A 210,038-nucleotide genomic window follows, 5' to 3' on the forward strand; every position below is an offset into this window, starting at 1 on the left:
CCGCAGCCCCCTGCTAGACCAGCCCTGACCCCCCCAGCTCTGCCAGTGCCCCTCAGGCCTGACCCACAGCCCCCTGCTAGACCAGCCCTGACCCCCCCAGCTCTGCCGGTGCCCCTCACTCCCGACCCGCAGCCCCTGCTAGACCAGTCCTGACCCCCCAAGTTCTGCCAGTGCCCCTCAGGCCTGACCCACAGCCCCCTGCTAGCCCAGCCCTGACCCCCCAAGTTCTGCCAGTGCCCCTCACTCCCGACCCGCAGCCCCCTGCTAGCCCAGCCCTGACCCCCCAAGTTCTGCCGGTGCCCCTCACTCCCGACCCGCAGCCCCTGCTAGACCAGCCCTGACCCCCCAAGTTCTGCCAGTGCCCCTCAGGCCTGACCCACAGCCCCCTGCTAGCCCAGCCCTGACCCCCCAAGTTCTGCCAGTGCCCCTCACTCCCGACCCGCAGCCCCCTGCTAGCCCAGCCCTGACCCCCCAAGTTCTGCCAGTGCCCCTCACTCCCGACCTGCAGCCCCTGCTAGCCCAGCCCTGACCCCCCAAGTTCTGCCAGTGCCCCTCACTCCCGACCCGCAGCCCCCTGCTAGCCCAGTCCTGACCCCCCAAGTTCTGCCAGTGCCCCTCACTCCCGACCCGCAGCCCCCTGCTAGCCCAGCCCTGACCCCCCAAGTTCTGCCAGTGCCCCTCACTCCCGACCCGCAGCCCCCTGCTAGACCAGCCCTGACCCCCCCAGCTCTGCCAGTGCCCCTCAGGCCTGACCCACAGCCCCCTGCTAGACCAGCCCTGACCCCCCCAGCTCTGCCGGTGCCCCTCACTCCCGACCCGCAGCCCCTGCTAGACCAGTCCTGACCCCCCAAGTTCTGCCAGTGCCCCTCAGGCCTGACCCACAGCCCCCTGCTAGCCCAGCCCTGACCCCCCAAGTTCTGCCAGTGCCCCTCACTCCCGACCCGCAGCCCCCTGCTAGCCCAGCCCTGACCCCCCAAGTTCTGCCAGTGCCCCTCACTCCCGACCCGCAGCCCCTGCTAGCCCAGCCCTGACCCCCCAAGTTCTGCCAGTGCCCCTCACTCCCGACCCGCAGCCCCCTGCTAGCCCAGTCCTGACCCCCCAAGTTCTGCCAGTGCCCCTCACTCCCGACCCGCAGCCCCTGGTAGCCCAGCCCTGGGCTCCCCCCAGCTCTGCCGGTGCCCCTCAGTCCCGACCCGCAGCCCCTGCTAGCCCAGCCCTGACCCCCCAAGTTCTGCCAGTGTCCCTCACTCCCGACCCGCAGCCCCTGCTAGCCCAGCCCTGACCCCCCCAGCACCCCTCACTGCCGACCCACAGCCCCGGAGAAGAGGGGGTGCATGGCATGTGGGGCCATGACAAATTCCGTCTCTTCTGGAGCCTATTTCTCCAGCTCCACGGTGCATTCGCTGCCCGCCTGGGGCCGGCTCCTACCCGTACTCAGCCCTAATGAATATTTGATGGCCCCGGCCGGCAGCGCTGGATGAACAGCGCCCGGGAGGACGAGCGCAAACGCCCACAGGCAGCCCCGAGAGACCCACAGCCGCGCCAGACCCGCACTGGGATTACGGCTCGAGCGCGGCCCACGTGCGGGCTCCCCGCGGGGTCGCCCCTCGCCAGCCGGCTTCCCAGGGCAGATGTGGGTGGAATTTCTGGGCCAGGATCGTCCCTCGTGTGGGACCCGGCCGGCTGGGGCCTGCGCAGCTCAGAGGTCAACGCTCGCCTGACATAACGCAGCCCTCCCCGGACGCCTGGGTTTGGTGGGTGAGAGCAGGGGGGCTGGGAGCCAGGACTCCTGGGTTCCATCCCTAGTTCTGGGAGGGGAGTGGGGACTAGTGGTTAGAGGGGGGCGCTGGGAGGCAGGACTCCTGCATTCTAGCTCTGGGGCTAGAGTGCCCAGTGTCACGGACTCACAGATCGTGCCCACTCCTGTCCCCATGCGGTCCGTGGAGGGTGCCCCCTTTAGTGCGACAGCCCTTCTTGGGGGTGCACTCTCTCCCGGGGTCAGGCCCCTCCACCTCCTGGATCCGCACCTCTCGGAGCCTTAGCACGGCTGTCTCTGCCGTGGGCCCCTTCAGGGAGTCCACTTGCTCTGGACCCCTGGGGCCTCCACCCCCGAAGGGGTTGATGCCACCCTGTTCTCTAGACCGGAGTGACTCTCGGCCAGTGTAACACAGGAGGTTTATTGGGCGTCTGAACACAGCACAGGAAACTCTCAGGGCCTCAGGCCTGGCCTCCCTCAGCCCAGCACATCCCAGTCTCCCTGCATCCAGGTGGGCTCTGCCTGCTCCCCCTCTCCAGCCCCGAGCCCCCCTGCTCCCAGCTGGGCCTCTCAGATCACCGGCCCCAGGCCCCGCCTCTGTCCATTGTCTTCTCTCCAGGGAAACAGGGTCGCCTGGGCCTCCTCTCCCCTCTTCTGTTCTCTGGCCCCTCTGGCTGGAACTGGCTGGTCAGGTCACCGGGGTCCTCTCCCCGCAGCCCATTGTCCTCCCACTGGCCAGAACCGGCTGTGACTCCTGAGCTGGGCCTCCAGGTAGCCAAGTCACCAGTCACTGGGGTCTCCATTCTCCAGGCCATCGGCTGGGGTCCCAAGTTCCCTCTCCGGTCCTCTGCAACAACAAACTCCCTCTCCCCTCACCTCGTTAAACCAGTAACACCCAGGGAAACTGAGTCCCACCCCCTCTGCATGCAAACCATTGAAAAACAAGACAATCCCCCACTGCGTCACACATTTTATCCGCCCAACAGTTTGGTGTGGTGGGGACGGGGCTGTGGGAGCTCCCAGAACCCGGGGTGGCCCCACTATCTCTTACCCCAGCCCAAATCTCAGAGATCGGGGGGGCAGGGCAGCTGGGAGCCCGCAAGGGACCCACACGCTGGGCCAGCGCCAGGCAGGGCAGGCCGCAGAGCCAGGACGACAAATGGCCGGATTTGATTTGAATGAGCGCTGCCCAGCCCCCAGCCGAGATCGGGGCCCCGTTGTGCGAGGTGATGCCCAGACAGTCCCCCCCACATGCTCCCTCCTTTTGGGGAGCCGAGGCCGAGCGTGCCCGGAGCTGGGGGCTGGGGGCTGAGGGCTGCGGTCTCGGGCTCATGGGACGACCCACCTGCGGCTGTGGGGGCTGAACCCTCAGGAATTCGCCCGCAGCGACTCGCCCGGGTCCCCAGGGAGGCCGCGACAGAGGCAGGTGTTGACTGGGGTATCCTGGGCCCCAGCCCAGCCCCTGCCCCATCCCCCTGTGCCGGGCAGCCCGGCTGGGACACCCTGGCAGAGCCGTGCTCTTGTGCAGAGCCAGGATCAGCTCCCCCCGGTGACGGCCACCCGAGCTGCCCCCACCGCTCTCTGCCCGCCACGGGGCTGGCACGGCCGCGCCCGTCTGGATGGGGCTCGCTGCAGGGTCCCTCCAGGCCCAGAGCTGGTGCTAATCGCTGGCTGGACCCCGGCGTGTCCTGCCTGGGGAAGGGAGCCCCAGAGACGCCGGCCCTGCAGGGACCCTGGCTGGACCTGGCGCTGGCTCCCCCTCCCGCAACCTCACCGGGACGGGTGCAAGCAGCCCCTGCGCTGACGACGGCGCTTTTAAAAACACCGACAAATCCTCACCGCGCCAGGGTGTCAACGCGGCGTCTGCACAAGTGAGAGACGGAGCAGATGCCGGCGAGTTTCCCATAATGCAGCTCTGCCGGTGCCCCTCACTCCCGACCCGCAGCCCCCTGCTAGCCCAGCCCTGGGCTCCCCACCCCCAGCTCTGCCGGTGCCCCTCACTCCCGACCCACAGCCCCTGCTAGCCCAGCCCTGGGCTCCCCCCAGCTCTGCTGGTGCCCCTCACTCCTGACCCGCAGCCCCCTGCTAGCCCAGCCCTGGGCTCACCAAAGCCCTGCTGGTGCCCCTCACTCCCGACCCACAGCCCCTGCTAGCCCAGCCCTGGGCTCCACCCAGCTCTGCCGGTGCCCCTCACTCCCGACCCGCAGCCCCTGCTAGCCCAGCCCTGGGCTCCCCCCAGTTCTGCTGGTGCCCCTCACTCCTGACCTGCAGCCCCTGCTACCCCAGCCCTGGGCTCCCCCCAGCTCTGCCGGTGCCCCTCACTCCTGACCTGCAGCCCCTGGCTAAGCCCTGGGCTTCTCAGGCCACTGAAATCTTCATAGAAACCAGGGTGTGTGGAAGATCTGAACTCTGGACGCCTGGGTTCTCTCCCCAGCTCGGGAAGGGTTTAGTGGTTAGAGCACAGGTGGGCTGGGAGCCAGGACTCCTGGGTTCTATTCCTCCACTCTCCCAGCGACAGCCTCCTAGGAATGCTAACGTCACCCCCTCGTGCCTCAGTTTACCCCTCTGTAAAATGACACCAGCGATGAGCTCCCTTATACCCCTGGAGCCTGGCCTCCCAGCCGCCCACAGGGGTTTATCCCTGACCTCGGTTCCCCCCAGAAAGAGACTGATCTTTGCCAGAGCTGCCACACCGCCCCCCCTTCCCCCAGCACCCGGTTCCCCACACATGCTGGGCCTGCCGTGCAAGATGGGAGCTGAGTCCCGAGGCACCAGGGTTCGCAGCCAGGCGGGGGGGGGGGGGAATGTGTGTGTGCGGAGGGGGGGGGTTCATTTCCTTCCCTGCCATCTGCCTTATGCAAAACCTGCTCTTGTCAATTTCCACACGCGCTGCAGCCCGGCAGATCCCTCGGGCCTCGGTTTCTTTCCATTCCTAGCCCCCCCCCCAACACTGCCCCACAGCCCCTCCCCCCCCCACACACACACAACTGCGGCCTCGTTGGGAGAAAACGCCCCCCACCCACCGAAAAGGTCCCTGTGACATGATTGGACCCGACAGGGCGTTCGGAGCAATAATAGATGCGCATTATTGAGGCAGTCAGGGACGCATCTTCATGCATGGACCCCCCCCCGCCCCCCCGCATCACAACAAAAATAACCCGCCGGCTCCGGTGCCCGCCTCGGATTGTTTTCGCGCATTGTCCCCTCTGGACAGAAACAATTACCTTCGGATTGCAGCCCCCACCCCGCCAGCGCCCGGCTTCGGCCCTGATTAGCTGATGATGAAGGATTCGGAGGGGGATGGGCGAGAGGGGGTGTTGTGTGTATCCCCGCTAGCGTGGGGGGGGGCTTGTCCTCTAGCATGGGGGAGTTGTGGTGCATCGGTGCGAGATCTTTGGGTTTTCTCAACCCTCTGGTAAACCCCACACAGCGTGATTTAGCGAAACAGGCCCTGGAACAGGCGTCAGGACTCCTGGGTTCTCTGACCCAGCTCGGGTAGGGAAGTCTAGTGGTCAGAGCGGAGGTCAGGAGAAAGGGGGGGTCAGGACTCCTGGGTTCTTTTCCTGCCTCTGCCACTGATCTGCTGGGTGAACTTGGCCAAGTCCCTTTGCCTCCGTGGGCATCTTTCCTTGCCCAGCCCTTTCCTCCCCCAGCACAACGGGGTCCCCAGCTCTGGGGTTCCTGAGATTTAGGGAGTAGGCCGAGCCGTTCCTGCTCTGATGCCAGCCAGCTGGGAGATGGGGTCACCCCGGTCCTCAGCCAATTTCCTCCCCACATCCCTGCGCCACAGAGGAGACCTCTGCCCTGGAGGGTGGGGGACACCCGGCAGCATCTCTCCCCGAATTGTCTGGGTTTTATCTCCCGCGAGTCGCTTATCAGCTGGTTCGGCAGCACAGGGCCGGCGCCCCCACTAGCTTATGCAAAATCCCTTCAGGGAGCTGATAACACATGCAAATTCCTTCACCCCAGGGAGGGGCTACAGTCCCCCCTCCCATCGCCCCCCCCCCATGTGCAGGAGGGGGGTCTCCCAGTGCACGGGCCCCGGAACAATGCAGGATTGGGGCTGTCCTGAACCGGGGGGAGGGTCTTATAGAAACCCTGAGGGCCAGCAGCCCCAACACCTCACCCCCCCATTCCCAACCCCCACTAGGAGCATCCCTTTCGCTGGCCAGCCCAGGCCGGAGCCTTGGAGACGGGGCCCCCGGGGGCCAGCGGGGTGGGGATGGGTCTGCAGGGCGCTGCTCCCCGGCAGAGCAGAGACCTGGGTTGGGGGGGGGGGCTACAAAATCCAGTGACTCCTGCAGAGCCTGAATGTGGGGGCTGGGCCCTGCGATGGGGCAGGTGAGCGGGACGATGGAGGGCGATGGCTGGGGAGAGCCGGGGGGGCGCTGTGATGGGGCAGGTGAGCAGGGCGATGGAGGGTGATGGCTGGAGAGAGCCGGGGGGGCGCTGTGATGGGGTGATGGAGGGCGATGGTTGTGGGGGGAGCTGGGGGGGCGCTGTGATGGGGCGATGGAGGGCGATGGCTGGGGAGAGCCAGGGGGGTGCTGTGATGGGGCAGGTGAGCGGGGAGATGGAGGGCGATGGGTGTAGGGGGAGCCGGGGGGGCGCTGTGATGGGGAGATGGAGGGCGATGGGTGTGGGGGGAGCCGGGGGGGCGCTGTGATGGGGCGATGGAGGGTGATGGCTGGAGAGAGCCGGGGGGGTGCTGTGATGGGGCAGGTGAGCGAGGAGATGGAGGGCGATGGGTGTAGGGGGAGCCGGGGGGGCGCTGTGATGGGGCGATGGAGGGCGATGGCTAGGGAAAGCCGGGGGGGTGCTGTGATGGGGCGATGGAGGGCGATGGCTAGGGAAAGCCGGGGGGGACGCTGTGATGGGACGATGGAGGGCGATGGCTGGAGAGAGCCGGGGGGGCGCTGTGATGGCACGATGGAGGGCGATGGCTGGGGAGAGCCGGGGGGCGCTGTGATGGGACGATGGAGGGCGATGGCTGGGGAGAGCCGGGGGGGCGCTGTGATGGGACGATGGAGGGCGATGGCTGGGGAGAGCCGGGGGGGCGCTGTGATGGGACGATGGAGGGCGATGGCTGGGGAGAGCCGGGGGGGCGCTGTGATGGGACGATGGAGGGCGATGGCTGGGGAGAGCCGGGGGGGTGCTGTGATGGGACGATGGAGGGCGATGGTGGGGAGAGCCGGGGGGGCGCTGTGATGGGGCGATGGAGGGCGATGGCTGGGGAAAGCCGGGGGGGGTGCTGTGATGGGGTGATGGAGGGTGATGGCTGGGGAGAGCCGGGGGGGTGCTGTGATGGGACGATGGAGGGCGATGGCTGGGGAGAGCCGGGGGACACTCTGCGCGACCCCCATAGCCGGTAATGCAGCGGGGCTGGCGAGCAAACAGCCAGAGGCAGCACCTGCCTCCCTCATTAAATCACCTAACGAGCTGCCCTGGGGCCTGGGCTCCCAGCTGGTCATTATTGCTGACAGGGGCTGTCAGAGCCGGACTCACTGCGGTTCCCCCCACCTCCCTCGAGCAGCCAGGGCCTTGCCTGGGGCAGGTTCGGTCTCTTACCCCCGGCTGGGCTAGCAGGGGGCAGCGGGTCGGGAGTGAGGGGCACCGGCAGAGCTGGGGGTGGGGAGCCCAGGGCCAGGCTAGCAGGGGGCCCCCAGTAAATCCTAGAACAAAGCTGTGAGGAAAACATCCAATCACAGCACCAGGAAATCTCGATTTATAAACTGGCCGGGAAGGAGATTCCATCCCGGCCCCCACCCCCGGTAAATGGTTCCTACCATGAGTTACTCTCACTGGTACGGTTTTACGCCTTATTCCCACGCTGAATTTGTCTAGTTGACGTCCAGCCGTGGGGCCGGGTTAGACCAGAGCCCGATGTGACGAACTGGGACTGTTCTTACTGTGGTCATTGAATGCTGAGTGGGGCGTGTTGGCTGGGAAGGCAGGGGCGTGTTGGCTGGGATGGTCTGCATTGGGGAATGGGAGACTGACCGATGGAGAATACCTGAGCATGTAACATGAGAACCCAGGAAGGGGTTGAAGGCCAGGTGACATCTTTGCCCGGGAAACTGAACAAAGGCTGTGGGAGGGGTCGCTGGGGAGAGTTTCAGAGCTGGCTGGTGGAATGGCTGGGAGGCAGAAGGGGCTCTGACCTTGCAAGGGGGCTGGGATGCCCAGGGACCCCAAGATGGACCTAACTGAGAGGGATCCTGTTGTCTGTGCCTGCAAGACCTGTCTTGGACTGTATTCCTGTCGTCTAAATAAACCTTCTGCTTTACTGGCTGGCTGAGAGTCATGGTGAATCGCAGGATGCCGGGGGTGCAGGGCCCTGAGTCCCCCACACTCCACGACACCCGGATTAGGAGTTTGTTCCCCGGGGGATACGGACAGACGGGATCGAGTCTCCCCGGAACCCTTCAGTCATTCCCGTGGCTCTTCTCTGGCTCCGCTCCGGTTTGTCGCCATCGCCCTTGACCCAGATCCCAGCCACGGTCGCGCCACCGCTGGGGCGCCTCCTCCTGGCTGCTCTGGGGATTAGCTCCTTCCAGGTCCCACGCCCCTGCTGCCGCTCATGCATGCGGCCGGCTGCCTCTTTCTTCAGGGCCTGGCCCACCAGCCAGCTCACTGGAGTCCCCCTCTTCCAGGGTCGCAAAGTCTCCCCATCCAAACTGGCAGCCTTCCCGTCGCTGCCTGGACAGTGCCGCTCCGCTGGTGGCTGGCAGGGGATCCTGTGTCTAGCAACTGTGGCCTGCTTGTTCCCAGACCCTCTTGCTACTCCCCCGATCTCTGGGGTTCCCAGCCGAAACTTTCTTCTCCCAGGGAGCGACTGCCACCGACTTCCCCTGCAGCCCCCTTCTGTTGCCAGCTTCCTGGCTTTACAGCAGCCCTGTCAGTTCCTTCTGAGCTGGGCTCCATCATCCATCAGCCTTTCAATCCCTGACGCCCGCCGAGGTGCAGCCTATGGGGTTCATTAACTTAATGTAACTGGGGTGGGGTGGACACCCCGTCACAATGGCGGGCATCCTTTGTTCCTACACCTCTACAGATACACTTAGCCCTGTTAAAATGCCCGTCGTTTGCCTGTACCCAGCGTACTAAGCGATCTACCACTGACCTGTACCACTGACCTGTCTTCTTCATTATTTTACCAGCCCTTCCGAACCCCAATTTTTGTGTCATCTGCAAACTTTATCAGTGAGGATTTTTGTGTTTTCTCTCAAGTCACTCATAACAATGATAAATCGTGAAGGGCCAAGAGCAGGTCTTGGCAGGACCCCACTAGAAACACCCATTCGATGATGGTTCCCTGTTTACAATTACATTTGGAGATCTATCAGTTAGCCAGTTTTTAATCCATTTAATGTGTGCCCTGTTAATTTGATGTCTTTCTGTCATGAGGTACCAAGTCAGATGCGTGATTATATTACACCAACCAAACTTAAAAAAAGCTCAGGTTAGTGTGATAGGATCTATTTTCCATAAGCCCATGGTGATTGGCATTAACTATATTATCCTTCTGTAATTCTTTATTAATTGACTCCCGTATCAGCTGCTCCATTATCTTGCCCAGGACTGATTTCAAACTGACAGGCCTATAATTACCTGGGCCATGATATTTACCCTTTTAAAATACTGGCACGATGTTAGCTTTCCTCCAGTCTTCTGGAACTTACCCCGTGTTCCAAGACTTATTGAAAACCAACCTTAACAGTCTCAGCCAGCTCTTTTAAAACTCTTGGGTGCAGGTTCTCTGCGCCGGCTGATTTTAAAATGTTTGACTTTAGTAGCTGCTGTTTAACATCTTCCTTGGATACTAGTGGAATGGAAAGAGTGTGACCATAGGATATGACTACAGCATCTGATTCTTTTTCCAGATACAGAACAGAAATGTTAATTGAATTCCTCTGTCTTTTCTGCATTATTATTGATAATGTCACCATTTCCGTCTACTAATGGACCTGTGCCCTTGTCACGATTCTTTTTGTTCCTAATATACTTTAAAAAAATCCTTATTATGGTCCTTAAACCTGCTGGACTCAGATGTCACCTTGGGTCCTGTGGCACCTTTAAGACTAACAGAAGTATTGGAGCATAAGCTTTCATGGCTTATGCTCCCAATACTTCTGTTAGCCTTAAAGGTGCCACAGGACCCGCTGTTGCTTTTTACAGATTCAGACTAACACGGCTACCCCTCTGATAGATGTCACCTTGTGTCCTTTTGTTTCCCTTATCACTTTTCTACAATTCCCAGCTTCTGATTTTGATATTCCTTACCAACTTCCCCTTTCTTCCTGTGTTATATATGCTTTTTAAAATGGTTATAGCTGCCCTCCCCTCTTAACTAGATTTGCTTTTTTACCAATATGGCCTTCTTCCTCAATTGTCAGATTAAGGTTTTTTAGGCATCTAGTTAAGTGTTGCCAATTCTCATTCACATTCTTCTAATTAAATTACTGCCTCCCAGCTGATCTGGCTTCCAATTGTTTACTGCTTTGTGACACTGGTGCTTTTAAACCGCCAAGTATATATATAACATTGGTCTGGGCTTTATTTTGTTGGCCTGTAATAAATGTGAATCAAGTCATGATCACTTGTACCTAAGTTACCATTAATTCTTGGTTCTGTGATCAGTTCCTCTTCATCTGTCAAGACGAGGGCTAGCCTCGAATTCCCCTGTGTTGGAGGCAACACTTTCCGAGCTCGGAAATTCTCATCTATAATATATAGACATTCCAAGGACGTTTTACTGCTGGCAGCCTGAGACCTCCAGCATGTCACTCAGACTGAAGTCCCCTATGATCACGGAGCGAGGGGCATCGGCAGAGCTGTGTGTGGGGAGTCTCGGGCTGGGATAGCAGGGGCTGTGGGTCAGGATTGAGGGGCACCAGCAGACCTGGGGGAGGGGGGCAGGCCAGGGCTGGGTAGCAGGGGGCTGCGGGTCTGGAATGAGGGGCACTGGCAGAGCTGGGGGGGGTAGGACTGGGTAGCAGGGGCTGTGGGTCAGGATTGAGGGGCACCAGCAGAGCTGTGGGGGGCAGGCCAGGGCTGGGGAGCAGGGGCTGGGGGTCGGGAGTGAGGGGCACCAGCAGAGCTGAAGGGCCAGACCTGGGTTAGCAGGGGCTGCGGGTCTGGAGTGAGGGGCCCCAGCAGAGCCGTGTGCTTTTTTTACCACCTCAGCCTCCAGCCCCCCCTGCCTTTCATCAAATAGAGACGCCGAAGGGAAGATAAAGAAGAAAAAATACAGTAAAAAATACCCCCCTCCCACTCCCCAAAGCGGTCCGGGCTGCACGACCCAGCTGGAGAATCGGAGCCGCGTCCGGGGGCCCCTTCCCCGGCGGAGCCCGGATCGTCGCCTTCCTCGGGTCTTGTAATGGAAATTACATTTGGACACAAGTGCCTGGGCATATTTATTACCCTTCTGCTATTGATCTGTCAGGGCGAGCAGCTAAGCGCTCTCTCAGCTGATCGAGGGCAGGGGCGGAACGCGATTAGACTAATGGGGCCTTTCATGGATGGAGATTTAAGTGCCTGGGTGTTGAGATTTGTATTACCACCCGGCGCGTCTAAACGCTGCTCCCCCGCCGGGCTCCCAACCCGATTAGGGGAACAGCAGCCCCCAGTGCGTTCCCAGGCTGGGACTGAGGGCGAGGACCTGGGGGGATCAAGGGGGCAACGCACTGGGGACCGAGCTCCCGGGTGAGGGGGGCCCAGGGCCAAGCTAGCGGGGGCTGTGGGTCGGGAGTGAGGGGCACTGGCAGAGCTGGGGGGGGGGAGCCCAGGGCTGGGCTAGCAGGGGGCTGCAGGTCGGGAGTGAGGGGCACCGGCAGAGCTGGGGGTGGGGAGCCCAGGGCTGGGCTAGCAGGGGCTGCGGGTCGGAGTGAGGGGCACCGGCAGAGCTGGGGGGGGGAGCCCAGGGCTGGGCTAGCAGGGGCTGTGGGTCGGGAGTGAGGGGCACCGGCAGAGCTGGGGGTGCGGAGCCCAGGGCCGGGCTAGCAGGGGGCTGCGGGTCGGGAGTGAGGGGCACCGGCAGAGCAGTGGGGAGCCCAGGGCTGGGCTAGCAGGGGCTGTGGGTCGGGAGTGAGGGGCACCGGCAGAGCTGGGGGGAGCCCAGGGTTGGGCTAGCAGGGGCTGTGGGTCGGGAGTGAGGAGCACCGGCAGAGCTGGGGGTGGGGAGCCCAGGGCCGGGCTAGCAGGGGGCTGCGGATCGGGAGTGAGGGGCACCAGCAGGCCCGGGAAGAGGGACATTTCCTGTTTTTGGTGCTTCCTCTGGGGAATCTGCAGCCCCCGCCAGGGGATCTAGCACAGCTCTTTGCCCCAGGCAGGAGGTCAGAGCAGGTGGAGCTGGGGGGACACCCCAGGGAGGTCAGAACCTCCCTGGGGCGGGGCAGAGCAGAACGCAGGGTCCTGGCCTCCCCATCACCAGCCCTGGAGCCCCGGGACTCACCGGAGGAGGGAAGGGGGAGAAATGGCATGAGGGGAGGCGGGTCTGATAGCCCCACAGACAGGCACAAACCACACCAGGCCCTGAGGACTCCCAGCCCCGTGTGCCCAGCCGGGAGGATGTGACTGATTCTCGCCCAGAACCTTTTCTCCTTTGGCTCATGCAATTCTGAAGTGCAGGAGGTGGAGGGCCACAAACACACAACCCCCCCACCATGCCAGCCACCCAATACCCCCCCAACACAAAATATCGCTGCCCCTCTCCCCAGCAAGCACAGTTAAGGAGCCCTACGGCTCCCTGGGGGGTCTTTAATCTGGGATGAGGGGACAGTTATTGGATAAATATCATGAATATGCAAATTGCATTTATGCTGATTTCTGGGGGGGAAGGGGTGATTTAAATTAATTGAACGGCTTTTCTGCAGCTCCTTCTTCCCCCTGGCGGTGCAATGGGTGAGAAAGCCCCGGTGGAGCCACGGGCGCCTCCCGGCCCTGGATTCTCCGCTGGCGAGTCCCTCGCCAGGCATTTCCCTGCTCCCACACCGGGACCCGGCGAGGTCGGTGCGGAGCAAAGCGGGGGCAGCGCTTTGAAAAGGAGACAGGCCCGGCGCAGGCCTGGGTGTGAACGTGGCCCCAGGCAAGGCCAGGGGATGGGCGGGGATCGCAGGGGACGGGCAGCGGGGTGCAGAGGGGCCAGGGATACAGCGAGCGCTCGCAGGGGACTGACCGGCCTCTGATGTGCACGACCCCAGAGGGGGCACCACCAGGGCCGGCTCCCACTGCGTCAGCCCCATCCCCAGTGTGCCAGCCCGACCCCGGAGCTAAAGGGAGTTTGGGTTCCGGGGGCCATTCACCCCTCGACTTCCCTGCTATGGGGTCACAGCGGCTGGATGGTGTCTTTGCACGAGGCCCTGCGCACGGCAGTGTGAACTGGTGGGTGATGGGGGGCCCTTTGCCCGTGCATGCAGACAGCCGGGAAGGCGAGTCGCTGCCAGGGTCTGGGCGCCCCCTGAAACGTGCCAGCTTTTCCCTGGAGCGGGCCAGGCAGGAGCCCTCCGCCCACCCCCTTCTCAAAGTGCAGGTGGTAATTGTCCCTGCCATGATGTATGGGCCTGGCTCCGACGTGGGATTTCCAATTAATTCCAGATCCTCTGCAAAGGCTCCTGACCTTTCGCTGAGATGCAAAGAGAAATCGGGGCGATTAATCTAGCGGGTCAGGGCTCCTCCGCGCTGCTGACATTTTTAACGCTGGTTGTTTTTTTTTTTTAAAGTTGGAACAACAGTAGTTGAGTGTGTGTGTGTGTAGGGGGACTGGGGCCTCCCTGGCCAGCACCGGAGCGGGACTTGGCCCAGCAGCTCCTGGTCGTTACACCGGTTTATAACCCGCTTGGCACATCCGCACCGTGTGGCATGCGGTGAAGATCACACAGGCCGCAACAGCGCCCCGTCCTCGAGCCAGGAGGGAGGGCGCTCCCCTTCGTGTGGGTCACAGCCGCCCCGGTGACACCAGGGCCCTGCCCAACGCTGCAGCTGCTGCATCGGGCCAGGGGAGCAAAATCCTGCCACCTCGGAGCTGCCCAGGGGTCAGGACCCCGCGCCCTCCTCCACCGATCACACGCCCCTGCTCGCTCCAGGGCTCGGAGGAAATCTGCCTGCTGGGATCCGGCCGAGCCGGAAATCCGAGCAATGCCCGGTGCGCCCGGCCCAGGCCTGTAGTGCCGCAGCCCGAGGGAGCTAGACGCACTGGGCTTCCCGCCCTGCTGCTGGGGGAAAAGACCCAAACAAAACAAGAGGGGACCTGACCGGCCTGGGCGGTGAAAGTGACGTGCACGTAGTAAAAGAGCTGGGAGCAGAGGAAAGTCGCTGCCATGCGCCGTACCTCAGTTTCCCCCCTCTCATCATTTATCTGGCTTGTCTGTTTAGATTGTGAGGTCTTTGGAATTAGGACTATCCTCCCCCATTATGTGTCTGGGCAGCGCCCGGCCTGATGGGGCCCTGATCTTGGCCGGGATCTGGGCAGCGTCCGGCGCAACAGGGCCCTGATCTGGGTTGGGGTCTGGGCAGCGCCTGGTACGATGGGGCCCTGATCTCGGCTGGGGTCTGGGTAGCGCCCCGTGGGGCCCTGATCTCGGACGGGGTCTGGGCAGCGCCCAGCCCGAAGGGGCCCCGATCTCGGTCAAAACCTCTGGGGGATACCGTAATACACCTAATAATTAACCCAGGGGGTTGCTCCCGTCCGCTCTGCCCCGCTCACAGGCCCAGACACGTTGCAGACAGGCCCGGGGACCGTTCCAGGCGGTGCCGCCGCTTTAAGAGTCACCCGTGAAATCTCAGCGCCTTCCCTCGCCCGGTCCCGCGTGGAAATAGGTGGGTCGGCTCGAGATCAGGGGCCGAGAGGCCCCTGGAGCTCCCCCGAGGCAACCCCAGTAACCCCCCCTGTCGGGGACGCTGCCGGTGCTTAATTCCCTATTAACTGCTGCTCAATCCAATTAGCCCCTCCGTATAATTAGAGACATCTGCTCGGCCCTGCGGATAGCGGCTCCCGGAGCCCCAGCGGCCCGTTTCCCCGCCCGGAGCCGCCCTCCTCGGGTAGCAGCCATCGCTGGGCCTGTGATTTTCCAGCTGACTCTAATGAAGCTGTTCTCTTCGTTTGTTCAATTAAAGCCGGAGCCCCCCAGCCGCGCTTCCCTTCCAGCTGCAGCGAATTGGCTTCTGGAGCGGTGCGAAGACATCAATATCCAGGCCCGGGAAAATTAACCGTGTAAAAGGCAGCAAATGAGGTGGAAAATTTTAATGGGTTCCCATTTAAAAGCTGCCTGGCGGAGCCGGGGGAGGGCAGGGAGCTGCTCGGCTGAGCTCACCTGGCCTGTGGGTCTCGCCCTCCCCGGGGTAGCGCCTGGGGGGCGCCGTCCCCTGGTTACGACACGAGGCGCCCCAAGTTTTCTTGCTCCGGCTCAGACAAACCGGCGTCCCTCCGGGTCGGGCTGGTGGCGCTGCGCCGACCCTCTGGCCTTTCCTGCTCCGGTTCCGGGACGGGCAGGGCGGGTGACCCAGGCAGCCGGAGTGAAGGGGGTTTAGTGAACGGGCCTGGCTCCGAATGGGGGGCGCGGGGCAGCTGCGCCGTGTACAATCCCCCGGCGCAGGCCCCGAGAGAGCCCCCACCTGCGCCAAGAGGCGTTGGGGGGGGCGGGTTCCGGTCCCTGCAGGCCCTAGGGCGGGGGAGGTGTCTCCCTTGGGGGGCTCAGGGCCAGAGATGAGGCAGGAGCCCAGCGGAGCGCGGGGCGTCCCTCCAACCCCAGAGCTCCAGGGGCGGGTTCTCCTTGGGGCCCCCACATTCGGGGGCGATTTATGGGGGGGGACTTGGCCGGTCTCCCATTCATCCCCTCGATCGGTGTCAGCCCCGGCCCCAGTCGCCAAAGGGCCCCCAGTAGGGTCGCCAAAGACACCCCCCCCGCCGAGCGAGAAGGCCGGGGGGTCCCCGCTCGGCAGCCGGTTGTGGAATAAGCCCCCGAGCGTCTCGTCGCCGACACCAGCGCGAATCAGCGGCAGGATGAGTCGGGGCCGGGCGCGACCCATCAACTCCCCGCCGGAGCCGGGGGCTGCGGGCAGATGGGAACCGCTGCGCGCCGCGGGCACCTGGGCCGCGTTAACAGGAGCCTGTGGGCGGAGGAGCAGCCCCCCCCCAGACAGGCACATGCCACCCCCGACCCACACGCCAGCCCCCCCAGGCAGACCCACCAGCCCCCCCCCGACAGACACAGGCCAACCCCCCGACCCACACGCCAGCCCCCCCCCCAGATAGACGCCAGCTCCTCCAGACCCACACACCAGACTCACATACCAGCCCCCGCAGACAGACCCACCAGCCCCCCCGGACCAACACACCAGCCCCCTCCTCAGAGAGATCCTCACAGACACACCAAAACCCCAGCCCCGCACACCAGCCCACCCTGCGCCCCACCCCAGCCCCACACACCAGCAGATCCTCACAACACCAAAGCCCCAGACCCAGACATCAGCTGCCCCTCCCAGCACCCCCCTCACCTCAGGGTTGTAGGACCCCTCCCCCATTTCTCCCGCTAACGATGGATCATTTTTAGTGGGAGGGGGGAGAAAACGTGGAGTCTCAGCCCCCCCGCCCCAACCCAGAGGCAGAGTCAGTGGGCACCTGCTTTCAGTCCTGTTTACAAAGGAGAACTGGGGGAGCGGAGTCGGGGGGGGGGGGTCCCGGAGCCAACAGCCCAGGCCGGGCTGCCCCTCAGCCCCCCCCCCCGTCCCCGCACGGGGCTCCTCCGAGCCAAGCAGGGCGCTGCGGGGCGGGATTGAGGGGCACCAGTGGAGGTTGTACAGCCCCCCCCCAGCATGGCCAATTCCCCCCCCCCCCCCGACATTCATCCAGTGCCCCGCAGCGGGGTGTGTGTGTCTGTGGGTGTCGGGTTGTTTTATTTCCTGAGAAAGTTGCCCGAAGCCGAGGGAGTGAAAGGACGAGCCCCCCCAGTCCCTGCCCCCCCCCCCCGCTTCTGAGCCCTGAGCCCCATCACTCAACCCCCCCCCGCTGGGAACTGCAGGGGGGATAAGGGGGGAATGGGGGGGGGATTCTTTCCTCTCCTTCAAATCTTTCGCCGCTCTCTGTTTCCGAGGCCGCGTCTCGTCCTTCAAGGACGCGCCGCGCTGCAATCGGGTTACTCCGCCGGGCTGATGCCGGCTGATGCATTTATATCTCCTGATTATTTCGGAGGCAGGGGGACGCGGGCCGGCGAAAGGCTCCTGTTAAAGAGACAAGGCGCCCGAATGAACAGGGGGAGGGGGCTCCCTGCTCCCCAACTTCGCCAACCTGCCTTCACCCCACTGCCAAAGCCCGGGGGGGGGGCCCTGGGGGTCGCCTCCCGCCGCTGGGATATTTACACAGGGCTTCGCCCCGGGAGCCCCCGGGACTGGGGCAAGACTGGGGGCCATCGAGGGAAATTGGCAAAGGGGGTTCAGGTTCTCCAACCCCCCAGCTTTATCGGTGCCCCTCACTCCCGCCCCGCAGCCCGCTGCTAGCCCACCCCTGGGCGCCCCCTATCACGGCCCACCCAGCCCAGCCCGAGCCGAGGTCGGGGTGCCGCTCGGGGGGAGCCGAGGGGCTGATGCGCGCCGGGACCCTCCTCCGTTTCACTTGGGGTTGAACTGAGAACAAAACTCCAGGCAACCCCGAGCGAGCGAGGCGCACGCAGGCTGGGGGGCGCTCCCCCGGGGTCCGTGCCCCACTGCGCCCCACCTGGCTCCTCCTTAGCCCCATCCTGGAGCCAGGGCCACGCACCCCGCCCGCCTGGGCGCCGCTCCGGCCGGGGATAATGACGGGCTGGGGGGGGCCTTGGGCAGCTCGGCTCCGGTTCGCACTGGTTCCTGGCCCCATCGCACCTGGGCCAGGAAGCTCGTCTGGACAGGAGGGTAAAGGGGCGGGGCGATGGGGCTGCCCCGGAGATGGGGAATGGGGCACTCGCCCTGCTCCAGTGCCCCCTGGTCCCCTAGGGACCGGCTTAGGGGGCAGGGCCTGCCCATGGGACCGCTCTGCTGACCCACAGCCCCCCCGCACCAGCCCAGTCCTACCTCTCCCCAGCCCATAACAAGGGGGGGGCTGCCTTAATCCGCCCCAGACCTGAGCAGTGCCCCCCCTCCCGGAGGGCGCGATCACCGCACCGACGTGGGGACCCGCCCTGTGACTCCAGCTCCCCGTTTACACACCTCGCTGGCGGGAGGGCCGGTGGGTTCCGGGCGCCCATCGCTCACTGTGGGGCGGGGGGGGGAGCAGGGTGTGACGGGCGGGGGGGGCCCCAGGCGGCTGCAGCTGGCGCCAGATGTGTTGCCCGGGCGCGGTGGGTTTGATGTCTGCCCAGCCCGGGGCAGCTGGTGGCTCCGTTCCAGGCTCCCTCCTGGTCAGTCTATTCCGGGGGGGGCAGATGATAACCCCCCCCCCACACACACACACGGGGCTGCTGTAGTACAGGTTATAACACAGGGCGGGGGACGGCGGCTGAGACACGCGCTGCCAAAGGGGATATCGGTTCGGGGCGCCGCCCTTTCAGGGGTCCCTGATTTCAGACCCCCTCCAAGGGGCCGGATGGGGGAGGGGGGGAGGACGCTCAGCGCGGCCTGGGAACCGGCCGCCTTTGACATGACTCGCCTTGTGACGGAGCAGGGAGCAGGGCAGATTTGACCTGGGAATGTTGCAGGGGGGTTGCAGTGGGGATGTGGGACTTCCCTTGAAGGAAGCTACCTGAGCTGTAACCTGAGCCAGGAACGGGGGTGGGGAGAATTAACACCTTCTGCCCGGGAGACTGGACAAAGGAGAGGAGCAGCGGGAGGGGCTTGGAGTTTAGTTTCGGTTGGGGCTGGGTGGTGCAACGCAGGGAACCCCAAGCTGGGATCTAAGCTCCCTGAACCTCCCAGAGGGACCTAATTGAGGGGGTCTGGTCGTACCTACACACTCTGCTTGAGACTGTGTTCCTGTCCTTAAATAAACCTTCTGCTTTACTGGCTGGTTGAGAGTCGCAGTGAATCTCGGGAAGAGGGGTGCAGGGCCCTGACTCCCCCACACTCCGCAACACGCCTCTCCCCGCCCCCAGACCAACCCTGGTTGTGTTGGAGGTAAGGTTAGTGCAGGGGGCTGGGAGCCCGGACTCCTGGGTTCTGAGCGACTCTGGCATTGTCCTGGTGGGTGTCCTTGATGCCTGGGGGGAGCCCCCCAGCAGGGGGCCATGGACTGGCGCTCCTGGGGGAGGGGCTGGCAGGGGAGTTACTCCCTGGGGGGCAGGCCGGAGAGAAGTGGGGGCATGTCGCGCCCAGCCAGGCTGCGGGGGCAGGGCCCGGGGTGCTCAGAACCGGGGGGCCGGGGAGCGAGGGGTTAATGGCGCCTGGCGCGCATCGCCCCTGGCCCCCCAGGCACGTGTGGGTCCAGCCCTACGGTAACAAGCTCCCGCCGGCTCTGAGCACGTCCGCCCCGGGCGAGCGCCGGCCTGCCGCGGCCCAGCGCCATTAGCGCTAACAGGGGCTAATGCTCCACCAGGCACTAGCGGGGGGCGGCGGCTCCGGCGTGAGACCAGCTCGGGAAGGACTAGGGGGGGGCCTGGCCCCACGGGCAGCGCTCCCGTGGGAACGCGGCGGCAGGCTCGGGCCCGGACTGAGCCGGCCAGCGGAGACCCCGACCGGGGCGACCTGGCGCCCCCAAACTCAGCCCTGCCAGATTTCCCCGGGGAGGGGAGTTCCCGTGTCCCCCACGGATCCGCTCGAGGGCCTGTGCGATCCAGGGGGTCCGAGCGGCTGATCACAGCGATGCCTTCCGGCCTTGGAATCTGAGAGTCCCCCAAACCCCTGTGAACCTCCCCCCCCCCCCCCGCAAACTGTGCCCCGGATCCCCGACCCCCTGTGAACCTCCCCCTGCAAACTGTGCCCCGGATCCCCGAACCCCTGTGAACCTCCCCCCCTGCAAACTGTGCCCCGGATCCCCGAACCCCTGTGAACCTCCCCCCCTGCAAACTGTGCCCCGGATCCCCGACCCCCTGTGAACCTCCCCCCTGCAAACTGTGCCCCGGATCCCCGAACCCCTGTGAACCTCCCCCCCTGCAAACTGTCCCCCCGGATCCCCGAACCCCTGTGAACCTCTCCCCCTGCAAACTGTGCCCCGGATCCCCGAACCCCTGTGAACCTCCCCCTGCAAACTGTCCCCCCGGATCCCCGAACCCCTGTGAACCCCCCCCCCGCAAACTGTCCCCCCGGATCCCCGAACCCCTGTGAACCCCCCCCCTGCAAACTGTGCCCCCGGATCCCCGAACCCCTGTGAACCTCCCCCCCTGCAAACTGTCCCCCCGGATCCCCGAACCCAGCCCCAAACCCCTTGTGGACTGGAGCCCCAACCCCCTCGAAATGTCACCCCAAACTCCACCTCAGCTTCCCCTCCAATCTGACACCCCAACCCCATCTGAACCAGCACCCAAGCCCTGCTGGCCTCCCCCAGTCACCCCAAGCCCTCCTGAACCCCCAAATTGTCACCCCGAACTCTGCCCCAACCCATGCTTTAAGGGGCAAATAAATCAAAGGGGGGGGGCTCTGCTCCTGGGGTCACTGGCTCAAACAAAGCTCCAATTAGCTCGTCAGTAATTCGATTGATCCCCCTGACTCCTCAATGCCCCTCACTCCCGACCCTGGACCCCCCCAGCTCTGCCGGTGCCCCTCACTCCCGACCCGCAGCCCCCGCTTGCCCAGTCCTGGGCTCCCCCCCACAGCCCTGCCGGTGCCCCTCACTCCCGACCCGCAGCCCCCGCTAGCCCAGCCCTGCTCCCCATATCTGCGGATCCCCTCACTCGTGATGTGGCTGCCCTGGCCAAGCCGGGAAGGGGTGACCCTTGAGGGTCCCCCCCCCCGCCCAGAGGACATTGACAGTCTCCCCTGACTCGCGGCCCGGGTTGCCGGGGCCGTGAATATTCATCCGCTGGGGCACCGGGGAGCTGCCGGGCGGCGGGGGGGTGGGCGGCCTCTGGCAGCGCTGCCCGCCCTGATCGTAATTGGCAGCGACAAGGACAGTCTCCGGGCCGGCGCCGGCTGCATCTCAAACAGGCTGGGCCCCGCAGGTGTCAATCCGCCCCACCCCCATCAGCGGCTGCCACCCTGCCTCCCCCCCCCGCTGCATTGGGCGGGGAGCGGGGACTGGAGGGGGGTAGGAGCCGGGCCATGGGCGGGGGGTGGCTGGAATGGGGGGCAGGAGCCAGGCTGTGAAGGGGGGGCTGGGATGGGGGGCAGGAGCCAGGCTGTGAGGGGGGGCTGGGATGGGGGGCAGGAGCCAGGTCATGGGGGGGCTGGGATGGGGGGCAGGAGCCAGGCTGTGAAGGGGGCCTGGGATGGGGGGCAAGAGCCAGGTCATGGGGGGGCTGGGATGGAGAGGCAGGAGCCAGGCTGTGAAGGGGGGCTGGGATGGGGGGCAGGAGCCAGGTCATGGGGGGGCTGGGATGGGGGGCAAGAGCCAGGTCATGGGGGGGGCTGGGATGGGGGGCAGGAGCCAGGCTGTGAAGGGGGGCTGGGATGGGAGGCAGGAGCCAGGCTGTGAAGGGGGGCTGGGATGGGGGGCAGGAGCCAGGTCATGGGGGGGCTGGGATGGGGGGCAGGAGCCAGGCTGTGAGGGGGGGCTGGGATGGGGGGCAGGAGCCAGGTCATGGGGGGGCTGGAATGGGAGGCAGGAGCCAGGCTGTGAGGGGGGGCTGGGATGGGGGGCAGGAGCCAGGTCATGGGGGGTTGGGATGGGGGGCAGGAGCCAGGTCATGGGGGGGCTGGGATGGGGGGCAGGAGCCAGGCTGTGAGGCGGGGGGGCTGGGATGGGGGGCAGGAGCCAGGCTGTGAAGGGGGGCTGGGATGGGGGGCAGGAGCCAGGTCATGGGGGGTTGGGATGGGGGGCAGGAGCCAGGTCATGGGGGGGCTGGGATGGGGGGCAGGAGCCAGGCTGTGAGGCGGGGGGGCTGGGATGGGGGGCAGGAGCCAGGCTGTGAAGGGGGGCTGGGATGGGGGGCAGGAGCTAGGTCATGGGGGGGCTGGGATGGGGGGCAGGAGCCAGGCTGTGAAGGGGGGCTCGGATGGGGGGCAGGAGCCAGGCTGTGAAGGGGGGCTGGGATGGGGGGCAGGAGCCAGGTCATGGGGGGGCTGGGATGCGGGACAGGAGCCAGGCTGTGAAGGGGGGCTGGGATGGGGGGCAGGAGCCAGGTCATGGGGGGTTGGGATGGGGGGCAGGAGCCAGGTCATGGGGGGGCTGGGATGACCTTCCTCCCTGGGGCTGTGGCGGGGCAGCTGTTCGCAGGCGCTTGCCAGGGAATGGGGGTAGGGAGGGGGCATCCCCCCCCCGTTTACTTGTGTCAGGGTTTATTGCCCTGCGGAATTGCAGGGAATTTGGGGGGCCCGGGGTGTGGAGCCTTGTGAGCCGCCTGCGGGGGGCGGGGCGAGGCAGGAGCCGAGGGCAAGCGGGGAGGGGACGCGCTGGGACGGGGCTGGGGGGCGACAGGCGCAGACGCCCGGCCCTGGAGAGGTTTGGGGAGACAGCGCCCCCGACACTCCAGAAGGGGGGGGGAGACGGGCCCCAGATAAACTGAGCTCCGACTCTGCTCCCCCCCAGAGGTAGCTGCACTGTTTGTTCATCCAGGGCCCGGGGGGGGCTGTTCCTGAACTTCCTTCCAAAGGCCCCATCCTGTCGCTGGATTGGGGCTCCCCAGTTTCCGAGGGGGGGGGCCCGGATTTGGGGGGCGGGTGACCCCCCCCCATCTGATTGGAAGCCTCCAGGCGGCTGCCTCTGACCGACACCCCCCTGCTGGGGTGGGGGGGCTGCCTGGGTGCCTCCCCCCATCCCCCCCCCCCCCGCTGATGGGGGCGCGGGCACTGACCCAGCGCCACCTAGTGGGCCCTGCCCGGTGTGACGCCCTCACGACTCGCCAGGTGGCGCCTTCCACGCAGCTGCCCGGCTGGCACCAGCCACCTGCTCCCGCTGCAGCGAGGGGGGGGGGGGGGGCTGATTTGCATATTTACATATGAAATGATGACACCGCGGGGGGTGGGAGGGGGCAAGGCAGGCTGGGCCCATGGGGGGCAGGGGGGTGATGGCTGGGGGCGGGGGTTGCAGGCAGGTTTGAGGGGCGAGAAAATGCTACAGTCGCTGCTTTTCACACATCTTCCATACACAGCAATGACCTCGGCTCCCCCCCCCCCCCAGCTCAGAGAGCAGCATCTGTGCCCCACACACCACCAAGCAGTGGGGTGGGGAGGGACAGCTGAGGGTCGGGGAGAGAGCTGGCGGGGGGCAGGGCTGGGCTAGCAGGGGGCTGTGGGGCGGGAGTGAGGGGCACTGGCAGAGCTGGGGGTGGGGAGCCCAGGGCTGGGCTAGCAGGGGGCTGCGGGTCGGGAGTGAGGGGCACCGGCAAAGCTGGGGGTGGGGAGCCCAGGGCTGGGCTAGCAGGGGCTGTGGGGCGGGAGTGAGGGGCACCGGCAGGGCTGGGGGTGGGGAGCCCAAGGCTGGGCTAGCAGGGGCTGCGGGTCGGAAGTGAGGGGCACCGGCAAAGCTGGGGGGAGCCCAGGGCTGGGCTAGCAGGGGCTGTGGGGCGGAAGTGAGGGGCACCGGCAGGGCTGGGGGTGGGGAGCCCAAGGCTGGGCTAGCGGGGGCTGCGGGTTGGGGGTGAGGGGCACCGGCAGGGCTGGGGGTGGGGAGGCAGGGCTGGGCTAGCAGGGGGCTGCGGGTCGGGAGTGAGGGGCACCGGCAGGGCTGGGGGTGGGGAGGCAGGGCTGGGCTAGCAGGGGGCTGCGGGTTGGGGGTGAGGGGCACCGGCAGGGCTGTGGGGGGAGCCCAGGGCTGGGCTAGCAGGGGGCTGCGGGTTGGGAGTGAGGGGCACCGGCAGAGCTGGGGGTGGGGAGGCAGGGCTGGGCTAGCAGGGGGCTGCGGGTTGGGGGTGAGGGGCACCGGCAGGGCTGACGGGGGGAGCCCAGGGCTGGGCTAGCAGGGGCTGCGGGTCGGGAGTGAGGGGCACCGGCAGAGCTGGGGTGGGGAGGCAGGGCTGGGTTAGCAGGGGCTGCGGGTCGGGAGTGAGGGGCACCGGCAGAGCTGGGGGGTGTGGGGAGGGAGCCCACATCAGGAAACAACTGGCATTCGACCTTGAGTCTGTTTCCAATCCACCTCGTCCAGCCCCAGCTCCTGCGTGGCTCCCGGGCCGGGGGCCAGGGCCAGAGCGGAAGCAAGACAGGCAGGTGTCAGGGCTGCTTAGCCCTCCCGTCACTCACCGCGGAGGAGGCGAATCCTGTCCAGAGCGGGGAGTGAAGGGCATGTCCCCCCGTCCCCCCCCCCCCCGCAGATCCGCCTGTCCGTCACAGTCCGCCGGGGCACCCGCGCTGGGGGGCTCCTGCCCGGCGCAAGGCCCCAGCAGTGCCGCTCCTCCGGGATCCACCTGCCATCGGGGCTCCGCTGGGCCCTGCATTCCAACCCGGCCGGCCCCTGGGCTTTGGCCCCACGGCAGCTGCAGCCCAGAGGAGCTGGGGGCCCGTGCTGGGCTCAGCAAAGTGTGTGTGGGGGGGCTGTGCCCATTGGCCTGGGGCTGGGACAGACGCCCCGAGGGCTACCCAGAGGTACCACGCAGTGGCCTACGGTTACCATAGTTACCAGCAGCATTGCTATGGTTTCCAATGGCAATGCCACACGGTTACCGTGGTTTCCAGCGGGGCTCGCACAGGGCCCTACTCTGCAGTGCCGCCTGGTTACCAGTGGCATCCGTTGCCGTGGCGCCCAGCGCCCTTCAAGCCCCCGCCCCTCCCCATTTCTATGGACCGCTGTGTCCGCGGCTTGGCAAACGCCCACCCATCCCGGTTCCTGATGCTGCTCCCACGCAAAGCCAGGGCAGAGGGTAAACACCCCACCGGCTAGAAAGCAGGGAGGGGAGACCACAGGTGTGAGGGGGGCGCTGGGGAGACTCAGGGAGCAGCTGGGGGGGGCAGGTGGCTCAGGGCCAGGGGGGCACCATGCTGCAGTGTGGGGGGCCCCTCACTGCAGTCCCAGGGCAGGATCCCCAGATGCCCGACGGCAGGGAGCGATTCTGGGGCCGGTCACAGCCCATGGGGCATGGGCCCCATGCCACGGGGGCTGCCACGCTCCCCCTGCCCTCGCCCGCCTCGGGCCCAGGTGCTGGGGAAGGAGCTAGTGCTAACGAAGGGAGACAGGCCCCCTGCATAATTTATGCAGCCTGAGCCCCTGGCAGGGAGCCCTTGAAAGTGTCTCTCGCCTCTAATTAGCCAGGCCAGGAGGATTCAAAGGCAGTGGGGAATCAAAGCGGGAGGCGACAGTGCAGGCCTGCCCTGCAGCCAGACGCCTTCAAAGGGGGCTGCCGAGAGTTGGGGAGCAGCTGCAGAGAACCCCCCGAGCTCCCCTCCTCCTAGCGAATTAAACATGGCCCTCGGGTAGGTGAGGGGGGACCCCCGCCAGGCAAAGGGGGTGGGGGAGACACACGGTGCCCCTCGGTCACCTGAACTAGCTCCAGCGGCCACGGGTTCCCAGTTGCCCCTGGCGCCCCCCACAACTGGAACCGACCCCCAAGAAGCAGCAGGAGAATTAAGAGCAATGGGGATGCGGGGCTCCCTCTACGGGGTGGGTTGACCAGGCCCCCCCCCCACTAAGTTGTGCATTATGGCCTCCCAGCTTCACACCCTCCCAAAGGGTCACAGGCTTCGGGCCTAGTCGTCCCCTCTGGCGTTGCCATGGCTACCCAGCGTTTGGGGGTTCGCAGGCTTTGGGCCTAGTCACCCTTTCTGGCATTGCCATGGCGACCCAGTGGGTGTGTGTTGGAGGTGGTGTCACAGGCTCCAGGCTCAGTCTCCCCCTCTGGTATTGCCCAGTGTTTGGGGGTTCCCGGGGCTGGCTCCCAGCATGACGCTAACACGGGGTGCCCTGAGAAAATCCCCAGGGTAGGGTGCACCCCCTCATCAGCACAGACAGATCGGATCAGACCGCCGACGCGGGGGAAGGCTGGAGTTGGTTCTAGCGGCTGGGGGGTACCCCCAGAGCCCCATCTGCCTTGCCCAAGCCCTCGCGGCCCAGGGCTGGACAGGCTGCGCTGCTGGGCGGGAGCAGAGATCTCGGGGTGACCCCTCCTTTCACTGATGTCGCCATCCCCCCAGGGGCAGGGCAAACGCCAGGGCCCCGAACCAGTCGCCCCCCTCCACGGCCCTGGCAGCGTGAGGGGAACGGGGCACACTGCCTGGTCTCCCACCCCCCAACCCCAGCTCCTGAGCCCGCAGCGTGAGGGTCTCAGGCCCAGCACCTGATGGGGGGCGTCGGGAGCTGTCAGCAGCTTGGCAGGGCCCCCCGAGAAGGCGGGCGGCTGGGCGGATAATGAGCGAGGCGGCAGGTCCAGCCTCAGCCCTGAAATTGCTTCAGAGATTGAGGCAGCTTCGCTCCATCTTCCATTCATCTGCTCCACCCCCCCCCCCCCGCACCCCTCTGCAACAGGGCACACGGCCCCTTTAAACACAGGGGGCCGCAGGTGGATAGCGAGGGGCACCACAGGGGCTGGGGAAGGGAGGGATGGGGACAGACGGCCCACTGCAGGGGGAGGAAAGGGGGGGAGGTGGGACCTAACTCCAGGGATGGGGTCTGGGAGAAAACAGGCACCCTGCTTTTCTGGGTTCCCTCTCCCTGCAATCCAACCCCCGATGCCACCCTGTTGCCACTGCTGCTGACCCCAGCCTGCGGGTTACACACGGGCGTTGACTAGGGTCTGCGCTGGGTGTTCCGGGCTCCCCCAACTGCAGCGCAGCCTCCAAGGTCCCTGGCAAAGCCCCCGGGTCTAACTCCCCTCCCCGAGCAGGGCAGGGGGATCGATCTGCAGCAAAAATCGACCTGCCTCTCTGCCGGGTATCACCAGAGACACGGATGGGCAGCGACCAGCGTAACGGGGCTGTCACGGAGTCCCAGGACGCATGCTCCCTCTCAGCTCCGTGCGGTCTGAGGGGGGGATCCTCCTTCAGTGCGACAGCCCTTCTCGGGGATCCACTCTCTCTCGGGGTCAGGCCCCTCCACCTCCTGGAGCCGCACCTCTCTGAGCCTTAGCACGTCTGTCTCTGCCGTGGGCCCCCTCAGGGAGTCCACTCGCTCTGGACCCCCCAGGCCTCCACTCCCAGAGGGAATAATGCCCCCTGTTCTCTAGCCCGGAGCGACTCTCAGCCCACGTAACACAGGAGGGTTTATTGAGCATGTGAAGCCAGCACAGGAAACTCTCCGGGGGGCCCTCGGGCCTGGCCTCCCTCAGCCCAGCACATCTAGGGCTTTGTCTACACTGGCACTTCGTGGGCAAAACCTTTGTCATTCAGGGGTGTTAAAAACACACCCACACCCCGAACGACAAAAGTTTTACTGACGGAAAGGGCCGGGGTAAACAGCGCTTTGTCAGCAGGAGCCTCCTAGGGTAGCCATGCCCTAGGTCTCGCCTGCATCCAGGTGGGCATCTGATATCACCGCCCCCGAAGCCCCACCTCTGTCCTTTGTCTTCTGGCCCCCTCTGGCTGGAACCGGCTGATCAGGTCACCGGGGTCCTCTCTCCACAGCCCATTGTCCTCCCACTGGCCAGAACCGGCCATGACTCCCGAGCTGGGCCTTCCGGTCACATCGCTGGGGTGTCCATTCTCCAGGCTGTCTGCTGGCCCTCTGTAACAACAAACTCCCTCTCCCACGACCTTGTTAAACCAATAACACCCAGGGAAACGGAGTCCCATGCCCTCTGCATGCAAACCATTGAAAAAAACAAGACCCCCCCCCACTTTGTCACAGGGGCACTAGGTGCAGCTGGGATAGAGATCATAGCCAGGATAAAAAGAGGCTTAGGGTAGGGGGCAGGCATCTGAGGGCTTTCTTAGGGCCAGGCCTCCAAACCAATGTGAGACAGAAAGATTAGAAGGGGTAGATATAGACAGGGATGGGGGTACGTGGATGGATGGACAGATGGGATGGCAGAGAGATGGGTATGGATGGGGGTAAATGGATAGATGGACAGAGGGCTATGTATGGGGATGGATGGACAAAAGCCCAAAAAAGTCCGCCTGCCTGTCTACGCACTCCTGTAGAAAAGCCAGGAGTAAATGAGAATTAACACAAATCCACCCTAATTAACCAAGGGGAAAGAGAGGGAGAAAAGAGAAATTGAAAAAAGAAAGGGACACAAACAGGTCCCTGGTCCAGGCCGCCCCAGAGAAGAAGTCACTGATGGCTGGGTGCATATGGCACTTTCTCCCCATGCAGCCGGTCTCTGGCCCCTGCCTCCATCCTGGCTGAGCGGCCCTGGGCCGGCTGGGCTCCGCTGGCGTTGCCACGCGGCGTCTGTGATGAATTATTTAAGCAATGAAAAGAAGGAGGTGACAGGGCAGCATCGAGCGCAAACCCGAGTGTCAACCTTTGATCAAGCAGAGAACGCAGAGATCAATTCCCGACGACGAAGGGGAGTTAAAAGGAAGCCAGCGCTGCGGAGAGGAAGCCAGCCGGGGAGCGAGAATCTCTCGGGCTTGTATCAAAGTGAAGGTGCGGGGGGGAGCATCCAGGATTTCCATAGAGCTGCTGGAAATCAGACCCAACCTGTGGTGGGGGTGGATGGCTTAGGGGAGAAGAGCTCAGCCCTGTTTGAATCCCACCGTGTCTAACTGGAAGCTCTGTAGGGCAGAGACCCTGTCATGGGAAGCCCCTGGCCCGTGTCTAACCGGGGGTGGGGTGTTCAGCTGAGCAGGAAAGGGGACGCGTTGCCACTGGTCAGCGCCACATTTGCAAAATTGCTTTGTGACGCAGTGGGGGATTGTCTTGTTTTTCCAATGGTTTGCATGCAGAGGGGGTGGGACTCAGTTTCCCTGGGTGTTACTGGTTTAACGAGATGAGGGGAGAGGGAGTTTGTTGTTGCAGAGGACCCGAGAGGGAACTTGGGACCCCGGCCAATGGCCTGGAGAATGGAGACCCCAGCGACTGGCGACCTGGAGGCCCAGCTCAGGAGTTGCAGCCGGTTCTGGCCAGTGGGAGGACAATGGGCTGCGGGGAGAGGACCCCGGGGACCTGACCAGCTAGTTCCAGCCAGAGGGGGACAGGGGACAGAAGAGGGGAGAGGAGGCCACGGTGACCCTGTTTACCTGGAGAGAAGACAATGGACAGAGGCGGGTCCTGGGGCCAGTGATAGCAGATGCCCAGCTGGGAAGCAGGAGGGCTCAGGGCTGGAGAGGGGGAGCAGGCAGAGCCCCCCGGATGCTGGGGAGACTGGGATGTGCTGGGCTGAGGGAGGCCAGGCCTGAGGCCCTGAGAGTTTCCTGTGTTGTGTTCAGATGCTCAATAACCCCTCCTGTGTTACGCTGGCCGAGAGTCGCTCCGGGCTAGAGAACGGGGCATTATTCCCTCTGGGAGTAGAGGCCCCGGGAGTCCAGCGTGAGGGGACTCCCTGAGGGGACCCACGGCAGATACAGACGTACTAAGGCTCAGAAAGGTGCGGCTCTAGGAGGTGGAGGGGCCTGACCCCGAGAGAGAGTGCACACCCGAGAAGGACTGTCGCACTGAAAGGGGAACCCCCCACGGACCGCACGGGGCTAGGAGTGGGCACGATGTGTGAGTCTGTGACATGCTTTGCAGGCAGATTTCCCAAAATGCTCAGTGCCTCCTATGGGCTCATCTGAAACCCCAGATCCGACGGGTCTGAAAACCAGCGCTCATTGTGGGACGACGACACCCCAGTGCCAAACCTGCAGCCCAGAGTCACAGAGCCTGGGCCCATGGACTCAGGGTGCAATGACTTTGAGGGGGCTCAGCTTGCAAATGACCCCCGAAAGGCCCAGGGCTGAGCTCTCCCTCCTACAGGGCAGGGCACACAGCACCAGACCCATTAACAGGGACCCCCCGGCCCCATGGCCCTGCAAGAACCCAGAACCTCCGAGCTGCGCCGACTCCCTGCTGTCAAGCAACCGGCCTGAGACCCTCCCAACTCCCCCGCCCCCACCCTGCTGGTGGTGCCAGCATCCCAGAGAGGCCCTACCCATGGGTGTGGGCACCCTGGTCGAGTGTGTGAGGGTGGGTGTGTGTGTGGGTGGGGAGGGGGATAGCCAGGCCAGCCACAGGCAGGAGCCTCACCCAACGACTCTCACCCTGGGAGCAGATCGGTCCCTGTTAACCCTTCCCCGGCCAGAGCCACTCGTCCCCCACGTCGCAGGGATGGTGACTTTGGGCAGCGCATTCAGGGGAATTCGGAAGGACACTGCGCTGGCTCCAAGCGACACCAGCACCTGCCAGCGCCTGCAGGCCACGTTCTAACCCCCTTAGGACCTGGGGCTCCCCGTACTCTGGGCTCACTGCAGCCAGGGCTGGGATAGAGCAAATGGAGACGGGCAGCAGCTGCCCTATGGGCACGGGGTGGGGAACCAGGCTAGCCAGCCCTTCCCACTCCAGTTCTCTCCGTAGGCCCGGGCAGGCACCGCTGCATCCCCTCCCGCTACCCCACCCACCCATCTCTCCTCCTCTTCGCCCCCCCAGAGCGACGCGGGTTAATTGGCACCCGGCTCTGGAGCCGTTTCGTCCAGATGGTTTAAAATGCAAAGGCAGAAGCCGGCTCGGGGTCCCTCCGGTGCGGCGCTCGCAGGCTGTGAAATAGCCTTAATTACTTGGACTTAAAGATGCTTTATGGACACTTCAGGCTGTCTGATGTTGGGCTTTTCTTTTCATTAGAGAGGCGAGCGCGGGAAGGAGGAGCGCCAGGAGAAGGGAGAGGGAGACGGGCAGCGGCGGGTTCAGCGCCACCCAGCGCTAACGAGCTCCAGCAAGCCGTCGGGGGGGGGTGGGGGCGAGGAACCCTTTGTTAAGGGACAATAAAACTCCAGCGAGGGGGGGCGGTTTGGAAACGGGATGCGGGGCCTTCAAATAAAGCCACGTGCACGTTTCAGGGCTGGCTCCCACAGGCATCAGCCACTGCGAACAGGGCGGGGGGGGTATTTTGCCCCCCACCTCCCTGACCAGGCCTTGGGGATCCTCTGGCTTGCAGCCTGACCGGGGCACGGTGAGCGGGGCTGGGTCTAGAGCGGTCATAGCCTCCCCCCGGCAGCACCGTGCAGAGGGGTTGGCGTGCCAGCAGGGGGCGCCAGTGCTGCCCCCTCCAAACTAGGCCTTCAGCCCCTGGCCTTTCCCATCCCAGTGACCTCATCGCTGTCCCCATAGCAACGAGTTGTGATGTCACCAAGAGTAGGATTCTGACCTCAGGCCCCGGAAGATCACTGATGGGGGGATTCACAGCTAGAACGGGCCATACCCTAGGGGCGGGGACCTGCCAAAGGTCAGACAGCAGCACAGTGGCAGAGCCAGCGATAGAACCCAGGCGTCCTGGCTCCCAGCCCCCCCGCCCCCGCTCTAACCACTACACCTCACTCCCCTCCCAGAGCTGGGAATAGAACCCAGGAGTCCTGCCCCCCCCCCCCCGCTCTAACCACTACACCCTAGTAGTCCCCTCCCACAGCCAGGGATAGAACCCAGGAGTCCTGGCTCCTAGTCTGCTCCACTGCTCCCACCACTAAACCAACTCTCTTCCAGGCCCAGACATGAAACCCAAGAGTCCTGATCCAGTCCCCGGCTCTAACCCCCTGTGATGAAGTGGGAATGTTCTTAATGTTTTCTCTGAATACTGTGTGGGTGCCTCAGTTTCCCCTATGTCGTTCGTAAGCATCTAGGAGGTGGAATAAGGGGGTGTGATTGTTGCAGGGCCCGAGAGGGCAGGGGTGATGGTGTCTGCACAGAGATGGCCGACACCCTGTTTCCTGGCATCTGGTGGCCTGGGCCCCTCCCCTGCAAAGGGGCCAACTGAAGGTGTCGGAGAACAAAGGGATCAGGTGGCCTCCTGGCCCGGGAAAGAGACAAAGGCAGAGGAGGGGCTGGCGAGTTTCAGTTTGGAGCTGGCCGGGGAAATGGAGGGGGCCCAGACGGGGCTCCGGCCTCCCTGCCCCCAAGATGAACCTGACTGAGGGGGTCCTGTTCTCTGTACCTACAAGTTACACCTGTACCTACACGCCCAGACCCTCCTCACCCTGCTCTCCCCAGCTCAGGCATGGAACCCAGGAGTCCTGATTCCCCCCGCTCTAACCCCAGACCTGCTCCTGCAGGCAGGCAACCCCACCGCCACCTTGCTGCAAACGCCCCTAGCGCCGCACAACAGGGACAGGGCAAAGCTGCTGTCATTTCCCCGAGGCAGCGAGTGCCAGGGGGTCCCAGGCTAGTTGGCAAAGCCAGGGCTTAGCAGGCGGTCCATGGGGCTGCCCGCCCTGGGAGGGGAGAGGCTGCGGGGGGGGTCTCTCCATGTGGGCCTGGGCCAGGCGAGGAAACAAACCAGCGTCGCCCGTGGGGCCTGCGCGCTGCTGCTGCGAGTTGCCGGCTCCGGGATTACAAGGCGGCAGAACAAAGCCGGATAATTGAATTAGCTTCCCGGTGGCAGCGAGATTAAAGCCGTGACAGAGGCGCGGCGCGCGGGCGCATAACGGTTTGGGGAGGAGGGGGAAAAAACCCAGTCCCACCCTGCAAACGAGACCCCGGCAGGGCTGGCTGGCTTGGGGCCAGGGAGAATTTCTGGGGGGTCCTCAGCCCAGCCCCCAACAGTCAAGCAGCACCCTCCCGTTGGGCAGTACTCGGGTGAGGGCCCCCGAGCAGACAGCTGCTGTCAGCAGGGCCCCCCGGGCAGCCTCCAAATCAGGGTCCCATCACAGGGAGCACGCCGCGTGCGGGGGTTGTTCCCTGCGGCAGGTGGTCGGGAAGGCGGCTGACTGACGCCGTTTCTCCCTTGGCCCGAGGCAGGGGATTGGCCGAGCTGCTGCTCTTGACCCAGCCCCAGCGCAGTTTGGGACAGGAAGTGGCGGGGGAAGGGGGGGGCATCTCCCCGGGGATTAGTTGGACATCCCTCATCGTGGGAGGCAGGGATCCCTCTCTGTAGGCTCCACCCCTTGGAGCCATGAACCTGCCCCCAACGCTGCCCTCCCCCCACAACCACCCCCCTCCCACCCTGACTCAGCCCCGAACCTGGACTTGCCAAGTTCCAGATGGGGAAAAGCAACGGGCAGGGCCCAGGTGCCACCTAGTGGCCAGAAGGGAGATCGACCCCCCAGTTTCTGAAGCCCAGGCTCTGGGGGCAACCCCATGTTAGCTCAGGGCCAGCAGGCTGGGATCTTAGAGGGGACACGTCCCTCAGCCCCCTGCATTGCCCCACGGCCTCCCGGGGAGGGGGGGAGGCCATCAACGAGCCCCAGGAGCTGGCTCTGAAGATACCCCCCTGCCCCCAATGCAGGGGGCTGGGCCCTTCCCCTCTGGGCCGGGCTGGCTGCTGGGCTCTGCTCCTTGGCCCCGCACTGGCCCTGAGCTCGGCACCGGACCAGACGCCCTGCAGGGAAGCACCTGTTTGCTGGTCCCCCCGCTTCCTCCTCCCAGCCAAGCCCTGAATTTTCCAGTGACCAACAAACAAACTCAAGGGCGGGAGAGCGGAGGCCTGGGGCGGCCGCACCTGTCCCCTGGCCCCCATACATGGCGCCCTCCGGGCTGGGCTCCAGTTCTGGGCTCGGCTGCAGGCAGCCCGGCAGTGGGGTTTCAGGCCCCCCCTCGGCGGGGTTGCTGTGGACTCTGGCCAGGACGCCGGGCACCTGGATCCGCCCCTCCGGGATTCTTTCTGCTGTAAATAGACCCGGTGCCCGAGGGAAGGATCTCTGCTCTTTGCCCTTGCTGGGTACCCCCAGCTCCAAAGCCACCTGCCACAACCTGGGTCGCTGGGCAGGTTGTTTCCATTTCCCGAGTCACTCCACCTTTCAATGCGGCTGTCGCTGGGGCGGAGCGTGCGCCCACCTGGCACACAGCAACAAGCGCAACCAGGGAAGGAATCCCATCGCCCCTGACTCCAGGCAGGACCCCACTGTGGCAGATGGTTTCAGTGAACTGACTTGCTCTAGCTGGGATTTGAACCATTGGCTCTGGGGTGTCAGGGTGCCCCCCCAGCCCAAATAAAGGATCAAGCCCGAGCCCTGTCACCATAGTGTGTGAGCCCCTTATACTCTCTGCTGCATTTATCCTCTCAGCCCCTGCCAGACATGGGACGAGGCACAAGAGACTAAGTGACTTGCCCAGGGTTGCATGGGATGGTTGTGGCGGAGCCAGAACTGCCAGCGAGCTCTGCCTCATTCTCCTGCCTCTCTCAGCTACCCAGGAGTTACAATCCCAGCTTCAGTACCTGGATCTCCCGGCAGGTTAACAGCGCCCAGCTCACGTGCAAAAGCCCCACGTGCTCACAATTCCCTAGTGGAGACAAGGCCCAGCCGGGGCTCGGCTGTGAGCTGCACAGGGCGGCTGCTGTCACGGGAGCTGCCTGGCCTGCAGGTGGCCGACGCTGGGGCCGCGGGCCGGGAAAGCAGGCTCGAGAGACGGCGGGAAATCTCCCCGGGCCGTGGGAACGGCGCTAAAACGTGCACAAACCCCACGGCAGCCCCCTTGGCTGGATGCACCCGGGCGGGGCTACGGGCATGAGCCACCCCACTGGGGTCCCCGATCGCTGGCAGCAAGAGACGCTCGCTCGGGAACTTGGCGACAAGGGTTAAAACGAGAGGAGACGGTTTCGCCGCGGATCAAGGGCCCGGGGTCTCCCCGGGCTGGTTCACCCCACACACCGGCCCCAGCTGAGACCCAGCAAACTCAGGTCACCCTGAGCAGCCAGGGACGGGAAGAGGCTAGATCCGAGCCAGCCGCCTCCCCGGCCCGATGCCCAGTCCTCCCTCCCTGGGCCACAACGGGACACCCAGCGGCCAGGCTGCGGGAGTTTGATTGACGTCATCTGACTGTTCGAATGGGGGAGCCCAGCCGAGCGCCATGGAGAAATGCCAATTGCTGTGCCGGGAGTGCCCCCTGCTGGCTACACAGCAGCAGTGCCCACCAGGCCTTGCGGGTGCCAGCGGATGCCAGGGGGCAGGAGCCAACAAACTCTCCTCCCCCCCCACGCACACATCATTCCAACCCCTGTGCCCGCAGGCGGTGCCCCATGCAAACCTCTGAGCCACCAGGCCACTTCCCCTGCATCGCCCCCACCCCTCAAACCAAGCCCCTGGCCAGCAGCCCCGACACCCCTACGCCGCAGGTCACCAGGGAGAACAAACCGGGAGGGGAAACACGGGTATATTGACAAGACGTAGCAAGATCGCAAACACCCAGCAACAGCCGGGGTAACCCCCCCCCCCCACACACACACACACACACCTCGGGGAAGGGAGAAACCTCAAGGTACCCCAGCCCTAAGTACAAACACACACCCACCCTGCCTCTGCCCATCGGTGAGCCTGGCAGGACGGGAGGTGTCCAAAGGCAGCAACGGGGCGTCTGCCCCCCTCGGCCCCGCCACCCCACTTCCATCCTCCAGAGAGAGTGAACAAGGGATCCGCTGCTTGCCCCAGCCTGCGACGCGTCCCGGGCCACGGCGGCACACGGGTCACGGCCAGCCCCTCGCTGTCCTGGGCCAAGGCGGCACACAGGTCACGGCCGAGTTGGCATCCCAGCACCAATGTCCCCGCTGAGGATCCGCTCCCTGCAGCGACGTGGAGAGGGGCTCCGTCTGCAGCTGCCCCCGGTGGCCGTGTTCGGGCCCGAGGTGCGGCTCCAGGCCCGGCCTGCTCGCCCCTTGGCTAAAGACCACTGCCGGCGCCGGCCCGGGCTCAAATCTCCTCCAGGAAGTCGACGGGGAAGAGCCCCACCTTGCGGCCGGTGTAGACCTTGACGTAGCCGTTCACTTCCTCCCCCTTCTGCACCACGATCTGGGGGGAAGGAAGGAGGGTGCCCCGGAGTGGGGGCCGGTTAGACACCGCTGGGAACCAGACACAGAGCCGGCTGCCCGTGCGGCAGTGGTGGGGCTGGGGTCTGAGATGCAGTGCTGAGCGGGAGAGACGGAGGGAGCATGGGGGCAGAGACGTAGGGCTGGGCACCCGTGCAGAGGCGGGAGGAATGGGGGCAGAGAGGCAGTGGGGACCACTGGGGAATCGAAGTGGGGAGGGATGGATCAGGGGTGCAGGATCGGGCCTCGTGCAGGGTGGGGGTGCAGGGCCGGGCTCCCATGCCCTGAGCTGCTGGTGCCAGATGTGCATGGAGCGTTTCTCAGTGTGCAGCAGCAGGACTGGGGAGTGTGGGGGGGTGACTGGGGGCAGAGTGACTGGAGGGGGGTGACGCCCCCTGTGGGGAACTGGCTCTGTGCTCACCTGATCCTTCTTCAGCGTGATCTGCCCGATCTCCTTGTTGCCCACAAAGGACCTGGTGACCTTGTGCACCCGCTCGCCCGCCCGCACCCGGATGATGAAGTTTGGGGGGAAGTAGCCAATTTTCTCGCCAATCTTCCCCTGCAAGGAGTTACACGGGGGAGTGGGGTGGTCACTGGGAGCAGCCCGGCCTGCAAGGACACCACCCCTCCCGCAACATGCCTGGGCTGAAACAGTGAAGCTGTGGGTCGGGACTGAGGGGTGTGGACATTGACAAAGCTGTTTGCATAGGGGAGCCCAGGGCTGGGCTAGTAGGGGCTGCGGGTCGGGAGTGAGGGGCACCGGCAGAGCTGGGGTTGGGGAGCCCAGGGTTGGGCTAGCAGGGGCTGCGGGTCGGGAGTGAGGGGCACCGGCAGAGCTGGGGGGCGGGAGCCCAGGGCTGGGCTAGCAGGGGCTGCAGGTCGGGAGTGAGGGGCACCGGCAGAGCTGTGGGGGGAGCCCAGGGCTGGGCTACCAGGGGCTGTGGGTCGGGAGTGAGGGGCACCGGCAGAGCTGGGGGGCGGGAGCCCAGGGTTGGGCTAGCAGGGGGCTGTGGGTCGGGAGTGAGGGGGACCGGCAGAGCTGGGGATGGGGAGCCCAGGGTTGGGCTAGCAGGGGCTGCGGGTCGGGAGTGAGGGGCACCGGCAGAGCTGGGGGTGGGGACCCCAGGGTTGGGCTAGCAGGGGCTGTGGGTCGGGAGTGAGGGGCACCGGCAGAGCTGGGGGTGGGGACCCCAGGGTTGGGCTAGCAGGGGCTGTGGGTCGGGAGTGAGGGGCACCGGCAGAGCTGGGGGGCGGGAGCCCAGGGCTGGGCTAGCAGGGGCTGCAGGTCGGGAGTGAGGGGCACCGGCAGAGCTGTGGGGGGAGCCCAGGGCTGGGCTACCAGGGGCTGTGGGTCGGGAGTGAGGGGCACCGGCAGAGCTGGGGGGCGGGAGCCCAGGGTTGGGCTAGCAGGGGGCTGTGGGTCGGGAGTGAGGGGGACCGGCAGAGCTGGGGATGGGGAGCCCAGGGTTGGGCTAGCAGGGGCTGCGGGTCGGGAGTGAGGGGCACCGGCAGAGCTGGGGGGCGGGAGCCCAGGGCTGGGCTAGCAGGGGCTGCAGGTCGGGAGTGAGGGGCACCGGCAGAGCTGTGGGGGGAGCCCAGGGCTGGGCTACCAGGGGCTGTGGGTCGGGAGTGAGGGGCACCGGCAGAGCTGGGGGGCGGGAGCCCAGGGTTGGGCTAGCAGGGGGCTGTGGGTCGGGAGTGAGGGGGACCGGCAGAGCTGGGGATGGGGAGCCCAGGGTTGGGCTAGCAGGGGCTGCGGGTCGGGAGTGAGGGGCACCGGCAGAGCTGGGGGTGGGGACCCCAGGGTTGGGCTAGCAGGGGCTGTGGGTCGGGAGTGAGGGGCACCGGCAGAGCTGGGGGTGGGGACCCCAGGGTTGGGCTAGCAGGGGCTGTGGGTCGGGAGTGAGGGGCACCGGCAGAGCTGTGGGGGGAGCCCAGGGCTGGGCTACCAGGGGCTGTGGGTCGGGAGTGAGGGGCACCGGCAGAGCTGTGGGGGGAGCCCAGGGCTGGGCTAGCAGGGGCTGCAGGTCGGGAGTGAGGGGCACCGGCAGAGCTGTGGGGGGAGCCCAGGGTTGGGCTAGCAGGGGGCTGTGGGTCAGGACTGGGAGAAGCTCTAGGCAGCCTCTCACCCTCATGAGTGCTGAAGATGATCACCGGCTTTAAGCTCTAGCCCCCCAGGCGCTGCCCCCACCGTGTGCCCCACTGCTGCCGACACCCTGGACCCTGCCCCAGCCGACTGGGGGGACTCCTCCTTACCCGCCACCACTCCTCGTTGGAGTCATCCACCACCGTGATCTTCTCCCCCGGGCTGCAAGGGAAAGGACTCGGACTAAGTGGTGCAGGGCAGGACCTGTCCTTCTGTCTGTCCAGCCCCTGGCACCGCGGGGCCCTGGGATCTCGGACACCTGCAACCCAGCCCCGGCGAGAACGCCACAGCCCTGGTGCAGTCCGCTGGGCCGGGCAGCCTCTCCCCGGCCCCGGCTGCATTCGCTCCGCCGTGGCCTCCTGGGGCCTGCGCTGGGCCCCTGGAGATAGAGAATCAGTCCCCCACTCGGCCCGACACCCTGTGTGACCTCGAGCAAACCCCCCGCCTATGCACCTGGGGGAGTCACCCTTCCCTGGTGTGTCTGGAGTGAGAGCTCGGGGCAGGGTCTGTCTGTGCAGCGCCCGGCACCAGGGGGCTCTGATCTCACCGGGAGGCAGGGTCTCTCTGCAGCACGCGGTGGTCCTGATCTCAGCTGCAGTTCTCCCGGCTGTAAGCAGTGCGGCCATGGCCGCTTTGGAAAGCTCCAGCTCCCGGAGTCCTGTGATTAGGGGAGCTCTCGTCTGGTAAAGGGAGAGCGTTTCTAGCCGTGGCCCGGGCAGGCATGAGGACGAGACTTGAGCGTGTGCAAACGGCTCAGGAGCTGACGGCCCAGAACGCCCCCACCCCTGGCATTTCTTCGTCTCTCTGAAGTCAGTGGTGTTTGGAAACCAGGCCCCCAAGTTCTGTGCCCGGGGAGCAGCTGAACTGCATAACGTGGATGCCAGCTGGCAGAGCCGGAGACAGACCCCCCAACCGATGCTCACAGAAACCCCAACATGCCTCCAAGGACAATTTCATCCCTCGGGGCTAGTGCCCGGAGCGCTCGTCACGCACAGCCCCCCGGCCCCCCGAACTCACTGGAAATCCAGATCGTCCTTCTCCAGGGCTTTGAAGCGATAAAGCGCCACGAAGTAATGAGTCTGCAGGAAGCCGGGCTGGGGCTTCTTGTTCTGGGGGGGCAGGGAGATGGAATCAGAGCCGCACCATGAGGGGCAGGGACCATGGGCACCATTTGGCTGCCAGGCCCTGCCCCGGTTGTGCGCCACGGCCTCCTCCCAGCCCACAGCTCGGCTACAGCCCAGCACCGCCCATGGGGGGGGGACTTGTCAGTAGGGGCGCTGTGACCGGGGCGGTGAGGGACGCTGGGAGAGCCGGGTACAGGAGGAGGATAACCTTGTCAGGGGGCTGTGACCCCAGGGGGAGAGGGTGCAGAGGGGTACAGAAAGGAGGTACCTGGTGAAAGGGCTGTGACCCCAGGAGTAGGGGTGCAGGGGCAGTGGGGTGCAGGGGGTACCTTGTTGGGGAGCTGAGACCAAAGGGGGAGAGGCTGCAGAGGCAGTGAGGTGCAAAGGGGGGTACCTTGTCAGGGAGCTGTGATCCCAGGAGTAGAGGTGCAGGGGCAGTGGAGTGCAGTGGAGAGTGGGGTACAGGAGGGGGAACCTTGTCAGGGGGCTGTGACCCCAGGGGGAGGGGGTGCAGGGCAGTGGGGGGCAGGGAGGTACAGAAAGAGGGTACCTGGTCAGGGGGCTGTGACCCCAGGGGGAGGGGGTGCAGGGCAGTGGGGGGCAGGGAGGTACAGAAAGAGGGTACCTGGTCAGGGGGCTGTAACCCCAGGAGTAGGGGTGCAGAGGCAGTGAGGTGCAAGGGGGGTACCTTGTTGGGGAGCTGAGACCAAAGGGGAAGGGGGTGCAGGGCAGTGGAATGCAGGGGGGTACAGGAGGGGGTACCTTGTCGGGGGGCTGTAACCCCAGGGGGAGAGGGTGCAGGGCTGTGGGGTGCAGAGGGGTACAGGAGGGGGTACCTTGTCGGGGTGCTGTAACCCTAGGGGGAGGGTGTGCAGGGCAGTGAGGTGCAGGGGAATACGTGGGGGGTACCTTGTTGGGGGCTGTAACCCCAGGCTGAGAGGGTGCAGGGCTGTGGGGTGCAGGGGATAAAGGAAGGGGTACCTTGTCGGGGGGCTGTAACCCCAGGGGGAGAGGGTGCAGGGCAGTGAGGTGCAGGGGAATACGGGGGGGTACCTTGTCGTCGGGAGTGCTTTTCTCTGCCTTCTTGTCCCCTTCTGGGTTGCCTGGGAGCACAGGAAGGAAGAGGAGAAAGGGGGGTACAGTTTGATGTGCCAAGTTAACAGATGCCCCCCTCCCAAGCACCCAGGGCCCGGACAACACCCCCAAGCTCCAGTCCACTGCGGAGACCCCAGGGCAGGTGAGGGGGCGGCAGGAAAACATCTGGACTGGACGCCCTGCCTGGCACCATGGGGCACAGAGCTGGGCCGGCCCCCGCCAGCCCCCCAGGCTCGCACCTGCCTCGAGTTTGCCCACTTCGTGCTTCCCAGGCTCCGGCTCCTCGTCCATCATGGCGGCCAAGGGCTGGCAAAGAGAAGGGGAGGCAGATTAGAGGGGAGCGGGAGCCGGGCCCCGCAGGAATGTGGGTAACAGAACAGGGGGCTGGGGTCGGGCCCCAGGGGATTGTGGGGAACAGGGGGCTGGGCAGGGCCCCAGGGGATTGTGGGTAGCAGGGAATGGGGCGCTGGGGCTGGGCAGGGCCCCAGGGGATTGTGGGGAACAGGGGGCTGGACAGGGCCCCAGGGGATTGTGGGTAGCAGGGCACAGGGCGCTGGGATTGAGTGGGAGCCCGGGAACCCCGCGCCGCGTGTGGCTGCAGCGACGCCTGTGGCTGCCATTAGATTTGGGGCACAGATCCTCACCTCCCTGCCTGCAGGCGGGTCCCCGAGACCCTGTCGCCAGGTGCAGCCGAGAGATTCTGGTCCCCATGTCAGGGCAGCCTGGCATCGCCCCCGGCACCAGCAGCCCCCCACAGGCCTCGGCTTTGGGGCACTGCCTCCCCGCACCAGCGCCCACCCCGGGGACCCCATTCCCCCGCCTGCATGCCCCCCAGGGACCCTCCCTCCAGCTCACATTCTTCTTATCCTCCTGCCCTTTCTTCCGCTCCTTGTTGGCCATGACGACGCCCGTCCGGAGGGTCTCGAACACGGGGTCGCTGCGATTGGCTGCCGCTGAGTCAGAGACACCACAAGGGGGTGGTGAGTTCCCAGGGGGGGCGGGGGCGACTGTTCCACTCATGGGGCGGGGGAGGGTCTGTGGCCCCCCACAGGGGAGGGTCTGGTACTTACAGAGCAGCTCCTTGACGCAGGCGTATTGCTGGTTGCTGTAGAGGGGGGAGCTGTACGCCCGGCGGAACCCGGGGGGCTGAGAGCGAGAGAGAGAACGGGGGGGTTACAGCTGCAGGACAGATGCCTGCACAGCCAGGATGCCTGTGTTCTAGCCCAGCTCTGGGGGGAGGGCTAGTGGTTAGAGCAGGGGGCCGGGAGCCAGGACTCCTGGGTTCTATCCCTGGCTGTTGAAGGGGAGGGGTCGGGGGGGGGGAAGAGGAGTGGATACTGGGAGCCAGGACTCCTGGGTTCTACCCCAGCTCTGCCCTCTAAACCTGTGGGACCTCAGTGAATCACGTCCCCTCCCCGTGCCTCAGTTTCCCCACTGGTGCCAGTGGGGAGCTGGCCTTGGGTAGGGTAGGGGGCCGTGCTGCACTCACGATCTTGCCGAAGCAGCGCTGCATCTCCACGTAGGACTGGCAGTGGTGGTGGATACTGGTTTTGCAGTTCTTGCATCTCAGGCCGAATTTGTTGTTGACTGTGGGGGTGCGGGGGAGGCAAAGACGAGTCGATTAACCGTCCCTGCCACGGAACCAGCTCGGCTAGAGACCCCGGCCCCCCAGGGAGTGGGGGCTGGGGGTTGGCCGGGGACCCCCCAGCAGGGATCAGGGCTGGCACAGGGGGCAGTAGGTTTGCCCCCACCCCCATGACTGGCTTCACAGAGCCCCTGGGAATGGATGTCTCCTTGGGGAGGGGGCGTCCGTCGGGCCCCTTTGGCCCCCATGTTCCCCACTGAGCTGGGCCGCAGGGGCCCTGTTACTGTCTCTGGGGACTGGCCACGGTGCCACGGAGGGGTGGGGGGAGGAGCTGAGTCCCAGTGTGCTGCCTCTGCATAGGTCACTGGCCCCCCCCAACGTGGTGTGTCCCCTTGGCCCATTACCCCCTGCCTCTCTGGCCTAAATACCCCTCCCTCCCCTCTCCCCAGCCATGCCCCCCTCCTGCGCCTAGTGCCCCCTCCCCCCTCAGTGCCCCTGCCGCAGCCATGCCCCCCTCCCCCCTATCCCCCCCAGGCCCCTGCCCCCTCGGCCCAACCCCTCCCCCCAGTGCAAACCAGACCCCCTGCCCCCTCCCTCCCGGGCCCCCCGACTCACGGACAATCATGCGGGCGCAGACATCACAGAACTTGGGCTTTTTGAAGTACTGATCCTTGAACTTGTGGGGCTTGTCGTTGACGGGCTTCTGGGGCTCGGGGGGCGGCTCGGGCTCCTCTTCTTCCTCCTCCTCCTCCTCGTAGAAGTAGTAGAGGGGCCCCCCCGTGGGGCTGACCAGCTCCCCGTTGGGCTGCGGCTCCGCTGGTGGCTCCTCCTTGGGCCTCCGCAGAAACAGCTGCTTCAGCGCCCGGAGCTGGGGGGCGGGGAGACACCGGGCACCTCAGAGACACCAACGCCCCTCCCTGGGGGAAACTGAGGCACGGGAGGGAAACGGTGGCTTGCCCCAGGGTCCCCCAGGAAGTCAGTGGCAGAGCCAGGATAGAACCCAGGAGTCCTGGCCCCCAGTCCCTCGCTGGGTGCAGGAGTGTGGGCAGGGCCCCGTGGCGTTGGTGTAACAGGCTGAGCGTGCCGGCCAGAGAGACCTGGGCATGGAGAGGTGGGGGCACGCTGGCATCATGGCACGTCCCCACCAACACCCCCAACTCATGACATCCCCGGGACTGCAGGGACGCGGGGACCCCTGTCCCCCCGACTGGCAGCCTGGTGGGCAGGGGGACTGGAGGCAGGATGTGCCCTGGGAAGGAGCCCCCCTAGGAGGGGCAAGGAGCACTGGTGGGGGGAACCTCTCTTCAGCCCCCCCAAGCCCAATCCTCTGGTAGCACTTACCCTGCTCGCTGGCTTCCCCTCTGGCGCGGGCGAGGCTGGCGGCGCCAGAGCCTCCTTCTCCGTCATGCTGCAAGGGGGAGCAGAGACGTCACGGGGCTCCCCTGGCAACACCCGCTAACCCGCAGCCAATTGCTGGCACCACGGGATGAGCCAGCTCGATGCCCGTCTCTGCCCCACAGCAAGCTCCCGCTGTGGCCCAGCACGGGGGAGCCATGGGCAGAGGAGGCCCACGGTCCTGCCCACGGTGCCAGCTGAAGGGCCTGCCCGGGGATTTACACAGCCCCAGCTGGTGTCACGGCAAGGAGAGGAGACCGTCCCAGGCCGCCCGACCGCAGGACCTACCGCTTGCTCCCTTTCTGCTGTGCCCAGCGGTGCCACACCCGCAGCTCCCCACACGTCCGGCCCAGACGCTATTTTGAGTTCCCGGCATCATACGAGCCCTGGCTCCCCCTGCTTGCAGGGGTGTGTCTGCACGGTGTCTGTCGCATGGTGTGTGTCTGTCATGGGTGCGGGTGTCGTGTGTGTTACAGCAGGGACGTGTGTCTGTCGTGTGTGTGTGTCTGTCTTTCTCTCGCAGGGGGTGTGTGCGTCTGTCGTGGAGGTGTGTTTGTGGGTGTGTGTCGTGTGTCTGTGTGTATGTGTCACAGGTGTGTGTCTGTCGTGGGGGGGGTGTGTCTGTCACAGGGCGTGTGTGTCACATGTGTATGTCTGTTGCGCGTGTGTGTCGCAGTGGGGTGTGTGTGTGTCTGTTGCGCGTGTGTGTCGCAGTGGGGTGTGTGTGTGTGTGTCTGTTGCGCGTGTGTGTCGCAGTGGGGTGTGTGTGTGTGTGTCTGTTGCGCGTGTGTGTCGCAGTGGTGTGTGTGTGTCTGTTGCGCGTGTGTGTCGCAGTGGGGTGTGTGTGTGTGTGTGTCTGTTGCGCGTGTGTGTCGCAGTGGGGTGTGTGTGTGTGTGTCTGTTGCGCGTGTGTGTCGCAGTGGGGTGTGTGTGTGTGTGTCTGTTGCGCGTGTGTGTCGCAGTGGGGTGTTACAGCAGGGATGTGTGTCTGTCCCAGGGGTGGGTGTTACTTGCTGCGGTGACCTGCCCCGGCTGTAACGCGCGATAGCAGGGGCCAGGGAATGCTTTGGGGTGCTTTGCTGGCTGGCCCCCCTGCCCCAGTCTGGAAGGGAAGGGGGTGTCTGAGACGGGTGCACAGCGAGCTGGGGTGGGGGGAGCGGGGAAAGAGACTCACCTCTGAGTTTCGGGGTCCCTCGCAGCTGGGTAAATGCTCCCCAGGAGCAGCTCAGCGCCCCGGCCTCGGTCTGGCCGGCGCCGATCCCCAGGCCTGGCTGCAAAGGGGCACTTGCGGCCGGCCGCCGGGGACGGAGTGACAGGGCGAGAGGGGAGCGAACAGCTGAGCACCATGCGGGAAGCTGACGCCGAGAAATTGGAGCCTGCACACGAGCGGGCCTGGCCGGCGGGAGCCGCTGGCTGGTTGCCTGGCGGGTCTGGGGCACCAATGGACGCGGGCACAGGTGGGCCGGGCACTTGGGCTGCAGGTGTTCGGTTCCCGCGTCCCCGCGGGATGCACCAAGCCACGGCCACCGGGGAACAGGGAGACCCAGCGGAGGAGCAAGATATTGGTGGGTGAGCCCCCCATGCAGGGCCTGAGGCTCTGTCACCGGGCTGGGACAGGGCAAGGTCACTTCTGTGTCCTTTTAGTTGGGGGGCCCTGCCCGGCCCAAAGTCAGAGCAACCTCAGGACTGCTCCAGCTTGTGTTCTGTTCCCCTGGGCGGCAGACAGTACCCATAATGCAGTGCACGCGGGGCATGCCCCGAGCTGCTCTGATGCCAGCTGGGTAGGCCCTGGCGGGGGCAGTTCTCAGGGGGCCGTTTGCACCCCCCTTTCAAGGCCCCGTTTCCTGCCCCCCACCAGCTTCTGCCCCTTGAGCTGCCATCACAGGCCCTGTCCCCGGAGGGCTCCCACCCTGTCCCTTCCTGCAGAAACAAACCACGTGGGGGGCTGTGCGAACACTCCACGTCCTCTGCAGAAGGCTCCAGGCCCCATGGCCAGGCCTTCGCCCGACTCCTCCGCCCACCCGGGGGGACCAGGCGCAATCGGCTGAAGGCCCCAGGCAGGGAGGCTCCCGGGGAGGTTGTGGCATCCCCAGTGTTGGAGTTTTTTGGGGGCAGGTTGGACAAACCCCTGGCCGGGCTGCTCCAGGGTTACTGGGCCCTGCCTCCGCACTGAGGGCTGGGCTCGGTGACCTCCCCGGGGCCCCTTCCAGCCCCGCATTGCTGGGATCTGGGCACAGACGCTGGCCCGGGACACCCCTTGACCCTCCGTGCGCATGGCCCCTCCTGCTCACGGTGCCCCCGATGGCACAGCCCAGGCTGGTATGAGAATCCCCCACTTGTCGGCTCTTACCTCTCGGCTGCGGGGGCTGGCCCGACCCCCGGGAGGCTGGAGCGCTGCAGGCTGACGCCGGACCCGGGCCTCGCTCCTCTCCCATGGTGAGCGTCGCCGGGCCGGGCCGGTAGCAGCAGCCCATGGGCCACGAGGCTTGCCCAGGTTCCTGCACCGCTGGGATGCAGGGCCCGGGATCAGGCCCCCCCCCCGAGGGGCACGGCTCAGTGCCACCAGGCCGATGCTGCCGGCAGGGGCTCTGCTCCGTTGGTGCCAGTTCCTGGAGGCTCCAGTTTGGGCAGGGATGTGACCCGGCCTGCCCCGGCTATGGGGCTCAGTGGGGAGCCCTCCCTCCCTTTGATGCTCTCCGGGGCCACCAGATTGCCCCCTGCTGCCTGGGAACGGGCTGGAGGGGGGCAGCGAAGATCTGGGGGGGGCTGGCCCCTGCCTCAGGAACCCTCATTGCCCGTCCCAATTGTGTGTGTGGGGGAGCTCGGCCCTACCCTACTAGGGGTCTAGGCCTGCTCCCTAGCCCTGCTGCTGAGGGGGGGGGGGGGCACATCCCACTGTGAGCACCCCTCCCCCACTGGTGCCACCCCAGGAGGGGTCAAGACAGGAAGTTCCTGGGGGGGTACCGTGGGGGGAGAAGAGGGGGCGGTCCCAGAGACACGGGGGCCGCGTCTCGCGTTAACCCCTCGCGCTGGGCACAGAAACCGGAAGCAGCTTTAAAGTGACGGACGATTTTTTTTATATTTAAAAACAAAACCAACCCCCCCGCCCCCCCCCCCCCGGATTAAATAGACTGTACAGTGACCAGACCCAGCCAACACCTGCATGTGCAACTGAACGCGGCGCCCGCCGCGGGACGAAACGAGACACGTGTCCGGGGGGGGCAGTGGGGGGCGCGTTACCGGGGGGGAGGGGGGGAAATGTTCTTCCACTCCAAAAAAAAAAAAAAATAATGATCAATTTCTCGTCTCTTCATTGTGTCCATATAAATAGAGGCCGAGCGCGGGCGGGGGGGCGCCGGGGGGGCCCTACTGGGAGCTGGCCCGCTCCAGCACCCGCAGGTCGTAGCTCTTCCTGGCCCCGCGCAGCCGGAAGCGGCTGAGTGAGTTGTTGAGGCGCAGCGAGGCGTTCTGGGCGGCCAGCGGGCTGGGGAACACGGCCACCACGGTGTATAAGGCAGCGAGGTCCGGGTGCCGGCCGTTCTCCGCCGGCCCGTGGTTGTCGCCTGCGCCGCCCCCGGCCCCGCGCCGCCCCTGAGTCTCCTTCAGCCACTGGATTTTGGCCCCGGCCATGGCGAGCTGGGTGAAGAGCTTGTCGGCCTCCGTGCGCGTGATGCCCTCGGGCAGGTCCGTCACCTCCAGCACCCGGCCCAGCACTGCGGAGAGACAAGGCCAGGTCAGCGGCCGGGAACCAGGACTCCTGGGTTCTCTCCCCGGCTTTGGGAGGGGAGTGGGGTCTACAGGTTAGAACAGAGGGAGGGGGCAGCCAGGACTCCTGGGTTCTATCCCCGGCTCTGGGAGGGAATAGGGTCTAGAGGTTAGTGCGGGGCGGGGGCTGGGAGCCAGGACTCCTGGGTTCTATCCCCAGCTCCGGGAGGGAGTAGGGTCTAAAGATTAGCGCGGGGGCTGGGAGCCAGGATGCCTGGGTTCTCTCCCCGGCTTTGGGAGGGGAGTGGGGTCTACAGGTTAGAACAGAGGGAGGGGGCAGCCAGGACTCCTGGGTTCTATCCCCGGCTCTGGGAGGGAATAGGGTCTAAAGATTAGCGCGGGGGCTGGGAGCCAGGATGCCTGGGTTCTCTGGGAGGGGAGCAGTCCCTGCTTGAATCCCAGAGGTGGGAGCTGGGAAGTCCCTGCAGTTCATGCCCCAGGGCATCCCCTTTCTCCCTGCGGTGGGTGGGGCAATGCACGGTCCCATGCAGCCCTGCAGAGCCTGTTTGCCTCCCCTCACTCAGCCCACGGGGCCCCCGGCGCTGGAAGCTGTCACTTCGGGGCGAATGTTCCACCCTGGAGCCAGACTCAGAGACGCGGGTGGGGAGGGCTGAGGGGGGCCGAGTGCTCAGGGCTCCTTGGGGGGCGCCTGGCTTTAGCACGGGGGCGTTTCCGGGCAGCAGGGCCAGTCCCAGACACTGGCCCCTCCAAACCCTGGGCAAACCCAGCTCCTGGGGGAGGACAGGGGCAGCCGATGCCCAGGGGCCGTGGTTAATTTCTGACCTGAAACCACATCCACCTGTGCCAGCCCCAAGCGGGGGGCAGAGCTGGGTGGTGCCCGGGCCGCGCCTGCAGGCCGAGCTGCCCGTGCGCTTCAGCTGTCAGGGCACAGAGTGTGTCGCGGCCGCGGCTCGGGCTCCGGGAGCCAGGCGGGGGTGAGCGGCAGGTCCCGGCAGACCGAATTCTGTGCTAATATTAAACCAGCCTGTAACAGATCCCCCGGCCCCTCCCTGCTCTATTTCCACTGCCCGAGGGGGGCTCACTGTAACACGCCTGCTAGGCACTGCTGCAGCTGTTTAACCGGGCAGGGGAGGGGGGATTTGAGGCCTCCCCTGAGCCCCATGGAAGGACATTGACTTGCAGCCTGTCCCCAATTAGCAAGTGCTGATTGTGCTCCCCTGGGGGGCGGCTGAGCGCCCTCTGCCGGGGCGTTTGGAGAGAACCATCAAACCACTGAGCAGCTTCAGCTGGGGGATCTCAAAGCACTTCACAAACGCCCACTAACCCTCCCAGCCCGAGGGCAGCGGGCGGCGTCACCCCGCTGTTATCGAGATGGGGAAACAGGCAGAGATCTCCCAGCGAGTCAGCCACAGGAACAGCCCACAAGTCTGGACACCAAGCTCTGCTCTAACCACTAGACTCCCCTGCTCTCCCTGAGCTGGGAACAGAACCCAGGAGTCCTGGCTCCCAGCCCCCCCCTCACAGCGCAGCGTGTGCGTCTCCTGCAGCCGCTGGGCCTGTGGGGGGCAGAGAGGGGCAGTGGGGGAGGCCCGGTGCCCTCTCTGCTGCCAGCACGCACACTCCAAGGGGCTTGCGGGCAGCACTTCCGAGAACCAGGGGTCTCTCCTCTCTAGTCCCCCGCGGGTCCCGTCCAGGATCCGTCCCTGCTGCCCAGTGACAAGGGCTCAAACTGCGCCCTCGGCAGGTGACTGGTGAGGGAGGCACCCAGGAGGCTGGGCTGGGCAGGGTGTTTGCCAGGCATGGGTGGGCGTGAGCAGCCCCCGAGGTCACTTGCCTACGTCGCTTGTGCCGAGGTCGGTGGACGCTGACTTGAGGGCCTGTCTCTTGCCCCGGTTTCCGTGTTTCATCCCTGTCTGGCCCTGGAAGAGTGAAAACAGAGTCACCCGGAGAAGCTGCCAGCCCAGCAGAGCGGCTGGGAGCCCCTTGGCCAGCGTACCCACCCGCCCAGAGCGCAAGGGTTAGCCCAGCCCCCAGTGCAGCCGAGCTCAGGGCGCCCAGGTGCCTGGGACAGGCAAGGGCCGTTTCCAGCCTGCACTCCGTCTCCATCTCGGTGCTGACGTCCGGCTTGGGCGAGGCTGGGGGCAGAGTGACGTTTACATGGGAACTGCTGTCAGCATCCTCAGAGATGGGCTGCGGGCACTGGGCTAGGGCCCCGATCCTGCAGCGTGTGGCGCGTCCCGGTGGAGCCCGAGCGTCCCTCGGCACTGGCCAGGGCCTTGGTCTGCAAAGGACTACACTCCAGGGGGTGCTGACTCTTTGGGACTCACTCGCCTGGCCTGAGGGAGGGGAAACGGGGGCTCACCCCCCACATTTTGCTTCTTTCTGAGGGACAAAGGTGGCTGGGACCCCAGTGGCTGGAGTCTGAAGGTGGGGAGGGGGGGGGAGGTTGTTGGGCTTTTTCACAGGTAGGTGGGAAATTCTGCAGTTTCAAAGTTTGTTCCTTTTCCAAATCCAAATGCCAGATGCTTCCGAGATTGAACAGAACAGGACAATTACTGAGTGATCCATCCCCTGGCGCCCAGTCCCAGCTTCTGGCCGTCAGGGGCTTGGGGGGACAGAGCCTGGGCTTCCATCCCTGACCATCTTGGCTAACAGCTGCTGATGGACCTGTCCGCCACGATATACTCTTGGCCTTCACAACATCCTCTGGCAATGAGTTCCACAGGTTAACTGTGTGTGGGGGGTGCAGGACTTTTTCCATGTTTTGAGTTTGACAAAACCAGCGTTTTTTGTGGAAAAACCACAGGCAATGACAAACATCTCCTGTTTTCCACCTTGGGACTCAGGTCTGGCTTCCCCGTCCAATTCTGGCTACAGCATCGGCGACGCCAGGCCAGTGAGCCCTGGCACCGAGGGTGGGCTAGTGCCGCAGACAGACCCGTAGGGATTGTATTAAAGCGCTGAGGGAGCAGCTCCTTCTTTGGGAGCCCCCCCATCTCTGCGTCCCCCAAAGAGCCCTCGAATCCGAACAGGGAAGACCGTTCACAAGCCCCTCCACTCCTCCCGATCTCCAGCCCCGGCAATGGCAACGCTGCCATACGAAGTCGGGGGGCAGGAGGAACACTGGCGGTGGTGGGGGGCCCCAGTCTGTCCCTGGGCTGGCGGCCGCAGTCCCCCTACCTGGTGCGCACTGTAGTTGGACTGGCTGGGCAGCAGAGGAGGAGGGCAGATGGAGAGATTGTATTGCAGTGGCTGGCCCAGTAGAGAGTAGCGCCCGTCGCCTGGAAAGCAGAAGCAGAGGTTTGGGGGTGCTGGGGCGGGGGGCTGCAGCGCTGTGGAACCCCACAGGAGACAGTCCTGCCAGGGACGTGCACGTCTGCTCTGCCGCAGTCGTGCCCGTGAGCTGGGGGCGAGGCCTCCTCTCCGGGCACCGGTCTCACCGGCCCAGGCTGGAGAGGTGGGGAGGACGTGGCAGTAGAGGCAACCCACGCTATGGAAATAGCCCATCTGGTGGGTCCTGTAACAGCTGCCAGCAAGCCCCGCCCCCTGCAACAGCTGGCCTTGTCTTGTGGTGAGCCAGGCCCCGCCCCTGCAACTGCTGGCCCTGCCCCATGGGGAGCCAGGCTCCGCCCCCTGAAACAGCTGGCCCCGCCCTGTGGGGAGCCAGCCTCCGCCCCCTGGAGCGCCAGGCTCTACCCAGCCACGGCTCTGCAGGTTCGAAGGCTGCCTCGGCAGGTCAGAGTTCACTCTCTGGCCCCTGGCGCCTCCCCAGGGGACCGGGCCAAGGGCCCACTGTTCGGATGCAAACTCCCACAATGCACCCTGTCAATCCCACCCCATGCCTTGGGCCCGGGCCCGTCAAGCTCTGAGCTTGGCCAGTTTCACTGCAGAGGCTTTTTGGTTCAAACGCTCCCCGCAGCCCGTCTCACCTTGTGCTGGGCCCACGGGCCGGGGGAACTGCGTGAGGACCGGAAGTGGGCTGAGCCCTGTGCAGACGCTGTTGAGGTTGGTCACGGGAGACGGCGTCGGGGACTGAGTGGGGGACGTGATGGGGCTGGTTAGCTGGGTGCTGGCCTGGAGACGGGGGAAAAGGGTTAGACGCACGGATCGGGCCCCGAGCCCCTTACCCCCACCCCAAGGGGACGTGCTGAGCTGGCTCTCTGCAAGGGGCTGAATCCAACCCCCAGCCCCCCCGGCAGTGGGCTAGTGCCTGGGCCCCCCCCTGCCCTGTACCTGGGCACTGGTGTCTGGGTTGTACAGCTCCCCCGGCTTCTGCCCCCGCTGGTCGAGGCCATAGTATTTACAGTGGCTCCACTGCACCACGGGAGGGTTCTGCGGGGGCTGGGGGCCGCTGGGCACGTTCAGCTGCATCACGACCACGCCGGGCCCCGACGGAGACACCCCTGCCAAGAGGAGATGGCGGCTGGGACGGGAGCTCCCAGGCTCACAACCTGGGACTGGCACCCCCTGCCCCCAGCCAGGCGAGGGGTGCTCACATCAGAGCAGCTCCCCTGGCTACAGAAACCTCCACCTGGTGCAGGGGCTTTCCGGGGGGACCGTGCCGGGCACCGCACCCCATCCCCATGCCTGGCACTGCACCCCATCCCCCTGGTGCCTGGCACTGTACCCCAATCCTTCCCTGTGCCTGGCACTGCACCTCCGTGCCTGGCACTGCACCCCAATCCTTCCCTGAGCCTGGCACTGCACCCCAATCCTTCCCTGTGCTTGGCACTGCACTTCCATGCCTGGCACTGCACCCCAACCCTTCCCTGTGCCTGGCACTGCACCCCAATCCTTCCCTGTGCCTGGCACTGCACCCCCGTGCCTGGCACTGCACCCCAATCCTTCCCTGTGCCTGGCACTGCACCTCCATGCCTAGCACTGCACTCCAATCCTTCCCTGTGCCTGGCATTGCACCTCCATCCCAATCCTTCCCTGTGCCTGGCACTGCACCCCAACCCTTCCCTGTGCCTGCCACTGCACCCCAATCTTTCCCTGTGCCTGGCACTGCATCTCCATGCCTGGCACTGCACCCCAATCCTTCCCTGTGCCTGGCACTGCTTCTCCATGCCTGGCACTGCACCCCAATCCTGCCCTGTGCCTGGCACTGCATCTCCATGCCTAGCACTGCACTCCAATCCTTCCCTGTGCCTGGCACTGCACCTCCATCCCAATCCTTCCCTGTGCCTGGCACTGCATCTCCATGCCTAGCACTGCACTCCAATCCTTCCCTGTGCCTGGCACTGCACCCCCATCCCAATCCTTCCCTGTGCCTGGCACTGCATCTCCATGCCTAGCACTGCACTCTAATCCTTCCCTGTGCCTGGCACTGCATATCCATGCCTGGCACTGCACCCCAATCCATCCCTGTGCCTGGCACTGCACCTCCATGCCTGGCACTGCACCCCAACCCTTCCCTGTGCCTGGCACTGCACCCCCATCTTTCCCTGTGCCTGGCACTGCATCTCCATGCCTGGCACTGCACCCCAATCCTTCCCTGTGCCTGGCACTGCACCCCAATCCTTCCCTGAGCCTGGCACTGCATCTCCATGCCTAGCATTGCACTCCAATCCTTCCCTGTGCATGGCATTGCATCTCCATGCCTAGCACTGCACTCCAATCCTTCCCTGTGCCTGGCACTGCACCTCATCCCCCTGGTGGCTGGCACTGCACCCCTGTGACTGGCTTTGCACTCCAATCCTCTCCCCATGCTTAGCAATGCATCCCCATGCTCCCCTGCGTCTGGCACAGCACCCCCATTCCTCCACTCTCTATGCCTGGCCCTGCACCCCCAGCACTCCCGCTGTGCCCACCCGCAGTGAAAACCAGGAGCTCCCGGGGCTCCAGCCTGCACTTGGGGGACCCCGCAGGGCGGGCGGCGCCAGAGAGCGTTCCTTGCCTGCCCCAGACCATGCCAGGCTCCCCTGAGAGCAAAGCAGTGCTCTGGCCTGGCCACCAAGGGCTCAGCTCCCCTGGGCTGGCTGGGGCAGCTCTGTCCCCCCGACCTCCTCTCTTCCCCCAGCCCCAGCCTTGCTCCTCAGGCCAGGCAGTGCAGCCTAGTGGGGCTAGCGGCACCTAGAACCTGCCTCCAGCCCAGCCGGGCTCTTAGCTCCCAGGGTCGGCAGCTGCAGCTGCCCTGCCCTGGGAGCAGCTCACGGGCTCTCTGAGGCCTGGCCCGGCCGGCTAACGACACCGGGGGTTGCGCCACGCTGGGACGGGACCAGGGCAGAGCCGGGTGGGGCCGTGTTTGCTCCCTCGGTGCTGGCAGGAGGATGAGGGAAATTGACCAGCGCTAAATCCTGCTCCAGCCGCCGGAGGGAGGAGGGGGCAGCTCGAGAAAGGCGGCCATAGCTGGGGTGGCCTCGGCCTGGCTGCTGACCCCCTCCTCCCCCCAGCCAGCTGGAGAGGGGAAGGGTGACATCACGGGCCACGCAGCTGCTGCAGGGGCACTCCTGCTCTCGCTGATCCATCCTGGCCGCCGGCTTGCAATGCCAGGAAGCCCGAGTGTGGCTAACGCCAGTCGGCGATAAAGAGGTGTTGGTGTGAAAACCCCGGCACCCTCCCCCAGGGAGCCTAGAGAGACACTCCCTCATACCTCCCGCGTGCCCATCTGACACCTCCCCCAGCACCTGCCCCTCCTGCATGGCCTGCTGCCCCCCAGATGTGCACCAGGGGCCCAGTTCAACATCCCCAGCAGAAACCCAATGGAACCTGTGGGATTGCTGCCCCCCACCCCCACCGCTCTGCCCTCTCCCCATCCACAAGGCTTTGCACACCCACAACCACACAGCACACTTCATCCCATTTCACTGACAGGCTCCTTGTGAGTCACACAGCATGTGTGGTAGCCAAGGTGAGAACCAAGTCCCCCCTCTAACCACTGGCCCCCACACCCCTCCCAGAGTTGGGGATAGAACCCAGAAGTCCTGGCTCCCAGCCCCCCCTGCTCTAACTCGCTAGCCCCCTCTCTCCTCCAGAGCTGGGGATAGGACCCAGGAGTCCTGGCTCCCAGCCCCCCCTGCTCTAACCCGCTAGCCCCCTCTCTCCTCCAGAGCTGGGGATAGGACCCAGGAGTCCTGGCTCCCAGCCCCCCCTGCTCTAACCCGCTAGCCCCCACTCCCCCCTAGAACTGGGGATAGGACCCAGGAGTCCTGGCTCCCAGCCCCCCCTGCTCTAACCCGCTAGCCCCCACTCCCCCCTAGAACTGGGGATAGAACCAGGAGTCCTGGCTCCCAGCCCCCCCTGCTCTAACCCGCTAGCCCCCACTCCCCCCAGGGCTGGGGACAGGACCCAGGAGTCCTGGCTCCCAGCCCCCCCTGCTCTAACTCGCTAGCCCCCTCTCTCCTCCAGAGCTGGGGATAGGACCCAGGAGTCCTGGCTCCCAGCCCCCTGGCTGTCACCACAATTTTAAAAGCTTGATTCCAGACAACTCAAGGCTGTCGAGGCCCAGAGCCTGCTGCAATACCTGGTGCTCCCAGCAGATGGCACGCGAGGCCCAGCCAACGCAAGGCCGGGAAGAGCCCGGTTGGCCCTGGCTGAAAGGCCTGGCTAGCCCATGGCCGTGGCCTCGGACAGCGCAGCAAGGCCCCCGGGCACCACTCCCAGCCACCGTGGGGGAGGCGCAGAGCTGGGCTGTGCGAGCAGAGCAGGACCCCCCCCAGGGCCTCGTTCTCCAGGCAAATGCTCCGTCCATCCCAGAGCGTCCGAACACTGAGCCACCTCCGTCTCTCCCTCGATTTCCCTACACAGCCCTGGTGTGGGGCAGCCTGGCCACCCAGCGTCTCCGCTGGCTGCCCCACACCAGGCTCTGCCTGGCCCCAGCCCGGCCTTGGCGTGTCTGCTGATGACCGCGGGGGGCATGGAACTGGGCTGAGACCCACCCGACTCAGTCCACAGAAGCCACCAACCGCTTCCGTTGGCCTGGGTCGGGGGGGGGGGGGGGGAAACTCAGCTGTGCCTTACCAACCCCCCCAGAGAGCCAGCCCCTCCTGGGCTACGATGCCAGGGTACTTCCCAGTGCCCAGCAGGGGGCAGGGGGAGCCAGGGAACGGGCGGTCGCTCCTTACCCGAATACTGCTGCTGCATCTGTGGCGGGCTGCAGGGCGAGGGAGACTGGGGCATCTGATACTGCTCGGAGCCGGGAGGCTGCAGGTACCCGACCGAGGGGCTGCCAGGAGAAGAGAGCTGCGGTGAGGCATCAGAGCTGCATTTCCCCAGACCCCGCCTTTGAGAGGTGGGTTCTCCCCAACACGGGCTGGGCCATCTCCCCGCACTGCAGACGCACGGGGACTCGGGGCAGCCTTCCCTGGGCTGGCTCCTGTCTCACAGGACCGCTGCAGAGAGGCCAAACGCAGCCCCCTAAGTGCGCCCCGGTCACCCCCCACTGCCCCCCGCCTTGCTGCTACTCTCCCCTTTGACCAAGGCCAGCTCGGCCAGCAACCACCCCCCGCGTGCAGAGCACGCTGAGCTGCCCCCGCAGGCACCGTGGCCCCTCGCTCTCCAAGCAGAGGTGGGCCGGAGACGCCGCTGCCCTTACCTGGTGCCGTTCTGCTGGGCCGTGGGGATGACGCTGTAATAGACTGGCATCCCGCCGGACTGCAGCCCTCCCTGAACCGACTGGCTGGCGGACACCAGCACCGGCTGCTGGAACGGCTGCTGGACCACCCCCTGCGACTCGCTAGCCACCGGGACCTGCGCCGAGAAGGGGAGGGGAGCCATGGGGAGCAGTACTGGAGGAGGTGGCGCTCCCACCCGGGGCGTGACCAGAAGCAAAGGAGGAACGCGAGAGCGTCTACACCAGGCTGGGGGCAGCCTCGCTAGGGAAGGGGTGGAGCCCATTGCTGGGGACGTGCAGACAGAGAGCCCAGGGCATTCTGGTCTGGGACTGGCTCTGCCCACACCCCCAAGCCCCCAGCGTCAGGGCCTTTCGCACACGTGTCAAGGGGGCGGGCACCGCGGCCTCTCCCCCTGCCCAGCACGGGGAGGGAGTGCCGGGTTCACGCCACTGCCGGGGAATGAGAACACCCATGGGTATTAGAAGCAAGGCAGGGGGAGCAGGCTTCTGGGGGACCCCGTCTGTGCAGCCCGCATTATGTGCCCGGCCTCCAGTTCACACCCCCTGCTCCGGATTATTTCAGGAGCTAGACGAATTTAGCTGCTCCCGCTGTGACTATTAATACCCAGTTACCCTGGAAACTGGCGCGGGGGCAGCGCTCAGACGTCAGGGCTCACACACCGGCCTGGCCCGGGCTGGCTCTTGGGGCGGCACGTGGGAGTGCTGGGAGTGACACGCAGGGGGGTTCCCTCGCCTGTGAGCCCAGGCTGACGCTGGCGTCCAGCAGCCTTTTCTCAGCTGGGCTGGCGTCGGCCCCGGAGTTGTGTCCCGCGTCCTCTGAGCGACACCCTGCTACCCACCTGGTACGAGGGCAGTGCCGTGTACTGGACCATCAGGCCTTGCATCTGGTTTCCCATGTTGCCTCTTTGATTGCTGAGGAGACTGGAGGTCTGCGACTGCTGGACTCCCAGCATGCTTTGCATCTGGCTCCCCATGTTGCTCCTCTGATTGGTGAGGAGGCCGGGGGTCTGGGACGGCTGGACTCCCAGCATGCCCTGGAACGTCTGCTGCTGGTTGGACATCATTGGCTGTAAACCTGCTGTGGGACAGGGGCGGGATGTAAGCACGGGTCCCTTCGGTCGCGTTCACGCCCCGCACCCAGCTGCAGCCAGGAAAGGCTCTGCAGCGAGCATGCCGCGTGGCACAAACCGGCGAGCAGGACGGACCCCTACGACAGGCACTACAGTATTTCTACCCCGCCGCTGGAGAGAGTTCCAACCTCACCCCCCCCCAGTATCCCTAGCTGTTCTCTAGCCCTCTCCATCAGCGGCTCTCAGCGCACGTTACAAGGGGAGTCAGTATTATTCTCCCCATTCTACAGATGGGAAAACTGAGGCACAGGGAGGGGCTGCGACTTGCCCACAGACACCCGGCTGGTCTGTGACGGAGCTGGGAATAGAACCCAGGGCTCCGGACTCCCAGTCCAGTGCTCTGCCCACTAGGTCACACCACCTGTTCCAGTTGGTTTATGCCCGAGCAGGAGAGGTTTTAAAAGCTCTTGCCCTATATGATATCTTGTGGCAGAGAGTCCCGCAGGCTGGATGGAAAACTCAGCCAGTTCTAAGTGTTCTTCTCATGCATTAACAAACTGGGTTGAAAGTTCTTTCCTGCACTCAGGTAATAAACACCAAAACTAAAGGTGAAACGCCGGCAGGGGTGGGAGCGGGGAGACAGGACACGAGGCTTCTGGGCTGAGACGGGTAGAAACGCCTCCTGGTTTCACAGCCTTAAAGGCAGACGGGACCATTCGCTCGCCCGTCTGACCTCCTGCATAGCACACCCCCTGGACTCCTGACAAAGCCAAAGAGTTTAGTCAGCCCCCCAGGAACTAAGCTGTGAGCCCAAGGCTAAGAACAGGGTACCCAGGTACCACCAATGCCCGAGGCCATGGACATCACAGGGAATTGGACAGGTGAGACTTGCCAAGAAATTCCAGCCGAGCACCTGCACCCCACACTGCCGGAAGCGCCCCCCGCTCCCCTTGCCAATCCGAGCTGGGGGGAAATTCCTGCCCAACCCCCAATCTGCCTGGTGGTGGGACCCCGAGTGTGTGAACAAAGCCCACTGGCCAGGCAGCGAGAAAGAGGCTTTGCTGTGCCGCCGTCTCTAGCCCAGAGAAACAGTTTGGAGCAAGTTAAGAGTAACCGCAGCGAGTGGGCAGATAGACATCTGTCATCGGGTGGAAGCAGCTCAGACCCCCCCCCCCCCCCCGCCCCCTGCCCAGCCCCGGCCTGCTCCCTGCCCGAGCCCCTTACCAGGCTGTTGTGAAGGCTGCGGGAGCTGCTGATTGCGCTGGGGGCTGTAGGCCACCGGGTGACTGAGAGGTCTGTATTGCTGGCTGGAGTTTGGATACTGCCCGGGCGGGTAGTAGGAAACCTGAATCTAACAGAACAGAGAAAGTCTGTGGATAAATGGAGCCGTTCCGAGTAACGGGTGAGCAAACGGAGCCCCCGGCCAGCCCCCACAGGACCACGCTGGGGCTGCTGCTAGAGAGGAATGAGCCCCCCCGCGAGCTCACGGGGCCGAGACCCAGAGTCGGGGCTGCAGCCTGTGATGGGCATGGGGGGGAAGAGGGGCTTTGGATTCACACCAGCACAGCAAGGGATACATTAGTTGGTCCCAGGTTTAGGAGGTCCCAACTCCCACCCACGCTGGGCTCCAATGGCAGCACTTTGGAACCCTACCGCCGTGGGGACAAGCTGCAGGACCGGGGCCTTACGCGCTTTCTTTATAGATCTCTAGAGCGTACGGCTAGACGAGCCCGTTAGAGCAGCAGTGTATAGATCACAGGCCAGCATGTCACCCAGTGACCCTGTGCAACGTGTTCGACTAAAGCATCTTCCAGCCATCCAGAGGGGGAGACCCGACCGCTCCCCTTGGACGTCGCTTCCAAGAGTGCTAAACAGTGGGGCCTTTCTGCCAACCGGAACGAGGCTGGTTCCACTTTCCAGCCGCCGGTTCGCGTTCCACCTTCCTCTGCTAGGTTCAAGAGCCCAGGAGTACCTGGGATTTTCTCAGACCTGGACGCAGGGATCCCGCCACCGCCCCCCCTCAGATTGCAGCCATCTCTGGGGGTGATACACGGCACAGCACCACGCTGGGCAAGAGCGTAGGACAGGAAGTGAAGGAGAATCCCCTTCCCAATGGACGCTGACCAGTGTCTTTTCTTATGCTCCACCCCAAGGTCTCTCGTCTTTCATGGGCTAGTCCCACCTCCTGATAACAGAGGCTCTGGGACTTTCCCGAAAGAATTCCTGGTTGAACTACAGCTGTTCTGGTGGAAAACCACCCATGGCTCTTGATTTAAAACCACCAGTGCCAGAGAACCCACCACAGCCCTTGGCAAGTTGTTCCGATGGTTCATTCCCATCACTGGGCAAAATGTCCTATTTCCAGTCTGAACGTGCCAGGGTTCAACTTCCAGCTGTTGGGTCACGTTAGAACTAGATACAAGAGCCCGTCACCAAAATTTTTGTAGCCCATGCAAGCACCTGTAGACCTCTCTTTAGGGCTTGGCCTTTTCTCAAAAGCTTGACTGGTTATGGTGAAGTTAGAATTCACCAGCAGACACTTTTATTTGGGAGTAAAAGTGGGGGTTTCCGGTTTAGCTTAACCCCCTTCCCAAGGGACATGAACTAAACCCAGAAAAGGCCCCTCACATTCCAGAGTACGGCCGGGTCTATGCTATCCCGGCAAAGCACCCCAAGTGTGGACACAGCGGATAGCTTATTCCAGCCCCGGGAGTGAAATTAGCTCTCCTGGCAAAAGCGCGGTTTTGCTAGCATAACTGGGTCTGCGCTGGGGCTTTGCTGGCAAAGAGCTCACCCCAGCCCTGAACAACGGCTGTACCAGCAGAGGTCTGTAGTGCAGACCTGGCCCGAGAACGTCCCCCTGGGAGACAATAGGAGGTCACATTTAGACTGTGATTCCTACTGGTCTAGTCTTCCCATGCAGACCCCAAGACAGCAAGCGCTGTGGGGCAGGGACCGTCTCTTTCTGGGGTGTCTGCAGCGCTGATCAGTGACTCAGGCCCATCTGTGTCACTGCAATACCCCTGGTAGCCAGCGCAAAGGGTGCAGGCTGAGTCCCAATGTGGACTAGACACTCCGTTCCCAGGGGGTGCCCCCCCCTTCACCCCAACACTTGGCGCTTGCCTCGCCCCAGGCCACGCACACGGTCCCAGCCCCTGCTCCTTACTTGCTGGGGAGGCTGCAGGTAGCCCTGGGGCTGCAGGACTTGCTGAGCGGGGGCCGTGTGTCCCGAGGTGGAGTAGCTGGAGGCAGGGATGGGCTGTCCCGGGGATGCCATGATGAATCCCGTCTGCTGAGGATGCTGGGAGATGAGGGGCGGCTGGAACATGGCCGAGGATGGGTCCGGAGCTTCTGTGGAGCCTTGACGGCTGAGACTGATCTGCCCAAAGGGGGAGCTGAGCTCTTCTGCCTGCAGGCGGAGGGAGAAGGAGAACAGAGCATGGGCAATGGTGTCTCTGGGTCATGCCAACAGCGAGGACGAGAAGCGTCTCCCCCCCCCTCCCCGAGCTGCCTCGGGAGAAGCCCGGAGTCGTGAGCATGGCGCTTGGGCAGATCACGTCTGCCAGGCCAGGAAACAGCCTTCGGGGCTGGAAGCAAGGAGCCGGGGGGGCTGTGTCAGGGGTTGGGAGGATGGAGTCACTAAATAAAGGGTAACGTGGTTCCCCCCGTGCTGGGCCAGCCAGCCTTTCCCCCTGGTTCTTATGGCCTCGGGGCCTGCCCTAAAGTTCAGACCCCTCCCCGCATTTTGCCCTGGCAGTCCCAGCCCGCTCCAGGCGAACGCCGCGCACTGCAGAGCCAAAGGGCAGCTGGTCGCTGCTGCTCGCAGCCTGCAACGCTGCATCCAGAACCGGTCCCAGCCGAGCACCTGCAAAGACCAACGGGGACAGGACCGGAGCGAGTGGACGGAGGCGACTGGGCACGGGTCCAATGCTGCTTGTGCAGCCAGTCAGTAGGTTAATAGGCAGCACCCGCTGGCTGCTTTGGGAATCCAGACATCAGGCGTTTGCAAAATGACCCCCAAATGCTGGTGCAGCCCCTCCGGCCTCTTTCCCTTGCTGCCAGCTCGAGCGCCATCTGCTCACCGCTGCGTAAGGGAGTGTGTCCACCCCCTCCAGCACGCCCTGCGAGACAGCTCCAGGGGATGAATGGGCCACAGCACAACCACCGAAGGCCGGGGGTCCTGGGGCCAAATCTCTGGGCAATGGGACGGGGGTGGGCATGCTCAGTCTGGCGTCGGCTGGGAGTCCACACCTGCTTCTCAAGGCACGTTTAACACAAGCCACCGGGGTTACTGCCTGCAACTCCACAGCAGCCCTGCCCCTCCGCCCGCCTGCCCTGGCGCTAGCCCCCTCCCGGAGAGTCGGGCCCTGCAGAACAGCCCAGGTTAGCAAAGCTCGCACAACACAGACACGGCACACACGGGACAGACACGGGTTATACCATGTTGTACTGCTGGGGCGGAGACACGGGCAGGAGGACCTGGGGACAGGAGCTGGCAGAGTACTGAACAGGTTGCAGAGCTGGGACCGGCTGAGACCAGCGGAGAAGGGGAGAGAAGAGAGAGGTGGGGGGGCATGGGGGAGGGAGAGAAAGAAGGAAGGGCAAGGTTAGTCATCCGAGCTCATTCCAGACACACAGAGGCGCGCGCCGAGGCGGCGAACGGGGCTGCAGAAAGCTATGGTTTTTCATAGCACCGTGAAAAAGAAATGGATGCTCTGGGGAGCTGGGGAAGCCTCTCTCTGTGGGGGGCTGGAATGGGGGGGGGAAGAGGAACGGGGGTGGGGGCAGCTCTCACCCCCTCACACAAACCACGACGCTTTCTGCTCCTTCAGAAGCTCCACCCCCACGCAGGCACCATTGCTGGGCGCAGAGGGACAGAGATCCCGCACTCCCCTCATGCCCCCCACCCCCATTTCAGCCACGGTGCCTTTCAGGGACTGTTCAGCTGCCCGACGGCTCTTGGACTTGGGCAGATTTTTCTCATCACTGACCACACTGTAGTTTAACACTGCTAACTTCACGTGACCCAACCTGGCATGAGATCAGCTACAAACCCAAGCTTTTCAGGGCCAAGATTCTCCTGTAATCACAGGACTCCGGGAGCTGAGGCTTTAGCCGAGACATGCGATGACACGGCAAGACTTGGCCACACTGCACCTCCAAAGCCTTTGCCAACACCCTGCGGCTCACGCCCAAACTCCCACCAGATCTCGGACAAAGCAATGGGGAAATCAACCACCGCTGGTGGGAACAGCCCCGTACTGGCCATTTTGGGAGGGGGTGTGTGAGAAGCAAGGCTCCCCCCAGCTTTTGGGGCAGCTGGAGCAGTTCAGCACCCCAAGGCCCCTGCCATTCCAAGCCACATCTGCTGCCTTCCATTCAGTTGTGCCGTGGAGCTCGGACAGCTCTGAACCCCAGCCTGGCACCACGCCACCCCTGGTGAGTTACAGCTGCCTGGGGGTGCAAGGGGTGTGTGTGGAAGCGGTGGGTGAAGTTGCCCTGCTTGGCCTCTGCGGTTCTGCTAAGCTGCTTTCTCAAGCGATTCCCGCTGGGGGCTAACACCCACCCCCCAACCCGCAGACAGACTCTCCCGGCAAGCCTTGGATCAGCGCCGACTCCTCCTGGATAAGGGCGAGGTCGGGCGGGGAGCCAGCCACGCACCACGCAGATAGTCTCCAGCCTTGTCTACACCGAGGGGTTTCATTCGCACTGAGTTCTGGCGGGCGAACCGTCCGGAGGAGGCACTGACTGCACACACACCGTCAACTGTTTTCTGATTCAATCCGGATCAGCCAGTCTACATGGCTAGGACTCAGGGTGGAGTAAGCGCACAGCATTCTGGGTGGGTAGCCCACTGTGCTTTGCTTCGTTGCTGAGCTCTGTGCATTGTGGGATACGTAGCGGCAGTCAGGCGGAAGGGACTGGAGCTCTGGGTGAAGGCAAACGGCTGCCGGGCGTGTTACGCCGGGGCCCAGAAACGGGCACTGGCCTGGGCCTCTTGTCACGGCGCCCAGCAGCGCACGTTGTGCTCAGCGCTCCAGTTCTTCGCCTCACAGACTCTAAGGTCGAAAGGGACCATCCTGATCAGCTAGTCCGGCCTCCTTAACGTTGCAGGCCACAGAACCTCGCCCACCCACTCCTGTAACAGCCCCTAGCCTCCGGCTGAGACATTCACTCCTCAGAGATCATGGTACAGACACTCCACCATTGACACTAGTTTAAACCTGCAAGTGACCCCGTGCCCCACGCGGCAGGGGAAGGCGAAACCCCCCCAGGGTCTCTGTCAACCTGACCCGGGAGAAAAGTCCTTCCTGACCCCAAATACGATGACCAATTAGACCCTGAGCATGTGGGCAAGACCCACCAGCCAGACACCTGGGAAAGACTTCTCCGGAGTAACTCAAAGCCGCCCCCAGCTAGTGTCCTGTCTCTGGTCGTTGGAGATAGTTGCTGCTAGCAGTCGCAGAGCGGCTACATGCCATTGTAGGCCGTCCCATCACACCTCCCCCTCCATAGACTAACCAAGCTGAGTCTCGAAGCCAGTTAGGGTTTCTGACCCCACTGCTCCCCTGGGAAGGCTGCTCCAGAGCGTCACTCCGCTGACGGTTCGAAACCTTCCCCTAGTTTCAAGCCTACATTTGTTGGTGGCCAGTTTCTATCCGTTTGTTCTGGTCTTACAAGCAGCTTCCGGCTCGTGCCCTCCTGCCGCTCCCCAGCGCGAGTTCTGCTGTTTACCAACCCGCCGAGGGGCATAGCGCCTCGGCGATCTAGGGCTGGGGGCGGGGCCGTACTAGAGCTGCGCCCACCTCCACATGGAGGACGAGGAGTCTCGAGTGAGACGTGGCTGGCCAACCCTGGCGTTCACAGGACCTGCCACCAGTCTCACTGCTTGGGAGGAGGGTGACCAGCCAGCAAGTGTGAAAAATCAGGGGGTGGGGGGGGGTAATAGGTGACTATATAAGAAAAAGCCCCAAATATCGGGACTGTCCCTATAAAATCAGGACATCTGGTCACCCTACTTGGGAGCCTCTTCCGTCTCCCGCTGCCCCCTAGCAGCCCTGGGGACAAAGGCTGGCGGTGACACAGTTCAGCTTGCTGCTGTGGCTGCAGGGAATCGGAGCAGACTCCCTGGGCTGGCACAGCGAGGGAGGAGCACGGAGGTTACTGTGGAGGGCCCCATCCTGGTTTTTAGCTGGCTGGAAAGGCAAACGTGGAGCTTCCCACACTCCTCTGCAACAAAACCTTGGTCCCAATTCCCACGCGACTGCCTGCCACTGGGCAGACACCACAGCACCAGTCCCCCGGGGGAGGTTTCCCAGCACAGACAAGGTGTCACTTTGCCTATGTCCAGCCATTCCCCGGAGGTAAGTTCCTGAGCAGATCCACACACCGGGGGCACCCCGAGTCCAGCGTGTGGCACTGAAACCATTCTGGTAAGCCCCGGACAGTCACGCACACATCAGGGAAGTGGCTGGGGAGCCATGGACCTGCGCAGGACACTGTCCCCTCGCTCCTTTGAGGAACCTGCTATGGGGAGGGCAGGAAAGGGGACACTGAGCAGACTCCCTCCGTAGAGAAACACAGCTTTGGAAGTGATCCACAGAGAACTCAGAATGAAGCGGAGATCGGCGAGCAGGAGCGAAAGCCGGCACCATACGCAGGCAGCAATGCAGCACTCCCCTGCCAGCGCCTGGGACCGGCTACCACCACCGCCACCGCCCCTCACCTCGTCATTTAGGGGTGGTGGGTGGCCAACGAACTACAGCAAGAGACAGCCACGGAGACATGGTTCCCGCCGACTCCGAGAACGGAGGTGCTTTCTAACGGGCCGTGGGTCCACATCCGACCCTCCTGGCTGGTGGAGCATCCCATGGGCAAGAATGATAGGGAGATGAACCTGTGTCACGGAGTCCCCGGGCGATGCTCTGGAACTGCTCCCCACAAAGCCAGTCAGGACTTTGGGGAGCCTCCTCTCCCTCGGAGCAGACTGTCTTCAGGGCAAGAAGCTCACACGGCTTCACCTCCTGGGTCTCTCCTGGGAACATTCAGCATATGCCCCTCCGTGTGCTTCCCACAGCGAGTCCGCCCAGGCGGGGTCCTGGGGAAGCCAAAGGGTTCTGCACCCCCACTTCGCAGTCAGACGTGACTCTCAGCCAGCCAGTAAAACAGAGGTTTATTAGATGACAGGAACACGGTCTAAAACAGAACTTGTAGGTACAGCGGCGAATGGGACCCCTCGGCCGGGTCCATTATGGGGTTCAGAGAGCCAGACACCCACGTCTGCTCTCACTCCTAGTCCCCAGGTAGCTCCAACTCTCAAAACCCCCTCCAGCCTCTCCTTTTCTCGGCTTTGTCTCTTTCCTGGGTCAGGAGGTCACCTGATCTCTTTGTTCACCTTTAGCTATTTCCTTGCAGGGGAGGAAGGGGCCCTGGCCATTTGTTGCCAGGGAGACAGAGTGTCAGTGATTTATGCACACTGGCCTTTCCCCACCACCTAGAGACTTAAGAAATGCATAGGGGAAACTGAGGCACTCACACAGGATTCAGAGGAAACATTAAGAACAGTCCCACTTCGTCAAATCTCTCCCCCCTTCGAGACTGAACTGAGCGAGGTCACTTTAGCTAGTGACCTTGGGAAGTTCGAACCCACCAACGTTCCCATGGATGCCCCATCATCTCTCCCATTCCTTGGTGGGAGTTACACCAGGACGTTCCAGTTTCAGGCCCACCCGTGGATATGTTGTGGTTGATGGCGCTTGCAGGCTGCATGTGGGAAGGTTTATGCGGCCTGTACCCTTTTGCCACCCCAATACCCCTGGGGTCTAAACTGAGATTGGGTCTTTTCCCAGCGCTCCAGTTTGGAGGGCTGCAATTCGAGCTCTCTCGGTTAAGAGCCCCCATCTTGACCTTTGCCACCCTCTGAACAGGTGTCTCTGTCTCCAGGAGCTCGGCATCAGCCCCTTGCATGTGAGGCCGCCCAAAACAATACAGCTGCAGCTTTATAAGGCCTGCCCCATGGCCGGGCATTTCTTCTCTGAGGCCGCATAGTTCTGCTCCCAGGGCAGCCGTTTCTTGCTCAGGTACCCGGTGGGATGTCTCCCCCCCCCAGCATCGGCTTGCATCAGCACCGTGCCCAGCCCTGCGTCTGAGGGGTCGGTGAACACTGCAAAAGGCTTGGCAATATCTGGGTTTACCAGATTTACCGGGCCCTGGATTAGAGCCTCCTTCAGTATACAGAGAGCCCTCTGGCCCTGCTCGGTCCAGACCACCTAGTCTGGCTTACCCCTCTCACATAGCTCAGGGATGGGGGCAGCTAGGGATTTAACGTGGGGTACAAACCTCTGGTAGCACCCCGCCATCCTGATAAAGGCCTGGCCTCGTTTCTTGGTCTGGGGAATGGGCCAATCTCTGATCATCTCCACCTTGCACTTTTTGGCTTTTACCCTCAGTCCTGCCTCCTTGAGGCAGCCCAGCACCCTCTTCACCTGGGACACCTGTTCCTCCCCGGTCTGGCTACAGACACACACGTCATCGACGTACACCAGGGCCAAGTTCTCCATGCCCCTCAGCTTGTCTAGAATCTCCCCAGGCCTAGGCATGGGGTAGGCATCGGACATCGGACCTATTTAAGCTTCCGATAGTCCCCACAAAACCAGATCATTCTGTCTCCCTTGGGGACCAGCCCCACGGGTGAGGCCCATGGGCTGTTGAACGGCTGGGTCACATCTAAAGCCAGCATGTCCTTGACCTCTCTCTCCAGGTTCTGGGCTGCTTTCCCAGTGACTCTGAACGGGGAACACCTGATGGGGAGATTGGCTCCCACCTCAGGGAAGAGATCCACCCAGGGGTCTTCCCCCTTCTCCTCCCATACAGCAGCTCGAAAGGGAAGAACCCTGTGGATTCCTGGGGCACCACCAGCTGCCTCCCGATTCCCCACAGTTCTACTTCCCTTTGGGGAGCCCATTCCTGGTACAGGAATCCCTTCTCCCACCGGACTCTGTCCCTGCAGCCTTCCCCAAAGGGGTTTGCAGCTCTGTGGCCAGCAAGTTCCCTCAGCTTCTCCAAGGAGGGATCCCTCTGCAGCTCGGTCTGGAATTCAGCTGCTGGGGGAGGGAGTGGGACCTGCTCCCTCTCGCTGGCTGGGCCTGGGGTCACAGCCCCTCTGAGCCCTGTCCCTGGTAGCTCCCTCCCTGCTGTGTAATCACTTCCCAGCAGCACGTCTGGACCAGGCAAACCTGGTTGGCAGATGACCTGCCCTGCCTTGGTGTCCCCCCACTCAGCTGGGGTCTCAGCTCCTACCGTGCCCAGCACTATCCCTGTTGTCCCAGTGGGGGCAGGCAGCGAGCTCTCTGCTCTGGTCACAGCATCAAAGCCAGAGTGAGCCCCCTCTCCGGTGTGCATCTCTCCCTCCCACTCAGCCCCAGGGATCTGGTTATAGGTAGGCAGGTATCCTGAGCCCAGCAGCCCCTCCCTCCTGCCAGCCAGGTCATTTGCATTTTCACTGACCATTTCCCTCTTAGCCAAGTGGTTAGCGGGATTCAAATTCAAATCCTCGGCCGTTACAGGGGCAAGGCCTGGATCTTGTCCCAAAGAGACACAGTCACCCCCCAACAGGACCTCACAGCCAATATCCTGGAGAACCCCAATAGCCAGCCAGCCCAACCCCTCCTGGGTCTGCACAGGGATCCGGGCCATAGACAGGGCGAGGGGCTTCGTCCCGGGGACCTTCACCCAGGTCACACAGCCCCTCAGCATCTGAGGCTGCACCACCTGGGGCCCGACAACAGTTCTCTCTGTCCCAGGGTCTCGCCACCCCAGGTATGTCTCCCCATTGACCCCCACCTTCCGCTCCCACTGGGGGTCCGAGGGGCCTGAGCCCAGGAGACTCCACACAGACATATAGGCCGGGGCCAGGAGTGGGAGCCTGTCCACCACCCCGCCCATCTGGCTGACAGCATCTACGGCCTTGGGACCCAGCAAGGGAGCTAGATACCGGGGCTTTTCCGCAGAGTCCCCCTGGTTCAAATTGCCAGCCTGCTCGAAGGCCGTGTGGTGGGCATCCACATCCCCCCTTCCTTAACCAGGGGCAGCAATTTAGTGTCGAGATTACCTGCGGAACTGGCAGCCCAGGGTCTATCCCCACTCACCCCTGGGAGCCCCCTATGCCTCTCCGCTCCACCAGCGCCAGTCCATGCTGCCGCTGCTTCTCCTGCAGCTTTTCCTCGGGCTCTCGCTCTCTCAGACTCAGCTCCAATCCCATCCGTCTCCGATCCCTGATGGGGAACCCGATCGTGAAGACCCCCGTCTGGTTGGGGACCAGACTCTGGCTACTGCTCCAGCTGCTCCCAGATCCTCTTGTAGCCCCGTCTGGGTCAGGAATCTGCTCCTTAGAGCGGTCCTCCTCCTCCAGCTGCACGATTAACTGGGCCTTGGTGAACTTCCCAATGCGTAACCCTCTCTTTTTGCACAGGATTACAATGTCCTTCTTTAGGAGATGGTGATAGGCCATCACTCCGCTGTTCCCAAGTTGCTTTGGACTCAGAGGCCAGTGTGCTCTCAGCTCCCCCACGATTTCCAGGAAGAACCCCTAGTGTGCCAGCCCTTCTCGTGGTCACCACCTCTTTGCCAGGGTCGAGCTTCAGACTCCTCCGCCCCTGGGACCGCTCGCTGCAGTCCTCAGGGGGACCCCGTTACTCCAACAGTCCTTCTCGCTGGTCACACACTCCTAGGGGTTAATCGCCCCCTGAAACCATCCCCCCTCTGTTTTACTGCTCCCCAGTCACTTACTGCAAGAAGTGCCATTCACGGGGTGCCATACATCCCACCGCTACCACCAGTTGTCATGGAGTCCCCGGGCGATGCTCTGGAACTGCTCCCCACAAAGCCAGTCAGGACTTTGGGGAACCTCCTCTCCCTTGGAGCAGACTGTCTTCAGGGCAAGAAGCTCACACGGCTTCACCTCCTGGGTCTCTCCTGGGAGCATTCAGCATATGCCCCTCCGTGCGCTTCCCACAGCGAGTCCGCCCAGGCTGGGTCCTGGGGAAGCCAAAGGGTTCTGCACCCCCACTTCACAGTCAGACGTGACTCTCAGCCAGCCAGTAAAACAGAGATTTATTAGATGACAGGAACACGGTCTAAAACAGAGCTCGTAGGTACAGCGGCGAATGGGACCTCTCGGCCGGGTCGATTCTGGGGTTCAGAGAGCCAGACACCCATGTCTGCTCTCACGCCTAGTCCCCAGGTAGCTCCAACTCTCAAACCCCCCTCCAGCCCCTCCTCCTCTTGGCTTTGTCTCTTTCCTGGGTCAGGAGGTCACCTGATCTCTTTGTTCACCTTTAGCTATTACCTTGCAGGGGGGAAGGGGCCCTGGCCATTTGTTGCCAGGGAGACAGAGTGTCAGTGATTTATGCGCACTGGCCTTTCCCCACCACCTAGAGACTTAAGAAATGCATAGGGGAAACTGAGGCACCCACACAGTATTCAGAGGAAACATTAAGAACAGTCACAACCTGGGCCTTTTAAAAGGCGGGAGACCGAACTCTACCCCCAGGCCTCAATCCCAGACCTCCCGCTCCCTCTGACTGCAGCTGGGAGACAAAGCTAACCGGCCGCAGGATCGCAGGGCGGGAGAATTCAGACAAGCAGCAGCTTCTGCCGGTCCCTCTAGAGGGGCTGCAGGTCCGAGCACACAGGGGAACTGGGAGCTGGCAAATGAGTCTTTGTTTTCATGCAGGCCAGATGCAAGTTGCCCTCTGCATCACGAAGCTCAGGCCTACTCAGGCCATCAGCTGAGCGTAGGTGCGATTCTCTGAGGAGGGGGTATGGCTAGAGCTCCAGGGCATTCCTACTGCCAGGAACGAGGAGCCAGGCAATGCCATGTGCCCTGCAGAGGCACAGACAGGTGGCAGTGCGGGCAGGCTGGCACAGTGCAGCCTTCGCTGGTGTTTGCATAGAAGAGCTAAGAGGGACAGGACAAGTGGCCTGGCCTGAGGTCAGACAACAGCTGCCAGGTTCCCTGATCCCACTGCCGCGCTGCTCAACCCTGCCAATCTCAGACCCCGTTCTCAGGAGGGGAAAGCACCAGGCTGGTGCCAGCACAGAGCACGGCTGTCCAGGGCTCCAAAGGAAGGAAACGTTCAAGCTAAGAAGGGAAAATTTCACCCGGGGACCTCCCTGCTCCCACTTCACGGCAGGGGAAGGGCTCTGGATTCTGAGTCTTCAGATGGAGAGCTTTCAGAGAGCCAGCTCGGAGCACAGGCCTGGAATCCTGGCTCCCAACACTGACTCTATGGCCTGCAGCAAGTCGCTTTTTCCCCTCTGCCTTGCCTACCCGCTCTGGGCTTCCCGGGGCACGCGCAGGACTGATGGCTCCGGCGGCACTTTGCAGATACAAAGCTCAGGACACCAGCTCCACTTACCCTCTTCGGGAGACTTCTACAGGCGTGACTCACGGGAAAGTCACGGAGACAAAGCAACACAGCGAGGTCTGGGGGCCCACCTACACCAGGAGGGCAGAGCCCTACATCTACACCCAACGTCCGGCTGGCGTGAACCCTCCCGACCACGAAGCCTGGCAGCACGTTCCCCAGCGGCAACGCTAGGGCAGGCAGGACAACGGACACTGGATTGCTGGGCAGTGCAGCCCACAGAACACTCTGCAGTGACCCCTCTGGCTGGGAGATCACAGCCCTGCCCATATAACCAGAATGCACACTCCATCTCCCTCCTGAGGAGCCTATGGGCGTTGGGGGCCTGACTTACTGAAAGTCAATGGAATTTGGGCACCTAAGCCCCTTTAGAAGTTAAACTCGATGGCCCGATCCGGGGGCCGGACCAGCGGCGCAGGCTGCCTTTCCCCGCAGGCACCTCATTACCGACGCTTTGCACAGCACCAACCTAAGACACAGCGAGGCAACTGCAGCCCCCCCAAAACATCTGCAGCCAGGAGCCTGGAGCCAACCTGCTGCCAACCAAGCCCGATTCTCAGCCTCTGGAGCTGGGAGCGCTAATACTATTGCACTTCCGGAGCCGGGCGGGAGGGAGCCCGAGGGGACAGAGCTGTGACTCACCGGGGAGATCAGGTGATTACTCATCGCCGGCTGTTGCTGGGGAGTGGGCGGAAGTGCTTGGTGCTGCTGTGGCTGCACAGTGCATGGCAAGAAGCTCCCTCGGCCAGGCTGGGACGCGGAGACTTGGCTGCACGCTTCCGAGGCTAGCGACAGACCTTGAATGGAGAGAGAAGAGGCAGTGTCGGTACCTGGGAGCCGGCTCCCCATCCGCCCCCGGCTGTTTCCTCCGGGCTCATTCATCCATATAAAGACATCTGTGTCTGCATGCCAAATGGAAACCTTCCCCAAGAAAGCTTCTGCTCTGGGAGCGGCGCAGGGACCAACGTGCTCCTAGATCCCGGCAGACGAGGAGCCACTTCCCCTCTCCCTGTCCACACTGCAAGCAGGAGGTGCCACGCGTAGGCAAGCTAGCTCGCTACCACTAGCAGCCCCGGGCTAGCCACGCAAGTGCAACCCTGCCCGGGACCCTACCCACGTACATCTCTGGAGCGCAGGGTAGGCACACCCAGCGCACGCACTCACAGCTTTCTATGGTGCTCAAACGCTGCACTGATGAGTTACATTACAAAATGGTGCTTTCCTGGCCCCCTTTGGTCTGTTCGCGAACTAGTCTAACTGCAGCTTGGCCGGGATCTCACATTCCATGTGTGAAGTGCTTGGCACACCTGGGGGAGCTAATGCGAATATTTTGCTCTGCCTGGCAGCTAAGGTGACCTGACAGCAAGTGTGAAAAATCGGGACAGGGGGTGGGGGGTAACAGGAGCCTATATAAGAAAAAGACCCACAAATCGGGACTGTCCCTATAAAATCAGGACATCTGGTCACCCTACTGGCATCAGAATCTGGTTCAATTCCAACTCTCCTGCTCCTACTGGGTGCAAAAACATGCCCAGAGCCAGGAGCGAGGTCCTTAACTATGCACCTGCGTAGCTTGGGGAAGGAGCCAGGGTAAACAGGAGCGACCTCTGCTGGCTGGAGGTCTCCACAGCACAAAGTGGTCACTATAGAAAAAGCAGCAATTTGATGCGTTCGTTTGGTGGGATAAAATATCACGTGCATGTAACGTGGGGAACGTTTTCCCTCTGGCACTGGGTCAGAGAGGGGCCTCAGCAGAAAGGTGCTGTTGAGAACTGTACAGATGCTTGCACAGAAGGGGAAGATGGAAGGCAATCCCCTTCACAAATAAAGAAGCTAACAATGGGCAATCATCAGAACGAACAAGAGAGGGAAGAAAGGTGTGGACAAAGGTACGCCTCACTGGAGCCCCAGCTCTAAGCAGGGCTAATACGTGGATGATTGAAAGTGACTTGCTCTGCATACTACAGGAAGCAGCAGGGTGGGTATGTGGCGGGGATACATGCTACAGAGTTTAATAATCTCCTCTTCTGCACATTTTCCCGACTTAAAAAGGAGTAAGTCTGCAGAATAATTGCCTAACCCCTGCATGGGCCTCGCAAGCCCACTCATTTGTCAATAGCAGGTTTGGAAAAGGTTGATTTCTTTAATTGCAAGTTACTTTTTTTCAGAGCAAGAAGAAACGGTACTTTCAATTGGTTAGCCAATGTATGAAGTCTGAATCCAAATCAGACCACGTACCCAAGAGATAGCCGCGGGAAAGAGTACGCACAGCTCCCTGCAATCAGAAAGAGCAAGAACAGATCCTCTGCCGTGCCGCTAATCACACGTATTTTCAAACGAGCTCAGCTCCCACCGTTTGTAAATCTAGCCCCAGTTGTGGGTGCTGGGCATGTGAAAATCTAGCCCCAGTTGTGGGTGCTGGGCATGTGAAAATCTAGCCCCAGTTGTGGGTGCTGGGCATGTGAAAATCTAGCCCCAGTTGTGGGTGCTGGGCATGTGAAAATCTAGGCCCAGTTGTGGGTGCTGGGCAGGTGAAAATCTAGCCCCAGTTGTGGGTGCTGGGCATGTGAAAATCTAGCCCCAAACTTTAAGAAAACCTGACCTCACAATGGGATGTGCCCAGTCCTGGAGTTACAAGGTAAAAGCTCCATTGTAAAGGCCACTCTATGCTTTGGAATAACACCCGGCAGATTCTAACGTCAGTTCTTTACTCCTTCACTGGAGCAAGTTGTTGCGATGAAGCCAAACGATGTAAAACTCCACTAACCTAAACTAACTAACGAATCGAAACTCAGCTCAGAGTCTCAGCACAGCCCGATGATAGCAGCTCTTCGGAGGGAGCGTTACAGTGAAGGGGGAAGCAGGATTTCATTCTCCGCTGACTAAGGTTTTTGTCAGTTGCCATGTGGCTACTCGGCCATCACCACTGCATTCAAGTGACGATGAAACCGCAGCTTTCTCCACTGAAAACGCCTGAAAACACCTGGAAATTCAGCACGCTGCTTTTTCTGCCTGTGACATACGGCTGGTCTCTCTAACAAGGAACCAGTCTGAGCGCTGGTAACGCCCCCGGAATGCCCTTAACCGGCATGCTCACCGGGCCAGGGACCAGTGGCAGTTCAGGCCTGTTCACCAAGGCACGGAGGTTGAAATCCGTTATGGTGCATCTGAAACTCTAGCCTGTGATTAGTGGCTCTCTAAGAATTGGCAACATCTGACCTGCTGTTAGGTTAAGTCTGATGAGATCAGCTAATTATCGGCTCCTTCCCCCTGAGAGCAAGAAAAGTGCAGAACGGTTTGCCTTGCCTGGGCAAAGTCCCCTTCCGGCAGTGAGAGCCCGCGGAGGGGGAGGAATGGGTGCCACAGGACCTGCAGGCCCAGGGGATGGGAGCGTGGCACCGCAGGGAACACACACGTGGCTGGGCCAGCTCACCAGTTCCAGTCCCCCCAGGGTGACATGTTAGATAAGGCCCCAGTGTCTGGTAGCTGCCCAGAGATGCATTAGCCCTCCCCAACCTTGCTATTGCACGACACAGGAATCACCAGCTCTGTGCTGTGGGCCTGGGGACAGGGCCCCGGCTCTAGCAAAGCGGTACCTGGCCTGGCCGTCCTGCTGGCGCTGGTCCCGATGCTGTCCCCTCGCGTGAGGATGGAGATGCCGCTGAAGCTGCTGGCTTTAGTGACGGGCGGGCGCAGGTTGCGGATGGAGCTGTCCGAGTCTGTGCTGCTCCACGGCCGGGGCTCCAGCGACTTCAGCTCGCTCTCTGTGCTGCTCTGACGGCTGCCCGAGGCCCGGTTCAGAGCGTCCCGGTTCCCCCTGCAGAGACCACAGCGGTTACACGACCTCTCCCGGCAGAGGGGAGCAGACGAACGAGAGCGAGCGGCAGCAGGTGTTCCGGAGCCCGGCACGCCGACACCAGACACGGGAAATGGGTGGTGCAGGGCTGCGGGAGTCCCCGGGGCTTTCCCAATGGCCTCGCTCGCACGGCTGCTTGGGAACGAACAGCCCAGAGCCCACTGACCCGCTGACAAGCCGCCCCGAGAGCAGGACTGGGCTGGCTCTGGCCAGAGATCCATGCACCCAGCTAACCCCCTCCTCACACAGGAGCTGAAGGGGACGTCTACACTGCAGCTGGGGGCGAGCCTGGGCAGACAGACTCCCGCTGGTGCACTGAAAAGAGCTGGGTGGATACGGCACCGGTGGAGAGTCGGGCTGGCTACCTAAGCTCAAGCCCACCTCTGCTGGTGCTGCTCCGTCCACACCGCTATTTGTAGTGTGCTCGGTCCAGCCCTGTCTGCCTGGGCCGGCAGCCTCGCTCCAGCTGCAGGGCAGACATACCCTAATGGTCAAGCTCTCAGACCCTCCCCTTCTGAGGCAGACACTGGCCTAGACCCCCGTGGGGTCTGTTCCCACGTACACTAACACCCCCCCAGCTCAATGTCCCTTCACTCTGCAGCAGGGCACTCCCGCCGTCCTGCCCCCAGAGGAAGAGTCACCGTGAATGTGAGTGTGACAGCGTGGGGCAGCGGAACCAGAAGCAGTCTCTGGGGAATTGTCACAAACGCCATCCGGCCGGAGAGAGAGGCTTTGCGGGCTCGCCCCGACGCACAATCAGAGCTGAACTAATGGGCATCACCTCGGCCTCTGGGCTGGGAGCCCGGACCCAAGAGGCAAAGAGGGGGAATTGTGCAAAACCAAGAGGGCATGAATGGGTGCCACGAGGCCATGCCGCGGGAGGGGCGGGGCTTTCATTGAGTTGTGTCACCCGTCGGAACACCGGCTCCAGCTGATCGGGATCCCCCCAAGCTGCAGCTGCTCCCCGCCCTGGTGTTTGGCTATGCAGGCTCCAGAACAGAGCCCACCTCCGCTTCCCGGCTCCCAGCCATGGGGCGACACTGCACATTGCACGCGACCCACTGGTACGAGCGGGAGCTCGACGTCTGCAGCAGAGGGGGCGGACTGGTGAAGCCGCAGCACCTTGGGGGGGGGTGGGGCAGTGGGGGCAAATAACCAGCTAAGCAAAGTATAAACAGCTTCTGGACACCACAGCCGGTGCCCTCCGTGGCCCTCGCTTGGCCGACAGCCGGGGAACCGGAGTTGCTTGGTTTCTAACGGCTGAACCGTCCCATTACAGCACGGGCAGGGGCCGGACGAGCTTCCAACACCCCCCCTCCCCACCATCAGCATCCCTCACATCCCATTCGGGATAGGGGAGCCCTTTCGGAGCTACGGAGGAGGGAGTCTCCATTCAATCCTCTGTCGCAATCCCCCCGATTCCTTTGGCCGGGTGAGAACACCTGCCAGCCATCCCAGACCTGACCCTGCCTGGCCCCGATGACCTACAGTGGATAGGTTCCAGATTCTCCCTTGCTAATACCCTGAGCCATTCCGCAGTGCCCACGTCCGAACCCTGCTGCCCAGCAACTGCCCGTCAGTGCTGTCTCCTGCCGTGCCCTCAGCTAGTCTCGCTACAGCTCAAGCTCCGGGAGCATTCATTAGCACCGAGCGCTTCGCAGTGAATCGGTTAATTAACAGCACGAAGAGAACGTTCTGAAACGCTGAACTGGCACCAGGGTTCATTGGACCCTTGCACATTAAGGAGCACAGGGACCTGCCTTTCCCCTGCTGCCCCCACAGCCCTGATGCTCCAGCCCCTCCCGGAACGTCGCTGCCCCGATGGCGGTGGCAGAAAGCCGAGATTACAGGAACTGCCATGTGGGAGGGGATAAAGATTAATCCCAAGCAGCTGTTCGGCTTCTTGGAGCATGCTGCAAGCACAGCGGCCTGAGATGCCACCGCGGCGCTGCACGACAGGTGGGCTCAGCTTCCGTGCCCAAGGGGCCCTGAGGTCTGGCGACGGGGAGTGAGCGAGACAGAGCCGGGCACTGAATGACAGCAGGCGACAGAACCGCCAAGCTCTAGGTCAGTCCAGCTCCCCGCAGACAAGGGCCATGGCCTGCGGGACTGAGGACGTAGGCCCCGAAGTCCTTAGGCCTTCTGAAACTTTGTACCCCCCTCTCTGAAAAGCCCCCGTCACAAGCCGGGCTCACACCTGCAGCCTCCCAGGGACCGGGGAGTGTGCGAATGGGCCATGCACACTCAGCTGTTGCCTAGAGACCCGCTCCTGCCACCCTCCGGCTGCTGGGGGAAACGTAGCTCTGTGTTTGCCTAGGCCAGCAGCTCCCAAACGTTCCTGGTTCACTTACCACCTTCAAACCTGGGGAACAGCCCGGCCGGTGCACCAAGTGCTCACAGCCCTGGCCTGGCCTGTCTGCTCTGCAGGTCCACAGAGCCCTTAGGGGTTTTAATCTGACCCCTTTCATCAGAAGGAACCGTCCGTCCGTTAAAAGAAATCAACCAAAAATGCGGCTGAAGTGGATTCCCTGGGCTCTGTGCAGCAGAGGGGGACGTGTACCGCCAGGGCTCAGCCCCCCCGAACACCACCACGAAACACCGATGCATGTGTGATGAGATGCTAATTTGATCCCTGCTTAGACAGCTGGGGTTTATCACCGTGAGAACGCAGGTGTCAGAGGCAGGTGGGACCATGTGGCTCGTGAAGTGTTATGATCCTACGAGCCTTTCGCTTCCCCTCCTTCCCCTGTGACCCTTCAGCCCTTGTTTGGAATGAATCAGCAAAAACCACTCCGCAGCAATTTAGTTTGGGAGACAAAAAAAACAACGGATGTTGCAAAAGATACGACTCAAAGGACTCCACAAGCAGCCATGCATGGGGCGAGCTCACGCTGCAGAACAACGTACGCAAGAAACCACACAGAGGTACCTAAAAATCTGCCTCCTTTTGTGAGAGCTAGAAGAAAAGCCTTCCTTGGAGAGTCTGTTGGTTAACATCAGAGAAAAGCATTGTTACAGGGTTACCGTGTCCTCCCCTGAGAAAGCTACAGGTGTGGCCGTGAAGCATGCTGGATGGTACTAACCTGCTGTCGTTTAGATATCCGTTCTGACCAGTCTAGTGGAGGGCAGGGTGGAGACGAGGAGGGGAAAAGAAAAAGGAAAATAACTGATAAGGCAGCAGCATTGGCACATTACAAACAAAGGGGCGTCTGAACGCGGAGGGGGCTAGACGGGGCTGGGCTTGGGATCGGGCTGCGTCACGCTCCTGAGTTACTCTGGCTCTCCAAGCCACTGGACACATTGCACTTCTGTCTAGGGTCTTATTCCAGGGCCATCCCCGGAGCATCAGTACCTAGCTCCTTCCTCCCCACGATGCCCCAGCACTCCACAGACCCCCAGTGCTAGAGAGCGCTGGTCTATAAACCGGCTGACACAGCATGGAGAGAAGAAGGGACTCGCTCCCCGTCACACACAGAAGAGAACCCAGGAGTCCTGATCACTCCCTGGCCCTGCTCCAACCACTAGGCAACGCAGCAGTGCTTTCATAGTTCCCACAGTCTCTAGCACGTCAGTGGCTCACACCTGGCAGTGTCGCCCGAGTTCAGCACGTGGCTCCCGACAAGGCATGCTGAACGCTGCGTGCGGAGTCATTCGATTTCCTACTCTCCGCTCAGACGCAGCCCCACCGGCCAGAGGTTGCACGGTCGTTTTCCGAGGGTCACTAGACAATGACTCCCCCGGGCCACCAGCCAGTAGCACTGGCTAGCTCCCGGAGCGCTGTATCCTGCTCTCCACTTGGCCAGAAGCCCGACAGCTCCCAGCAGGGCTTGGCACAGGGTCTCTTCAACGCTCCAGGACCCCTCGGGGGTGTGTGTGTGTGTGTGTGTGGGGCAGGTAAAGCCAGGAGCAAGTTATTAACCAGCCCAGTCGCAGATTAGCATTGGGAACGGTCACTAAATCCAACCCCTCCTGTTTGTCCTGCCCAGGGCATGCTGCTAACAGGCACTGCTCAGCACGGCCTCTATCGCACCACTGCACTGCCCTCGCCCTCACCCCACTTCCACCCTGTAACCTCCCCAGGGGGCCGGATTGCTACCTCCAGCAGTTGCCTCTAGGGAGCAAATTCCTTGAGGAACTTCCACTCCAGGTGGCCACTTAGCAAAAGAAAGAAAAACACCCGCGAACAGCCTCACCCTGGAAGGCGCAGACACGTGGGTGCGGTCAGTATTCCCTCCCCTGCTAGCTTAGCATGGCTACATTAGAAACGGGGGCCAGGAGATTTTGGGTACCCAATTGGAGCCGACTGAAAAGGGCCGGATTCCCAGAGAGTGGGTGCTCTGCCTTGTCTGAAAAGCAGGTGTCAAGTGGGGCCCCCAGAACCCCGCCCATGACACTGCACCTCATATTCATATTACTATGATATGGTTATAGCATAATTATGAGGCATTTCGTGCAAGATCAGTCGTGTGAGGTGCCATTGGAAAAGTGATGATTTGCTGAAGTGCATTATCCTATTTGTGTGCAGGTGTCATTTTTGTCTCTGAAGTTACGGATATTGACTATGGCTCTGTACTTCAAATGTAGTTATGCCTGGGTGACGCCCACTCGGCAAGATGTTTTCAGTCTAGAGAGCTGGTTGGGAAGGGCTCAGTCAGGGCAATGAGCCGCTAGGGAGAACAATAGGCCTCAGGAGAAGCCTATCTCCTACCTGGGGAACCTTCCTGAGAACACGCTACGCAGTCTGTGAGTAATGGCTGCCATGCCTCTACGAGGACATGTGACCAGGCCACATGATGCTGGACTCCATCTTGGGATGTCAGTATTTTCCCACAGTCTGGTCTGGGAACCAAGCTTTGAAACAAAGGGTTCCCGCCATATGCTAAAGCTACATAAGGCAGCGAGTGACATCAGCTGGGGTTCACAAGAAGACTCCTGGAAACACCTGAGGAACAAGGACTGCACTGGGGGAAGTGCTGGACCCAGGCTAAAGGGATTTCTAGCCTGTGAATGAAACACCTGGGGATTCCATGCTGTAAAGCAAGTGCAGCTTGGCCCTTAAGGACAGGATGACCAGATAGCAACTATGAAAAAATGGGACGGGGGTGGGGGTGGGCGGTTTAATAGGCGCCTGTATAAGAAAAGTCCTAAAAATGGTCCCTATAAAAACGGGACATCAGGTCACCCTACTTAAGGTTTCTAACCTAGCGACACTGATCCCGCGCTCAAGAATGACAGGTCAGTGAAATGGCAAACCCACTGCCAGATCCAACCCCCTGAGCCCATACGTCTATTCACATGCCAAAATTATAACAAGCGCGGAGTGGGGGAGAGGGGCAGCTGGCTGGGGCATGGAGGGGCTCCAAAGAAAAAGCACCTTGAGAACCAAGAAGGGGGGAAGCTCTGCTAGCAGCCAGCCTTACCTCTCGGGCAAATATCCGCTCTCTGACCCTCTGATACTCCTCTTCTCTCTCTTCTATTGATTTGCTCCTCCTCCCGTCCTGCAGTGGGATCCTGATCTAGAGTGACAAGCAGAATTGGGCTGGTTAAACGCTGGCTCCACGCACCCTGAGTATAGCAGCAAGGGAAGGCGATGTGGCACAGCGCCCGGGGTCTGCACGGTGCTCTGATAACCCGACACGGTCTCTGCCCCAAACGACTGCTGCTGGCAGGAAACGCTCTGGGGTCTTAATTGGCGCACATGTCCGGGTCGAGCAGAACAGCTCTAGAACATGGTTTAAAAGAGAACTGGATAAATTCATGGCGGTTAAGTCCATTAATGTCTATTAGCCAGGATGGGTAAGGAATGGTGTCCCTGGCCTCTGTTTGTCAGAGGGTGGAGATGGATGGCAGGAGAGAGATCACTTGATCATTGCCTGTTAGGTTCACTCCCTCTGGGGCACCTGGCATTGGCCACTGTCGGTAGACAGGATACTGGGCTAGATGGACCTTTGGTCTGACCCGGTACGGCCGTTCTTACGTTTGGATCAGCTGCCTGGAGAGAGATCACAGCTGCAGATGCCGCTTGTGGCTGGAAAGCGCACTCCTCTGTTGCTAAGGGTACGTCCACCTCAGCGACACATACACGTGCTAGTCTGCTCAAGCCAGTGTGCTAAAAAGAGCAGTTCAACTGCGACAGCACCGACCACCCATCTAGGATCTCAGACAAGGTTCCACTGGGGCAGCTAGTCCATCCTGCTACTTTTAGAGATCTTGCCGAATGAAAACTAGCACGTGTACATCTAGTGGAGCCGGAAATTACACCTCCCAGGTGCAGTGCGGCCGTACCCCAACGCTAAAGGTGGCTGGCGCCATCAGATCCTTCCTGCTTCGAAGCAGAGCCCCACGGCAAGGTACAGCAAGGTTGCAAAATCCAAAGCGTGAAAGCTCCTCCCCCCTCCTGCACACCCTGTTGCTTGGACTCAAGATCTAGGCCTCACGAGAAGCATAGTAGCAAGGCAGGATCTAAGAAGAAGATGGGAGATTGCACTCCCATGCAACGGCAGTTCTCCGTCCCAAGGAGCTAACCATCTAAAACAAGCATCGAAGCAAGGGCTGAGAACACGTCAAGGGCGCTCCTGGGAGGAGAAGGCTACAGCAGAGAGGAGCACGAGACGGCTCGTTAGGAAGGATACCTGCCTCTCGCCAAGTTTGATTTCTTCCAGTTTGTAGCCGGCATCCCAAGCGCAGGCGGGAAGGTGAGCAAGGGGAGGGTGGGCTGCAAAAGCAAACTCTGAGTGGGGCTATGAAGCAGCAGAGCGGGGCTGCCTGGCATGAGGGATCAGGCTGCAGGAAGCCACCAGTGTGGAGCTCCCAGGAGGCGAGGGGTCCCTGAGCACGGAGGCTGCATCACTCCTCTGAGTGAAGGCTCCCTTCTGGCCAGGGACCGAGGGTCCCTGCTGATTTTATTAGCCCGTGTGCAGCTTACTCGTCTGGCCGCCCTGGCGGGGTGGAGGGGTGACTTTGCAACGGCTCAAGCTCACTGTTCATCCAGGGGAATTCCTCGCTACTGCACGGCCCTTGGGGGACCTCTAGCACCCTGGGAGCCGAGCCTGCCTGGCAACATGGTGAGGACTGGGGAAAACCCTGGGGGGAGGGGAAAGCATATTAACTCTGAAAGCTCAATTGGGCAATTCACTGGCAAGGCTGTTAACCATTTCACTGCTGATCATTTAATCAAAGGCCTTTTTTTGAATTCAGCTAAAACTGCTGGCGGGTTGAGGTCCAGTTTGCTGCAGAGTGCCTGGGGATTTGCCTTCCATCCACTAGCCCTGTGCTGCTGGAAGAGACAGTGGGGGCCTCTGTGGCAGTTTCCTGGGAGTACAGCTGTGGAGGGAGACAGCACGGACCCAGGAGGGATTTCAAGCTGCCCCCATGCAAGCAGGAACGTCCCCAAACTCACTGATGAAAACACCGGCGGGTCCCATTTCCAGGCTACCAAGATGCCAAGAGACACTGAGCAAAGCTCAGCAGTTGTCCCTTTGGCTTTCGGAAAGGGCCTGGACACCTCTCACCCAAACTCACCTGATTATCGTCCCGGTCCATGCTGGCGTCGTCTCGCTTTAGGATGAACCTCTGTGGAAAGTCCACGTTCTTCTCGTCTTTGATGTGCTCGGAGAACCTTTGCTCGGGGCTACAGGGAGGAAAGACGCCGTCATGAGGGGCAGGCGAAGGTGAACGGGAACCTTCCCTGTGTTCCTCTGCTGCCAGGCAGGCCTGGGGGTGCGAGGCAGAGGAGGTCAGGGCAGAGGTTCCAGGCTGCAAGCTACGGTGCAGGCAGGCTGGGGCATCAGTGCATTCAAGAAAAGGGAAAGCTCCCACCCATGTCTGCACTTGGATTTGGGAGGGTGGATCTCTAGGCTTCCCCCCTCCCCACACCACTTTAAAGGCCTGTCGGGATGAGGCTGTGAAATATTCCAGGCGTGCTTTGGGGACGGGGTGGGGAGTACGAGGGCGGGGGTTGCTTTGGAGGGGTTTCCCAGCTCTCCCCTCAGCCCCAGGGCTCTCCTTACATCCTGGTGTTACTGGTCTTGTTGATAATGACGGCTTTCCCAGTTTGGTCAACGTTATGGTCCATGCCGAAGTAGGCAGCTACCCTGTGCAAGAGCATCCGGTGATACGAGGTCATCTGCGGGAACTTCTTGAACTGATTGCTGAGAACAGAAGAGGGGACAGAGCCCTTGTATTCAGACTGCGTCAAACAGACCAGACACAAACAGGGGTCAGCCCAGAAAGACCAGGGCCCCGAATCAACAAAGCATTTAAACACGTGCTTCGGTCTCAGCGACTTCACGCGCCAAAGCAGGGGTGGGATGACTCACGGGCTTAACGCTGCTGAACCGGGACCCAAGGGAAGAAAGACCAGCTGTGTGCCCTGGCCCCAATGCACTCTTAACTTTCATCCAGTGCTTCGTGGCTTTGCTGGATTGGGGCCTCAAGTCAGAAGCTGGTTCCAATGGGAGCTGGGTCAAGCATGGAATTCTTTCACCCTGATCTCCTATGTAAAGCCAACTGAGAGCTCCAGCTGACAGCTCCCGACTACACCCGCGGGCTGTGTGAAGGGTGGGAGCGCTCCCCGGAGGGATGGGCCCTCAAGTGCTCTGGGCAGGAACGAGAGGGGAGTAGGACAGGTCGAAAAGCACTCTGGGTTTTGAGCTGCTGCAGAGCAAGAGGAAAACCCTTAGAAAATCCCTGTTATTTCAAATCTACCAAAACAGGAGCATCTTTAAAATGCGTCCTTCAAACAAACAAAGCGGACACGTCCGGTGTCTGTGCGAGAGACAGTTCAGGGCTGGGCACTGAGTTCTCGCTCTGACCTCCAGACAGGGAGGGCACCAGCACAGACGCCTGCCCCTGCACCCCAGCTCTGCCCTGCAAGGGGCAGCTCTGGGGGCGAGAGGGTAATGGGTCTGCCTTGCACCCAGGCTTCTCTGCGGATAAGCTCCTGCCAACAGCTGAGCTGGCCATTGTGACATGGGCCCCGGGAACCGGCCTGGGACCCAAACTCATTTCACACAGTTGGTGCTTTCAGTCACTATGACCTGGTCTGGATTGGAGCAGCAGCTTGTTCCATGCCCAGGAACGGGCCAGGGGCTGGCCTGCAGACCTGTGCTCAATTCCCTGTTCTGCCTTCAATTACCAACTCACCCGCCGTACAGACAAACCTCTTACCTGGGTTTTCCAGGTGTTTCAAGCCCAGGCGAGCTTACACGGCTAGGGAGCGGGGTTAGAGTTCGAGTCTGCTTTAACCTGCCCATTTTGCAGTGAGGACAGTGGCTAAGTCTCTCAAGCGTGGATAGTCCTCCAATGCTGCCACCTCCCTCCCTCCCCCCAGGGAGTCTCCCCCAAAGGACAGACAAGTTACCCTGGAATTGACACAAGTGACTGGGAAAGAATCCTAGAGCGTCTCAGGACAAAGACTCATGGGATATGCCCCAAGCCTCACCCAAGCAAATGCAGAACCAATGAGGACCCAGCAATTCGGAGAGGGCTTTGCTGTGAGGATGCTCGCACCCAGGCTAGGCTGAGCAGGGAGCCAGACATCCAGATTAACTGGGCAGTGAAGACAGACCCTGAAGTGTCTCTGTGCCTTAGTTCCCCACAGGGCCGGCTCTTCTGTTTTGGCCGCCCCAAGCAGCGCTCCGAATTGCCGCCGCGGACGGCGGGGGCAGTCCGTGTGTGCCTTTAGGGCAGCACGCGCGTTTCTGCGGCAGCGTCTGTCTTCAGCCGGAAGACAGAAGCTGCCGCCAAATTGCCGCTGCGGGCAACTGAACATAGAAGCTGCCGCCGAATTGTCGCCGCCGCGGAAACGCGCGGGCTGTCCTACGGCACACAAACTGCCCCCGCCGTCTGCGGCGGCAATTCAGCGCGCTGCTTGGGGGCAAAAACACACGGACTGCGGCCCCTTGCAGATTGCCGCCCCAAGCACCTGCTTGGAAGGCTGGTGCCTGGAGCCGGCCCTGGTTCCCCATCTGTGAAACTGGGGGAACAGCCGTGCCCTGCCACCCAGGACTGTGGGAGGATAAACAGCCTCATTCAATGTTGTCAAGTGCTCAGATCCGGTGGCAATGGGAACCGTAGAGCACGGCAGATGGAACTGGCTGTTTTCAAACCGCTCGCTTATCAGATATGTGTGAGCCTTGTTCTCTTCCCCCGTCAGAGTGAGAGCGCCTCCTCCTTCCCAAGTCACCAACCAGCTTTGCTTCATGCAAACTCCGCTGGCCACTTACTTGTTATCGCTAATGAATTCCAGAATCTCCTGTTCTAACTTTAGCAGCATCATTCGATCCCTGTCCAGAAAAAGTGGGGAGGAGAAGAATAAACCAATCAATCACATTTCGAAGAGGAGAGAAGAACGCAGCTCGCTTCGAGAATTGCAGATTAACACTCCCTCCACCCCTGAGAAACAGAAAGCGCCTGGCATTAGCAAAGCTCCAGGTTATTAAACACGCAGGCTTCGCCCTCCCTCCGCTGCAGAGTATAAAAAATACAGAATCAATGATGAGGCAAGTTTTTCTGTTCACGGCGATCCATTGCTGCATGATGACTGTTTCTGGGATCCTTAGATCCTTGCGCCAGTGGTGGCCGTACAGATAGAAACGGCTTGTTATTTTTATGCCTAACCAGTGCTTGGCAGTCGGTCTGATATTGTTTATTACGGACATGGTGGCAGGCGCTCTACAGACAGGTCTTTGATAGCTCCTTAGAGGAGGGATTTGAGAGCAATTAAGGCTCCCTTCCTGCCTGTATTCAAACCAATTATTTTTCCTCCCTCAATTTGAATCCATAATGCACAAGCGTGTCTGTTTCACTAGCCTGCAATAATGAAATGACTGCTCCTCCTGCCTGGGTTTATCAACCTTCTACTGGGGGCCAAGTCCCCCTGAACTTCCAGATGTGAAACCCACCACCAGGGGGGTTGCGATTTCTGACAGCCCCCCCGCCCTGCATTTTGTCTGCAGTCATGCAAACCCTTCCCTTAATCCAGGGGTGGCCAACCTGAGCCTCAGAAGGAGCCAGAACTTACCAATGTACATTGCCAAAGAGCCACTCAGCAGCCCCCCATCAGCTCCCCTCCCCCCATGCTGCCTGCTTGCTGTGATCAGCTGTTTTGCATGTGCAGGAGGCTGGGGGGGGGGGGGGAGGAGGGAGGGCACAGCACGTTCGAGGGAAGGGACAGGGGCTTTGGGGGAAGGGGTGGAGTGGGGGCAGGGCCTGTGGCAGAGCCAGGGGTTGAGCAGGGAGCAACCCCCCCCCCCCCGCACATTGGAAAATTGGTGCCTGTAGCTCCAGTCTGAGAGTCTGCACCTGTACAAGGAGTCGCATATTAACCTCTGAAGAGCTACATGTGGCTCCGAAGCCACAGGTTGGCCACCCCTGCCTTAATCCCTGGAGTGTGGAGCATCGGTCAACAGCATCTTCCTCCCTCCGCTCAATCAACCGGTGGTTTTACCATCTTGCGACCTACCTTGGATTTTTTTTCAGTGTATTTACTAAAAATTCATGCAAATCTATTCCAGTGGAGTCTGTGTATTCTTGGCTGGAATCTGAAACAACAACAGAACAGATTAAGGGAAGCATCCTGTCTTTTTCTTCAGAGCGTATTCAGCCCCTAGGACTGCTGGTCCTGATCCAGGACTGGGGCGTCTAAGTGCTACGGAAACACAATTCTCCCTAGACCAGGCAGCACAAATGGGAAGTGATGGGATTCCTGGGGCTCAATGTCACGGCCAGCGCGAGTGCGCACGAAGCCACTGAAGTCAATGGAGCAGACTCTGCTTAGAGCGAGAGAAATTAGCCCTAGATGATCAGTTTAAAGATTCTTACTACTAGCTGTTGTCACAGAGTGTGGGGGAGTCAGGTCCATCTTGGTGGGCAGGGAGCCCAGACTCTGGTGCTGGGGCTCCCTCCGTTTCCCCAGCCAGCTCTAAACTAAAACTCTCCAGCCCCTCCTCTGGATTTTGTCTCTTTCCCCACCAGGAGGCCACCTGATCTCTTTGTTCTCCAACACCTTCAGTTGGAACCTTGCAGGGGAGGGGCCCAGGCCATCAGTGGCCAGAAGACAAGATGTCCCATTGTCTTGCAGACCACATCACCCCTGCCCTCTAGGGCTCTGCAACAATCATACACCCTTATCCCACCACCTAGATACTTAAGAAATGCATAGGGGAAACTGAGGCACACATACAGTATTCAGAGAAAACATTAAGAACATTCCCACTTCGTCACAGCCGTTCAAAAGGAAGGGAGACTGATCTTGTGATTACAGCACTTGACAGGGACCCAGAACACCTGGGTTCAATTCCTGGCTCTGCCACACACTCCTTCCACCATCGTGAGCAAATCACAGAATTGCTCTGTGCCTCAGTTTCCCTAGCTGTAACATGGAGGGGGTGATAGTTCCCTAAACCCAAGGGCGGTGGGAAGATTAAAACATGAATACACATCAGATGATCTGGTCACCGGGGCCCTGTAAGAACCCACAAAGACCCAGAATAAAACAGTTTGCGAAGCATTGCAAACAACAATTAGAGAAGGGAACGGGGAACGTTTTCATTCTAAAAATCTATTTAACATTCAGAGAAATAAAAATCTTCATGCAAAAGTTAAGGAGGCTGAAAAGAAATCTGCAACAGCCCGATGTTCTCAGTGCCTCCCCCTCCCCCGCTACACTGTTAAACAGGTCACCCCCCTGGGCAGTGCTAGTGGGATGCCCTCTAGTGCCCAAACGTGGACGCTTAGAAGCCTTCCACGTTGTGACGAACTGGGCCTGTTCTCACTGTGGTCTGTGAATGCTGACAGGGGAGTGTGGCTGGAATAGTCTGCATTGGAGGATGGGAGACAGCCCGAGGGCGCATACCTGAGTGTGTAACATGAGAACCCAGGAAGGGGTTGAAGGCCAGGTGACTCCTTAGCCCGGGAAACTGAACAAAGGCTGTGGGAGGGGTCGCTGAAGCCAGAGTGTGGGAAGCAGGCTGGAGAGATGGCTGGGAGGCAGAGATGGCTCTGACCTCCCAAGGGGGGCTGGGCTGGGATGCCTTGGGACCCCAAGATGGACCTAACTGAGGGGGTCCCTGTTGTCTGTGCCTGCAAGACCTGTCGTGGACTGTATTCCTGTCATCCAAATAAACCTTCTGCTTTACTGGCTGGCTGAGAGTCGCAGTGAATCGGAGGAAGCCGGGGGTGCAGGGCCCTGAGTTCCCCAATACTCCGTGACAACTGGTGGTAGCGGTGGGATCTACTGCACCCCGTGGACGGCGCTTCCTGCAGTAAGTGACTGGGGAGCAGTAAAACGAAGGGGGATTGACGGGGACCAGGCGTGCTGAAGAGTGAGAGAGACGGTTATTACCCCTGGGAGTGTGTGACCAGCGAGAAGGACTTTTGCAGTAACAGGGTCCCCCGGGGGGATCGCAGCGAGTGGTCCCAGGGGCGGAGGAGTCTGCAGCTCGACCCTGGCAGAGAGGTGGTGACCTCGAGAAGGGCTGGCACACTAGGGGGCCCCCTGGGAACTGTGGGGAGCTGTGAGCACACAGGCCGGTGAGTGGCCAGCAGGAAGATGTATGCCAAGCGGCTTAAGAGCGACCTGGTGGAGCTGTGCAAGCAGAGGGGGCTGTGCATTGGGAGGCTCACCAAAGAACAGCTCACCAAAGAACAGATCGCGCGAATGAACTGATCCCTGTGTCTCAGGGAAGCAGCCTGGCAAATGCAGTGCAGGCACCAGTGTCTGTCCCAGCTGGGAGTGGTCAGCCGGCTGCTGAGGGCTTCCCGAGACCCCTCCTTCCTATGCCTAGGGGAAGGGTGGGGAGGAGCCCAGCAAATACCGAAGGCGCCGTGGCCCCCCCGGCCAGCAGGGGACCCTCCCGGCGAAGCGCGCCGGCCAGCAGAGGATCCTCACGGCGACGTTCGGCATCCGTGGAGCGGAATTGGCTGGAATGGGAGAAAGAGCTAAAACTGAGAGAGCTGGAGGATCGTGAACAACAGAGACAGCATGAACGGGAGGAGAATGAGAGACAGAGACAGGAGAATGAGAGACAGCATCAGCGTGAACTGGAACTGGCGAGACTGAGGGGCAGCGAACCCCCGGCTGCGGTGAGTGAGGGAGGACCCAGGACTGCACGGAGCTTTGATAAGTGCATCCTGGCCCCACGCAAGGAGGGGGAGGACATGGATGACTTCCTGGAGGCCTTTGAGACGGCCTGCGAGCTGCACCGGGTTGATCCCGCGGACAGACTCCGGGTCCTTACCCCCTTACTGGACCCCAAATCCGTGGCATTGTACCGCCAACTGGGAGAGGCAGAGAAAGGGGACTACGAACTATTCAAAAAGGCCCTGCTACGTGAGTTTGGGCTGACTCCTGAAATGTACCGGGAAAGGTTCCGGAGTCAAGATAAAACCCCTGAGATCTCATATCTGCAACTAGCCGCCCGCATGGAAAGATACGCCAGCAAGTGGGCGGGTGGGGCCCAGACGAAGGAGGACCTGATTAAACTGCTGGTACTGGAGCAACTGTATGAGCGGTGCCCATCCGACCTGAGGCTGTGGTTGGTGGACAGAAAGCCAGAGAACCCGCGACACGCCGGGCAGCTGGCCGATGAGTTTGTAAAGAGCCGGTCAGGAGATAAAAGGGAGGAGTCCCAAAGGAACAGTCCCACCACAACGCAGAGAGAGAGTCACCATGGGACCTCCCCATGGGAAAATACAGAAAAAACCCATCAGAGGGGAGCATCCGGCATCAGGACCATCCGACCTACTCAAGGGGTCCCATGGGACATGGGCTGCTACCACTGTGGCCAAAAGGGCCACATACGGTCCCAGTGCCCTAGGCTCAGGGACAGACTGAGCAGACCGAACCCACAGAGGGTTGACTGGGTAGAGACCCAGCCCGGCGAAAGGCAGCATTCCCAGGGAAGAGGGGCTGGCAGAGTACCACCTGCTAAGGAGGGAGGAGAGCTCCAGGCCAGCTCCTCTAGGGGGCTGGATGCTCCAGACTCAGGGTTTTTGGTTTATACGGTGGGCGCGGGGCTGTCCCTCCGGAGAGAGTACCTTGTTCCCCTGGAGGTGGATGGGAGGAAGGTCAATGGATACTGGGATACGGGCGCAGAGGTGACGCTGCCCCAGCCCGAGGTGGTGGCCCCAGATCAGGTGGTGCCCAACACCTACCTGACCCTGACGGGGGTGGGCGGAACACCAGTCAAAGTGCCCGTGGCAAGGGTACACCTGAAGTGGGGGGCCAAGGAGGGCCCCAAGGATGTGGGGGTACACCCGTATTTGCCCACTGAGGTATTGATGGGGGGGGACCTGGAGAACTGGCCAAGCAACCCCCAAAAGGCACTGGTTGTGACCCGCAGTCAGAGCTGGCGAGGGGCACTGCGCCCTGGCCTTGGGGGGGGTGCCTTGCCTGAGGCGCAGGACCCTAACCTGGTGGGGAGGGAACGCCCAGGGACACGGCTCAGGGAGGCTGCAGCTTCAGGCCCAGCGGGCGAGGAAGAGCAGGTGGCCATCCCTGTCCCAGCTGCTGAGTTCCAGGCCGAGTTACAGAGAGACCCCTCCTTGCGGAAGATAAGGGACCTAGCCGACCTCAATGCGGTACAGACCATGGGACGAGGTGGCCGGAAAAGGTTCCTGTGGGAGAAGGGGTTCCTGTACCGAGAATGGGCTCCCCCAGGGAAAATGGAGTCAGGGGGGATCAGGAGGCAGCTGGTGGTACCCCAGAAGTATCGCCGCCAGCTGCTGTGCCGGGCCCATGATATTCCCCTCTCAGGGCACCAGGGAACCTGGCGTACCCAGCAGAGGCTGCTACGGAGCTTTTACTGGCCTGGGGTCTTTGTTACTGTCCGACAGTACTGCGGATCCTGTGACCCCTGTCAGAGGGGGAGGAAGGCCTGGGACAAGGGGAAAACAGCTTTAGGACCCTTGCCCAGCATAGAGGAGCCTTTCCGGAGGGTGGCCAAGGTTAAAAGGGCGGCTCTAAACCAAGAGAGCCCAAAGCACAGACCTCCAGACTGGAGCGCTGGGAGAAGACCACAGCCCAGTTGGAGCCCCAGAGGTATGGGGGTGGGGAAAGGGCACAGGCCGCATAAACCTTCCCACATGCGAACTGCGAGTGCCATCAAGCACCCCCGACCTAAGGGGGGGCGTGAAACTGAAGGGGCCTGGTGTAATTCTCACCAAGGAATGGGAGGGATGCGGGGGCATCCATGGGAACGGGGGTAGGTTCGAACTTCCCCGGGTCACTGGCTAAAGTGACCCTGCTCAGTTCGGTCTCGAAGGGGGGAGAGATGTGACGAACTGGGCCTGTTCTCACTGTGGTCTGTGAATGCTGACAGGGGAGTGTGGCTGGAATAGTCTGCATTGGAGGATGGGAGACAGCCCGAGGGCGCATACCTGAGTGTGTAACATGAGAACCCAGGAAGGGGTTGAAGGCGAGGCGACTCCTTAGCCCGGGAAACTGAACAAAGGCTGTGGGAGGGGTCGCTGAAGGCAGAGTGTGGGAAGCAGGCTGGAGAGATGGCTGGGAGGCAGAGATGGCTCTGACCTCCCAAGGGGGGCTGGGCTGGGATGCCTTGGGACCCCAAGATGGACCTAACTGAGGGGGTCCCTGTTGTCTGTGCCTGCAAGACCTGTCGTGGACTGTATTCCTGTCATCCAAATAAACCTTCTGCTTTACTGGCTGGCTGAGAGTCGCAGTGAATCGCAGGAAGCCGGGGGTGCAGGGCCCTGAGTTCCCCAATACTCCGTGACACACGTGAATTACTTTTGTATCCTAGACCTCAGAGGTCACTTCACCATGAATATCCTTCTTTAAAGTGGTAGCAGAAAAGCCGTATGGGACATTTTACCTGCCCCAACAGAGCGGAGCTGGCAGAAGAGCGACTCTCCGCGACAGGTTTTCAGGTATGATTCGCTCTCTGGATGCAAATTTTAAACTTTGCTCTTTCAACCACTTTTATGTCCCGAAATTTAAAAAAAGGGATTTGTATAAAGCCTCTGGGTTGGACGTCTCCCAACCCCCCTCTACAGCCCCGTCTCTATTGGTGACTTTCACAAAGAGAAACTGAAAGCAGGAATTCCGCCGGGGTGGGGTTGTTTGTAGCTGTATCATTCAAAAACATCCAGATCTCCAAGACCATGAAAGGAAGCCACATGTCACAGCGTCATAGAAACGTGGCTGGATGGGACCTTGAGGTGTCCGCTAGTCCAGCCCTCCGTGCTGAAGCAAGAGTTACTACCCCGTCCTGCACTGGGGTGTCCGGTAGAACACATTCCAGTTGACAGGAATGCGCCCCCCTGCAAATGAAGTTATAACAAAACCCCAAAGGACCGTGCCAGTTAACGGAGATCAGCCTCCCTGCACCAACGGCTGAGTCCCGGCTGTCCGAACCCAGGAAACAGGCTCCCGAAGCCCCCCGCCAGCGCACTAACCTCTAGAGAGCATTTTCCTTGGTGCCTTCTCCTTATTCTTGTCTTTTTCCTCTTTCTCGGGCCCATCTTTTGTAGACTTCTCCTCTTCCTTGTCTGAGGGGCAACTGACATGCAACTGAATAATGTCCTAGAAATAAGCAAACAGCGCTTTGTTGAGCTCAATGCCCCCAAACGTGTCCTTGTGGCTCTTCGGATTCCACGCATGGCGGCTGGCGTGAGCAGCATCAGGGAACGCGCACTTGATAGCTAAGTCACAGAATCACAGGACGGGGGGACCTCGATGGTCATCTAGTCCAGTCCCCTGCACTCATGGCAGGACTAAGTATTACCCAGACCATTCCTGACAGGTGTTTGTCCAACCTGCTCTTAAAAATCTCCAATGACGGAGATTCCACAACCTCCCTCGACAATTTATTCCAGGGCTTAACCACCCTGACAGTCAGGCAGTTTTTCCTAATGTCCAACCTAAGCCTCCCTTGCTGCAATTTAAGCCCATTGCTTCTTGTCCTGTCCTCAGAGGTTATAGAGAACATTTTTTTCTCCCTCCTCCTTGTAACGACCTTTTATGTACTTGAAAACTCTTAAGTCCCCCTCTCAGTCTTCGCTTCTCCAGACTAAACAAACCCTTTTTCAATCTTCCCTCCTAGGTCATGTTTTCTAGACCTTTCATCATTTTTGTTGCTCTTCTCTGGACTTGGTCCAATTTGTTCACATCTTTCCTAAAATGTGGCGCCCAGAACTGGACACAATGCTCCAGCTGAGGCCTAATTAGCGCGGAGCGGAGCGGGAGAATGACTTCTCCTGTCTTGCTCACAGCACTCCTGCTAATGCATCCCAGAATGGTGTTTGCTTTTTTGGCAACAGCGTTACACTGTGCACTCATATTTAGCTTTCCCCCAGATCCCGTTCCGCAGTACTCCTCCCTAGGCAGTCATTTCCCAGTTTGTATGTGTGCAACTGATTGGTCCTCCCTAAGGGGAGCACTTTGCATTTGTCCTTATTGAAGTTCATCCTATTTACCTCAGACCCTTTCTCCAGATCATTCTGAATTTTAATCCTCTCCTCCAAAGCACTTACAGCCTCTCCCAGCTTGGTATCGTTCACAACCGTTATCCAGGCCATTATCTCAATCACTGATGAAGATATTGAACAGAACCGGACCCAGCACTGATCCCTGTGGGACCCGACTCGATATGCTGCGCTCGGATTCATGTTTGTCTGGGGAGGGCAGTTAAGTTGTTACTTATGATGCCTTTGTACACCAAGCAAATGGCCAGCTCGTGTGAGTAGAAATAGCAGGATAGTCCCGGTAGGATGGGTAGCTGCAGTGAAGGCACGACACCCCGGTTTCAGGTGGCTTTGTACTCGGCACAGCTCAGCTGTGCTTCTGCTGCCACTTCCTATGCTGCCGTGGCTACAGTGCTATTTATACCAGCGAGTGCAAGAACGTGCCGACGAGCAAGAGAATCGCACCCCTAGCTTGTACTGTGATGCGACCTAGGAAACGGAGCCATTGCTGGGAGCGGTTCTCCCTTGGACCAGCACTGAAAAAAAGTGCTCCCGTTTTATGATCTGGATAAAGCGTGGCCTACCTGGGCTTCCAAGGGCCCATCCACAAAGGGGCTGCAGGATTCTTCACACACTGCCAGGCTCCTGACCAGTTTGAGCTTCGAATTAGACTGAAATACAAAGAAACACCACATGCGTCTCAAGCGCACTTTGACGTGCGACTAAGCTGCTCACTTCACCAGCGCCCATTAAACTGCTGCCATCACAATGACATGCCGGCTCCAATGCAAATTCTCCGAGCCAGCAGTAACACATGCAAAAGCAGAGGTTTGGGGGTGTGAGGGCAACAAATTACTCTTTTCTAGAGACCTTAATTGAGACTGACCCCACCACACTTGAGGCGAAAGGCTATTGTGCTAATCCACCGTACCACTTAGCCGCTGTTAGCATGAAATCTCGCCGAGCAGTTACACAGCCTGCTTCCGCCTCTGCAAGCCCACATACCAAATAACCTGCCAAGTGTTAAACCCTGAACAAGGGGCAACCCTGAAACTGACTACGTCTTTCGCAGCAGGAAGTGATGTTTCTGCTTTCCTTGGTTTAACTAAACAGCTGCCATCCCATTTCCACCGTACCTGCCAGCTCGACAACTTCGGGTTCAAAGTAACGCTTTTATAACGCTTCGGACTCTCAGCCCAAAACATGTCACGCAACCACCTGAGATCCTGGAGAGCTCCGGCTCTGGGGAGCAGGGCTGAGCATAGCATGGGCTCTCCCCCACCGTGGGAGGGGGTCACCGGGGCACCAGCCTTCCTGGCTGTTGGATACATTCCCAGATTAAGGCCAGACGAGACCATTAGATCATGTTGTCTGACCGCCACGCAGGGTACTAATGAAGAAAGAGGGGTGCCATTGGGCAGATTATTCCAGTCCTGTTGCTTTGAATTAACCATCCTAAGGCCAGACGGGACCACCCTGATCATCTAGTGTGACCTCCTGTGTAACATGGGCCCTGGGACCTCCCTGAAATCACCCGCTCAAACTACAGCATCCCCTTTAGAAAAACATTCAATCTTTATGGAAAAGTCGCCAGTGACCGAGAATCTGCCACAGCCCTTGGGAAGTCATTCCAATGGTTTGTTACCCTCACTGCTAAAAACCTACGCCTTGTTTCCAGTCGCAATTTGTTTAGCTTCCAATTCCAGCCACTGGATTTTGTTAGGCCTTTGTCTGCTAAAGGGAGTGGAGCAGGAAATAGATTAAAATCATATGTGATAGGCTGGCTTGTGCCACAATATTCTCTGAAGAGGAGGGGAAAATAGGTGTAACTAGATGGCTGCAAAACATTATTTTCCACTTATATTTTTCACTCTTATTTTAACTGGGTGAAAATTCACTCCTCCGCTGGGTCAATTGGAAGGTGAACGTCCTTAGTTGGGCAGAACACAGATGTATCCAGGTAAACAGCCACCCCACCAACTAATCGGACAAGCAAATTCCCTTCTGGAGGTTCATAGCCACAGGACGCCGTGGAGGGCACAGACCTAGCTCTGAGAGCGCAGAACAGCCCAGTGGCTTGTCAGGGTCCCTGGGGCTTGAGCGCAGGCTGTCAGTGTAATAAGAGAGAGCAAAACAGGCCAGCGAGGTGTCCAAACAGCTGCTGTGCTTGGCTCGAGGAGGCGGGGAGAGGATAGCTGGGGAACTGGTTTAATGGTCGTTTCCAGAAGTGCTAACTGGAGGATCATGGAGTTCTGGGGTCAGTGTGGGACTCAAACCCTCTTTCCCTAGTCAGTGCTCCCACAGAAGGCAGGCCGGGAGGGGAGGGGGGAGAAGGGGGAAGGTCTCCTACCTTGGCTCTTTTTCTGGCGTGTCCATGATTTGAAGTCCGCCTCTGTGGAGAGAGGAAAGAGAAAGTGAGAGGTTTAATCTGAACCTACGCCATGCTGTATAAACCGGTTCGCTCCAGTGACACACCACAGGGCCGCCCAAACCCCACTGCGTGCGCAGCACGTTCCAGGCCAAACCTCTCTGGTGGCAACAGAAGCAAGCGGATCCAAAAGGAGGCCGCACAGATGGTCACCCACAGCCGCCTGTCAGATCCGAAGAGGCAAACATTCACAGAGGAATCAGCCGACGGGCGCAGACCCCTGGTCCATCTAGTGCAGTTAAGTATGCCCATCTCCGCCAGTGCACGGCACCTGGTGCTTCAGAGGAAGGAGCAAGAAAACCCCCGGTAGCAGGTGTGGGATAATCTGCCCCCACTTCAGGTCTAATCCTGGTCTCTAATAATTAGAGATTATTTTAAACCCTGAAGCACAAGGTTAATCTCCCTTCACAAATTTGTCATCGTGAATTATAAAGCCAATTGAAGCTCTTTGGGACCTGGGTAGGTCTGATCACCAGGCCCCAGCCGAAGACTGAACAGGAGCAGGAAATGAAAGGTCGTAAATCCAGCCTGTCTGCGGCCCCCTCCTCGCCCCAGCCCGGAGTCTGAAACTTGCACATGGCAGATGTTTAGCGCCGGCTTCTTCTAGCACCCCAGGAGCAGAACAACTTTCCTGCTGAGAGATGGTTGAATGAGATATTCCACGGAGAGACGAGAGGAGTATTATGACTGGCGGCCGCGCGGCAGGATATGAAAGAGACAAGGTGGGTGAAGTAATTTCTTTTATTGGACCAACATCTCATTCACCAACAAACATCGGCCCAATAAAAGATATTGCCTCTCCCACCTTGTCTTCCCAGTGTAATAATGGAACATTAGTTACTCGCGCTGGGGAGTGGGTATGGGTATGCGACGGGGCCGGCTGGAGTGGAGACAATACCCTCTTTATAGTTCACCCTCAACAGATGTGAAGTCTGGCCACAGTGGGTTCAGAATCTGCCTTCCAGGCCCTATGAAGAACTACCCTTTCAGAACCCGCCACCTGCCGCAGCCCTCGGAAGCAGAGACACACACAGAAGAGAGGTGCGAGAAGCGGATGTTAACATTTCCCCATCGTACGCACAGCAAGTTCCCAGGAAGCGCCCGGATTGATCTGTCATTGAAATGATGCAGGTCTGAGAAGTCAGCACGAGGATTCCGGCCCCTACCTCGCTAAGCCAGGACAGTTAGATGGGGATGTACCGCCTAAGTCTGCCTGGGAAGGTTTCCTTCCTAGAAGAGCTTTTCTCAGCGTAACAACCCAAATCTCCGATAAAAGTCGACGCCCCTCATTCTGCTTCGGCACCGTACTGCGTCTGTCTGATGCCAGCTTGAAGGAGAACGGCTGCAAAGCGATAAGAGGATTGCAGGCCGCCGGGACAGAGAGGTGGGGACTAGCAAACGCTCTCCAAACCACTCCCAAACTCAGACCACAGGCCATGAGATAACTTTGCTACAGAGCTTCGTGCAAGAAGATTCTCTGGAGAGGGATCACTTAGTGCTCACCATCTCTTCAGGGAAGCCAGGGAGCTCTCACTCCTTTCTGTCCACTACGCTCCCAATGCAGGTTTCCCTCCACTGGCTCCCACAGCCAGGAGTGGAGTCTGGAGTCTCCCGCAGACCTAAATTGTCCGGGCTCAGGGGAGGACCCTTCTGGTGTCGACTGTGCATGTGCTTTCTGGTGACGCTCCCGTTTCACTCACCGTTTAGCAGCCAGGGCTGTGGTTGGGATCAAAAGTCTGTCAATTTACCGCCTCGGGCTTTCGCCAGACCACAGCACATGGTCTGTCCTCTACAGAAAGATCCCGAGTCCAAAAAGTAACCACGAAAACCCTTCGCATCATCCATGGAAATGTGCAAACGGTGACTCGGGAGCAACTGCTGGGGAGGGACAGGCTGGGAAATCGAGGAGAAAAGTCTTTTCCCTGCCCGGCCCAGCCTCTCAGAGCATCACTCAGGATAGCATGAAATGCAGAGCTCCGCAACGCTTCAGAAACAGCGTCTTTAGGTGGCGCAAAAAACAAGGCTTCAGGAGCTCGGACACTGTCTCGTCATTTCCCTGTCTGTCTGCATCCATCTGTTGTCTCTTGTCTTACACGTAGATTATCAGCTCTTTGGGGGCAGAGGCTGTTTTTTTGTCCTCTGTTTGTACAGCGCCTGGCACAGTCGGGTCATGGACCATGTCTGGGGCTCCCAAAGACTCCGATACGTGCAGCAAATCAGGTTGTCAGCACAGGGGGGGCACACAGGCCAGGTCTGAGCCTTCTCACTCAAGTCAGAGAAGCCGGGTGCCTTTCACCATCTAGACAGATCCCTTTACGACAAGTTTCAGCAGCACCCACTGTCACAAGCAGCCCCCTCTGCACTTCTCCAGCCGGGTCATGGGGGCACGTCTCAGTGCTCTGCAAACCTGCAGGAAGCCTCATGACCCCCCAGGAAGCAGTGAGGCAATATCGCCACCTCCACTGCAGTCACGGGCCCACCGAGGGAAGGCTCGGAGCTCGACTGTCAGAGCACCCTCAGCCCCTCTGCAAATCGGCTCTGCCCCCAGGTCACCCCACACACACTGCTCCTTTCGCAGGCCTCGTCTCCAAACAGTGGTATTTTATTTGGCGGTTTTACTTTTCCTCTCTTAATATCAGCTGCAGCCGTGGCTTCTCATTGCGGTACCCTCCTGCGATCTGACGCAGCCGGAGTTCTCCTCTTGCAGAGCAGCTCGGTGATGAGGTCTCGTAAAGAAGCCTACCGTCTGCCTGGCGCTGGGCGCTCCCAAGTCGCGAGAGCTGACGGAGCGCGCTCGGTTGCGATGGCTCCCGGAGGCGGAAACCTGCAGCAAATGCCATCTGACACGTGTACTGATGCATTCAGCTCCATGTCAGAAGCCTCGCAGCGGAGCTCGTGACCAGGCTCGTGGGGCCCGCTTATTAGGGTGACCAGACAGCAAATGTGAAAAATCAGGACAGGGGGTGGGGGGTAATAGGAGCCTATATAAGAAAAAGACCCAAAAATCGGGACTGTCCCTATAAAATCAGGACATCTGGTCACCCTACCGCTTATAGACAGCACGGATCGCAGCTCGGCGGGACCACGGGGCTCAGCCGGGCCGCTGGCACTGAGGGGGAGCTGTGCTGAGTGGAGTGGGGACTTTCCCTGAATGCGCAAGTGTGACGTTATTGATATAATCTGGGACCATATAGATCATAGTTGCAACTAAGGTCCTGTAGTGGCACCCAGATCTTGTATAAAGGGGGTCAAATGGGGTGTCTAAGACAAGGTTATGGTTTACTGGTTATGATTATGCTGTCTATATGTGTGTATCAATTTTGTAGTTGAAGTTATAAATATTGGCTCTAGACTGTCTGTATTTCAAACTTATGCTATGCTGCTGGGTGACATCCCAGACAAACTGGTGTTAGCTCTGCCTAGTCTGCTTGATGGCCCATTAAGGACCATCAGCTATACAATGGACCCATTGAGAGAAGGCAAATATGCCTTGAGACTCAGCAAAGTATGCAGGAACTTGCCCATGTGACTCCAGACTCCATTTTGCTGTAATTTTCCACAGTAAGAACAAAGAGGTGTTCTTACACCTGGAAAAGACTATATAAGGCTGATGCCTCATCTCCATCTTGTCTTCAATCCTGCTTCATACCTCTGGAGGAACTTTGCTACAAGCTGAAGCTTTGAACAAAGGACTGAGGACCCATCCCAGCGGGGGATGTATTCCAGAGACTTGATTTGAACCTGCAGTTTATTCCATCGCTGCTGCAAGCCTGAACCAAGAACTTTGCCATTACTGTATGTAATTAATTCCATTTAACCAATTCTAACTCTCATCTCTATCTTTTTCCTTTTATGAATAAACCTTTAGATTTTAGATTCTGAAGGATTGGCAACAGCGTGATTTGTGGGTAAGATCTGATTTGTATATTGACCTGGGTCTGGGGCTTGGTCCTTTGGGATCAGGAGAACCTTTTTCTTTTACTGGGGTATTGGTTTTCATAACCATTTGTCCCCATAACGAGTGGCACTGGTGGTAATACTGGGAAACTGGAGTGTCTAAGGAGATTGCTTGTGAGACTTGCGGTTAGCCAGTGGGGTGAGACCGAAGTCCTCTTAGTCTGGCTGGTTTGGTTTGCCTTAGAGGTGGAAAAAACCCCAGCCTTGGGATGTAACTGCCCTATTTGAGCAATTTGTCCTGAGTTGGCACTCTCAGTTGGGTTCCGCCAGAACCGCATTGTCACAGCAAGACAGACAAATTCCTTTAAAAATGAGCTGGCTGGGAGCTGCCAGAAGAGACGCCCCTCTGCAAGGAGCTCTGTCCTCTCAGCCAAAGTCCAAGCCTAGAAAAGCTAACGAGTCATTTAACGAGCAAACGCCCGCTAAACCCAGAGGTGAAGGGAATGGCCAAAGGGCTCAGCGCCCTTTCCACAGGCTGACCTCTGCTGCAAGGGCTGATCCCGTCAGAGATGCCACAACTCCATTCAGCAGGACCACAAGGAGCAGAGTGGCGAGAGGTACCGGAGGTTGGGACAGGGTTATTGGAAGCAGTGGGACAAGCCGAGGGCCGGGTGAGCTCTGAGCAGGGGCCCAAGACAGGCAATGACTCAACCTGCTGCCATAGCAATCAAGGGGAAATGAATCACAGTGGCGGGTTGTCAATTGTTGCTGCCTCATTTGGAGCTGAACAAACCCCCTCCTACCCCATTCATCTTAAAGTGGCGGCGTCCTGGCCTATTTCTGCACAGTGATGGCGCTTGTCTGCCAGTTTATATAGGAAATCTAGCGCCAGGCACTGGATTTCAAGCGCAGAATCACGCCGTGTATCATCCCAAACACGTTACGATCACAGCAACTACCATCCAGCAGCAAGGCCAGTGTTCCCCCCACTTCAGTGTGAAGTACAACGGAAGCACCTTCAAGTGGAACGTTACCACAAATCGCCGTGTTTCGCACACAGATGGATGCAGCTTCTGCAAGATCCATTTTGGGATCTTTCCAAACCTTCCCTTCCGTGCCAACCTCACAAGCCTGTTCTGAGAAAGCCGGAGTCTATACCCTGGTGCCTTTCTCAACGTGCTTGACAAGTCCACGCTCTAGGCCAGCTGGTGCCAGTCGGTCTGTATCTCAGTAGTGCCTAGAGACCACAACTGTGATCGGGCCCCATTGTGCTAGGCATTGTATGGGGCACAAAGTAAGAGACAAGTCCTGCCCCGAAGAGCTTACAGGCTAAGTAGACATAAGACAGGAGAAAGAGGCACAGAGAGGGGACATGACTTGGTGGTTACTCCAGTGGTTTCGCTGAAGCTATGCCGATTTCCACAAGCTGAGGATCTCACCCACTTCCTGCAAGAGGGTTGGCTTGTTAAAGAAAACCCCGAGATGATACAATTCAGCTCAAAACTTGGGTTCCTCCCTGAGGACTGCTCAGCCCACACACAATATCCTCTCTGTCTCTCTACAGAGCCACTCCCTCTTTCCTTACACCCATCTGGGTAGGATACTGAACCACCCACCTCAGCGAGACAGCAAAACCCGCATAACCCTTTCCAGGCAGGATCTCCCCACTAACTAGGTGGGTGTTTCATGCAAACATTTCCAGCCTTTGCAAAAGCGTCAAATGGTACGGGTGGCTAGTGGGGTGCAATGGGAGCCTCCACAAATTGGGCCAGTTTGCCATTGCCTCTCATAATGGTAACATTGGGACTGGAGGATGAAAAGGTGCCATGTGCTTACCTGAGACTCCTGCCGTACATTGGCCTCCTCCCCTTCCTTCTCAACCTCTTCCTTGCTCGGTGACCTGGATACAAATTTGTTTTTGTTCACAGATTCCTCCACCAGCTTTTTTTCCGACTCTTTCATTATTTCCAGGGTCTCTTGCGTCGTGTTGCTGTTAGACATCTTCAGTGCAATGCAGTGTAGCGATGGGCACCTGCAGGAAGAGAGGAGATGGGGCAGAGAGAAGGGAGTCAGGATGACCGGAGACATTCAGTTCACAGCTTGGCCTCCTGCACAATTCACTCCCAATTTGCCCTGTGGGACGGCCCTGCTCCCTCCTTAGCCCAAATGCCCACAGGGACATCCCTACGATACTTCCCATGCAGTGATTCCCCTCGGTGCAAGTAAGAGCACCCGGGATTCATGCCCAACTTCCTGTCGCCAGCTGGTTCCCCACCCCCACCCTCCTCTCGGATGCAGTCCCATTTTGCCAACAGCATGCTCAAGCCAGACACTTGCCGACTGCTGTCGAGCAGAAGCTACGGGGTTCTCTCTGTAACTGGAGGCGGGCTCGAATTAAGACAATCCTGGGCATGCCTAGGGGCACTTCCAAGCCCAACCCCACTTCTGTGGCTTGTGCCCCACCCTCATTCCGTGGCTCTGCCCCCGCACCTCTCCATCATGTAATAGCAGCAGCAGGGGCCAGACACACATCTATTGTCTTCTAAACTGGTAAGGAGCCCAATCCCACCACTCCAGACCTCTAGGCAGACTAAGCTCTGCCCCAGAGGAAGGACTCCACCTCCACCCATCCAAGCAGAGGGCTGTGGGGCAGGGATCCCTGCCGACACCACCCAGCAGAGCTACGATGGGGTGATGGCAGAGAAGGTGCGCCCCCCCAGAGCCTCATCCGCTGAGGCAGCGTCCCCCAGAGCAGCGGGTTTGAATGAAAGCTAAAATGCTGATGTAACCACATGATTCCAGGTGGTCGGGCCTGTAGTGCTTAAATCTTAATCCAGCACTGACTGGAGGCATGAATCCCTTGACATCCAGAGGATCACCCTTAGAGGGCCTCCAATACACACAATCCAGTTCGGTCCACCCAGACACGCACCACCTATGCTGTAGAACACGGTAATCGGCGCTAGGCAAACCGGCTTTATTTCACTCAGCGCCATTTGCTGCAGCGATTCCCTGAAGGCGCAAACACACTTTCGACAGACGTGTCATTTTGCTGGCAACTTCACAAGGTGCACTGAGGGTAAACTGAAATGCCGCTAATGCAAAGCACACCCCATGGCCTAGTGGATAGGGAGTGGGACGCAGGAGACCTCGATTCAATTCCTGTCTCTCACTGGCCTGTTGAGTGAGTCACTTAAAAATCACTTCTTCTCCCCGTGCCTCAGTTTCCCCCTCTGTAAAACAGGGACAATGATACTCATCTTCTTTGTAAAGTGCTTTGCGAGCTATGGACCAAAAGAGCCAGGTGTGATTATTAGTATTAATATATTGTTAGGTGGAGATTTACTTTTCCTGCCTGCTTAAACTTTCTCAAGGGATCAGTTCAGAAAGTCGGCTCTGAACTTGCAGTTTGGAAGAGACCAGAGGCAGCAAGGGCAGGGCCCAGTGTATTCCAAACCCATGCCGCCCCCTTTCCTGCAGAATTTGCTACAGACGCTTTTGATTGACAACATGCAGACAGCCTGAAGCAACAGAACTGACGGAAGAGTGTAATGCTTCCAGTCATCAAAGTAGATGTTAACTCTGAAACCTAATAACAATTTAAGTCAGCTTTGTTAAATGGGTAGGTAATGATGCTCCAGAGCAAATAACTTGAACAGGCTGCGTCTACATTTGGGGGTGGATAAATCACCCACGAAGGACGACAATGCTTCTGAAATATTGTGCCTGCATTTGCAGTATGCAGCCTGATATCTGTCCTACTGATATACTGGAAGGGGATATACAAATGGGAATGCTGGCTAAAAGGCACAGAACATGTCTGCACTGGGACTGAGACTGCTTGAATACAAAAAGCCTACATTTAAAACCTAAAGAAGAGCTCTGTGTAGCTAGAAGGGTGGTCTCTTTCACCAACAGAAGATGGTCCAAGAAAAGACATTACCCTCACCCACTTTGTCTCTCTAATATCCTGGGACCAACATGGCTACACCACTACTGCAAAAAGCTAAACAAATGTAAGCTTAGAAACTGGATGCACAGCTGACGTTTATCCACTTGTTTTAATCATCGCTTTGGCAGAACGTGGCTGAAAAAGAGTCAAATACAACAAAGATTTATTGACTGTTGGCGCTGCACGGGAATTGATAATATTCACTGGCTAATTCAGCCTCATTCCACTTTAATTTGTAGCACTGCTGAACATGGAACACAGGTTTCACTTTTATTGCAGCTACTGGCCTGGCAATACCAAACATTTAAATACTAATCACTAGTCTGAGTCCAGGAACAATTTCCACGTCCCAAGCCCAAGAGGGAGAACGTTTTACTCCTGTTATTTATTTATGCAGGAGATGTGGAAGGTTCTAAATTAACACGCTAATACATCTTTCATTTCACAGTTACCCTCCCCTAATAATGTCACAGTTACTGGTTCAAATTCATTCTGGGGGATATTGGGGAAAGGAATCTGGCCATCAGGACAATGGCCATTTTATAAGCAGGCTCCCGTTGAGTTTGGCGCTGGGTGAAAACGCTGAAAGATAACTGCTGATCCTTCTGGCAAACGCAGGCCAGAAATCCAGAGGCAAAGGTTTCGGGAATTCATATGTAATGGAAGCTCTCTGTGAACCATAGAAGGGACCTCATAGGTCATTTAGTCCAGTCCCTTGCACTCAAGGCAGGATTATGTAATAACTAGACCATCCCTGACAGCTGTTTGTCCAACCTGTTCTCAAAAACCTCCAATGATGGCGATTCCACCACCTCTCTAGGCAATTTGTTCCAGTGCTTAGGTCTGGTCTATACTACCCGCCTGAATTGGCGGGTAGAAATCGACCTCTCGGGGATCGATTTATCGCGTCCCGTCGGGACGCGACAATCGATCCCCGAATCGGCGCTCTAACTCCACCAGCAGAGGTGGTAGTAAGCGCCGCCGACAAAAAGCGGCAGAAGTCGATTTTGCCGCCGTCCTCACAACGGGGTAAGTCGGCTGCAATACGTCGAATTCAGCTACGCTATTCACGTAGCTGAATTTGCGTATCTTAAATCGACTCCCCGCTGTAGTGTAGATGTACCCTTAGCCACCGACAGTTAGGAAGTTTTTCCTAATGTCCAACCTAAGCCTCCATTGCTGCAATTTAAGCCCATTTCTTCTTGTCCTGTCCTCAGAGGTTAAGGAAAACACGTTTTTGTCCTTTTCTTTGTAATAAGCTTTTATGTACTTGAAAACTGTTATGCCCCCCCTCAGTCTTCTCTTCTCCAGACGAAACAAACCCAAGGTTTTCAATCTTCCCTCCTAGCTCATGTTTTCTAGACCTTTAATCATTTTTGTTGCTCTTCTCTGGACTTTCTCCAGTTTGTCCACATCTTTCCTGAAATGTGGCGCCCAGAGCTGGATGCAATACTCCGATTGAGGCCTAATCAACACGGAGTAGAGCGGAAGAACTACTTCTCATGTCCCAGAATGATGATCACTTTTTTTTGCAATAGTCTTCACTCATATTTAGCTTGTAATCCACTATGACCCCCAGATCCCTTTCCGCAGTACTCCTTTCTAGGCAGTCATTTCCCATTTTATATGTGTGCAACTGATTGTTCCTCTCTAAGTGGAGCACTTTGCATTTGTCCTTATTGAACTTCATCCTATTTACCTCAGACCCTTTCTCCAGTTTGTCCAGATCATTTTGAATTTTAATCCTATCCTACAAAGCACTTGCAGTCCCTCCCAGCTTGGTATCATCTGCAAACTTTATAAATGTACTCTCTAGGCCATTATCTAAATCACTGATGAAGATATTGAACAGAACCAGACCTAGGACTGATCCCCGGGGGACCCCACTTGTTATGGCCTTCCAGCTTGACTGTGAACCACTGATAACTACTCTCTGGGAATGGTTTTCCAATGCAATTACAAGCTAGGACCTTGGCAGAGAAACTCTAGGCTTGCATGCAAAACTAGGAGTATCATTTATTATGAATTATTTGTACAATAGTAGCACCCAATTGACGTCGAGGCCATATTGCGCTAGGCACTGTACACACAGGGTTTGTCTCCCCTGCAATCTGAGGGTCAGTGCAGCTTGGGTAGACATACCAGCCCTAGCATGGCTAAAAAGAGTTGCGTAGATGCGGCAGCAAGGACTTCTGCATTGGTCAGCAACACAAGTGCATAGCTAGGGCCTGGAAGGGCTCCTACAGCACCACATCTACACTGCTGTTTTTAGCCAGATACAGCTAGGTTGGGTACATTTACCTGTAATCAGCTGGCTCTGCAGCAGAGATATACCCACACAAAGGGCGGGATAAAGGAAGAATTAGTATTGCAGGGTTTGGGGGTTTTTTCAGCTACAGGATTTAAATGCCAGCTCGATCCACTTGGCTGCCAGTGCAGTGGTTTCCAGACCGTGCAATTCCAGGAAAATCCTCCATGTACCAGGAGCTCTGTAGCACTCCAAGGCAAGAAAGCCGCAAGGAAACCGAGCCAAGCTCTCTGGCTGGGCCTTAAGAACCAAAGTGAGCCACAAGTAACAAAGGGCAAACGTGCTCCAGTCGGGTCTTCAGTCAGTTTCAACCTTGTCCTTGATTTGTACCCATGTCAGTTTCAGAATTGAAGTTCCTATGTACTAGAGCAAAAGCGAAATGGCATGACTGAAACTGGGGTGTGCTGAAAACTGTACGCTACCAATTTTACATTCCAGGGTTTTCCTGATCCTCCTTGCAGCCTGGGGAGCTTGCACAGTCAGCCTGCAAAGAGCCAGCTTAGAGCAAAGGGGACTGATTGGGCCTCTCGGCTTTAGGGAGCAGCCTGCTTTGCCACACACTGTTTCTGGGTTCTTGCGTGTTATAATTCTGAATCTGAAGAAAGGAGTCGGGTTACGTTGTAACCTTCCAGTGACTGTAAATTGCCCCTTTTCACCGGCTCCTGGCAGCCAAGAGTGCAGAACTGCCTAGGCACAGATCTGCCCCTGCCATGCCCCACTCCCCCACTGGAGCGGCTGGTTGGGAAAACAAAGGAAGGTAGCGGAGGAGGGGCAGGTTGCTGCTAACGGGACTGAACTCTCCTGACTGCTGCATGCACAGTATCACCAGTTATGTTATGTGGCGGACATCTCCATCTGCGGCTCTGGATGTTAAGATGGGCACCAAGGGGATGCTGAGGGGAGAGCCAAGGCACCTGTTATTGCCGAGAAAGTAAACAGTCCCAGAGGCCACTGCCTTGTTGTGGTAGGTTTCATTTCGCAGCAGGAAGGCTACAAAAAACCACCAGCAATCCCATAAGCAACTTTCTAGGCAGCCTGCCGAAGAGTGGCAAAGTGAGGATTCACCAGTTCAGCTAAGGTTCTCTCCTCACCGAGAGGCAGCAGTGGAATAAGTCCCTTCCAGAGATCCCAGCACATGTCTAATGCCATGCCCCCTGCGGCCAGCTAGCTGGCACCAGCTCTGCACCTCCCAGGCTATCAATTCTCTGCCTGGTGCAAAGCTCTCAGGCGCAATCTGTCGTTCCAGCCAGCCCCAAAGGCCGATGCAGAAGAGGGTCTGAAACCAATCTGGAAAACGTACTGCAGGCTCCCAGCCGAGGGAGCTGCAAACCACCCTGCCCTGCACACAACTCACATGTGTCCATGAGGAGCCATTCAGGTCTGACTTTCTCATGAGGGGCACCGGCCGGAGGTGAGGCCTGCCTGAGCCTGCTGTTATTTACTAGTGTTAAAGGGACACCTGTTTGCATTGGATGGATTGGTAACACTCCCCAGCCAATCACAACAAGGACTACAACCGTCTGACACCAGCTTCCTTTGGCAGGTGTCACCTGGAGGAGATGGGGGAATCACCTCTCCCCTGCCCCCCCCCCCAGGTGTTTTCCTCCTGCTGGAAGGTTCCAACAGACCAAGGGCATTTGCTCAAAAGAACAGAATCGGTATCCAAAGGGACGAGGGAGACGTTATTTGATTTCGAAGTTCAATATCCTTCCCCGGGAGCTGGAATTCTGTTGGGGTCGCAGGCACGCAGGAACCAAGCACAGCACCTCTGGCCCACTGGGCTGCACAGCCAGGAACTCAGCCCCTTCGCATTCTTGATCTGGAAAAAACGCGGGGAGAGGGTGGCTCTGTGATCCGTAGGGGCAGTTTAGAGGTCAGGACCCTGCAGTGGCAAAAGGAGACCTCCTGGGCAGCTTGGCTGGATATTCTGTAGCCTGGCACTTTATTTCCAAGGGGAAACATCTGCACTTAAATACGCGAGCCACCCCACTGCAACAGAAACATCTCCCCCCACCAGCAGCGTATCCAGGTGAAGGACAAGGGGGCGGAATCTTGGCCCATTTGCATCAGAGGGAGGAGGGAGTCTGCTACATATGTCTCATTCACAAAAGATCACCATGTTTATAGCCATTAACTATACCAAAACCAACCATCCCACCCCAAAACCCGAGTCCTCTAGCATCTCTGCTCTGCATGCAGATTCAAAGCAGAGACATTGTGTTCTGCTGGTGCGTCTCATTAAAGGCTCTTCTAGAAGAGGTTTCCTTTCTGTGTGAATGAATCAGCCCCGCTCCCCCAGGACACGCGTGGGAGGCAGCGTAGGAGGTGGCTGACATGATCCGCTGTGACAACCAGCGACTTGCGGAGAAAGTGAAAGTTCGCAGGGCTGGGTGGATGCACGGGGGCGGGATGGGAAGTGGGGGGGAATGGGAGGGGCAGTGCCGAGCTGCTCCTCACAAGGGAGATGAAATGATTACGTAGATACATCATCAGGGAAGCCACAAAATCTGGGTCAGGAGAGAATACAATGAGCGGCAGGAGGAGAGGGAGCTGCTGTCAAATTTGTCAGTTTGGTTTTGGGAGCTGGCAGGGTAAACAGGCCAGCTAATGCAGCAGCAGGGTCCTTCATGCAGGCCTGTTTGGGGTGGGGGTAGGTGCACATTTCCAGATACTGCCCTCCTGCCTAAGACAGCAATAAACTCCATCTAATGTCCTGCCGGTCCCTGCTGCTGCTCACCAGGGGTTCTCTGAGCACTTTGTGAACACCAATAAACGACATTCAATCCATGCCAAAGAACCACCTCCCATGGGAGGCAGGCCCAGCCTGATTCTCATTTAACACGTGGGGAAACTGAGGCACAGAAGTCACGTGACTTCCCTCACATTGTCACACAGCAAGTCAGTGACAGAGCCAGGCTCTCCCAGCCCTTTGCTCTGAATGCTAAACTAGGGCGGAAAGGATGTGAATCAGAAAGAAGTACTTCAGCATTTACTAGTTTGGAGGGGCCCAGTTTGCAGGGAGTGGCAGGAAATCACATATAAATGGGATCAGTTAGACTTGTTTCTTACTGGGCTTACAGTGATGGGTTCACATCAGATTCTGCAAGTTACTTCATGGCTGGAAACTTGCCTTGTTTCCTTGTCCCGGGCCAGGAACGTGGTGCTAGGGGGATTCTAGGGAACTCGGATATCTCTGCAGATTTCAGTTTACAGCATCGAATACTGAACTGTTCAGTGCAATCCAACTTCTGCGTGTTGCGTCTGTCCCGCAGCCTTCAACGCTTTCCCGAGCAAACGCAAAGAGGAATCAAGAGCTGTAGGGGTGAAACATTGTCAAAGGAGATGGGGTAAAGAGGCACTGAATAGTTCAGGCAGAGACACAGCAGGAGGCTGCAAAGGAGAAGGCTCTCACGCCAGCCATGGTGAGGCGGCAGAAAGGAATAGAGAGACGGCTTGATGCCAGATGTCGGATACAGGACCAGAGAGGGGAGCCATGGGACTGGCTGGGAAAGGCCCCAGCGAGGTGTGTTTAAAACAAGTTCGCTTTGACAGGATCCTGAAACGAATGGGAAGCCAGTCAAGCTGTCTGAGAGGAAGGTGTTCGTGCTTTCTGGGTGTATGAGAGAGGAAAGGTGGCAGCATTCTGCACCTGCTGGAAACCAGACAGCGGGGACTCCACTGCAAGAAGCTAAGAAGCCCATTGGAAAGTAGGGCTTGTCTTCCTGCTCTGGAGTGCGGCATCTTGGATTCTCCATCGCTTTAGGGCCAATGCAGTAAGTTGGCTGGGCCATTCAGCACACTTCTCCTGCATGCACGGAAAATGCTCAACCAGGTTTCAAAAACTAAACTCATGCACACAAGATTAGCCAGTTATTACTTTCAAAGGATCAAGTAACCTTAACATGTGGTGGCAGGGGGTGGAGGGATCTTTCCAGGGCTTTTAACTCTCATTTCTCTTCTGTGTTACTCTTGTAATTATTTTTGCCTTCACAGGCCCGTTATGGACCAGCAGAGCCTATTCTTCACACCCAGACCTAGCCTACGCTTCTGGCTGTGTGGTAGGAAAATGTTGTTTCCAGGGCAGACAGGACTGTAGCCACCAGATGCCAAGGAGAAAGCCTGGTACTTCTGAAAGAACAGCTGCTTTGGCTAACCAGGAAATAAAAACACATCCCTTTAAAACGGGATCCTTGGACATAAAACCGAGCCAGCCATTCCTTCGGAAGAGCGAAAATGCTCAGAAATATGCAACCCACATGCCAGCAGCTTATGTGCTACCGCCTCAGCGCTGGAAAGGCAGTACACAGGCCAGCCCAAGCAAGTGGGCAATCAAAAGTTTGGTTCTGAAGCCTGGGCAGTCGGGCTGTAAGGGTTTGTTCATTCAAAGGCAGCTTTGCTAGGGAAACTGATGCCCAACTGCAATGAGGAAAAAAACAACCCTCCAACAAACCTTAAGAGAGACGAGAGAGAGAGAGAAAAAATCTCCTCCTTTGCCCCAGTATGTTATTTCCTAGCTCTATATAAGGCTTTGGTATTAATGTCGCATATCACTGAATAAATACACCCTGCAAGGTTAAATGACGACATTCTCCCGTTCTGCTTGCTCATTGGCCTCCGGGTCGGCCAATCTGAATCACGGCTCCATGGCAACAGGCTCTATCACCAGGAGCAACTCGACACATTTTTTTTATTTAGCAGTTTAAAAAAAAAAAAAAAAAAAAAAAAACCAGAAACTGCTGCAAATGTCTGTCATGTAACAGTTTGCACAGGAAGGAGGCGGGCAGCAGAGACACAGCACGCTGCAAATCTGAGGCACTGGAAAAGCATCTGTTCCACTGGCGAATGTACTGCCCACCGCTGAAAGCTGGGTTGAGCAACAGCGATATTAGCAATATTTCACTGCCTACGGGAATTTTCAGTTTCCCCCATTGCAGCCACTGGTAAAACTTTCACTGTGGCAAAATTCCACTAGAACGTGCATCAAGAGGCTGTTTTGGAGAACTGCTGTCTTCAGCCGGCTGTGGCACCCGATCGTAAAGGGCTCACCCCCAGCCCTCTGTACAAATCAAACCTTATTTGGGCAGCGCAACGTACCAGGAAACTACTGAAGCAAGAGCTTGAAAGCTAATGAGAGAAGTGCCCTTATAAGACGCCTTTTCTGTCCCATCCGCCTGTCTGCCTTCCTTAAAAAGAAAGGAGAGTTTCCACCAACAGGGAGCGGGGTTGGATGAAGGAGGAATATCCCACTACATTAGAAAGCTTCAGAGCATCATTCTGAGAGAAGGCAAACACCCCGGTTGTCTCAGTGCAAAGCCTTGGAAAAATGACCTACTTGGTGACATAGCCAAGATTTTCTCCATCTCTTCTGAACCCCTCTCCTTGTTCTTTTATAGATGTTTGAAAACCAGCTCTTTCTTTAAGAGATCGTGTGCCCGGTAAAAAGATGGAGGCCAGATGTCCTCCACGGCACAGGCTCCTGTTACTTAATCGTCGCTTTAAGTCTTAGTGGCCCCCATGACGACAAAGGTGGATACTGTGGAAATGATACTGCAGAGGGTTTCGGCTTCAAGTGGCAGAACGAGCCGCCGGAGGTGGAGGACGGCTTGTTATATAAGTGCCTATAGAAATCACAAGTGAGGGATGGGAAGTGCAGCTGATCTAAGACATCTAGGAAGAGATTTAAGCTTTCCATGAGACGTCAATAGGTTTCCAGCATCCACTGAGAGGAGCCATAAGTTAGATATCATGCGAGTGTATTGGGGATCAGATTTCCTATTCCCCAACTGTACTTTCTACGTCCCCTTCATCAAAGGGTAGCACTCACGTCTCCCTAGCTCCAGCGTTCCATCTGTCTCACAAATGATGCTATCGTGGACGGGGGAAATGAGCTTTATTCCCACAATGTAGGCCTTGTGCCTCTTTAGTGCAAAGCCTCGGTCTGAGCAAAGAAGCCCCACTGGCCCCTCTACAGACCCTACATTTGCTGCTTACGCTGCGGAGGGGGCAGGAAGCAATGGGAAGCTAGATGTGACCCAAGAGGACGTGTTCATTTCTAATGGCTGTGTTCCTTTGTGTAACATGTAGGACATCCGACTCCCAAAATTACTTGATGGCCACCAAGGTATTCACACTGCATGGGTAACAGAGATACCAGCCTCCAGCCAACCACGCGGTGGCTGGGCCCCCCCATCTAGGAATGCTTACCAGCATTTAACCCTTCAATACCCAGGGTTGTCAGCAGTCTCCCCTCCCACGAGTTCATTCTGTACCAGGAAATCCAGTGTCTTTCCACCCACGAAGAGTTAATCTGAAGTGACTGGCTGACAGAACGCATAAGACTCTGAACCTCCGAGCCCCTACAAACATGTTACAGCTGCACAGTTCCATTAAGCAGAGCCTGCTTCCTTTCATCTAGCAAGCCGGGGCACATCTTGAATCCATCTTTGTACAGATTACGAACCGAGGCAGAAGAGATGAGCTCTGATAACGTTACGCTGGGGAGACAGGACAGAGCAGCCGCTCTTCCCAATGCTAGCATGCGAATGCCGATAGTCTGACTATGCCCCACAGGGCGGTCCTCTTCCACAGGTCTAAACCGCCTGCTTAACTAATTAGCACGACAACCAGGGATGAGGTGCATTATGGGAAGTGCCCAAATTATTGCCACGATGGCTCTTCCTGGTTACGCGTTAAACACGTGGATTCGTATTACTTGGAATAACTCAAGTGATGTAATTTTGTGAAAATAAACTATTTCTGTTACCTGGATCAATGCAAGCACTAAGAATCAGGACAGATGTTAACTTGCTGCTCATGTAATCCATTCTCTGACATTCCCAGCATCAAGGCTGCTAAAAGAATTTTCTTGTGATACAAAGACATCAATTGGGCCACAACCATAGAGGGGTTTGCCACATGCATTGGTACTTGAGCACAAGGGGGAACCGATAAATATAGAGCATAGTTGTCCTGTAGGCTAATGAAAGTCAACTTTTGGTAGCCCATCAATTCACAGCCAACCACGTATCGGATGGAATAATAGTTTAACCAAGTTATTAGCAATTGCACTTGTTCAGAGTCTGTCATCCTGTGAATTGGAAAAGCTGCCGGGGAGCTTGGCACAAACCACGGTTCCTGGACCTACACGTGTTTTCAAAAGGAAAGTTTAATACGGAGATGAGCTGCATGAGTTAAACAGCAGATTGCAAATTCCCCAGAGCAGGGAAAATGTCTCACAGGTGTGCAAAATACCTCACCCTCTTAGGGGCTGTATAAATATATAATAACGATTATTCCCTTGCTGGAAAATAGACAGCAGCAAGTATACAATGCATGTATTGAATCGTTACATTCATTGCCCCAAAATAAATATTTTGAAAAGCTATTTGAAGTACGTCTACACTGCAAAAGAAGATCCTCATCAGTGAATCGCAGAGCCTGGGTCAACTGACTCAGTCTCATGCTACAGGGCTGAAAATAGCGGTGTAGCTGTTCCCGCTAGGGCTGGTCCCTGGGCATTCAGACCCACCCTCTCATCGGGTTTCAGAGCCCGGGCTCCAGCCCTAGCAGAAAGGTCTACACTGCTCTTGGTAGCCCTGCAGTGCAAGCCCAGTGAGCCTGAGCCCGTTGACCTGGGCTCCGAGACTCGCTGCCACGGGTCTTTTTTTGCCGTGTAGACGTACCCTTAGACAGGGGTTACTGCTGCTGTTCATTTCACGGTCAACTCATAAAAACGCGAGGCATATAGGGAGCATGCAGAAAAGAAATGTAGCAGCAGTCGAGCCATCTCAAGCTGCAAACTCATCAGCCCTCACAAGACAAGCAGCGTCAGGCTTGGACAGCATGTGGATGGGACACACACACACACACACACACCCTCCCTTAGGCAGGCAGAAGCTCTGTAGGGAGAGGTGGAGGTGCTCCTCCCTTTGGGTCAGCGTTACCCATTTGATCGCTGATAACACTGTAAAGGTGCAAAACCGCAGGACCCCACATGGTGTTGGAGACTGCTGGAGCGGTCAACCTTCGGATATCGATCTACGTTTTTCTCTCGTGCCAGTCACTGTGCTATCTGAACACCAAGACAGACTCAAGGATCTGAGCGCGTGCAGTCATACGAGTTCCCATGGTGCTTTTCACAGGGTGTAAAATTCCAAATTCTGCAACTCCGTTCTCGTTCCTAATTCCCCTGCAGTTTTCAACTCAATGCTGGCTCCTTTGTCACTTCCTGTCCCGAACAGTCATTGTAGTATTCCCGTACACCTGCACACAGCCAGCTTACGTTCCAGAGAGGGCTGCATTTCAGTGGCAAGACAATTCCCTTGAATATCTTTGTTTTTAAACTAAGGGCTGAAGAAAAGATCACAGGCACGGAGGAGCACACGGTTTGGACAGACACAGCCTTTAGGGAAGGATTTATTCAAGGGATACTCTAGGAAAGGACAGAGGTTGATAAAGTACAGGTAGGAACTGAAGAGAAACAATCAATCAAACAAGAGTCCCATTCAATTACATCACATCGAGGCAGATAACTACATATTGACAACTTTTGTAAATGCTTGTATACAAATGCAAGAAGTCAAAATGCTAAGATGGGTGAACCTGAGTGCCTGGTATTAAATAAGCATATTGATAAAACAGGCTTCACAAAAACTTGGTGGAACAATGAAAATCAATGGGAGACGATAACACCAGGGTACAAAATATATAGGAATTACAGAGCAGGTCGCACTGGTGGGGGAGCGGCACTACCTGTGAAAGAAAGCATAGAGTAAAATATAGTAAAAACCTTATATGGATCAAACTGTGCCACAGAACCTCGATGGACAGAAATCCCCTGCTTGAATAATTCGAGTGCAGCAATAGGAGAGTACTACTGACCACCTGACCAGGATGGTGACAGTGATTCTGAAATGCTCAGGGAGATTAGAGAGGCTACAAAACCAGGCACCCAATAATAATGGGAGATTTCAACTATCACCCAATTGACTGGGAAAATGTCACCCCAGACCGGGATGCAGAGGAGAATTTTTAGGGTACATCTACACTACAAGGGGGAGTCGATTTAAGATACGCAAATTCAGCTACGTGAATAGCGTAGCTGAATTCGACGTATCGCAGCCGACTTACCCCGCTGTGAGGACGGCGGCAAAATCGACTTCTGAGGCTCTCTGTCGACGGCGCTTACTCCCACCTCCGCTGGTGGAGTAAGAGCGCCGATTCGGGGATCGATTGTCACGTCCCAACGGGACGCGATAAATCGATCCCCGAGAGGTCGATTTCTACCCGCCGATTCAGGCGGGTAGTGTAGACCTAGCCCTAGACACAGGTTCCAGGAGTAGTTGCTCCAAGTAGCAACAAGGGGAGAGGCAGTTCTTGATTTAGTCCTAAGTGGTGAATATAGCTGAACCGCTCAGCGATAGCGACCATAATGTAATTAAATTTAACATCCTTGTAGGGGGGAAAATACCAGAAGAACTCACCACAGCAGCCTTTCACTTCAAAAAGGGGAACTGCCCAAAAACGAGGAAGCCAGTTAAAGAGAAATGAAAAGGAGCAGTCACAAGGGTGAAATACCTGCAAGCTGCATGGAACCTAAACATGCTATCATGGCTCAACAGAGTAAAAGAGGTGGTTGGAGACAAAAAGACATCCTTGAAATATTAGAAGTCAAATCCTACTGAGGAAAATAGAAAGGATCTTTAGCTCTGGCAACTCAAGTGTAAAAGTATAATTAGGTAGGACAACATTGTTTTTCGAAGAGCAACTAGCAAAAGACACACAAACTAAGAGCAAAACTTTTTTTTAACGTACATCAGAAGCAGGAAGCCCGCCAAACAACCAATGGGACGATTAAGATGCTAAAGGAGCACTCAAGAAAGATGAGGCTGTTGCAGAGAAATTAAATGAATTCATTTGATGGGTCTTCAGGGCTGAGGATGTGAGGGAGATTCCCAGACCTGAGCCATTCCTGTTCGGTGACAAATCTGAGGAACTGGCCCAGATTGAGGTGGTTTTGGAACAAATTGATAAATTAAACAGTAATAAGTCAAGAGTTCTGCAAGAACTCAAAGGTGAAATTGCAGAACTACTAACTGTGCTATGTGATCTATTGCTTAAATCAACCTTTGGCAGATAGCCAATGTGATGCCGATTTTATTTAAAAAAGGAAAAGAGGCGATCGTGGCAATTACAGGCAGATAAGACTCTCTTCAGTACCAGGCAAACTGGTTGAAACTACAGTAAAGAACAGAATGATCCGACCCACAAATGAACGTGATCTGTTGAGGAAGAGCCAATACGGCTTTTGTAAAGGGAACTCATGCCTCACCTACCTATTAGAATTCTTTGAGAGTGTCAACAAACATGCGGGAAAGGGTGAGCCAATGGATATAGAGTACTTGGACTATCAGAAAGCCTTTGATCCCTCCCCAAAGGCTCTTAAGCAAAGTAAGGAATCATGGGATAGAGGGGCGGTCCTCGCATGGATCAGTAACTGGTTAAAAGATAGGAAACAAAGGATCCGAATAAAAGGTCAGTTTTCACAGTGGAGAGAGGTAAATAGCAGGGTCCTCCCAGGATCTGCACTGGGACCCCTGCTGTTCAACATATTCATAAACGATCAGGAAAAAGGGGTAAACAGTGAGGCGGCAAAATTTGCAGATGATACAAAATTACTCACGATAGTTAAATCCAAAGCAGACTGCGAAGAGTTACAAAGGGATCTCACAAAACTGGGTGACTGGGCACCACAATGGCAGATGAAATTCAATGTTGATAAGTGCAAAGTAATGCACATTGGAGAAGATTATCTCAATACACATACAAAATGATGGGGTCTAAATGAGTTATCACTCAAGACAGATCTTGGAGTAATTGTGGGTATTTCTCTGAAAACCTCTCCTCAATGTGCAACTGCAGGCAAAAAAATCTAACAGAATGCTAGGAACCATTAGGAAAGGGGCAGGGAATAAGACAGAAAATATCACAATGCCACTATATAAATCCCACACCTTGAATACTGTGTGCAGTTCTGGTCGACCCCTCTCAAAAAAGACACATTAGAACTGGAAAAAGTACATAGAAGGGCAGCAAAAATGATTAGGGGCATGGAACAGCTTCCATATGAAGAGAGATTAAAAAGACAGGAACTGTTCATATTAGAAGAGATACAAGTAAGGGGCGATATGATAGAGGTCTATAAAATCATGAACGCTGTGGAGAAATGTAGAAGATAGCATTATTTATCCCTTCAAATAACATAGGAACCAGGGGTCAGCCAAAGAAATGAATAGGCAGCAGGTTTTAAATGAACATAAGGATGTCCTCCTTCACACAATGCACAGTCAACCTGTGGAACTCACTGCTGAGGGACATTGTGAAGGCCAAAAGTATAACTGGTTTCAAAAAAGAATTAGATCAGTTCATGGGAGATAGGTCCGTCAATGGCCAATAGCCAAGATGGTCAGGGACACAACCCCGTGTTCTGGGTGTCCCTAAATCTCTGGCTGTCAGAAGCTGGGACTGGATGACAGTGACTGGATCACTCGATAAATTGCCTTGTTCTGTTCACTCCCTCTTAAGCATCTGGCACAGGCCATGGCCAGAGACAGGATACTGGGCGAGATGGACCATTGATCGGACCCAGTATGGCCACGCTTATGTTCTGAGCTCGCAAAGTGTTTGGGAGATCCCGCTGGATGGGAGAAGGTGCCACACCAGTGCGAGATTATTATTTTGATGGGATTAAGACGTGTACTAACCATCCAGCCGCATGCCTGAAAATAGCCACTGCCGTGCTAACCCGCCTGTGGGAGAGGAAAGGACATTGCAGGGAGGCAGCATACGAGAGCGAGATGGCCAACAATGACAGGCAGGGACTCGAGTCATTTCCATGCCCCAGAACCAGAACCATAAACCTGAGCTGGGCTTTTAGCAGATGGAAACTCAGCCAAACTCATGATAAAACGACACCTCTGCCATTCTGCTCATGTGCGGGGGGAAAGGTCGGCCAGAATCCCCCATTTTTCTTCCCAAAGCCCCAGATGGAAGGGTAGGGCTGGCAGGCAGTCCCCATTGAGAAGTTTGCAGCTCCTGCAGTGGCCAGGGTGCGGGGTGTCCCTGTGCTTCCTCCCTTAAGGAAGGAGTGTGCTGCTCTCCCACCCAGGCATCGTCTGGGCCACCAGCAAACGCTGATCCATTGCACTGCCTTTCTTGTTCATTTCAGAAGGTGCAACTTACATCCCGAAAGCCAGGTCAGGATCTGGCCCTGTACTGCTAGGTCTAGGGAAATGGGGCTGGCGCACATTTTAAGCCTAATTGCAGTCTGGCTAGTTTTGCCCCCACAATGTTTTGGGGTGGGGCAGGGAAGTGACTTATCTCCAGGCTGAATTTGTACTTTATAAACCTCCATGAATAATGCAGGGATAACATCAACCTTCTGATGCCTAAAATGGTCTCAAGTGTGAACACAGTATTTAGCTTGACAAAGTGCCATTTAAATATAGGCCTCTGCAACAATAGAGCTCTTCTCCCAAAGCACGGCAGCTTGAACTGGTTCGGTCACAGATTTCAAAGCACCTGGATTCTTCCAGAGCCGTGAAACACCTTCCTTTATTAAGTACTGAGCAACAACAAGAAATAATCATCCAGAATCTTATCATCAACCCCAATTTTAAACCCAGAGGCTCCACGAAAAGCAGAGACACATGCAAACTCCCTCTTAGCAGACCCTGTTGGTTCCCTCACAGCAGGATGGACGGAGGTCAGGGAATAGGCTCAAAGAGGGAATAAAACAACCTGACACGTGCAAAGCAATTTCCTCGTCCCTTCATTTCTGTGTTCCCTTTCCTGCTACTGCCACAGTCCGAGGACATCCCAGCCTGTTTCGATGGAAATGGCTGTCGTCACTGAATCTGGCTGTGAGATCAAAGGGAGGGGGATGAGCTGCCAGGGAAATCCCATTTCCAAACATGAATCTTTGATTTATACCACGAGTGGCAGGAAGATTCGCACGCAAAAAAGGTAGCTGGGATTCAGGATCAGCTGTGATGCATTCCGAGCGCCCAGCTCTCCAGGCTCCTAATTCCCTGAGCTACCTACAGACCAGCCTCTCAAACCTCCCTCGTATTAGTCCCAAAGTTACCTGCGCTCCACACAAATACGGCGCTCCTCTCACCTTTAGTGCTCAAAATTGTTCGACTCATTAAACTGTGGCACGGATGAGATTTTCACAAGCACAACCCACCAGTCACGCATCTCACTCCCAGCAAAAGCCAGTATGATTTGGGTGCTTGACTCCCACTGGTGTCTTTGATAACCTCTCCCACTGGGCCCCCCCATGGGCATTTTGTCTTAGCACCACAAACCATAAGAAACTTAACATGATGGGGTGAGGGTGGACTCACAGCTATGCATAAGTCTGACCAATGACATCCCTGCAGAAAATCCATTCCGAAAAGGTACCTGTTAGCCAGGGACATGACAGAGATTTCAAAGCGGAGCGCATAAACACTTGAGAGAAGACAATTCTACTCCCCAGGCCATAACACAACAAACTGCAGCAGCTCCTTATACTGCACGCACCACGGGATTGTCCGGCACTAGGGCTACGTGACATTTTCGACTCCTAATGTCTCAGGTGCTTTGAATTTTTTCTCCCCTCTGAGATGCCAGATTTGTCTGGGATTTAATAAATTCTTTGCCATCTATAGCACTTTTCATGCAAGGATCTCAAAGCACTTTGCAGTTGTTATTATTTGTAATACCACAGCACCACCTGAGAGCCCCAGGCATGAGCCAAGACCCCACGGTGCTAGGCACTGTACAAACCAGTGGATGGGTAACGCTTCCCCTCCTTGGAGAGGACCGCACAGGGGGACAGACACAGTCCCCAGCACTAGTCAGGAGCCACTCAAGCTTAAGGCCTAATTACTTAGAAAAACGGGATTGTTATGGTGGCCGTGACTATGCAAGATCGAGGACTTCACCGTGCTCGACCCTGCACAAACAGAGCAACACGCGCGGTCCCTGCCCCCAAAAGACCTTATGAGCTACATAGACCAGACAGACAAAGTGAAGGGATCCGTATTCAGCAAGCAGAGGCAACAAGAGGGTGGTTTGCCAAAAGAAGATGGGTTTAAATGATGCCAGAAAGAGGTATTTAAATCATATTCTATTAGTGGGGTTATAAGGTCTCCTCCTAAAGCACACAGGGATTTTGGGGTGAGAGCTTCCCCCCCTCCGCCTGATCTAAAGTCTTGGATTTGGGGGAGGAGGGGGGAGACAGTTTAAAAAAAAAAAGTGGATAATTAAGATGGACATCAATGAGGAAGGACCAAGGTTTCCTCTAACTGTGGAAGCTGTAAATATCGGTAGCCAGCTCCTCCCCGGGTTGCGGCACAGGACAGATCTCTCCATATCACACCAATTCTCCTTCCCTATCACTGGCTATCACTGTGCTTGCTCACAGACAGGGGAACTGCCATCCCTGACGTCAGAGCAGCGATTAATGAGGGTTGTCCACCACAGGGGTTTCCTGAAAAGCTAGCAAGAAATTATCCACCTACTTTCTACAGTGTCAAGATTCACTAAGCCAGCTCTGCTCTGCATTGGGATTTCTTTAACCCTTCCGAAGCTGGAATGTCAGTCCCTGGCATGGTTCCCCCCCCGCCAAGCGTCCTATCTCCGTCAGACAGCCCCAGGCAGAATTCCCTCCATCTGAACCAACAACAGAAACAGACTATACCAGCTAGAAAGATGCTTGCAAACGCCAGGTTGGCAGCTTGTTTCGGGAAAGGGAGAAGGGTGTCTAAGAGTAAATACAGCTTTTAACCCCTTCCTCCTTGAGAATCGAGCAGGCTTTCATGTGCCATGTCTGTGCCAATTGGAACTGTATGCTCAGCAAGGTAAAGACAACCGGTAGAAAGAACCAGCCAAGCTTCTACGTACCAATACTTGTACAGCCCTGATTCTGATCAAAAGTTCCCTGACTTCTTCCCAGCTATTGAATGGGAAGATGCAAATGACAGACACGCACAGACTGAAGGCCAAACTTCGTAGCGGCAACCCTGCAGAAGATGCCTGGATAGCTTTCAATTAGGGGATTATACGGAAACAAGATTGGGGTTGAGTTAACCACAGTTGTTAAAACCTTCATGCTGTTTAAGCACCATATGAAGTGTGCCAGCCACTGGTGAACTTTTGTTGAAAAAGAGGGTCTAGGCTCCAGCACCTGCTCACCCCCAAACCTCTCCCCTTCTAGGGCTACTGCTCCTACTTCATAATACTGTAGCAGAAGATAGCTCTTAGCCACTGGACATTTTAGGTAGCCACCAGGTATCGCAGCAACTACAAATGACCAAGCCACGGATGTTTTCAAAGGAAGATGCAGAAATGGAATAGATCAAGGAATAAAATCCAGTGCTGAGATGATGAGAGGGGGGAAAAAACAGCTGCAACTTTGTAATGCCAGGTCCGGGAGCTGGGTTTGAAAATGGAAGGGGGGGAATAATCCCAGTCCCCCCCCCCACCCTTGCTGAAAACCTAAGCGATTGCTGAAGTGTCACCATTCAAAGCAGCAGCTCCAGGTGATGCTCACAATTCTACATTCTGGGGCTTTTTCAAATTAAAGAAACCAACCAACTCACCTCGTTTTCAGGGGAAGAAGGAAAGAGGTCCATTCAGCTACCAGCCCTCCCAGCTCGTGCATCATATTCAGCAGAACCAGTTCTCAACACTGGCTCTAAAGTGGAGAGAGTGCCATCGAATGGGATTTTCTCCTATATTTTAAGGCAACTCTTTGGAAGAGGTGTGGGGAGGTTTGGGGGTGCAGAATAACCCCTCATGAGTCTGTTAATATCCAGCCCAACACAACAAGACATTTATGATGAGAAAAATCTTAGCCAGAAGAGGTGGGGAGGGGGGGAAACAGCCCTGTAGAAAATCTAACTGCATAACTTAGCCTGAATATGTCAAATGGCACACAGCCAGCCAACTAGTCAATTGCTCACATCCGAACAGTCAACATGCAGCTTTAATCCAAACAGCCCCCTCTGCCCCCCGAAATTTAATTTGGCAAAGGGGGGGGCTTCTCTTTTTAACTTGAGAAGAAATTGCCAGGAGCAAGGTGCACGAATGCGCAGCCAAAACGCAACAAGACTTGATAGCCCGGCGTGGGGAACTCCTTAATGACATGGAGGAACGCAGTATGTATATGGGGGATTCCCCTGTTTCCTGGAGCTGCATCCACAGCATCACAAAAGAGGAAGGAGAAAGCCTCGGCGCCGGCTCACAACCCCCGGCATGAAATACGGACATCAAAGGAGGAGAGACTAGAGAGACTCCTGCACCAACCTGAGCATTGAACATTTCTGTAACGAACCCCATTCGACCAACAGAAATCCTGACACTCATTCACCACACTGGAGCGGTACAGAAACCGTCATCATTTAAAACGCTATCAATATTATATTCTGTATCTAGAGAAACGAATCTCCGGTGGTCTCTCTAGCTCAAATTCACCGGAGATTTTATTCTAAAAATAAACTCACCCCAGTGGTTCTGCACTCACCGCAAGTCATCTATTTCCCGTTCTCAACGGAGACTTCATCGCCAGGACCGGTTCTAAAGGAATTTTGCCAGGAGATTTTTTGCTTCTTGGAAGCCTCCCGCCCTCCCGCCCCCCCCCAACCCCCACCCCCACCCCTCAATGAAATGCTAGCTATCTTTGCTGCCGCTACAGCAAGCTAATTGCTCTGACAAGCCGCTCTGAAGCAAAGCAGAGCCCAGCTGTTTGGAAGGATGTCATACAGCTCTGCCAATAGCCACATACACACCCCCTCTCCTTCTCATTCAAATACTTCAATGGAGCTGCCTCCGCAAGGCTCAGCGAAGGCTTTAAAGATACAGCATCCCTTCTGCTGCCAGGCATTATAACTACTGTAGAAAAGATCACCCAGCAAACAGAAGCATCGTCTTGGAAGGGAACTGAAGTGTTCGGCTAGTGCTGTGAAGAGTGCCGTGTAAAAGCAGAGGTAGGTTAGGGATAGGTTTAGACGATTATCACTTTGCTCTATCACCATCTTCTCCAAGCCAGCGGGAGGTTTGCATTTCTAACAGCTCCACTGTATTCTTCTTTTTTAGCATTTATTATTGGTTCAGTGCTGACAATACTCACATTCCCTAGAAGGCGGAACCCATAGACAGCCATGAGGCGATTTTAAGTCGCTCTCTTACTTAACTTGCCCCTGTGAAGAGACTCTTCAAAGTCCTGCCGAACTGCGCAGAGCGCTGCACAAACACACAGGCCGGGTCTACACTAGAAAATTAGGTCAGCTGAACTATATTGCTCAGGGTGTGAAAAATCCACCCCCGCGTGATGCAGACAGCGCTAGGCCGCAGAAGAATTCTTCCATCGACTTAGCTCGTGCCTCTCGGGGAGGTGGATTACCTACGCCGATGGGAGAACCCCTCTAGTCGGCACACGTAGTGTCTACACTGAAGCGCTGCAGCGTTTCAGGTGTAGACGGGCCCATTATTAGAGAGTCCAACCTACAAAGAGCTTACAACCGAAACAGACAAGACAGAGAGTGGGGGAGAGAACAGGAGGCTCACCATCCCTGATTTACAGATACCACCACCACCACCTAGGTCTTAGCTAGCACTTTTCATCCATAGATCTCAGCACACTTTACATGAAGCAGGTCAGTAATCATCACCCCCATTTTATAGATGGGGAAACTGAGACTCAGAAGGAAGAGACTTGCCCAAGGTCGCCCAGCAGACAAGGGGCAGAGCTCGGAACAAAGCCCAGGTCTGGTGTCCCAGTCCAGCATGGAGATTAAGGGTAAAACTTTCCAGAACATCTAACAGGTTTCAGAGTAGCAGCCGTGTTAGTCTGTATCCGCAAAAAGAACAGGAGTACTTGTGGCACCTTAGAGACTAACAAATTTATTAGAGCATAAGCTTTCGTGGGCTACAGCCCACTTCTTCGGATGCATACATCTAAGTGACTTAGGAGCCTAAGTCCTATTTTCAAAAGTAACTTGAACACTTAGGAACCTAAGCCCCATTGACTTTCAATGAGAAATAGGGTCCTAAGTGCGGTGTCACTTTTGAAAATGGGACTTAGGTGCTTTTGAAAATGGGACTTGCTGCAGGTCACACGGGGAGTCTGTGTCAGTCAGACTGGAACCCAGGTGTCCTGAGGCCCTCAGGACGAGTGTTTTGTTTGGTTCCTGATGCTCCTTGACATATATTCCATACTGGATCACTTGATGATGAAAGGAGACTCGAGGAGCTCGGTTTGTTTACCTTAACCAAAAGAAGGCTGAGGGGGGGTATGATTGCTCTCTTTAAATGTATCAGAGGAATAAATACCAGGGAGGGAGAGGAATTATTTCAGCTCAGTACTAATGTGGACACGAGAACAAATGGATATAAACTAGCCGTCGGGAAGTTTAGGCTTGAAATTAGATGAAGGTTTCTAACCATCAGAGGGGTGAAGTTTTGGAACAGCCTTCCGAGGGAAACAGTGGGGGTGAAAGACCTCTCTGGCTTTAAGATTAAGCTTGATAAGTTTATGGAGGGGATGGTTTGATGGGATGCAGTGATTTTAGTCAATAACGGTGGTCAATGATGGGATATTAAAAGTTACTACAGAGAACTTTTCCAGGCAGTCTGGCTAGAGAATCTTGCCCATATGCTCGGGGTTCAGCTGATCACCATATTTGGGGTCGGGAAGGAATTTTTCTCCAGGGTAGATTGGCAGAGGCCCTGGAGGTTTTTCACCTTCCTCCGCAGCATGGGGCAGGGGTCGCTTGCTGGAGGATTCTCAGAGACTTGAAGTCTTTAAATAATGATTTGGGGAGTTCACCAGCTAAGTCAAGGGAGAGAATTCTTCCAGGAGTGGGTGGGTCAGGTTTTGTGGCCCGCATCATGCGGGAGGTCAGACTAGATGATCATAATGGTCCCTTCTGACCTTAGAGTTTATGAGTCTATGATTACTTGTTCTGTTCATTCCCTCTGGGGCACGTGGCATTGGCCACTGTCGGAAGACAGGACACTGGACTAGATGGACCTTTGGTCTGACCCAGTATGGCCGTTCTTATGTGCTTATATTCCAACATACTTGAAGTGGGATGATGAATGACTGTCTTGAGCTACAAAGAAATCTTTTTAAGTAGGTGTTTAAATTTAAGCACACGCTTAAAGCCCCATGCAACTTAAGATGTTTAAAGTGCTTTCCTGAATCAGCACCTTATGGTACGTCTACACTACAGTTAAAGTCCCACGACCGTGTCGCTTAGAGCCCAAGTCAACTGACTCAGGTTCACAGGGCTTGGACTGTGGGCCTCAAACCAGCAGTGTTGATATTCTGTTGGAGTCCGGTCTCTGAAACCCAGCAATGGGGGATGGGGTCTCAAAGTCCAGGCTCCAGCCCGAGCCCAAACGTCTACACAGCAATTTGTTAGCCCCACAGCCAGAGTCAACTGACCCAGCCTCTGAGACTCGGGACCACGGGTTTTTCTCTGCAGTGTAGATGTATCTCAGAGCCCACGTGAACAACACCTGAATATTCTTGACCAGCCATTCTTCCCTCTAAAACCTTTCGAGATGTTGGTAATTATAAATAGTCTCCTCACACTCTGCCCGAGGAAACATTTACATCAGAAGCTGCAAAATGGAAAGACACGGATCCATAGAGTATGAGTCCCTTAAATCCACCCCACCCCAATCATTTCAAGACTTTCCCCCCATGCCTGACAAGCAACACTGAAGACCAAATGACTTGCTCACATTCACACAGGGAGTCTGAAGCGGAGCAGGGAAATGAATCCCAGCTCTTCTGAAACGGGACCCTTTGTGTAGGCTTGGAAGGATTCGATTTTCATCCATGAATGTCAATGTCATCGTACACACACAAACCAACAACAAAAAATATTTCCACCCAGGATCATCGAAACTTACAGGTAGGCAAAGTAAGAAAAATGCTGCTTGAGAACTCTTCTTAGAGTTTGCTTTAAGGATATTTACTTTGTCCATTCTGATATGTGATATCGACACCTTGTATTTTAAATGGTTATAAAACTTAACTTTTTGAATCTCCACATCTATTGTCATTAAATAATTACTGTCCGACACCCCCCCTCATTGTCTGATCCCCCCAGAACTTCCCACAACTGTGAAAATGTCAAATTGACAGAAAGTGGAAAAAAAATGCTTGAAAATAAATATCGATATTCTCAGTCCAAATGATCATTCTGCCAAGCCTCCCCATGTGCCTGGAGTGTGCACTGCCTGCCTAACGTGGGCCCTGATCCTGCAAACGCCCCAGGGAATAACTCGATACACACACCGTCCCCTTGAACCGAATGGACTGGAATTCCTCCTTGCAGAACCAGGGCCTGAGGCTGCACGACTGCGCGGCAGGGGCTGTATATTTCTCTCTGGACTAGAGCTGGTCTCAGCAAAGCTGCGAGGAGTCAGAAGCCGAGGGAGGCGGTGACTGGCTGGCTCTGCAGCAGCGCTCTGCGCAGCTCACCACTAAGCTAGTCTGGCGGCACATGCTCAGTGGCAGAGAGCGTGTGCTCAGAGTGACTCCTGTGGCAACCGAACCCAGCTGAGCCGCGGGGCTCTCGGTGATTAGCCCCAGAACTCACCATCGTTTTTTAACTCCCTGGATTTGGGGTTAACCCTGGAGCTCTCCGCTCTGGTCCCCTTGCTCCCAGGCAGCATCTTTTGCTCTTCAGGCCAGCAGGACTTCACAGGGCTGCACGGGGTCCAGATTCTTAAGCTGCTCCATGCATGGAGTAGCTACAGAATTGGACAAAGGATTAAGTACTTGGAAAAGTACCGGCAAGCCTTGCGTGTTCCAGGGAGCTTAGCCCAGCACAGAGAAGACCCAGCTAACTGGCCCACCACGCACTCTGCAGGCTTAAGGCTCCTTTGCCATTCCAATGAGTCTCTCCAACCCGTCCCCTCTCTGGCTCAGGGTAGCTTAGCGCAGCCCCTGGCGTACCGCAGCTTGTGCAGCATCAAAATTAGCAGTGGGTAAAAGGAAATCCCTAGCACGCCTCCAGCCCCTCCTGTGCTGCCTGGCCTTCCTACCCTCAAGGAACCGCATGCTTCAGAGGGTGTGACCAGGCCTGGCACATGTCCAAGAAAGCTGCAGGGGCCCTTTGGTTTAAACACCACAGCTGGTTATTAAGCCAGACTTAAAGCAGAGAGGAAAGTGCTGCAGACCCTGACCAGCACCACTTCCTCTCTCAGCACAGCCACCTGCAGGAGGAGAGTCCACAGCCTGCATGTGCTTCTCCCCCGGGACCTTTCAGAGTGCTGCCCTGGGAGGAAGGGGTGCACATCAGTACAGGCTCATCAGGCCTTTTAAAGATGGCAGCCTAAATACACGCTTTGTTTTCGAGCCAGCAGCGTTTCCCCTTCACGAAACGAACGTGTGTGAGGCTTTCCTCGGCTGCGCCTGTCCCCCAGCTGGGAGGCAGCAAATCCTGGGTGGGAGGAAAAGACAGGGAGTCAGCCCCCCCACCCCAGACAGTCTGGATTGCAGCAGGGGGCCGGGTAGGCCCCACATGGAACTTGCCCAGCTCCTGCTTTTCACAGCTGAGCGCCGTTTGCTCAGACCCCGGGTGCGCGCCATGAAATCTAGGTCAGAGACAGGGAAGCGCAGGAGAGATGCTGAAGCAAAGGGCATTGTTTGTGCTCTAGACTTGCAAGGAGGCTGCTGGCACGTTGCATGGGAATACCGGGGAACAAGCCAGCAGCATAGGTGCAAAGAGCACCCCCAGGCATGAACCTTCCCTCCCAAGCAAATGCAGATGAAGCCCTTGCAGCCCTCCCGGCTTGTGGCCGAAGGGGTCACCTGGTTATTGAGCGTATCCCAAGAGCTGCAATACAAGGTGCTCCCTGGGGTACAGTTTCTAGCTTTGTTTGCACTAGAGAGCACGAAGTTCACACGTCCTGGCACTGAACCGGTGAGACGGCACTGATGCAAACCCCGTTTGGGCAGCCGTGTCCACCCAGCGTGAAGCTGCCGCAGCACGGTGGGTCTGTACGTACGAGGCTAGCTCGGCCCACTGAAACCCTGCAGGAGCTGGGGTGAGGGGCAGTGCTCATCTATTGATTTCAATGTATTTAAAGGGCACCTTGTGTGACAGTTACTAATCAACCCTTCCCCCTCCAGCCCAGAAAAGGGCTGGGAACCACGATCCACTGGGGCTCCGAGTTCCAGAGTTGAGGGCCCCTTGCTGACAGCACTCCAGCTGCCAGGTCCCTCCCATCTCGCGTGAGTATCTCAGCTACTCCAGCGTCATGCGAGGAGAGGCAGAGTCGTATGCAGGCAGCACCGTACCTGTGTAAGGACGCTTGGGTTGAAACCAGCTCCTGCAATGCACTGGAAGCCAGCGTAAATCTCAGTGTGCCAGGAGAAGGTGCTCCTGGCATGAACACTGCTCAGCCAGGGGGCGAGCGGAGTCTGCCCAGCAGCACGTCGTATAGTCATTCAGCCTGGGGTTCCTGATGGGGCCGAACAGAGCGAAGTGAACAGGAACAGGGCGCCAGACTCGCTAGATCTCCTTTGCAACCTCAGGCCCTGGACACAGAGACATGGATCAGTGTAGCAAAGAGTGAGGTGGTGGGGGAGGGAATAGCCACGTGGGCCAGAGGGCTGGCGGAGGAAGGGGTCATCAGATCCACACTTACATCGATGCAGTGACACCCCTCCCCGCCCCATGGCAGGTACGGGGGAGCTGTGGTGGTTACTCCAGCCCTATGCCTGCATGAGGAATTCTGTCCCTCAATCTCTTTAGTTCCCTGTGGTTTCTCGGGCTTTGAATGGGGAAGGTGGACCCAGTGGCCCACACTTACTTGATCAGACACCTGCCCCACACTACGGTCTCACTCCTGATCAAGGTAGTTTTCTTCCATAGCGTCAATAAAGGGAAGCAAACATGATCCAAGCAGGAAGCAGCCTCTCCTGTACTGTGGGTTCCCAATGGCAGGCGTATCTTGGGCCCCTGTTGCCGTTGGACCAAAAGCCCCTGGATTTGCCATCAGCAGGGATCTAGGAAATCTCCCTGGCGAGACTGTGCTGCTAACTGGGCGAGGTGCTTTAGATAAACATCTCACTTGATACCCCAGAGTCCTGGTGGGGAACACCCGTGGATGCTGGGGAATTGCATTAACTGGGCAGCGACTGCTGAACAAACTGCGGCTTGTGCTGTCTTGGCCATTGCCAGCCACGTTCCGATTGCAGCAAACGTATGACCAGCGGGAGGGAAAGAGACAGAGGGGGCAGCGGGACTCCAGGCAGCATGTAGCTACACTGGAATTTGCCCCAATTCCAGCCCTGGGGGTAGGTGCCCCTGTGCAAACGGGCAAAGCCATTATTTGCACTGGGAGAGATTTACTGGACTTCACGCCAGGGAAAGCAGCAGCAGTGCGAACTGCAGCGTATCCCTGTTTACAACGATCTACTCCAAGTGGTTATCCAGGTACCGTGACCCTGACGGGGCAAATCTCCAGGGAGGGAGGGGGCCAACACCCTGAGGCCTGGAATCTAGCATAATTCAAGCAGCCCCTTCCAGCTAGGCTGGGAACGGTGCAGAGGGAGCTACCTCCAGCTGTCCTTAGCCAGGAAAACCAGGGTGCAGGCATGTGACGGAGTCCCCCACAAACCAGTGTGCCTGTGCCAATGCCACTTGCCGGCCTGCTCCGTGCTTCCGTCAGAGCAGGCTGTAACGAGGACACACGAGAACAGGGACGAAGCCCCAAGCAGGAGTCACATGGGGTGCATGGGAGATTTGAGGGTTCCAAATATCGGGGCCATCCAGGACTCCAGCTCAACACCCTTCGCCTGCACTACCATAAACCGGGAGTTTGATTTGCAGCTGCCCTCAGCTCACCCCCGCCACCAGGAAACACCGGGCCACTGTTGTGCTGCACAAACCCAGAACAAGCGGCAAGCCTCCCTCGCCACCTCTGCGGCGCAAGGCAGCTCAGGGCAATGCCGGGACAGGGCTAGAACCAGAACACCGTATCGCAGCTATCAAATGTAAGCCAGCTCGAGGGAGGCTGGGTTGGCCACGGAGAGTGGGAGAGGAGAATTCTCAAATTAGGTCATAGCGAGAATTAGCACTTTGCTCGTTGGGATCCTATAGGAAAGTGTTTTGCCCTAGATTTGCGTTCCAGTGAACAGAAGTATCAGCTCACCGTGAATCACAGAAGCATCAGATGGAAAGCACTGCAAGGCATCACGTTTGTCTGCTACTCAGAGACTTGATATTAACGGCAGGCTGCGCACGCCGCATTTTGGCAGTGTGCTGCCCGTTATCTTGCTTAACTATTAATGGGGCTGGCCTGCTCTTCCAGCTCACCCCCCCCCCCCCGCCTCTCTGCTCCCCACCAAGATTTCCAAGGCATAACGACGACGGGAGTGCCGCTAGCGATCAAGCACCCTGGTAGGGACGTGCCTGGCCCATGCCAACGAGAACACGATGCTAAGCAGCCTTCTGGTTCGTAACCGTTTCTGGGTGGACTCCCAGCGGTAGAGGCGGGGTCCAATCTCGGCCTGACACCGAGGACTGGTGTAAATGAAGGGGCTGCCCTGGTTTTCCATTACTGACTACACCCACAATCCACGACACGCCTTAGGGGATGGATCCTGCACCATTAGAGCCAGTGGGGTCTTTCCCTTGGCCTGGAACAGCTCACAGATTTATCCCCAGGAGCACACCTCATACAGAGGGAACGCTGCACTTGATGCATGTTCTCCCTCCACTGCACTACACTCATCTTCTACCTTTTGCTCCGACTCCAGGCCATGTGGCACCTAACAGGGGATTAGACTCACTGTGGAAATCCCAGCTTTCCCCGAGGCGCTGCTTGCCCTTGCTCAGTAGACTTCTCTCCATGAATTCATCTAGTTCTTTTTTGAACCCTATTATGGTCTTGGCCTTCACAACATCCTCTGGCAAGGAGTTCCACAGCTTGACTGTGCATTGTGTGAAGATATACTTCCTTTTATTTGTTTTAAACCTGCTGCCTATTAATTTCATTTGGTGACCCACAGTTCTTGTGTTATGAGACGTAGTAAACAACACTTCCTTATCTACTTTCTTCACACCAGTCATGATTTTATAGACCTCAGTCATATCTCCCCTTAGCCGTCTCTTTTCCAAGCTGAAAAGTCCCAGTTTTATTAATCTCTCCTCATACGGCAGCCGTTCCATACCCCTAGTCATTTTTGTTGCCCTTTTCTGAACCTTTTCCAATTCCAATAGATCTTTTTTGAGATGGGGCGACCACATCTGCATGCAGTATTCAAGATGTGGGCGAACCATGGATTTATATAAAGGCAACAGGATATTTTCTGTCCTATTCTCTATCCCTGTCTTAATGATTCCCAGCATTCTGTTCGCTTTTTTGACGCGGCTGCACATTGAGTGGATGATTTCAGAGAGCGATCCACAATGACTCCAAGATCTCCTTCTTGAGTGGGAACCGCTAGGGAGGAGCAAGGCAGGGGCTGTATGCAGCACCAAGGTTACGAAATACTCCTGGCGGACAACCCTGCAGCTGGGACCCCACCTGTGTGCAGCGGCTTCTCTTGCCCGCAGTTCCAACCAGCAGCACAGCGCAGTCACTGCCCCTGCTGGGGACGCGGGGAGGAAGGACAGCTGCTGCTGTCTCTCCTCCTCCACCAACGCCGCCCCTAGCAGAGGAGAGAACCTGTGCAGCTCCTTCCCTGCCACTAAGGGACTAACGCAGCAGCATGGACAACCCCCTGCCACCTTGCGGGAGAGGCCAGAAGAAGATAAGAAGGCATGGGGGAGAAGGGAGCATGATAAAAGGAAGCCAACCCCAGCAGGGAATAGGTGCAGAAGGAGGGTACGGGGACAGGAGGAGGAGAAGAGACAGAAGGAGAGGAAATGAAGTGGTGAGAGACGCTCAGGGAAAGAGGGCAGAGGAACTGATCAATTTCAGCAGGTAGCTAGAAAAATCCCTCAGAAATAAAGTCCTTCCCATCCACTCCTTTTAAACACTGACATCCCTTCTCCTTTGGATAAGGGTCTGTATTTGGGGAAGAGGGGAAATATAGAGAAACAACTGCCGCCCCCCCCCCCAACAAATGAAATCACACACACCTCACACACACACCAAGGACCCCAAAGCAAGCTTTAGCCGTCACACCCATCTGCATCCCAACGCAGTGGGGTACTGGACCAAGGGAGAGGCTCCTGGTTCTCCCTCCCTCCCTGAGCTGCAGCCAGAGCAAAGGGCAAGTTGTCAGCAGTCAAAACAGTGAAACTGAACTCCACTGTGAATGCAAGCCAGAGCCTAGGGCAGCACAGCCGTTCTCCCCTCCCTGCCGCCCTGGCAAAGCCGATACTAACTACAAAAAATCTGAATGATCCCCCGTTAGCACAGGTCGTGGCCAAACTCCCATCATCCCGTGCGGCCCCTTCCGAGCCGGGGCTAGCGTGATTTGACGTGAACCAAATCTGTCAGCGGCTCAAGACAGACACGTGGGCCCCAGCGAGCAGTGGAAAGAACGTACTGCTCCATTCAGCTCCAAACAATGATAAATAATTCAGGAAGAGAAATGCTGCAATAGAGAGTGCAGCAGGGTTTAAAAATAGAACATACGCCGAAGTCAGGGGAACGGGGAGGAGGGAAAGAGAGAGACAGAGAAAAGCTGAACAGAAAACGGATCTGCACTGCCGAGACACTGCAGCCAAGCCACCCAAAACTCTGCTTCTTGATTGATTAGGAACTCAACAATACAATCATGATTTGGATGGTGGTAGCATCTAAGAACCAGAGTCCTGGACCAGGACTGTGTGTTGCTACTTAAAAAGGCATCAACATTTGTCCTACCTTTTTCAGAAGAAGGACTGCATTGGCCAGGCAAGTATATCCAAGGGGGGCAGGGGGAGACACCTGAAAGCAAAACGTCTTTTCTTGTTACCTTTTTAGCTAGCCCCATGCTCGCACACGTGGCTGTTACTCAAAAGTGACCCAATAACTAACACGGCCATCTGTGGGTTGGAGGGAACGAGACGGTCAGTAAACATTTCGTTTTCCCAAATATCCCAGGGTTTAGTACAAAAAGTGAGATTTTAAAAATTACGAGGGAAGGTAACTTAACAGGCCACTCAGTGGAAGTGAAAAAAGTCCACTTCTCAAATTCAATATTAGTGGAACTCTCCATTGCAACCCACCCCGCTGCATCTCTTGTTTGCAATGGGCTCCTCTTTGCTAGCTTGCTCAACCGTTAATGCAGTTCTAATGAAAAAAAATCACATTCTTAACCTGGCACGTGAGCTGCTAATGTAGGGAAGATGTTAAATAAAGAAAAACTACATACACAAATACATGGAACGGTGTTACAATTGAGAGGCCCGCGGTTCCATCAATATTTCAGTTTGAAATGCCCTCGTGATCTTAGGAAAATCGACTTGTTCTTGAAAAGCTAATGTGTAACAAAACACCCTCGGCTGTCTCCTGCCTGCCAAACTGCCCCTGTGGCGCAGAGCAGCAAGAGAGCCAGGGGGGTTGGATATTTCAGTGCCAGAGCAGCAAGGCTGAGCAAAAGGGACGTTGGTTTGCAGGCTCATCCGCCTGCAAACCAAAACACAGCTGCTGAGTGTCTAATTTTAGCTCTTTCCCCTCTTGGCCTCAACCAGACCAGGGATTTTCATGGTATTGTTTACATCTCCTATGACCAGGGGCTACCCATGGCAAGCACTGGGCTGCTATCTGACACCACAGTGCGAAGAAGATATAAAAGCCAAGCACAGAGTGAAGGTGAATTATCTATAGTGATGCTGATGGCGCTTGGCTGCCGGCTGCTATTTCAGGCTTGCAAGTAACATTACTGTAGCAGAAGCAGAGATTACGGAACTAACCCGAGTCCAGTGAACTGGGGTGTTCCTTTCTTTCTTAATTATTTATTGGAATTTTAAAGAATGAAACATTAATGAGAACAGCCCCCAAATTTTCCAAACGTAACAAAGAGACCAAGCTGTCCTGTAAATATCTGTTGAAAGCACATAGTGGGCATCTACAGTTATGAACAAGGATGTTTCCCTATAGATTCATCCTCTAATGGATTCTCTCCTGTTCAAAAGCCAGGTGGATCTCCATCCCTGATTTGAGTAATTCTCTTGCAGATTCTCAATGAAGGGAGACAAATCTGAGGGAACTGGACTTATTTAGTCTGCAGAAGAGAAGAGTGAGGGGGGATTTGATAGCAGCCTTCAGCTATCTGAAGGGGGGTTCCAAAGAGGATGGATCTAGACCAGTGGTTCCCAAACTGAGGTTCGTGACCCCCTGGGGGTTCGCGAAATGTTACAGGGGGTTCTTGGGAAAAAATTCCCTAATGGTGGACAGAGCTGTCCCTAGGAACTCTGGGCAGCATGTGGTCAGCGGCCCGGAGCCTCTGGACTTCCAAGAGCTAAGCAGATCAAAGCAAGCCTATCTATCACACTGAGGAGATTTAAACTTCAATGGAAAGGGCGGTGGATATTTTTTGCTGTTTTTAAAATGAAATAGGCAGCTAGTATTGTTTTTAAAATTATTATGAAGAACAAGTTTAAGCTTTGTTGTAACATGTGGTGTTGGCCTGGACTGCTCAAGATCTGAATGCTTGTGTAAGAGGAACTCTTTGGCCTGGCCTACACTAACCCCCCAATTCGAACTAAGGTACGCAACTTCAGCTACGTGAATAACGTAGCTGAAGTTTGAAGTACCTTAGTTCGAACTTACCTCGGTCCAGACGCGGCAGGCAGGCTCCCCCGTCGACTTCGCAGTACTCCTCTCGCCGAGCTGGAGTACCGCAGTCGACGGCGAGCACTTCCGGGTTCGACTTATCTCGTCCAGACAAGACGCGATAAGTCGAACCCAGAAGTTCGATTTGCTTGCCGCCGAACTACCGGGTAGTGTAGACCTACCCTTTGAGTTGGCTTCTTAAATACCTTCATACTCTTTCACATCTGATACTCCTTGATGAAACATAGGAGCCTGGTCTTATAACAGGCTTATTCAAATTGATACAAGCTATGAAAGTGAGTTCTTGGAAGAGTGTTGCCATTTTAATAATGTAATAAAAATACTGTAATGATAAATAATTAATAATAAATAGTGTGTAGTAAGCATATCATAAAAACAACTTGTATATTTCCAAGATCACTGCTTTTATAATTTATACTCAGGTAAAGGAGAAAATCCCTGGAAATAGTCATTTTTAGGAGGGGGTTCGCGAGACTTGACATTTTAGTGAAAGGGGTTCACAGGTTGTTAAAGTTTGGGAACCACTGATCTAGACTGGTCTCAGTGGTGGCAGATGACAGAACAAGGAGCAATGGTCTCAAGTTGCAGTGGGGGAGGTTTAGGTTGAATATTTGGAAAAACTTTTTCACTAGGAGGGTGGTGAAGCACTGGAATGGGTTACCTAGGGAGATGGTGGAATCTCCTTCCTTAGAGGTTTTTAAGGCCCGGCTTGACAAAGCCCTGGCTGGGATGATTTAGGTGGGGGCTGGTCCTGCTTTAAGCAGGGGGTTGGACTAGATACCTCCTGAGGTCCCTTCCAACCCAGATATTCTAGGAGTCTATGAAATCTAATTGCCAGCAGCCTCTCTTCTTTGCTTTATAGATGGTAGCCTTTTAATCTTGAGTCTCTATCACCATCATATCTAAACCTATGATCCCCCTGTCAGTTGTTCTAGAAGTCTCCCTAGTAAGATCATTCTGTGTTTTGTAAGCAGAGACACTAGGTGTACAAAATGTGCTGAATAAATATAAAATAAATTAATTAATTAATGGAGATATCCTATCTCCTAGAACTGGAAGGGACCTTGAAAGGTCATCGAGTCCAGCTCCCTGTCTTCACTAGCAGGACCAAGTACTGATTTTGCCCCAGATCCCTAAGTGGCCCCCTCAAGGATTGAACTCACAACCCTGGGTTTAGCAGGCCAATGCTCAAACCACTGAGCTATCCCGCCCCCCTATATCTAAAATTACAACAGACAGTAACTGTAGAAAACAGACCTTGGGTTTCCTGGGAGCGATGTGGATTGCATTACTACAGAGATATGTTTTACAGATAAGTTTTACCACTCCATTCCACTAGCTTTTTAACTTTAGGCATGGCTCAACACGTGGAATAAGTGGCTACATGGGGAAATTGTTCTGGAATAAGGTAGACTGGGAATTTAAAGCACAACAGCTATTCTGCAATAACTCCCTGTGTGGACACTCAATCTGGAATAAGAGTGCCTGTTTTACAGTTTAGCTTAATCCACTTTGGAATCCCCATTGCAGAACAGATATTCCGGTCAATTTCCTCGTGTAAACAAGCCCAAATCTCCTTTCTGGGAATTCCACCCTCGGCAATTTAGGGTTAGGCCTGATTGGAACATGGGGAGCTTGTACTGAGTAGGACCCATTCAGAGCAGAATATTAAAGGTCCCAAACTGGGGTGATCTCTGCTAGGTACCAAGATAGTATGTGTCAGCTTTGAATGCCATGGAGCCTTCATTGGAGAGTCTTCATTATTTAGATTCAAATAATTAGCAAAGACATTCTAGGAAGCCTAACAATCAGGCTCACCGTCAGTGAACGGTGACCACTGTAGAATCGCATCCTGCCTTTGGAATATCCCTGGACACAGACAGGGCCGGCTCCAGGGTTTTTGCTGCCCCAAGCAGCGGGAAAAAAAAAAAAAAAAGCCGCGATCGGCTGTAGCTCCACCGCGCCGCTTTCTTCTTCGGCGGCAGGTCCTTCCCTCCGAGAGGGACCCGCCGCCGAATTGCCGCCGAAGAGGCCGACGTGCCGCCCCTTCCCCTTGGCCGCCCCAAGCACCTGCTTGCTCAGCTGGTGCCTGGAGCCGGCCCTGGCTACAGACCCACAAGTGCTTGCAGTCCTGCGGGAGAGACAGACTGCCTCTCTATAGGGCTGCAGAAAGGAGGATGCACCTGCCTCAACAGTGGGCTTTGGCATTACATGAGCCACAATGACCTAGGAGGATTAAGCCAGGCTGGGGAGCAGTTTAAATGCAAAGATGGGTTAAAAAGCCACTCAGCCAAGTGCAATAACCCCCCCTGACCCCCCCCAGAAATGAACCAGAGACGCAACCCCTCCCTGGGACAGGTAGCCCAGCTGGTACGCTCTGGTAAGTCTCACACAATGCCAGCTCTGCAACCAAGAACATGGTGCAGGGAAAATGCACTTCCAGAGGTCGAGGTCTCAGAGAAGGACCTGGTGTCAGTAAGGCTACGTCTACACTACAGAGCCTATGCCGGCATAACCCGCTAGAGCAGATGCAGCTCACACTGACCGAAGGAATTTTTCTGCTGGTATAGGAACACCGCCTCCCTAAACAACACTAGCCATGCCGACACAAGCACTCGTCTGTCGGCGTAGCTGCTTCCATGCTGGGGGGTTTGCCAGCATAGCTAGGTCACTAGGGCTGTGTTTTTTCACATCCCTGACGGACATCACAGATATCATCATAGGTATCATGGAATCATAAGACTGGAAGAGACTTCGAGAGGTCTTCTAGTCCAGGCCCTTGCACTCAAGGCAGGACTACGTATTTTCTAGACCACAGTATTATCTAGACATAGCTATGCCAATATGTTTTAAGTGCAGACCAGGCCCAACAGAAAACGCTGTAAAACTAGGCCTCCCAGGTGAAATAATAAATATCGCACACAACATGCGCTCAGCGGAGAACACTACGGGCCCATTCATTGTACTGGTTGGTTTCTGTGTTCTGAGCCGGTTTACCGCATCCTTCACCCTTCTGGCTAAGGAGGAGGGGATTACTTCTGTCCCCTAATGGGATAAGCCGCATTTGGGACAGGGAGTTTTTGCCAGTGTAATAGGCTGTGTGGTCAGAAAGAACAGGATTAATGACTTCTCAATGTGAACCACACCAGGAAAGTGGAAAAAGCCATAAAAGTGAGTAATTAGCCACTCAAGCGTCAGACATTCGTGCCAACTGAGCTTGTATTCCTGACGTTTAGCCAAAATCTTAAGGCCTCGTCCCAGCTAAGTTTCATGACGCTTCCCCATCAATCTCCATGAAATTCAAATGAGTCAGTCTCACAAAAGTTAAAATATTGGTTGCTTCTGCCAGATGTTAATATATTATAGCCACAGCAGATGTTATTTACAAACAATATTCAGCATCTCCCAGCCCAACGAGTGCGAGTGCGTCAGTGTAGTCTGTCTTTCAACCTTGACTCTGCGATCTAATGACTGAAAGCAGGAGACTGAAACCCAGGACTCCTGGGTTCTTTATTCCAAGCCATGGACGAGGAGTGAGAAAAGGGAACCAGGGAGTCAAGATTTCTGGGTTCTGTTCCACTGACTTGTATGTGACATTTGTCCAAGTCAGTTCATTGTTCCGTGCCTCAGTTTCCCCGTCTTTAAAACATGGACACCACCAGTCATCTTTGTAAAGGGCTCTGAGATGTTCAGACAAAAGGGGCTGGAGAAGAATAAGCCGTTGTTATTCTCTGGCTGATAAACTTTATCCTCATGCCTGGCTTGAGTCCCATAATCAAAGAACCCATGTGACAGTCCTACCACTTCTATTAAAACAAAAGACTTGACACGAGCCAACAAACTGTAACTCACGCTGCTCTAGACAATAGCTAAATGTCTTGAAATGCCTCTGGGGCAGATCTGTGTCAACCGATCCATTGATTTTAAGGCTAGAAGGGACCATTATCATCATCTAATCTGACCTCCTGCCTCACACGGGCCAGAGGCCCTCAGCCAAGACTAATCTGTGCACCAAGCTCATAACTTCTGTTTGAGCGAGAGCAAATCTTTTAGAAAACCCAGTCTGGATTTATAGACTTTAAGTGCGGGAGGATCCATCACATCCCTCCCTAAATTGTTCCAATGGTTAATTAACCTGACGTTCAGAAGATAAGAACGGCCATACTGGGTCAGACCAATGGTCCACCTAGCCCAGTATCCTGTCTTCCGAGAGCCAAAGCCAGGTGTTTCAGAGGGAATGAACAGAACAGGGATTCATCAAGTGATCCATCCCGTCGCCCATTCCCAGCTTCTGTCAAACAGAGGCTAGGGACACTTCCAAGCATGGTTTTGCATCCCTGCCCATCCTGGCTAATAGCTATTGATGGACCTATCCTCCATGACCTTATCTAGTTCTTTTTTGAACCCTGTTATAGTCTTGGCCTTCACAATGTCCTTGGGCAAAGAGTTCCACAGGTTGACTGTGCGTTGTGTGAAGAAAGCAACCCAAAACCCTGTCCCTTACTTCTAACGAGTTCCCCACCAGCCACACATCCAGTTCAGGTCTCAAGAGGCTTTAGGAGGTGGGAGGAGCTAGAGCATCTACCAGAGAAGCAAGTGACGTGGGATACTGGTTTATAACAATAGCAAGCTTCAGTTTTAAACAGGAAAAACAGCAACTCACTTTAATTTGAAAGTGTGACACAACCCCACCCCCCATAGTTTTATTTAAGCAGTTAAATTTGCCAGTAGCAGTAACACGCAATTAACCTGACCACCCCTCCCACGGAGCTGTAAAACAAATTTATTAGGTGGAAGAACAGCACTTAACTGGCAACTCAAAAGGCAGCATGATTTTATAAGGTGAGGCAAGAGAGGGACACCTTTACCCGCCTGGCTGAACAGACGGCCAAAGTACTTCTGCACAAGAGAACTACCCTTTGGTGCACAGCAAAACAGGAAATCCTTCCACCACCCCCAGCCAGCTGGCTGCCAAAGCTGCTGCAAACATGCTCATGTCCAGGCCCCACTGCATCCCCTAAACTATTGCCACCCCCAAGTGTTCACAAATCATACGCTCACCCAAAAAATCACGAGTGGCTTAAAAATCATGGAGATTAAAACAAACTAAGAAGAATGAATTTTGGTTCTGTTTATTTGCCTTCTAGTTCTGGAGACTTTAGGGTTGGTCTTTGCAAGCTTTTCTCTGCAGCCACGAGGGCTAGACACTTTCTTTTTTTTCCCCCTTAAAGGAAGTTGAAATTCTCCCATCATCACCCGACTTCAGGAGCAGGGGCTTTAAGAATATTACAAGCTACTGCAAGAGTTGGCAACTAAGACAACAGACTTTGGCTTGGAGAGGAGCCGAGTGTTTCACAGAGCAGCTCCACTGCATCTGTGTCATAATGGCACTGACTTGGAGAGAGTTCAGCGACCGAGCTAAACCAACTTCAGACTTGATCGTGGCCACAGGGGTTCACATGTGTTCACACGCGTTCTCCCTGGGAGTCAACATTTTCTCTGCTTGGCTCAGCCCATTGGTATGGCCAGATTTGAGGCCTTTAGCTGTTTGAGTTTTGACAGAGACTGGAGAAACAAAACGTTAAACTAAAAAGACGGGCAGCCTTTCTCTATGGGGGAAGGGGTGCTCATCACTAACTTTGGGGGGATGAAAACTGCTCTACAACAGTGGTTCTCAAACTAGGGCCACCGCTTGTTCAGGGAAAGCCCCTGGCGGGCTGGGCCGGTTTGTTTACCTGCCGCATCCGCAGGTTTGGCCGATCACAGCTCCCACTGGCTGCGGTTCGCCGCTCCAGGCCAACGGGGGCTGCAGGAAGCGGCACGGGCCGAGGGACGGCAGCCCTAGTTTGAGAACCACTGCTCTATAACATTTGAATTGTCAAGTTTGGGGGGGGGGGATGATGATAAACGTCCTGCTTTCAAAGACCCTGAGCACCCTTTTCTCCCATTGACCAACTGGAGCTGGGGTTGCTCAGCATTTCTAAAAGACAGGTCACAAAGTGAGAGCTGCTAATGGACTGGGATAATTCTCTGCTCTGTTCAGAAAGGTCGGGGTGGTGGTTACAGCAGTCTGAGATTCTGGGTTCAATTCCTGGGTCATCACTTACCCTCTCTGTGTCTCAGATCCCCATCTGTAAAACAGGGATAACAGCGCTGCTCTAATTAGGGTGTTGTGAGGCTAAATGCATTAAAGATTGTGAGGTGTTACAGTGATGGGGGAATATAGATTAGTTGGAGATCCTTCTTTTCCTTCATCCTTTCTCTGTCTTGCCGAATAATGCTGCAAGCTCTTTGGGGCAGGGACCATCTCGGGTGTCTGTGTAGTGCTCGGCACAATGGGACCTCGCTCCTGGTTGGTGCCTCCAAGTGCTAACATAATACAAACCAAATAACACCACCATTGCCTTTGGGATCTGAGCACACGAAGCCCGTGTTCGATGCATGGATCCATCTCTTTGGGGAAATCCTATGCTCAGATGAGTCAGAGGAGGAGCGGGGAAAAAGCTGGGTACATTTAGCCAGACGCTGGAGTTGCATCGTTAAGGGACAGAAGCAGAGCAAAGACACATTATCCATGGGGAAGCAGCAACAGCGACAGTTTCCCACCACTGTAACTGACTCATTTCTCTAGCTGAGCCTGTTTCAAATTGATTTGCGAACTTCTAGAAATAGCCAGGCTCTAAATCGAGGCCAGGAAGATGCTGATGGTACTTTTTGGTTTGAGCTTTCGCTTCTCCCATTTTCCATCCAGATTCACTACATCAAGGCCACAACGGGGCAGCCTTCTGTCAAACATGAAGATCAAGGGTCACCGGTGACAGAGGTGGTAGGAAAAATGGGTCCTGGCCCTTGTAAAGAGTTCGAGCATCACAATGTTGCCGGACAGCCAGCAAAGGCGGAGAATACTATGAAAGAAACCACCTTGAGCCTCCTTTGCAAAGAACATGAGATCGTTGGAGACCACAATTAAGGGAGAAATCATAAGAATGGCCATACTGCGTCAGACCAATGGTCCATCTAGTCCAGTATCCCGTCTTCCGACAGTGGCCAGTACCAAGTGCCCCAGAAGAATGAAAAGAACAGGGCAATTATCAAGTGATCCCTGCCCTGTCACTTATTCCCAGTTTCTGGCAGTCAGAGGTTTAGGGACACCCAGAGCATGGGGTTGCATGGCCGACCATCTTGGCTAATAGCCATTGATGGACCTAGCCTCCGTGAACTGATCATATTCTTTATTGAACCCAGTTCTACTTTTGGCCTTCATGTCGTCACCTGGCAACAAGTTCCATCAGTTGACTGTATGTTGTGTGAAGAAGTACGTCCTTTTGTTTGTTTTAAACCGGCTGCCCATTCATTTCATTGGCTGACCCCTGGTTCTTGTGTCATGTGAAGGAGTAAATAACACTTCCTTATTCACTTTCTCCACACCAATCATGATTTTATGGATCTCAGTCATATGCTCCCTTAGTCGTCTCTTTTCCAAGCCAAACAGTCCATGTCTATTTAATCTCTCCTCATATGAAAGTTGTTATATACCCCTAATTAGCCCTTCTCTGTACTTTTTCCAACTCCAATATATCTTATTTGAGATGAGGCGACCAGAACTGCACACAGTATTCAAGATATAGGCAAACCACAGATTTATATAGTAGCATTTATGATATTTTCTGTCTTAATATCTATCCCTTTCCTCATGGTTCCTAACATTGTTAGCTTTTTTGACTGCCCACCACACTCTGAGCATATGTTTTCAGAGAACTATTCACAGTTACTCCAAGATCTCTTTCTTGAGTGGTAACAACTAATTCAGACCCCATCATTTTGTATGGGTAGTTGGGATAATATTCTCCAATGTGCATTACTTTGCATATATCAACATTGAATTTCATCTGCTGTTTTTTGCCCAGTCACCCAGTTTTGTGAGATTGCAAAAAGTTACAAGCTGTCAGCTTTGGACCTAATTACCCTGAGTAATTGTGTATTGTCTGCAACTTTGCCACCTCACTGTTTACGCCTTTTCCCAGATCATTTGTTAATATGTTGAACAGCGCTGGTCCCGGTACAGATCCTTGGGGGACCCTGCTACTTACCTCTCTCCACCGTGAAAACTGATCATTTATTCTTACTCTTTGTTTCCTAGCTTTTAACCAGTTATTAATCCATGTGAGGACCGCCCCCTCTTATCCAGAGGGTCTGGCTAGAGAATCTTGCCCGCATGCTCGGGGTTCAGCTGATCGCCATATTTGTGGTCGGGAAGGAATTTTCCTCCAGGGTAGATTGGCAGAGGCCCTGGAGGTTTTTCGCCTTCCTCCGCAGCATGGGGCAGGGGTCGCTTGCTGGAGGATTCTCAGCGATTTGAAGTCTTTAAATCATGATTTGGGGACTTCAACAGCTGAGTCAAGGGAGAGAATTCTTCCAGGAGTGGGTGGGTCAGATTTTGTGGCCCGCATCATGCGGGAGGTCAGACTAGATGATCATAATGGTCCCTTCTGACCTTAGAGTCTATGAGTCTATCCCATGATTCCTTACTTTGCTTAAGAGCCTTTGGGGAGGGACCTTGTCAAAGGCTTTCTGAAAGTCCAAGTACTCTATATCTATCCATTGGCTCACCCTTTCCCGCATGTTATTTCACACCCTCAAACAATTCTTATAGGTAGGTGAGGCATGAGTTCCCTTTACAAAAGCCATATTGGCTCTTCCTCAACAGATCACGTTCATCTGCGTGTCAGATAATTCTGTTCTTTATTGTAGTTTCAACCAATTTGACTGGTACTGAAGAGAGTCTTACCTGCCTGTAATTGCCAGGATAACCTCTGGAGCCTTTTTTAAAAATCAGCATTACTTTAACTATCCTACAGTCAGCTGGTACAGAGGCTCATTTAAGCGATAAGTCACATAGCACAATCTCTATCCATGGAAATCCAGCCAGAAATTAGTCAAAGGCAAGGTGCGACTCCGAAAACATCAATGCCCTGAGGTGCAGCAAAAGCAGAAAGCAGGCCAGATATCCAAATCAATGCTACCTTGGCGTCATTTAGGAAGCACTACCCAGTTATTAGCATATGCACAGAAATAGAACACAGGGGACATACCAGTCTGATCCTAGTGGATGATCTGTGTTCAGTGCCCCACTGCAAAGCGGGGAGAAGAAACCAAAGACCACGCCACAGTTTCACTGATTTTGGCAGGGGAGACACGAAGACAGGCGTGGGACCCGAAACACCTCATGTTTTTAATATGACTAGATTTCAAGTTGACGGCAGCCCTTTAAACGTTTGGAAAAGGCTACAGAACCGCTGCTGCTAGATACATACACACATGACCCAACCGAGGTTTGACACAGAGTATTCCAGTCGCGACCCTCCCTTTTGGGAGCCCTGGGATTTTTCACTGTTTTCTTGTGCGTTATTGTATACTGGCTCCAGTCTGCTTTTAAGTATCAAACTGGCAAATCCAGTCACTCCTGAGACACAGCGCATCTACTCCAGCTAGTCCTTCCAGCAGTTCAAGCCACAGATTGAGACCTATCTTTTAGGCATGAGTATCCTGCAGCATGTGACACAAAACAGCTGAGTATATTTAATCTCAAGGCAATTGTTTAATGTTTAGCTGTGAGTTTAGGAACCCTGATATTGGGAGCACCCCTCTTTTCAACAATGCAGGAAGAACCAGGGACCCAGTGTATGAGAATGGAGAGACTACTCTTCCGTACCCGAAAGCAGGAGATAACGGCAACCAGCCATTCAGGTATAACCCCCACCACGCTCCTGCATTGCCCACGCATCTTGAAAGGCACTACAGGATGGCCTGACCTAACTGAGCTTAACCTTAGATTGCACTGAGAGGGACAACTGACAATTTAAATACAACAAAAATCACCAGTGGCCCATGTTGTGGGGGGAGGGGTTCAAGTTTTGTGCTTTGGGGGAACGGGTCCTTTTTTTGTGCTACTGCAATTTTAAAATATTCTCCTATTTTACATGAAAAAGTTGGGGCTTTTTTTTGGCAAGTCATTAAAAAAAGAAAGATGTTAAGAGGGAACAGTGATACATTTCACCGGCAGAGCTGTGCCGGGGGAGACGCCTGGCTTGTTCAGAGCCCTGGAGAATTGCTATATATAAAGTAATGAAATATGTATTATGTCTATAGCACTGCTGGGCATTTTGCAGACAAGCCCAGGAGGAAGCCAATACCCCTGCCCTGAAGAGAGGATGGCTGCCAAGCCAGGAAACCTGAACTAAACTAAGGTGCCACAAGGACTCCTCGTTGTTTAAACTCAGAACGTTTTCCCCTCACTTGCTTTACCGTTTAAATAAGACGGGTTCCTTCGGCAGCACAAGACAGCCCCATTCACTAGGCCTGGGAACATTCAGCCATTCTAGCAATCCAAGCGGCTCAGCACCCTTAAATGCTTTACAATAACCACGAGATGCCCCTGGAAGACCTACAGATAAGGCAAGAACCAGCGTTTGTTTCGGGGGAGGGGTTATTTTACAAATCCACCTGTCTGCAACCCCAGACAACTAATTACATTGGGCTGTGGAAGTGGGAAAATGCCTCTAGTTGCCTGCAGGACAAGCCTTAAAGATTCTGACCAAGGTTTCCTTTGCATTCCCCACAACCATTATGTCTACATCATTCATTTTATGACATGTCGAATAGGAAGGAGGGTCTTACAGCAGCTTCCAAACAAGAGCCTCAAAGCACTTTAAAGGCTGCCTACAAACATTTTTTTGATCTGGTATAGGATGACCAGACAGCAAGTGTGAAAAAACAGGACAGGGGGTGGGGGGTAATAGGAGTCTATATAAGAAAAAGACCCACAAATCGGGACTGTTCCTATAAAATCGGGACATCTGGTCACCCTAACCTGGTATAACTAGAACAGCGAGGGGTATGAATTTTTACCAAGATACTGTGGACGCAATTATGCACAGCTTTTGCTGCGTAGACACAGCCTTACATGGGCCAGCGAGTTTGTCCCGCAATGCCAAATCATTCCGGATGTTGCCAGGTTTGATACAAAGACAACAAGCCACACTTTCAAGCAGGATCAGAAGCACGAAGTCTTCCAAACCAGGTCAGTTTCCGAGCCACAAGGAGATATCTCCCCTAATAAAGGGGCTCTGGGTCTAAACTCGGCTCAGGAGAAATGAGGCTCTCAAAGAAAAGGATGTCAAAGCAATCGAAAGATTTTAAAACTTCATTAAAAAATATATAAGAGGGCTGGTCTAATGAGTAGGTGCATCTGCCCACACTCAATAATCAGCGGAGAGAAATTCAATGGGAGTGACTCAATCTGCAGTGCACAAACCCAGTATGCGCTCCCAATACATAATGAAATTGGGCTGTCTACAGAAGAAGACATCAGCATGTGCCCTATTGACAAGCCGCATACAAGGGAATCCCAGCATTCTGACACTGCAACCCTCTTGGAAATCTGATCAATGCTTCTGCGGCTGCTACCCACACTCAGGTTCAGCAGGAGAAATCCGCACTTTTGCTTACGAACTCAAAAGCCAGAAGTAGGTCAGGTTGTCTTTTAATCGGGTTCACTAGGGCTTAGAGAACAGGAGAAGGTGCAGGGGATTGAGAAAACGGACATTCTGAACCAAGACAAGAGATTTCCCCCCGCACCTTTCTCGGGCACAGTCAGAGAAGCCAGGTCACAGATGGGAGGTTTCCAAAGAGAATGCGGAGTTGCTTATGGTAAACAGCAACCCCAACATCACTTTGAAAGGCTCCAGATAGAGGAAGAAACCTTCCTTAGCTAATATTCAAAGGGAGAGCTACCTGAGACACTGTCGGGAGTGCTCTAATTTGGGGGAGGTTCTGCGTTAAGTCCCTCATCAGGACTTCTGCCCCAGACACGCTGCAGTGGCCTAAGAGGTGCCATTCTGCCAATAAGGCGCCACCCCGAGGGCCTACCTGCTTTTCTCCAGCTGCTCCTGTCTAGGGAAGGAGCTAAAGATGCGTTACAGAGGGAGTTACTTTCATTTACACCTTCTTAGATGTCACATAGATCTACTGCCACAAAACCCCACAGGCAAGTTCTTCAGGAGCATGGTGAGGTGCCTGTCTCCCACTCTCCGGGGTGTCTCTCTCTCTCTGTTTTTGATGTTACTGAACCAGGTGCTAACGATTGGGAAATCTCAAGTTCTATCTAGGAATTTATAGGCCCCTCCCCTCCCCATTCACTGCAGCATCTAAGCACCTTACAAACATTAACAAGTCCAACATTCCCCTGAGATGAGTCAGTAGCATGTTCCCACTTATGCAGATGAGGAAATGAGCAAAGAGAGGGGAAGTGATTTGCCCAAGGACATAGAATCATAGAAATGTCCAGCTGGAAGGGACCTCTAGAGTTTATCCAGTCCAGCCCCCTGTGCTGAGGCAGGACCAAGTAAACCTAGATAAGTCCTGACAGGTGTTTCTCCAACCTGCTCTTAAAAACCTCCAACAATGGGGATCCCACAACCTCCCTCGGAAGCCTGTTCCAGTACTTAACTACCCTTAGAGTTGGCAAGTTTTTCCTAATATCTAACCTAAATCTCCCTTGCTGCAGATGAAACCCATCATGTCTTGTCCCACCTTCAGTGGACACCGAGAACAACTGATCATCGTCCTCTTTATAATAGCCCTGAACATATTTGAAAACTTATCACGTCACCTGCTCAGTCTTCTTTTCTCAAGATTTTAGCCTTTCCTCATTGGCCAGGTTTTCTCAACCTTTGACAATTTTTGTTGCTCTCTTCTGGAATCGCTCCAATTTGTCTGCATCTTTCCTAAAGGTCATCTAGGGCAGAGCTGGGAATTGGATCTAGACTTCCTGATTCCCAGGCTGGGGATAAACACACAAAACCCATCCGTCCTGAAAGCCAGAAGTCTAAGGTGAGGTTCTGACGACCACACACACCTTAGATTACAGGCAGAGAAACATATACATTTTTTAAATCACCATCAGATTAAAGTCTTGTTTTTAAAAAATAAGTTTCCTTACCAACATAATCTTAGCGCATTGAAACTGGACAAGTTTTGTTTTCTGCACCTCCCTCGGCTTAGACAATGAAACTAGACTAGTCATTATTAATAGCCATCGTGTTTATTACGATGGTGCCTAAGGACCAACCGAGAATAGGGCCCCATTTTATCATGTGTGTGTCGGATAAGCACTGTGCACATTACAACACTGCAGAAATAAATAATTCCTCTCTTTTAATTAGTGCTTAAAGTGTGTGAGAGGAAGTGGCCAGAGACCCACTCAGAGAAACAGAATTCAAAAGCGAGGCACACACTTTAAGCACTGGTTACCAAAGCTGCTGCTCCCAGATTCTGATAGCCCCCCATCCTCTCAGAAACACTTTTTTTCAGACCACTTTAAAGCCGTGCCTATAATAGTTCATTTCACTAGGGCTACAATGTTTGGGCTGAAATTGCCAGAGGAGAATGGTTACAGCCAAACAGCAACAACTTTTCACTGAGAACTTTAAAAGTTCATGCAGACACTTGTATTTATCTTAGGTTTTATAATCACTTAACTCTACATTCTAATCCAACCGACACAACATTGTCCCTTTAAATGCCACACTGGGTGGAAGGAAAGTGTCTATTCCACCCCCTGCTCTACGGCAGAAAACTAACCCCATGCATGTCTCTATTAAACTGCGACCTACCAAGGACGGATTAATCATGTTTCCAGCATAACACTTCATGGAGACTGTCTATAACCGATGTAATTCCCCGCCACCCAAACACAGCAGGAAATTGCCAAGTAGGGATTTGCTACAGATTGCATTGTTCGCTCCCATACCTGGGCTTTCAAACGTTGACTATCTCCCCTTGTAAGTACTCTCACACTTCTTATCACACTGTCTGTACTCGGCTAGCTTGATTATCACTTCAAAAGTTTTTTTTTTTTTTTTTTTTTTTTCTCTTAATTAATTGGCCTCTCAGAGTTAGTAAGACAACTCCCACCTGTTTATGCTCTCTGTATGTGTGTATATATATCTCCTCATTATATGTTCCATTCTATATGCATCCGAAGAAGTGGGCTGTAGTCCACGAAAGCTTATGCTCTAATAAATTTGTTAGTCTCTAAGGTGCCACAAGTACTCCTGTTCTTCTTTTTACTGAACATGAAGTTCCTTCAACTCAAAGTTTCAACCACGGCCTCGAGTTTGGGGTTCTCAACGTCTGACACCCCAAGGCTGGCTCTCAGAGGTGCTGAGCGCCCCCAAACTCCAGTTGATGGTCGTGGGAACGGTGGGTGCTCAGCAATTCTGAAAAAATTAGGCCCCCAAGGGCACCTCAAACTGGGTTCCTGGAATCAGAGGCCACTTTGGCACATTTGGTTGCAACTTTTCTAGTTGCAGCCACCTCCTTCAGGCTGGCAACGCTTCGGCTCGGCACCGGGCATCAGCCTGTCAGGGAGAAGCCGGGCACCTGGGTTCTATCCACAGCCTCACTGCGTGACCTTGGGCAGGCCACTTCCCCTCTCTGTGCCTCAGATTATCCACCTGTAAAACAGGGATAACGCTCACCTATTACAGTGGGGGTAGGAGGATTAGTACATTAATGCTGCAAAAGCCCTTTTCAAATCCTTCAATGAAAGGTGCCAGAAAAGAGGAAAGTATTATCATTATTCCCCACAACAGCCACTGCACCACGGGCCGCTCTGACTCATGCTGGTTCCCCAGCTCCAAGTTTTAGTGCTTTAAAACCAGCTTCGCCCATCAAGACCCAGCCGAGGGCTTCAGCATTCCTAGGGTTCAGAGAGCTACCTGCCGCACTGCACAAAACAGGAACTCCCTCGGAGCAGCGGAGCTGCCTGAAAACAACGAGCTTTCTAAGGCTTTGGCTACATGGGAATGTTAGACTTGTTATCCAGGTATGACCTCCCACCCACTCCCCCCACATGGACACACTTATTCCAGTATAAGAATGTCCATAGGAGTGTTTATACTTGTATAACTGATAAAAAAAATTCCCCATGTACAGAATACTGTGAGCCCTTTGGGGCAGAAACAGTCTTTTCATCCTGTGTTTATACAGCACCTAGCATCACAGAGTCCTGACCCACAGCTGGGGCTGCTAGGTAACAGACTGCTGTACAGTAATTCACTGCTGTACAGACTGTGCAACGTATAAAAACATAACAAAGGCCGTACTGGGTCAGACCAAAGATCCATCCAGCCCAGTGTCCTGTCTGCCGACAGTGGCCAATGCCACGTGCCCCAGAGGGAGTGAACCTAACAGGTAATGATCAAGTAATCTCTCTCCTGCCATCCATCTCCACCCTCTGACAGACAGAGGCTAGGGACACCATTCCTTACCCGTCCTGGCTACTAGCCATTAATGGACTTAACCTCCATGAATTTATCTAGTTCTCTTTTAAACCCTGTTATAGTCCTAGCCTTCACAACCTCCTCAGGCAAGGAGTTCCACAGGTTGACTGTGTGCTGTGTGAAGAAGAACTTCCTTTTATTTGTTTTAAACTTGCTGCCCATTAATTTCATGTAGTGGCCCCTAGTTCTTATATTATGGGAACAAGTAAATAACTTTTCCTTATTCACTTTCTCCACACCACTCATGATTTTATATACATCTCTATCATATCCCCCCTTTTCCAAGCTGAAAAGTCCTAGCCTCTTTAATCTCTCCTCATATGGGACCCGTTCCAAACCCCTAATCATTTTAGTTGCCTTTCTCTGAACCTTTTCTAATGCCAATATATCTTTTTTGAGATGAGACCACCACATCTATATGCCGTATTCAAGATGTGGGCGTACCATGGATTTATATAAGGGCAATAAGATATTCTCTGTCTTATTCTCTATCCCTTTTTCAATGATTCCTAACATCCTGTTTGCTTTTTTGACTGCCTCTGCACACTGCGTGGACGTCTTCAGAAAACTATCCACAATGACTACAAGATCTCATTCCTGATTAGTTGTAGCTAAATTAGCCCCCATCATATTGTATGTATAGTTGGGTCATTTTTTCCAATGTGCATTACTTTACATTTATCCACATTAAATTTCATTTGCCATTTTGTTGTCCAATCACTTAGTTTTGTGAGATCATTTTGAAGTTCTTCACAGTCTGCTTTGGTCTTAACTATCTTCAACAGTTTAGTATCATCTGCAAACTTTGCCACCTCACTGTTTACCCCTTTCTCCAGATCATTTATGAACGAGTTGAATAGGATTAGTGCTAGGACTGACCCTTGGGGAACACCACTAGTTACCCATTTCCATTCTGAAAATTTACCATTTATTCCTACCCTTTGCTCCCTGTCTTTTAACCAGTTCTCAATCCATGAAAGGATCTTCCCTCTTATCCCATGACAACTTAATTTACATAAGAGCCTTTGGTGAGGGACCTTGTCAAAGGCTTTCTGGAAATCTAAGTACATTATGTCCACTGGATTTCCCTTGTCCACATGTTTGCTGACCACTTCGAAGAACTCTAATAGATTAGTAAGACATGATTTCCCTTTACAGAAACCATATTGACTTTTGCCCAACAATTTATGTTCTTCTATGTGTCTGACAATTTTATTCTTTACTATTGTTTCAACTAATTTTCCCGGTACTGACGTTAGACTTACTGGTCTGTAATTGCGGGGATCACCTCGAGCCCTTTTTAAATATTGGTGTTACATTAGCTATCTTCCAGCCATTGGGTACAGAAGCCGATTTAAAGGACAGGTTACAAACCATAGTTAATAGTTCTGCAATTTCACATTTGAGTTCTTTCAGAACTCTTGGGTGAATACTATCTGGTCCCAGTGATTTGTTACTGTTAAGTTCATCAATTAATTCCAAAACCTCCTTTAGTGACACTTCAATCTGTGACAATTCCTCAGATTTGTGACCTACAAAGGATGGCTCAGGTTTGGGAATCTCCCTAACATCCTCAGCTGTGAAGACTGAAGCAAAGAATTCATTTAATTTCTCCGCAATGACTTTATCATCTTTAAGCGCTCCTTTTGTATCTCGATCGTCCAGGGGGCCCACTGGTTGTTTAGCAGGCTTCCTGCTTCTGATGGGTACTTAAAAAAAACTTCAAACTCCTTTTCGGCTTTTCTTATTACATTTTTACACTTAATTTGGCAGTGTTTATGCTCCTTTCTATTTACCTCAGTAGGATTTGACTTCCACTTCTTAAAAGATGCCTTTTTATCTCTCACTGCTTCTTTCACATGCCACCGGCAAGTTCACTCTCGATCTATTTTCTCCAGTTGAACACAGGTTTTGGCCATTGTTTTGTTTCCAGGGATAACTGCAGCCAATTCCTCGGGCTATGTCTTCACTACCCGCCGGATTGGCGGGTAGCAATTGATCTATCAGGGATCAATTTATCGCATCTCATCTAGACGTGATAAATCGATCCCCGAACATGCTCCCCGTCGAGTCTGGAACTCCACCAGGGCGAGAGGCGGAAGCGGAGTCGACGGGGGAGCTGCGGCCATCAATCCTGTGCAGTGAGGATGGGAGGTAAGTCGATCTAAGATACATCGACTTCAGCTACGCTATTCTCGTAGCTGAAGTTGCGTATCTTAGATCGATCCCCCCCAGTGTAGACCAGCCCTCAGAGTTGGGGATCTTTCAACCTTCAATTTGTAAAGTGCCAGGTGTAGATCTGGAGCCATAACCCACTAACAGCCACCACATTTTTTTTCAGGATTTAAAATAAAAATTGGGCCATTTTGTCTAAAGTTTTCAAAAATGCCAAGTCCCATTTTCACAAGGGACTTAAACACCCTAATAACTGTGGCTCCAAGCGCCTAAAGATGCAGATCGGCACCTAGTAGGATTGTCCAAGCACCCAAATCCCACTGATTTCAGGGGGAGTTAGGTGCCCAGGCATTTCTGAAACTCCCACTAAGTGCCTAGCGACACCTTTAGACCTCTAAATACCTTGTAAATCTGGTCCTAAGTCCCTGTTGAAAGTTTTACCCTTTAAAATTAAATTTTAGTTCAGTTTAATACAGGCAAAGTAGCTCAAATAACAAGCTACATAGCATTTTTATAGCACCTTTCACGGTAGGATCTCAAAGCTCCTGTACAAACATTAAGCCTCCAAACTCCCTTGTGAAGGAGGAACATTTTATTACACCCATAGCACAGATTGCATAACTGAAGAGACAGGTGAAGTGACTTGCCCAAAGTTACCCTACAAATCATTGACAGACGCAAGACTAGAAGCCAGGTGTCCAGGCTCCTGTTCCCCTCTCTAACTGTACCGAACACCACTTTGGCTTAAAGACACGCAGCAGACAGCAGCAAGACACTGCAAGGACGGAAAACTCAACTGCTCTAATCAAACAAGCTGCCAAGTGCAAAACTCATCTGCTGAGCAGCCAGTCAGCATCCCCCAGAGATCTGAAAGCAGAGCAAGGAGACGCTCTGAGCTCGGCAACTTGGGGGCGAGCGGACAGAAAGCCTGGGATGCTGAGGAATTTTGACTGGACATGATTTAGGAGAGGGAAGTCAGGCTGGATCATTAATCCAATCTGTCCCCAAGCCACAGCTATCATGAGGTTTGCATTATCAGCTTTGTGAATAAGCACGCGTGTTGCTCTGACTTTCCGTAGGACCTGGGTTTAATAAAGTAACTGTGATGACAGATGCAAAAAGCTAATTTGAGGCTACTTTTCTTCTCTGCTGCTCCAGGAGTCTGGCTATTATCTGCCTTGACTCTTATTAAAATCCCCAGAGGTCTCAATTCTGCAGCAGCACTAGTTAGTCTAAATTTAGCAAGGTAATGGAAAGAGTTGGAAGGCATGCAATTCATTTTAATATCTGCACCTTTAAAATCACTCGGAAATTAGCTGCCTGGCAACATAAAGCAGTCATCCAGAACGAGAAAAATAATCAAGATATGCGCTAGATTATCAATTGATACAGATGCTAATGATCTTAATTAGGATACTCACTTCAAGAGCCTACAATGGCCAAATCTTTGAAAAAAATGCTTGCCTGCCAAAGCGTGTAGGGAAAACGGCAGCGTTCAGGACATTTTAATAACGTGGTGTTAAATTATGGCGCGAGACTGTATCAGCAGCCCTTCTGCCAGTGTTTTCACATGTCACACAAAGTAAAGGTACGCCGATAATCACGTTTATTTGGGTTCCTTATGGACACTGGCCATATACTGGGAAGTCATGTGGCAGGTCTCTCAATGAAAGAATCAACTGGTCCAGTCATTACAGCTGGGTTAACCTGCCTGACTCCCACAGAACTCTTGCTACACCAAAGTTATATGCAAAAACAGTTCTCTTACCTTTCATCACATGCAATATACGGACACCCAAAACAGATGGCCTTTCAGTACGAAAGTGAAGACACACACAGAGGTCGTTGCTCCTCTCACCTGACTAGTAACCGGACCCAGTTCACAAGAGGGCTACCGCACGGAGAGGGAAATGCAAGTAGGGCTCTTCCAAGTCGCGTCCAGGGGGGCTGCTTGGCTCTTCATTAGACTCCGGCTATTAAAGGGAAAGCTCGCTCTAATAACCCACTGCTGAAACATAAGGCTGTCAGACACTCTGAAAAGGGCCCAGCAAAATCTCTACTTCAACTGTAAGCTCTTTGAGGCAGGGACCCTCGTTTTGTTCTGTGTTTGTACAGCGCCTAGCGCAAAGGAATCCTGGCCTGTGACTTAGGGCTCCTAAGCACCATACAACACACACGTAATAAGAGGTTACAGACATACCTTCCAAAAGGCTCTGCAGTTCATCAGCATCTCGCAGCCAGGCCCCAGAAAGGCAGCCAATAGTCACCACCCCACGTTGCTTGCTGGAAACAAGCACTGGCACTTCAGAGTCTGCCAGTTTGCTGCCACAGCGCCAACTCTTCTGTGATATGATTGTATTTTATTTTAAAGCAGAAAGCGTCCAAGGGCCAAACTCGAGTAACTCCCTCCTCCTCCCCTCCTCATCAGAGCAAGAAACCCTGATGGGAAACGTGAAGACCGCAATGTCTGGCAACTCCAAACAATAACGGCAGGCACTTACACGGTGCCCCTTCCTGCAGTGTGCTCTAATGCCGGCAACGTACGGCAAAGTCCAAAGTATAGCAGAGCACAAAGTACGGAGGCCCTATAGCACCTGCCAGCGAAGGGGTCACAATAAATCATCTAGGGTATAAAATTAAAGTAGTTAGCGTCTTTTCAAAGCTGCTCTCCTCCTTTTTGCTTACTGCTTGTTTGTCGAAGTTTATACAGTAAACAGCACTTGCCCTCTAAAAACATACTGGACATGCCAGGCTTATCTAAGTCAATGCGGACACCAGAAATAAGAGGTCCTAATACTGAGTCAAACTGTCAGAGCAGGACATTGAGAGTCAGGACTCTTGGGTTCTTTTCCCAGCTCTGTTCCTTGGCACTTTGGCCAAGTCCCTTCCCCTCTAGGGGCTTCAGACTCTCGGTCTGTGATAGAAGGTTCCTGCTTCCCTACCTCACAGGCCTACTAGGAGATTCATTGTGCTTAAGAGCTTTGAGATCCGCAGAGGAAAGAATCTAAAGGAGGATAATGGGCAGTTACTATTGGAGATGTTTCAGAACGGGTTTGGTAAACACCTGCCGGGGGTGGTCTAGGTATGTGTGGTCCTGCCTCAGGGCAGGGACTGGAGTAGACGACCTCTCGAGGGCCCTTCCAGCCCTGCCTTTCTAGGATTAGAAACTAGCATTCTGCAGACTGGAAAGCGCTTTAAGACAGAAGTAACTACTTGACTCTTCATGAATTACGCTTAAACAGCGAAGCTTAAACCACTTCACAACAGGTGGAAAGTGTGCTCCAAGGTCCCTTCTCCCTCTACAGACCTTAATGCCACCACATCAGAGGCCTGGTGCTCCCATTTCATTCCCAATATAACGCAAACCTTCAGCACACCACACCGAGCTGCCGCAGTACGTCACGGATGAACTTCTTACATTTTTATTTTTAAAAAGGCTTGGGCCGACACAAAGGTTAAACACTGCTGGCATTGACAGAGCGTACTTCCAGCCAAGATGAAAATCCACTTCTGGGACTGTGCAAGCAAGCAGAGAAATCGGAACGTCTTCTGTCTTTTGATTAGCTTTGGGCTCTGAAGCCAGGTTATAGGGTCTGACCCTGCGGCCACTGGGGAGCTGTCTCTTGATTTCAACAGGCACCGGATCAGACCCATGCGGATTAAAGCTTCGGCCCCCAGAGAACAAAAATAAACCTTTCTTTGGTAGAATCATTTCTAGCTCAAGATTTTAGCTCCCCCAGGAAACAATGATCTGCCTAGCTATGGAACTCTAACATGGATCAAGTCTTTTATCAACAGCTATGGTCATTCAAAAAAAAAAAAAAAGAAGTAGAATGAACAATTCTCTACTCTTCCCAGTTTTGACCGGGATACTGCACCAAGTGAATCAGCAGAATGACAAAAATGGATTTAAAATAAATAGAAATCCCAGAGCTGCCCTTTCACTGATGGGTGCACTTAGCATATTCTATAATAAACAGGTAAAAATTACAACATTAAGCTATACGGTGTTCATTAATATTTTCCACTCTCCTTTTGGACTAATATAAAATATTGAATACAGCCCCAAAATCTAATGAAAACAACTTCCCCGACTGAGCGACCACATTCAGGATCAGCGGAGTTATCCGTTACCGCTGAGCCATGGCTGTTCTCAGCAAACATGTCCAGACTGCTTCTCAAAACATCAAACCCTAGGCCAAGATTTACAGAAGAGACTACTTATTCTGGGAACACAACTTGATACCCCTTAAAGAAAGTGATGGAAGGGGAAAGGTGGAACGGGAGTGCCTGCGCCAAAGAGATGATGGCATCAGGAGAGTATAAAAGTTGAAAGGGGGGGAACACACTCCCCACATCCTCCCCAGTGGTTTTGCCTACAGATTGCCTCCCTAAGAACCCTTCTTTCTCGGTCTCTTTAGGCTACAAATGTAAAAGTTTTCTAGCAAGCTTTCAAACATTGCAGAGTGCACAATTTTACGCTAATGCAAGAACAGAAACATATCGTCTGGAACTTTGCAGTAAGAGCTTTCCTGTGCTTCTAGTCCAGGTGAGCAAGTCCCATGTGCTTGAAGCTGGGAGGTGTATCAGACAGAAAGGAGGACGCTCGAAGGAGATGAAATTTCACATCGCTGATGCTCAATAGGCAACACTTCAGGTATGGCGTGAATGGAGCAATCCAGAGTCTTGTAAGAGAAATTCTAGTCACTGCATCTAACTACAGATCACTAGAAACAACCAGTATGTGCCAAACAGAAGTAAGAATAATTATCGAGCGGGAACCCCTGTCTCAGCAATCTGATCGCACTGTCGTGTGGTTACAGCACTGGACTGAAACTCATGGGATCTGGAGTCAGATCATGACTCTGCTGCAAATTCCTGTATGAACACGGGCGGCTCATTTAGTTTTTCCTGGCCTCAGTTTCCCTTTTGTAACATAAGCCAAACAAATTCTCCTCTCGTCCTCTCGCTGTAAACCCCAAAAAGGCTCCTGCCTTCAAATGCCAAACTGCATCTCCTGCCTCTAAAACTGCATCACCCGATTGGACTTCCTGCTGGGAAATACCACGAAAGACAGACCACAGCCAGTCGCACTGAAGGAGGTATTCAAAAGAACGACAGGTCGTTTTAGAAACTCTTCTGAGACACCATTTTTAATGCATAGCCTCTTTTTCAGTAACCGCTCAATTACAGTTCCATGGAAACTCTTGCACAATGTTAAAAGTGCCGGGTAACATTTAAAATGTTATGTTGCTGTGGCTCGCCATTCGCAAATTGAAATTTACAAGAAATCTTGATCTCTGAAACCCAATGCTTCAGACAGTTTAATTTCTGTTAGTCCCCTCTGCATTAGGGATAGCAATGAAAATTGACAAGGAGCACAAACTCAGAAGCTGCTTGTTTGGAGATCATAATCTTATCACATTTTACTTTGCTGTTAGAGGAAACAGAATACAGCGAGAGGGGTAATGGTGGGGGGCGGGGAACCACAAGGGGGAGTTGGGAGACAGAGACAAAGGCAGAGCAGAGAACAGAATGGCTGGTTTATAGCATTTTTGTACCAATATAGCTAAATCAGTACAGAAACTGTGAGTAGAGAAAGGGAGAAAGAGACAGAAGTCTGGTCTACGTGGTTTGAACTTACCCATCGCAAGAGGCTGTGTGGACACTGATTTCAGTATGAGTGGCTTATTTCAGTTTCGTTTTTGTCAAGGTCTTCACTGGAACAAAACAGGTATGTTTTACATCGACCTTAACTAGCTACATCAAGGTAAAAACTGTCTTGGCTCCACTGGGATTTTACAGCAAGTTAGCAATCTCAATGTAAAAACATGTTTGTTTGTTTTTTACAGTGAAGACAGAGTCTTGATGAATTAGGAACAGGTTTAACTAAGCCAAATAAGTTTCAGAGTAACAGCCGTGTTAGTCTGTATCCGCAAAAAGAAGAACAGGAGTACTTGTGGCACCTTAGAGACTAACAAATTTATTAGAGCATAAGCTTTCGTGGACTACAGCCCACTTCCGAAGAATGCATCCGAAGAAGTGGGCTGTAGTCCACGAAAGCTTATGCTCTAATAAATTTGTTAGTCTCTAAGGTGCCACAAGTACTCCTGTTCTTCTTTAAGCCAAATAAGTCGCTCTTACACTGAATTAGGAACATTCACACAGCCTTCTGCACCAGATTAACTACACCAACATACACTAAACCAGTGCAATTATCTCATATTAACAAGCCCTTAGTTAAACTGGTGGCAAAATCCCTTATTCCAGTTTATCTTAAGCCCCCTTCCTAACGGACTTAAGCTAAACAGCAATAAGCTTGTCTTAAAGTAAATGAATGTCCAGTGTCCTTTGCATTAGTTTAACTGAACAGGTGTAAAATCATGTTAAAACTTGTGCAACTTTCATGCGCAGACATGCCCAGAGGAGGTGTAAGAATGAGCAAAGAGGAGGAAGCCAAAAAAAGGAATTCTGATGAAGAAAAATAGAGTTTCTTAAAATGCATATTGAACTATTCAAAGTTTGTGATTAAATACTGCGAATTCGGTCATTAAATACTGCAGGCGCACACACAGGCCCTTGACCTGTGAGCCTCTGGTCCATCATATTACGAGAGCCAAAAATATTAGAAAAAGGGAACAGAATTTTAGAAGCTGCTAGATGAAAGCCTGGCTCTACTGAAGACAATGGCAAAGCTGCCATCAGTGGCCAGGATAGTGGCCAGGATCACACTTGTAAAATAATATAAAAACAAACTTCAGAACTGAACGTACGCTCCCAGGCTGAATACAACTGCACAGCCAGATTTCTGTTAATGGTTGAATTATGAACCTCCCCCTGAAAAGAGGGTCTTATAATGGAAGTGATGACACAACCTTAAATATAGCAGCACAAATGGCATCGCTATTATAAGGGGAACTAAAAGCATCTGCATGCAGACGAGGGGATTTGGATATCATGGAGAGAAGCCAGAGGCGGTAGGGAACGTGACAGTCAGTGGGGGCTAAAGACAGAGAGAGCCACCATCCCTCTGTTTTGCCAGCAGGGCCAGCCCCAACCAACTTTGTCTGCTTCTCCCACAAACCTCTCCACACTCTCTTGTGCTTTGCCTTTACTCCCTGAACTGACCCATAGGTCTGCTGCCCTCTGCTCCTTCCAATCCCTCCTCAAGACACGGCTGCTGCAACACCTTGGCGTACCTCTCAACAGTCCCAGGCCTCACGGGACTGTCCCACCATGATTCCCAAACCCCCTAGCCCAGCTGAAGTCGCTCCTGTTGCACGGGGCTGGCTGGGCTGGGCTCCCTGTTCCCAGTGCTGCAATCTGCTCACCGGCGCCCCAGGGTCACAGCACTGCTCAGGTTTGGCCCAGTCCCTCTTCACAGGGGGGCAGCCCGCCTGAATATGAGTAAGTGGCATTGCCACCTTACACACAGGGTCACTCGTTCACAGTTGGCCTGGCCACCCCCACCCCGATTGGGGAGATGGGCCAAACCTGAGTGGCACTGTGACCCTGTGTGCCAGGGGCCCGCGGAGAACAGAGCCCAGCCAGCCCCACAGGACAGGAGCCATAAGTTCCAACACAGCCATCACTGTAGGGAGAGTGTGGGGTGGGTTCACTCTGCGACACCCCCCAACCCCCCGGGCTTCCAGCACTCAGCCTCCCCTCCGCCCAAGGGCAGGACACAGCCCTCTTTAGCCATGGTTGGGGGGTGGGGGGAAGCCTTGAGAACATCAGCCAACTCATGGTGGCTCGATTTGGAGGGCCACCAACAACAGACATTTGTTTAATTTATACTGAATTTGAAGCAATACTGTTGCTCCTTCTTCAGGCACCCCCCCACCCCACCCCTGCTGGCCAGCAGCAGAATTCCAGAGCCTTGCAGGCTGGCTGCCCAAGGAGGAGAAATCGGTCATGCCGGGTCCAGGTACATCCTCAGTGTAACTTGCTTTATTTACACTACCTACGCCGACACCCTCTTCTCCAGTAAAACAGAGCAAGACATGCAAAGCTGCACCAGTGTAACTAAAGGGATGGGATCACACCCCTTTTAACTAAACCAGCCCAGTGTATTGGCACTGCACCGGCTTAAACCTAGCGTGCCACCAATCGCCTCAGCACCCCCTGGCGTCAGGGCGTGGCATTGCAGAGGTCTTCCCCTCTAGCTCCCCCTGGAGATCGCGCCTCTGACCCTGCGATGTCCTGTCTCTGTCCAGGACTTAGCCCTTTGGCTAAGTTACGTCAAGTCTGGACGCCTTACAGGGTAACAAAAGTCCAAATAAAAGTTCACACAAAAAGGGTGGTTCTGTCATGCTTGGGCTCCTCTCCAGCCTGCCCCCCTCCAGCACCTTCTGGGCTGCCTTTCAATCTCTCTCTGACTCTGGGATAGAGCCCTGACTTCCCAGGCTCCTTCACCGTCTCAGCCCCTCTCCCAGACCCCACTACAGGGCCTTCCACAGAAGCACAGCTTGCTTCCTGGAGCTACTCCTGCAACAGTCTTCTCAGTCCTTTTGTGGGGCCCAGGTGTTTCAGGCAGAGCCCCAGCCCCACTCTGTTCCGCCCCCTCTGGCTAAGATGCAGTTACTTATAGCCCAAGTGGGCGGATTGAACAGAGCTGGCTAGCCCCAGGCCTCCTGGCCCTTAAAGGGACAAGCTACCCTGGGTACATCTACACTGGAATAAAGACCCACCACACAGCTGCAGCTGGCCTGGGTCAGCTGATTCGGGCTCGCAGCACTTGGGCTGCAGGGATAAAAATTGCTGTGTAGACATTCAGGCCTGGGCTGGAGCCCAAGCTCTGGGACCCCCACCTGAGCCTGAATTTCGACCCGGCAATATTACAGCCCCGCAGTCTGAGCCCAAGACAGCTAACCCAGGCCAGCTACAGCTGTTTACACAGGGTCAGCTCACATCTCTTAAGGTAAAGTGAGACAGGTTTAAGTCAATGGAGACCACACACGGCGCTGCGCTGGTTTAACTAAATCGGGTGCAACATCACACCTCTAGCTAAACTGGGACAAATGCGTGTGCAGACAAAGGCCTGCATCTCTGCTGGCCTGGCAGCAAAGGAAAAGTCAAATATGTGAGCCAACCAATCCAGAGACGCTGAACCAGAGAGAAGACAGCAGAGACCCTGGACGAAAACGTTGGTGAGGCAGGAAGGGCCCCATTCAGCTCAGTGAGGGATGGACTCAAGATGCCCAGTGAAGACCATTTCATTGCCAACACAGGTAACTCTTCCATTCCTCATGTAAGCAAGACAAGGGAGACCCCCTCAGCTACACCATTTGCTGCGAGCAGCATCTCAGGGTACGTCTTCGATTTATCCAGGATCGCTATATCGCGTCTCGTTAAGACGCGATATATTGATCCCCAAATGCGCTCACCATCAATTCCAGAACTCCACCAGAGCAAGCGGCGGTAGCGCAGTTGACGGGGGAGCCACGGCCGTCGATCCCGCGCCGTGTGGACTCCAGGTAATTCGATCCAAGATACTTTGACTTTAGCTACGCTATTCGCGTAGCTGAAGTCATTGCATATCTTGGATCGATCCCCCCCCAGTGTAGACCAGCCCTCAGTTTGGTGCATCCACCACTTATTTTTCTTCCACCCTCAAGAAGGAGCCATGCACCAGGAACATAGCAACCCGATGGGGACGCTCCAGCCCAGCCAGGAGCCCAGCCGAGATCGGAGAGCTGCACGCTCAGATTTTGAACATCTGCACAACCTGCTGTGAGCGGCAACTCCCCTGGGGGAGCTTGGAAGAGCGTGGCGGTGTCGAGGTGTCACGCACAACGGAGCTCCTGGATGTTACCACAGTACAAATAAATCATTCATAATAGGGGAGAGCCTCCCGAGTAAATGCTGGTAGATTGACCCAATTTTATCTTATTATCAGAATTAAACAAATATATTGAGCTTTCTGGTCCTGAACTGGTTTCTCTGCTGCCTCATCCCACTACAGGGCCCCAAGAGTGGGATGGCAGAGCTGGGCTTGTATCTTTAATCACGTCCATCTTTGCTCACCGGGCAAGAGTCAAGAATGTCTCCTTGGGACGAAGGACAGAGATATCCTCAAAACCTCAGCTAGCGAGCACTCTGTGCATCTGATAATCAGCCACAAGATCAATCGAAAAGGGGAAAATGGGAGTGGATATTCCCCTGGAATAACACAGCAACGCTGGGGGGCAAGGGGATAGGCTGGGTGCCACAGGATTCCAGCCATTCATTCCAAACTTCAGACCTCAATGAGATATTAGTGCAGGGGTGGCTACCTGAGAAGGAGCCAGAATTTACCATGTGCATTGCCAAAGAGCCACAGTAATACGTCAGCAGCCCCCCGTCAGTTTCCCCCGGCTCCCAGCACCTTCCACCCATCGGCAGCCCGCCGATCAGCACCTCCCTCTCCCTCCCCCACCTTTTCGTGGCTTGCAGGAGGCGCGGGGGGGGGAGGGGGATGGAGCGAGGGCACCGCAGGCTCAGGGGAGGGGTGAAGTGGGGGCAGGGCCAGTGGCAGAGCCAGGGGTTGAGCAGTGAGCACCCCCCGACACATTGGAAAGTTGGCACCTGTAGCTCCAGCCCCAGAGTCGGTGCCACACAAGGAGCCGCATATTAACTTCTGAAGAGCCGCATGTGGCTCCGGAGCCAGATGTTGGCCACCCCTGTATTAGTGAATAAAACTTACTAAGACCCCAGCTGGGAGGACAGCAGTTTACTGAACTATTGTCCAAGGTTACTAAATAGCTCCGCATTTTGACTCAGTGTTCATGCAGCACATGGAACGGACGAATACAACAGCAGTAGCAACATCTGATGATGAGGGGAGGGGACAGACGGCGGATAGGGATAAGCTCCATACGCTACTCACCTCTAGGGCACCTGTTCCAACCCAGCCCCAGGTCTTGGCTGGGGAGCGGAAGCAGCCCGGGAATGGGATTCAGCCCTTTTCACGGCTAGGGAACCAAATCCAAGGCGTGGCATGTTTTCTTTTCTAATGTCCATTTGGTGGCCTGCCTGGAAGGAGCTGGAGGATTTCAATGCAGCCCTAGAGGGACAGGCGCCCCCACCACAGAAATCTACCATCACAGCTAGCAGTCTCAGATAAGCCAGTGGCTGAACTGGCCAGGAGAATGACCCCCCCTAACTCCTACAGGGCCCCTAAATCTGGAGTCATGGTTTACTGATGGGTGAAGCTGCTACTCAGATACACCTAGGCTATGCCAATTCAGTAGCCAGAGTAAATCAGTCTCCAGAGCTATCAACCTAGCACCTTTCATCGGCATCTAAATTCTCTTCCATTAAAAAAAGAGAACATTTGAAAGCTGCCAGGGCTTTAGATCCAGATGGAATCCACCCTTGCATTCCAAAGGAGGCCGGGAAATCTTCAGCAAATACATTTCACAGCTCTTTGAAAATACAGGAGGCACAGACAGAGTGCTGAGACACTGAAAGAACATCTGTATTTAACAAAGGATTTAGGCAAATAGGCTGCAAACTACCAAATTGCTACCTTTGCTCTGAAGGAGAGTACTGGGGACATTCACAGCTATGACTTAATTAAGGATTGCCAACATGAATTTAAGAGAGAGGCAGGGAAGTTATGCCATTCATACTTGATAGAACTTAGGCAGAAAAAGCAGAATGGATCTGGGGGGAGTGAATAAAGCAGTGAGGGATCTTAACTATTCTAAATGGTTCGAGAAAGCAGGCCTGAGTGTTCAAAGGGAGACTGAAAATGTAGGCTGAATTCCCAGCCGTGAAGGCAACAGGTGCAACAAGATCACTTCAGCTGGCGTCAGAGACAAGGAGGATTGAACCAAGGCCAGCCACTGGTGGAATTTCTTTACACAGAGAACGGTTAAAGGAGCATGAAGGCTGGGAGGCCTAAAAGTAGCTCGGCCAGCTGTGTTTTGATTTGCAGACACACACGTGTGCTCGTCCGTTTCATTTCTGGCAAATGGGCTGGGGACTGAAACACACCAACACTGCTCCCCAGAGTGACGGAAGAGAAGAATTCCCGTGTGCATCGGTCGCGTACGGGACCTTCGCAGGCAGGAAAAAAGTCACATTCTCACAAACATGGGAGCAACCTGGGGGTGGTTACTAAAGGTTTAGCTCTGCAGCCTTTATTCAATTCTCCCCCTTGTTTCCCAGGTGCTGCTCCCCTTCTAGGAACGCCAGAGTCAGTCTGCAGGGAAATATGTCCCCGTTGGTGGCTGCTCCTTGGATCCCAAGGAAAGATCCTGCTCCTCCAAAGAACTCCCCCGTCCCCCAATACCAAACCACTCAGTTAAGCCCTGGGGATCCGATGTCTTAAGAATGATGGAAGCTTCCTTTGGAGGAACGAGATAACTCGCAGGGCCATGCGCCTTCCGTTGCTCCTGCTTCCCAGCAAACTCGTGTGAAGAGTTGTGACCAGTCACACGGAGGAGGAAAGAACCCAGGTCTGTGGCAGAGCCCACAGTGGAAGACACTGCTCCTGGCCCCACCACAAAAGAGTAACACAAAGTGCAGTTGAGTCACCCTGCCTCCCAAGGAGGTCATGACCTTGGACCCCTCCGTGGGAGCAGGCAGGGAAAGATGAAGCAAGAAAGAGACAGCACCAAGCAGTCCGAGAACAGTAGGATGAGGGGGAGAGGCTGGGACTGCAAGCTGCTACACTAGACTAGATATAGCCTCAAAGAGCTGACAGCGACACGAAGGGCGCTGGGGGGATCCCATCCCCATGCAACTTCCTTGGAAATGGTGGCATTTTTCCCACCCCGAGAAGTTAGGGAGCAGCCAGCTAAAAGTATGCTCTGAGTTCAGGCATTTAACATTTAAGTTAATGAGAAATTTACAATTACAAAGCTCCTTTCATATACTGAGGCTATGTTTCCATTTAAAACACTACAGCCATAGCGCTTCCGTGTAGACCCATGGTTCTCAACCCGCCACCCAATCAGCACACAGTTGCGGCTCACGTGACCTCCTCAGGGCCATACAGGTAGTATATATGTTATGTGGATGCGGCCCACATAACACGAAGAGCTTCATATGCGGTCCACAATGGTAAATAGGTTGAGAACCACTGGTGTAGACACTCACTACAGTAGGGTGACCAGACAGCAAGTGTGAAAAATCGGGACGGGGGTGGGGGATAATAGGAGCCTATATAAGAAAAAGATCCAAAAATCGGGACTGTCCCTATAAAATCGGGACATCTTGTCACCCTACACTACAGCGATGGGAGGGGTTCTCCCGTCACTGTAGTTAATCCACCTTCCCGAGGGGCAGTAGCTACGCCAGTGACACCAGAGGTTAGGTCGGCGTAGCTACGTCTCTCAGGCACGTGGATTTTTCACACCCCTGAGACACTGAGCTCTGCCAATGCCAGTTTTCAGTATAGTTCAGCCCTTAGATCAAACACTAAGCTAAGCATAAATACCTACAGAATTGGGAGCGCGCTACAGAAGGCCTTGAGATCAGACAGGTGGTTTGCATGCTGGTATAACAAAGGGATCACTTCACCCCCCCACTGAAATGCAGCCACCTCGGGGACCAAACACAGCACCCATTTAACAGCGCACAGCAATGGTACAAGGCAGTTTAGGCCAGGAAGTGAACGAGAATCAAGTCTAATTACCAGTGCTGGAATCTGGTCAAGACGCAGAGTTGAATACCCCATATTCGGGGGGCAGGGGGGGTGCCATGCCAACCACGGGAGTTCTGAAGGCCACAAATGGCCGTGGCCAAGCTTTTCAGAAGTAACAATGATTATGGCCTTAATTTCTGGGAGCCCAACTTGAAACACCTCAAAGGGAGCTGATTATCGGAAAGTCCTAAGTACCCACTCCCTGGAAGTCAGGCCCCTTTGAAGTGCCTGTCTCAAGCCAGACAGCCAAAAATATTAGTCACTTCTGAAAATCTTAACGGGGGTTTTAGTTTCATAGTCCCTTCAGCAGCTCCCCAGCACCAGGCAGGGGCACTGGTCCAGGACCAATTTGGAGGGAAAAGTACATCTAACAATCATGCCTCTGCGGGTTCTCCCAGGCACTGGCCAAGCCCTATTTCACTTGCAAACCACGAGGGGATGCCAGCGCGAGGTGTTCTCGATCCCAGCACAAGGTGTTCTGGCTGCAGCTAGGCGAACCACAGGTATGCATATGGTAAGACAGGCGTCTCCTGACACAGAACTAGAGGAGAGGAGGCCTCATGACTGGAGCTACCCCAGGGCACAGAAGTGTAATAAAGCTACAGGTCAGACACAGAGCACAAAATGCAGGCCCAGACACCACTCAGATAGAAGAGAAGCTGCTAAGGGCTTTATGTACAAGTTTATGTTGTATCCTCAGCTCAGGAGCCGCTAGGCTAGCTGCCTGCATTAAGGTACAATACAGGAGAAATAAAGGAAAGGAGAGGAGGCATAAATCAAATCTACCCCGTGTCGTGAAGAGACTGCAATCCTGTGGCAATAGTCCAGCCACGGTATGACTAGAGCCTGGCCCACCATTCCAGCAGCCAGCATGACACTCGCCGTAAATTGAGCATGGGCACTCTTTGGACAGCCCAGGGCAACTGGCCTTCTACAAGAAATTTCTGCAAGGTTGGAGATGGCTGAGATCACATAAAACCATAAAAAGAAGAACAGGAGTACTTGTGGCACCTTAGAGACCTTAGAGTCTCTAAGGTGCCACAAGTACTCCTGTTCTTCTTTTTGCGGATACAGACTAACACGGCTGTTACTCTGAAATAAAACCATAGAGAGTGGCTCAGCGGTGTGGGCCTCAGATCTCCAGGCTCAGTTTTGGTCACCCTATCTCAAAACAGGCATGGGAGCAGTTCAGAGAGAGGCATCAAAAACAACCAGATGCCTGGGAAGACTTCCACAGAAGATGGGGACTGTTCATGAGGTGACAGGACAGAAGAGGGTGTGATAGAGGTTCATAAAATAACTCATGATACAGGGGCTCCTATCTACCCTCTCCTAACATGAGCTCACAGGGACACAGCCAATGAAACTGATCAGATGGAAATGTTTATACACCACCTGCAAAACTCACTGCCAAAAGAGATCTTCACAGCAGGATTCAGAGGACGGGCTATGATAGTGAAAATAGCAAGTTACATTAAACATGATATTAAACAAATACTGTAAGGGATAAAAACCTGACACAGGGCATAAGACAATGGCTGACTGACAGTGGTTTGGATGAAACATCCCTTTTGAGCACCTTATTCCGTAATTAAGGGGCTTCTTGCAACTTTCCCTGAAGCATCAACAGATGGTCAGACAGAGGACAGTGAACTATATAATATAGACTACTGGCCCGGCCTGCTCTCCAGCCTTATGGCAAACAAGCCAAGTCCCAGGAAGTTCACTGTGTTTGCATTTTTCAGAGGAGCTCTTAAAAGCAAAGGCCCTGTTCTGTAAGGATATTAAAGGTCCCATCATGCTTTTCAAAAGAGCAGGGTGTTTGCTCCCGTTTCCAGGCCCAGTTTTCCTCTCCCAATATCCCCAGCTGCTGCCCTCCAGTCCAGAGGTGGCTGCTAGTTGCCTTTCGTAAGTGCTGCGTGCAGGTAGTTTGTGAGTAACAACAAACAACAGTAATTTCTCGCTCTTACAGAGCGCTCTTCATCAATAGATCTATCTCATAACACTTCACAATCTTTAATCTCTCTCTTTGAGATGAAAGAGGCCACAGACACCCCCACCCCCACCCACGTGTTATCACAAACTTTGGGCCTTTCAGATGCCCTCAGATCCCATCTGGACACGTCCCTTTACCTCTGACTCCCAGAGACACGGGTCACAGAATACCACTGGCGTGTGCAGGTGGCCAGTTACAAGCTCCCCGACATGCTGACACCACAGGAAGCTTTTCAAGCCTCTTGCTGGTTCCTGGCCCCTGCAGAAGTTGCAGGTGGCCAAAGAAGCAAGAGACCCAACCGTCCGGCACTCGCCTGGGACGTTCAAAACAAAGGGGGACCCTCAGGAAGCTGGCAGATGAAAACCCCCCCTCCCCCAATTTCACCCTTCGCTCCCCCACAAGAATCTCAGCAGAGAACCCAGGGGCCTCTCTGGGCCCCCAACCCCCCTAGGCACAGAAATGCAAAGCAGCAGGGCCGACCCTAGGCGAAAGGAAAACGACTCCGCCTTTGGGCACGCACCTGTGGTCCCACCTGCCCCTGGTCCCAGGGCTGGGGCTGCCCCAGGTCCCACCCTGAGCGGCGGGGGGGGGGGGGGGGCTGGAAGGGGGGAGGGCGCCGTTGCCATCCATCCCCAGCCAGGGAAGGGGGCTGGGGTAATTCCTGACACCTCCCCCCACCCCCCTCTGGGTACCAACTTCTCAACTCCAAATGGGGGAGGGGGGGGGAAGCCCCTCGCCTCCCTTCCAAGCACCAAACTCAGGGGGCTGCTAAACCCCTCCCCCCGCCCCCGCAACCCTGGGGGAGGGTCTAGCCCCCTCCCAGCCCCTGAGGGGAGGGGTCATGACCCCCCACCCAGGAGACCCCCCCCGGGGCAGAAGGTGGGGGCGGGGGAGCTGTACTTACCCTGGGGGTCTGCCCCCCCCCTCTCTGGTCTCCGCTGCCGCCCCCGGGGAGGGGGGTTCTGCCGAGCGGGGCCGGGCCGGGCCGGGCCCCTCCTCTGGAGCGAGGGGGGTGGGCGCGGGGAGGGGGGGCTGGCGGGGGGCCGGGCTGGGGGGGCCGGAGCGGGGGGGGGGCCGGGGGCGGGCGGAGAAAAGAAAAGAAGGAAAAAAACCGAAAAGGAGGAAAAGAAAAAAAAAAAAGAAAGAAAAAAAAAAAAGGAAAGAAGCTGCTGGCCCCTCCCCCAGCCGGCGTGCGCGCTGCGTCACCGCTACGTGCGGCCCCGCGTCAACGCGCCGCGCCGCGCCCCGGGGCCCAGCCCGCCTACCCCGGCCGCGTTGCCAGGGGCAACAGGGAGACGCGCCCCGCCGGGCCCCGCAGCGGCCCCTGCCGGCCTGGAGGGGCGGAGCCCGCCGGCCCCGCGCCACCTTAAAGGGGGGGGAGGGCAGTTCCCCAGCTCGCCGAGCGCCCGCAGTGCCCATGCGCGGGGAGGCTCCGCCCCCCGAGCGTCCCCCCAAGGCCTGACCTGACCCGTGTTTTGGTTCCGCCCACTACTGCTCCAGCCCCCCCCGCCGTCCCAGCCCCCCTGGTCCAGCCCCCCCCTGCTCCTCCAGTCCCCCCTGCTCCCCCAGCCCCCCCACTGCACCCCCCCTGCTCCTCCAGCCCCCCTGCTCCCCCCCCGCTCTCCCAGCCCCCCCGCTCCAGCCCCCCCACTGCACCCCCCCTGCTCCTCCAGCCCCACTGCTCCCCCCCCGCTCTCCCAGCCCCCCCGCTCCAGCCCCCCCACTGCACCCCCCCTGCTCCTCCAGCCCCCCTGCTCCCCCAGCCCCCCCACTGCAGCCCCCTGCTCCTCCAGTCCCCCCTGCTCCAGCCCCCCACTGCACCCCCCCTGCTCCTCCAGCCCCCCTGCTCCCCCAGCCCCCCACTGCACCCCCCCTGCTCCTCCAGCCCCCCTGCTCCCCCAGCCCCCCCACTGCTTCCCCCCTGCTCCTCCAGTCCCCCCTGCTCCAGCCCCCCACTGCACCTCCCCTGCTCCTCCAGCCCCCCTGCTGCCCCCCCGCTCCAGCCCCCCCACTGCACCTCCCCTGCTCCTCCAGTCCCCCTGCTCCCCCAGCCCCCCCACTGCACCCCCCCTGCTCCTCCAGTCCCCCCTGCTCCAGCCCCCCCACTGCACCTCCCCTGCTCCTCCAGTCCCCCTGCTCCCCAGCCCCCCACTGCACCTCCCCTGCTCCTCCAGCCCCCCTGCTCCTCCAGCCCCCCCACTGCACCTCCCCCGCTCTCCCAGCCCCCCTGCTCCCCACCCCGCTCCAGCCCCCCCCGCTCTCCCAGCCCCCCTGGTCCAGCCCCCCCCTGCTCCCCCAGCCCCCCACTGCACCTCCCCTGCTCCTCCAGTCCCCCCTGCTCCCCCAGCCCCCCACTGCACCTCCCCTGCTCCTCCACTCCCCCCTGCTCCCCCAGCCCCCCACTGCACCTCCCCTGCTCCTCCAGCCCCCCTGCTCCAGCCCCCCCACTGCACCTCCCCCGCTCTCCCAGCCCCCCTGCTCCCCACCCTGCTCCAGCCCCCGCCAGCTCCCCTGCTCCAGCCCCCCCCGCTCTCCCATTCCCCCCGCTCCAGCCCCCCCACTGCACCTCCCCCGCTCTCCCAGCCCCCCCTGCTCCTCCAGCCCCCCCGCTCTAGCCCCCCACTGCACCTCACCCGCTCTCCCAGCCCCCCCACTGCACCCCCCTGCTTCTCCAGTTCCCCCTGCTCCCCCAGCCCCCCACTGCACCTCCCCTGCTCTCCCAGCCCGCCCACTGCACCCCCCTGCTCTTCCAGCCCCCCCGCTCTCCCAGCCCCCCACTGCACCTCCCCTGCTCTCCCAGCCCCCCCTGCTCCTCTCCCAGCCCCACCTGCTCCAGCAGACCCCCCTCGCTCCAGCCCCCCCGCCCCAGCCCCCCACTGCACCTCCCCTGCTCCCCACCCTGCTCCAGCCCCCCCGCCCCAGCCCCCCACTGCACCTCCCCCGCTCTCCCAGCCCCCCCTGCTCCCCACCCTGCTCCAGCCCCCCCACTGCACCTCACCCACTCCAGGTCCCCCCCCGCTGCACCCCCCCGCTCTCCCACCCCACTCCAGCAGACCCCCCCTGCTCTAGATCCCCCTCTGCTCCAGCTCCCCCACCCCCCTGCTGCACCCCCCCCGTTCCTCCATCCTGCTCCAGGTCCCCCACTGTTCCACCCTCCCCGCTCTCTTAGCCCCCCACTTTTCCACTTCTGGTGCCCTCCCCGCCCACTGATCCAACCCCTCACTGTTCTATCCAGCCAGCTCTCCACACCCCCACTACTTTTGCCCCACTTCTCCAGCCCCCCATTCCCACAGCCCCCCCACTGTTACACCCCCTTCTGTACCCCCCAATGTTTGACCCCACACACTCTTCCACCTCCCACTGCTCCAGCTCCCCATCCCCCACTGTTCCCCACCACCTGCTGCCCCAGCCCCCATTTCCATTTTTTTTCCCCCAACAAAAAAACCCAAGAGCATTTTTAACCAAAATGCAAAATTTTAATTTTGGTCAAAAAGGTTTTTTGTCAGAAGTGTGTTTTGATAGAAAAAAATTCCGCCAGCTCTAAAGGGGCCCTTCCCTGCCCCAGGCCAGCTGGGTAAAACTGGTTGATTTTTTTTATTTTTATTTTTTTCACCATCAAAATGGGTTTTTTTGGCCTCCGCCTCAAATCCTCTGCCCTGGCTGGTCCCAGCGGCAGCAGTCTGAGGCCTAGGCCTGGTTTACCACACAGCTACAGCGCTCGGGGGGTGAAAGCGTTACACCCTTGAGTGCCGTAGCAATGCTAATCTAACCCCCAGTGTAGACAGCCAGGTCGATGCTGCCTATGACAGAAAAACCCGCTGCATGGTTGTAGGAAGCGTCTACACCCCTCCACCACCACCCCTCGGGCACGACAGCAATATAGCTCCAGCGTCAGAGATGTGTAGATATGGCCCTACGCTAGGAGTGCTTTGCTAGTCTATCTATCCCAGCATACTGTCCTGGCAAAGCGCTCCTAGTGTGGACGTGGCTTCTACCCTTATCAGTCTAGCCACCTGTGTCTACACTAGGAGCTTTTGGCAACACAGCTCTGTCGGCCACAGATCACAACCCCATCCCGCCCCGACCGAGGTAGCCGTGCCAGCAACAGTCTGTAAAGCAGACCCGGACTGAGATTTGGGAATACCTCTCCTCCGGCTCCGGCTCTGCTACAGCCACTCGCTCTCCTATGCTGGGAGCAGCTGTCTGCCAATTACTCTTTGGCATACACAGACTGCAAGCTCGTTGGGGCAGGGACAGGCTGTGTGAATTTGTCCAGCGCCTGACACAATGGGGCCCTGACCTGACTGACACCTGTAGTCGCTATCCCAATACAAATGTAATAGTCACGCACCGACTCCTGTGTTCGGTCCCAAATCAGCCATGTTTTCAGCCTTTTTTTTTTTTTAATTGATCTTAGCTACTAAGTCACAAAACCCAGCCAGATCCAGCAGGACCCCAAACACACCTCTCCCCCAGGTCTACCTTAACACCTCCAAAATTTGTGTCCTACAGAAACGTTCTTGCGGGATCAGAGGGGCGTTTATCTGCCCTGGGATCAGCCAATATTTGCGTCAGAGGCAGTGAAACGAGACTTCCCGGTAATCCAGGAGCGGGAAATCAGCTCACAGAAGTGCAGTCTCCACGTTGGCTTTTAGTTTTACCCTCCCGGCACTGACTTTGTGGGGCTCCTTTTCCAGACGGGAACCCAGCTCCATTGCTGTGGTGGTACCAGACCTTGTGCTGTTTGAGAAAATCTGCCTGCGGGGATCAGAAAGAGATGGCCACCGGACAAGCCCTCCTGCTTTTAATACTCATCGGAGTAGCCGAGCCCGGGGCAGGTCGATGCCCTGCCTGCGAGACGCCAGCCCTGGCCCCAGACGTGCAGAAGACGTTCCTCATTGAGCTAGCAAAACGGAGTATTCTCTCCAAGCTGCACTTGAAGGAGCGACCCAATGTGACCCAGCCAGTCTTCAGCGCGGGCCTCCTGACAGCTCTGGGGAGGCTCCGTGTCGGGCGCACGAACCCGGGCGTCACGTTGGAGATGCCAAGCCAGAGCCCCAAGACCGATGAGCAAGACTATGAGATTCTCAGCTTTGCTGAGCCAGGTCTGTAAGGTCTCACGGGGTGTCTCAAGGGGTGCTGCAGGGGCATATCGTGGGAAAGAGACATCCCCCAAGAGGGGCCTCTGCAAGGGGGCATTTTACCCCATTGCAACCCCAAAAGGGTGCAGGAACATAAATCACTCCCCCAAGCACTTAGGTCCAACCTTACACCGCAAGGAAATAAACACATAAGAGTAGTTCACTGTCAAACTGGGGGAGAGGGTTTAGCGGGGTCCTGCAGGGGGAAGCCCTGGGTCTGGCACTAGTCAATATTTTCATCAGTGACTTGGGTAGTGGAGTGGGGGGAATGCTTCTACAACTTGCGGATGACATCAAGGTGGAGGGGTAGCAAGCTTTGGCGTTCAGGTTTAGAATTCAAAATGACCTTGACGAATCAGAGCTTTGATCTGAAATCAACAAGATGTAATTCAATAAAGACAGAGGGCAAAGTACTTCACCGAGGAAGGAAAAATCAAACGCACAACTACATGTTGGTTGCGGGGAGGGGAACTGGCGAGGTGGCCGTACTGCTGAAAAGGGTCGGGGGGGCGGGAGAGTGGATCACAAATTGCCGATGAGTCAACAACGGGACGCAGTTGCGAAAAAGGCTCCTGTCATTTGGAGATGTATTAACAGGAGTGTCGGAGGTAAGACACGCGGCGGGGGATCAGCGGGCGTGTTGTGACCAGCTCTGGGCACCGCACTTTAGGAAAGATGGGGACAAACTGGAGAGAGTCCAGAGGAGAGCAGCAAAAAATGATCAAAGGTTTAGAAAACCTGACCTCTGAGGAAAGGTTAAAATAATTGGACAGTCTAGAAGACTGAGGGGGACCTAGTAACACTCTTCCAGTGTGTTAAGGGCTGTTACAAAGAGGCTGGTGATAATTGTTCTCTGTATCCACTGAAGGTGGAACAAGAAGCAATGGGCTTCAGCAGCAGCAAGGGAGATTTAGGTTTGATATGAGGAAAATCTTTCTAACTAAGAGAAGTTTCAGAGTAACAGCCGTGTTAGTCTGTATCCGCAAAAAGAAGAACAGGAGTACTTGTGGCACCTTAGAGACTAACAAATTTATTAGAGCATAAGCTTTCGTGGACTACAGCCCACTTCTTCGGATGCATATAGAATGGAACATATAATGAGGAGATATATATACACACATACAGAGAGCATAAACAGGTGGGAGTTGTCTTACCAACTCTGAGAGGCCAATTAATTAAGAGAAAAAAAAAAAAAAAAAAAAAAAAAAACTTTTGAAGTGATAATCAAGCTAGCCGAGTACAGACAGTGTGATAAGAAGTGTGAGAGTACTTACAAGGGGAGATAGTCAACGTTTGTAATGGCTCAGCCATTCCCAGTCCTTATTCAAACCGGAGTTGATTGTGTCTAGTTTGCATATCAATTCTAGCTCTGTAGTCTCTCTTTGGAGTCTGTTTTTGAAGTTTTTCTGTTGTAATATAGCCACCCGCAGGTCTGTCACTGAATGACCAGACAGGTTAAAGTGGTTACCCGCATGGCCCCACAATATGCCAACATTTTTATGGCTGACTTAGAACAACGCTTCCTTAGCTCTCATCCCCTAACGCCCCTACTCTACTTGCGCTACATTGATGACATCTTCATCATCTGGACCCATGGAAAAGAAGCCCTTGAGGAATTTCACCATGATTTCAATAATTTCCATCCCACCATCAACCTCAGCCTAGATCAATCCACACAAGCGGTCCATTTCCTGGACACTACTGTGCTAATAAGTGATGGTCACATCAATACCACCCTATACCGGAAACCTACTGACCGCTACACTTACCTACATGCCTCCAGCTTCCATCCAGGACACACCACACGATCCATTGTCTACAGCCAAGCTCTAAGATATAACCGCATTTGCTCCAATCCCTCGGATAGAGACAAGCACCTACAAGATCTCTATCAAGCATTCTTAAAACTACAATACCCACCTGCTGAAGTGAAAAAACAGATTGACAGAGCCAGACGAGTACCCAGAAGTCACCTCCTACAAGACAGGCCCAACAAAGAAAATAACAGAACACCACTAGCTGTCACCTTCAGCCCCCAACTAAAACCTCTCCAGCGCATCATCAGAGATCTACAACCTATCCTGAAAGATGATCCTTTACTCTCACAGATCTTGGGAGACAGACCTGTCCTCGCTTACAGACAACCCCCCAACCTAAAGCAAATACTCACCAGCAACCACACATCACTGAACAAAACCACTAACCCAGGAACCTATCCTTGTAACAAACCCCGATGCCAACTCTGTCCACATATCTATTCAAGTGACATCATCATAGGACCTAATCACATCAGCCATACCATCAGGGGCTCGTTCACCTGCACATCTACCAATGTGATCTATGCCATCATGTGCCAGCAATGCCCCTCTGCCATGTACATTGGCCAAACCGGACAGTCTCTACGCAAAAGAATTAATGGACACAAATCTGACATCAGGAATCAAAATACTCAAAAACCAGTGGGAGAACACTTTAACCTGTCTGGTCATTCAGTGACAGACCTGCGGGTGGCTATATTACAACAGAAAAACTTCAAAAACAGACTCCAACGAGAGACTGCTGAGCTGGAATTGATATGCAAACTAGACACAATCAACTCCGGTTTGAATAAGGACTGGGAATGGCTGAGCCATTACAAACGTTGACTATCTCCCCTTGTAAGTACTCTCACACTTCTTATCACACTGTCTGTACTCGGCTAGCTTGATTATCACTTCAAAAGGTTTTTTTTTTTTTTTTTTTTTTTTTTTTTCTCTTAATTAATTGGCCTCTCAGAGTTGGTAAGACAACTCCCACCTGTTTATGCTCTCTGTATGTGTGTATATATATCTCCTCATTATATGTTCCATTCTATATGCATCCGAAGAAGTGGGCTGTAGTCCACGAAAGCTTATGCTCTAATAAATTTGTTAGTCTCTAAGGTGCCACAAGTACTCCTGTTCTTCTTCTAACTAAGAGAGTAATTAAGCTCGGGGATCGGCTCAAGGGAGGTGGTGGGATCCCCCTCGCTGGAGGTTTTTAAGAGCAGGTTGGAGAAACACCTGTCAGGACTTGTCACTTGGTCCTGTCTCAGCACAGGGGGATGGACTGGATAAACCCTCGAGGTCCCTTCCAGCCCATGGCTACAATTCCATAAGGCCAAGTTCTCTGCGGGCGTAGAGGGGTGAAACACCATTGAAGTCAGCGGGACAGGTCCCATTCACAGCAGCAGAGATGTCAGCTGTGGAGCAGAATTAGCTAGCCCCCGGTGAAGGCAGCGGTAGATGGCTGGCTGGCTGGCCCCCAGTGAAGGCAGCGGTAGATGGCTGGCTGGCTGGTTAGCCCCCGGTGAAGGCAGCGGTAGATGGCTGGCTGGCTGGCTAGCCCCCGGTGAAGGCAGCGGTAGATGGCTGGCTGGCTGGCTAGCCCCCGGTGAAGGCAGCGGTAGATGGATGGATGGATGGCTAGTCCCCGGTGAAGGCAGCGGTAGATGGCTGGCTGGCTGGTTAGCCCCCGGTGAAGGCAGCAGTAGATGGCTGGCTGGCTGGCTAGCCCCCGGTGAAGGCAGCGGTAGATGGCTGGCTGGCTGGCTAGCCCCCGGTGAAGGCAGCGGTAGATGGCTGGCTGGCTAGTCCCCGGTGAAGGCAGCGGTAGATGGCTGGCTGGCTGGCTAGCCCCCGGTGAAGGCAGCGGTAGATGGCTGGCTGGCTAGTCCCCGGTGAAGGCAGCGGTAGATGGCTGGCTGGCTGGCTAGTCCCCGGTGAAGGCAGCAGTAGATGGCTGGCTGGCTGGCTAGCCCCCAGTGAAGGCAGCGGTAGATGGCTGGCTGGCTGGTTAGCCCCCGGTGAAGGCAGCGGTAGATGGCTGGCTGGCTGGCTAGCCCCCGGTGAAGGGAGCGGTAGATGGCTGGCTGGCTGGCTAGCCCCCGGTGAAGGGAGCGGTAGATGGCTGGCTGGCTGGCTAGTCCCCGGTGAAGGCAGCGGTAGATGGCTGGCTGGCTGGCTAGTCCCCGGTGAAGGGAGCGGTAGATGGCTGGCTGGCTAGTCCCCGGTGAAGGCAGCAGTAGATGGCTGGCTGGCTGGCTAGCCCCCAGTGAAGGCAGCGGTAGATGGCTGGCTGGCTGGCTGGCCCCCGGTGAAGGCAGCGGTAGATGGCTGGCTGGCTGGCTGGCCCCCGGTGAAGGCAGCGGTAGATGGCTGGCTGGCCCCCGGTGAAGGCAGCGGTAGATGGCTGGCTGGCTGGCTGGCCCCCGGTGAAGGCAGCGGTAGATGGCTGGCTGGCCCCCGGTGAAGGCAGCGGTAGATGGCTGGCTGGCTGGCTGGCCCCCGGTGAAGGCAGCGGTAGATGGCTGGCTGGTTGGCCCCCGGTGAAGGCAGCGGTAGATGGCTGGCTGGCTGGCTAGCCCCCGGTGAAGGCAGCGGTAGATGGCTGGCTGGCTGGCTAGCCCCCGGTGAAGGCAGCGGTACGTGGCTGGCTGGCTGGCTAGCCCCCGGTGAAGGCAGCGGTAGATGGCTGGCTGGCTAGTCCCCGGTGAAGGCAGCGGTAGATGGCTGGCTGGCTGGCTAGCCCCCGGTGAAGGCAGCGGTAGATGGATGGCTGGCTAGTCCCCGGTGAAGGCAGCGGTAGATGGCTGTCTGTCTGGCTAGCCCCCGGTGAAGGCAGCGGTAGATGGCTGTCTGTCTGGCTAGGCCCCGGTGAAGGCAGCGGTAGATGGCTGTCTGTCTGGCTAGCCCCCGGTGAAGGCAGCGGTAGATGGCTGTCTGTCTGGCTAGGCCCCGGTGAAGGCAGCGGTAGATGGCTGGCTGGCTGGCTGGCCCCCGGTGAAGGCAGCGGTAGATGGCTGTCTGTCTGGCTAGGCCCCGGTGAAGGCAGCGGTAGATGGCTGGCTGGCTGGCTGGCCCCCGGTGAAGGCAGCGGTAGATGGCTGGCTGGCTGGCTGGCCCCCGGTGAAGGCAGCGGTAGATGGCTGGCTGGCTGGCTAGTCCCCGGTGAAGGCAGCAGTAGATGGCTGGCTGGCTGGCTAGCCCCCAGTGAAGGCAGCGGTAGATGGCTGGCTGGCTGGTTAGCCCCCGGTGAAGGCAGCGGTAGATGGCTGGCTGGCTGGCTAGCCCCCGGTGAAGGGAGCGGTAGATGGCTGGCTGGCTGGCTAGCCCCCGGTGAAGGGAGCGGTAGATGGCTGGCTGGCTGGCTAGTCCCCGGTGAAGGCAGCGGTAGATGGCTGGCTGGCTGGCTAGTCCCCGGTGAAGGGAGCGGTAGATGGCTGGCTGGCTAGTCCCCGGTGAAGGCAGCAGTAGATGGCTGGCTGGCTGGCTAGCCCCCAGTGAAGGCAGCGGTAGATGGCTGGCTGGCTGGCTGGCCCCCGGTGAAGGCAGCGGTAGATGGCTGGCTGGCTGGCTGGCCCCCGGTGAAGGCAGCGGTAGATGGCTGGCTGGCCCCCGGTGAAGGCAGCGGTAGATGGCTGGCTGGCTGGCTGGCCCCCGGTGAAGGCAGCGGTAGATGGCTGGCTGGCCCCCGGTGAAGGCAGCGGTAGATGGCTGGCTGGCTGGCTGGCCCCCGGTGAAGGCAGCGGTAGATGGCTGGCTGGTTGGCCCCCGGTGAAGGCAGCGGTAGATGGCTGGCTGGCTGGCTAGCCCCCGGTGAAGGCAGCGGTAGATGGCTGGCTGGCTGGCTGGCCCCCGGTGAAGGCAGCGGTAGATGGCTGGCTGGCTGGCTAGCCCCCGGTGAAGGCAGCGGTAGATGGCTGGCTGGCTGGCTAGCCCCCGGTGAAGGCAGCGGTAGATGGCTGGCTGGCTGGCTGGCTGGCTAGTCCCCGGTGAAGGCAGCGGTAGATGGCTGGCTGGCTGGCCCCCGGTGAAGGCAGCGGTAGATGGCTGGCTGGCTAGCCCCCAGTGAAGGCAGCGATAGATGGATGGCTGGCTGGCTAGTCCCCGGTGAAGGCAGCGGTAGATGGCTGGCTAGTCCCCGGTGAAGGCAGCGGTAGATGGCTGGCTGGCTGGTTAGCCCCCGGTGAAGGCAGCGGTAGATGGCTGGCTGGCTGGCTGGCCCCCGGTGAAGGCAGCGGTAGATGGATGGATGGATGGCTAGTCCCCGGTGAAGGCAGCGGTAGATGGCTGGCTGGCTGGTTAGCCCCCGGTGAAGGCAGCGGTAGATGGATGGATGGCTGGCTAGTCCCCGGTGAAGGCAGCGGTAGATGGCTGGCTGGCTGGCTAGTCCCCGGTGAAGGCAGCGGTAGATGGCTGGCTGGCTAGCCCCCGGTGAAGGCAGCGGTAGATGGCTGGCTGGCTGGCTAGTCCCCGGTGAAGGCAGCGGTAGATGGCTGGCTGGCTGGCTAGCCCCCGGTGAAGGCAGCGGTAGATGGCTGGCTGGCTGGCTAGTCCCCGGTGAAGGCAGCGGTAGATGGCTGGCTGGCTGGCTAGCCCCCAGTGAAGGCAGCGGTAGATGGCTGGCTGGCTGGCTAGCCCCCGGTGAAGGCAGCGGTAGATGGCTGGCTGGCTGGCCCCCGGTGAAGGCAGCGGTAGATGGCTGGCTGGCTGGCTAGCCCCCGGTGAAGGCAGCGGTAGATGGCTGGCTGGCTGGCTAGTCCCCGGTGAAGGCAGCGGTAGATGGCTGGCTGGCTGGCTGGCCCCCGGTGAAGGCAGCGGTAGATGGATGGCTGGCTGGCTAGCCCCCGGTGAAGGCAGCGGTAGATGGATGGCTGGCTGGCTGGCCCCCGGTGAAGGCAGCGGTAGATGGCTGGCTGGCTAGCCCCCGGTGAAGGCAGCGGTAGATGGCTGGCTGGCTAGCCCCCGGTGAAGGCAGCGGTAGATGGCTGGCTGGCTGGCTGGCCCCCGGTGAAGGCAGCGGTAGATGGCTGGCTGGCTGGCTAGCCCCCGGTGAAGGCAGCGGTAGATGGATGGATGGCTGGCTAGTCCCCGGTGAAGGCAGCGGTAGATGGCTGGCTGGCTGGCTAGCCCCCGGTGAAGGCAGCGGTAGATGGCTGGCTGGCTGGTTAGCCCCTGGTGAAGGCAGCGGTAGATGGCTGGCTGGCTGGCTAGCCCCCGGTGAAGGCAGCGGTAGATGGCTGGCTGGCTGGCTAGCCCCCGGTGAAGGCAGTGGTAGATGGCAGCGGTGAACGTGGCCTTTTGCTTAGTTTAATTTTTGTTCCACTGGCTTCATGGTACTGTACTTGAAAACCCTTCTGACTCGTTAGCTCAAAGCTAGGCGGGAGAGGATCTAATGTAACTCTGTGGAGAGAGTCCAGGGGGCGCTAGATGGTTGGGGCGTGCTGCTGTCCAACAGCTGCCGTGTTCCACCCCAGATGCAGCTCCATGTTCAGAGGGCGTTGCTGAGTGCATGTAGCTTGTAAAGTGCTGTGGGATCCTTCACTATCCCAGTTTAAACAGGATTAATTTCTCCTTCCCTGGAAATTCAGCCGCCTCTGGGGTGGAACATAGCCCCGACTCTCCCTCAGCAGCACTAAACCCACTGGAGGTGAAGATCAACGTATCCAGCTGAAATACCAGGTGCTTGGGATAAAAAGCGACTTCCCAATGCGGAATTTAGCCAGCGCCCCAGGGCTGACACCCCCAGCCTCACATCCTATCCTGTCATTATATAAAAAAGCCCTGTCAGCTCTTTGGCGCCGATGGCAATGAAGACGGTGTTTCCGGTGAAAGCCAGCACCGCGCCCCCTAGCACTCTGCCAAGTGCCCGCTTGGGCCAGACTGAGAAGACCACCAAAGCGCTGGGCTTTCCTTGGCAGGCTCCAACCCACAGACTCACTAGCACCCGCCTGCTTAGCTCACCAGCGAGCTGCCCAGGGCGGCCCGGGCTGGCAAGTGCAGAAGTCTCTTGGTAATGGTTTTGGCTGGGCACAGAGTTGTCTGAAGTGCAGCCAGCAAGACGATTGCTGGGCCAGGCCCTTGTGTGTATTTTTCCATGGATGTCACTTTGCCTGTGGAAGGAGCTGTCGGCCAGGGAGCCTCCGTGGTATATTGTGTCTGGACACCCACGGAGGCAGGTCTGGACACCCCGTGCCACGTCACAGGCCTGTGTGGGATAGGCCAGCCCATTGGCCAGAGGAATGACACACTATGTTCTTAAAACATCCCAGAACAGTGCTCCTCCGTAATACGTTGTAGCCCGATCCGGGCCTGGACAGAGAATCTCCTAGCACAAAGATGTGGCTGCAGGGAGTCAATGAACATGCATCATGGCCCATCAATCCACCCTCTAGAGCAGGGGTGGGCAAACTTTTTGGCCCGAGAGCCACATCGGGGTTCCAAAACTGTACGGAGAGCCAGGCAGGGAAGGGCGTGCCGCCCCCAACAGCCTGGCCCCCGCCTCCTATCCGCCCCCACACACTTCCTGCCCCCTGGCTGCCCCCCACAGAACCCCCGACCCATCCAACCCCCTCTGCTCCTTGTCCCCGACTGCCCCACCCCCTATCCATGCACCCGGCCCTTGACAGGCCCCTCGGGACTCCCACGCCTATCTAACCCGCCATCCCCTGACCGCGCCCCCCCCCCCCCGGAACCTCCGCCCCATCCAACCGCCCCCTGCTCCCTGTCCCCTGATTGCCCTCCGGGACTCCCTGCCCCTTATCCAACCCCCCTGACCACCACCCCCCCAGAACCTCCACCCCATCCAACTGCCCCCTGCTCCCTGTCCCCTGACTGCCCCCCAGGACCGCTGCCTCTTATCCAACCTCCCCTCCCCCTTACCATGCCACTCAGAACAGCAGGACAGGCAGTCCCACCGCCCAGAGCGCAGGGGAGGGGGGACAGCAGGGGAGGGTGTCACAGAGTGTGCGGGGACACAAGGCCCTGTACCCCCGGCTTTCTGCGATTTACCATGACTCTTAGCCAGCCAGTAAAGCAGAAGGTTTATTTAGACGACAGGAACACAGTCCAAGACAGGTCTTGCAGGTACAGACAACAGGAACCACTAGTGTGCCAGCCCTTTTTTAGGTCACCACCTCTTTGCCAGGGTCGAGCTGCAGACTCCTCCGTCTCTGGGACCGCTCGCTGCGATCCCCCGGAGGACCCTGTCACTGCAAAAGTCCTTCTCTCTGATCACACACTCCCAGAGGTTAATCGCCCCCTGAAATCATTTTTTTTTTTTTTTACTTTATAGCACACCTGGTCCCCGTCAAACCCCCTTCATTTTACTGCTCCCCAATCACTTACTGCAGGAAGCGCCGTCCACGGGGTGCAGTAGATCCCACGGCTGCCACCAGTTGTCACATAGTGTGGGGGGACACCAGGCCCTGCACCCCCAGCTTCCTGTGATTTACCATGACTCTCAGCCAGCCAGTAAAGCAGAAGGTTTATTTAGACGACAGGAACACAGTCCAAGACAGTCTTGCAGGTACAGACAACAGGACCCCTTTAGTTTGGTTCATCTAGGGGCCCCAAGGACACCACAGCCCTGGGGGGGGCAGAGCCCCGTCTGGGCCCCACTCCATTTCACCAGCCATCTCCAAAACTCTAACTCCCTCCAGCGTCTCTCATTCAGCCTTTTGTCCATTTCCCGGGCAGAGGTGTCACCTGGCCTCCAACCCCCTTTCTGGATTCTCATGTTACATGCTCAGGTATTGTCCCTTAAGGCCAGTCTCCCATTCCCCAATGCAGACCGTCCCAGCCAAACTTCCCCCTCAGCATTCAAAGACCACATTAAGAACAGTCCCAGTTCGCCACAGAGGGGCCGGGAGCTAGCCTCCCCGGCAGGGAGCTTAAGGGTCGGGCAGGATGGTCCCACAGGCCACATGTGGCCCGCGGGCCATAGTTTGCCCACCTCTGCTCTAGATGCAGATGCAAAGAAAGGGATTTTTCTTTTCGTATTTAGATCTGTAATGCCGGGAGAACAATGATCTTACATTTATAGGCGGCGTCTCCTAAGGGATCTGGAAACAGGAGCTATACGCGAGGATCACATTATCCCCTGCTGAAATGCAGCTGCCTCTGGGGTGGGATAAAACAGCACAGAAACACCGCACAGTGATTTAAGCAGCAGGAAGTGGAAAATGGGCCAGATTCTCAGCTGGTGTCAGTGTCGCTTCATTAAAGTCAATGAGGATAGTCACCAGCTGAAGATCTGGCCCCATATCTTTCTCCAGCTTTACCAGCAAAGGGAATTTAGGAAAGGACACCAGAATTACCAGCCTAGCCTAGATTCTGCTGCACGCCATTGGAGTAAGTCTGGAGGTGAAGGAAAACAGGGCCACGCCAGCCGTGGCATATCACGGTCGGTGGAGTCCTGCGCCATGGCCCCAGGGCTGTGCTTAGCATTTAATGCAGTGGTCTCCTGTTCCCTCTCGTCTAGTTCCCCCCATCCCCAATAGAAAGGGCACTCCTGACCCGCCCCAATGCCAGCCTAGCCCAGCGTCAACGTGGAGACCTCACTGTTCCTTTCCTAATGCCCCCCTTGCTGCTTTGTCTGCAGGGCCCTCCGCTCCCAACAGGACACGTCTGCACTTCCACTTCACCCAGGATGCCGGGAGAAGCGTGCAAATCCTCCATGCCGACATGTACGTGTTCCTGGCAGCCCCCAGCGGCCCCGCGCGCAGGGTCACGGCAAAGCTGCTGTTGTCCGAGCCGGGCGATGCAAACCCGACGCTGGTCGGCAGGAGGCAGCTGGAGGTGAAGCGGGGAGGCTGGGCCGCGGTGGAGGTGAGGACAGCTGTCCAGAGCTTCTTCAGCAAAGGCGGCCAGAGACTAACGGCGGAGCTGGAGTTTGAAGGAAGCCCGGAGCCTGCCCTGCTTCTCAGCAGCAGCGACTCTCACCGGCCGTTCATGGTGGCCAAGGCCCGGGCCAGGCCCCGACACCGGATTCGCCGCCGGGCCGTCGAGTGCAATAGCAAGTCCAGGACGTGCTGCAGGAAGCAGTTCTTCGTTGACTTCAAGGAGATCGGCTGGGAGGACTGGATCATCCAGCCGGAGGGCTACCGCATGAACTACTGCACGGGGCCCTGCCCCACCCACGTGGCCGGCATGCCCGGCCTGGCCTCCTCCTTCCACACAGCCATCCTGAATCTCATCAAGGCCAATGACGCGCACGCCGCCTTCAGCTCCTGCTGCGTCCCCACGCGCCGCCGGCCCCTCTCTCTGCTCTACTACGACCAGGACAGCAACGTCGTCAAGACCGACATCCCCGACATGATCGTGGAGGCCTGCGGCTGCACCTAACCCGCTGCCTGGCGCGCACACAGCTGCCTTTGCACTGAGCGATTCCTCCCTCGAACCGGGACTGGACAGAGATTCCCACGCCGAGGCCCCGTTCCCACTGGTCCTGCTGTTGGAATTCACGTCCTTCACGTACATGACTGATTGTGCCGCTGAACCGTGCTGTGTCAAGCACCTTCTCTCCAGAAGACAGGTACTGGAATCTCACCCCCAGCAAACGGCCTCCCTCCGCCCTTTCCCGAGCCGTCCTGCGGACCCCAGCCAGGGCCCCTTTGCAGCAGTGGGTTCTGCCATGTGAAGACCCACCCTGCAGGGAAATTGGACTGAGCCCCCCAGACCTCAGAGACCGCCAGGGGGAGATGCTGGGTAGGGTCAGAGAGGAGGTCAGTGCTGCCTAGACAAATTCAGACGGGAGGAAAGAAGGCGTAAATTCTTGCTGGGGAGAGTAACTAGCCACGGGCACAATTTACCAAGTGCCGGGGCAGCTTCGCCATCACGAACCATTTTGCAATGGGGACTGGATGATTTTCCAAAAGCTCTGCTCTAGGTGGGGATACTACCCAGGGACTCAGACGAGACAGTCAGAAGGGGCCTTGGGATCTCTGAGTCTGCGGCTGTGCGGGGCGGGGAACAGGGGGCCACACCACGTCACTTGGCACTAGAGTGACCAGATAGCAAGTGTGAAAAATCGGGACTGGGGGTGGGGGGTAATAGGTCCCTATATAAGAAAAAGCCCTGAATATCGGGACTGTCCCTATAAAATCGGGACATCTGGTCACCCTACTTGGCACCGAATCGGAGCTGCAGCCTGGGACATCAGCTGGCGCGCGCCGAGTCCTGTGGAACCAGGAGAGTGGTTTGGGGAGAGGGGCGAGCTGGTCCCGACGGGAGGGACGCGGTCCGGCTTCTCTGTCCGTGAGGCGCCCACAGCCCTTTAAGATGTCTGTTCCTCCCTCCCTGAGCCGCCTCTGTCCGGTGCCCTCAATAAAACGCTGTATCTGTGTGCGCGTGACCTCAGTCAGCTAGCAAGTCCCTCCCCATCCCCACACGCGGATCCCAGGCCTGCCCCAGCCGGTGCCAGGAGCCACCACGCAGCTGCCACGGCTAGCACTGCACAGCGCCCAGCGGGCACTGGGAGCTGAGCTTGGGGCGGGCCTGCCCTCACCAAACAGTCATTCCCCATCAGGGGCCAGGCCGGGTCGGCCTCGCACGCCAGGGCCTGCCCTGCTTCCAGGGGCCACTCAAGAGGCTGCTGCCAGCTCCCCAAGCCGCAGGTGGCCTGGGACTTGCTAGCCCCTGCCGCAGGCTCTTGCTGTCTGCTCCTGGGGGTCGCCTCCTGGGGGGGCAGCGCTCGGGACCGTGGGACTGTGAATCCTGGCTCTCTGCAGCCGGCCCGCTGGGGGCGGAGAGGGGGCGTAGCAGGGCTGGTCGGAGCTGTTGCCAATCGCTGCTTGCTCAACTTGCGTCCACGCACCCAAACAGCACGCTGAGGGGTGCCAAGCCAGCGGGGGGGCAAAAGTCCTCCCCCGTCTGAGCAAACATGCTCCTTCAATTAGATCTTTTTTCTTTTTTCGGCGAGACGGGGTCTGATCCAACAGCCAAGGCTCCTGAGGGCAGCACGCAGCTGGCTCAGGGACGCTCGGCTCTGGGTCTGACACTCGCACCTGGTCCCCAAGTGGGGACAACCGGACTGGTCCCCTGCCGAGCTTCCGGCTTGGGGGCCTCTCAGCGTGGCTTGGCTCCGGGCTCCCCTCCTCGGCCCCCAGCTCTCAGCTGGATTTGCCTTCTCCTGGCCGCGGCCCAGCACTGCTCCTGGGGTAGGGGCTGGAGGGTCGAGGGCTCGGAGTGCAGGGGGCAGGACAGCCGACAGCTCGGGTGTCTAAATCGGGCCGGTCCTCCCACTGGGAAACCGGGGGTGACCCTGCGTCGACTCCCAAAGCCAAGGCTGAGCTCCGTGCGGAGAACCTCACTGCCCCCTGGGGCGTGGGCCCCAGCAGATGTAGCTAGGGAAGCGGGGTCTGAGGGCAGCACCACGGGACCGACACCAGCGTACGGGGCTGCGTTCCGCTCTCCCCTGCAGTTTCCAATGCGACAGGGCTAGGATATAAGCCACCTTCCGCTCCAGCTCGTCCAGATCCTGCTCTTACAGCAGCCTCAGGGCTGCTCTAATTTCTGCCCTGCCCTCGCCCGCTCTGGAACAAAGAATACCCATAATTCAGTGCGTTGCAGCCGTGCCCCTGATCCACCCCATACACCAGGAGCAAGGTTGGTGCAGGGATCTTATGCCGGCTCCACACTGATTCTTAGGGGTCATTTCCCCTCTGTTAAGACCCCTTTACAGTGCTGGAGCAGAACAAAGGGTCCTGGATACAATGGAGAATCCAAGCCCCTCGCTGTATTGGAGTCACTCCAGATTTGCACCAGTGTGAATGAGATGTTATCAGTTTAGCAGCAATTCATCCTGGCGAAAGGGGCTGGATGGCAGCTCCTGCTAACATCCCTGGTCATCCAGAGACCCCTGCAAGGCCAGGATGGAGAACATGGACATTTCTTTACTATTATTAGGGGGGGGGCAGCAATGCATGACTCAGTTTCCCCACTCCCTTTGGATTGTCGGCCCCAGGGAAGGAAGGGGTTAATTCCTCCTCACGGCCAGGATGGGCTGCTCGTCCAGGTGGCTGTCTGGGCTGGTCTGACTGAAGAAGAACTGGCCCCACGTGCATGATGGCCTGGACAATAATTGTTAAGGACCGGCCATCAAGGTAGCAACTTTCTAATTGCGCAAAACCGAACACCCTTGCCCCGCCCCTGCCCTGAGGCCGCACCCCCACTCACTCCAGCCCCCCCTCCCTTCCTCACTTGCTCTCCACTGCCCCTCACTCACTTTCACTGTGCTGAGGCAGGGGTTTGGGATGTGGGAGGGGGTGAGGGCTCCAGCTAGGGTTGCAGGCTCCAGGGTGGGGCCAGAAATGAGGGGTTTAGTGTGCGGGAGGGGGCTCTAGGCTGGGGCAGGGAGTTAGGGTGCGGGGGGGGGTGCGGGCTCTGGGAGGGGGCTCAGAGCTGGGGCAGGGGTTGGGGTGTGGCACTTGGAGGGTGTTTGGGTGCAGGAGGGGGTTCAGATCTGGGGCATGGGGCTGGGGTGCAGGTGGGGGTGTGGGGTCTGGGAGGGAGTTAGGATGCAGGAGGGGGTTCAGATCTGGAGCCTGGGGCTGGGGTGCAGGTGGGGGTGTGGGGTCTGGGAGGGAGTTAGGATGCAGGAGGGGGTTCCGACCTGGGGCATGGGGGTTGGGGTGCAGGTGAAGGTGCGGGGTCTGGAGGGAGTTAGGGTGCAGGAGGGGGTTCCGACCTGGGACAGGGGGTTTGGGATGCAGGTGGGGGTGCGGGGTCTGGGAGGGAGTTAGGGTGCAGGAGGGGGTTCCAACCTGGGGCATGGGGCTGGGGTGCAGGTGGGGGTGTGGGGTCTGGGAGGGAGTTAGGATGCAGGAGGGGGTTCCGACCTGGGACAGGGGGTTTGGGATGCAGGTGGGGGTGCGGGGTTTGGGAGGGAGTTAGGGTGCAGGGGGGGTTCAGATCTGGGGCATGGGGCTGGGGTGCAGGTGGGGTGCAGGGTCTGGCAGAGAGTTAGGGTGCAGGAGGGGGTTCCGACCTGGGACAGGGGGTTTGGGATGCAGGTGGGGGTGCGGGGTCTGGGAGGGAGTTAGGGTGCAGGAGGGGGTTCAGACCTGGGGCATGGGGCTGGGGTGCAGGTGGGGGTGCGGGGTCTGGGAGGGAGTTAGGGTGCAGGAGGGGGTTCAGACCTGGGGCATGGGGCTGGGGTGCAGGTGGGGGTGCGGGGTCTGGGAGGGAGTTAGGGTGCAGGAGGGGGTTCAGATCTGGGGCATGGGGCTGGGGTGCAGATGGGGGTGCAGGGTCTGGGAGGGAGTTAGGGTGCAGGAGTAGGTTCCGACATGGGGCATGGGGTTCGTGTGGGAGGGTGGGGTCTGGGAGGGAGTTAGGATGCAGGAGGGGGTTCAGATCTGGGGCATGGGGCTGGGGTGCAGGTGGGGGTGTGGGGTCTGGGAGGGAGTTAGGGTGTAGGAGGGGGGTCCGACATGGGGCATGGGGCTGGGGTGCAGGTGGGGGTGCAGGGTCTGGGAGGGAGTTAGGGTGTAGGAGGGGGGTCCGACCTGGGACAGGGGGTTCGGGGTGCAGATGAGGGTGCAGGCTCTGGGAGGGAGTTAGGGTGCAGGAGGTGGTTCCGACCTGGGACAGGGGGTTCGGGGTGCAGGTGAGGGTGCGGGCTCTGGGAGGGAGTTAGGGTGTAGGAGGGGGTTCCGACCTGGGACAGGGGGTTCGGGGTGTGGGCTCCAGCACCGAGAGGGAGATGAATGCTGGAGGTTTGGCTCAGGGGGGGCCGGTGATGCTCCCAGAGCAGACTCTTTGTCCAGCTCTGCTCTGACCAGAGAGCCCCCGAAGGCTGGATTCCAGCTGACCAGCTGCAAGTCTCTCCCCAGGCCATCTGGGCTCCCTGGAGAGCCAGGAACCGGGGTGCGAGAGCCCGAGGGCCCCATCTCAGGGCGGTGGAGCTGCGAGGTTCAGCTTTGTAAAAAGCGGAAGATCGAGAACACTCAGTGTCCAGGCATGTGTCCCCTGGACGGGGAGAGGGGAGGCGCATGACCCCTTCAGCCCCAAGCCTCTCCGCTGGGGCGCTCCTTTGGGCCACGGCCGGCTGGGCAAGCCCAAGAAAGCCCAGTTCCCAGCTGCGGCCAGGGGCAGCTTCTGGCCTCTGACAAGCGGGCTGGGGTCTCCGCCCGGGGTCTGAAGAGGTGACAGCTGGCTCGGGGAAAAGCTGCCTCGGGGGGAAGTGCCGCTGTGGACGGAGCACTTTCGAAGTGGGGTGTTTCCTTCCCACTTTCCTGGGTTCACCGTCACCGCAATGAAACATTCCAACCCCCCCGCCCCAAATTTCCACTCCGTGGACGTTTCAACTCTTCATCCCCATTCGAGCCGAAAACTAATTTCGGACGTTGGGATCTCCCACGGGCTGGACTTCCCGGCTTCTGACCCATCCCGGCCACCAGCATCGGTGCGCACGGACCCCATCCCTGGTGCCCCCCGGCCCCCAGGCCATGCCAATGTTCCGCAGTTCACTCCCCTAGCGAGAGCTGCGGCCAGCTGCGCCCACAGCCCATGGCAGCCAATCGAAGCCAGATTCCACAATGTTTCCCCCCTTATCTCGCTGGGCCAGGGGCAGGCTGACTTGATAAGGGGGGATCTGTCTGTGCGTGGCGGGTGGGGGGGAGCAAAGGTTCCTCCGGCCAGTCGGACACATGGGACCCGTTATGTAATCTTATGGGCTCCCATCCTGGCGGCTTGGCTGTCACTTACACCTGTGCGCTGGGGCCCCTGCCCTGGAGACTCCACACAGCAGCTGACCTGGTGCAAAGGTGCTACAGGAGGAGGTGTCCCCCCTACCTCCAGGAAAAAACCCCACACAGAGGGCCCTGCCCTGCCTCCACAGCAGGAAGTGCTGGGGGCCGGGTATGGAGAGGCTGGGGGCAGGACAAGGGCAGGAGGAGGCGTGATTGGACCTGCACCCCAAGCAGGGGCCACAATTTACGGCAAAGTTGGCCAGCACCGGGGCCACACCAGCCCCTGAACGGGCAAGGCACAAGCCAGTCCCTGCGCAGGGAGGAAGCTACGGCTTTGAGTCCATCCCCCATCCCCGCGGACACCCCGATGCAAAGGCCCTGGGAGCGGCTATGCCGTGCCACTGGGCCCCTGCCCGCTTGCAGGGGGGAAGTTAAAGGGAGTCCAGACGAAGTCAGTAGTGTTCTGCACGTCCACCCAAAGCAGAGGCCAGAGAAGCGATGGCTGCATCTCAGCACCAGAGACAGAACTGCCTTCCCATCCCTCCCGGCAGGGAACGCTGGAAGGGGACAAGTGGGGGGAGTTCACCTCCCCCCCCCCCCAGGCTGTACCTGCACGAGGATATGCAGATTAGTCAGGCTGAGATACTGAGAGCTGGGTGCTGCAGAGCCCAGCCTCAGTCCCTGGGGGCAGCCAGTCCAGCCCCCTTTGCCACCCACATCTTTTTAACCAGCGTTTGAATGCCTCTTCCCTTCCTGGAGTCAGTGGGCTGGGAGTCAGGATGCCCTGGGTTCTATCCCTGGCTCTGCCGCTGACCTCGGCCAAATCACTCCCTTGCCCAGTGCCTCAGTTTCCTCATACTGACCTTCCTTCGGAAAGTGCTCTGGGTGAGAAGTGCAGCGTAACGGGTGGGTGTCAGGGCGCCAGCCAGAGCGAATAGAAATAGACAGTGGGAAGTTACCGGACCTCGAAATAGGATTCCCACTGGGGAAGAGGAAGCGGCTACCATCCCTCTCCCCGCATCCAGAGTCTCCTCTCTCCACTGGACCTTCCTCGGCCTCCTTCCTAGATGCCCGAAGCGGCGCTCGACACGGGGTCCTGGCGTGCATTCTGCAGCCCACCCAGGGAGCCAGGGCGCGCACAGGCCCCGCGGCCAGGAGGCGAGGCATATGGCTGGAGTATTTATAGCCCTCACACGCTTCCTGTGCAGAGTGATTCAGAACCAAAGGGGCTGCGTTTGGCTTTACGTGCGAACGAGGAGCTAGAAAGGAAGCCGAAAGCCAGCAGGACGTGGGGATGTTCTGCGTGGGCAGAATCAGTTACAGCAGCAACAGCCATCTCTGTTTCTGGAGCGCGATCCTGAGGTGTTTTACACACCGGGATAACCCACCCACCACCAAAAGGCAGCCACTTCTGGGGTTGGGCCTGGCAGCTGTTTGCACCGGGATCCCTCGCCCGGCGCTGAGATGCAGCCACCTCTGGGGTGAGACACAGCAGCTGTTTGTAGAGCTGTTCCACTCCCCGTTGAAATGCAGCTGCCTCTGGGGTGGGGTACAGCAGCCGTTTAAAAGCCTCATACCACCACCCTACAACAGCTTTGGATAAGAAGTGAAGGCAATGCCCATCTCCTGCAGCGGAGGGTACGGTGTGGCAGCCAGAGCTACTCTCTGCCAAAGGGACCCTGGGGTCTCTAATAACCAAAGGTTATTCCCCCTTCTCTGCCATTCGGCACGTGCGACTACACAGCGCCCCCTAGGGGCAGTGCGCGCCTGGTGGGAAGTGCTATATTTTAAGCCCGTTTTCATTGGGTTCTCAGTAGCAATTTCCCATGTGCAACGTTCCTAGGGCGCCGTTAAAAGTCTGGTTGGCAGCACAGCGGGGCTAAGCCAGGCTGCCTGCCCTGGCTCCGTACGGCTCCCGGAAGCGGCTGGCGTGTCCCTGCGGCCCCTAGGCACGGGGGTGATCAGGGAAGCTCTGTGCGCTGCCCCTGCCCCCAGTGCTGGCTCCGCAGCCCCCATTGGCCAGGAACGGTGGCCAATGCGAGCTGTGGGGGCGGCATGCAGAGCCCCCTGCACCTAGGAGCCTGCCTTAGCCCTGCTGTGCCACCAACTGGGAGCTGCCCGAGGTAAGCGCCGCCTGGCTGGAGCCCGAACCGCCTCCCACACCCCACACCCTGCCCCAGGTCAGAACCTCCTCCCACACCCTAACTCCCTCCCGGAGCCTGCACCCCAACCCCCTGCCCCAGGTCAGAACCCCCTCCCACACCCTAACTCCCTCCTGGAGCCTGCATCCCAACCCCCTGCCCCAGGTCAGAACCCCCTCCCACACCCTAACTCCCTCCCGGAGCCTGCACCCCAACCCCCTGCCCCGGTCATGCGCCCCCTCCTGGAGTCCGCATCCCTCACCTCCTCCCGCACCCAACCTCCTACCCCAGCCCTGAGCCCCCTCCTGCACCCCAAAATCTGGCTTCTATGGGCTGAGCCCTGGCGGGAGACTCCTGGCCCAGCTCGGCTTGGCTCAGTCCAGCCCTGGGGGGAGATGTCACGGAGTCCCCAGGCGATGCTCTGGAACTGCTCCCCACAAAGCCAGTCAGGACTTTGGGGAGCCTCCTCTCCCTCGGAGCAGACTGTCTTCAGGGCAAGGAGCTCACACGTTTTCGCCTCCTGGGTCTGACATTGGAGTATTCAGCATATGCCCCTCCGTGCGCTTCCCACAGCGAGTCCGACCAGGCGGGGTGTGGGGAAGCCAGAGGGTCCTGCACCCCCACTTCGCAGGCAGACGTGACTCTCAGCCAGCCAGTAAAACAGAGGTTTATTAGATGACAGGAACACGGTCTAAAACAGAGCTTGTAGGTCCAGCGAACGGGACCCCTCGGCCGGGTCCATTCTGGGGCCCAGAGAGCCAGACACCCACATCTGCCCTCACTTCCCGTCCCCAGCCAGCTCCGAACTGAAACCCCCTCCAGCCCCTCCTTTCTGCCCTTTGTCTCTTTCCCAGGTCAGGAGGTCTCCTGATCTCTTTGTTCACCTTTAGCTATTCCCTTGCAGGGGGGAAGGGCCCCGGCCATTTGTTGCCAGGATACAGAGTGTCGGCCATTTATGCACACTGGAGACTTAAGAAATGCATAGGGGAAACTGAGGCACCCACACAGTATTCAGAGGAAACATTCAGAACAGTCCCATTTCGTCACAGGAGACTCCTGGCCCGGCTCGGCTCGGCTCAGCCTGGCTTCTACTGGCCCAGCCCTGAGTCAATGAGCCAAACTGCGACAGGGGACTCGGCTGTCGGTGATGGGCTGATCCAGCCTCCTGGGGGGGGTCGGAACCAACCCCGAGCAAGACCCAGGGGAGGCTGCAGGGCTGATATGGCTTTGGGGGTGGGGTGGAAATAAACCAGGCTGGGGCCAAACGTCCCCCTGGACTCTGCACTTGGATCTGTGGGGCCGCCACTGGCCTCTCCCCTCTGCCGGGATCTAGCCGCTGCCCGTCGCTCCTGAAGGAGCCTGTGCCAAGATCAACAGCCGCACTGCGAAGGTCCAAGGGCGCCCGGTGCCAGCGGCTGCAGCGGGGTCTCCATGCAGCGCTGACTTCAGGGGGCGGGGTGGGAATTCCTCACAGCGGCCCGTTTCTACCAGGAAAAGGGCTCGGCTCTAGGCTGGCGTCTGGGGGCGATTTCTCACCGTGGGCTGTGGGGACGGCCGGTCTGGCCCTGGCCACCTGTGCAAAGTGACCGGGCGCTGGAGCCGTTATACCCGGAGAGGACAATCCCCAGAGCCCAGCTCCTGGTCCTTCCTGCCTGGGGCCTTTCAGACGAGGCTCCGTGGGGACATTCCTGGCCCCAGGGGGATTTTCTGAAGAAGGGGGAAGGGGCAGAGTTCTCAGCCAAAATCTCCCCTCCTTTGCTCCCGCCCACCCCTGGGGCCTGGCTGGCCAGGTGGGGACAGGGAGGGCGCACCTGGGGCGATGTCATGGGCTGCCCAGGAGTTCGAAGCCAAGAACCAGCTTTGCATGAGAGGGGTGGCACAGAGACTGTCCCTGCACGGCCTCTTGGGCCTGGATGTGACAATGCGGCCGCTCTGCCTCAGTTTACCCACCACCATCTTTGGTGTGCTCCAGCATCGAGGTGATTGGGGCCTTCCAGCTGAGCCTTCTGGGGTAAGAGCTAATCAACACACCGAGCAAAAGACTCTCGGTCCGGCCGGACTTCGCCTCCAGCCCCCTCCCAGCTCGTCCTCTGCCTCACAACTCTCTCCAGGGCTCCACGGCCAGGCCACGCCTCTCCTCCGCTCAAGGGCTCCAGCAGGCCCCAGTCCGCCTATGGTCCTTGGTCCAAGCTGGGCTCTTTGCCCCACATGGGCACACCCAGACCTCCGTCTGCTCTCAGTCCCTCTCTGCCGCTGTCCACTGGGCTTGATACCAAGCCAGAGGGAGCAAACGACAGACCTGGGAATAGAACCCAGGAGTCCTGACTCCCAGACCCCTCCCCTCCAGATGCCACTCCCTTCCTCAGGTGGGGTCTGTCTAATGGGGGGAGGGGCTACAACTAGCCCCGCCCACTCAGGGCCAGCGCTTCCTTTTAGGCCACCTAGGCGGTCGCCTGGGGCAGCAGGATTTGGGGGGGCGGCATTTTGCCACCCTCGGCGGCAATTCTGTGGCGGGGGGTCCTTCCGCGCTCCGGGACCCGCCGCCGAAGTGCCCCGAAGACCGGGAGCGTTGAAGGACCCCCGCCTAGGGCGGCAAAAACCCTGGCGCCGCTCCGGTGCCCACCTGGTACCCATCCTTTGCAGCAACAATCTTCTCAGCCCGGCCGCCTCGGGGAGGGAGTGGCTGCATCCCAACACTGGTGGGGTATCAGGGCGCAGCCGGGGCTCTGGGCACCCGCCCCACAGGGTGCCCAGCGTGGGAGCTGCCGGAGCCGGAGCCAGAGCCTGGCATGCTGGGGACACAGAGGAGGCGAAATGGGGATCTCCGATGGGCTTGATCCAGCGGGCTCAGGTTCCCCAGTGGCTCCCAGTCCGTGACCAGCTGCCCCAGAGACCCAGCTCCGACGCCGGCTGGCCGAGGTGCCCTGCAAGGCGCGGGGTGTGGCTCCTTGCCAAATCCAGCAGTGGGGAAGCAGGTCCGTAAAATGGGGTTTCATGTGACACCCCCCTGTCCCCAGGGCAGGTCGTTGGGATCCTTCAGACCTAGCTCCGTTAGCTCGACGGCTGCACAGACCCAAAGCCTCCAGCAGGGGGTGCAATAGAAGGGACCCCAAGGGAGCAGAACAGGGGGCAGCCGGTAAAGCCCCAGAGGAGGGGGGCAAAGACCCGCGCGGGACACGAGGCCCAGAGCAGAGAGCTTTGCCCAGGGCCGGGGAGGCTCCCCAGGAGATGGCTACGCCCCCTTGCCTCTGCCCTGCTTCTAATACTGGGCAAGCCCCACACGCACGGGGTCCCTCCAAGGGTAGAGCAGCCCCTGTGGGCGCTAGACGCTGCCATGCTGGGGGCCAGCCAGAGAGAGGGGACATGGAGGGCAGAGGTTTCCCTATGGCTGGGCTCTAGGAGGCTACGCCGGGGATCGAACCGGGGATCGGCAGAGTTAGATGCACAAGCTGCAGCAGCTTGGATCCTATGGGGGCCCGGCAAAGGCACCCAGTGGGTCCCAGCATGTGCGACACCCCCCACTACTACTAGGTGGCGCTAGCGCCCCAGGAGACGTGCAGGCCCCCTGGTACCTCCGAGCCAGCCATGGGCACCGGGGAGCAGGGGGGAGGAGGGTGTGCGGAGCCAGAGGCCGGGGGCTGCATCCTGGTACAAGTGGGCGAGGGGCGAGGGGCGACCCTGCGTGGCTCATGCCCCATGGGTGCCAGATGTGGGGCCCAGGGGAGCATCACAGCCTGGATGGGGGCCGGAGCGGGACGGCCCGGTGGCGGGTGGTCTCCTCTTGCAGCGACCAGGAGGGCAAAGGAAGACGGGGCGCTGACCTTGCTGGTTTTATCTGCTCTGGCACTGGGCTAGCTCCCCACACCGCTCCCTGGGGGGGGGGGGGGGGGCGTGACCTGGTCTGTGACCAGATCGAACGGTTCTTGGGTGCGTTCGTTCACAGAACCAGGCCCCAAGGCTCTGGGGGGTTTTAGCACCAAGACCCCCCCCAGAATGGACCAGGACTCAGGCCCGGGAGCTCCCCACCCCTTGCCCGGTTTCCGGTGACCTCCCCTCCCACCATGCGCGGTACGGTACTGCAGCCTCCAGCCGGGCCTGCGTCCCATCCCTGTGCACTGGGCTCCCGGCAGGCCTGGCACTCGGCGATGGGTGCCCTGGGAGGCAGAGCGTGGCCCTGGTTGGCAGCACCCTCTGTGCCCTCTGCTCTTGCAGGCAAATCCCCGCCTGCCAGGGGCTCCGGCAGGGCCCTGAATGCAGGGAAGCCAGATGCGTGTTTACCATCAGAGGAAGCTGCCAGCCCTGGGGGGTCTGTCTCTCCCCAGCCCAGCAGCGATGGGGGGGTGGCACTCAGCTCTGAGGGACCCCCGGGGAACGTGGGGGGCTAGGAGCATCTTGCAGGGACGGGGGTTGCCCCGCGCACCCAGGAGAGAAAATACCCTGCTGTGCTCGCCGCCACGAAGCCATGGCGCTGGGCACAGCGGAGCTAATGAGACCGGCTGTCGCAGTCAGGCTCCCTCGTTCAAGCCACACGGGGCCCAACGGCAGCGTCGCCTCTGGGATGGGGCCTGCGTGTGCCCGTTGCGGGGCGAACGGGGGGGGCTCACTCCTCGGCCCGGCTCCCTTTCTCCCGGCCCCGCAGGACACGGTCCCGAGGGCCGGGAACCACGAGGGGCGGCCTGTGCCCTGCATGCTCCATTGTGGTGCCAGGCGGGGCCGCGGGCTTTGTTTTCTTGGAACAGTTTAATAAACAACAACCCTTATGCAACGTGAGCGCCGCGCTCAAAATACTGTACCGACCCTTGCCCTACATTCCCCCCCTGCCCTTTGGCAAGGCAGGGCCGCGTGGCTGGGGGGGGCACCCCTGGAGCCAGTTGACCCAGCCCAAGGCCGGCGGGGCCTGGTGCAGACTGGCAGCCCGAGGGCTTGATGACGCCGGAGTCCCAAGGCAGGGGAGGGGGTTAGCGCTGGCAACAGGGAGCAGAAACGGGGAGACTGGCGCTGGCCTCGCCACTCCGAGAGGGCATGGAGCTTTCATCTCAGCCAGGCGCCCCCTGGCCCTGCAGCAGGACCCCGCTCTCACCCTGCAGTGAGGGGGGAAAGGCAGCAGGGGGCACCCTGCTGGGCGGTGCCATGGCATTCCCTGCTGCCCCCAATTCTGGTGCACAGAGGGTGCGAAACTCTCCCGGGCCAGCCTGTAACCGCTGCCACCTGCCGGGCCCCCAGGCTGCTGGCCGCCGGGCTCCGGGCCTGGCCTCAGAGCTCACCGGGAAACGCCTTCTTCGTCCTTCCCCAGACTGCGCCCGGGCAGAGCCCAGAGCCAGCTGCAGCCTGTGGCGCCAATATGCAGCCCCCGCCCCTGCTCTCCGCTGGCACCAAGCGCATCCGTCCCGTACCGCGCGCTCTGTGCCAAGGCGGCTTTCCCCATGTGCCACGTGCCGGCTTCAGACCCTGCCCCCTCGGGAGGAAGGCCTCGCGCTTTGGCTGGCACCCATCGGTAGCTCGTTAGCGCTGGCTGAGCTTAACGACAGCTTGGCAGCGCCCCGCTGCTCACTGCCCCCCGATACCACCTCGCAGGAGGCCGTGATTGTCCCAGCTGGAGGGCTTTGCTGCCCTGGGAGTCACCCCCTCGCACTGGGACAATGCACACGTGCAAATTGCATTGTCCTGGTGGCTGGAGCCCCCCAAAGCACCAACTCTGTGTGTGTGTGTCCCCCTGTATGCACGGGGGCGGGCGTGTGTCCGTGTGCGCTGCACCAGTTACGAGACACCCCCCCACACACAGGAGCCAGGCAGCACCGGCAGCCCGGTGCCAAGGGCAGCACGCATGCCCCGGTGGCAGCGCCGTGCCAGGCCTCATTACTCACTGTTGACATTCCTGAGCTATTCTGGGAGCGCGGCCCCGGCCTGCCGCAGACTTCGGCCCCGGCCCTGCGGTTGCGTCATGCCACGTGGGTGCTTTTTCCCAGACGGCCTGGTGAACCTGCCGTGTTTACCCTCTGCCCCCGGAGCTTTGTTTCCGAGACTTTGGATGCCAGCGCGTCCCAGTTCGACGGGCAGTGGGGATCAGTCAGGGTCAGTGCGCCTGCCCCTCCTCCTCAGACACTTGCGCTTGGGATACCCCCAAACCCAGCATGTGGAGCAAGGAGAGAAGACGTGATCTCACGCTGCAGTGCCCCCGCTGGGAGGTGCCCAAGACCGCCCCACCCCAGCAGGCGTGGCAGGAAGGGGGCACTATACCTGCCGGTTACCTCCCAGGCCTAGCGGCCTGACTGGGGGAGCAGAAATGGACCCCAAACCCCAGCCGGGCCCGCGCTGAGCCAGGACTCGGGCGTGGCAGGGCCGAGCGGGAGTGAGCGACCTGGCCTCGGATGGTGCAGCCATTCTCTGCAGCTTTCACACGCCGGCAGCTGCCCCCAACCCCTGACAGCTGCCCCCAGCTCCCCACGGCGTCAGGACCGAGCAAAGGCCACGTGGCAGCTGCAAGGGGCCTCGGCTGCTGTGCACAGCTCCCAGTGTCAGGCCCCGGTGCTGGTAACGTGGCACGTGCCAGCATCAGCGCCCGGAGAGGGAAAGTTACCGCTAATGGGGCAGCGTATCTGGGACTGAGCCGTTTGGTGATAAGGGGGCTCGGGCAGGCAATCCTGCTGGGGGGTGGGTAGGGCCCGAGCCCCAGCTCCTCCGCCCTCCCCCTCCTCTGTCCCCCACTTGGTCTGTTGTGGGGGGGCCCCGTGGATCAAGGGGTGGGGGCTGGCTAGTGAGCAGTGGCCGCTGCTGACCCCCCCAGGCTGTAGGAGGCAGGCGGAGAAAGGAGAAGCCTGGGAAAGAAGCGTTAATCCCTGTGCCCTCTGCCCCCTCAGTGCCTGGGCAAAGAACGGCAGCACCAGCTGGCACCGGGCAATGTCCCCGGCCCCTGGAGGAAACACCCAGGGGTGTCGGTGACCTGCAACGGAACCAAGGGGCCCTTCTCAAAGGTGCCTGTTCTGTGCCCCCCAGCACCTCCCGACTGCCTGGGCAGCGCAACCTTCTCCATTCTTGCATCATGCCCCTTGCCGGGAGCCCTCAGCACCTGTTCCCGGCCGGGGGAGGCAGCACCCCCCAATCCTCCCCAGCCAGCACCCTCCCCCGGGGCCCCAGGTGCCGGCCAATCACAGCAGGCAGGAGGGCAGGGCCTGCCCCCATGACTGACAAGTGCCTGGAGCCTGGACGGGCAGCACCTCAAGCCAAGCCCTGAGTCGGGCTCCCTCGGGCGAGCAGCACCCATCTCAGCCCCTGGCACCAGGCAGCGGCCGTGGCGAGCAGCTCCTCGCATGGCAGGGCGACGCGGGGCAGCCCGGGTGTGACAGCAGGAGGCAGACTGGCTGGGCAGAGCTCGGAGACAGATCCTGAGGGCCTGGCACCGTCCCTACCCCCCTGCCGCCCTCGGTTCTGGATGGCGCCTGGCTCCGGTGCACAGTGGGAGAGGAGCGGGCAGCCCCCAGGGGGTTGGCTAGCCCTGACCGCCCTGGCCTTGCTGTGGGGATCCTCGGTCCAGGGAGGAGGGAAGCCAGGGTGCCCCTCGTGCGGGATGCCCACCCTGGAGCCGGGCACGGAGAGGCGCTTCCTGCTCGAGCTGGCCAAGCGGCAGATCCTGGAGAAGCTGCACCTGAGCGAGAGGCCCAACGTCACCCAGCCGGTGCCCCGCGGAGCCGTCGCCAACGCCCTGCGGCACCTGCATGTGGGCAAAGCCCAGCGGGACGGGCAGCCGGGGCCCTTCGCCCGCTGGGACGGCCCCGACGCCAATGAGCTGGGCTATGAGATGATCAGTTTTGCCAAGACAGGTGGGTGCCGCCGACGGGGAACCGAGGCTGGGGGGCAGGGGCGGGGCTGGGGGTGAGCCAGGAGCAGGGGTGGGAACAGGCGGGGACGGGGAGCGGGACGGAGCCAGCGGCTCTGCCCCACCAAAGGGAACTTTTCTGATTGCAGGTGGGAAAACCTGGGGTCTGGAGAGCAGAGAAGGGGGTGAGTGGGGAGACAGGGGGCCAGGGGGGCGGCCCAGGCTGCTCTCAGGACAGACAATGCAGGGGGTGGGGGCAGAGCCACCCCTCACCTGGCTACGAGGACCCCACAGGTTAACCGAGCCCTTCCCTAGGGCTAGATAGTGCCACAGCATCACTCCTGGGTTCTGCGCCCAGCTCTGGGAGGGGAGTGGGTCTAGTGGCTATCGTCAGGGTGGGGGGGCTGGGAGCCAGGACTCCTGGGTTCTGTCCCCAGTTCTGGGAGGGGAACGGGGTCTAGTGGGTTAAGACCAAGGCGGGGGTCAGGACTCCTGGGTTCTGTCCCCAGTTCTGGGAGGGGAACAGGGTCTAGTGGGTTAAGACCAAGGCGTGGGTCAGGACTCCTGGATTCTATCCCCAGTTCTGGGAGGGAAGTGGGGTGTGGTGGTTAGCAGCGGTGGCTCCAGGCACCGGCACTCCAAGCGCGTGCCTGGGGCGGCAAGCTGCGGGGGGGCGCCCTGCCGGTCCCTGCGAGGGCGGCAGTCAGGCAGCCTTCAGCGGCGTGCCTGCAGGAGGTCCGCCGGTCCAGCGGATTTGGTGGCAATTCGGCGGCGGGTACGCCGAAGCCGCGGGACCAGCGGACCTCCCGCAGGTACGCCGCTGAATCCGCGGGACCGGGAACCTCCTGCAGGTGCACCGCTGAAGGCTGCCTGCCTGCCGTGCATAGGGCGGCAAAAAAGCTAAAGCCACCCCTGGTGGTTAGAGCAGGGGGGCTGGTAGTCAGGGGGGCTGGGAGTCAGGACTCCTGGGTTCTAGCCCCAGCTATGGGAGGGGAGGGGAGTGGGGTGTAGTGGTTAGAGCAGGGGGGCTGGCTGTCAGGGGGGCTGGGAGCCCCGACTCCTGGGTTCAAAGCCCAGCTCTTCAGTGACTCACTTTCCCCAGCGGCAGAACTGGCTCCCCGAGGCTGGGATGGTCCGTGGATCTCTGACCGGTGGGGGGGTGTCTCTGGACCAGGGTGCACTCTGGGCCTGGCAGCTTGGGGGGTAAGGGAGAGATCTGGGCACTGGGACCCCCCCCAGCGCTGGCAGGACTGCCGGCATCCCACTGCTCCTGACACGCAGGGGAGGGGGCCTCTGGGGCTGGATGGGGGACAAACAGTCCCCCACTGGAATCTATTTCCCAGGGGATCAGCCCCCCAGCCCCATGTTTGGGGGGCTGGAGTCATCTGCAAACCCCTCCCCCTATGGGCCTCTGCTGTCCATCCCCTCACAGGAGATCCCCAGGGCAGAGACGGGACCCAGCAGTGTCTCCCAATGCCCCCAGCCCCTTGGAGCTGAACTGGTGTGGGGGTCCTTGCTGTCACTGCCGGGTTCTCCTATGGGCGGCGCTAGAACGCCGCCTCCAGGGAAGGGACACACCAGAGCTCGGTAGGGGCAGCGGGTCAGAGACAGCGCCCCTCAGTGGACCGGCCGCCCAGGGGTGCCTGGGTCTTGGGGGACTTGGCTGGGTGGAGCAGGGAGCCTGGTGCCAGCTGCGAAGACGGGCATTCCCCGCTTGGCACCGCCCCCTGTTCTCACAGCCCCGCTCTCCCCACAGAGTTCTCCTCGCCCTCCAGCACGGGCCTGCGTTTCCGGTTCAGCCGGGGCAGGGGCCAGGATGTCCACATCTTGCAGGCCCAGCTGTGGCTGTACGTCCGGGCCCCCCGGAGCGGGCTCTCCCCGGTCACGCTGCGGGTTTCCCTGGCGGGGGCGCTGCTGAGCGAGAGGCAGCTGGAGGCCCGGGCCAGTGGCTGGCACACCTTCGCCCTCCTGCCTGCGCTCCAGGCCTTCTTCCGCGGGCAGGAGAAGACGCTGAGGCTGGAGCTGGAGTGTCGCGGGTGCCAGGCGAATGCCACGGCCGGGAGCAACGCCGGCGGCTCCCACCAGCCCTTCCTGGTGGCCAAGGCCACGATGCGGGAGCCAGGGCAGCGGCTGGCCAAACGCAGCCTGCGCTGTGACCAGACCTCCAGCCTGTGCTGCCGCAAAGACTATTACGTGGACTTCCGGGACATCGGGTGGAACGACTGGATCATCAAGCCAGAGGGCTACCAGATCAACTACTGCATGGGCCAGTGCCCGCCCCACGTGGCCAGCAGCCCGGGCATGGCCTCCTCCTCCCACACGGCCGTGCTTAACCTGATCCGGGCCCACAACACCCAGACGGGCGGGCAGTCCTGCTGCGTGCCCACACACCGCCGGCCCCTCTCCATCCTCTACTTCGACCGCAACAGCAACATCGTCAAGACCGACATCCCGGACATGATCGTGGACGCCTGCGGGTGCAGCTAGGGGGGCACGGCTGCCCCTGGAGAGGTGGGGGGCGTGGGGAATCTCGCGGTGCTGGTCAGCAGGGTTGGCATAGACTGCCCCGATGCCCTCGGGCGCTGTTCGGGAGACGCGGGTCAGGGATTGTTCTGGACTCTCACTCCCAGGAGGAGGCTGGTTAACGTGATACATCTCTTGGGCGTGTGTGTCGGGGGGGGGGGGGGGAGGAGGCAGCTGGCTACACCCTCCCTCCCCCACAGCGCACGCACACATTTCAAGCACAAGTGTGCAAGGAGGAAACCGGGCCAGGTGCCAAGTGGAGGAAAGGTCTCCGGGCCGGCTCGGGGCCAACGCCCCGCGGCACACGGCTCGGCTGCCCCAGCCGGGTATTTCTAGAGCTGGGTGGAAAATTTTGCCAAACAAAGCGGGTGGGTTCGTCTCACCGAGAACATTTTGATTTTCAGGGGATTGGGCAGAAAACTAGCAATTTCCAGCTGAGAAAAGGAACCTTTGGGCCCAAAATGTCCGGTGTTGAGATTTTCCGTTTCCCAACTGACCGTTTTCCCCAGGTGCTTCCCAAGGGCCGTGGTGGATCTCCCAAACCTGGCGCTTTGCCGGTCGAGCCGGGCTGGTGTCCGCTCCACCAGGGGTTACGCCCGGGGGGTGGCAAGACCCACGTGCAGGAGGAGGCCAGACAAGCCGGGCATGGCTGGGAACAGCCCCCAAGAACGGTCAGTGCTTCGAAAGCCCCAATTTGTCACCCCCAGAAGATTCCCATGGAAAATGGTCTCCCAGGCTCTGGTCCTTTCACCCCTTTCTGGGGGGCTGCAGCCAATCGCTGAGCAGGTCTCTGGGGTCCAGCCAGTTCTTCTCCCAGCCTAGGCCGGGCACCGGGCACCGCCCTGTTGACGGAGCTGGGACCCGCTTGGGTGCAGATTCTCTAGCGATATTTTTCTCATTGCGGTGGCAGTTCTGCTGCCGTGGGACGGACATATTCAATGCATTGGGGGAGTGTTTACCGTAGGGCACCTCCCCAGGGTCAGAGCAGGGCACGGGGTGGTCGGGGAGGGGGAACCTGCCCCCCGGCTCCCCACCCCGCCCTGCTGTGGAGCCTGGTGCCGAGTTTGCCTTTTTGTATTTTCTTTTCGCACTAATGTAAAAAAATATATTTTATTTTATTTTATTTTATTATTTCGAGCGACGTCTCCAATAAACGGGTGAAAACACGGCGTGTTTGTCCTGAAATTCTCTACAGAGCAGAGACACCGGGATGAGGCTGATAATACAGTCCAGCCAGTGCCCCTCAGTCCCGACCCACAGCCCCCTGTTAGCCCAGCCCTGGCCCCCCACATTCCCCAGCTCTGCCAGTGCCCCTCACTCCCGACCCACAGCCCCCTGCTAGCCCAGCCCTGGGCCCCCACATTCCCCAGCTCTGCCAGTGCCCCTCACTCCTGACCCGCAGCCCCTGCTAGCCCCACCCTGGGCTCCCCCACACAGCCCTGCCAGTGCCCCTCACTCCTGACCCGCAGCCCCTGCTAGCCCAACCCTGGGCTCCCCCCCACAGCCCTGCCAGTGCCCCTCACTCCCAACCCGCAGCCCCTGCTAGCCCAGCCCTGGGATTCCCCCCCCCACAGCTCTGCCGGTGCCCCTCAGTCCTGACCCGCAGCCCCTGCTAGCCCAGCCCTGGGATTCCCCCCCCCCAGCTCTGCCGGTGCCCCTCAGTCCTGACCCGCAGCCCCCTGCTAGCCCCGCCCTGGGCTCCCCACCCCCCATAGCTCTGCCAGTGCCCCTCAGTCCGGACCCGCAGCCCCATAGCGATAGTCCAGTCTAGTCACCTTGGACCAAGGGCTTTAAGGCGGCCTGAGGGGAGGGGTTCAGGGTTACTCCAGCGCAGATTCCCAGTTATTCAAGCGGCCCCTCTGTGTTTAGCAGCCCGCCCCCAGATCTGCAGCAGGACCCCCTGTGGCTGAGGGGAGAGCAGGGCCTTTGCTGGGGGTGACGCTACCCCGGGTGGGGGCAGGGGGAACGAGAAGCCGGGAGGTTCCTGGGCCAGTCCCAGGGGGTAAAGCCGGGCATGTGCGCGCTGGATGCCAGCTCCAGTCCCCAGGGCAGGTCCCTGTAGCCCAGCAAGCATTGGGGGTCGCTAGGGCTTGGGGGTCGGGGGAGCTGGAAGTTGGGGGGTCACTGGGGCTTGGGAGTCAGGGGAGCTGGGAATTGGGGGTCGCTGGGGGTCAGGGGTCGGTGGAACTGGGCATTGGGGGTTGGGGGTCGCTGGGGGCCAGGGGTCAGTGGAACTGGGCATTGGGGGGTCAGGGGTCGGGGGAGCTGCATAGAATCAGATGGCCGCCCCCCCCCCCACACACACTCTCCCCCCGGCTCTGGTTGTGCCAGCGCCAGCTCAGGGCCGCGTTATCTGGGGCCAAGTCCTGGCTGCTCTCCTGGCCCCGCGCCCAGGCAAAGGGCGACTTTCATCAGCTCCGGGCGGCCCGAACATGCCGGGATCAGCTGGGGATGGAGCCACTCCACCCCCCCAGCCCTCCCCACTAGGAAAGTCCAAGCTGCCCCGGAGTGTTATTCCAGACACCCCACCCCTGTGCCCCTCACTCCCTACCCACAGCCCCTGCTAGTCCAGCCCTGGGCTCCCCCTCCCCAGCTCTGCCGGTGCCCCTCACTCCCAACCCGCAGCCCCTTCTAGCCCAGCCCTGGGCTCCCCCCAGCTCTGCCGGTGCCCCTCACTCCCGACCCACAGCCCCTGCTAGTCCAGCCCTGGGCTCCCCCCTACCCCACAGCTCCCCCGGTGCCCCTCACTCCCGACCCGCAGCCCCTGCTAGTCCAGCCCTGGGCTCCCCCCTACCCCACAGCTCCCCCGGTGCCCCTCACTCCCGACCCGCAGCCCCTGCTAGCCCAACCCTGGGCTCCCCCCGCCCCACAGCTGTGCCCGTGCCCCTCAACCCCGACCCACAGCCCCTGCTAGTCCAGCCCTGGGCTCCCCCTCCCCCCCAGCCCTGCTGGTGCCCCTGGTGTTTAGTGGCACAGGCCTGGAGGGTGCCCCCTGTGACAATGCGGTTCTGGTGGAACCCAACTGAGAGTGCCAACTCAGGACAAATTGCTCAAATAGGGCAGTTACAGCCCAAGGCTGGGGTTTTTCCACCTCTAAGGCAAACCAAACCAGCCAGACTAGGAGGACTTCGGTCTCACCCCCTGGCTAACCGCAAGTCTCACAAGCAATCTCCTTAGACACTCCAGTTTCCCAGTATTACCACCAGTGCCACTCGTTATGGGGACAAATGGTTATGAAAACCAATACCCCAGTAAAAGAAAAAGGTTCTCCCGATCCCAAAGGACCAAGCCCCAGACCCAGGTCAATATACAAATCAGATCTTACCCACAAATCACGCTGTTGCCAATCCTTCAGAATCTAAAATCTAAAGGTTTATTCATAAAAGGAAAAAGATAGAGATGAGAGTTAGAATTGGTTAAATGGAATCAATTACATACAGTAATGGCAAAGTTCTTGGTTCAGGCTTGCAGCAGTGATAGAATAAACTGCAGGTTCAAATCAAGTCTCTGGAATACATCCCCCGCTGGGATGGGTCCTCAGTCCTTTGTTCAAAGCTTCAGCTTGTAGCAAAGTCCCTCCAGAGGTAAGAAGCAGGATTGAAGACAAGATGGAGATGAGGCATCAGCCTTATATAGTCTTTTCCAGGTGTAAGAACACCTCTTTGTTCTTACTGTGGAAAATTACAGCAAAATGGAGTCTGGAGTCACATGGGCCAGTCCCTGCATACTTTGCTGAGTTACAAGGCGTATCTGCCTTCTCTCAATGGGTCCATTGTATAGCTGATGGTCCTTAATGGGCCATCAAGCAGGCTAGGCAGAGCTAATCTCAGCTTGTCTGGGATGTCACCCAGAAGCATAGCATAAGTTTTCCATACAGACAGTATAGAGCCAATATTCATAACTTCAACTACAAAACTGATACACACATATAGACAGCATAATCATAACCAGTAAACCATAACCTTGTCCTAGACACCCCATTTGACCCCCTTTATACAAGATTTGCGTGCCACTACAGGACCTTGGTTGCAACAATGATCTATATGGTCCCAGATTATATCAATAACGTCACACCCCCCCAGCCGTGTGTGCGTGTGTGGCACAGTGACACGCTGACACACTAACCTACCCCCAGCCTGGCGCGGGGGGGATGGGGGGGGCCTGCCCTTAAGACTTTAATCCACCTCCTCATCCACCCGGTCTGAGCCGCTTTCACTTTCTTACAGAGACAGCCCGAGCTGTGGGGGAGGGGCTGCTAGCAGGGGTGGGGGCTTCCCCGCTGGGGGAGAAGGCGTGGGAGGCTGGGGGAGGGCGGGGGCCACTGGCTGTCCGGCTGTCTCTCTGTCCTTGCTGCTGTCTGGCCAGTTCGCGCTCCACCCGCCCGGTGGAGGGACCGGTTCTGGGGGTCTGGTGGGCCCAGCCCTGCAGCGCTGTGGGGAAGGCGGCATTGAGCGGGGGTTGGGGTCTGTGCCAGGGAAGGGGCTGCGGGAAGTGGCCAGTTCTGGGGCAGACGCGGCCCGGCAGCTCGGCCAGGGTCACATTCCGGAGCCAATCCAGGCCAAGCCGCTTAGACCTGTTGCAAAACTCTCCCGCCCAGAACCTCTCCCAGCTGGTGCCAGGCTAGGGCCCGATCCTGCTGGGGCAGGGAGCCCCCCTGAGCCGGGAGCCCCCGTGCACCCAGGGGCCCTAGGACTTGGCCTACCACGGCCAGGCAGAGCACCGGGGCCTTAGCTCAGGTCTCCCCCCACCCTGCTCCTTTCCCAGCCGCTGAGACCTGGCGCCCCCTAGGGGCTGAAACCCTCCTTCGTTCTTGCATCTCAGATGTGTGCGGAGCTGCAGGTGGAAGGGGCGAGAGCTAGGGGCAGCGTTTGGAGAGGATTAGTCCTGGCCCAGCCCTGCTGCCGCACAGACACAGAGCGAGAGACCTGCCCCCGAGAGCTCACAGGGCCCAGGAGGGGACACTGAGGCACGGAGGCGAGAGGCTCTGGGGGTGAGTGGAAGACCGGGGGAATTCCAGACCAGCAGCTTAACTTGGACACCTGGAAAGATACCGGAAGCCATGATAACAAGCAGTTTGCGAGTGTCCAGAGATAACAGCATTATAAGGAGTCGCCAAACCGACCTCCCTTCCTTCTTGGGTGGGGTTCCTGGCCTGGTGGGTGGGGGAAGCTGCAGACACGACACAGCTTGATTTGGGGGAGGTTTCGGGCACTGTCCCACGCCAGGTGCACAAGCAGACTGGGGAGATGTGGGCTAGAGGTGACGTTACTGTCGGGTGGGTGCACAACTGGCTGAAAGCCCATCAGACGAGTTCGCTGTCGAACGGGGAGGGGAGCCGGAGAACAGCCCTCGTGTTAGGGGCTGTGATAAAGGGGCTGGTGATCGAGGACAAGAACAACAGGGGAGATGGAGAAAAGCTGCTGGCCCCCAGGGGGCTGGAGCTCTGGAACGGGCCCCAGGGGAGGCCGGGAATCCCGGTCAGGGCTGATCTAGGCTCCCCTGGTCCTGCCTCAGTGCAGGGTCCCTCTGGCAGTCTGTGGGCAGTCACCCGGGAGCAGGAGCCAGTCGCCAGGGGTAGGAGCCAGGTTACCCGGCGAGGGACAAGGCCGGGACCCCGCAGGAACTGGGGTTGGTGCCGCCAATGCCTGGCCAGTCGGGGTGCTGGGCTCCGGCGCCGAGCGGCCGACTCGTCCCACCCGCCCCGCAGCGGAGTCTCCCGGGGCGGGGAGGGGGGGTGTCACTGCCGGACGTGGCGGCACTCCGGGGGGGAGAGAGGCTGGGCACTTGTCCCCTCGTCAGGGGCCCGGGGACCCTGCTGCTGCTCTGGGGGGGAGGGGAAGGGCCTGAGCCCGGGGAGAGGGGAACCCTTCATGCTGCCCAGGGGGCTGGTGAGACAGCAGAGCCCCCCTGCCCGGAGCACTCGGCCCCGGCACCTGCGGGCAGCACCAAGGGCCTCCCACAGCTCCCAGGCAGCCGCCGGGGTATCACCTCAGGGGGCAGGATTGGGCCCACAAGTGCCATGGCTCACAGCAGTGTGTGCACGTGCGTGCATGTGTGTGGGTGTGTGTCCATGTGTGTGGGTGTGTGTCCATGTGTGTGTGTGCATGTGTGTGTGTATGCATGTGCATGCATGTGTGTGCATGTGCGTGCGTGTGTGCGTCTGTGTGTGTGTGTGTGGACGCATGTGTGCATGTGCAAGTGTGTGTGTGAGTATGTGTGCGCATGTGCGTGTGTGTCTGTGTGTGCTCATGTGTGTCTGTGTGCATGTGCATGTGCGTGTTTGCACCACTGCCCCCTCCAGGTTCCCATTTGCCCCGCCCCAGCGCCAGGGCAGACGAACAGGTGCTGGATCCAAACACACTCAGCCCTCTGCCCGGTGCACATTTAGCTGGTGACCACAAGGGGGCGTCTGCACCTCACTCCCCTGTCAGCAGGGGCAGAGCTGGGGTGGGGGGAGCCCAGGGCTGGGCTAGCAGGGCTGCGGGTAGGAAGTGAGGGGCACCGGTAGAGCTGGAGGGGGGGATAGCAGACCCCCAAATGCAGCATGTGACCCCGTCCCGGGGGGGTCGTGCCCCCCCCAAACACTCCTGGGGTCGGCCTCTCTCGCCCTCTGGCCCCGCTGGTGGGGCTGGGAAAGTTTCCCTGAACGGAATTTCTGAAATCGGGGGGTGGGGAGTTACTGGGGGGGGGGTGAACGGGGCAGGGTCAGTCCCAGCTCTGGGGTCTGGCCCCCAAGCAGACCCCTCCCGCCGGGAATCCTGCCCCACACTGGGTCTGGCCCGTGATGTTCCCGCCGGGCAAAGGCCGCGCTCCCTGAAGCCCCCGCTCCTGCCCCCCGCCCGCTGGGACGGCCCTTTGCCCCGCATTCGGTCACCACAGCAACAGCCCGGTGGGGGCGGGGCCACCTTGGGCTAAAAATAAGCCCCGCAAGGGTGGGTCATTACCCTGGTGCCAGGACTCCTGGGTTCTCTTCCCAGCCCTGGAGGGGAGGGGGGGCTGATCATAGGACTGGGAGCCCGGACTCCTGGATTCCAGGCCCAGCGCGGACGCAGGCTCCTTGGATGGCCTCACTCTGCCTCAGTTTCCCCACCTGTCCCTGTGGCTGTTTCCCTCCCCCCTCAGGCCGTCCCACTTGCCTGGGGGCTTGGTCCAGCCCCATGAGTAAGTGAGCAGTGCCCCAGCTCCCATGGAGGGGCTGGATGGGACATGTCCCGGTTGCTGGGAACAGTTTGGCCTTGGCTGGATTGGCAGGTCTGGAGGTGATGGGAATTGCAATCCCCTGCCGGAGTTACCCAAGCGGCAGCTGGCCCCGAATCTCCCCCCACAGCCCCGTGGGAGCCTGACCCCGGCACCTGCTGTTTGCTCACCCTTCACCCAGCAACCCGCAACGTGGCGCTCGACTTTGGCTGGGGCTGGCTCGGGCAGCGGTTGCTAGCGCCCTTCTGGGGCCCTGGCCGGCCATGCGTCCGGCCTGCAAATGGGGGCAGGCCCCACGGCGCCCGAACAGCCCCTAGCACCCTGACCCCCCTGGAGCTGGAGCCCCCATCACATACCCCTCGTGGATTTGGGGGGCACCCTGGGCCCTGCTCAGTCCAATGCCCCCAGAACAGGGGCAGGAGGGAGCTGTGGGCAGGACGATCCCCGCCACCGAGTAGTGATTCCCAGACCAAGGCCTGAGCAGGCCACCTGGTGGGCTGGGGAAGGGGTCAGTGTGTCCAGGAACCAAGACAAGCCAGTCTGCAAGGGGCGTTCCCCGGGGGGGCAGGCACAGCGGGGAGCCCGGTGCCAGCTTGGGGAGGGAAGGGCGACCGGAGCCTGGTGCCAGCGCGGGGAGGGATGGGCAACCGGAGCCCAGTCCCAGCTCAGGGAGGGACGGGTGACCGGAGCCCGGTGCCAGCGCGGGGAGGGACACGTGACTGGAGCCCAGTGCCAGCGCAGGGAGGGACGGGCAACCGGAGCCCGGTGCCAGCTTGCAGAGGAAGGGGTGACCGGAGCCTGGTGCCAGCGCGGGGAGGGACGCGCGACTGGAGCCCGGACCCAGCTCGGGGAGTCGGGGAGGAAGGGGCGACCGGAGCCCGGTGCCAACTCGGGGTGGGACGGGCGACCGTAGCCTGGTGCCAGCGTGAGGAGGGACGCGCGACCGGAGCCCGGTGCCAGCGCGGGGAGGGACGGGCGACCGGAGCCCGGTGCCAGCGCAGGGAGGAAGGGGCGACCGGAGCCCGGTGCCAGCGCGGGGAGGGACGGGCGACTGGAGCCCGGTGCCAGCGCAGGGAGGAAGGGGCGACCGGAGCCCAGTGCCAGTGTGGGGAGGGACGCGCGACCGGAGCCTGGTGCCAGCGCAGGGAGGGACGGGCGACCAGAGCCCGGTGTCAGCGCGGGGAGGAAGGGGCGACCGGAGCCCGTTGCCAGCGCGAGGAGGGACGGGCGACCGGAGCCCAGTGCCAGCGCGGGGAGGAAGGGATGACCGGAGCCCGGTGCCAGCGCGGGGAGGGACGGGCGACCGGAGCCCGGTGCCAGTGCAGGGAGGAAGGGGCGACTGGAGCCCGGTGCCAGCACAGGGAGGAAGGGGTGACCGGAGCCCGGTGCCAGCTCGGGAAGGTCTAGGCAGAGTGTTACCTGTCCCAGAGACCCATGCTCACTCGCGTCACCCCCGCAGCCCCTGCTCCCCCTGGCCTCAGCGCGCTTTATAGGCTCCATGCTTCCCTCCAGTCCAGGGGACCCTGTGGGGAAACACCCCCTCAGACAGCCTGTGGGGCATCTGCCCCCCCTCCACATCCTGGGCCCCAGGCTCCCCCCACTCCGGGAAATCCACCAGCAGGCTGGGTCTGGCTCTGCTCTCTGAACGGTGAGGAAGAGTCCTGCCCCACAACGTGCAACAGCCAGCCAGGGGATAGGGAAACTGAGGCACGTGCAGGGGAGTGACAGTCCCTTCCAGTGCGGGGCACCAGCAAGGGGATGGTGGCTCAGCGGCAGGATGGGGCTGGGAGACCAGTGCCCTGTGGTGATGCCAGGCAGCGTGGCCTCAATCCTGTGAGCCCGGCGCCCAGCAGGTAACCTCCCCGCGCTTGGGGCTTTAGCATCCTGGGCTCCTCTCGGCAAAGGGACCAGCCGGATACTGGGGGGCCGCACAGCCGCCTGACGCCCTGAGGTCTGGGAGCGAGCGGGGTGGGGCTGGCACGGCAGCGTTATGGCTGGTCCCACGTTCCCCGCAGGGCTGGTTGGGCCAGGGGGGCCGGTCCATGCCCAGCCCTGGATGGAGCAGCTGGGATCTGGGTGGGTGAGGGCTGAGGGCAGGGTCACGTTACAGGAGCTGGGTCCTAGATCTGAACTCTCAGGCCCTGCCTGGCCCGTTAGCCAGACCCGTTTCCACCCAGTTGCAAAGTGTAGTGCAGACGAGACCCGGCCCTGGTCCCGCCTGGCACA

General features: G+C 57.6%; 4 protein-coding genes across 12 annotated transcripts; 2 read left to right on the forward strand and 2 right to left on the reverse strand.

Moving 5' to 3' along the window:
- Positions 1 to 34,962: 34,962 nt before the first annotated feature.
- On the reverse strand, positions 34,963 to 44,255 carry STAC3 (SH3 and cysteine rich domain 3). The gene is made up of 12 exons (XM_054012831.1): positions 44,061 to 44,255; positions 42,833 to 42,899; positions 42,107 to 42,359; positions 41,396 to 41,493; positions 40,977 to 41,052; positions 40,762 to 40,859; positions 40,146 to 40,212; positions 39,865 to 39,914; positions 38,705 to 38,796; positions 37,798 to 37,849; positions 35,963 to 36,100; positions 34,963 to 35,524 (listed from the first exon to the last, which is right to left on the reverse strand). The coding sequence occupies exons 1-12, from the start codon at positions 44,231 to 44,233 to the stop codon at positions 35,426 to 35,428; spliced, it is 1,263 nt and encodes a 420-aa protein (XP_053868806.1). The 5' UTR covers positions 44,234 to 44,255; the 3' UTR covers positions 34,963 to 35,425.
- Positions 44,256 to 46,132: 1,877 nt separating this feature from the next.
- Positions 46,133 to 167,525, reverse strand: R3HDM2 (R3H domain containing 2). 9 transcript variants are annotated; one of them, XM_054012945.1, is made up of 25 exons: positions 167,410 to 167,525; positions 131,444 to 131,506; positions 100,128 to 100,323; positions 94,317 to 94,358; positions 92,551 to 92,637; positions 90,959 to 91,085; positions 85,005 to 85,083; positions 83,767 to 83,826; positions 81,550 to 81,690; positions 81,062 to 81,170; positions 78,961 to 79,056; positions 76,624 to 76,655; positions 73,281 to 73,501; positions 70,327 to 70,481; positions 60,698 to 60,787; positions 59,424 to 59,666; positions 57,482 to 57,608; positions 56,027 to 56,265; positions 55,149 to 55,303; positions 54,679 to 54,779; positions 50,846 to 51,015; positions 50,542 to 50,686; positions 49,793 to 49,893; positions 48,447 to 48,531; positions 46,133 to 46,599 (listed from the first exon to the last, which is right to left on the reverse strand). In XM_054012945.1, exons 3-25 carry the CDS (start codon positions 100,290 to 100,292, stop codon positions 46,253 to 46,255), a joined length of 3,117 nt encoding a protein of 1,038 aa, XP_053868920.1. In that variant the 5' UTR covers positions 100,293 to 100,323; positions 131,444 to 131,506; positions 167,410 to 167,525; the 3' UTR covers positions 46,133 to 46,252. The 9 variants fall into 9 exon arrangements, with proteins under 9 accessions (XP_053868920.1, XP_053868919.1, XP_053868921.1 ...); XM_054012944.1 differs by lacking the exon at positions 131,444 to 131,506; XM_054012946.1 differs by lacking the exons at positions 131,444 to 131,506; positions 167,410 to 167,525 and adding an exon at positions 152,735 to 152,800.
- Positions 167,526 to 171,122: 3,597 nt separating this feature from the next.
- INHBC (inhibin subunit beta C) lies at positions 171,123 to 183,799 on the forward strand. The gene is made up of 2 exons (XM_054012915.1): positions 171,123 to 171,610; positions 182,048 to 183,799. The coding sequence occupies exons 1-2, from the start codon at positions 171,283 to 171,285 to the stop codon at positions 182,788 to 182,790; spliced, it is 1,071 nt and encodes a 356-aa protein (XP_053868890.1). The 5' UTR covers positions 171,123 to 171,282; the 3' UTR covers positions 182,791 to 183,799.
- Positions 183,800 to 196,294: 12,495 nt separating this feature from the next.
- On the forward strand, positions 196,295 to 201,764 carry LOC128828289 (inhibin beta C chain-like). Its single transcript, XM_054012818.1, has 2 exons — positions 196,295 to 198,096; positions 199,849 to 201,764. The coding sequence occupies exons 1-2, from the start codon at positions 197,709 to 197,711 to the stop codon at positions 200,577 to 200,579; spliced, it is 1,119 nt and encodes a 372-aa protein (XP_053868793.1). The 5' UTR covers positions 196,295 to 197,708; the 3' UTR covers positions 200,580 to 201,764.
- Positions 201,765 to 210,038: the final 8,274 nt, after the last annotated feature.

The sequence above is a fragment of the Malaclemys terrapin genome, chromosome 23 (genome assembly GCF_027887155.1).
Source record: "Malaclemys terrapin pileata isolate rMalTer1 chromosome 23, rMalTer1.hap1, whole genome shotgun sequence".
Lineage (NCBI taxonomy): Eukaryota > Metazoa > Chordata > Testudines > Emydidae > Malaclemys > Malaclemys terrapin.

Bases quoted from the DNA above. Each gene is read 5' to 3' on its own strand.
- STAC3 (XM_054012831.1), bottom strand. From the start codon at position 44,233: ATGGTGCTCAGCTGTTCGCTCCCCTCTCGCCCTGTCACTCCGTCCCCG. The intron at 41,494-42,106 runs GTGAGTCGGGGG...GCACCCCCACAG, and splicing joins CTGCGCCCGCATGATTGTCC to TCAACAACAAATTCGGCCTG. The intron at 36,101-37,797 runs GTAAGGAGGAGT...AACTCCTTGCAG, and splicing joins CCAACGAGGAGTGGTGGCGG to GGGAAGATTGGCGAGAAAAT.
- R3HDM2 (XM_054012950.1), bottom strand. From the start codon at position 100,292: ATGTCTAACAGCAACACGACGCAAGAGACCCTGGAAATAATGAAAGAG. The intron at 85,084-90,958 runs GTTAGTGCGCTG...TTGTTGTTTCAG, and splicing joins AAGGAAAATGCTCTCTAGAG to ATTCCAGCCAAGAATACACA. The intron at 81,691-83,766 runs GTAAGTGGCCAG...TTCTGTTCTCAG, and splicing joins GAATTCATTAGCGATAACAA to CAATCAGTTCAAGAAGTTCC.
- INHBC (XM_054012915.1), top strand. From the start codon at position 171,283: ATGGCCACCGGACAAGCCCTCCTGCTTTTAATACTCATCGGAGTAGCC. The intron at 171,611-182,047 runs GTCTGTAAGGTC...CTTTGTCTGCAG, and splicing joins TCTCAGCTTTGCTGAGCCAG to GGCCCTCCGCTCCCAACAGG.
- LOC128828289 (XM_054012818.1), top strand. From the start codon at position 197,709: ATGGCGCCTGGCTCCGGTGCACAGTGGGAGAGGAGCGGGCAGCCCCCA. The intron at 198,097-199,848 runs GTGGGTGCCGCC...CTCTCCCCACAG, and splicing joins GATCAGTTTTGCCAAGACAG to AGTTCTCCTCGCCCTCCAGC.